This window comes from Argiope bruennichi, chromosome 5, assembly GCF_947563725.1.
Source record: "Argiope bruennichi chromosome 5, qqArgBrue1.1, whole genome shotgun sequence".
NCBI lineage: Eukaryota > Metazoa > Arthropoda > Arachnida > Araneae > Araneidae > Argiope > Argiope bruennichi.
This window is the reverse complement of record NC_079155.1, coordinates 31979219-32233117: the sequence shown is the minus strand read 5'-3', so window position 1 is coordinate 32233117 and position 253899 is coordinate 31979219. Positions and strand designations below refer to the sequence as shown.

At 28.4% G+C, this 253899-nt stretch overlaps 3 protein-coding genes across 7 annotated transcripts; 1 reads left to right on the top strand and 2 right to left on the bottom strand.

Annotated features, from left to right (window-relative positions):
- Window positions 1–12467: 12467 nt before the first annotated feature.
- LOC129968907 (protein l(2)37Cc-like) lies at window positions 12468–19983 on the bottom strand. Its single transcript, XM_056083245.1, has 7 exons — window positions 19877–19983; window positions 18886–18985; window positions 16025–16186; window positions 15745–15887; window positions 14741–14857; window positions 14557–14652; window positions 12468–12790 (listed from the first exon to the last, which is right to left on the bottom strand). The coding sequence occupies exons 2-7, from the start codon at window positions 18971–18973 to the stop codon at window positions 12578–12580; spliced, it is 819 nt and encodes a 272-aa protein (XP_055939220.1). The 5' UTR covers window positions 18974–18985; window positions 19877–19983; the 3' UTR covers window positions 12468–12577.
- A 236-nt stretch (window positions 19984–20219) lies between these two features.
- On the top strand, window positions 20220–40229 carry LOC129968535 (activin receptor type-1-like). Of its 2 annotated transcripts, none has more exons than XM_056082522.1 (10): window positions 20220–20465; window positions 25650–25741; window positions 26186–26390; window positions 26478–26692; window positions 28572–28671; window positions 31163–31533; window positions 33465–33714; window positions 34887–35017; window positions 36998–37151; window positions 38667–40229. In XM_056082522.1, exons 1-9 carry the CDS (start codon window positions 20399–20401, stop codon window positions 37130–37132), a joined length of 1566 nt encoding a protein of 521 aa, XP_055938497.1. In that variant the 5' UTR covers window positions 20220–20398; the 3' UTR covers window positions 37133–37151; window positions 38667–40229. The 2 variants fall into 2 exon arrangements, with proteins under 2 accessions (XP_055938497.1, XP_055938498.1); XM_056082523.1 differs by having other exon boundaries at window positions 38664–40229.
- A 4093-nt stretch (window positions 40230–44322) lies between these two features.
- On the bottom strand, window positions 44323–244386 carry LOC129968673 (inositol-trisphosphate 3-kinase homolog). Of its 4 annotated transcripts, XM_056082804.1 has the most exons (11): window positions 196136–196234; window positions 75967–76099; window positions 48694–48945; window positions 47648–47732; window positions 47376–47522; window positions 47171–47243; window positions 46607–46742; window positions 46420–46476; window positions 46095–46268; window positions 45370–45543; window positions 44323–45115 (listed from the first exon to the last, which is right to left on the bottom strand). In XM_056082804.1, exons 2-11 carry the CDS (start codon window positions 75988–75990, stop codon window positions 45068–45070), a joined length of 1170 nt encoding a protein of 389 aa, XP_055938779.1. In that variant the 5' UTR covers window positions 75991–76099; window positions 196136–196234; the 3' UTR covers window positions 44323–45067. The 4 variants fall into 4 exon arrangements, with proteins under 4 accessions (XP_055938779.1, XP_055938778.1, XP_055938780.1 ...); XM_056082803.1 differs by lacking the exons at window positions 75967–76099; window positions 196136–196234 and adding an exon at window positions 243669–244386; XM_056082805.1 differs by lacking the exons at window positions 75967–76099; window positions 196136–196234 and adding an exon at window positions 122374–122530.
- Between the last annotated feature and the right edge of the window lie 9513 nt (window positions 244387–253899).

Sequence of the window (253899 nt, the reverse complement as noted above, 5' to 3'; positions counted from 1 at the left end):
CATTAATCATAAAATCATTCCAATGTCATTTATAAGTACTCGATTTGTGCTTAAAAACAACAAATTTGTATGTGAAATTGCGTTTTAGATTTAGAGAAATGCAAATTATAATATTTAAAATGGCAAAATAGAGAAATGAAAACTCATTTTTATTCCAAAATAAATTTTTAACTCGAATTAATAACTAACTTAATAACCAGTGGGTGATATTCTCGCATATTCTTTTAATAAAGTTATTATCTCTTTCTCCTCCCTCATAAAATTATAGTCCTTGAAGGAAGCCATAAATGCAATAAATGCTCAGTATTTTATTTGTTTATTTTCGAGCCCTGCACTTCAGCATTTTGGGCTTTATAGTATCATGAAGAAAACACCAGCACTTGTGTATAAATTGCACAATAATTATGGAATACTTATTTTTGGCCTGAATCCAGCTTTTTACTGAATCCACCAGTAAGTTTTAATGATTTTTTTTTGAATACTCGTTTAATACACGAGTACCAGAAAACGAAGTTTGTATTTTAAACATATTTTTTTCCCGAAGGTTTGAAACTATAATTAAATAAAGAACTACAAATTGTAATCACATGATAGCTTTCCGAATTTCATTTATTTAAATTATTATTTTACATGCAATCGAAAATACATATCAACAGACGCTCAATCTTCCCACGGATTCGATTGCAAATTTGATAAAAATCCACATGTTGGATGTCAAACCTGTGTAGCAGATTTTATGCATCTAGCTCTGTACATTTTGCAGTTATCTCGCTCAGACTTCTTTTGTATGGATTTCATTCAAAATTTGTTAGAAATCTGCAATCTTTTTGACGAATAATACTTCCTCTTTGGATACTTCGAATACCAGAAAGTTAAAAGGACTACTATAAGGGAAAAATAAAGGAGATAAATCTGTACCAATAATAAAGAGGAATGCATGTGTCTATGTATTTTTGTTCTACAGAATTTGGCAATTTTGGATGGGTGGAAATAGGCACCTTAAAACGATTTTTTTTAAATTTTATAATGAATTTTAATTAATTAAAATTTAAATGAAATTTGCCATTACTTCCTTGATAATTTCCGAAGATATTATTACCAATACAAGTGAGTAGTTTAGTTTAGTTTAGTTATATTAATGTCCCGTTTTGAAAGCAACACTGGGGATTTTTCGGGACGGACCTCGTAATTTTGAGCGAGGGCGACACCTAAGCTGGCACCCCTCTCTTCACGCTTCCACGCCACATCAGTGGGAGGACGTTTGGCCACGTCGGATTTTACGTGCAGCAGACCCGCTTACACGACGTTTCTTCAGTAGAATCGTGTCTCGAATCTGAAACCTTCCGGTTCCAAAGCCGAGGACATACCACCAGGCCACCACGGCCCAATACAAGCGAACAAAGAACTAAAATATATTAATTTAATTATGATGATTGATGCTCGTAAATTTCTATAAAAACAATATTTTTTGAATAATTTTCAATAATAGATTTTAGTGTTTCAAAGAAATACAAACTATTTGCATTGTTTCATCAAATATTTAACAGTGTAACTTTTTTTCTTTACGCAAAGCTAAGAAAGCTATAAATAGAATAGAGGAAGAGACCTTACAGTATAGCGAAACATAATATGCATTTGAAATACATTAAAATTTTAATGATTTTATGTTGTCATAGGATTAGACTTTGTTAGTAAGGTTCATGCATACAGTAAAGAGAACATGTGTAAAATTACTGAAATAAAGCATCTTTAACGCCTACCACAATTTAGAAAATTTTGAGATAGTCATAAGAATTAAATTTTGTATGAGTGATTCAATTGAAATTTAATTTTATTGGTATTCCCACGAATTAGTAAAATTAGTAGTTCCCACGAACTAATAATTTTAGTAGTTCCCACAAATTAGTAATTGCTAATAATGTAATTAATAATATAATTACATAATTAGCAATAATGCAATTAAAAGATATACTAATGGATAAGTAAAAGGATTATTAATTCCAATATTATTTGTCCCAATTCCTAATCCCAATATTATTTGCAAAATATTATTAGGATTTATATATTAGACAAATCATTAAAATAGAAATCGAAAAATAGCAAAATAAAAATAATCTGTGATACCAAAATAAGAAAATTTATTTTCCGTCTATTTGGAAACAAAATTTCAGAAACAGATAAATATTTCTGGATAATTCAAAATATATCCAATATTAACTTTTTACAATTAAGATTTCATTTGAGGAATAATGAGATAAAAAATATGGTCCAGAAATAATGATTTGAAAATACGGAAAGCTTGAGAACCCCCTGACATGCGATATAACGTTCAAAAGCTCAGTTCGCCTTAAAATAAAAATTCAGTTTCCGAGAAAAAAATTAATGATCGGTTTTAAGGACAAAGCTTTAACTTCCGTGACGTATAAAGGCGCTTACTGAAGCGATGGTATGGATTTGCTCTATAATTATGATGGAACTTACGTTTACTTTGCCCTGATTCCGATTGATTGCGCTTTCAAAAAAATGTGTTAAAGGTTATCGATTTTCTATTTGCATATTTTCCCCTCTATATTCTTCGGTTCATATCGATGTAGTACTTGATATTTCAAGAAAGAAAATATTATCTTAGTAAAAAAAAAAAAAAAAAGATTAAAATTTGCATTATAATATTTATTTTCCACAATTTTTCAGAAATTTTTAAAAATTTCCAAAAAAATTTTTTTTTTTTTAATTATTTTAAATAATTTGAGGAATATTTTTGTTAATATTCTTTGCCTCCATTTGGAAATAATTTGAGGTAAACAAAATATTTATATCCGTTAAGTATAATACAGGACACAGCATTCCTTAAATTAAAATTAATTAATTAATTAATTAATTAAATAAAAAATAATTAATAAAATAAAAATAATTAATAAAATAAAAATAATTAATAAAATAAAAATAATTAATAAAATAATAAATAATTAATAAAATAATAAATAAATAATAAATAGAAAAGGAGTAAAATAAAGCCTCTTTTTTGCAATAAACTTTTTTTTTTTGAATTATGAAAATTAAACCCAAATATCTATATATTTAAAATAATAGGCAATACCAAAGAAGTAGCCCACCAGTCCCAATCACAGGTCCGATTGCAACAATTTCTTGCTTAATTTAAAGTTAACGTTTATATAAATGCCATAAATTATATTAAAGTAATAAATGGTCCTTTATTACATCTCACTTTTGAGAGATATCTCCAAATAAAATCTTAATACAGGAACTAGTTTCAACAACTGTACCGATTTCGCCACTTTAACAGCACAGCGAATCAATCGGAATGCTGTGTAGTTATTGGGAAGCATAGTTTAAAATAGTATTTTCATTTGAAGTGATACGATGTAGTTTATTGAAGCAGATAAGCATTACTAAATTAATGCTATTAATATGGTGAGCGAATAGCTGACATTTGAAAGCATCTAATAAAGCTTTAAATTAAAAAATAAAAACTATTCTTTTTTACCCCTCCTTTTTTTTTCTCTTGTGTCATGAAAGAAGTTATATAGAAAATCTTTTGCCAATTTCAGCAGTACAAAGTAGATTAAATGCAATGTTTGTGTATTTTTTTAACTAGTTAATTGTTTCGACCTCTTCGAAAAATGTGTATCTAAATTGTATCGCAAAAATTTAGCAATGACGCGTATACTCGACAGACACAGAGTATGTGTATTATGAAATTATGTTGTAATGAAATGACTTTTATTTTTCTATTTCAATAATCATATTTATTTATTTATTTACTTAAATTAACACATTTTTTGCATATAAATGAAAAGAAACATAAAAAATTAATTTATTATTTTAATTTGCTGTTAAGAGAATGGTATTGAACAAAGTATGGTACAATGCATAGTGATCTTTTATTTGTTCCTTTGATTTCAACTTGGTCTCAAAATATTTTAAACATCTTGAGATTTATGAATTATTTAGTTTTTTTCTAAACGTAATTTAAACTGCAAATTGTCATTACTTATTACTCCTGACGAATAAACTCGTCTTAACGTAAAATGTGGTACTTTTTTTTCATGACGTGTATACTCGTCAAAAACAGTTAGCTGTTTAAACAAACTGCAAAATATAAACAAAAAAAAAAAAAAAAAAAAAAAAACGATATCTTATGGAATAAAAAGCTATTACTGGAATACTTTAAGTTATTCTATAATAATCTGATTTATTTTAAACATAATATTAGACATAACTAATCATATTTTCCATAAAATTAGATTAGAACCACATTTAAATGCATTTTATAATGCAGACAAAATTTTAAAATCCTGAAAATTTTTCGATGCAGACAATAATTTTTCTTGTATATCATTTATTGATTGGAGTTACAAATTCTTCTAATCAAGCGAAATCACGGAAGGATCATCAATTTTGAAAACTTCAAACATTAACTCATGTACACAAACAACTGCAACTGTTCTCTTTAACCCCCACCCCCCATTTCTATAGGTGTTCATTATGCGGAACAGGGAAAAGAAATCGTCTTAAACTGATCGGAACACGCAATCTTTCGAAAGGGATGGGGGTTCTAATCGTTCTCCATAGACGGGATCGGGTCGAGACAGGCAGACTGGCTCCGGTGCACCTGGTGCTTTCGATCTACCTGCGCGACCATCCGGAGCCAATGCCCTCTCCTCCCCCGACACCTCGTGACCACAATGGGAAACCACGTTGTCTTACAGCACAGTGCCCTATTTTTGGTTTCTTCACAAATAAATAAATGAAAGAAAAAGGAATTTTGTATGGATTCTTAGCAATTAAAACAGCGTTTCTTTATTTTTTTTTTCAATATTTCATAATTTAATTCCGAGTATTTTTTATCGAATTACGTTATCGAATCTTCTCTCCGTTCAATAACTTTTGAAATTATAAAATCGGTGAAACTCTCTATATTGAAAATGCATAATTGTGATAAAAATTGTCGTTTTTGCGGATTTACTGTTATAAGTGAATAATAATAGAGTAAATTACTATAAATAGGAGGAAATAGTTCCCTGAAAACTCTCTCACATATTCTCTAATAAAATTTATCATGCCAGGGAACGCTTTGCATGCCACTGAAGTACAATAGCTATAAAATATTAATTTTTACAGTTTTAATTAATCTTTCACTCCATTTTTGACCAAGTTTTTGGTGATTAAACCCTAGCGGGCGATTAATAGTATCCAAGAATTGAATTTGGGCTTTAGACAAGTTTTTCTCAATCCATTGAAATAAAGATTTGACACAAAACTGCAACTGTAGTCACAAAATCCAGTACTTAATTTGATATATTTAAGTCAGTGTATTTTTGAATTATTGCGTTTACATGTTTCTGAAAGGGCAGATCGATCCCTTGTTGGTTTTGTCACAAAATTTGACAGGTGTCTGTCTACATTATAGGTATCAAATCTGTGTACTGAAACTTATCTATCTAGTTCTCTTCGCTTTGTAATTGTTGTGTTATCTTATATTAAAACTAGCCGCCTTTGGCGACCAGCCGGTTCGCCAATCTTAATGTTCGTTAAAATTTTAATAATTAAATATTTTATATAATTAAATATTTTATATAATTTCTACTTTAATAGCTTCTTCATCAAAATATTTTAAAACTTCAAATTTTGATTGTCATATAATTCATTCATAATATTATAAAGGCCTTCAGTCATAACGTAATATGTATCTCTCTCATTTTCTGTTACCACCCGTAGAATTTATGCTTTAAATTAAAGTGGAAAGAATTTATCTTCAATTAATATAATAATATTTTTTACTGAAACAAAGCATTTTTTTATAATCTGATTACTGGAAATAGAGTCACTCATCGTTTAAACTTTATGGGCACTAAAGAATATCTTTTTTAATTTATGTAATATCTCAAGAGTTGGTCAACAAAATTTTCTTAGATTCATTATGAACAGATCGATTCATTAACAATGTTTCATTTTAAATGCATCAAACACTAAGAAAATAAAATGAATCGTTTGAAATAATCGGCCGAAAACAGGTTTAAAAAAACTACTTAAAAACGATGTACTTAAAACTATAAGCATATACAAAAAAATATATAACTAACATAAATACACTTTAATTACAAAAGCATGCAATTAACCTAAAAATAATTTAAATCATTGAAAACAGGTTAAAAAAAACTGCTTAAAAAATGATGTACTTAAAACTATAAGCATATGCAAAGAATACATAACTAACGTAAATACAATTTACTTACAAAAGCATGAAACTAACCTAAAAATAATTTAAATCATCCGTTGGTTGTCATGTCAACAATCAGAACACAATGCGCATGCGTGAATTTTCTTCGCCACTTACGTTAACGCAAATGCGTAAACTTTTCTACGCCAGTTTGGGTAACGCTATGCAGATTATACATTTTTAATTTCCTTTATTCTGTGTTATTTTAATTCATAAGTACTTCAGAATGAATCTGAAACATGTATTAATTAACAATGTTTAATTTTAAATGCATCAAACATTAAGAAAATAAACAGAATCGTTTGAAATAATCCGCCGAAAAATGTTAACCTTAGCCTCATTACTGTTGGGAGAAAAAAAAACTGAAGCCTTACTCATTTGGCGGTGGGGAAAATGGAAGATTTTTTTGGCGGGAAAGTTAGTTTTTAATTAATAATTAAAATTCTAATTAAAATTTCAAAAAAGGAACCCCAGGTGCATATTCCCGACCTCTAAGGTATACATGTACCAAATTTGATAGCTGTATGTCAAATGACCTGGCCGGTAGAGCGCCAACACACATACACACACACACCACACACACACACATTGAGCTTTATTATAAGTATAGATATATAGATAACCAGACAACCGAATTTCCTCTGAAAAGATTTTACTCGAAATTTGATAGAAACGGCAAATTTGGTGTAAAAACCGTATACCAAATTTAAACTGTTTAGTTCAAGAATTATCTTTGTCACAGACAGATAGATGGATGGACATTTTCCAGAAATGTGTTTTACGAACTCAAGGAGATCTAAAACATAGTGATTCGTCAAACTCGCCAGTTCGAATTTTTCGACGATTACTATATTTTCTCTATATTATGTATACGAAGAAATAAAAATTAAATAGGCATGCTTCCTGCTTTTTATTTTTATATGGATCTGGTTTTGTTAAAATGCATATCCAGTAGATGTGTGTAAACAGTGGCCGATTATTTAGGTATATGAAACCCATCTTTTAATAAACTGATCCTCATTAATTTAATACTTCAACACATATTTAATTTAAATTACTATAGCAATCATTTCGGAATTTTTTTTATTTCATCCATTTTGGGAAAATAATTTCATTTATTTATTTATTATGGCTCAAGATTTCATGGCAGCCACGTTTGCACAAAATATCATTGTAGAAGAAATTTTGCATTTATAAAGACTATAATATCAAATTGAACGTTTTGAAATTTATTGGAACTTGAGGAATTATATTTGGTAAAGTGGTAACATCATCCCAACGTTTTATCAGTCATAAATTACCAAATTTTATCTATGTAGCTCTCTTTGTTTTGTAAATACCCTGTTAAATTACTTTCGAAAAATCAGACAGACGAACTTCTTCTGAACAAATGTTGCTTAAATTTTGATAGAAATCTACAAATTTGATGTAACGACAATATACCAAATTTCAACCATCTAGCTCAAAGCGTTTTTGAGTTATCTTTGTCACAGACAGACAGACGGACATTTTCCAAAAATTTTATTTTTCGTACTCAGGTAGATTTAAAACGTGGAGTTCGAATTTTTGGAAGATTAATATACTTTCTCTGTACTTCGTTATTATTAATAATAAAAATTATTTATTTAAAAAATATTATTATTTATTGAAAAAAAATTTTTGGTCTTCAATTTTCAAATTGTTGACTTACTGCACAAATTATTCAGGTAAAATATTATTTAAACAAATATTTTTTCACGTAAAAGAAGTTGCCGGCCCTGTTTTATATCTAGTCCAATTCTTCAATCTACAAGCTATGGATAAACTTTCACATTGCCATGATCTTTATTCAAAATGATATAATTTCTGTTGGAATCATTTCAGATGTTGCTGCATGACAAACACAATTGGGCATATTATGTAATTATATTTTGGCATCATAATCTTTTTACTCCAGTAAAATGTGAAATGGACTCTAAATTTTAATTTGTGCGGTTCATTTGATTCTGATCACTAACTGTAGCCAATAAAGGAAATATTTAATTTTCTTTGCTGCGTTAAAATATATTTGAGGAGAGATATTCCCTTCGACGAGTTTTAAAATCTTTCACTCTCTGTTATTTTAAAACATGTATATCAAAATAAATTGGTACGTACAGTCGAGGTCATAAAGATAGAGCAATAAACGTGTAGTTTTATGGGGGGGGGATTTTGATGGGAACTCCAAGAAAGAGCAGTAAACCTCTAGTTAGGACAAATCATCGTCGCTGACCCCGGTTCAGTGAGATTTTGACAATATAATACAACAAGAGTAAAATTGTTCTGAAGTCTTTCAACTTTATAATATCGTAAATTTATCTTCGACGACACTGTAATGACCATCGAATATTTTAGTTTCTCGTAAATAAGTCGCTGTGATGGAAGTTTTACTTCAATAACATTTGATTAAGGACAAGAGTTATTATGGGCAAATTTTAAATTTCATTACAAACATCAATGAAAGCCAGTCCAAAGTAAAGCCAAAGAAAATGGAAGGCCCGGATTAAAATTCACATACCCACTGCCAATTACAATACTAATTTTTAAAAAAAAATCTCCCCAAACATTTTAAACATTTGGAAAAGGGTTGGGAAATAACGACAGGAGCGTCTCTTTCTTTTATGTCTGTATTAATAATAAAGATGAAAATGTGTGTTAACGCTTAACAACCAGAGCAACTGAACTATAGTTATCAAAACTGGAACATGTATAATTTGGAAAACGAAACTGTGCACCTTAGACCGAATTTTTAATTAATTGAAAATTTAACATACTTTTATCGTTTTTCCGTGACAAATTTCGAAAATGTTACGTCACAAAAATGATTTTAACATCATCCCAAGACTTAAAAAAAAAAAAAAATCTTTTGATTATACTAACTTTTCTTCTACATTTAATTAATTTTTAAAATTTGTTTGAAGCATATTTTACAACAATAGCTAACTGTTGAAGTGAAACTAAAATTGTTTACATTGCTTCTACCAATATTTTATCGTGACTTTTTACTTTCCTGTATACGTAGTATAGAGAAATTACTGTAATCGTCGAAAAATTCGATCTAGAGATTTTGACGAATCTCTCTACGCTTTAGACCTCTTTGAGTTCGAAAAACACATCTTTGAAAAATGTCTGTCAGTCCGCCTGTTTGTGACAAAGACAAATCAAAAACACTTTGAGATAAGTAGATGAAATTTGGCATAAGTTTCTCGCGCCAAATGTGTAGATTTCCATCAAACTTTGAGCAAACTCCATTCAGAGGAAGTCTGTCTATCCAGTTGTTCGAATATACTCTAATACTATAGCTAAAAAATGAAGAAAGATGGATGTGTAAAATTCGATACACAGATTAAGCATTTATAATGTAAACATTTATCAAATTTTGGGCCGTATCAAACATAGGGTTGACCATCTATGTATAAACTGTACAAGAAATTTGATTTCTTGTTGAAATTTTGAACTTAATCTATTCAGAGGAAATTCTGGCCGCCTGAATATATTGTAATTTCTTCGCTTTGTATTTAGCACAAGAACTACAAATCGAAGAAAGCTAGATCTATAAAATTTGGCGTGCAAGTTCAGCCTCTAAAGTGAAGACTTATATCGAATTTGGAATATTTCAAGGAATGCCTGTCTTTTTCATGTAGGTAACGCACAAGTATGTAAAATGCAATAACTCAAAATCCCAATGTCTAATATTTATGAAATTTAGCATGTTATTTTATGACCCTAACAGTTATTCTGTATCAAATTTTGGTTTTAATCGGTCGAAAAATGAAAGTCCAATCTGATATACTTGTGTATTAACCGCGTTCCAGCAATTAATCGAAAAAAAAAAGCTTACCAGAGATTAAATTGTAATGGACTCTTCCGCAATTATTATTGGCAAATGCCATATTATTAATAATACACAAGAGCATTTATTAGAGAAAATTTCGTGGACACAACTCCCACTGATGCCAACTATAACTATACTCCTAACGATGAAACATTAAATTTTAATAAATATATGACTCGCACTGTTTTTTAGAAGCCTGTACCATTTGTTCATTGTGTTTTACACCTCCTTCCTTTTTTATTATCCCATCTAAAATCTATTCTTTAAACTTACACTAAGAGTAATTAAACTTCAACAATCTTCTTGTGAAAGAAAAAATAGTGTACTACAATTAAAAAGCAAAACTAAAATAACAATGAAGTATTTTTATGCATCCAGTTATACGGCAGGAAAGAAGTGATTAAAATGGACGAGTATTAAAAATTCCTTATCATTGCTTACTTAAGTTAATTGTAAGCACATTCTCGATACCTAAGATTTTATTAAAAGCACGTAGACATACTCAGTATAAAATCTTCATATTTTATTTCTCAAAAAACCCAAGTTTTAATATTTATAGAAACAGTCAAAACAATTTGAGTTTCGATGCAATGATGAAAAGAATTATTGTAAAATAAAATAATTTTTTTTTTTTAATTATTAAATTATGGATGAAAATTTCATGGTAACTTATTCGGATTCATAGAAAAGGAACACAAAATTTTAAGATAATCTAAAAATTATTAGTGTTAATACTTTAATAACAAAAATTATGTGTATTTAATATTTAAAGAAATTAAAATTAAAGATACCAAAATTTCACTTAAGTCTAATTTAAATTGAAAAGAAATCTGTTTCAAGTACACTCTAACTCTTCAAAGTATATGTCTGTCAAATTAAGCAGCTCCAATTTTGATAGTCTCTTGCTGTACACTGGAAATATAATTATCTTTGTTTTGATACTTAACCTTTAATGGAAACATTCTGAAAGGTACCCTCTTTTCTCTGTTGGGAATGAAATAATTTATTTTCAATGTTTTTACACACAGGACCATTTCAAAATTTGTAAAAATAAGCAAATCATCTTATGATAATTAAACTAAAATCATTGGAAGGATAATTATTTCTGAAGTGAGCAAACAGACATAATTTTGCCATACGTTTTGTAATTAATTGTAATATTTTAAGAAATAATATTAATTTTAAGATAAAAAAAATAGCATACTTAATCTAGAAATGGTTCTCAAAATGATAAGTGCAAACTTTACAATTCCACTGATCACCACGACAATGACTGAAGAGCAATTGTTTGTTTAATACACTGTATATACATGAACTGTTTTTCTGTATATACATGAATGGCTTCAGAAAAAGGATTGTGACAATTACATAATAATTCTTTTGTGCATTATTTGACTGATTTCAGCTTGTTCTTAAATCCTATGCACTTGTTTAAATACAAAAAACGAGTATTCTTCTGTTTGAAACCATAGTACCAATGTGCTCTACAGCAGAAGGCGTTTAATTAATATTCAAAACTGATAAATTTGGTTCCTATAAGTTTGAAATTCAGAAACAAAAATAAATATATAATTAAAGATATACAGAAAATCCTCTTTTAAATAAATTTTAAAATACGTCAAAACGTATAATATTCATCTAAAACATAACTTATTATGTTTTGATTTTTTAATATTATCATTGACTCTCCCATCTTTAATTCTGCACTATAAAAATAAATTGTTTATATTTTATTATGCTGTTTTCATTCAATTATAAACATGCATCACTCGGAGCTCAAAATGCTGATTTTGCAACATAAATCTTCATCTTTACTCTTAAAATTCCTTTCAGTTTGTTTGCATCCTTAATTAAAGGCGATTTAAATAAATAACTGATTTCTCAAATTTGTAATCATAAAAAAAAAAAAATACATTATCAATGAATTATGATTTTAAGGATGAAAATCAATAAAAAAGATAACAAATGAATTGTATTAAATCTACAGATTGGACTGAATTCAGCATTTCCAAGTTAAGTGAAATATTTTCACTACGTACAAAATGCTCTGTTTTATTCATTATGCAGCCAAATAAAATCTCTTGAACTTGAGCTTTCTGCTAAAAACTGTAATTGTGTGATTACCGGCTAACATATATATTTATCAACAGCACATTCAATTTGCGCAAGCTTGAGATAACAATAGTTTGCTTTAGTGTATTATGGATAGAGAAGATGACAACATGTGTTAGATGATAGCAACCATCTCAAAATTCTTTGATCTGTCATAAACAGAAAATAATTTTTTTCAATTTATTGAACATCAAAGTGTCAGAAAAAAATATATAGAAAAAAAAGACACATTAATAAAAAAATTCAATAATAACAAATAAATTTCTAAACAAAACTACAGTATTTATTGAATATCTTGACATGATTAGTAACTTTCATATGATTACAAAACTTTCAATTTTGTTTTGAAATGGCTCCTAGATCAGATAACTCTACTGAGGCAATTGCAATAACGTTCCTTGCCCTGATGGCAGATAGACAACGTTCCGAGATTTAGACATCTGGTAGGCAATATCTTCTGCAGCTTCCAGACGACGCAACTCCACGAGAGCTTCACCAGATTCACCAAATGCTTTAGCCAAGAGTGCTGCAGCTTGTGTGTCACCTTCAGCTGTTATAACTGTGGCTTTTTTGTGTTGCTCAGCCTAGAAAGCAAATAAAAATTGAAATAAATAAGAATTCGCAATAGATATGCTTTGTCTCTGGATAAAGTTACAGCAATTTTCAATACAACATACAGAATAAGTGAAAGATTTGAATGGTTTATATACAATCAATATCAACTGTAAAATATGGACACATTATATATAAAAAGATATATGTGCATTGAATTATTCAAAAGTCCATTTTAATAATATTTCAAAATAACATTTGAAATATTATTAAACAGATACATATTTCCAACTAAATTTAAATTATAATGGAAATAGAAATACAATTTATAAAAATTCACTGGAGTAATTAGTTTCATGACAGTTTTACCAGTAAAACATTTTGATTATTAAATGTTAAAAAAAAAAAAAAAAAAAAATCTTAACTTCAAAAAATATTTTCAAACATTAAAAATCATCTTCCCATTCCTCCATACTATTTTATGCAAAAGTGGAAAGAAGGGAGGGGGGTAAAGAAAAATGTAAATCAGTTCTGATAATTGGTATTTTCATGTTACTCTAAATTAAAATTTAAAATTCAGTATAATTAGTAACACTTTAATATAAACACCAAAATGTTTTACTTATCCCTTCAAATTCTAAATCACAAGAGTATTTCAAAAGTATTGAAGATAAGGAACTAGCAGAAGGTACATAATTTTAATCAATAGCCCAGCTATTTAATAAACAATATAATATATATTTTTATAGTGTCTTAAAAAAATTAAGTTACTAAACATTTATCTTTCTGTTACCATCACCTATAAATATATATAGCATATAAATATATTTAAAAAAATAAAGCCCTGGAACTTTTTTTATTCTTATGAGTAGTTTTAATATATAAAGGTCTTTTGAAGATAATAAATGTGTGCACAAAATAATAATAGTTTTCAAAAACTAAATATTGCAAATTATAATATTTATATAAGCCAATATGATAAATTAAACAATAATAAGTGTTGTATAATTGTTAAAAATTACTTATTTTACTATCTCTCCATTAATGACACATTTTTCAATCCAATACAATTTTTCTATTTCACAATATGAATGTCTTATTTTCACATTTTCAATTTTAAATAGGATTTGAAAAACATGGCTTACATCAAAATACAAAATATGCAACAATTTGCACTATGAAACTATTGTAATCTGTCATACATTAGTAATAATAAACTTTATTATGTCAGTGTTATTTCTTGTATCTATTTAGTTCATAAATAAATACAAGAAATTACACATATTCATACTACTTAGCATGAAATTAATGATTACAAATACAAAATAAATTTGTTTAAAATAAAGCCTAACAGAACATACGATAAAAAAAAAAAAAAATTGATACCAGTTTCTTTATAACTAGTTTTTTCTCTCATTCAATATTACAAATTCAGATACAGAAAATACAATACCTTCCACAATCCATTTTAACGATTTTTAATATCAAAAATTATCATGCATCATATCAGTTATAAGTTTTTATATACTTAGAGAATCGAACCACAAGCAGAGTTTAAGCTTTCTGTAACTGAGATTTTTAAAGATGGTAAGACAATACAAGACATAATACTAGTAAAAGGAAGGAAAAAAAAAAAAAAAAAAAATCTCATTGTGCGATATAAAAATATTGGAAATTCATTTCATATTTAATCTATTTTATGATATTCTAAGAAAATTCCCAACAAAATAATCTTGATTTTGTAAAATGAATTAATAACTATAACTAATTTAGCTATAATTAACAAATATATGTATACCTTTTCTACTAAGAAACGAGCTCTTTCAGCTTCTTGTTGAGCAACCTGTTTCATTTCAACAGCCATTGTAAATTCTTTGCTAAATGATAAATGAGTCTGGAAAAATAATTCATATATATCAGAATTTCTCTGGTAGAAAAACATTTTTTACATATAAAATCACGCTGAAATTAATCTCACTTACAATGGAAATGTCATCTAGAATAAGGCCAAACTGAGATGCTCTTTCAGTTAGTTCTTCAGACACTTTTTGAGAAACCAGTTCTCTCTGTGTGATCATTTCACTAGCATCAAACTGTGCCTATAGAGTAACATAATTCAATTAAATGACAAAATTTTATTTATTTTAAATACAATTGCCTCTCTGACTTCTTTCATATATAATTTTTTTTCCATCACTTATTAAAAGAATGCAGCAACTTGTAATTACTTTTGAAAGTATAAATGAAGTAAAAATTGGATTTAAAAACTTGGATATACATATATATGGCCAGAAATTAAAGTATATCCATAGAATAATAAATATATAAAGTATATCCACAGAATAATAAAACCTCTCTGGTTTTTTTATAAGTATTAATCTCATAAGTATGACAACAGATTTAGTATATAATAATGATATACAATAGTATGGAATATTAAAAAATATTAAAACAAAAGAAAATAATTTTAAAAATATGATATTCGTTTGGCCAAATACACGGGATTTAATTCATTTTAACACAATATTATAATATAAATCAATCTCTTGAATGAAGGGTGGTTTGATCAGATTAGTTTTAAAAGACTAATAATCCGGAAAACAATAAGTCAAACTGCCATTCAAGTTATAATATAGAATTGAAATTCCTAGTTACCAAAACATTTCAAACAAATATATCTATGCATTTGACTATTCAATTAAATTTCATTATTTCAGCTTAATTGCAAAATATTTAGATATTTTGACAAACAAAATACAGCATAATTAACTTTCTCTTGAAACAAGCTTTTCTTCTTCTTTTCCCATCAAATATATAATATTTCATTTCAAACATAAAAAAAAACCTCCCTAAAATTAATCTAAACACCATCACTAGTAAAATTTCTATTTCATATTGAATTAAATGTAAGCTCACTAGGAAAATCGTTGCCATCACAAACACACAACACATTTTTTTTTTTTTTAATTTTAATATATGTACTTACAACTACAGCTTTTAATACTTCATTAGTAATGGAAGGAAGAACTCTTTCTTCATAATCATTTCCTAGAGTTTGGTAGATTTTAGGTAGCTGAGAGGCAACAGGTCGGAACAAAATCCTGAGAGTAATGTTGACATTTTGAAGATCTAAAAAATTTATAAAAAAAACATATATAAATAGATAAATAACTCAATATTTATTTAAAACTCTATTATGAACTAAATTACCAGCAGAAAAACATTTAGGTATGAAATTTATTTAAAGATAAAATTAACAAACTAACCCTTGCTTCCAGTAATGACAGGAATATTTCTGGGTCTTGATCGGACATCAAAAATGATTGGCTTCTGAACCCAGGGGATCAGAAAATGTGTTCCTTCACCAACAATTATCTGTTTAACTCCAACAAATCTATCAAATATTACAGCTCTATGACCTCCATCAACTATAAAAAGAAGAAAGTTGACATAAAATTAAGCACCAGAAGTGAAAAATCTGTGTGCTGCAGATCAAAATGTATCTAGATTTCATTGGATATTCATACAGTAACATTGATTTCAATACATGGCAAAATTTCTGAAATGTCATGTAAAAAACATTTTGATTCAAGTAATTAATAAATTAAAAAATAGAATTTAAATAATAAATCAGAAGCAGCCACTAATCCCCAGATTTCTGTAACATTGACATAAGTCATATTATAAAAGCTCCTTTAAATACAAGCAACACATTTCTGAAAATTACAACCCTCCTCATTTAGAAATTAGTATAAGTTCACCAAACAGAATTAATCTAAAAAAAAGGCATCAAAAGCATTAAAAATTTAAGAATGAGAACATCCAGAAAAATACAATTTTCTTAAAATAATTGGAAAGTGACATTTTAACAAACAAGACTATGAGAAGTTGTCACTTATTTTAATATTTCTTTTTTTTTTTTTTTTTTTTTTTTTTTTCTATTTCAAATCTGTACTTATAGAATAAAGAATGTTAGTGCATGTATCTGATCTGTCTGCAATCTGGAGATATCCAGATAAATCAATCGTAATTAGTCATTTAATCAGCCACACAAATAATCATAAAGGTGATTTATACACATCAATGTTCAAATTTCAAAACTTAATCAAGATTTTTTTTTATTTAATGTTTTTAAAAAAATTTTGTAATGTATTGCCTTATAGTAGGATTTCTAATAATCATAGGAAAAAAATCTTTACATTGTTAAAAAAAAAATATATCATTCTAAAGAAACTTGCTTTGGACCTGTGAATTGCTTCAATGATTGATTTTTAATTAATTTTTTTTCCTCACTAATCCTGTGAATGAAGAATTAAATTCTCCCCTCTCACCAATGAAATTTCATTTCTTCAATGATTTGGCATGCTGCCAAAATGCCGAATCATCGAAGATGATTGATTGAGCCATTACCATAAATCATGAAAATTTATATTTAAAAAGAGATCAAATTTCTTAATTGTTATTTGGTAACAGCTCACAAACATATGCATATTATATTAGTGTAATATATGTGTAAATATATTAGATTGCATGTTTGAATTTCCTGAAAGTTTCTTTTTTTAAAGATAATTTGAGAAAAATGAGTTAAATTAACAAAATTTCATTATAAATTGAATTTAAAGCCATGAAGCAATAATATATTATTAGCATAATTTTACTCCCACAAAAGGTTTGTGCAAAAGAACTCACCTATTGTTGCTAAGTTACATTATAGTATAAAACAAAAACATTAATACTGCAAATGGCAAAACATACTGCCCATATTACAAATACAAAAGGTGGTAGAATATTGGTTATTAGGAAATAGACATTTTTTTCACTGAAAAAATATAAAGTAGAGATTTTCAATTTCTTTGAAAAATGGAGACGGGTAGGTGATTATGATATATCTAGAAATTCTGAGTTTTCATAAGAAATTAAAATCTTTGAAATTGATCTATTGGTAAGAAATAGTAAATTCTGTTTTGTGTATTCTAAAAAACATATAAAATCTTTTTATTTTACTTCACTTTGATAACTTTTTTTTCTTCTTCTGGTTTTGACTTCCCAATGTGGACACTGCTATTTTCTAATGTTTTAATATGAATAATAAAATTATCAGTGTAGAAATAAAAAGGGTCTTCAAATTTCCCCTTTGATAGAAAGATTTTCCATCTTTTTTCTATGCAATAGAGAATTATTTGAAAATGAAAGAAGCTTAAATAATAATCAATATCAAGCCATGAGACTTGAAATCATATGAATGATGACTTATCAGAAAAATGAATTTTTCTAAGAATTCCCAATATTAAATTGGAAATTGTTTATTAAAAACAGACATTACAATTTTATCAGAAATCATGCAACATGATAGAAACAATGAAATAAATCACAGTGTTTATTAGATATCTTATTGATAAAAGCATTTGTGATAAACTAATGTTCTAAATACCTTGATCAATTAGATTCCTAATAAACATTTGACAAGTCAATGCATCATGTGGTGCTTCAGTAAAAATATGTAAAAAGTAATGATTACTTTATTCTAAAAAAATAATACGCAGGCTACTTTTTTACTTATTCACATTTTCTAAATACGTTTCAAACATTTTAAATATCTTAACAAAAATGTAAATTTCAAACTGTTGTAAGTTTTTTAGAATTACTAATTTATTTTAAAATCTGTACTGAATGGTAAGGGCAAATAAAATAAAAAAATTTCAAAGCATAATTATATTTATTTATGAATATAATATAATAAATTCTTTTTTAAAAACCGATTCCAATCATTAAAAAGATAAAAACTCAACAGATTCATTAAATGAAACTATCTTATTCAAAGAGATTTAAAATACTCAAAAATGGTTCCGAAATTCTTTATAACAAAAGTACATTTTATTCTGAACACAGAACTAAAATGAGTTCCGTGTTCAAAATAGAATTTACTTTTGTTATTAGTTAGTCTATGCAGAAAAATTTGTGTATGCTTCAATTTAATATTGTAAAAATCAGATAAAACCTGATTCATTAGCTTTATTAAATATTTAAATGCTTCAAAAAACTATTAATTAATAATAGTCAAAAAATGACACCATCCTTAACAAATTTTATATGATTTAATGCATGATAATAAGAACATTTTTAATACCTGTATATAGTGCAGAATTTACGACACCACCAGCAATTGCAAGCCCCAATCCAAGTCTTCCAATATTATTAAAAAGCTGAGCAGCCATTTTTCTTTATGTCTAGAAATAAGAACTAAGTGAATAGAGATCCAAAGAAGGTAAATCTGTTCAAATTAAATAATTTTTTTTACAAAGTAAACTTCTATCTATTATTCCATTCACAATGGAAATCTGGCCATTTATTTGTATTCATATTTCAATCAAACTGGAAGCAAAATAAATTCATATATTGAGACATAACTTTAAAACGCAGCTTAATTTAACTCTGATCATTGGCTGTTATTTGTATAAAAGAAAATATTGCATCTTTCACAGAAAAATAAATAAAAACTAAACATAACTAACATAAAAACTAAACATATGAGAATAAATAAAATTTTCAAGATGCCTTATAATAAATACATAAATATTTAAATTCATAAACATCTAAAAAATAAGATATTAAGTACAAAAAATACTTTCTGGAGTTACATAATAGTACTCAATAGTCAAATTGAAATCATTTTGAAATATTACTATAGCCGATTTGGAAAAGGAATGTCAAATATTTAACCAAAAATATCAGCAATCTGCAAAATTTTGGAAGTAAAAGTAAACAGAAACAAGAACTTATTGGGATAAGCTTAATCATTTACAGATCTTGCATCATCTATAAAAAGTAAAATAATTAAAAAAATTATAATTAAAAATTGACCATTTTGGTAATATTCTTCTTAGAAAATGATGTAGGCAAGTACAAATTAATAAATTCTAATAACATTAAAGCTTTAGTATATGTATTATGTAAACCAATATATGATGGTAGAAATCGGTATGTTACCGGTGTTTAAAAATAAAACATTATTTTTCAAATAAGATAGAGAAAAATCAATAGTAACTATAAATTACTCATTAATGAATAAATATAAATAGTCATACTTCATTTTAGCTTTAAAAAAATATATATTTTACCTATTAACACGAGGAATACGAGGAAGGTTAGGTAACTTTCTGTAGTCGATTTTTACAGTTGCCATTCACGGTACATTTCAAGTTATAAACATTACTTCACTTCATTTAAGTTTTGCAAAAGTTGAAAGCTCATATAATAAATTTCTTTTTCAAGTAATCAGACATAGCCTTATATATTTTACTCAAAGTCTTAAAGAATGTAATTATTTCAAAAAGAAATTTTAGACTGTCTTTTGATGAAAGCTGACGTTGGTGGTGGTAGTGGAAGGGGGGGATAATGAACTACGCCGTTAGAATTTTTTAACTGTGACTGTTTTCTACTTTTTATTTTCATATTCAAGAACATGAAAGCATAATCAAGTAGACTACAGAAAGAATTATTTGTGTTTAAGTGCTTTTTTATCCAAACACATGACTGCTTTTGTTGAACATGAAGAAGAAATTATATTTTTATTATGTGAAGATTTTAAACATGTTCTTGACTTAGTGAAAAGAAATTTGTGACCATTCAAGAGAAACAAAATGTTTTGCAGGATGGTTCAACAAATAATTTTGTTCTCTCTCGTTGTCTTGTTTTTAAATCGTGTTCGTAAGTAGTCAGTTCTATTTTAAATACATTGGTTTTTGATAGAAATTATTTATTCGAATTGTCTTAAATATGTACGCTTCGTATTTTCTTTTTATCGAATTTTAAAAAAAGAAACGATAAATATATAAATTTATATAGTGTTTCACAGGTTTTTATAATTAAAAAACAACAACAAATCAGATTTAATTACTTTTGTAAGAAAACCATATTGGACCGTTTTTGCGGATTTTAGTATTATTTTATTTTGGCAAAGATACTTATTTTATCATCTTCATTATTGTGTGGAATTTATATATTTATATATATATATATATAGATTCCAAAATAATTTAACAGATTAAATGGCACAAATTTAAAAGATTTTGGTATAATCTATATAAAGCATGATAAAATTCATAAGTAATATTTAACTTTTGAAATCCACACTACAAGACAGATTTTTAAAAAAATCTCTAATGCTTTGAAGAATAAAGATAAATTTTTGTGAAGGTAAATAAAAAAAAATATTGCAAACAGCAACAAGATTTTATATAATATGATATTGTATATAAAAATATATCTTGCAATTAAATAATATATATTTTGCCTTGCATATGATGTTAACTTTATGTAACTGTCAAAGTTGCCTTCTGCTGATTGTAACCTTTTTTTACTACAATTTTTTTAGTTTTGATCATAAATACCAGGGGTTAGTTAAAATCTTTCTGATAATTCTTTGACAATTAATTATTTATTTATGTTTATAAATAGAAAGTATCCATTTGTCTCAAGTAATGTATGTCGATCAGTATATTGTTAAATTTAAGTGATAAATATCAAACTTTAAAAAAAGTAACAACTAGGAATTTAAAAACACTATCACAACAATAATCTTTATCGTAAATATCAAAGATGAGTTAGGATCCCCCCCCCTCCTCCCTTTTTCTGGAGGTTGAAAGTAACGTACCAATTAGCATAGTAAATGAGAAAAATCTTAAATAAAAGAAGAAATAAAAGAAAAGTATATATTCCACTTACATTTAATGTGGAATAATTTCTAATTAATAAAGATCTTTAAATTTTACTTTATAGGGAGATCTTCAGAATTAAATCCAGAGCTTAAACAGATTTATGTTAGGAATCCTGACCTTAATCTTTGACTTGGAACTTCAAATCTGCATCTATAAGGATTTGATTCTTACTGTTTAAGATCATTTAGTATTACGAAAATTGTCTGTATCTATTACTTTTAAATCCTAATTATGCAAATTAATTTCATATAAATAAGAATATTAAAATTCTTTTCTTTAGTCATAGCCTTATTAGATGAATTCAAAATTCTGCATTATTCATCTGCTTATCCCATTAGAGAATTATTTATTTTATGCCAGTAAAAATCAAATTAAATTGTCTCAACCATTATTAGGTAGCATGGCTGATTTTCTTTTTAAAATTTGTGAGAGAATTTTTTTCAGAATTTGTTGTAATGCTTATATGAACTATGGTAATTTAATATTTATTTTTTATAGTCAAATGAACTATAAGATTATTTAATAAATTGTCATTTTTAAAAAATAATTATATGGCTATTTACTTGATCAAGACTTTCACCCCTTCATTAAGTGTGGTAATCTTTTAGATCATATGCTCATTTTTCATATATAATATATTAATCATTGAATGTTATGAATGAATAATTAAAATAAAGTGAATTTTGTCTGCATGTATTATTACTTTGATAATGCAAAATTATCTTCAGATTTCTTGCAAATCAGGCTAATTGCAAAAATTATATGTTTTAGATGCTCTTGAGAAATTAAATAATCTTTAGCAATTCTTAAAGATTACTGACTTAAAATGTTATTATTTTGTATATTAAGCAGTTATAGTTGTGCAATTAAAATTTCAGCTAAAGTTTTTTTTTTTTTAATCTTAGGACTTTGCCCTCCCCCCTCCCCCTTTTTTTTAATCTGAGCACTGGCATTTGGCAATATATTTTTTCCAGAATTTGGTAATGGGTGATTTAAATTTAAACTTCATTATTTAATGGTCAATGGAGATAGAATCCTAGCTTAATTAATTACTTTGTTAAGGATTCAAAAGGTATTTTTGCAAAGTATACCCTTGCAATCTGAATGATTGTCTGTTTTTAAATAAAAATTTAATGGAAGAGCAATAGCTACAATTTAAAGAACACATTTGAGCAAAACATGTGGAATATAAAGTAGTAGGAATTGAAACTTAGAATAAGTGTCAATCCCATCTGGGGCCTCATTAACCTAATGTATGTATATATACTTAATGTACTGTCAATAAGCGTGTTTCTTAAATCAGAACTTTGTATAGTATACATGCCTGTCATGGAAGTCTATAAGGTTCACCCCACAGCTTTCAGTTATTCTACATAATTTAAAGTTTTTTTTTTTTAATTCTAACTAGAAGAATAGATAAAATATTCAATTATTGGTTTATTATTCTACTTATGTGTCTTAAATTACGCCAATTAAATATGAGGACAGTAACAGTTAAAAAGAAAACTGGAATAAGGAAATCACATTCAAACAGCAATCAAATCAAGTCTTCCCTTTTTAGAAACTTCATACTATTCTGCATTTCATTTTGCAGCAGGCTTCCTAAAATGAAACTTTATCCCATTTCTTTATAATAAATCTGATCAACTACTTGCATGCCACAGATACATTATATTGTCCTCCTGGTTCCAATTATATATTTTGGCATGAATTCAGCTTTAACTTAACTTCTCCAAGGTTTTTTTCTCAATCATCTTTGGCTAAAGAAACTCATTTCATTACAATAGTATTTTAAAGATTTTGTACACACCTCAATATTTTCAGTTAATTTTCCATTTTACTTTTCTCCAATAAGGTCTTTACAAAGTAATCTTTCACTTAAATAATTTAACATTTTCACAGTAAACATCTTCTATATGACATTAATTAGAAGTTTTTTAGAGATCAGAAATCTTCCTTTTAACCCTGCTGTTCTGTTCTGTTCGCGTCTATATGACCCAAAATAAAATTTGTATGTTCTTAAAAAATACAGTACAAGAATATTTTCATGAAACTTCTTGGCATCTTTGGTAAATAATATAAATATGTACTCCTTGAAGGATTTATGTTTATTTTTGTTTCAAAGGAATAATATTTTTCAATTTATACCTAATGTATTGTTCGGGTCAATATGAGCCCAATGCAAAAAATCATTTATTTTTACCTATAAATTTTCACTTTTGTTTGGAATAATTCAAAAGAAAAGAATAACAATATTTTCTCTAATTTATCCATTTTCAAAACCTGTTTCATTGTCGTATGTGTTTTGTCACATGACAAAAAAGCGGAAGCAAGGTCAAAAAGTTGATACGATTTGAAAGGGGCCATTTGGTCTTTTTGTACATTTCTTTTTTTCTGCTGTATTTCACTTTCTGATATACTGTAAAAGAATTGTTCCTGTGAATGCAAGAGAAAAAATGGCGAATCACACAAATTTGAGTCAAACTGATTTAGCTAAACCAATAATTTAATTTCTGACAGCAAAGAAGTATCCAAGTATGAAAATCAAGCAAATGATGAAATTGTGAGTGAAAGTTCTGACAACGATTTTGATACCGATATTCAACAAATGAACTATAAAGAAAGAATTTGGTCCAAGAATCATGAAATAAGTGGACTTCACATTCTTCTCAATCAACAACTGTTAATATTACAAAAACTACTCCAGGGGTGACAAGATATACAAAGGCAAGAATAACAGATTTAAAAAGTGCATTTGAGGTAGAATTCAATTCTACAATTGAGGACGATAATAAACAAAAAGGTTATGGGATACAAAAATATATTCCCTTGAAGCATTTTGCACCATATCAAGAATGATTCATTTTGATAATAAATACACACGCCAAGAAAGAAGAAATTTAGATAAATTAGTTGCAGTGCGAGATATCTGTGAAAAGTGGATGGAAATTCTGCCAAAATTATATAATCTGAATGAAAATATTACAATAGATGAACAATGAGTAGGATTTTGTAGTCGATGTCCTTTCAAACAATATATACCAAGTAAGCCATCTAAATAAGGACTTTATGTGACAGAAAAACTTCATATGTACTGAAAGCACAAATTTACACTGGAAAAGAACAAGAGTCAAAGCCAAAGAAAAAGCAGGGAATGCGAGTAGTGTGTGATTTTACTTATGGGTATTCAGGGCACAATATTACATGTGATAATTTTTTCACATCTTACAATTTAGGACAACTTCTTTTAAAAATCACTCATTTTTCCACATATTGAAGCAAGGTCACACATACCAAGAAGTGACAGCTTAATAAAAAATAGTGATAAAAAGGAAAATGTACCATTGGGATTTGCTGAGAATACTTCAATGTATATCAAACATGCAAGGTGCAAGCTCTGTCCATCAAGTAATGACAACAAAACTAATATGTTATGCTACAATTGTAAGAATCGCATTCGCAAAACTCATGTAAGATATTACTGTTCAAATTGTAAATAAAGGTAAGTTTCAGTTTCGAATATCTTTCTGTTATTTTTTGCCTTTTTAATTACACCAAATTAATATTTATGTAAATTTTCCCTGAATTTAGGCAATTCTTTAGTTTATTTATGTGATCTAATTTCCAACAATATAGTACTTTGACTGTTTTCATTATTTTATCAAATATTACGGAGTTTTCTTCCACTAAGCTAAAAAAGAAGGGTTTTGTTTTATAATCTATGTAGTTAACATGATAAATAAAAAAAAGTGTAGTTAGAGTATTGCAAAATTTAGAAGATAGATGACCTGGATATTTGTTTTTAATTCTGCTATGAAATCTCCATTAGAAAGGTTCATGCATACTATAAATAGATCTTAATTGAAGCAATGAAAATAATGTGACTTTAATTTTAGACAAGTAGGTAAAATTATTGACATTTTATATTTAAAAGATTTATCTGAAATTTCATAGTCATTCATGTGCATACTTTTATGAGCATTGTAATCTGTAAAATGACTTTTATTTTGCCCTGATTGGCGTTATGCAATATACTCATAAAGAAATTTATTTTTCTTTGGTATTATCTTATCTCTTTTATAAATTGTCACTCTTTTTTTATGACATATTAAGTTAAGAATTAAAAATTTGTGTGCCTCTAGTGCTTATTTAAATCTGAATTGTACTTTTATAGAAGGAATAACTTCAAAGAATTCTTCTCGTTACTTCTGCTATTTCTGTGATGGTGATTGTGACAGACCTGCATCATGTGACAATGCTTTGGTGGTAAATATCAACTATATGTTTCTTGTATAAACTTTGTTACATATGTTCAAATGTTTTAAATTTATAACTTACTATAAATTAAGAAAGTAAATTTTATAAAATCAAATTATTAATTAATAATGAAATTGGATGTAGAAACTATTTTTATGCTACGATTTTTGTATTATATGCGTTTTGTATAGATGCTTTTAGAAAAAGCTACCAGTCAAAAATTGATTTTAATTTTTTATTTTAGTTTAGTTCCTTTTTATCATAATTCATTTTATAATGGTATTTTTTTTATCATACAAAAGCATTGCTTAAATCTTTGAAGTAATTAGTTTCTTTATTATAAATGTAATGAAAATGCACAGAATTTGGCAAGGACATATTCATTGTTATAATTATTATAAATCTCTTTTCTAATGTTTTATGATAAGTTTGAATTCTTAATCTTTTGCACAGTGTTACACATACAGTGTTGTTGATGTGCATGGCTATCATACCCACAAAAAGGGCTGTTTGGATAAAAAAGATGTAGAGCATTTTGTTTGTAAGACTAATACGTTTGCATCTGATAAAAAGAATGGACCTCAGTTTAGTGGTATTTGCTGCCATGGAGACTTTTGTAATAATGGATCTTTTCCAATATTGACTCCCCGCATTTTGTGTATGTATATAAGCTTTATTCTTAAATAGCAAACAAACTAAATTCTTAAAATAAATTTTGTAAATCTTTGTTTTTGTTTGTTTCTAGCTGAAGAAAATGATCCAACTACAGATAGATTTACGATCAATATGGTCATAGGGTTGATAGTTTTAATTGGTCTTTGTGGCATTATTGGCATGATATTAGGCCTCATGAAATACTGCCATAAAAGACGTATGGCATCATTAATAGGACATAATGATTTGGAGCATTTTTACCACGATGATTTGCGAGCTACAGCTGCTGGTGATAGTACATTAAAAGTATGTATTCTGCCAACAAAATGAAAGTATTACAAAAGGCAAGAACTTTTTTAGGAGAATCATTAGAATCAGAATTTAATTTTAAAAATTTTATATGATAGTTATGATGCACACAAAAAAATGCATTTTACTGTCATAAAGTACATATAAGTATAAATCCAGTTATTGAAATTATGATGTAAAATATTTTGAAAATTAATAAAATGAAAGAAAAAAAATACTTAGAAATAAGCTTTATATTGCTGAAAAGCTTATTTTTTTAATTGTAAAAATTATTTTTATGCATTAATTCACTCCAAAATTTTTGAAAAATATTCAGATTTTTATTTTTTTTTATTAACTATATAATTACAATGGATTAAAATTTTTATGGTGAATATCTATTGAACAAAAAAAAAAAAAAAGATTCAAATTTGGTAGCTTTTAGGTCTAACAATCTGCTAAGTGTAGCCTTTTGGTCTATTTTTTCATCATGTGTTCACAATTTACCACTAATATGTCAGCCTTACAAGCATTATCATACTTTTGGGGTGGGAGTAATTCTTCTTTGACTTAAACTGTTTTTATATCTAATGTAAATTTTTTTTTATTTTTTTATTAAAGATTCTTGTTTCAGATTCATTGGAAAATAATAAATTTCAAATCTTAGCAAGGGTTATATAAAATTTGCTGAATTTTGTTCTTATAATTAATATTGCAGCTGTTATGATGTGATGCATTTTGCATAACTTTTATATCAATTATTTTATTTTTATGTTCTCAACTTTCCACTTTATCTTACTGTTTATTTTAATTAATTATGTTTCTTTTTAATCACCTTCAGCAAACAACTGGTTTATCTACCTTATTAATAACCTTAATTTATTAAGGCAAATTGACTTCAATTTAGTTAAGTAAGTTTAATTTTTTTTTTTCTTAGCTGTGAGTATTAAAGATCAAGAAATAGATTGGAAAATATTAAGGAATTAGAACACAAAAAAAAAAATTGTAACTGTATTGTATTGTACTGAATATTTATATGCAGAAAGAAAATGTATAGAAAATTTTGCAGCTAATTACATTAGTAATCCAGGCTCTTTCTCTATTCAACTTTTCAAAAAATGTTAGGTAGAATGCCTGCAAAAAAAAAAAAAAAGAGTTTTAATGATTTTTTAAAAATTTTATTACAAACTTAAGCAAGCTATAGTGAATAAATAGTTACAAATTAGATGCTGCAGATATTTTTGCCTTAAATATCAGCTAACATGTAAACTTATTTAATATGTAACTAAGTACATCTAGGAAATATAAAAGTAATTGGAACCATCTGATTTATTCATTCATCACAAAATATTGCATGAGAAACATAATTTGTGATAAATATAAAATGTAAAAGATGTCAAATTCTGAATTTCATGGGATGTATATATATCTGCAAAAATGCTCTTTTTAGCTTTTAAAATAACTGGCAACTGTAATGTTTATCATATTATGTTTATGAATAGAAATTACATATTGAAGCCAATTGTAGCTTCATAAAAATAGAAATGATATATTTACACCAATCAATTATAGCACTTAAATAACATTGTTTAAATGCTCCAAATATTTTTGCTCAAAAAATAAGGTAATTGCGCAGTTAAATATATCTATAGCTGTGAAAGTTATGGAAAACAACTGAAGTCTTGTAATGTAAAATTTGTCTCTTCAAAAATCAAAAATATTTAAAATATTAAATTTTCTCTGTGTAAAATCATACAGAGAAAAAGGGAAATCCTATATCATTGAACAAATAAAACACTCAATCTTTTTTCTTAGTTTAAATGTTGATACACGCATATAAATTGCTTTTAGTAGAAATATGTGCTCTTACAGTTTAATAATCTGTTTTTTTTTCCAGGAAATATTTGAACATTCTATTACATCAGGTAGTGGATCTGGTGTACCACTGATTATACAGCGGACATTAGCAAGGCAGATAGCTCTTGCAGAGTGTATAGGTAAGCAAGTTCTGAATCTTGTTTTGTTTTAAATATTTATGTTATTGAATATTACTTTAATATATTTATATTTAAATTTCTTGTCATTGTAGTTTTCTCTTGTATCTGAAAATTTTAAATATTTATATTGTTAAATATATCATGTATTTCAATATACTGTAGAATTTTCTTTCTTTTTATGCATGTTTCATATTCTCAAGATACTTTTAGCTGAAAATAGGATTTCTACTTTATTCTGTGGAAATCCTAATTTATTACATTATTATTATCTTATATTTTTCAGGAAAATATATCTGCAAATAATTTAAAATTGTTTTATGATTAATTAAAAATTAATATTTTACTTTTTTCTGATATTTGTGCCATTAATTGTTTGGATACTTTATTATTGTTTATAGAAATTTCAGAATTTTATCTATCTCAAGTACTTATCTTTAATATTGATTCTATTTCATGGAGAAAAATGATCAAATTAATAGATTTCATAGTCAAAGTATAAGTTTTTATTTAAAGCAGGTTTAGCATTTTAGAAAAATAGAAGCATATTTAAGATAAAATAAAGATATCTTCCGTTTACGAACTTTGTACAGGATTTAAAATTAACGAGTAAAGGTTTGTAATGAAGCAGTCTATAAACATTACTATTTCTACCATTGCTCTAAATGATACTGAAAGCCTTCATTATGTCACTGAATTTATTTTCCTCATTCAAACATTTTCTTTCATTCTTTTACACTTTTTATATATTATATGAGTTATAATTCAATAACATCAATTTTTCCCTTCTTTTTATTATCCAATATTTTGCGTTTTGCTAAAAATAGACCAACTTGGCAAGTGCTTATGCATTCTTGATTTACTGCAATTTGATTTAACATTTTTTGTTAGAATTTTTATGTAAAACATATGTATAAATTATTTTGTTACATGAATAAAATCATCTAAAGGCCTTAATTTAAAAAAAATGTACAAGGGAATAAATGTTTGTAACAATCCAACCAAATCTGCCCTTCATAATCTACTGTATTAAATAATCACTCTATTAGAATTTTAGCTTTTTTTAAAATGCATTTGGTTGGTTAATTTTATCGATGAAATTTTAAAAGCATTGTGTTTAGCACTAGAAGGTTCTATACCTCTTGCAATTTTTACTCAAATAATTGTTTTATTATTATAAGTTAAACCAAATATGTACCAGTGTTGGAATGAACTGTGCTACTTGGTATTAAAAGTTGCATTCTGCTTATTCATCAAAATTTTGTGATGAAATTAATCTCATTATTTTAATGTGTTAATATAAATGAAACCAAACATATGCCAGTACTTGCATACACTATTCTGTTCAGTATTAAAAACTGCATCTGCTATAATTCTGTTTATCCACCAAAATTTTGTATTGTCAAACAAGTCCACCCATTTGTAACTTTGGCCAGGTTTTTATTTAAAAATCAGCTGGTAAAGGAATTTTCCTTAAAAAAAATTCTTAATTGTCTAATATGCCTTTTGTTTTCAAAAGAATTCAATTCTTTATATGATTACAGCCTCTACAATTACTCTTCTGATTTAATCAAGACTCAAGTTTGGTTCTTGTAGAATTCTTAGTTACCATATTTTTTTCTTTATAATTTTTATATAAAATATATTAATAATATACTTTTTATAATTTTTTATATATAATTTTATTCTCTATATATTCATGAGAAATAATAGAAACTTGACTTTTAGGGAATAAATTATATGCTAGCTTATTTTTAATTAAAAATTGGACACAAAAAAGATTCAAAATAAGAAATCAATTCAGTTCGTACTACATTTTGAATGATCTTATGCTTTTAACATTGTTTTATAAAATTTAGAACCTGTGTTATAAAAAAAAAAATTGTATTTCTTTGTCATTTTTAGTTTTGTAATTTAATATAGTATTTTCTAGTAATAGCATTTTCTTTGATTATAAAAATTAAATTATCACCTTATTACTAAATATTTGAATACTGAATAGATAGATGAAGAAGAATATTTTTATAAAATAAATATTTAGTTTATTATATGATTTTCAACACAAATAGAAAAATTGGTACTATTCATTGTTATAATAAATATTTATTGCATTGTTCTAGTTGAAATATGCATTGTAAAAACATTTATTATAAAATTCCATAGACATTTCCATTATTTTTTATAAGAAAAAAAAATATTTGGAAATAACTTTTTTTTAATGAACAAAATATTAGTTTAATTCTTTAATTATTTAATTCTTATGTTTAAGAATTTTCATCAATTCATTTGTTTGAATAATTATTTATTGTATAAATTTCCTAAGTTTGGAGAAAAGACAACTTATTTATTCTTTACTCAAAGCTACCTTATGTAAAAAAATATTAATTTTTTTTTTAAAAACTGAGACCCATTTTTAAGAATTACCTATGTATATATTGTTGTTAAGTACCAATCTTGCCTTTTTTTATTTAAATATACATATTTTTTATTTTAGGTAAAGGTCGTTATGGAGAAGTTTGGCGGGGTGTATGGCATGGAGAAAATGTCGCTGTTAAAATATTTTTCTCCCGAGATGAAGCCTCATGGGCAAGAGAAACTGAGATTTACAGCACTATGAATGTTTATCATGAAAATGTCTTAGGTTTTATGGGATCTGATGTTACATCTGTCAATTCTTGCACACAAATGTGGCTCATAACTCACTACCATGAACGAGGCTCACTGTATGATTATCTAAATCTACACACAATTACTCATCAGCAGATGATGATTCTTGTTTTATCTGCAGCTTCAGGAATCAATCATCTTCATACTGAGTTGTTTGGCACAGAGGGAAAACCTGCTATTGCTCATCGGGATTTAAAAGTTAGTTTTTAATATAATAGAGTTTTTATATAGTATAATTAGTTGCATAGTATCTTTTAATGTTTTATGTTATTCTTCTTTTATCTGAATAGGATGCATATTTGTTATCCCTTTAAAATATAGTGACATTTTTTTTTTAAACTTGTGCTACTCCCTACCCCCCAAAACAAAATATGAATGTGAAAATTTCAAACAAAAAATTTCATATTCTATAGTATTTTATTTTCACTATTTTTTTCAGTTCTTAATTTCATTTTCCACTCATGTTTTAGTTTCTTATAACTTGAGTACTTTATTTATTATTATTATTTATTTATTTTAATCTCAGAATGTCAAACTGACTTTAAAAAAAAAAAAAACTACCACAGTGGAAAAAAATATTGTATATTTTGCATTTGAATCAGTACTAACAATTCGATTGGATAGAAAGATAATTAAATTTCAAATGATGTTTTTTATTTATTTTTGAATCAGTACTAACAATTCGATTGGATAGAAAAATAATTAAATTTCAAATGATGGTTTTTATTTATTTATAATGTCCTTTACATTTTTCTTTTTTTTAATTTAAGGATTTATGAGAGATATTTTTGAAATAAAAGGCTGTTACAATAAAATATTCTTGTAATTTTTTTTACAGATATATTGTTAAAAAACATTAAGTTTCTAATATATAAATTTATAATATAAATTCAATTTCTCAAGATTAAAGAGATAAAAACTGAGTTTAAATTTTAAACTTTTTAATTTATCAATTAATTATGATTTGCTTTATCTGTTTCGGGAGTAACATATTTAAATTTTCTGGAAAATTTGGAATTATTGATTTTTGAGAAAATCTCTTAGAACCTGATAATGGCTACTGTAGTTAAAACCATGATGGCAATGTGTAGAAAGTTATTAACCATGACATTATCTCTTCATTTGGTAGTGCACAATTCTACATGTTTTATGGCTGTAGAAGGAATCTTGAGAGATTAGAAACCTTTAGATACATTTTAATTAAAATATTAATATTACCTTTAATAAAACCTTTAGATACATTTTAATAAAATTTCTGTCTGACAATATGAAATAATTTGAACCCTGTTAGCACAAAATTTATACTATATTGTAATAAACCAATGCAGTATTTTTCTTTATAACATCATGATGTTTCAACAATATTGTTTGCATTTTTGTGCCTACTGGAAAATGCATAAAAATCATATTGTTTGTTAATTTGTGTTTAAAGCCATTTACTGAAAAAAAAGAACTCTTAAGTATTATTTACCTCATTATGCTACTGTTTAAGGCATAACTTAATTCTGCAATAGCCTTAATGCTGGTTAAGAATTTTATTATCAATCTTGATTTATAAATCACTTTATGAAGTTAAATTGAAAAGCTAAAAACTTCTTACTATGTGTAATAATGAAAATACAGGGCTTCATTTGATGTAAATACATTTTTTTGCAAAAGTGTCCTTTAATATTTAATCAGATAATTAAGATAAGATTTCCTATCTGCAGCCAGTGGAAACTATGGTAAGAAGTGTGTCATGCCTTTTATTCTATTTGTTCCATCAATGTCTAAAATCTGCAAAAAAAAAAAAAAAATGTTTTTGCTATGCTCAAAATTGTATAATATAAATATATAAATCATGTATTTACTACGATGCATTCTTTAATTTAATTTATATTTTTTCCCTAACAGTATTATTTTTTCACCTAGCTTTCATAATATTTACAAAAATAGATAAATTTCTCAATAAGCTTACAAACATTTACTAAAAATTTTCAAAAATTATAAATGTCTTGCTAAAACGTTTACTGAATCCAATTCGACATACAATATAAATATGTCAATATTTAATCTAATATTGAAGAAGGAGATATAAGCATTAATGATTTAAAATATAAATCAGTATTATTTATTTTCTTAATTTTTAGACCAAAAACATCTTAGTGAAGTTGAATGGAACTTGTGTAATAGCAGATTTTGGTCTTGCTGTTACACATACTCGAGCATCTGGGAGCACCAATGTGCCTGAAAACTACAGAGTAGGAACCAAAAGGTACATGGCCCCAGAAGTTCTAGAAGAAAAACTCAATGTTTCTGTATTTGAGTCCTATCGACGAGCAGATATGTATGCTTTTGGACTTATTCTATGGGAAGTTTGCCTTCGTTGCCTCACAGGAGGTGAGTTAATAGTAAATTAGGCTGAATATTTAATATTCAGCATAATTATTAGTTTTTCTGAGTACTTATAACTTGAAAAATATTTTTAAACGCCTTTTTTATTTTGAAATTATTATCTCTTAAGATAGTAATGCAACAAAGAGATTTTCTTCTCTCTTTGGAAACTGAAAAATAATCTTTAAATTGCCTAATATTTTTATTTCATTGAATTCCTTGACAGCTGGAGCTTGGGGAGAGGCATATAAAAAGGTGAAGATTGAGATATACAATATCAAATTCTTTGACTAAAAATAAAATTGTTATAGTATTATTATATATTTATTAGAAATAAAATATGAGATGAAAAATGAGATACCACAATTTACCAAAATTCTGTACATTAATTAGTAAGTATTGGCTTCTGTGTTAATAAAAAAGGGGAAATGGCTAAATTTAATTTACTATAACAATAGTGGTAGATTATAAAGTTCTTTAATTACAAGTCCAAAATTCTAATTTGTCAGATTTTATATTCATTATTTGGCTTGTTAAATCAGGTATTCTTTCAGGTGCAAATCTTACACATTGTTATTTTTTCTTTTTGCAATAATAATAATAATCAGTAATTATTTTTGATGCTTCCTTAATTCCTTTGTAATCTTAAATAAATTCATTAAGTGGAAATCAAATTATTCTTTCAGTATATTCTTTATGAATTTCAAGCAAACAAACAGAAAATTGATAATTGCAAAGAATTAGTTATATATTTGATTTTTTTTTTTTTTTTTTTATGAAAGAATAAAGATAAATCGTCTTTTCTTATTTTTCTCCATTGTCTTTTTGATACATCTATTACAATTTTTGGAACTTTTTCACTAGTAGATATTCTGAAGTATCTAAAAATAAAAATTACATTTGCAATTGTTATTTCATCAAAATTGGTTTAAATGTTTAAAGGAAAGATTCTTATTCCATATAATCTTCTCAAAAGTATGATTTTTTTGTCGTTAAATCAATTTGCTTTATTATTCAATATTTTAATTCTTTTAACTTGTATCAGTTAGGAAATTTAACAAATATACAAGTACTACCAATTACTATTATTAATTGTTGTTGTTTCCCCCACCCCATGAAAAGACAAATGCATGGAATATATTATGTATGTAAAATAATAATTTAACATTGTTTTACAGGAATTGCTGAAGACTATCATCCACCTTACTATGATTGTGTGCCAAGTGATCCTAGTTTTGAAGAGATGAGGAAAGTGGTTTGTGTTGATCAACAAAGACCTGCTATTCCTAACAGATGGTCATCTGATATGGTATTAGAAGTTTCCATTTATTTTTCTTTTTTTCCCCCTTCTCCTTTTTGTTAAATTTTATTAGAATTATGAAATTTTGAGATTATAAGAATTAAACAATTAACATTTTTATTTACTATTAATATATGTACAGCACTTTTTGCTCATTTGTGGTAAATTTTTTCCTTTAATAAGGCAAGTAAAAATAAACTTTTTCTTGTCTTTTAATAATTTTTATTTGAATTGTAAATGCTGGGAATTCTGAAAATAAAATAAAATAAACATTGACTTTTTTTATATTTATTGTTAATATTTTAACAAGGATATTCTGGCAAATTTTTAAGATTGTAATCAGGTTTTTAAGTTTCTGTTGGCAGATTTAATTATGTAAATTGATATAAATTTATTTGTTTAAAAATTTTCCTTTTTTTTAGCATTTCTTAAAAAAAATTTTTTAATTATTTTTTTAAATAAAACATACAAATGCAAAAAATAATTTTTCTGCTTTAATAATACTTTGTAAGTTTTCTTACTTTTTAGGTACATACTGACAGTTTAGATACATCTGCTTAGATTAAATTATATGTATTAACATGTAACTTAACGTGTATTTTGAGTTTTAAGGTAATGCTTCTATGATATTATTCTAAGAAAAAAATAAATGAAATAAGAATTTTTTTGTAGCTAATATATTGAGATTTGAGGTCAGTAATATCATTACTCATTTTTTTCCTTTGCAAGTTTGCTTCAGTATTATTCTGCTTATGATGAAATATTCTTTATAATTGTAATTTATACTGATATTAATTGGCTTCATAAATAATTGCTTGGAATTTAGCATTATTTATTTATTATTATTTCATAATTTGCAAGATCTGTGGCCCATTATGTATGCATATTTATTAGATCCTTATGTGAATTAAAAAATTAACAGTTTGATAAATCCAGTTTTTATTTTTAAATATATACAATTTGTAGTTATCAAGTAAAAAAATAAATATTGTTATACATTATTTGGTTTTCAATGTTTTATTACAACTATAGACATTTTCTATGCACAATACATCCTTAAGTTTAAACTTTTTGAAATAATTGTAATCAAGAAATAAAATGATTGAGAGGAAACTGTTATTCTAAATGTACATTTTTTTTTCTTTGAAACAATTATGCCTATTTTGTAAACAATTAATATTATATTACAGAGGAGATGAAAATAAATAATTTTTGAAAATACAATTATGAATTGATGCAACTTCTTTAAAATTTGATATACATATAATTTAAAAATTGTCGCAGTTAAGAAAATTATATCATTATTCTGTTTATTATAGTATAATATTACATGTGTATTATAATTTTTTAATCACTCTATTAGAGCCATCATATTTATAGAAATTTATTACTATTTTCATGTTTTCTTTAAAAAATTGTTTTCTTGTTATAAATGATAAAAATTTTTTGTTAGTATATTGTTATTAAGATGAATTTGATTGCAGCAAAGTTATGAAGAACACTTAATTTTAAAATTTTAATATAATATATATAATCTGGTAACAATTTGAATTCTGCAATATTGCTAACAACAAAAATCAATAACATTTAATATTGTTTGTCATATTGAGCTAAATATTTTTGCTTTATCCATAGTTCAAAATGTTATCAGTTTTCTTTTGAAACATTTAAAAGTTTTATGCTTTAACCATGAGGCTTGCAAATCCTTATTTTTAAATATAATAAATGTATTTGCTATAACAAATATAAAAATAGAAAATGGAGAGCTCTTAAATAATTCTTTCTGGTTTGAATTTTATGTTTGAATATATATATATTCTATAAATAGAATGGCAAATGAATATGTAATTATTATAGCCAAACAGTACACATATTTTGATAACGGTTCTTTCTTTTAAAAATAGCTGAATATTAATTCCTGAATTCTCAACATCTTTTTATGCTTATATAATTAAAAAGTACATTCTACGTAAACTGTTTCCTTTCCAGACTTTGTCTGCTATGACCAAGTTGATGAAAGAATGCTGGCATCACAATCCTTCAGCTCGTCTTACATCTTTACGTGTGAAGAAATCCTTGACCAAAATAGCAGCAGCAGATCCCAGAATACGTTTAAATTATTGATATCTGTGATTATGTCCATGTGAGTATATGTGTAACTCTTCTATTATTGTACAAATAAAAGTCTAAAAATTGCCACTTAAAATTATAAAGTATGATTTCTTTTTTCTGTTTTAGATTTGAAATATGTGAAGAAATATTTTATTCCTAGCATTATTTAATTTACAGTCGTGAAGCAATATTTGATTAATATTTCTTTTTGTTGTTGTTGTTGTTGTTGTTTTTCTATCTCTTTCTGCCTATTCATTGATTTAAATTATTTTCCATGTTTTTTTGTGTTTCACACCTTATTTGCCATCATATTTTGTATCGAGATTTCAGAACACCTTGACTTGAGGTTTAAAAAAATCTAGTCATTTCTGTAAAAGGTATAATTTTTTAAAAATTTAGAATGAAATTGTTATTTAAGAAAATGTGAACATAGAAACAAAAAATAAAATCATAAATCCGCAAGTTCCATTTCGTGTCGTTCTTTTATTCATTGCATAGGAATTTACACCTTTAATTTTGAATTTAACCTGTAACTGGAGACAGAAATCAAAGTGACTCCACATTGTTCATTAACTCTATTATCATGCAGTTTTTTGTTCTTCAGTCTAGTCATTTCCTTAGTACCTTCAAGTTGTTCTTTTAGCAGTATGTTGTCAAAACTCTAAGTATGAACATGTGCATATAACCAAGATATTTTTTAAAAGCTTTTGTTGTTATTTATGGAGTCATTCCTTCATGTCTCTGAAACTGAGATTGAAAAAAATATATGTAATGCACCAGTCAATTTCTATGTATTTCAAGTTGCAATTTGCTTCCTTTGTCTGAAATAACATATTGTTGTTTAAAAATAAATAAATCAATGAGGACCTTCCAGGGGAAAAAAATTTGGCCATGTGATCCAGATTTTTGTAAAACTGTAATGCAATGATTTGAAGAGTACAAAATATCGGAACATGATTTAGATATTAGCGATGCAGAAACAATTATAAGCTATCGTGGGAGGCTGGGGGGGAAAGAAGTGAACAAGAAAGTGAAAAAAATTCAGATGTAGATTTAGAAGAGGAAGATGTCATGGTTGACATGGAAAAATGGAATTATGCAGCTTTATGAATCTACAGTTTTATATTGCTGCTTTTAAATTTGTATAATTGAAAACGAATAAAGAAATATTCTTAAAATAATATTTTAAAATATTGTATTCTTCATTTTTGCTTGTTAAATTCTACAGTTATTAATATTAGTGTTATTCTGTAATATCTAAACAAAGTAAATACACATTGAAAGCTTGTTTAGGTTTTTCTTATAATATTTTTGGTAATTATATGATTTCCAGAATGTATTGGGTTTTCAAAATAAATTCCAATGCTGTTTACAAAAGATAAAAAGAAAAATAACAATGGAGTCATTTTGACTTCATGTTTCCAGGTACAAGTTAATTACAGATTTTAATTTGTCTAGTCTTTCATCTGCTTATAACTATATAATTATATAATATTGGAATGAGGTGCTATTATATTATCTTTAATATTTTCATATTTTTCAGCAGCAACTTCAAGAGCTGCAAAAATTCTTTGAAGTGAACAACCATATTTTATTCTCTGCCAAGCCTGAAGTGTTTAAATATTATAGCTTTCCTCAGGGAAATCTTAACAGAAGTCGTTGATACTGTGATTTTAATATTTTATCCTCTACCATGATTTTTGTGGAGACCTCATCTTGAGTTAGAGAAACATTACTCCCCTACTGAATTTTCAGATCTGTGAACACAATTTAGTATTTTAATAAAATGAATGGAAGAAGACAGATTTCCAAAACATTTTTATTCTATATTTTTGTTTGTACTGCCATACATATATTTATGAATTACAGTTAGCTTATCTGTTTTTGTTTAGTTGATGAGTATAATTTGCCAAATATGTTAATTAAATAGCTATTTGTTTATTTTATTTTAATCTGAAGTGAGAAATAATTTCTCCGCTTATGTTTGAGCTTATGTAACAGCTATTTCAGTATATATATTTGTATCTGCAGCTGTATATTTTGTACAATTTCTGTGTTGCAAAAGATCTTGACTATCTTCACCTCTTGTATTAATATTGTTGTGTTCTTTCATGTTGATATTATTTTATGACTTAAACAGATTCTTGAGGCCAAAGTGTCTGTTAGCTGACTGTTCAGTGAATTAAATTTGCATGGAAATTTGATCAAATTTTAAAATACTCAAGAGATCTCAATGCAGTGCCATCCATTTAAGAGAAAGATTATCCGAATTTTCTTAAGTGTTATCTGTACCATTTTTGAATCTTTTAATTAAATTCCTATCATAAACATTAACTCTCTCAAGCATATTGATCTGAAATATTAAAGAAAACATACATAGTGAAATAATCTTGTATTTATAACAATTTTTGGTGTAAAATTAATTTTGATATTTATGATAATGATCAGATTCATTAAATAGAAAGATTGTATGTATTACATTTCTGAATAAATAACTCCTAGAATAACATAATTTGTCGATACTGCTTCGTTCAGTGATGGCAAGATGGTCAGCTGTACACAAAAACATAATTCTTGTATAATTGAATATAGAATTTATTTTTTTGTGATGCTTGAGACCTTATCTTATTATTATGATAAAAAATAATTAATGTTAAGTCTTAAAATAAAGAAATTATTACATTTGTTGAAGCAATACTTAATACAAGATGAATTTAATACAATTAGTTACATATAAATTTATCAACAGGCATGCCATGCTAAATACTCAAATATGTTAGCCCAAATACTCTCTGTTGCTTTCAACTGAATTCCCTAGAAACATGGTATGGTGTTGGATTCACATCCCTTGGAATGTTAGTTCGACCCTGCAGGCCGAAGACTCCGTGTGTGTGTGGTGGCCATCGCATGTATAAATATGTCTTGGTCACAAAGTCCTCCATGTCGAGAGTAATACCACTACTGGTTCAGAGGTGATCATTTTCTGATTCAGGTCTAAATTATGATCTGTGGATGAATGAATGAAGTCCGCCCCGTAAAAAGGGTTGTGACGTGTGAGTAGCTAAGCCATATTCTTAGCTGTAGTTGACGATACTAAAAAAACAAGAAATGCTCATTCGGCTTAAATCGCTGACAGATAACTGTCATCAGGCTTGTAAAGTGCCATAAGTCACAACACATTAAAAGCATTTTAGATAAATGTTTTGTATAAGTTAAGTAAAGTATTTGTGTAAGATCTCTTTAAAAATAATTTTCATATAATTATTGGAACAGTGCACTTCATTCTCTCAAGTCTTTCTCTTTTGCTGAGTTATAAAATAATTGTTTATATATAAAATGTTTACTATAAAATAAATGTAAATGATAAAAGAAATGAATTACACATAAAATATTGTGTATCTAAATAATAAATATATAATAATATCTAATAAAAGATTAATTGGCAGAAATGTCAACATGATCATTTTTTAAAAGCTGAAATAATTACATTAAATGGATGATATTGCATTAAAATCCACCTGTATTTTTTATAAAATTTGTAAATAGTGTCATGAGTATATTGTAAATTTTAATGATAAAAATTACTATGAATAAAAATTGTTACATTTTCTACATAATCATAGTTTATTATTTGTACTTTCATCTAATTTGTGAAGACCGAAGAATAAAAAACCTGATCGTGGTGCAAAAGGCATCCTCTGCTCGAGAAACAAGTTCTAATCATCACAATGTGTACTTAGGTCAAATAATCTTCCATTCCCATCAGTATAAAGATTTCATCATTTCTCCATATGATTAATACTGTGACTTCTGCATACATCCCTTGATTCATGAATATTTAAGTGTAACTTGTTTCTCAAAATGAAAGAAACATCTTGAAAGAATTTTTTTTTAATGTTATAAGGTATGTTATTGCGGCACTGAACTGAAATCACATTTCTAACAGTCTGCAGATATTTGATAAAAGATGTAGAGCATGCCCTATAATTATATTCAAAGAATATAATAATATGAAAATACTCAAGAAACTGTGTTACAAATTGTTTTCAAAAATCTTTATTTATAGCCCATGTATATTCTTCATGGCCTTTTTTAAGTGTCCTTATTTAAGCCATTAAGATTTTTAAAATGGCAGCATTGTTTCTATATTATTCAAATTCTTTAAAAAATATGTAAAGGAAATTTGACTTCATTATTTTGGCTGCCATTTTGATAATGAGTTTGTACATATATATATTTTAGCCTTTTGTAAATTATTATTATATGTTATATGTTTATAATCTTGTAGTCCTATATCTATACAATTTTATGAAATGGAATAAATTATAACTATGCAATTTTATGAAATAAAATAAGCTATATCTATGCAATTTTATGAAATAAAATAAATTTCCTAAATGTGTTCTTGACTGTAATAGAGGGACAATCAAAAACATTCTTGATGTGATAATGAGGAGCAGTTGTAAGGGGAGTGACAGTAATTGTGTCATTATTTACTCAGATTTATAAACATGTTTTAGATATTTTTGGTTTAGAACAATGATTTATTAACTCATTCAAAACTAAAAATGTTTTAAAATTTAATTTTATCATATTTAACTTCATTAACTTTTGCTGATTTAATGAATTAAAAAAATTATGCCTTACAAACTAATAATGATCAACTGACAATTATGCAGACCATATATTTATTCAGATTGTTGCACATAAAGATGTTTAAATTTTCAGTTACAATATAATAATTTGTGATATTTTTCGTAATTCTTTTGTTTTACTGAAGTGCCATATTTTCTGAAACTGATCATTAGGAAATTCAAAGTGGTGCATGGAATGAAATCTTTTTGAAAATATATATATGGATAATATTGATATTCTTATTGTAGAATCTGTATTTATAGCTATAAAATAAACAATTCATTTTAACCCTGGATGTATGTCTGTAAAATTAACTTTTTTTTTTTACTTCCCCTGTTTATGTAATACCTTCTTTAGAATTAAAAATAATGAGATTATTCTACTGATAATATAGAGCCAATTTAATCATCTTTTTGCTCTGAAAATTATTTCGAAAGTAATTGTGTCAACACACTTTTTATATTTATAAAATACTCCAACCCTAAATAAAACTCATAGTATATTACAGATTAATATTTTTTTTAAAAAAATACTATGTAAATTTAGCCATTTCAAAAATAGGCAGAATAAATCCTTATTGCATAAAATACTAGAAGTTTTATGGTATAGAAATCAAGTGTGTTAGGTTAATCATATGAATGAACTAAAATCTCAATATATATATTTTGAGATCAGTGCTAATGGAAAGAAATCATGAAATGATTAAAAAAAGTATTTATCATGAATGATCTTTTAGTAAATTAATAATGAAATATTTTTTTTACTCTTGTTCATGATAAGTGCATCTTAAATGTTAGCCTTTTATTTTAGCATTTCATTTACTCTCATATTCTTAATCCTTTAGGAAGTTAATTTGTTGGTCAATTAGATTATGCATCCTATCTGGAACATTTGGTAGTTTAAGTTCTATAATATATAGACATTTGAGATAAGTTATTAATACTTTCACTAGCAAGTAATACTTCCAACTTTATTCTAGATTTAAAAATTCAGTAATTTGATGCATGTATCAGGCTCATAGTATGTGAAGGAGTTAACATCTGTTATCATTAAATTTGATATAATGAATTGTTATTTCATTAATAAGTAAATGGAAGTTATTTAATTAAACTTATCTAATTCAAAAGAATACAACTGGTAATCGAATATAACGATACATTATTGCTTGTTCTTAGTTCTTTCAAAATAGTGTAGTTGAACAGCAAGTTATATACCAAATTAATTTTAAGGTGCAGAAGATTTTTCAGATAACTTTTAGACTTGTAAAAAAAGTACGATTCCTTTAAACTTTTTTCCATTTGTGTTGTGATATTGAGTAATCCAATATGATTGGCACATCCATAACTCAAAAGATTGCATATATATATATATATAGACTACCTTCTATAATTAAGAATAAGGAGAGTAAGCAGGAGTAAAAAAATTATTTCAGAATATACAGCATATTTTGTATATAGTTATATAAATTGCTAAGAAAATTTATGAATAGTTTTTACAGTATGAAGATGTAGAGCATTGAATTGTCTTCATAATAATTGAAAGTAAAATTTACAGTAGAAGATAAGATTTGTGCCAAGTGTAATTAATTTTATATTAAGAAATGTTTAATAGTTTTTCTATTTTTATATGAAAATATATAAGTTTATTTACCTGCGATTTTAATTTATGGAACAAAAATAGCCTTTAGGTGTTTTTGAAAATTATTTAAAACATCTGAAGTTTTTCAGAAGCTACAAGATTTAAAATCGTTTGATGCCTATAATCCCATTTTAACTAAATTCAATTACAGATTGGATTTTTTATATCATATTTTATAAAGTTTTCTATTAAAATATTAAAGAAATATCTTTAACATGCATAAATTAAAATTCACTTTTATATAGTTATCTACAATCAATATATCATTTTTAGGCTAGATGCTATTTGTGATTTCTATTTTGCAAGATGCAAAAAGTGTTGGACTAGAGCAACTGAATGTAGTAGACTTAATTCTTTGGTAGAAGTTTTTCAGAAATGATTTTAGTTAAAAATTAATCTAAATGTTTTTCTTTGATAACTTCAGTTTATTTTTGCATAAAAAAAATTCTTTATACAATATTTTAAATGGAAGAGCAGCCAAGCTACTTAACATCAAATTTCAATAATTTTTTTAAAAATGTTTTAAATTATCTGCTACAACTATGCATTTAATTGTTTCAGTTACTATATTTATATTTGCATTCATTATGAGGAATTAAATATATTTTTGTTAGTATGCAAAATACTGCTGCTTTTTAATAAGAGGAAATTTTTTGGAAATAAAAGACAGATCAAATCTACAGTATTATTTTATGATCTAAAAGTTGGAGCCTTCTTATTGTAGAACTTTTTCTGACAACTTATAACATTTTAATATTAAAAAAGGAGAGAAGTTATAAATTGGACAAAAACTTTTCATCTTGAGCTATGTTAAATATATCCATTAGTATTAATGAAGAGGAATATGCATGTGTCTTAAAAATTTTCATAAATCAAAATTATATTAGTTTAATTATTCAGAGGCAATTACGAATGCAACATAACACAAATATGTGAGAAAAATTTATTACCTAATTATAATAAATAAGCTACAAAGTATTTACAAAAACAACATACAACAATCAAGCCTCAAATAAGTTGAGTCGTCAACATTAACAGTTTAACTTATGTACAGATTTTTCACAGATGGAAATCAATTATTTATCAGTCAGATTATTTAATACTGTTTCTTGTTCTTCACCAATAGTGCTCCATTTCATGGGATTTCTATTGTGGGAAACATATCAAACTGAGTCACAGATTCTAACAACATTTATTTTGGCACATATACAAAGAAAGGCATTTGTCATTTTGAAGAATGCAATAGAATTGAATTTTCGCATTCTCCCACATAACAATACTGATAATTACAATTTTTTTTTTTTTTTTTTTCTCTTTTTTCAATGGAAAGCTTAACAAGTCCTGAGGTTCCGAATGCAAAACTATGGAGATGTTGAAAAGCATATTCATCATTTTACATGGTCAACAGTAGGTAAATATTAGATAGGAAAAACACATTGATAAACAAATGGATTTCAGCAAATTTACAGCAGTGAGAAAATAGTATGAATATAAAAAGATGAATTATGCAGAATTTTTAGTACACAGAAAGCTAGGAACATCAAAAAATTTACAGGCATTTATGTAGTTGCCTATGATTTTTTTTAATTACAAAATTATGACTATATGAAAGTTCAGAAATTTAAAACATCTATAGAAATAAATGAACTAAATTTGAAGATCCTTCAAGTTTTTTTAACAAGCACTGCTTTTGTTTTTCACTTTTCCACTTTCCTTCAGAACCTAAAAATAAAAACAACTAATATTACTACATATAGAATACTTTCTAAGTGTTATAAAATGTTTTTGCATAAGTGAAACAATATCCATATATCATGAAATTACTTGATTTAAGAATCTGGAGTTGAAAATATTATTAATTTTTACTGAGCAATTACTTATTAAAGCACAGAAAATATTTCAAAGAACTTTTAAGAAAATGCTGAATAAAAAGTCTTTCACTATTAAATCATTTATAAAAATGAATAACAATTTACCATAATCAAATTATCCAGTCCTGTCAAGTAGCCATCTTCACGGTTTCCATGAGTCCATTTTGAACGATGGTCAACAGTAACACCTTCAGGAAGAGGTAATGTTTTGGCAAAATCAATCATCCAAGCACCAGCCCTTTTTCCATCGTGGATAATCAAAATGCTGCTACCAATCACCTAAGAATAAATTTATGTAAGTATAAAAACACTATCTTGCAAGTGACTCAATATATTTACTTAGAGACAAGTATAAATCTTCCTGGTTGTTTGTGAAGATATTAAAGAATGCAATTCATGCTGTCTCTAAGCAGCAACTAGTAGTCAGATTTATTGTGTGAATATATAATCCATAAAAGCAAGCTTAATACTATCTATGCTTTTATTTGATTATAAAAATTATAAATATGATAGACTAAACTTGATTGGCAAACACTATTCATATTAAATTAGAATGCAAAATATTGCTTTAGTTACAATATGTATATTCTTGATATATAGATGTAGAAAATATAAATTTATGATAATCCAAATGTCTTTGAATACCAGTAAATTAAAAATACTTTTATAGTAACTGAATATCTTATATTTTTAAAAAATATTTTTCCCATATATAAAAATTTTGCATTCAGACAAGCATGAAGGGCAAACATATAATATATATTTAGCACACACTACTGATATTTAAAACACACATCTGTATTTAAAACATGAATCATATGCCTACATACCTCATGTGTGCGAAAAAATGGAGACTTTTCTAATTTTGTCCTTAAGTTTTGTAGCCTTGCAACTAATTGCAGTCTGACTTTTTCACTTTCATTCAAGAACTGCCTCATAGTCTTGCAGATATCTTCCTTTGACCTTAACATTTTTAAATTTTTAGTTGGTTCTTCCCCATGCACCTAAAGAAGAAATGCTTATTTAAATTTTTGCTTATGAAATGTTTAATAAAATATCACAAATAATGATATAATGCAATTAAAATTTGTTGTCCAAATTTTAATTCAAAACAAGAGTTTTAAATTAAATTAAACAAGATGGTAATAAATTTACCTTAAATCCTTCTATCCTAAAGCCCAGCTCAGCTGATGAACTCAGGTTTTCTCTGAACTGAAAATAAAACAACAACAAATTATAATAATTGATTAGAAAATAAATTCCATTACAGCTAACTATGTTAGAAAATTTTGCAATATTATACACTTTTAATAATATTTTAAAACATAAGAATTAAACTTACTTGCATATACCTAAGCTTTGTAATAGCTTTTGTCTCAAGCTCTTCAGGTGTAGGAGCAGTAGGATCTACTTTAACCATTTTTTCATATAAATCGTTTCTGGCTTTTGTGTTTTCAACTTCTGATTCAAGGAATGTTCTAAAAGCAAAATATAAATTTAATATTGCAATTTTGTACAAATTTAAAATGAAAATTCTTAAAATTAAAGAAAAATACAAATGTATTTATGACATATAATAAGTACACAACTCATTATTTAAAATGGCATGAATTTTTTAAAAATAAATTTTACTTTAAAATTTGAAATTGCATGATGCTGATTATTTTCTAATTTCATTTGAAAAATTCCGCATGAGTTAAAAAACAATGATTGCAAATTGTATATGAAGCATGTGTAAAATCAAAAAAATCTTTTATTGCTATTTCATATCTGTTATAAATTATAAAAAATAATAACTAAGACTGAATAAAATTACATTTCCAACTTTATTGGTTATTAAAATAAAGTATAATAATATATAGATAAGATAGAAATAATAGATAAAAAGGACATGCTTAATGCTTACCTTGTTCCCATTTTGATATCCATGACTGCAGGATTTTTAAAATTGTATAATAGGTCTTGCATTTCGATAAAATCTGTATAAGTTGGTTAAAGAATTTCCTTCATTTCAATGAAAAAATTTACAATTTAGTAAAAAGTTCACAATTTAATAAATATGTAAATCAACAAATAAACAATAGTTCATCAAATTCAATGTGAAAGGATACATTCTCCGTTATACTGAACATCTTTGTAGAAATGAGGCACCATTGAAGCAAGAGTGTCTTTCATTAACTTTTGATAAGCCTCTATTTCGACCCGATCAGGAGAGCTTTTTTTCCATATTGTTCCTGGTCCAGCTGGTGCAAATGAACCTGAAATAATCATAAAATAGAGTATATCAGTGACAATTGATTTTTTCCCCTCCTCAAGTTGCTGTGTTCCATGTGCAAAAATTTATTCATTTTTATTAAGTTTGAAATGGAATTTTCAAACGTACCTTCATGACCCGATAGCTGCACCCAATTATTTAATCTATTCTTCAATAAAACATTGCTGGCAGGAGCAGTAAGATCAAGAGCATTCTGAAAAAGGAATAAAAAAAATGTAGCCGTCTATAAATAAAATAATTCACATATTCTTAACTAAAAATTTCATTAACACAAAAATATTCAAATTATGCTTCAGAATATTCATATGTTACAGAATGAACTCTGGTTATTCATTCATTAGGTCTAAAAGCAAGCTAGAATCGAAATTTTGTTTATCTAAGCCATTTAAATCATCTCTAAGTATTTTCATTATTTCAAGTAATATAATTTGATATTGCTTGAAATTGAAAAATTCAAATTTGAAACTTTGAAATTTCTCAGAAGTTGTTATTTTTGCACATTTGAAAATTCTTCACTATTTGGTTTTCTATTAACCACATAATTCATGCTGAATGTAGCAAGCATGTACACATGCACAAATGCAACATTTCACAATATTCCAATTGGGTTATATTGGTGATTTACTGAGCAATCTCTCTTGAATAAGGATGATCTATTCAAGAAGGATACAACATCACTTAAAAGCATATTACAATATAAAACTGAATGTTCTCATTGTATTGGATTTTTTGAATAGCAAATTAATCTACTCATTACTGTAAAAATTTCAACCAAACTAAAAATAAACAATTGATAAAATTTATCAAAATCTGCTTTGAAAGTATAAGCAAAAGTTACATGAAATAACTTATTAATTTACTGATTTTGCTTAGCTTATTTCGATTGATTAAATATAAATATAGAAAAAATTTAAACGATTACTGACTTTTTTAGTACAATGTTAAAGAACATTATTTCATTGCAAAAGGCTTTAATCTATAGCTCTCAAATCTTATTATTATATCATCTAGTAAGCATCTTATACATTTCAATGCAAGAATTAAATTTTCTAGTGTACTCATTAAAATGTTAAGATAAAAATGAAAAGTTCATACATCAATGCAATGCTTCTTTATAAAGGGGGAGTGGGACAAGAAATAACCGTCGCACTTACAAGCGCTAGAAGCTGCAGTAGTGTCAGGTGGTCGGGAACCGTTGTTCTCTGGGGTTCTCCATTGCCTTCGCTAACCTCCACATTGCCATTGCTCTTTGAGGAGACGCTTGCTTTGGAAGAACCAAACGCATTTCTGGCGAATTGGTGCACTCTACTCCGAGAATGGAGTTTCTTGGAAATCTCGCCCTCTTTCTCTTTGGGACGCAGAATGTTGGACAACTCTGCTGCTTGGCTATCAGCCTTTTTGGCTGCCTGCAAATAGAATTGCAGAAAAATATAAGCAAAGAAAAATCTTGCATAAATATATCGCACTTATATATTCAATGACGAAAAATCATTTCAAAATCATTTGAGTTTTCCGAAATATCGGCCGCGTTTCTAAAGAGGATTTCAAGCTATTGGTTATTGTAGCTGTTTTGAAGTTTTATCATATTTTATTTAATAATGATACAATTTACTCCTATTTTAGAGAGAAATCCAAGTATACCGAGATTCTATTATAAAGCAAAAATGGATGGATAAACAATGTGCATTTGTTTTTAGTCCATTCATCTCATTATAATTATAGCACTCGAAACAGATATCAGAGAGAAAATAGACACAAGCTAAAAATATTTTTTTTATAAATCTGATTATATATGAATTGAAAATGTTTTTCTCGCAATTCATTACTTTAGTATTTTAGGCTGAAAATGTTCAAGTTTCGCTTAAAGTAATAAAATATATATGATAGATGACACAGTATTTCGAGGGCATTTTAAAAAAAATAAAGCAAAGTATTCAAAATTTAAAATAAGTAAAACCACCTCGAGGTTGGAAGACACATTGAGAAATACTTATCAAAATCTGTCCTTGTTTTTGTTATTCTAAAATAAAAGGTTCAAGTCGCACAACAAGTAATGCAACGTCTTTGAAATGAATCAGAACACAAAGGGTAAAGTTATTGTATAACATAAAAACACGTGTTCCTTATTAGTCAGTTTAACATTCAAACCACATAGTATCTATTCAATGTAAATTGTTTCTTATCTACCTAAAAGGCGCTAATACATTCAAGGTTTATTCAAATTCAATAAATTTCCTTTGATTTCCAAATGATCAATTTAAAATTTTAACCCTTTTTAGAGGGCAAAGATTTCTTTTAGATATAAAATATAGATCTCTAATAAGTGGTTGTAGATCAGAAAGGGTTGACGCAGGAAAAGCGCCAGCTGGTATCGCTCGTTCTTTTATCTTTGTCAGTGAATGACGCCAAAGTGCTACTATGATTCTAAAGAATGACGTTCGCGAGTGTTATTCTGGATACTTTATCAGAACGGAATACGAATTTTAAAATGTCAGCAACACATTTAATTAGAACGCAAATGGTTTCTATTTCCAAAGTGAGTGCATAACATTGTTCTTATCGGTTGGTCTGCAGGAAGATTTTCAAGTAATCGAATTTAATGGGCATGTACTTAATACAAAATACGTTTTGCAAGTTGCATCGTACAACAGTTTATTTAATGTTAATATCACATGACGATGAAATCGAAATAGTTACCTTTTTGTCATGAAATCGTTGATGTTTTAATTAAACGATGCGATCTGAGTTAGTGCGATTGTTTTTGTCAGTTATAAAACTTTCCCTGATCAATAACTGATTAACAGAAGAAGTTATAAGAAGTTAATTCAAAAGAACAGATTTTAAAATTTGTCGTTTTTTCCGATCCTTAAAAGATTGCATGTCGTTTATACGTATAAATGAATGTATAATTATGCATATGCACTCATATATATAAGTACATCATGTATTAGCACTCATGCTAACTCAAAATATATATACATCAGAATCTAATTAATGCCAAAAATTTTCTTTATTTCATGGTTCGTGTTAGAAAAATATAGGCGCTGAAATTCTATTGTTATCCCATGCCTGAGCTCCACAAAGAAGTTCGCGGGCAAGTTATTTATAGTTTATGTATTTACGAAAGAAATATATTTTATTATCATAAACAGGCGAAAGACATTTCAAATCACATAAAAATCGGAGATCGCATTGAAAAAGATCTAGAATGAATAAACCATATATGGGAGATCTACACAAAATAAAAGTTATATATATATATATCTATAGTGCCAAGCTGCCTCGATTTGCAGCAGAAAAAAATAAATATTACTTATTCTAACCTAAATCAACTATGCCTTATAAGTACAGTCTTTTGTTTAACACGAAACTCAAATTATAGATGTATATATGGCTTAGCTTCATAAATGTTGAGTGAGTTCAAATTTTAATATGTTTTCGTAAATTATTCTTTATATATTTTACAGCATTCCGTAATTGGTAATGTTTGTACAAGAATACAGGTAAACGCCCTCTTCATCGGATTTGGTGTGAAACCAACACCATTGGCGCTGCTATGAAGTGATTGAAGACGACTATTCCGGGCCCCGTTTCCTTGGCCTCGTATGAGAGGCAAACCACTTCGCCAAAACGGGTTCTGCACCAGTTGATGGCTCTGACGTCCGTAAAAAAAGATTTATGGCATAAAAATGCTTTATCCAATTTCAAAAGAGACACGAATTGTTAACAGAGACGTACGTGAGCTGCTCACTAATGCATTCAACTGATGGAGGGGCCTTGGGGACGAACTGTAACGGTGTTCGGTTCCCACTCTCGATATCAACGGCCGAAGAAAATTTAATAAAAAGACTTGGATAGTACGTGTATAAAAAAGGCACACATTTTTTAATGCAATAGAAAAAATAAAGGAATTTAAAAATACTTTTAGAAACAATTAAAAAAAGTGCAAGTCATTGAAAAGTATGCATCCCATAGATTAAAGATCCAGAGTATTTAAAAACTTAAGTGATTAGAAGTCATCGATTAGATTAGTATGGTATTTCTAAGCCCCCTTGTAATAAATGGCGCCAGGGGTACCGATATCATTCGCGCCACTGTTTCAAGCCAATGCGTACAAGCTATCGCTTTTATATTCAAATTATCGAATAGTTTGTTTCATTGCAGTCTTTTCAGACATAACTCTTGAGATAATTCCAATTCTCTTCAAAGATAATGTTACTAAGAATTCTTCAATCGGTTCGTTCTCTCCCCTCTCCATTATACAGATAAAAACTTTTTCTTTACTTTACTGAGCACAGATTATCAGATAATTCTTTTCAGAACGTGTCGTTCGGAAAGTAAAAATAGGAAAAACTGAAAGATTAGCAAAAAAAAAAAAAAAAAAAGCTTTCAATGCACGTTTTTAACCAGATCTTTCAGAAAACAATGGTCGGTACTTGTAATATCTCTCTCCTCCCCCTTTAAGCAGATTAACCGCAAATTATCAGTCAGAATCATATGACGCATAAGAAAACGGATAACCACTTCCGAGTCATCCAGTTTTAACCGAAATGCACATTTCCGACATTCGAAAAGGAACAAAAAGCATTCCCATGTCAAATGTGATTTTTGATATTAACTAATTCTCAAAATCTCTATTTACGCTTTAGATAATTCCATGAAATGCAAAAGCATTTATTTTCAATAAGTTTGGGAAATTTTGTTAATAAAATAAAGGAAGCTGTATAAAAAATATGTACACGCACTAAGTTTTGCATTTATTAAAATAATGCATCATAAATAGGAAATACATATAAAAATATTAATAAAATGTGAATTGAAAAGAATTAAAAATTATAAACATAAATAGATAAAGAAGCCTTTTGTTACTCTCGCATCACTAAGTGCCATTGGGGACGCATATTCTAGTTTGAGGACGACTGCATCAAATGAAACTGGCTTGTAAAACCACATTTTCTGATAAGATCTACAAGTAATTCGATTTGTTCCCATATCTTCAAATCAATATGGTAACGAATCGAAACCAAAAAAACAATGTAATATCTTCAATGCATGAACGGAATACATTATCTTTCCACAAATCAAAAGTGAAGACTTAATCCCCACTATCTAGATACTGGATACTACAAAAGAGACAAACAAGTCCTTAAAATGTTGAAATGTGCATTTTGATGGTCAAATGCATTGTGAGATGTGAAACCGGGTTCAACCAGGATGCCTTCCACCATGTTTAATTGTTGCCTTCTTGCTATGGATCAGTGAACCCAGTTAGGTTACAAGGTTAGTTATTTCTGGGTCAAACGCAATATCAATTTAAATGAATGTCTACAAACACAGCTTCTGCACTTCCTGAACCACACAATCAGAATATTAAAATATTTGCAACATGTTTTAAGGTATTTGATGTTTCCAAACAACACTGATGAATTAAAAAGATAGAGTTCCGAGTCAGGTACAATATGGGTTAAGTAAATAACCAAAAGCATAAAACTTGTTTATGTTATTTTTTTAATATGGTTTCATAAATCAAACATATTGAAATTAGCATTCACATTTTGATTAATAATGGGATATATATATATCCCATTAACCTTTTAAAATTAGTTTTAGTTCTTATTAAAAGTAGTTTTTTTTATGACTATCATATCTCCACCTCTGGCTTAATCATCTGGGGAAAAAATGATTCGAATAAATTTATCTTATTTAAAATCTATTCTCCTTTGAAATGAAGAGAAAAACATTTTTAAAAATTTGCAGTCAAAAGGGATAATTAAGAAAACTATGTTCCGACAGCAATTTTAAACAATTCCACAGCTATTTCAATAGCAAAAATTTTAATTCAAGAAATAAAAAAAAATAATAACGCTCTTTGAAGAGGCAAAGGGATTTTTCAAAAACTGACGACTGATTACCTTGAAAATTGTTTCAACAATTTGTACACAAATTTCAAACTTTCTACACTTTAAAATAAAATGTTCTGGTATTTAATATTACTTTTAAGCAGTGTGTTTTTAGCTATTATTATTTAAATCAAGGATGCCATATTATCAAATCAAATTTTTCATAATTTTTACTAAAATTTAAAAATTGTATGTAATGAAGATCAAACTAACTTCCAATCTCTCGAGTTAAATTTCTTATAATTTTTATTTAATTTTCATGTAAAAGGACCAACACCAAAATGGAGCCAAAAATTTGAAAAAAAAAAAAAAAAAAAAAAAAGCTACAAGATTTTGTGCAAATTATTGTTAACAGCCATTAAACAAGTTCGATCGAGGAGGATATACAAATGTCAGAGTTCGCACACATAATAGGACAATCTTTATTTTTGGAGGAAACTAATTATGAAGAATCTGTCATTTTGATTTGATGCTTTCAAAAAGCTCGCCTTTCTCAGCCCTTTCATCTGAGCAGGTAAAGTAATGTAGGATATTGATTACAAAAACAAAAGTACTACTACAAGAACTGCTGTCAAGAATAGTGGGTAGATTGCGGAAAGCGTAACAAGAAAACGGGAAAAAAAAGGCACGATTCCTTTTGTGATCTATTATGGATGAAGACTATTCATGATACAGAGGTAAAATGAATTGGAAAATGTAAACATCACGACTCGCCTTTGGAAACTAAAAAGGATTTTCTTTATTTTTATTATCATTTAAAGCGCGTGCGGTACGGGTAAGAAGAATATATGCACGGAAAGAAGATTCTGGCTCATAATAAAAATTGAAATAACAAAAGGCGGGAAGTTTATTCGAAAAGTTACATGTTATTGGAAAAAAGGATTCAAGAACTGATTTCAGATATTCAAGTAATAAAACTGCTTTTGGAATGCTTCTCAAGCTTTTAATAAATCAGAAATACACTAAAGAAAATATTTTTAATTTAATATCTGGCAACGAATTTCAAATATAATTTCGAATTTCTAAATTCATAATACTGTAAATTTTAACCTCACAAACTACAATAAATATCACACACACATTGTGGCCTGTAAATACCTAGGAAATTTAAAATAGTAATTTGAAGAATGAAATATGACTTACAGAGACGTAACCAAAACCAAACATTTTGAAGCCTAATACACTCCGTAGTGCAGAAAAAAATGAAACAAATTACAATAATTACAAATTCAAAATTATATGTTTTTTAAAAAAATATTTAGTATTCTGTTCACAAAAGTTCTTCCACGTTGCAAAGAAAGATGCAATTGCAAGACTGGGATCGGAGATCTAAACATAGCGGGCACAGAGCCAATGAGTTTCGGGGCAACTTGTCTAGTCAATTCTGGTTCAATGTTTCCAATTCCTCGAACATGAACTCTTCCAAATAAAACGAACCCCCTTTTAGAAATGAAAGTAAAACAGCCTGTCAACATTTTTGAATTCTCATTATCCCGTTTAAAGTTCTGCAAAAATTGGCTGTTGATGGGTTTACACAAATAAATGGAGCTTGCGTTTGCTAGTTTTGTCTTGAGGTGTTGAAATTGGAATAACTCGCTGAACATATCTTGAAATCACTGCTAACCTCGCCAGTTTTTAAATCACATGAAAACCCAATCAGTTACAGAAATTAAATATATTTTCGTATTTATCATTAATAGCAAGTTTTCAAAACTGGAATAAGTTACTGTAATTTCGGATAATTACCTGAAACATTTGAAATATTTCTTTCAATATGTATTTATTTTGAGTTTAAAAATCTCCTAATTAGGAAATATTTCCTGCAATAGAACCATCGTGTTTTCACCGATTTATTTAATTTTAAGAACTACATAACATTTTATAAAATTATCATTCGATTTATGGTAGTAAATGAAAGTTAAAACGATTACAATTTTTGCACAGGCGTGACACAGAACAAAGCAGTTCCAATATAGCCGAATATTCATTAGCTATTGTCATTTACATCGCATGATTTTATTATGCAGTAATATGAATGCGCATTTCAAAACACTTTTACAACCAAAAATTTCACTGCTAAAATCTATAATTTCGAGATATCCGTTATTTGAGCAAGTAAACCTTTTTTTTTTTTTTGATACAGAGTTCAAGATTGTGATGGAATAGTATAATTTAAAGTGAAATTTTTGTATGATAACTAGAATAAGCTTTAGAACAATTTTCTTGAACAAATGAAGTAGATACCAATAAATATAATATTATAAAAGTTCGTCAGGTATTTTGTTGCATATTTCATAAATGAAATTTTTATGCTTTATGGGAATTTCAATATTATTTCATCAAAAGCTTCATCAACTGAAAATCAAGTAGTTTAACATATTAGAAACATTCTGTCCTAAATGAATGTAATATCTTCCAATAAAAAACATTCGCATTGTTTGTATTCAGAATAAAATGGAACCTATTAAAATTCTACACGCTGCATATTTCAGCCCACAGAATCGTAACTCTAGATGCACGTTTAACAATGAGATTATAGTTCTATATCTCCAGCTCATTAAATATTCAAAACGGAAGTCAAAGACGCGCGAGTATTTTATCCAAAATGCGTTCAACGTCAAACACAACCTTGAAAACAAAAACGCATCGGTTGCTAGCTAACAGAGCGTTTGATATGAATTGAATTAAATATTTACCAAACGATTTACAAATTCATGCTGTTCTACACAAAATTTTGCGTTATCATGGTATTAAATAAGGGATCTAAAGTAAAATCAACTGCATTTTTTAATACATTGATGGGAGACTCGTTTTATGATCTAAGCGAAGATAATACAAACCACACGATTATTGATTAATTCGTATATCAGTTTTTATTAATATCTTAAAAGCACACGTGGGTTCTTTTTATAATATAATTCGATAACAAACGTTTCAAAATGAACTATCGTATAAGGTATGTATTTACAGGTTATATAATAGCTCATAAAATGTATAACTACTCGTTAAAAGTTCGATTTTTATCGAGAAAAAAAAATAAAAAGAATACAAGAATAAGAAAGAATACAGTTAGAAAAGAAAGAAATACAGAAAGCTAAAGAATACAAGTTCACGTTTTCACGCAACTGTTACAATCATTTCGTCATTCAGTGATATTCCATGTAATTTATTATCAAATATATTTATTTAACTTAGTTTTCAATTTACTATAAAATAAAAGAAACATTCCGCGCAACACTTAGCAACAATGTTCAGATAAATCAATCAAATGAAACAAAAAGAAGTTAAGATTGTGACAAATAACTTTGACCGTAGTACTCACCAAACACAAAAAGCAATAAATAAACAGGGAGTTGTCCAGTGTTATTCTTCTTGACAAACGACGAAGAAATGCAATTTAGTAACTAATTAGAAGAACTAATTTTATTTCATTTGTACCTGCATTAAAAATAACACCGGATTCGATCAACGGAAAAGGATTTTGTCATTCGCGCACGAGTTAATCATTTTCGCAACATACTAGAAATTTCGCAAGTCTAATGCATTTTTTTAATTCCAAAATTTAAAATTTAGTTCCTTATGTGAATTATACTAAAATGAATTACTTCACAGTTTTAGAATATGATTTCAATAAACATGCAATACTAAACCTGTATGGGTGTAGCAGATGAGAACGCAACTATAAGTAAATGCAAAATCTGGTACGAAATAAAACAAGAATTTCATACGCATATTGAAGTAAGCCTGTTTTTTTTTTATGCTGTATATCATGACCAAATGCTTTGTTCTTAAATAATTAAAGAAAAAGACGGTAATTCATTCCTCAACTAATTTTAAAATCAATAAAAATTCAATTTTTTCCCAAACAGTAAATAGCAATTACATATATTTAAGAATTTGCAGATAACGGTTATGCTTTCTAAAATTAATAATAACTTTTTCACACGAAAAATGGCTAAACGTTAAAAATGACTACTTTTTTTTACAAAGTTTAAGGCAAAAAGTTTGTGCAAAATTAATATCATATATTATTAACAAATGTTTTTTTTTCGTTAGTACTCAAAATTTAAGCAAATTATGAACTGCAACTTAATAAATAAATATAAAAAAAACGAACTGTCGCCTTTAATGTCATCTTAACATTAACATTAACATTGCAGACATCTATATTCTTAATAAATCTAACTAAATTTTAAATATAAATAACTAAATTTCAGTTTTTATGCATTCGTTTGACGGTTCAGCTAACAAATGGAATGATAAGTATTAATACAAAAGAAATTTCTAGTGATAAAATTTTGTAAATTTATATAAAAAATATTTACTAGTTATCCTCTTTCCATTTAAAATTATCATAGTAGAAATCTTGAAGGATCTTTTTGGGAGTATAAGTTCATATAATAACACCAATTCAATCTACAGGCAAACATTAAAGCTACAATATAACGGCTCATAAATATAAACAAATATAATTTTCTTAAACAGCTGTAATATTCAACTTAGACTGTTCATAGAATTTTCTTCACTCGAATCTCACTCATTCGGATCATGCCAGAAAAAATATCAAACACAAAAATTAAAAATTGCACTCACCAACTCTCTAGAAGTGCAGCCAAATTTCATTTTAAGGTCATTCCACTGTTTAATAGCAATTTCTAAATCGGCACTGTCAAAGATCTTCATCGAGCAATCCGAAGATTTGCACATAGCTTTCAAATTTGACAAGGGAATCCACCTCTACTCCACACAGTCCAGGCCACGCCAGACACAACAACTTTTATTCCCGGGTGTAGTAGTTCACAAGACAAGAAAAAAAAAAGTATGCACTTAATATTCGAAGCTCTACTCTTTCCTTCTTGCAGCACGGATAAGTGTCCTTCCCCAAAATGTTAACTTCTAAGCAGGAGATAAAAAGCTATGATCTCTACACATAATCTCTTGCGTTGGTTTCGAGTTCTACCACCAATATGCCGGAGCTAAGTCGGTCAGGGATGGTAAGGGTTGCTGGTATTTTCCTCTCCGATTTGCGTCGCCAAGTGCCAAGCGCGCCAAAGTTTTTTTCCGTTTTAGAGGAAGATTTGGCTGGTTCTTAGTATGCTGTTCTTAGTATTTCTACCCTGCCGGAAAATGCGGATTTTTTTCGTGTGACGCGAATTTACCGTTGCGTCGCGAAAAGTGCTTTTTATTGTTGGATCTGTGTATCTTAGAATTAGTAATCGATAGAATTTCAGCACGTAAGTGATATGAATAAATAATGTGCCGACACCTGTGCAATGCACACTGTTACGTCATTTTCTTACAAATGAAAAGTAAACGGAGAAATTCTTATCCGTACCTGTAATTTTTTAAAAATTTTTGCAAGGATGACTCATTACAATTTTTTTAAATAAATTTTTTGAAATAATTTTGCTACTTGGAAATATTTTAGTACTATAAAGAAAGATACATAATAGTATTTATCCGGCATAATACTAATGATATTCATGGCTTAATACGAAAGACATAATACTATTGGTATTCATATCTTAATACTAAAGGCATAATACTTATGATATTCATGACTTAATACTTAAGACATAATATTAATGATATTCCCGATTTAATACTAAAGGCATAATACTAATGATATTCATACATAATATTAATGATATTCAGGCCTTAATATTAAAGGCATAATACCAGTAATATTCATGGTTTAGTACTAAAGGCATATTACTAAATAGTGTTATGCCTTTATGCATAAAACTAATATGATATGGCATAAAACTAATGGTATGGCATAATACTAATGATATTCACAGAACTCTGACAGTTAAATATTCATCATAAAGCTTTCTAATTATTCTATGATGAAAGAAGTCTATGTTTGGATTTAGAAAGTATATATTTCAAAAAGAGTAACTATGGCCCAAATTTCCGTTTTCCGTTCGCTCTTTTAAATATCTTCCGATTTGTTTTATTGTTGAAAAAGGAAATATATCAATCCAGTTTTCTATTTAATTAAAAGATGATATCTATGGTTCAATTTTCTGTTTTCTTTGCACTCTTTTAATATTTTGTCTTTTTGTAGTTTGTAAAAGTATTTTAATATTTTTAAAAAATACAAATCAGATTATCAGTATAATAGAGGATGTCTTTAATAAATTAAATCAGGAAATTTATTAGATTTCTGTTCAATAAATAAAACACATTATCTTAACTCTTAAGTCAATAATATCTTTAATTAATTCAAATCTACACAGAATAAACAATTCGAACTATAAAATTTTCTTAATATAAAGAACAAATATCTATTAGCTATAAGGTCAATGGATGTGTAATTCCATTAAAATAATAGGAAAACATTTTTTTTCAAGGAAATTCATTTAATATTTTTTAAAATTCCAGAAAACAAGTTCTTTTTAGTATTCATTAAACTTGAATATGTTTTCTTAATCAAAAATAAGGAGGTCAAAGAAAAATAATAAAAGCATGAGTGTTTGACAGAAATACTTTGAATAAATATTTTTATTAAAAATATAGGAATTTTGTTTCATGTTGTATTCATTTGTTTTCGATGTCTTTTAAGATTTTAAGATTTAAGATTTTAATTTCAGTTTCATATCAACATAATAATGTTAGTCAGTTGTTATACTATCTGCAAATTGTGATCTGGTATGAATTATGAAAAAAAAGAAAAAAGATATAAAAACGTTCAAAATGCTCTATTTTACTCTTAGAAATAGAGTTACCAAATCTGGCACGTGGTTATTTCTTGGGTAGCAGGAACAAAGGATTTCTTAAAATATTAATTAGATTTTTTAGTTAAAAATTGATCGAAATGTTCAGAATTTCCGCAAATAACTTTGGAGTATAGTATTGAAGCTATTTTACCGAATTTTAAAATTTAAAAAAAAGCCTTTTTTTGTGATACTGGTTTTATTTCCATATATATTTTTAACTAATTAAAAAATATTTTTGAGTACATTTTACATCATAACTATTCATCATTTTGATAACTGAATTTCTACAGATGAGCATTATCGTTACTATAATTGAAAATGAAGATTTAAAAATAAAAAATAATAAAGATAAAATTGGCGAAACAAATCAAAAACATTATATTATGATATTTTAAACTAGAGATTCGAATCTCCTTTATTTATTTATTTATCTTTAGTATTATTTTGATTTACTACTATTCAAAATAATACTAATTTTCGAACAAAACAAAATAATAATTTTCAAATTTTTAATATAATAATAAAAGTGCGTTTTTAAAACTTTTTTAAAATGTCATTATTTTCAATATATTTCGTAATTCATCGTGATAAATAAACGTAATCATTTTATCAATATTATTTTTATCCTGAAATTCACCACTATAAGCCACCTTTTGTACGAATCTTTATTTAAAATTAATCAATCAAATGAACGATAATTATGCTGAAAGAATATAAAAATATTTCAGAGTCATCCGAAACATAAAACTGTATAAAAGAAATCAAAATTATAATACATAAAAAGAGAAAAATATCGATTATTATAGACAATCGTTATAAATATGAAAGAAGTCAAGTTAAATAAAAGCAAAAAAAAAAAAAAAAAAAAAAAAAAGGAAAAGAGAAAATTAAAAAGATCCAAAACTTTGCAATATAAGGCACTTGTTAAAAATTACCCTATATTGCTGAATATAAAAAGTGAAACTTAATATAAAATTATATGAAAAAATAAATCGAAATTTTAAGGAAATACCCTTATTACTCTGAAGAGTCTAACAAGAGCAATTTTTTTTTCTCTTTCCGTTCGAAGAGAATTGAATTGACAATAACGAAGTGAATTGTTCCTTCATAACTTATTTCCCGGACGATTCCTCAATTTGTGTCAAATTTATTTAAGCGATCGATCACAGTTTTCGGTACTTCAAACACGAGGTCAAAGAAACAGGGAAATATGATTGTTAACAGTTGAAAGATATTCCATCATTTTTAGATTATCGATCAAATTAGTATATTTTTCAAAATTCTTTATATTTATCTGAGATATTTACCCCTACATCATTTATTGGTGTTGTTTTTAAAGCATATTTTGCATTTAATTTCAGATTTTTTATGTATTGAATCCAATTATTTTAAGCGTTCAGTGAAAAGATAAATTTTATGTTCTTATAAAGGTCCATATACTGTTCATCGCATCATATTATATAATAGTGTTGCTAAGGTGAAGTTTAATATATTCAACAATGGAGTAACTGGACAAGATTCCGAACACTTTCCGCAAGCAAATGAGAGTGTCTGGGCCCTTAGAAAATTAAAGTTATTGCTACTTTTCAATAATTGTAAAAATATTTCACTTATGTCAGGTCGACATTTTTTTAATATTTAATTTTCAAGTCAATGTTATTTTTATATTTAATTTTTTAAGCTATCAATTTGTTATATAATTTTTAAAAATTACAACTGCAATTTTTAATTGATGATAATTACAAAAAAAATATTTTTTAAATACCAAATTGATAATTTAAAAAAATTAAATATAAAAATAATATTGAATAAAAAATTAAATTTTAAAAAAGACAAAATATTATCACGGCGTTTATTAAGACGAGTAATCACTTTTTTTAACACTGTTAGTTATTTACGTTTACGGGCCTTATAATTTAAAAGGAATAATGAAATAATTCAGTATTTATTTAATTTATATTTAAATTTTTGTTAAAAATTACAATATTTTGCGAATAATTTAATTTTTTATTGCGAGTTTTCTCTTTTGGAAAAGTATAAATTACTTTTCAAAATCCAGTTCAAACCAAAGAATTCTCAACTTACACTATTGCTAGGTTTTGCTATTTTTTTCGTCCAGTAAAATTCTTTGAGAAAATTTTTTTGATTTTAATTTTGAAAATGAATATTTGGCATTAGCCATGGAGACAAAAATGGTTAAAAACACGCCAAAGCTGTATTCACTCGCTAAATAGCTTAGTACATCCATAGAATTCCAAACAGACGTAAGATTTTTTTTTTTCTACTTCGTCTATAGAACGTAATCTAAAACTAAGGATTTTTTTCTTTCAAAGAAACATAACTTTTTTATACAAATATTTTAAGTAGGTCTTCATTTATATTTTCTTCCTAAAAGATAGAACAACAAAAGTGTCTGTATTGCTACCACTACTCGAGTATAGGTCCTTTAAGACCGTGAGTCTCCGGCATTTTGCCAATCCTGCCGCCTTATTGATCGAGCCATCGCATTTCTCTTATACCAAACAGGGATAGTTTATTAGTCAGTTTCTGGTTTTTAGTATATCAGTCAACTTATTTTTTTACCAATAATTCTTAAGCAAGAATAGCAGGAGAGTATAAGACCTCTGCCAAGACAATTTGCATGGTTGGTATGAAAGTTCAACTAGTAATAATGTCTCTAAACAAATATTAATTATATGAGAAGAGAATCGTCAACTTCTGAAGTAGAATTCTTGTTACCCGATTAATAATTAAATTTTCGTTTGTTGAAAAGAAATAAAGGTTGATGGCTTAATGATTTGCGAGTGGGGTGACGGTTAAAGTTACATAAACTGTAAAATCGTGGCACAAAGTACAAAGATTAATCTAAATCAGATGATAAAATCTGATGGAGTTTCTAAGTAGAAAAAAAAACTCATTGATATTATCAATAAACCTGAAGTGCAATTGAAGTTACTTGAAAATAAAGCAATGCGTTGAAAGTAATAATATTATATGAGGGTGTGGAAAACACGTGTAGCAGAGTCACATTATAGCATTAAAAAATCTTCCTTCAAATAACAAATGATGAGGTACGATCTTTGTATGTCCAATAAGCTGTGGTGTAACAGGGGTAAGGATAATATGTCGCGTTTTACATTCCATTCGTCATCAGTGGCAAAGTAAAGAATGTCCCAAAATTAGCGCAAGATTTGAATCTACCACCATTCGTGCAGTAAAGTGTTGGCATTGATTGCAGAAATGTATTTTTAACAGGGTTGCGTTACATTTGGGACGCCCTTTAAAATAAAATAACGACCAATTCGTGCTATTAATTTTCCTTTCTGTTCCGACTTTAAAAATGCACTAACATTTTGTCCCGATGGCGCCCTTCTCACGTGGCTCTCATGCATACCCGCTCCCCCCATTCCACTCCCAGTTTTAAAGACTCTGTGCCGGAGTCCTGGCATAGGGGTAGCGCGTCTTCCCCGTGACCTGGGCGCCCTGTGTTCGAGTCCCAGTTTGAGCATGGTTGTTCTTCCGTTGTTCTATCTTTGAGATGTGTGAATGTGCCTTCCTGTAAAAAGGAGTTGTGCAAGCGAATGAGTGATGTGTGAGTAGCAAAGTTGTACTCTTGGCCCTAGTTGGCGCTACTAAAAAAAAACAAGAGTCGCTCCCCCACCGGCTTAAATCGCTGTCTTCGTAACAGCGGCTTCTCCATGGCAAGTGCCAACAATGTGCTTCGTGCACAGTGTTGGGGTGAAATGCCGTACCAAATGTCCATGGCAAGTGCCATAAGAAACAACAAACAAAGACCCTGTCAATTTACAGACAGTTAGAACAGAGTCACTTTTTATAATATTCAAAGAATGCCAATTTGGTGCAAGGAGCATAATTGTAAGTAGTTTATTCCATGTTTCAAGATTTTTCTGAATTTGATAGTTAATTATAAAACTTGTCTCTGATCCATTATTTAAAATTTTTTTTATTCTATTTGCATGTAGGAATCGATATGTCAGGACAAATAGAATCTAATTTAGGCAGTTATCAGTTTGTTCATTTGAATTTAGTCTAACATGTGTAGAAATCCAATAAATTAAAAAAAAAAAACTAAATTCCGGAAAATTGTCTTAAAAATATCCAAAATTATAAAAAAAAATTTTAAAAAAATCCGACGCAATTTTGATGATTTAATGATTTAAAAACATTTAAAGAATCTACTTATGTCACGCTAAAATCCAAACTATATATTTAAAATCTATATGTAATCAATCATGATTGCAGTGATTTCTGCCGTTAAAAATGGACAGAAAAGAAAAATGTTTAACGATATTTTGGAAAATAATGCAGATAAGTGGGTGATTTGTATTTATATAAATAAACAGCATTTAAACTTTGGAAATGTAATCTATTTTTTTAGGTAATATTTTTTAGACAACAAATACTGATCATATATATGAAAAAGGGAAAAAAAGAATATAAAAAACTAGTGATAAAAGGAGTGTAAAGCATTTATAGATCACGGAGTTGTAATGCTCAACGCGCCAATGGAAAATGGCAAACGCCAATGCGTCCTAGAGAACAGTCTTTTCAAATGATCCTATTATAAGATGTTCTCGTGTTTTTGAATGAAAATTCATTCAAATTGCGCTATACTCAGATCTCAATATCACATCTCAACTAGATAAAAGCGTACTTCATTACACTTCAAAGCCATTTTACTTTAAAATGTGCCATCGAAGGAGTTGGCATCAATTTGTCTCAATCTCACAAAATTGAACAATTTTATAGCGGAAGGCAATCATCAAGACGAATTGTTTAAGCTTTTCAAAAACGAAAAATCCACTTCATAACAATTTCCGATGTGGTATTTTTCTGAACATAAACGGCAAACGAGAAGATTTTTTCCCCTCTTCTTGCATTCTACTAAATGGATAATCAACATTTAGTTATTAGAACAGTTTATTCCAAATTCTTATCTAAACCAATTTAAAATCAATTCTTAAAATTCAATATATCAACTAATAATAAAGATGTGTTGGCGTTCTATAGGCCAAATCGTTTGATTTAGAGCAACCAAACTTAACATATACATATGTTAAAAGGCCACTTTGGAGAGATTTTTTTAAAATTTTAATTAATTAAAAATAAAGCAAAATTTTGGAGTTTATTCCGTGATAACTCCCTAATATATTAACAGCACAAAAATAAATTTTACACCATTTCAAAATTTAAAAAAATTCTTTTTAATGATATCAATTTCATAATCATGCAAAATTTTAATAATTTTGGCAATTTCTTTAAAAATATTTTTTAGTAATTTCTAACAATAGATTCGATTGTTGCCCTGAAATTCAAACAATTTTTATTGTTTCATTAAATATTTAATCGCATGATTTTTTTTTACATTGTTGAAAGTTAAAGAAGAAAGGTGTTTAATATTCATATAAAAAAATAAATATAAATAAAAAAATAAATATACAATATCTCAAAATTTAGAAGACAGATGAACTAGATATTTACTATTTTAATAGAGCTATGATGTTATGGGACTGTATCCATCAGAAAAGTTCATGTACCAAATAAATAAAACTTACGTAAGACAATTAAAATAACATAATATTAAAGCCAGACAATATGGTGGAATCATGGACATGAAGTTATACCTACAGAATTTAACTGAAATCAAATATAACCAATATTCTCAGTAAATCAATTGGTCTTAAAACCGACTAATTTCAACAAAGATGGCTTTCGCAAATAAAATTAAACTGATATATATCTGGTGTATACCAAATTTACTCAGATATCTTTGTAACATCACTTAATAGTGATATCAAAGTCTGTGAATAAAAACTGACACCGGTCTTTTATTACTTTTATCTAACATTTCAAGCAAGAGATATCTTTCACAGAGCAATTCTTTTAGACTTTGGATTTATTTTCTCATATAATGTAATCTATCTATATTGATCTCTAAATGATCAACAATCATTCAATAGGGTTATTTAAATTATATCATCTAACCTTGCCCCTTTCAGTGACTTATGGATTAAGATGTTTTTGTACCGAACGTTATATTATCAGATTATTGGTGCCTCCAAGATTATTTTGATAGCAGTCAAGTATTATGGCGCGCAGATAAGGGTGTGTACAAGCAAATAATAATAATAAAAAAAAGCGGAGTAAAGCAGTAAAGGAAATGAGTTTACGGGCTCATAAAAATCCGGACTCGATTCAGACATATATTGACCTCAGCTTTCAATGGCTTAGTACCGGATTCGTAACAATAGCTTCCGCATTCCATTTATTTATAATATCACAATGCGATGACCGCGTAGCCTTTATATTTTTTTATACTGTGAGAGCACAATATTCGATAGATTATACAGTGTCTAGACGCTCAGTATTTTCATTTGATTCGGAATAACAATTTGACACATATAGATGCAATGCGATCGTATCAGTATTAAAATATCAGTGAAATTATTGCATTAAAAATTTTATAACTTGAAGGAATTTCTATAATGAATAATATATAATATTTACTGTTCGTTTCAGTATCCTGAGACGGCCACTTTTCGACGATTCTATCTCGTTTAGGAGTGAGATGCGGAAGGTTGTGCGCATTTCTGGAATTTATTTTCTTGTTGAAAATAAACATCTCCTCCTTTCATCTTTACCTTCACCCCTATTTTGTCGAATTAAACCCAACCTAATGCATGCGCAAAAGCGCGGAGGATTTTAGAATCCGTTGGCAAACAATACTTCAGTTAATGCAAAGAATCCTTACAAAAAAGAAAAGAAAAGAAATTGCAATTTTTGTGAGCATTTTTATCATACGTCCGTTTCATACTGATCTGAGTAGATGGACGATGCTATAAATAACCAATGGAAGTGGTCTTCTCGCAACTTTCTTGCATACTCTCCAATAAATTTTTTGTCTACACCCGCCCGCATAAAACTGTGGACCTTGGGTAAGGCCGCGAATACCTTGCACTGCATTGGGAAACATTAGTTTAAAAATATGGATCTTTGACGTGAATATAACATTTTTACTGAATCTATCGTGGGAATATGTATTTTGAAATCCTTTTTTGACGGCCGGTTGACACCAAAATTTGACACAAAACTACACTTATTGTCACAAAATAACATGCTAAATTTCATTGGTTTAAGTCATTGCGCATATGAATGAATGCGTTTACATGAATGCGGAACATATTAACTTAGAGACGGTCAATCGTTTAGCAGATATGTTTCGAAATAAGAATCTATATTTTAAATGCTAAACATATGCATCGAATTTTATCTACCTCGCGTTTTAAACCCCCGGGCTTCCGACATGGTGGTTGGATCTCGCCACCCTGGAGGGTACAATAATAGGTGGGGGATCTGACTCCTCCCATCGATGACGGGACGTACTTCCTTCGGGGAGGGTTGTACCGTGGCCGGTGATGACCCTTAGGACTCAACCACAGTTCGCGCCAGTGTTGCTGTTGCGGCGGTCCGGTCATTCAGTTTTATGGTTTAAATCCGTGTGCCTTCGTGGCGGGTCGGAGAGTCAGATGGCTGACTACCTAGTGTTTTACGTTTTGTAGGTATAGAGCTCCTTTGTAGTCGAATAGCCAGAAACTGCAAATTTGATCATTATTATTAATCCCAGTATAAACTATATTTTAGTTCTTGATTCATAAAACGAAACAAAACAGAATCAAATCTAGGTTATTTTTAACATTAAGTGATAGATGATTATTTGCATGGAAAATTGTATGTACATGAAGTGATGACTCAGAATTTGATTCTGTCAAAGCCAGCTTTATTTTGACTTATTTCAATTATATTATTCACTTATAGTTAATTAACAATTATAAGTGAAAAACTATTTGCTTATTTAATTGTTTACCAACGTATTATCATTTCGTTCAGCCTAAACTAACGAAATGATATTCTGGTATTTTAATTTCAATTCTCATTTGCACATTATATATATGTAAATATATTTTAGCAATCGCGAAACCGAATAGAAGAAACTTTTTGAGATTTCATCTTCGATTTATTTCATCCCAGGAGACATAATTTGTATAAATAAAAAGCGGTAAGAAATACGTCAGCCTACATCTCGACACAAGAGCAAAAGAGCCCGAAATTTTTTCCCTTCGGAGGTTTTACTATGATATTTTGATAAGGATTTCTTTTACACGAGTCAACTTAGGAAAGGAAATCTTAGGTATCTTTAAAACAATGCTGTAAGCATTCGGGATTTTTATCTCTTCTCTCAGAGCATGAGAACATGCTGGATTCAGCAATTTTATAGAGCGTGTGTAGAATTAATTAATTAAAAAACTGGGAATTGGATTAGGATATAAGAGAACATTTTAAATGATTTTAATACGGACTAAATTATGATAAAATTTAGAAAATTAATTAGGATTAAGTTAGATTTAGAGATATTATAATATATATATGTAAGCATTATTTTAGTTGAAGCAGAATGCAGTTTGAAGACAGTGAAAAGAGTTTGATTATTACAAGATTATTTACAAGAAGGCGCGGACATGGCACGTCCGCCACAGCGCGGCACAAAAGCAGAAGTGGGAAAGAAGAACGAAGTAAATTACCCCTCGTCTTATATAACATGAGATATGGATAAGAAAAATATTTTTTACAGTGCTAATATATTATTAAGATTCTGATGGGGATTTTTGACGCATGTCAATCACAAGTAAGGGAAACACATGGATCTTTTAAAAAGAATGTGCTTACTGGACAGTTTTCTATCCCTTCAAGCGGCGTGTGTGAAAGTGTCGGCGTTTAGCCGATTCAGCAATTTTATAAAGCTTCTTTTGAATTAATTAAGTAGAGAAAGTGGAATTGGATCAAGAAATAAGAGAATGAACTTACTATGGGCTAAATTAAGATAAAACGTTGGAAAATAATTAGAATTGAAATCAGAGTTTAAAATATCATTACATATATATTCCTTAATAATTTCCAAAAACATGTACTTCTTAACATAAAGTTAATATTGCCAGTAACCCATATCTTTGGTAGATTTTATAAAAAGCATTTAAAATAGTATTAATTAAAGCAGTCTAGATACATAATGCTCTGATTCTTCAGTGTTCTTCTATAACTCAGGATACTTCTGTCACGTGTACTTACTCGAAAGCACGCTGCAATGGAAGTCATTTTGTAATTACAGTAGACTATAATCACATGAATTTCGCCGAAAGAGGGTTGTTTTTCTTTCCGTGCAATGAATATTCGTACCAATTCAATACACGATATGCTTCTGAAGACAGGAAAAGAAAAAAAGAATTGTTTTAGAGAGAAACCTGATAGTGCAACTTCTTGTCTCTCATCTTGAGTAGAAAACAGACCATTGCCACGCAGCATTTGTCATGGAAAAGAAGATCGTAGAAGAGAAAGCTACTTCGTTTATCATTAAGCTTAATTACCTAGATTTAAATGTGACTCTAATATATTTAAAAGTAATTTATAATCTTAAATAAAATTCAATTTTCAACACAGCAATTGACATTATATGAAACTATATTCAACATGAAAGTTCTTAATTAATTTTATGAAATTCACAATTAAGACACGCAAAAGCATGTACTGCGTCATTCACAGGTGATACTGGTAGCTTTTTACGTAAGTACCAACTCGAATTATTATCAACTATAATACAATTTGTAAACACCGAACCGGGATAAAGCATTGGTATATGACCCCCCTCCCCATCTACATACTCAACACTTTTCCTTGAAAATAAATAAATATATATTTCCTTATTTTGGGCCAATACCTGTATCAGTGGGTTTGTCAACTTTATGCATACAGAAATGGGAAAGGACAATACAAGAATGCCCCTTATGCTTAAGCAATAGAATTTTGAAGTGCAACTGTATTTGTGTATAAAAAACATAAAATGAAGTTCAATAAATCGATAATTATTAACATAAACTATGTATTTAAAATAAATTTAGATCATTATGAAAAATTATAAATTTTATTAACATTTTTATATAAGTTTACTTTTGCTCATGTATCTTAATCAGCTATTCAGATGCTATACGTTCTTTCAATATTTCTTTTTAGTTAAATAAAATGATTAGTCAATAAAACCATGAATTTTCAGTAAAAATTATTGAAATGAAAACATAGGAAATGTAGCATGTATTAATCCTAAAAATTTAAATGTAATTTTAAAATTTAAAAAAAAAATGATCAGCGGAAAATTGGGTTCTTTCTTGAAAATCTACATAGAGTATAGAAAATTTTTTAAATGCATAATTCAGTTATATGCGATAAGCTAACAAATATGTGATTGATCAGTATTTTTTTAGTTATCATAAATATCAGCAATAGCAGGTAAATAAAAAATTCAAATATGCCTTTTTCAATATATTCGTCTTCAATATATATATATATATATTATTGCGCATTATACATTTTATACTAAAATTTGTTTGTTAAAATAACTCATGCAACCAGTGTATTCCTTAATTTAATTAATTTTCCCCTGATTTATTCCAGTAAATAATGCCATTAATATAAATAGATTATCTTACACTAGATTAATAAAGTCTTTCTAGAAGTTACAAGAATATCATCATATTTTAGTTCTCTCTCTTTACTAAACTCTTTGAAGTGATACAAAAGTTGTCCTATGAAAAATAAATGCACATAAATTCAGGAAATAAATGTAAAATAATTCAGGATTTTTTTTGTGTGAAAAAATATGATTCTTATGAAAAAATGAATAAGAATAAACACATAAGAATCAATGAAAAAAAATGATTCTTATGCATTGTTATTATGTACTTTTAAACAAATAATTCTATTTAATAATTTAATGAAATTTTATGTGAGAATTGATATTTTTATGATACATCAGTAGCTTATTTATCTTTAATAAACATATTTTTCAAGAAGAGGTTTCATTTTCTAAAAATTCGCACATTCTTAAATTAAGTTTCAAGTAAGCTTCACATTAGTTATTAAATATGAAGTATAAAGTAGGAAAATAGAACTTAACATTTACAATCTATGCAAGAAATAAAACACTTCATGAAATAAAATTTTTGAAAAACTACTAAATCTTCCTTAAATTTATATTTATTTCGTCAAATGTTGATTTCAAAACAATTATTAAAATGTTACAGTAGACTCCCGATTATCCGCGGGCGGGTTATCCGCGTCTGCCGCACTAAGTTTATTTTTTTGCTTCCAAGCAAAGAGAAAATGCTTCCAAAGCAAGAAGCAAACACAAATGACTGATTTCTTCAAAAAGGTGTAGTTTTACAGTTATGCTTTTGTAATTACATAATACATTACAGTATTAAAACAGTAAATATGTATTAATTTTTCTGTGTATCCTTGACGCCTTTCGTAAGTACAAAGCACTTTTCTGTTTTCATTAACAAAATGCATTTTAAGTTAGTTTTGAGTGATATACTAAAATATTAAGCGTTAGTTAAACATTTCCTGCTGTTTATTTTACGTTTTATTGTACATAAAACGATTTTTCAAAGTTGGAAGGACCGTTTTCTCTTTTTCTATACCCGTTTTTAGCTTTTTTCGGATTATCCGCGATTTTTGTTATCCGCGGCGGCCGCGCCACAAAATTCCGCGGATATTCGGGAGTGTACTGTACTTATTTTTCTTAAGTCATCTTATTTTATACGATAAAAATAAGTCCCATAAATTAAATTAATAATTACATATTTAAAATAAGCTAAATATAGATTGCATTTGTTTGGACCATATTTATTTTTGCAAGCAATATAGATTTCATTAAAAAAATTATTAGAAATTTCCTATGAGCAATAAATTAGGAATCTTTAACTCTGTTTTTAATATTTGATCTCTGAATACTTTAAAGAAAACGGAAATTGACAAGAATGAACGTTGCAGTTTTTCACATCAAATTTAAATATTTACAATAATTTTCACAGAACATTTCCATTCCAACTTGCTGTATATTTTAGAGGTATTCAAAGCTTTCGAAGAAGTTTCCGTTTTTTCACACATCGTGTATTTTTATCAATATGTGACGATCTCGTTTCTAAGCGCTAAAAGTATTTATCCTGACTCTGGAAGTGGAATAACGGTTTTGCCCTATATTTTCCACGCAACCACAATCGAGCCAACAATCACAATCGACATCGCCAACTTCACGTTAAATACCCGCTGTTTTTTCGCCAATTTGCCAAAATTAAGATAAATTGCAAATTGCGGTAAACTGAATTCAAATGCTTTTTCGGCCGTTCAACTACTATCAGACCACTATTGGCGGGCGTTTCTTTGACGTCATCGAAATAGGATGTGGGTGAGATTCTAACCAGGATACCCAAACAAAAATCGAAGAATTACTCAAAAATGAGGCGAACTTTGTATTCTCTCCCCCCTTGCCTCCCTTCCTCCACTTCGTTGATGTGATCGGAAGACCACAGTGAGTTAGTCTAAGTTAAAAGGTTTAGGAAATATTGTTGACTCAAGGATTTGAAAGCGGATTTGAGGGTTTGTAGTACAAGGTAGCTATGTTTTGTACAATCAGAAAGGAAAGAATAGGTACTTCAAGTATCCGGATGTACAAAAGGATTTCGTCTACATATGGTGGATGATCACTTTTGAATACTGAGAAATTAGGGCAAAGAATATGATTATGTTACAGTTAATAAATTTATTTTAATTAAAAGTGATTTTCATTTATTTGGTTAATTTATTATTTTATTTATTATTATTATTATTATTATTTTAGTTATTAAGTGTTTAGATAAGATATACATAAGGTAAATTCAAGACAAAGATTTAATGGATTCTTCCATGTTTGGCAGAAGATCATTTTGGAATGCAGCTAATAATGGGGGAAATGTGATTATGCAATAATTATAAAATCAGTTATAATTAATATGAATGCCTAGAACATATTCTGAAGAATATTTCTGTTCATCTTTAAATAGAAAAAAACTTTTTTGGAAACCGAATTATTCGTATAATCTAATAACAAAATTATCTAAAAAATTTTTTTTAATTCAATGTTCTTATTTTCTTTTTTGTAAAAACAACAGAACAGTACTTAGTTAAACTTTTTACATTCTCAGTGGGAAAAATTTTAATCCCAAAACTGAAATATAATTATTAAAAATGGAAGCATAATTAATGATAATTTAATTTACACTATGTTAAAAAAATTATTTGCAGAATCCTGATGAAATAATTTAAATCAAGTTGATGTTTTTCTTTTTCATATACAATTTTGTTCAATATTTAATGCTGAAAAATTTAATAGAAAGTACTCTTGTGAGAACTGTCGTGCTCTAAATATTTTTGTATGACCTAATTTTAAGTCATAATCTTCAATTTCAAAATATTTGCAATAAAAAAAAAGGCATTCTTAACATAAAAAAGAAAGAAAAAATCGCTAAAAGCAATCACATTTATTAAAATATGTATCTTAGCAGTTTTATTTCAAAAATAATGCAACAAGCAATAAATAAATAAAATAAAATAAAAATGAATCTAAATATTTAGATCACAAATAACAACAATGCATAAAATATTTTATCATCAGAATCGAGCTTTTTTTTTTTAATTTTAACGTTTATTATGTTTTTATTAATTTTTCGCACTGCTCTAAGATAACAATCATTTAAATATTGAAATGAAAAAAAAATAACAAGAATAATATCATTAAAATAAATTTCAATATTTTGAAATCAAAATTTAAAAAAAAAAGAGAGTAAGACCTTGAATTTCTCTTTTTTATTTTTAAATTTTGAACAAAAAAAACCGTTATTCGTTTTCCCGATTATTACCACAGAAATTATAATATTGCGTTAAGGCACTGATATTCTCTAATGAAATTTTCCTACAAGACGTCAAATGACGTTCAGGACCCAAGGTAACAATTAATTAACTGTATAAATTTTCGTCATATTGCTAACCGAGGTAGTTCGGAACGCTTAGCACATCTGAATGTGCCCCGTTTCTATTTCAGTTTTATTGGTGTTTTAATTTCGAGCTCGTGCGAGAACACACCACCTGCTGATATGCGTCACTACCGTTACTTTTTACTTCCGTTTCGTTGATGTGCAAGGATATGTTCATCGTTAACACATATGTTGTTGCTCAGTACATTCTTTTGCTATCAGCCGTTAGATCATTAAAAATTTTATATAATATCCGGGATCGTTCTTTTTTTTTTTTTTTTTTTCACTCTCGCACATTTACATCACGGTAAAAGTTTAACGTTTATTTTAAATTTCACTTATTCTCTCATTTCTGAAAACAGAGGTAGTGGTCTCCCAAAAACTTTCTTTTATGCTCTCTAATAATGCTGATATCACCCTCACCCCGCATAAAATTATGTACCTTGAGTAAGGGCAAGAATACTTTGCATGGCTTTGATGAAAAGAAAATTACGAAATATTGATCTTTTGGTGTGAATTTTCACTGAATCTATAGTGCGAGTATGTCTTTTGACCACATCTTTAGTATACATTTTCAGTGAATCTATCGTGCAAGTATGCATTTTGACCATATCTTTGGTGTGAATTTTCAGTGAATCTATCGTGCGAGTATGCATTTTGACCGTATCCTTGGTGCCAATTTTCAGTGAATCTATCGTGCGAGTATGTATTTTGACCGCATCTTTGGTGTACATTTTCAGTGAATCTATCGTGCGAGTATGCATTATGGCCATATCTTTGGCATGAATTTTCACTGAATATATAGTGCGAGTATCCCTTTTGACCACATCCGTGGTGTGAATTTTCAGTGAATCTATCGTGCAAATATGCATTATGGCCATATCTTTGGTATGAATTTTCACTGAATATATAGTGCGAGTATCCCTTTTGACCACATCTGTGGTGTGAATTTTCAGTGAATCTATCGTTCGAGTATGCATCATGGCCATATCTTTGGTATGAATTTTTACTGAATCAATCGTGCGAGTATGCATTTTGACCACATCTTTGGTGTACATTTTCAGTGAATCTATCGTGCAAATATGCATTATGGCCATATCTTTGGTGTACATTTTCAATGAATTTATCGTGCAAGTATGCATTTAGGCCATGCACAAGTTCCAGAAACCGAACATTTTTGGACGCCTTTTTTCCGTCTGACTGAAATCATTTGGAGCAGAGCTTCAATTGTAGTAACCAGATAGCGGGCCAAATATCATTTATTTATTGCATTGTTGAGTTATCGCTCTTAAATGCACGCGGAAATACAAACCGATACACAATAAACTCTTTGACAAGACTGATTGGAAATTTCACAAACATCTACATTTTAGATGCTCAACCTGTGTACCGAATTTCATTAATCTAGCTCTTTACATTTTGTAATTATTGAGTTCACTTGTAGTTGGACTTTATCTGATAGACGGATAGACTTCTATCTGCATGGATTTTGTTAAAAAATTGATAGACATTTACCTATCAAACTTATCAGGGGTTAAGTCTATATACAAAATATCACCAGCTTTTTTGAGTTATCGCATTCAGAGAGAGACAAAGAGACTTAATTCCAAAAATGTGTTTCTTGTATTTATTTGGTCAAAAGTGTGCAGATTCGTCAATTTCGAATTTCTTGGACATTGAAATACATTCTCTTTATATTGCTCGTTACATAAAAGTAAAAAAAAAAAAAAAAAAGCATAGAGAAAGGAAAAAAAAAGTTCTAGAACGATGATGGTAGTGTTAAATAACTCCTTTAGTTTATTATGAGATTCCATCATTAAAGGTTATAGAAACACGCTATATGGAGGTAAGTTAAAAGAGAGAGAGAGAGTGAAAGAGACTCGCACCTCTAGTCCGAAACATCGTAGCATGGTAATGTTTTAGGCTTGATTCATCTATCTTTTCTCCTTCTGGCTTGATTGGATCAGTCGTTGCATTCTGCGCGTAACACATTACGCAATTTACAGAGAGAATGTCAGCCTAAAAGCATTATTATTATGTTTTAAAAAAATCATCCTTTTCAAATATGTCACAGCATTAGTTAATAATAAACTGAAAAAAAATTATAAAATTTATTTATTTATTTTTGGTCTCACGAGAGTTATTGAAATATTCCATTTAATTATTCATTATCTTACTATTTTGGAGCTTATAAGGAATAACGTGAAGAAAAAGCGTTGATATTTATTGTACTGAAAGCTTATTTTGAAAATTTATTAACATTTTTAAAAAATACATTGAAATAAACTTAATATAATTGCAAAGCTCATTTTTTCGAGATTTGAAATGCTGAAAAAAATAATTCTCTCCAAAGTAATTAAAAAAACGCGTTAAAATTCCATTTAACTTACAATTAAAAATGTGTGAAAAGGTAATAAATGAATTCCCCAAGAATTAATTATGTACCAAATTTGGTAGTTCTAGGTCTAATCTGCTCTGGAAAGTATTTTGAACGACTTTCGAAATTTACAAATAGTATGCCAGCCTTTAAATATTATCAATTAAAAGGGATAAAAAGCAGGGCATTTTAAAACTTTTTCACTGGTTCTTATAACTGATGACGCTATTAATTAACTGTCGTGGCTGGTTCGTGAGTGCTTTCAATAAATAGGCAAATAGAAAACTTAACAAATTTATTTCAGATTCGTTCGAGTTACTCTGCTCAGTAACTCCTTCTCCTCCAAGAGCCAACACTCGAATGACATCACTCTTTTAATTACACTCGCGCTAGTGGTCTAGCGCCATCTATGAACGTTTATTTCCTAACGCTTCAAAATCCAACCACTACATTAACTAAGTTGAAAAATTTATTCAGGAGAGACTAAATTCATTCATTTTCGAAATTTTAAGCACATAATAGAAAAAAGATAAATTGCTTTTTAGACTGCTGTTTATTAGACAAGAAATAAATAAATGGGTAAACCAATAAACAGCAAGTTCCAATAGTGAAAGTTCGAATTTGTTTTTCAAAATTAAATATAGTCCTTTTGTCGTAACCAATATTTTAAAATACGAGTTTTTCAACATTTAAATCTTAAAAAACGCTTTTTTTGAACCTATCATTCGTACGTTATTTCCAGAATTTAACTTATAAAAACACTACAATATATAAACAGATATTTGTAAAAAAATTCTTTTTTCCAGTTTTTATAATATATAAATTTGTTTATTGCGATCACAGCTTCTAAATGCCTTTAAAAAAAGGATTGAACCTAATCTGTATAATCCAAATATTATCCTAATATTGATTTCAAGAAATTCATTCAATTTCGAAATTTTTTCTACACAGTATAAAAGTCTGAAGGCGAAGATTAGTACAGAAGAAAATGACCATCTTTAGTTTGGACAGCACCATTTCACACACGTTATTCTCTTACATATTCATTGCGATATATCTAGTGATAATGCTGTGCCCTATTTGCTTAGCTGGGAATTTCACCATTCAGGTCTAGAAAGGAAATGACATTTATTTTTTCACAGCAAACACAAATTCTGAAAATAATATCTTTGCGGTCGAGGAGCATAGGCTTAGCTTCCTTTAGTGAACGCACCTGAAAATGTTATATAAAATGCTTTATATAGCTTTTAATCATTTTGACTGAATGGGGAAAGAAATATCAAAATCAGCTGGTATGGTTCCCGCACACTTTCTAATAAATATATTTATGGATTAGTAATTGTTACCAATAATTACGAAAGAGCTTAATAGTGTGTGATTTTTTGGCGATTAATTAATAGAATGTGGTTAATACACAAATACTAGAAAACCGAAATTTGTAACCAAAATTTAATACTGAATTGCAGATTATAGTCACAAAACCACATACAAAAATTTCATATATTTAAATCTTGGCGTTTTTTGAGTAGTTGCGTTTACATCTTTGTGAAATTCATACCAAGACAGTCAACCCTGTTATGTATTTGATTCTAAATCTGATATATATCTACATTTTAGATGTTAAATATGTAAACTAAACTTTATCCATCTAGCTCTGGCCATTTTGTAATTATCGTGTTAACTCACATTCGAACAGCCAGACAGACTTCCCCGATAGGGATTTCTAACAAAAATTTACAAATGTGGTATAAAAATCATTAACTAAATTTCATATGCTTAGCTGAAGCTTTAGGAGCGTTAAAGAATTATCGGGACATAGACATAATTTCAAAAATTTGCTTCTCTGATCCAGGAAACTTTTTGAAACGTGGAGATTCGTTATAATCTTAAAGGTCCAATTTTTTAATGGTTACAATATTTTCTCCTTGTATATTTCATATGTAAGAATGTAAATATGGATTTGAACCTCTTTCGCAATATAAACCATCAGTATCTTCACAAAAAACTTTAAAAAATCTGGACAAGTAGGATTATTGTTAGTCTTTGCTCATTATTAACTAGTTACATTAATCTTTGTATTTATATGCAAGTTATAGCTTTTCTGTCTTTAGGTTTCTATATCTTTTTCTTGGGAGAACTTAGCATACATATAATCATGATCTATTTTGAAACAATGAAAAGACTATATGTAGACGAAACTCGTAATTTGAATATAGGGCATATGAGTTTCCAAGTTTCCGCGTTACCCCAGCGGGAAAAGCATTCAACCTTTGACACATGAATTAATGGACATCAGAATATCCAAACATGGTGGATTCTGTTTTTGAAATTGAAACTCCCGGAATGCTGAGACCTTACCACTAGGCCAAAGCGACGTCTATTTCTTTGAAGAAATTATGTCTTAGTTGGAAAACAGAATCATTATATTCCTATATTCAGTACTTTTATGATATACATACATTATATCTTAAACCCACACGTGTGCCTAAAACTCGCGTGAATTCCTGTGAGGATAAAGTCGTCTCGTGCATTCACCGATTAGAATCGTGCGATAAGTCTCATATCTGTCAAGGCATCGTATTACCTCTGACAGTAATTTGCATCTGAGAGAAAAGAATTACTTTATTCACGTCATTCACTTCCACTTTTGATCTAAGGGTATATCGATAGTGAGAACCGATTATTTTTGTCTTTGTCACTAAATAGTTAGCTTTCTAAAGATAATAACAAAGCAATCAATCAGACCGATAAGTAGCTAAAAAAAGCGTTCAGAATAAGAAAATATAAGAGAATAAATAAGTTTCTTTAAGTATATTGATAGCACAGTAGATAATTCCATCTTAATGCTTAAAATACCTGAATCTTTGACCTAAAACTTTTGGATTCCCTTTTTCTAAAACATTATTCAGTGTTTACACAAATAACTTTGGCGCAGTATGGCCAGGGATGGGTCTTGCGCCATGAAACCCAACCAACCACACAAATAAATAGTTTTAATTAAATCATTTTAGGCTAAACAACTCGGATAGTATTTTAAAAGTTATTCTAATTTAAATTAAGGCGATCAGATCTCAATGGATGAATGTCATTTATAAAAAATGCTTAACAGAAAACGAGAAATATATCAGATTATGTATATTCAAATAGATTAAAAATGCAGTAATTTTCTGAGAATTTTTCAGTAATTGATAATGAAAGATATTTTTAGTTCATAGAATAATAATAATGATACAGATAAGAATATTTGCTATTTCCAGTTTTCATTGGAAGTTTCAATGAATTTTAAATTAGCCAATGAGATCTTTCTTCTAGGATTACTTCTTTCAAATGAGTCAAACATACTTTTGAATTAGAATCCTATCCCCATTATAATTATAGGAAGGTGAGGCCGAATTGCGTATTTTTGCTGTAAATCACAAGCATTTATCTCGTTCTCTGTATTTATTTAGATAATGAGAGGACTCTTGGAAGATTAGAATTGCGATACTTAGAAATAGCAATTATTGAGAATCATTGGAATAATAAACTAGGGAGTCTTACAATGAAAACTGATTATACCCGTTAAATTTTCAGAATTCCATATATTTGCTGGTACAAAAATGAGAGTCGTATTGCAGTAATCCAGTAGTAGAGCAACAACTAAGGGGTCTCCCCAAACTTCCTGACATACTTTTCAATAAAAGTCTAATCCCTCTCTTGCCGCATGAAATTGTGAATATTAGATCAATCAACGAATGTCTTGCATGGCTTTGGCGAACAATAATCACGAAATATATATATTTGACATGAATCTAGAGTACGATATGTATTTTAGATGTCTTTTTCCAGAACAGTTTAAAGGAAAATTTCATACTGGATTACAGTTGTAGTCGCAAGATCAAATACCGAATTTTATTGATTTAACCCTTTCTAGGACCGTGGGAAGTATGCTTCGGACCAAATTTATCAATCTTTGTATGAAATTATGTAGGTTGGCATAAGTTCTGACAAATTTTTTTAGAAAGACAGAAACTTAGATGCTTCGGTTCTTTATCTTACACAAAATGATGTGTCTTGATTTGTTACTTAATTATTAATTAACCAAATTAATTAATTAATCAAATTAAATTTATCTAATAAGCTAAATGATTCCCTTTTCTTATTCTAATTTCAAGCCTAAAAATATTTTAGTCATATATTTATAATATGACTAGAAAAAAATGGCCCTTTAAAGGGTTAAGTTACTGCGTGTACGTGCATGAGAAAGTACAGGCGGAGAGATAGTCAAATTTTAACAGATTCGATTCAAATTTGTTTTTATTATGATGTAGCGTACATTTTATTAACATGACATTATTGGTCGATCTGCTTTGTTTTTTTGAGTTAATTTCTATATTTCCTTATTTCGCCGTAATGGAAGCTGTAACCTGTCTCAATAGGCGAATTTATTTTCCTATCTATAAGAAATGCGGTTTTGAATTTAAAAAGACTTTACCGATCACCCTATATATTTCAAAATAGTCAAAATTTCAATCCATTTATTTTGGATGTCGTTATCTCAAATGCTATTATGAAATTATGAATAATCAAGCCATAACTAAAACGGAGAATTATCCAACTCTTTCTACAAGTACATGGACTCATGGTCTTTTTTTTTCTCAGGTAGAAGAAAGACAGGAAGAGGACATATCTGGTGATAAACATGATTTCCTCCTCCGGCCATCTCAATGAAACTGCTGACACTTCCGGAAAAACAGCATGAATCGTTCGTTCGGTCAGTGTGGCCTGAATTTCGCTGCGTTTCTCGTAAGGACGGCTACAAACTGGAAATTGTCTTGGAATTTCTGCTCTCACATAGTTTTTTTTCTCTCAAGGTTAGCAATTGTTTCGTTTTGAAAACAATTTTAACACGCCAAGTGGTCAATTATTTTCGTTGAATAATTTTGAGAGCTAAGAAAAAAAATTAATTAGATAAATCAATAATATCAAAACTTCTTAAAATCGTATTATCCATGGAGAATTTAAGAAATATACAAATAAAAAAGAATTGTTTGTTTTTGAGCTGAGCTTGAAAAACGGTCACTTAGAGAGTTAATGTAAATTTCACATCCTTTTTTTTTTTTTTTTTTTTTTTTCCTTCCCGCCTTGTTTCAAGAAATGGGGATGCTTTAACCCTTTCTAAGGCCGTGGGAAGTATGCTTCCCACCAAATTGATCAATATTTGTATGAATTTATGTAGGTTGACATAAGTTCTGACACATTTTTTTAGAAAGACAGAAACTTAGATGCTTTAGTTCTTTATTTTACACAAAATGATGTGTCTTGATTTGATACTTAATTATTAATTAAACAAATTAATTAATCAATCAAATTAAATTTATCTAATAAGCTAAATGAATCCCTTTTCTTATTCTAATTTCAAGCCTAAAAATATTTTAACATAATATGACTAGAAAAAAATGGCCTTTTAAAGGGTTAAAACGTGATTCAAAAAGTTTAAGCCATACTTGAAATTATATATGGTGTTGAAAATGGTTTACCAAGTGTCTAAAATAAATTTTGGTGAAAATCTTCAAAAACAAGGGAAATAAAATATATTTGTATTAACCACATGCGTATTTGAATACATGAGTGTAAAAAAAGTTTCTATTCCAAATTCTAATTAAAAAATTCTATTCTAAAAAATTTTCTCTCTATTCTAAATTACTATTTTAAAAAATTTCCTGTCTATTTTAAATTTCTATTTTAAAAATATAAAAAATAACTTTATTTTTCTATTTATTACTAACACGAAAAATAAATCATATTTTAAATTTGATATAATATGCTATGAAGGATTAATTATAGGCATGAAATGATGTACACAAAAAAATGCGTTTAATACCATCGGAACGCGCTTTAAGTAATGTTTTTAAAAAAATTATTGAAATTGGAGAAACAAAAATAGCATGGAAAGAAAATCGAAATCAATATGAAAAACTTTTTTTTTCTTTCTAAATTTTAAAAATGATGTAAAAAATGATGTTGTGCAATTATATGATCTGTGTTTATTGAGGGAAATGTTTCTTCATTTTGAACTAAAATTCTAATTAAATTCTGGAAAAATCCTTCTTAATGAGTATCTATAATCCAAGAAGTGCCAAATTTGGTAGTTCTAAAACTAACGATCTGCCATGTAAAGTGCTTTGAGTAATTTTTTTTTCTTCATGCGCATCAGAATTTACAGTTAGAATTTCCAGCTTACAAACATTATTACGAAAGAAAGATTCAGTGATAACCTTATATTTGATGTTTTGGATATGAACACTCTAAATTTGTGTAATTTTGGAGTAAAAAAGAGGTTACATTTTTTTATAAATATAATTACAAGTTTTTATCCTTAAATACCAATTGCTATTTTAGACAACGTATTTAATTTCGCCTTCTAAAATGTTAACAGAAACTGTTGTTGCCAATTTGAAAATATTATTAATTTAAATTGTATTGAATTAATGACATTTCCAAAGTTATTAATTGAATGCACTGTCTTGAACATGTTCAAGACAGCACAAATGCTGAAAAAAATATTGTAATTTTCACTTGTGACTGGATATTAATTTTACTTCGTTCATACTGTTAAAAATATCACACTTTATTCTACAATGTTCAAATTTAAAAATGCTATTTGAAAAGTAAGGTACTTCAGTTTATATCATTGTTCATAGTTTTTCTTACTCAAATGAAACCAGTGTTACCGATTGACAACAAGCCGTTTCTAAGCATAAGTCATAATAAAAAAATAGTTTTTTTTGAGCATTTTTACATTCTCATATACGTAGTATAGAGAAAGTATAGTAATCGTTAAAACATACGAAAAAGAGAATATGATGAATCTCAACCTTTTAGACCACACTGAGTTCGAAAAACACATTTTTTTTTGTAAAATATCTGCTTGTCTGTGACACAGATAACGCAAAAACGCTTTGAGCTAAACGGTTGAAATTTGGTATATGGTTTTTACACCAAATTTGCAGATTGCTATCAAATTTTGAGAAAACTCCATTCTGAGGAAGTCCGGATGTCCGAATATAAATTAACAAGATATTTACAAAACAAAGAGAGCTAGATATATAAAATTCGGTACGCAGCTTTAACATATACAATGTAGACACCTAATGAATTATGAACCAAATTTAACAAGAGACTGACCGTCTGTCTGTCTGTACTTTCAGAAACATGTAATCCCAATGACTCAAAGATCAGTGACTTAAATATATCAAATTTCGTATGGAGTTTTGTGACTACAAGTGCAGTTTTATGTCACATTTTTTTTCAATCGGTAGGTAAAAACGGATATAAAACACAAATTCGATTTTCGGATACTATTAACGCATGCCAGAGATAACTCGCCAAAGATATCACAACAGATTCAGTAAAAATGCTAAATTCTCGCCAAAAGTTAATATTTCGTAACTGTTGTACGCTAATGCCATGTTAGGGGTTCTCTATCATGACAAGTTTATTATAGGGTATGCGAGAAAGTTTTGGGAAGACCAGACCCGCTGGTTATTATTATTTATGCAAATAAAAAAAATGAAATCAATTTTTATAAAATCAGGTATTCAAGACTTAAGTCATCATTTTGATTCATGCATTTCGATGGCATTTGAGAAGTATTTGGTTACAGACCTGATAATTTTAAAACATGATTTAAAAAAATATAAATAATTTGGTTTTTTGATATTCCATTCAATAATAAAATCTAGAAATGATAAAAGTATACAAAGTATTCACCAAATGTCATCACAGCATTTTTGATTAGTATTACAATGCTATTTGACATTTTAAAATTACTTCAGTTGCATAGTAATAATTTGAGTGACAAAATAAAATGAATTATAGTGATTATTTGCAAACAAATAATATTATAATGAAGGAAAAGGGCTTTAAGTTTGAACAAATGAATTATCTGATGAAGATAATAAAAAGACGAAAAGAAAAAAATAAAAGAAATAAAGGAAATGGACACTTTTACTGGACAATTCTTTATGTCATTTACTTATATTTATTTTTAAACTTTTCACATCAAAAAGTGTGTTTTGGTAATATTGAATTAATGATATACAAGAAGATAAATTACTGGAAGAACAATAATAGAAATTCAATTAGATAAACCCAAAGAAATCTAAATTTCAGTTAACAGTTCCTTTCCAGAATTTTCAGTCCAAAAAAAGTTTGTAGGGGAAACGATTCAGTCGTAGAAAATAATATGATGAGTATCAATTTGAAATTATATAATTTCATCTTTTCCTTCTTTCGTGACGTATATTGTTGACAATTCGCACATGGTCCGCTTTAAAATTCATCGTCAGCAGCTGTTGTTCATTAAGGCATGTCGTCAGAGTATTCTGCATTTAGACAAGGAAAATAATTTAAACATTAATAGTGCCTTTATCTGGCCATGAAAATTAGTTTTTTATGTAAATATCCTCTTCTACATTGTTACGCATTAACATTTAGGTTCTAAATTATTTTTATTGCAAATCACATAAATTGAAAACAGTAATCTCTCAGAATATTAATTATACAAAAATCGCCCCCACTTTAAGTAAAAATTTCGTTTTGCCATTTTAAACTTGAATCAATTAGTTTGAATATTCTGACACCAGAGGGGGCGAGGGCACTTCAGGTGTGGGGATGAGAATTTGCCAGATAAATACGCAGGTTCTCGCCTCTTGCTGGATACAAAAGTTGTATGGTATTGAGTTATTTAATCTCCGATGTCAGAACGTACCTCCAGTAGGAGAGGTTGCACTGTGGTTAGTGATGGCCATTAGAAAACTATCCTAAGTTTCCAACTAATATTGCAACGATGATCAATTAAACCTCGGATGCCTAAACAATCTGGAATAGCTCGTTTAATCTATCTGGTAAATGGTAACCTATCTGGTATGTTAGATTGGTTTTTAGCAAATAACCAAACGTAGTTAGAGTAGTTTTTTTTTTCGTATTTATCTAGTATTGTAGAATCTAGTGTTTAAGAAATGCATTTTAAATATAAATATATCATTCAACAATAAAAATAATATCATTAATTGAGAATTTTTTTAATTCTTCTTACATTTATACGTGGTATCAAAATGTGAATTATAATGTCCAATTTTAATAAGAGCAATTAAATTTTCATGGCGAGATTGCTTTTATCAGGCATTTATCCATATTAAAATAATTTCGTCTGAAACTATTAAAGTCGTAACTCTTTTATACCTTGTATTCCATATATGATACCATAAATCTATACTTATATAAAGCTCAGTGTGTGTGTCTGTGTGTGTGTTGGCGCTCTACAGGCTAGTCTATTTGACCTACAGCTACCAAATTTGGTACATGTATACCTTAGAGGTCGGGAATATGTGCCTGGGGTCCATTTTTTGAATTTTTAATTAGAATTTTAATTATTAATTAAAAACTAACTTTCCCGCCAAAAAAAATCTTCCATTTTCCCCACCGCCAAATGAGTAAGGCTTCAGTTTTTTTCCCCACTCTAATGAGGTTAGGGTTAACATTTTTCGGCCGACTATTTCAAACGATTCTGTTTATTTTCTTAATGTTTTATGCATTTAAAATTAAACACTGTTAATGAATCGATCTTTCAGATTCACTCTGAAGTACTCTTGAATTAAAATAACACAGAATAAAGGAAATTAAACATGTCTAATCTGCATAGCGTTACCCCAACTGGCGTAGAAAAATTCACGCATTTGCGTTACCGTAACTGGCGCTGAAAATTCACGCATGCGCATTGTGTTCTGATTGTTGACAATATTATCAACGGATGATTCTTGATTTAAATTATTTTTAGGTTAGTTGCATGCTTTTGTAATTAAATTGTATTTATGTTAGTTATATATTTTTTGTATATGCTTATAGTTTTAAGTGCATCGTTTTTTAAGTAGTTTTTTTAAACCTGTTTTCGACCGATTATTTTAAATGATTCATTTTATTTCCTTAGTGTTTGATGCATTTATAACTAAACATTGTTAATTAATCGATCTGTTCATGAAGAATCTGGGAAAATTTTGTTGACAAATTCTTGAGATATTACATAAATTAAGAAAGATATTCTTTAGTGTCCATAAAGTTTAAACGCTCAGTGACTCTGTTATCAGTAATCATATTATAAAAAAATGCTTTGTTTCAGTAAAAAATATTATTATATTAATTGCAGATTAATTCTTTCCACTTTAATTTAAAGCATATATTCTACGAGAGCCAACAGAAAATTAGAGAGATACATATTACGTTATGACCGAAAGCCTTTATAATATTATGAGTAAATTATATGACTATCAAAATTTGAAGTTTTAAAATATTTTGATGAAGAATCTATCAAAGTAGGAATTGCGTAAAATATTTAATTATTAAAATTTAAACGAACATCAATATTGGCGAACCAGTTGGTCGCCAAATTCGGCTAGTATATCGTAATTCCAACTATTGTAGCTGGCACACCTTGTGGTAAATGACACTATTTTAAAAGAAATAAATTGAAGTAGTATATGTATTTGTTAAATTTGTTAATAGATATGAATTATATATGTATATAAACACAAAAAAAATTATAGAAAATTTTAATAAATCTGATAAAAATACTCGAATATAAATGGATTTGATTATTTTTAAATGTTCCATAGCATTCTAATATCAGTCTCATTTGTCTCTAGTTTTGCATTTTATTTCAATCCGGTTTTCAAGCTTGATTATCGTGAACATGTAAATATACATAATTTAATTTTATCTATATCCCGAGAATTGTATTAGTTTAGCACTATACTTTTGGCATTGTTCCTTTTTTTATTGTTAAAATAAAAATATTTTTAAATTTTTATCATATGCTTCTCTTAACTCTTTCAAAATTGCCACTAACACCGAGTACAATCTTCCAATAGATAAAGTTCTCCATATTAGCCTACAATATAATACATGAATACAATACTAAGGTTATTATTGACGTAATATTAAAAACAAAACAAAAAATTATTTCTCCGAAAATAGGAATACATAAAAATATTTTCGTATGATGAGACAAAATTATGACTCGGTCTAGAAAGGTTCGGCGTGTACCATAGACGGTACACGTGTTATCAAACGTGAGAGACAGTCGATCTTGTATTCCGTTTTAAGTACAACATCGTGAACAGCATGAAATTATTATGTTTTCGAATGAATGGAACAGATAAATTAAATCACGAAAACCCTTTCTTTAGATAAAATAAATAACACACTGAATGTTATTTTTCACTTGCCTTTTTTTTAATGTAAATTATAGAAAAGAAGATACCTATATCAAATAACAATATAAGCTGACCTTCATAGTGCTTTTTTATTTTTAAAATATTTTGTAGCTACATGTTCGTATGCCAGATAAGTTTAAGGCGAAGGCTATTCGGTTAATTGAGGTAAATGTATCTCTTGCAGATGATTAAAAATATCTTTATAATAAACATTTAAAGCAGGTTATTTCGATAATTAAAGGCATATATATACTCTGAAATATTTATTTGAATTTCATTTACTTCCAGATTCAAATTCGTTTAAAAAACAATGAAAAAGTTAAAAGCATAACTAATTGTGATTTGAAATGAAGTTGTTGTAATGAGTTGAATTGTAAAATTCACAGTCGCCTCAATCTCAGGAGACAGCCGAGCACAAGTCGAATCTGATTGGTTTATCAGATCAGTGAATTGAAAACCGCCAAATTCGTTTCCCGCCAATTTTACAGTAACTAGTTTTTATCTGTGAAGCGGAAAGCATTGTTCCGTATTGCAAGGATAAGCAATAAACATGGAATTCAAATGTGCGTTATGCGACGCTTAGTTTTATAAAAAACGCAGTTATTTTAAACGCATTTTATAAAAAAACAGTTCATAATATTTTCTTTTCAAATATAGAAATAAGAGCTTCTCCCTGTGAAGTTACTGCCTTAAATTCCGAACACATATATTAAAATGGATCCAGTGAGAGTTTTGTAGATCTGTTCATTTCATTTTTATTGAAAGGCAACATTTATAAACCTAATAAACCTATATAATAACAGTTCATAATATTTTCTTTTCAAATATAGAAATAAGAGCTTCTCCCTGTGAAGTTATTGCCTTAAGTTCCGAACACATATGTTAAAATGGATCCACTGAGAGTTTTGTAGATCTGTTCATTTCATTTTTATTGAAAGGCAACATTTATAAACCTAATAAACCTATATAATAACAGTTCATAATATTTTCTTTTCAAATATAGAAATAAGAGCTTCTCCCTGTGAAGTTATTGCCTTAAGTTCCGAACACATATGTTAAAATGGATCCACTGAGAGTTTTGTAGATCTGTTCATTTCATTTTTATTGAAAGGCAACATTTATAAACCTAATAAACCTATATAATAACAGTTCATAATATTTTCTTTTCAAATATAGAAATAAGAGCTTCTCCCTGTGAAGTTATTGCCTTAAGTTCCGAACACATATGTTAAAATGGATCCACTGAGAGTTTTGTAGATCTGTTCATTTCATTTTTATTGAAAGGCAACATTTATAAACCTAATAAACCTATATAATAACAGTTCATAATATTTTCTTTTCAAATATAGAAATAAGAGCTTCTCCCTGTGAAGTTATTGCCTTAAGTTCCGAACACATATGTTAAAATGGATCCACTGAGAGTTTTGCAGATCTGTTCATTTCATTTTTATTGAAAGGCAACATTTATAAACCTAATAAACCTATATAATAACAGTTCATAATATTTTCTTTTCAAATATAGAAATAAGAGCACACTTAGAAACATATAGCAGACCATGATTTCTTCTATATCAGCTTTATTATAAAACAGATGTAAGTGTAAAATTTTAATCAATTGCAAAAGAAATACTACAGTACTGATATCTATTCCCAAATTAATTTCGCCAAAGTACGCATCTAATTGCTAAAAAAGGAAAGATAAATAGCCAATAGAAGATTTCGCATGACGCATAGTTTGAAGTCATGTGATCAAACGAACCAATCAGATTCGACTTGTGCTCGGGTGTCTCCTGAGATTGAGGCGCCTGTGTAAAATTCTAATACTGAAATTTTCATAAGTCGGCCAGCTTTACTGATTGATTTAGTTAATTGAAGTGCAACTCTCTTTATTTAAAATATTAGTGTCTAACGAATATTTTGTTAAATATGATTCACAGGACAGAGGATATCTGCAAAAATTTAAAATACGTAATTCATCAGCATTTATTGACTCAATTTACATAAAATATAATGATTTTTTTCATGTAAACCATTTGTTAGCAGATGTTTGTCTATTACAAAAGGTTTACAAAGTAGCTCTTGGCCTCCGATTAGAGTACATATCTCGTTTATATTAAACCATATTTGCCTTAAATAAAACTGCTTCATTGAATTAGTAATGTAGATATCGTAAAAGATCACAGAAAACGTTTCCTTGCATTTACTTTTCAAAAAATTTCATATTTCATTTCATACAAACACGTGCTGAAAATTACACTTTTATATGTTTAATTTGTAATGATAGATAAATTATTTTTTAATTTGAGCTTTTGCCAATATGATGGCAACATGTTAATGAAAGTTAATTTTTTCTCATTAACGTGCAACGTGCTCATGCAGCTTAAATTTTATTTTTATTTTGTGCGAAATAAATTGCTGAAAAATATGTTTAAATTTAAAAAAAAATCCTTATAAAGAGAAATTTAATTAATAGGTTAAAACATTAGTTTCATTGAAAAGACTATTTTTGAACTTCATTATGATGTAAAAATCATTTTTGCTGCAATATTTTTGAAAGTTATAGCGGGAAAACGTCAAATTTCGCTCAATTTTTAATTAATTAAAATTATAATTAAAAATTTAAAACAATCGCTCCAAAGTGTACATTTCCACCTACAAGGTATATATGTGTGAAATCTGGTAGCTGCTGGTCGAACAATCTGGCCTGTAGATCGTCAACACACACACACACACACACACACACACACACACACACACACACACACACACACACACACACACACACACACACACACACACACACACACACACACACACACACACACATTAAGCTTTATTGTTATATAGATAATACGTATATTTTCTCTAAATTAGTTATGAATCTAAAAGCTTAAAAATAAAGTACGTTTAATTCATTTTTAGAAAGTTAACATTCACTTTTATTTTATTTCTATCCCCTTTATTTTATCTTTATTTCGACTGTATATCTTCAGTTATTGAACTGGACATTTGCATTTAATCTAGAGACGATAGCACTTGACTTGAAAATCAGAGATATTGAATGTGAATGAATTCATTCAGGAAATTCAAGGTCAAGAAAGTGCTATTTATATTGAAAAGCAGAATCAGTTATAAATCAGTAATGTAAATATGGATAATGATTTATCTTTAAAAAAAACACGAACAGTTTATGGTAAATCAAAAATTTGTAAATATTTATCTTGCTAAATTTTTTTTAAAACATTAAACCACGATTTTCTGAATTATATATTAATAGCATTCATACTTGAATGATATAGTGAATGCAGATGGTTTAGTGGATGCTATAAGGAATGTAGATGGCTTAATGAATATTGTAGGAAATGCAGATGGTTTAGTGGATGCTATAAGGAATGTAGATGGCTTAATGAATGTTGTAGGAATGTAGATGGTTTAGTGAATGCTATAATGAATGTAAATGGCTTAGTGAATGCTGTAGGGAATACAGATAGTTTAGTGAACGCTATAATGAATGCAGGAGACATGCCAAAGTAATAAATTACGAGGGAAAAGCTTAATATGTGCGTTCAAAGAAATTAGATAACGGATTTTGTGTAAATTTGCTATTTAGCTGTAAAAGAAAGAAAAGTATCAAAACATTAGAAATCCCTACAGTGGTTTTTGTTTATATATATTTAATTTATATATATTTAATTCAATCACCAAATTATCATTTCTTATATAAGCGTTAGGAATAGTTATTAATGTCATAACTCATTTAAAGCTAATATACGGGAAGTAAACAGAATATAGTATAGAAAAAACACAGCAATTCAAAAAAATTTCGAACTCGAGATTTTGTAGAATCTTGACGTTTCAGACCACCCTGAGTCAGAAAAAGATATTTTTGGAATTATGTCTGTCAGTTTGTGAACACGATAATTAAAAAAAAAAACGTTTTGAAGTAAATGGATGAATTTTTTTACGTCAAATTTGAAGATTTCTAACAAATCAAATTCATTTAGAGGAAATCTTTCTGTCCGGTTCTCCGAATGCATATTAGCACGATGATTACAAAATAATATAGAATAGATATATAAAAATTCGGTACACAGATTTAAAATCAAAATTAAAGAACTGTATAGAATTTTGAATAAAATCCAACAAGAGGTTGATTCTCTGTAGTTCCGCATGCATATAAATCCGATAACTCAACAAAACAATGACTTATAGAGATGAAATTGGTTCATGATCTTGTTATTGTAAGTGTTATTATAAGTTTTATTCGTCGGAAAAGCAATCGTTCAAAATATATTTCCAGTTTTTTGGTACGTGTGAATCAAACGCGTCCTAGAGAATAATTATTTTTTAAAAAAGTCGTCAAAGTTCGCGTACTTGTAACAGGTTTCTTTAATGTACTAAGGAAACATTCCCTAAAATCGATTCTATTTACTGTACTATTGAAACACTCTCTCACAAAACTTTTATGTATAAAATTCTAAAAATCAAAAAAAAAAAAAAAAAAAATGAATAATTGATTTGCCGGTTTGAGGGGAATGCCTCGGAGTTCTTGAACACAAGGTTCTGAATCTGTGGCTGTAACAAGGTTTGAGCATTCGTGGCGATCACGGCTCAAGGTCCATAATTTTATGCGGGTTTGGGGAAGGGAATAAAATTTTTAAAAGGTAGTATGGCTAAAAGGTAATAAAGTAATTAAAAGGTAGTATTTATGGTAGTATAGAAAGTTTCAGGAAGACTAGTTCGTTTTTTTTTGTTGTTTTTTTTTCGTCGTTGTTTTTTGTATGCATAGGCTTTTTATAACGTAGTAACATCCAAGTCGAGATATTTTTAGACTGAGGCGTTTATTTAGCTTTCAAATGACAACAGATTTTCAATTTCGGCACTTATTCAAGCAAGAGTTTAGAAATATTAAAAATCTTTGATTATTCTGCTTCCATTAAAAAACTTAGCTTTTATGAAGTTCTGGATTTCCAATCATAATCACGTAATTAAATATTTGGAACACTTTAAATATTTATTTTAAAGATAAATTCTAAAAGTGTGATGAGAAAGGAAATGAGAGATTCTTCTGTACTTCGCATTTTTAATATAAAATAGGTCATAAATGAATTATAAATAAGAAAAATGTACTAAATTCAAAAGAAAATGGTGGCGTTTTCGGTTTTATACCTATGCACATTAGCACGGCGTAATATTAATTACACAAAAGTTGATAAACATAATTTTGATTATGTACTTCTTTATGACTTACATTTTACTTAATTTGATTTTTAATTATATACATAATTTTCATTTTTGAAATTCTTTTCCATCAAATTTCTAAACTTTGAACTTTTTGTCAGATTAAGCGATACTTAACCTACCTGATCTGTAGAGAAAAGCCAACCAATGAATTTCTTCTATTTCTTACATAGTTACGTAATTGTAAAAATATATATATATATATTTATGAATCAAAACGATACATTTATTTTAGATTTAAAAAAATACTACTAAAATCTTCTATATAATATTATATTTTAAAGTATATTAAAACTTTTTATATTATTCAATATTTATTTAATTTTCCTTGGATTGAAGAAATGCTTAGAAAATTGATAATATCAATTTTCCGTCACATGTTTTCATGGCCGAAGACTTTTGCGGTTTCCATTTTATAAACATGATAATCTGGTAACATTGAATGTATACCTTTGTCTTTATATAACGGATCAGAGTTTGAATGAAACAAGAGGGAGTGGTTTCTTCAAAACTTTCTCGCATACTCTCTAATAAAGATGTTATCCCAGTGAACGCCTTGAATAGCACTGACGTACTATAATTGTGAAATATTAACCTCAGGTATTTTTACTGAATCTATCGTGTCATCCTTGATGAGTTATTTGGCAATTAATCGCTGGCATGAGGTTAAAAGTATTCGAAATTCGAATTTGGGTTTCAGGCTGTCCTTCCCAACCGATAGAAACAAAATTTTGGCATAAAACTGCAAAGTCACAAAATCACGTACCAAATTTGATATATTTAAGTCATTACTTTTTGAGTTCTCGCGTTTACATGTTTCTGAAAATACAGACTGACAGACGGTCATTCATTCCCTTATTGGATTTCGCCCAAACTTTGATAGGCGTCTATATTAAAGATGTTAAAGCTATATACCAAATTTTATCTATCTAGAGCTCTTCGATTTTTAATTATCGTGTATTAACTTATATTCAAACAGCTGGACAGACAGACATTGTCAAAACGGATTTTACTTAAAATTCGATAGAAATCTACATATTTGGTGTAAAGACCGTGTACCAAATTTCAAAGATCTAGTTCAAAGTGTTTTTGAGTTATCTTTATGAATCATAAACAGACAGACGGGCATTTTACAAAAATATGTTTTTCGAACAATGAATTCTAAAATTGGGGATTCATCAAAATTTCTAGCTCGAATTTTTTGACGATTTTACTTTCTCTATACTTCGTACACGAGAAAGTAAAAAAAGTTATGAATTATAGAAGCAATGTCTGCTAATGATAAAGTGACCATGGGCTAATTACCCTAGTCAAGAACAGGGGGGATGGGGAGGGCAATATCTCTAAGACCTGGACACAGGAGTGGTGGCATTGGGCCGGGGTAATGAAAGGCATTGACTATATTTCTTGTATCTAAAAGTATTGTATTTTTATCCATGAGAAATGAGATTATTTTTCACATTTATTATCTTTGAATGGCACAGAAGATCGGCTTAGAATGAGAAAGTTAGGAGTGGAATAAGGGGATAGAAAAAGGTGAAGGAGAAATGAATTAATAAGATTACAGGAAGGCAGTGGAATAAACTGTGCCTTGAGGGAGGGAGGGAAAGGGGAATCGAATAGGTGTTGGATGAGTGGAGGTCCCGCATGGTAGTATTTTATCCGGGGCCAATTCGGCTTTCTGCGGCCCTGATGAAGAATCTAAGACACTGATTTATAATATAAAATAACTTTTAGAATAATTTAGTTAGAAATAATGAGATTGCTGTCAACAATGGGTGGAGATTACATTGTTATAATTATTGCTTTGAAGTAACTAAAGAAAAATGGTTTTTTTTCCCCATAATACCCTACTATTGTAAAAGTTTATTACACAAGTTGTACTAATTATTTGTATTCATCTTAAAATATCGTGCTTCTTCACTGTGATTAAATACCATACTATACTGATTCCAAGGCTTCATATAAAGTCAAAAAGAGTGTATTCTAACAGAAATAATATTGAAAATACAAACAAAAATATATTTCACGAAAAAAGAATTTTTTTCTCATAATCCTTAGATAATATTTAACTTTTTGGCAATTAATTCTGTCTGAAATTGTTAGGAGTAGAATTTATATATCAGACTAAAATATACTAGGTGTTCATTAATTATTGTCGGGGTTTCCGTACCTCATAACTTTCGAATAAAAAATATTACGCAAAAACCGATTACGTATTCGTAAATTACAACTCAAAGAATTTTATTAATGATATTAAAGTGTAAAACTTGCAAAGTTTGCACTTTGTAGGCATTCAGCTGAAGGCGATCCTTTGAGTTGTACTTTACGAATACATAATTCTTTGAGTTGTAATTTACGTATTCATAATTCTTTGAGTTGTAATTTACGAATACATAATTCTTTGAGTTGTAATTTACGAATACATAATTCTTTGAGTTGTAATTTACGAATACATAATCGCCTTCAGCTGAATGCCTACAAAGTGTAAGTTGTGCAAGCTTTACACTTTAATATCATTAATAAAATTCTTTGAGTTGTAATTTACGAATACGTAATCGGTTTTTGCGTAATATTTTTTATTCGAAAGTTATGAGGCATGGAAACCCCGACAATAATTAATGAACACCCTGTATAACGAAATCAAATATATTTTTTTATCTTGATCTTTCAGTGTTTATTAGATAATGGAATGGTACAAATGAGATGACAAATAAAACTGAATTTTGGAGTGAAATTTTAGTTGCAAGTATGGTATGAGCAAAGTAACATTTAAAATAGCAATAGATTATTTCTATTCGGTGACTAGACGGATGATCAATCATATAAATTACATTAAAAAGAGTTAAATATTTTTTCCAGCTACACATTCTTGCAATACAGAGAGAAAATCCATGAACATGTAAATTAATATTTCATAAGTAAAAATTACTTTGCAGCTCAAATGTTGTAATCGTAAGATGAATAACACACTTCGTGAGTGAATTATATGACTCTCAAAATTTTAAGTTTTAAAATATTTTGATGAAGATTCTATTAAAGTTGGAATTGCGTAAAATATTTAATGGTACAACCGGAGTTTAACCCCCTGCTTGGCGCAATTTTTAAAAATCGTCAACAACGGCCTTGCGAAATGTTCAAAAGCAAAGGAGCAGATGTTCAATTATAGTGCATAATAAAGATTGCCAGCTTTGGCGCGTTATCGCAACTTGGCGAAGCAGGGGGTTAAACTCCGGTTCAACCTATTTAATTATTAAAATTTAAACGAACATTAAGATTGGCGAACCGGCTGGTCACCAAAGGCGGCTAGTAATAAATAAGAATGCCTGTGTTTGCTTTCGTACTCTACGGGGAAGAAAGACTCTTTGGGTGTAGAGCTATGAAATTCGACAACACACTTTGGAGAATGGAAATGTGTACTTATGAGATATTTCCAAAAATTTAATTAGAATTTTCATTAAATAGAAATTAAGTTTAATTTTTGTGCTTTTTCCCAGATGTTTTGCGAACATATATTATGATCCAAAAATGGTTTTTAGATCACCGAAAAGTCAAAAATACTATCTTTTTTATGATACCAATTTGATTGCCATATAATTTATATTCCGATTTTAATGAATTTTTTAAAAAAAATATTTTTAGGTATACATTTTAACAATACATTTCATTACTGCAATGAAATTCGAATAGTTTTCATTGCTACTATATGTATTTTATTTTAGATGTTTTCTTCCATTGTTGTTAATCCAAATAAGAACATTTTTTTCTTTTGTACTTTTTTTTTGTTCTCTATGTATGAACTCTTTGTGTGCCAACAAGTATACCACAAGGCTTACAGATGTAAGCAATTGACAGTAAAATAAATTTCAAATATAAGGTAGCAGGCACAAATGCAAAAAAAGAAGAAAGAAAAATAGGGGAAAACAAGTAGATACACAAACAAGAGCAAAAATGAAACAAAACTGCTCACATAGTAACAGAAACATACAGTACATTGAGTAGGTTTCTTTCTAATGCATACTTCGATTTTTTTTAGTTTTCTGATTTTGTAATAATTATAGCTAAAGATTAACTTCAGATGTAAGAAGTGATGAACATTTTTTATTGTTTGTTCATTTTTATATTACTTTTTTCTGTAATATAATTGGATATATAAAAGCATGCTATCATTCTGAAAGCTTGAAATTTTGTCTTCTTATTGCAATGCATTAAACTTCTTAACAAACCGAAAGAAAAAAAAAGTCTTATGATATTAAGAGAACTATGAAATACTTCCAGTTTTATATAAAATTCCGCTGCTGTCTGATTTCACAAATTTGTTTTATATATTTTATCAACATGCTTAGATTCCACAAGAAATTTATTGGATTAGGTGAAGTTTACTCAATTCCCATTTCAGATCAAAACTCAAATTTCAGGTCACAAAACAGGTATAGAGAGCTTAATAGCATAATGAGGAAAATATGTATAAGGCTTTTTAAATATTACAAATTAATGCCTATCAGAATTTGGAAGTTAAAAATATTTTTTAGAGAGAACCATTAAAACAAAGTTATGAATAAAAGATTTAATTAAAATTTTTGTTATTCAATAATCTATACGAAACAGCTGATCGGTTGAAGCTACCAGTGATAAAATAATAAAATAAGGAAAGATGTCATTGGTAATTGAAGCCATTCAACATTATTATTGCTTGAAAATACCATAGTTCATAAACTTAAAACTGTCATAATGATTTGCGCTCCTGTCATATCTGTTATTATATATCCATCACAGACAGCTTTAGAATGTGCAGTAGATCGTAAAAAAAAAGAAGAAAAAAGTTATTGAGGTTATGTAAAATTTGGGGCATTAACTGTCCATATATTTTTCTATTTTTAGAATTTCACGACAATCTTTTTATTCACCTTTGAAAGATATAGGTACCACATCTTCTCTATGTAAGTTATATATAGAATTCTACTGGATATTTGAAAAAAAAAATTTTTCATTAATTATTTGCATTGATCTTATCTAAAAGACTAAAAGTGACATCAAAATAGGGCAGTGAACCTTTCAATCTCCTTTTCAGTAGAAACGGAAAAGAGGAAAAAGAACGATGTTTATTAAAACTTATAGTATGAGATGCAATCTTCAAAAAAAAAAAAAAAAAAAAAATTATTCCTTTTGCAGAAATATGCTTCAAGTTCATTTTATGAAGTCTTCCAAATATAATTATTTGTGCTGCCAATGATACAGAGAACGACGAAATTTTCTTTTTACGGCCTTTCTGGCTTTTCCTTATGGCGATGGAAATTTCCTTTCCGTTGTTCGCTTTATGGCTAATTTTATACAATAGCTTACAGAAATGTGCAGATTTATTTGAAATATATTCAAGATGTCATTATTTTATAGGCTTAAAAATGCGAAGGACAATAATAATGAAGAAATGAATTTTCAAGTAAAACAATGAAATAACTATTCTTTTATTTGAAATAATATAATTCTCTTTAAATAGGAAAATTATTAAGATCGTTAAAATAAAGTAATGACATAGTGAATACCTAATATTCGCTTGCCTAGATATTTATTTCGATGCCAAATTTAGTAGTTATTTCAAAGAAAATCTTTTAATCTGCTTATAAATGCAATTGATATAAATTATTGGCAACTTAGAGGAACGGATCTTAGCTGAAGTATACTGAAACGGTCAAATTTTCAGTTTCCTTCAAAATAATTTTAAATATTGGGGGAGGGGGAAGGAAGCAAGGAATGGGTCGAGTTGGAACAAGAAGTCGAAAACCGGATGACCAAGACTGATTCAAGACGTTTTATATTTACATACACAATAAACCCTTGACGAACGAAAGCGGAGATTGCATCATCAACGCATTGCGCGTACGACAAAATGAGGTTTTACTATTTAACTTTCTTTGGAAAAAGTGGTAGATATATTTCAAATTATTAAATGTTTGGAGAATTTAAACAAACTTAAATAGGAAAGAAAAATGAAATAAATGTTAATTGAAAGGACTTTTATCCCTGCCTAATAAGTAGATATATAATACAATCAAATTTTTTTTATAAAAAGCTTTAATTTTTTTTTTGTTTAAAAAAATGATGCAACTGTTTTAAAAGGAATTGTAAAGTATTCAGTAAGAAAAACTCAATTTCTTAATATATGTCAGAAACCATTTCTTCTTTCTTTACTTGTGCAATCTCTGTTATAAAATCGGTTCAATACTCTTTTTTTTTTAATAATTTGTTTAAGTTCTTGTAAATCAAAGGCACTTTATTTTTCCCCCTATAATAGCTTTTATTTATTTTACAAAATCATACACTTCTTAATTCGTCCTTTCTATATCGCCATTTTGGATTAATTTCCTTGATTTCTTCTCCAACCTGAGAACATTTTGGCACCTTTGCTTTTGAAATTTGTATTTCAATCCAACGTGGTAACTCGGCCGACTGTTTACAATGTATAAAGATGGGTTTACATTCGGACAGTTATAAGACAGTCGGTAGGGAGCGCATGCGTAGAAAGGCTGGAAAAAGCTGTTCGGTCCATGGGAAGCAATTGTCTCTACGGAACAATTGCTTGCCCGCGTATTGTATTTTCTACTGCCCGTGTACATGCCACTGTATTGTATTTTTTTCTTACTGCGCATACGTTTGTAGAATTTGCCTTTTTTTTGTTTTTGTTTGAAAAAATTGATTATTTCTCATAGATTAATTCTTGCATTTTTTTGCTCTTTGTTCTTTTTGATGATTATGTGTTTATTTTCATTTTATTTACATTTTTTCCTATAGTTTACCACATTTAGGTATGCGTACCTTTTTTTTTACCATGTTTCTTTGTGTAAATATCCATCATTTTAATAAAATACGCAGTGAAAAAGAAAAATGCAGAGACGCCAAAACAGTAATTCATAGCCAAGCATGGAATGCATGTATCCAGTTTATGAAATTGTGGCAAACATAAATCAGTCCCTTTCAGCGCATGCATTGTCTTACTGGCCGTTTTATAACTGATTGAATGTAAACCCACCTTAACGTATGAATTAAATTCTAGCGTTAGAAAAATTAAATGAAAACAATTAAGACAATGCGAAAGTGCAAAATCGAGATTGGCAAATACAAACTCGGCAAGGGTTTACACCATACCCAAACAACAGTTCTTTCATGATAATATGGTCGGCTCATAATAAGAGATTCTCGAATGACGCGAAATTAAATTCAAATTAAATTCATTTTACATCTCCATTCATTCATTAGCTCGTGTTTCAATTATGAAATACGAAGTTCTCCTTCTATTGCAAGATCACACAATTAGATAACCTTGGACGCATATCACGCAATAGATGAATCCAACCATTGTCAGCAAAACGTGCGACAGACTGAAGACAATTAAACCAAACAGATGTGAGCCAGTCGTCATTTTTTTTCTCGACATTTTCCAAGTGAATGAGTACGCACCATCACATAAAAGTATCTATCGACGAATATTTAAAAAATAAAACTTATTGGGACTCATAATTCATTAATCATACACTGTATAGTAGCCCTAAATAGGTAAGATGAACATATAGAAAAGTTTTAAATTAAATTTACTTTGTTAATCTCATACTCTTAAAAGAAAGATCGAACTCTTAAATGAAAAAGAAATCGAATATTAAATATATAAGAAACCCTAATTTAGTAGTTTGAAATTATAGAATTGTGTATTTGCCAATTATTGATTTATTCAAAAGCATATAATTACTTGAAAAGAATGATTAATTTTGTATTGAGAAAGCAAGAAAAAATACTGATCATTTTGGGGAACCTATTCATATATCATTTAAGTAAAGCCCGATATAAAAACTAAAATCCATATTTGTATCAAGCTGTCATATTCAACACCATAACTAACTGTATAAAAATAACGATAACCGAATTTTTTTAAATTTTTCTTTTCTTTTCTCGTATACATAGTATAGAGTAATTATAGTAATCGTCAAAAATTCGAACTCGAGATTTTGACGAATCGCCACATTTTAGGCCTCCCTGATTGGAAAAACACATTCTTGGGAAAATATCCATCCATCTGTCTGTGACAAAGATAACTAAAAAAGGCTTTGAACTAGACGGTTGAAATTTGGTATATGTCTTTACACCAAATTTGCATATTCCTTTCAAATTTTGATTAAAATCTGTTCAGAGGAAGTCCGTCTGTCCGAATATAAGTTAATATGATAAATACAAAACAAAGAGAGCTAGAGGGATAAAATTCGGTATATAGATTTAACATTTATAGCGTACACAAATGTCAAATTTTGTGACAAATTGAACTAAGGGGTGACTGTCTGCGGTCTATTCTTTCAGAAACATGCAAACGGGAAAATTCAAAAGCGCGATGACTTAAATATTTCAAATTTGGTATGGAAATTATTGACTACAAGTGCAATTTTCTGTCAAGGTTTTGTTACAACAGGTTTTGAAAAACATATCTAAAACACAAATTCGATTTTTCGATACTATTAACACATATCGGAGATTCATCGCCAAATAACTCGCCAAGGATGACACGATGGATTCAATAAAACTGCTAAATTCACGTCAAAAGTCAATATTTTGTTAACTATTGTACGGCAATGATGTGTAAGGTGTTCTCTGTCATGACAAGTTTAGTTAGAGATCATGCGAGAAAGTTTGGGAGACGCCACTGTCGCTGGTTTATCCATTGAAATAGGTATTGAAACTTTCTTTTAATAAATCCTGTAGCAATTTGATATCCGTCGACCACACTGGATATAATAGTGTCGATTCTATTTAAAACTATTGAGATTATTGATCGTATGTTCTTTATTCATATATAGTTAGTTAATTTTTCATTAAATGCCATAGTAATATTCATTGTGTAATGAACAGAAATATAACCTCAGCTTATAGATGGGAGAATCGGGAGTTCAAGATCATATTTCATTGACGGTCTGTCATATGTGTAGATTGGATACACAATCAGTCTATCACTAGGAGACAAACGCTGTCACGTTAGCATGGTCCTACACCTAGATATCTGGACAGAAAAGTAATGACTAATGTAGTATCGTCTTTGTCATCTGATGGCAAAGCCAGTTCCATTGCAGGCAGTGTGTAACATCTGGAAGCCTAACTTGAAAAAGATAGACAGATAAACATTTTGAGTGAGAAGTCTTTTGGAGATACGAAGAAAGGAAAATCATTGGTGGAGTTATTGAAAAGGAAATTAAATTTCAAGATTACAGGCTTAATATATGAAATCAATTGCTTTAACTTAGATTGGCATAACGACATGACGCTTTTACATAATTTATCTCATGTATTTAAAAAAAAGGCATAAAGGTACGTTTCCAAAAGATAAAAGAAGCAGGAAATGAGGAGTCCCAAATTGTTCCTTAGCACATCGTGAATATCATAGCACGTATCATTTTTATGAATATCAAATTAAGTGTTACAGTAGCGGAGGCAACAAACGAATCAAATTAAGAATTTCCTACTCGAAAGAAATCGTCAACGATTAAAAACATTTTCTACTTTAATAAGAATTACTAAAATAATTACGGCATTGATTAAATTTAATATTGAAAATATGTAAAAAATACCTACAATTTAAGCCTATAATTTAACAAAAATCATAATAAAGAATCTGATAAATTTTGATTTTACTTTTTCGTATATGTAGTATAGAGAAAGTAAAAAAAATTCAAATTCGAGATTTTGACAGATCTTTACGTTCTAGATTTTTCAGAGTTCGATAAACACATTTTTGGAAAAATGCCCGTTTTTCTGTTTGTGCCAAAGACAACTCAAGAACACTTTGAGCTAGACGGATGCAATTTGGTATATGATGTTTACACCAAATTTGTAGATTTCTATCAAATTTTGAGCAAACTCTGAGGAAGTCTGACCAACCTTCTTTTAAGAGAAAGTCTGACAGTCCTGCTGTTCGAATTTAAGTTAAAACGATAATTACGAAATGAAGAGAGTTAGATAGATAAAATTCCGTTCACAGATTCAAAATCTATAGAGTAGACATTTATAAAATTGCAACAACGCCAATTGCAACAACGGGTTGTTCATCTATTAGTTTGCATTTTCAGAAATATGTATACGCTATAACTCAAAAACACAATAACTTAAATATATCAAATTTGATACAGGATTTGTGAGTAAAAGTGCAGTTTCGTGTCAAATCTTTGTTTGAATCGATTGAGAAAAACGTGTCTAAAATTCGATTTTCGGATACTATTAACTGCATGCCAAGGAGCAATCGCCAAAAAAAACTTGCCAAAGATCTCACAACAGATTCAGATGCTAAATTCACACCAAAGGTTAATATTTCTTAATTATTATAAGCCAATGCCATGCAAGCAATTATCTGAGATAACACTTTTACGAAATGTGTACGAGAGAGTTTTTGGGAGACCACTTCAGTTGGTTTTACAGTGAGGTTTAGTAAAATCAAAACCATAGGTATGCATATAAAACATCGATGATTTTAAGAAGGCACATTAAGATCTCTTCATGAACATTCAGCATCAAAAGTGATAATATTACAGCAGGTCCGATCTTTCAGAACTCTTACTGCGTCAAGTTTTCCCAGATCCAAGGGGATGGCCGACAGCAAAGGGCACGATATCCTTTATAGCTTTCGCCTGAAGAAAAACGTGACAGGAAATGATGCAAAAACAAAAGTGAAAAGCGAATTAACAGCATGACGCAACTATTTAAAAATATTAACCAAAACATAAAATGTGCATTTAACTTGCCAAGAAAAAAAAATGAAAAAGAATAAAAGCTGGTTGACCTTGATTACCTCACCGAACTTCTATCTTAACTTTTGAATGTACCCGCTTTTCAACTCTCAAGGCTGTTCTATTACGTTTTCAACTCGCACGACACCAGGCGAGTTTAACGCCTATGTCAGCATTAATGACTCTATTCACTCAAATTGATATAATTTACGTTCAAGTGTACTCAACTTTAGACACTACCTGTGGACGGAGAAGGGGTGATTGCAGCTCAAGTTTTTTCTAATCAGCCACTGTTTTCTCTTTTTCTGACATTTTACATGTGATTATGTCCACGCCCCTCCCGTCCCTAAGAGGAATACTGTGTTAGCGTTGAACTGCATATAGTAATTTAGCGTCAAATTAAGATTTGATTACATAATTTATTCAAATGCCATTCTTGAACTGACATCGGTATTTTTTTAATGATTTAATGAATTGCTTAAGGGGGAAAATGAAAGTAATATATTGCCATTTATTGAAACTTCATTCATTAATTGATTGGCATTCAGATTGGACAAAAGTTTCGTCAACCGCTTTAATCCGCAATTTCTTTGGGGATAAAGTATCAAGTTGTGGAAAGGGAAATCCTCAACATGTCCAGCGAAATGAATATAAGAGTCAAGATATTCAATCCTTTGTGGGTTACATATCCTTGTATCCTCACAGAAAAGGTACATAAAGTACTTTATGTCAATCTTTTGGCTTCTTTGATGAAACAGGGAAGAAAAGAACATAAAGCAACAGACAGAAGATTGGCAAGTCAAACAGCAAGCACGCGGCTATCGCACGATTTTTGCGATATCGACGAAAATGGAAATAAAATTTTAAAAATAAATCTGAAGAAAGAGGATAATCATATAAGTATACTGTCATTAAAGTATGTAATTCAATAATATCACAGAATTTCTTGTTGTTTCATGATATAAAAAATTCAGTAGGTTTAAGAGTATAACACATTCAAAATTCCATGCATTAACTTCTTATTCTGTGAAATAACTCTTAATTCTATGCAAGTATAAATGCCAATTAGTTAAGTCGTAAAATAAGAATGCAATTCGTTTGGACAGTATGCAGGTCTTTTTTGTTTACATCACTTGAAGAAAAATCCCGTTTAACTCATTTTATCCCTTTATTTGGCATGGTCGCTTAGGAGAACGTTGTTTTCATAGGCTCTTACGATCTACAGCTCTAAATGTTTTACATGGTATTGCAAGTATTTCTTCGTACATAAGATGCCTGACTAATAATGAAAAGAATTAACATAAACTTCTAAGAATGAATTGACTAGATTTAAAAATTTCAAAGGACACGTAAATATATATACAACTTAGCAAGCGTACTTAAAAAATTTTTTTACAATAACTTTTCCCTATTTGGTAATTAATGGATTAATATTGTAATGATTTTGTACTTGTACGTATGGAACTGAATTAATGTAATTATAAAAGTAATTTTACTTTATATTGTTACAATTTAACTGAATATACGTCGTAGCTTTATGAAATGATTAGTTGTTTAAAAAATGCATTTCATATTTCAATGAATATCTATAAATGTTTAATGTTTTATAACGATACTTAATAAAATGTTTCTTATAGATTTAAATTAGTTGAAGTAAGCTATACGCTATCACATTAGTATCCAATATTAGTTTTTAATGATCTCACGTAATATTGCAAGTGAACCGTAAAAAAGCAATTGTTGCAGAGCAAAATATAATGAAAGAAGGGATCCTTTTCTGAACGCTGCCGCTTAAAAACCGCGAGTATTTCACAGATGATTAAAAAAAGAATCCCGAAGAAAATACTCTTATTACAGAATTAGACAAGTTGAAAATAGAAAATGATGAGAAATAGAAATGAGTTAAAAACAGTTTAATCATTTCGTTGTAGCAATACACTACCATGTTTTTTTTCTTTTTTTTCTTTGTATAATAAAACAGTACCATAAATATAAGTGAATCTGTCATTAGATAGTCACATATTCAATATTTTCAGTTGACAGCACGAATAAAGAAGTTTTCAAATTTATTAAATCATTACTTAAATAACGAATTCCTTAAAAAATTAGTAATTGATATAAATAGATATTTCATTTTAGTTGAAAAACATAGATAAAAATCATTTTAAATAGCTTGAAAATAAGGATATTTACATTGATAATCAAGTATTTTTTGGTTTAAAAAAACAGCCATGCCTTAATTTTTGTACTGCATTATTATTGCTGTACATCAAGGCGTATCACAAGCGTTTTTAAAATTTTATATCATGTAAATAAGTAACAGAACTATGAGTAATATTATGATAGCAGTTTCAGATTAAAATTTTACAATAGGTCCATTTTTAAATTCATTCTGAGCAATTATTTAAATACTTAGTATAGAAAAAAATATAGAATTATTTTGTATAAAAAATACACAAACGTACTATAATATACCACAAAAATAATAATAATAATATTTTTGAACCATAATAATATTTTGTACCATGAAATTGTACCACAATAATAATAATATTATTATACCACAAAAATAATATAACGATATATGCAGTGATTACGTTATATCTAGATATTGCAATAAACATTATTAATGCAATTAAAATTTTAAAAAAATATTTTTCACAATTTTAGAATAATTAAAAACTAATTCACTTAAAATCTGTACTTTTTTTGAAAAAGAAATTTTTTTCTCTACTTAAGTTTTTTAGTTATATAATGAAAGCTGCATATATCGATCTTTTCATTGACATTGAAAGTTATTTTTCTGAACAGCAGTTATGTGAGCTTCTCAATGAATTTGAAAATCCGGTTCAGCCACCATTTCCGACGGGTGCCACCCTATTCACTCCGGATTGGAAGCTCAACTTCATTTATAAATATTCATCCCAGCACTCATAATCTTTGAGCATGAAAGAAAACATTCTCCCATCTGTTCGCCATCTACGCATTGAGCGAGACTAAGATGGAATGCAGATGACCTTTGTTGTCAACGTCACTGCCCGGTTTAGAAACGCATGATTCCACCTATTATTGCGGACGCCCATGCGGAATGCATCCTTCTGTCTGTCCGGAATCGTGAATATGAGTCAGTACAGTCATCCATCGCATATGCTACCCAAACGCCAAGTCTTATGCTATGTACGTTCGTAACAGCGTGTTTGTCGCTGCATTTTAGCTGCATGGCATACAAAATGAATTCCTAAGTGTTTTCTTGATGAGCATATGTTTTTCAATTGTTGATGATTCAGCTAAACAGAGGATGACAATACCGAGAAATCGATGTTTTGAATATCGTGCGGCGTGCAATGCTGATTTCACATTGGTATTGTCTCGAGTAAAAAAGAAAATCGTGACAAAACGTTTGAATATTTTTTAGTTGAAAAATATGAGAAAAACATACCTGAAATGAAAAATACTTGGTATGATTAAGCTTTAAAAATACAACCTCATCTTTTTTCTAGAAAAGTATATATTTTTTTAATGTAACCACGAGTCTCGATTCCCCATTATGCATTTTAGCGATAAACGTTTTTCAATATACTTCTAGTAAAATAACCGTGTTCTGGCCGATTTGGAGATTTCTTAGAAAGCTTATAGCTTATAGTTCAAAATCTGTTTTAATCACTCATAAAAGGGATACAAAACAATAACATTATTTAATATTTTATGAATTAATTTAGCGTTTAAGAGTAAAAAAAATAAAAAAAAAAATAGATGAATCAGAAAAGGACAAAAGAATTCAAACAATTAAAAAAAGATCATAGTGAGAAACATTTACTAATCATATTTTTGCTTAATGTAAATGCTTCGTAAAAAAAATCGTTTAATAATTCCAGACTCAGACATATGTAAGTCCATTTCCCCCAACTCAGATTATGACAATTTAAATACTGTTTTCTGATCTAATTCTCGTCTTTCATTTAAACTACATTTATTTTCCATTTATTTTAATTATATGTATGTAAAAAAAGGCATTTAAAATAATAATAACAATGATGATAATAAAATTTTAAAAAAATGTACAGTTCGAACTACAAAATGCTTTACTTTTTATACCATGGGTGATCGCTACCACGAGTTAACCAGAAATAAAATGTTTTGAGAAAAATGCAAATGAAAATTTTTTATATTCCTAAAAGCACTTGGGGATGTGAACAAAATTTAATTCATAGCATGGAATTCCATTCATGTCATGTAGATATTCCATTAATAGCATTAATGGAATATCTACAGCAGTTATTGAATCATTATATGCCGAAAACATAGCCTAATGACACTGTTTCAAGCACTTACCTGTAATTAATCAATTTTGTAATTGGCTAATTATAAAATTAATATTACAATATGTAAACAAAAACCAATGGGATTTGTTTTTGTAGAGGATAGTCTTTCTAACGAAAACTTTTTCGCATACTTTTCAAAAAGGTTTAAAATCTTTCCCTTCATATAAAATTGTGGACTTCGGGTAAGGGCACAAATGTTTTGATTTTGTCATGACGCATGATACTGATGAACAACAGTCACGAAATATAGATCTCTGGGGTGAATCTAGTATTTCAAATGAATCTTTCCTGCGATTATATATTTTGAACAACTTCTTTTTCCGACCCATTGAAATCAATATTTTATACGAAACTACAGTAACAATCACAAGATCATACACCTAATTTCATTTATGTGTCATTACGTTTATGAACTTTCGCTTTTCATACTTATAAAAGTACAGACTGACACATAATCAACCTTTAGACTGATTTGTGTCCAAAATTGATAAGAACCTACTTTTTTATCCTAAACTTGTGTACCAAATTTTACCCATTTACATTTTGTATTTATCGTATCCAATTGTATTCAAATAATCAGCGAACCAGACTTAATTTGATATGAGTTCGTTCGAAATTTGACAGAAATTCTGTAAGACTGATTTTAAACTCATAAATAAAATTTCCCTTTTCTAGTTCAAAGTATTTTTGAGTTACGTGTTTACAAATAAATATAACGGAAGGACTGACGTAATGCCAAAAATGTGTTTTTCGAACTCAGAGAGATTTGAAACGAGAAGATTCGTCAAAATCCAGTGTTTGAATTTTCTGACGTTTACAATACTTTCTCTGTACTTCATATGATGTCAAAGTAAAACAAATCATATAATATATCTAAAATATTCATAATCCAGTTGAAAATGTATTCTTTTGTCGGGACTCAAACTGAATTAATGTCAGAAAAAATGACGGATCTTTCCATTTTCGAATTCTTTTTTTCAGTTCCTAATTCTAAGATGGCAAAGAAACTTACAAAAAGGACGTGAATTAAAAATCGTTGAAAGTGAATGAAAGTGATGAACTGAATACATAAGCTAGAAGATAAGAAAATCAAAGAACTCCATCCATTCTTTTAAAAAGAACCATACCATGAAAAATTAGCTCAAAAGCACGAAATCGCAAGTTTTAAGAACTAGTTCCTGCTCTGTTTTTCGTAAAAATTAAATGGATGACATAAGAAACTTTTTCCTGTTCTTCAGAAAGCAATAAGCATTAATCACTGTTTCGTAAAATGAAAATCAAATAATATAATATAAAACATTAAACGCAAAAACAATCATGCTTCAATGACTTTAGGCTGCGAACAAAAGGCACTAGAGGAAGACCTTAATTTATTCCAATTCACTCGTCAGACAAAGAGACGCTTTTAAAAAAACCGCCAAATGGCGTCAATAAAAATCAAATTACGGTGCGTTGATAAGGGGCATTTAAGTCGCAAGTTGAAGTTATTAAATTGTGAAAAATGGATATTAAAATGAATTGGATTAGTTTATAGCTCACGGCCGCTGCTTCTCCTGGAAGACGTATAATTTGGCGTCCAGTCATTGACAGTTTGGCGCATAAATGAGCGATCAGCGTGTGTTCTGCATTTAAGTCATGCTCGTTCCCAATGACATTTGTTACAAATATTAATTTTCTACAAGGCCACCAATGTTTGGAATTTTCCTGTTGAATCCAGTTTTCTTTCCAGATCATTTAAACTTATCATTAAAAAAATACATTTTTTGAACAGTAAAATATTTATTATCGGAAAGAAATTCCAAAATTCTAAAAAAAAAAATATTGTATTCAATGTAATTAAATAATGTAAATTGAGTTGAATAAATATTTCGCACCAATTTTGTATTTATTTATTTTCTTTTTTTTTTCGTGGTGCTGTCAAACAATGATACCGAAAGAAAAATATTAGAATGAAAATACATTGTTTTATTCCTCATTTAAGTACTATCCTCTACTATCCGCCACTGGCAATCAGCTGGTTTGTTGAGGTTACTGGTCGTGTTGACTTTAAATGAAATATGATCATTGTCATGCCTCTAACCACCACGTAGCTGTTCCGGCTTCACGTCTGAAAGGAGATGAAGTGAATAGAGAAGGACAGTTGAGCGGGAGTGTGTGGCGGTTGCCGGTAAGTGTGAGCGTTGGTAGACACCTCGGTGGGAACTCTGAGAAATGAGCTTAAATTTAAATCGAAATTTAATTGCATATAAGTAAATAAATTATCGATTATTTAATCTTTAAAATATAATAAATTTGTGTTGCAAAGAAAAGTGTCATCACTTGTATTAAGGCACGCGACAATCATGATGATCTTGATGCTTATGATTTCTCCAAGAAAAATAATTTTAAGTACTAAAGCTTAAGCTAATTTTAAGTACCAAAGCATGGCCGACATTACAGTCGTTAAATAATTTTAGATATGCCCTATCCACTGAGTATAATACGAAAATCATCCTAATGGAGTTCAATCCCATGACATAACACCACTGTTAAAAACATCACTATCCAGTTCATCTGTTTCCTAACTTCCAGGATTATGCAATTTCCCATTTTTTTATTATTTATGTAAATCACACAGGTATTAAACAGAATCCTTCTTCTTTAGCTTTCAACGATAAAAGAATACCACGCTATTAAATATTTGATGAAGAAATGAAAACGGTTTGAATTTCAGTTCAACATGGAATCTATTGATGCAAAATAATAATAATAATAACAATTTTTAAAAGCTATCGAAATTTAGAAAAGATTTCAATAATAATTCTATTGTTATAACTAAAAAAACAATTTTTAAAATTTTAAAATGGTATAAAAACAGTTTTTTACAATACAATTTTGGGGAGTCATCGCAGATTAATCTTAAAATTTTACTTAATTTTTAATTAATTAAAATTCCAATGAAATTTTTAAAAAATGGCTCCAAGGTGCAAATTCTTACCTTCAAAAGTATGTATGAGCCAAGTTTGGTAACTCTAGGTCTAACTATGTCCTTCAAAGTGCCAAGCAGACATACACACACACATTCATTTTTATTGGAAGAGATATTTCAATATACCAAGAAAAGTAACTTATCTTTAAAAAGTAAAAAACAATCCGTTGAGTTGAGAAAATTGGAATGGTTTCCCCAACTAAAATTATAACAAAAGTAAAAGAAGATATGACTCAAATAGTCACACTGTGGTATGACTAATGTACTTCATCCGGCAATTGTTCTGACGGTTGCTAATCGTGCAAGTTGTAAAGTGAAAATACAAGGAAAAAGTACCAAACAAGAAAAACAGATGAAAATGTTTATAAACAGACTTTTACAGAAAGTCTTTAATGTATAAATCTGCAACTGTACGAGAAAGAATGAGCGTTAATTTTTCAAAATATGAGTCATTAAATAAAACGCAAAAAATTTGTAAAAACATGTTTCAGATACATTAACACATGCCGCGAATATTACAGGATTGCCCGAAAATAGCAGATAAATCTTGTAGAATTGTACAACGAAAAAAAAAATACATTACAGAAAACAATAAAGAAAAGCAAATATTGACTAAAATTTGATAGTTGCATTTTTTTCAAGAAATGAAAAATATAAGGATAATGCTTGACTTTCACATCTATGGTTTCCATTTGGAACAGATTGTATTTTAGTATATTTTACATAATCTTATGGGTTATTTCCGATTTTATGTTTATAAAAAAATATGATTTAGGTACATGAACAGAAAATAAACTATATTAACAACATAAAAACAGTAAAACAATTTCATTTTAAATTTACTTCAAAATTTTCTTTTTTATAATACCATTTTACACTTTATTCTTCTTTCATAGTTTTAAGAGGTTTGCTCCTTACAAACTTTTTGTAATACTGTTTTAAAAAATAACATGCCTATTAATAGCTTGATTCACCGTTAGTAGAAATTTTAAAATAATAAATTTAATTTATAAAGTTTATTAAATTTTTAAACATTTACAAAGCTTCTCAACTTTTTTTACTTACGTACCGGTTGACCTTTCATCACAATATCACTGACCCCATCTACATATAGATACAGTAATAACAATATAATATAGAATAATTTTTATTTTTATTAGTTAAAAAATGATGGGTAACTATACATGTATATATAAGGATGTTTAGTAACAATCAGGCACTCAATAGTTTTAAATCCGGATCGAAAGATGAAAAATTGTTTTCGTGCTCGAACTTACGCTCAGAAATTTTTCCTGTACTTCTTTTTTAAAGTAAGTTAAGGAAGAAAAAACCCTCTCCACTTTTACAGTATTTATGAATGGTAGCAGAATAATGATTGTTTTGTGAAATAATTCAGGATATTCTTCTTCAAATCAATTGAGAATAAAATGGAGGATTTCTTTTCAAATACGGTCATGAAATAACTTTTTGCCTTTTCTGTTTTCAACATATTATTTTCCGCGTATCTTCCTATAAAAAAATAATATTATACCTTAAGTTATGCTTAAGGTATCATATTATTTTTTTTATCTTTATGCATTGAACCCTAACTTATTTTTTATTTTTATGCATTGAACAAAGTTACTACAAGAATAACTACAAAACAAACAGAAACAATCCCAAACATTTAAAAAATATATGAATTATTCGATGGAAGTAGGATGGATATTATATTAATTCTATCTCACATAAAAAGAAAAAGTGAAATGAATCACGTTTTCAAGAAGTTCAATTTTTTGTACTTGCACATCCTATTCTTTTTAGAATTTATAATTAAAAAAAATACTATTGGCATTTGAAAATATTATTACCTTTCAAAACTATAAACTGACGAAGAGATGAATTCATCCAATTCAAATGCCACGGAGAAGCAGTTACTCAGGAGAGGGTAAGTGCCCTCTAGTTAACCTGTAAACGGCGGCGGATTTCCGACTAGGCAGACGCCTGGGACTGCTAAACTGAGAGAGGGCGTTAGGCAGGTCAATTAATTTTTCTTGTCCCTATATATATATATATATATATATATATATATATATATATATATATATATATATATATATATATATATATATATATATATATATATATATATATATATATATATATATATATATATATATATATATATATATATATATATATATATATATATATATATATATATATACCAAACATCGTAAACGAATGTCTTCAATCTGAGGATATCACCCGTATGGAATGGCCTGCATACTCACTTGGCTTGAATCCGATAGAGCATGTGTAGGACGGACATACTTGGCTGACGAATCGCAGCCCGTCAATATGCAATAAGCCTCCTATATGCATACAAGGACTTCAGAGAGCATTGCTTACTTAATCTTCATCAAGATCAGTTTGATAATTTGATACTTAGTATGCCTAGACGTTATACGAACTGTTTTTCATCGGCTGGGAGATGAATTAACACCATATCAACCATGTAATGTTATGTTTTTGCAAGGGAGATATTTTTTGTAATTACTTCAGAGAGCAAAAATCGTATTTTTTATGAATGGTATCATACAAACACCATCTTTTTTGTTCTTAATCTTTTGTTTAATAAATGGGGTTAATGAATAAATAATGTTTCATTTCTGAACCTTTATTTGCCGGCCTCTCATTATTCTTAATCTATTGGAATGAATATATATATACGGCATTAGGATCAACACACACACACACACACACACACACACACACACACACACACACACACACACACACACACATACTGATTTTAATGTCGACCTTCCTTAGAAATACTTTCATATGCTTCAATAATATTAAGTAAAAACATAGATGTCAAGCAGTTTTGGGCCATAATAAATACATGGGAAAAACACACATCCACAGGGAAATCAAAATAATAAAATAACCTGAAAAAATCAGCAACACGCTGATTAAGTTAAAAAATATATTGAGACGTAAAATTAAAAACTGATCAATTTATTGAAAAATCTCATAATATGCACTGCTTAGTGCCACAAAATGTCTAAATCCGCCAATACCTGAGATGCAAGAAAGAATTAAACTAGAAACTCACTATTTTATGCCATGCCGTTTTTCTTTGATGTAAGTACTCAAAGCAATGACTTTATATGCAGTTAAAGGTCTTAAAAAGATAAACGGACGTTGACCCATTTATTAAAGCAAGGCTTCACAATATGCACTGCCTAGAATCAGAAAATGTTTAAATCGTCCACTGCTTGTACGGCAAGAAAGAATTAAATCTATAAACTCCATATTTTACACTATGCCACAAGGTAAGAAATGAGAATTGTGATAAAATACTTCTCTTTGACGTAAGAACTCGCAAAAATAACTTTACATACAACAAAAACAGTTAAAGGTCTTTAACAAATAAACAGGTGTGGTTGAACTTGCTTCAATCATTTGCGGGACTTCAATAAAATAATTAAAATAGACAGTTCATATACAAATTTCAAACAACTGTTATAAAAATCTCAATACGGCAATGCTGAATAATTTAATTAAATAAATAAATTATTACCTTAAATAATCAAAGTATTTTCCATTGACAGTTGTCACCGAGAATAATTCTTTTACTTAAGTAGGATTATCAGCGCAGGAAAAGATGATGAATCAGGGGGACACTCAAATGGCTCAAAAAAATGCCAGAAGACTTTTTTTTTGTCTTATGAATTCTAAAAGTGAGTTGTTTTTCCCCCTGTCAGCAGTGCATCATTACTCTCAGTTGTGCTATTCAGTAACGTCCTTGTGAATCGTATTGGATGAAATGAAGCTATTGCGCATTGATGGGGTTAGAACGCACGTCCTCTTGACGAACTAGATTAATTTATCCTTCCTTTTTGGTGCATATTTATTAGTTCACACGGACATTTCTGTCAGAATTGATCACAACTATTTACTGCTTTATCATGGAAAGAAATATTTTTATTGACAGGAAAATGTCGAAGTCTATAAGTGCTTCGAAAAAAATTCGAAATCCAATGGTATTTCTTGGGGATTTTGATTTCAGCCATGACTAGACAAGAGAAAAACATGATTTCTCAAAATTTTAATTCAATTTATTTCAGGATCTATACGAAATGGTGAGATATATCAATAATGATTTTGTTCTTTTAATATTGACACTGGCTTTCCTGAAAATAGTCATCCGAACCGAGAAAAATACTCTTAAGTTTTGAAATATTATCTTCAATTTTTTTTAGTTTCTCAGATATGTAATGTAGAGAAAGTATAGTAATCGTCAAAAAATTGGAACTCGAAATTTCCACGTTTCATACCTCCCTGAGTTCCCAAAACACATTTTTGGAAAATGTCCGTCTGTTTGTCTGTGACATAAATAACTCAAAAATGCTTTGAGCTAGACGGTTGAAATTTCGTATACGATCTTTACACCAAATTTGCAGATTTCTATCAAATTTTGTGTAAAATCTGTTCAGAGGAGGTTCGTCTGTCTGAATATAAGTCAACATGATAATTACAAAACGAAGAAAGCTAGATAAATAAAACTCGATACACGGATACAGCATCTATAGTATAGACACCTGTCAAAGTTTTAGCCAAATCCAACAAGGAATTGATTGTCTATCTGTCTGTATTTTAATCTATACTTATAATAAAGCTCAATGTGTGTGTGTGTGTGTGTGTGTGTGTGTGTTGGCGCTCTACAGGCCAGACCGTTTGACCTACAGCTACCAAATTTGGTACATGTATACCTTGGAGGTTGGGAATGTGCACCTGGGGTTCCTTTTTTTCGAATTTTTAATTAGAATTTTAATTATTAATTAAAAACTAACTTTCCCGCCAAAAAAATCTTCCATTTTCCCCACCGCCAAATGAGTAAGGCTTCAGTTTTTTTTTCTCCCAACAGTAATGAGGCTAGGGTTAACATTTTTCGGCGGATTATTTCAAACGATTCTGTTTATTTTCTTAATGTTTGATGCATTTAAAATTAAACATTGTTAATGAATCGATCTTTCAGATTCATTCTGAAGTACTTTTGAATTAAAATAAAACAGAATAAAGAAAATTAAAAATGTCTAATCCGCATAGCGTTACCCCAACTGGAGTAGAAAAAATCACGTATTTGCGTTACGTAACTGGCGAAGAAAATTCACGCATGCGCATTCTGTTCTGATTTTTGCCATGACAACCGTTACCAATGGATGATTTAAATTATTTTTGGGTTAGTTGCATGCTTTTGTAAGTAAATTGTATTTATGTTAGTTATATATTTTTTGCACATGCTTATAGTTTTAAGTACATCGTTTTATAAGTAGTTTTTTTAAAACCTGTTTTCAACCGTTTATTTTAAACGATTCGTTTTATTTTCTTAGTGTTTGATGCATTTAAATTTAAACATTGTTAATTAATCGATCTGCTCATAATGAATCTAAGAAAATTTTGTTGACAAACTCTTGAGATATTACATAAATTAAAAAAGACATTCTTTAGTGCCCATAAAGTTTAAACGCTGAGTGACTCTATTTTCAGTAATCAGGTTGTAAAAAAAATGCTTTGTTTCAGTAAAAAATATTATTATATTAATTGAAGATTAATCATTTACACTTTAATTTAAAGCATACATTCTACGAGGGGTAACAGAAAATTAGAGAGATACATATCACGTTATGACTGAAAGCCTTTATAATATTATGAATGAATTATATGACAATAAAAATTTGAAGTTTAAAATATTTTGATGAAGAAGCTATTAAAGTAGGAATTGCATAAAATATTTAATTATTAAAATTTTAACGAACATTAAGATTGGCGAACCGGCTGGTCGCCAAAGGCGGCTAGTAAATAAATAAATGCGATAACTCAAAAATGCAATGATAAATATGTCGAAGTTGGCATGGAATAATAAAAGGTTTTTGGATGACATGCTACACACCACAATTCACGTGCAATGACTTGTTCGCGCTTCTTTAAGGCAAGATACAGCATTCACAGGCTGTGCTTTATTGAGACCAACCCTATGTTGGGACCGAAGCCCAACATAGGGTTTATTATGGCCAACAAATAAGTTTACGCTTATAAGTATGCTTTTAAGCACAATAAATATTATTTTTATATGTTTTTGTTTCATAATATTTCATCTTATGTGAATGAAATAAAAATGACAAAAAAAAAAAAATGAAAAAATAAGAGTTTTGACGACAGAATTGTTTTAATGTAGTTCTTCATAAAGACATAAAAAGTATAGACAGTGTTTAGAAGTTTAAGAAAAAATTTACAGTTAAACATACAGAAAAATTATTGATCTTTTAGACGAAAAAAATGTTATAAATATTTGATGAAAAGAAGTCTATAAAATACTTATATTTAGTTTAATGTATATAATTCTCCCTACTTAAATGAGTATACGAACGCAACTTGTAATACGTGAGTGATATTTAAATAAAAGAATATGACTGTTTTAATTATAATTCAGGACTTCCATTCTTAAAAAAATACCCTATTATCTAAGAAATTGATTTTCTATTTGATAATCTTTTCTAGTTCAATTTAGAAGGTAACTAACTGGACAGTAAACATTTGAATTCTACGTTCGTCATAACATGCACTTTTAGAATAGAAATAAATAAAACTGCTCTAGATATTGCGAATTTATTTATAGATATTTATCTACATCATGACAAAATAAGGCAAATAAGTAAACCTTTTTCCATAAATTTTTGTTTTGATACTTTGTATTACTCGTGTATCAAAATTTGTATTATCAAGCATCAAAATTGTGTAAATCTATTATCCGCTTATTACACAATATTATTTCATATAATTCAGATGTTATCTATGCTTCAACTGGTGTATTAAAGAAAGCTTAAAAACTGTTTAAATTGTTAATGTTTTCATAAACTTCAGTATCCATAAAAGAAAAAAAAATCTGTGCTATATTATTATGTAATTCATAAAGTAAAAATTATTAAAGTTCTTCCAAAAAATTATTCAGATAATTAATATAAAAATTTGAAAAACTTTGTTAAAACTTTATTCACAAGAAATGAAGATTAGCTAACACTACAAATAAAGATAAAAATAAAATCACCAAGCGTATGGTGATAAAGTTATAAATTTAAAACGACATAAACTATTATCCTTGACCTAAACTTGAAAAATGATAAAACTCGCTTGTGATTACAAAATATAAATTTGCGCTCAAAGTTTGACAAACTGATTAACAATATCTCGTGTTGTCATGCAGTTATTGATGAAATGATAAGACATAAAAGTACTTGTTTTTTGCATTTCATAATCTCATTAGCAAGTTTTTTGCTTAGTTTAATAAAATCCCTTTTTGTACAAAACATGTAACTGTCATCTATATCTATACTTATAATAAAGCTCAATGTATGTGTGCGTGCGTGCGCGTGTGTGTGTGACCGTTCTACCTACAGCTACAAATTTGGTACGTGTATACTTGGAGGCCGGAAATGTGCACCTTGGAGCGATTTTTTTTACTTCTTAATTTACTGAAAATTAAGTGAAATTTTGGCTATAACTTCCGAAAATATTATAGCACAAAATTGATTTTTACATCATATTCAAGTTCAAAAAAATAATCTTTTCAGTGATACTAATGCTTTAACAAACAAATTAAATTTCTATTTTTAATGAATTTTTAAAAAATAATTTAACCATATTTTTCAGCAATTCATTTTATTAATAAAATTTAAGCTGCAAGAGCACTTTGCACGTTAATGGGAACAAATTAACTTTTATCAACGCGTTGCCATCATATTGGCAAAAGCTCAAATTAAAAAAATAAGTTAACTATCATTGCAAATTAAATATATAAAAATGTAATTTTCAGCGTGTGTCTGTATGAAATGAAATAAATATGAGACGTGACATTTTTTTTTTTAAGTAAATGCAAGGAAACGTTTACCATGATCTTTCACAATACCTATATTAATTTAAATAAACAGTTTTATTTAAGGCAAATATGGTTTAATATGTACAAGATATCTACACTAATTGGAGCCTAACAGCTAATTTGTAAACCTTTAGTAACAGAGATACATCTGTTAACAAATGGTCAAAATGAAATAAATAATTATATTTTATTTAATTTGAGTCAATAAATGCTGAAGAATTACGAATTTTAAATTTTTATATATATCCTGTGTCCTGTGAATCATATTTAGCAAAATATTCTTAAGACGCTAATATTTTAAATTCAAAAAAGTTAGCACTCCAATGAACTAAATCAATCACTAAAACTGACCGACTTATAAAAATTTCAACATCACTATTTTATAAAAACGGGTGATTATAGATAATTTCATCGACCGACTCAAAGGAGCCAATCATCTCCCAGAATTTCTCAAGAGTGATTGGCCAAGATCATAAAAATGGCGATTGTTCTAATATTGTAATATTCAAAGCTTAATAAATAGGTCCGATTTGAACTCAGAAAATATAAACGTTTATTTATTTATTTAAAAGTTGAAGAGTCAAGAATATTTTGAAGAAAATGATTCCTTAGGACCAAAGTACTGTTTAAAATTTAAACTTCTTAATTTTTTTAAATTACATTTATAAACAAAAAAATATTATTATTGATAGCGTTTATATCCTTTTATAAATAAAACTAAAAACTGAATTTTTTATTAAATTCATGCAATTTTTGTTGAATAATTCGTTGAGGTATAATAAATTATGAAAATTATTCTATAGTGCACATAAGACTTCCATGCCGAACGACTCTGCTTTTAGCTTTCAAATTTTTTTAAAGACTTGCCGGGATTCACTAAAATACATCTTTATATTAACTGCAGTTTCACCATTTCCATTTTAATTAAAAATTGAATTTTATGGGCGCTAATAGAAAATTAGATGCAATGGACGCGTAATGCAACTGAGAACCGCTGAAGGCCTACATAATAGTATAAATGAATAATATGACTATCAAAAATTGGAGCTTAAAAATATTTTGCTGAAAAAAACTATTATGAGAACAAGTTACATAAAATATTAACTGAGCATTTTAGCGAGCATTAATACTGGCGAACTGTCTGATCGCCAAAGACGGTTAATTAGAAATATTTAAAAAGACTTGAGAAAAAAAAGTGTAATATAATAAATTTTAATAAATGTATATTGATTCAGTATGAACTTTTCAAATTCAAATGATAATCCATTATTCCATTTTTTTCCAGTTTCACAGAATGTAGTTAGTAGATAAGCAAAGTATTTTAATTTGTGTATTATCATTTCATTCAGCGTTTTATTTTCACATCTTAAGTTTATTTACAACAGCTTATTCAGAATTTTTCCAATTATAATTTTTTTTACCAAAAATTAATTCTTAAAATTTTAATTCAGGATTTTTTTATAGGCATTAAATGATTTATGATTCGAACGAAGTCAATTGTTGGAAGAAAAATATTTCTCGAGTTCTTTTACTTAAAGAAGGATAAAAAAAATCTTTATAAACTCGAAATGGAAAATGAAGGAGAGCATTGTAAAAATATAACTATCAGGATCTTAAAAATTACATAGAGCTCAATTATTATTTAAGAAATATTAAATATTGATCAAATAAATTTTGAATCGATATATTTAATATCTAATTTATTTCCGAGTCTCAAGCACAAGCACATTTAGTAATGAAAAGATTGCGAACCGATATCACAAACAGCCTAGCAAGCTCCATAATCCATTCCTATCCTCCGAAAGCACGAGCAAAATTTTCAGTTCTTCAAAAATAAATTCAAAAACATAAATATTTAAATTACTATAAAATATTGCAACCATTTCATTTGATGTGCATGGTCACATGATACAAAGACAATTCATAAATCATGAAATCAAAGTAATTTTTTTGTCATTAATCTTAACAATGAAATATTTAAAGTAAATTTCAAAATAATGTGTATGCTTTGCAGTACTAATGAACTGATTTTGTCAGTACTGGGTACAGGGAGTAGCACAATACATAACTAGAGTAAAGGTAATATGATTTGTTCTCACTTCAAATAAGCGTTGTGGTACATCTTTCTAGAAAAAAATTAAGGTTGTGAAATACTGCAGTAAATATCGTTTGCGGATTTCTTTATTATTTACAAGTTGAAAAAAATTCTAAATTTTTCTTCCTAATCTAATTATTTTCTATATATTTATTATTTTAAAAAATGTTTTGAGTAGTTTTAGGAGTTAGTACTGAAATAATGAGTAAGAATATTTCTGACAATACGGTATTTTAGAAACGTTAAAAAATTCCCACAAAAAATTCTTCAGTTTGTTTTTGCGAAAATTATTCTATCATTATAATGGTAATGGCAACTATGGAATCAAATTTGCACTGCACAGAATTTATTTTCTTTAAACAAAAAGCTTATTACCCGAGTCTGAAAAGTAACAAATTTGTGGAATTAATACTGCATCATTGCATGAAGTTACATACAAAATTTCTTAGAAAAGAAAAAAAGGAAACATTGAAACATTTCTAATGGAAGATATATAGTTGATGAATTTATTTAATGTTTATATTTTTCAATCACAACGATTTGGAAGAAATCTTTAAAAAAAGCAAACTAATAAAATATGCCATTTTTACAATTTCAGATATTTTCATTTTGAAGTTTTGTTATATTTGATTAAATAACAAAGGATTATATATAAGTTTTATGTTCCTAATGTGCAAAATTTATGTTTCTAGGGAAACAAGAAATATAGATGCTCTGAAGTTTCAGTTTTAAGCTCTAAGTTTTTTTTAAATCTTTTGTTTTTTTGGTTACGAATAATCTTTGCCAACTCATGAATTAATTTAAAATACCAAGTTAAGAAAATTATTGACAGTAATGCAACATTTTTTTAAAAGGAAAAAGGAAGCACAATGCTTTGCATGTTTTTTCTTTCTTTTCTAATCCTGCTTCAGTTCATATTTTGAAATAAAGTTCTAAGGTCTTCATTTTCATTCTTTCACAACACATGGAACTTTACATTATCAAATAAAACTAAGCCTTAATAAAGCGAATTCTAATTAACTTTATGTTGAACTGTTTTCTATTAAATTCTTATACTATTTCGATATTGCAATTATATTTTTTGTACTAATTTATTTTTTTCTATTTTTTTACGTTTACTATTATTTTTACTATTTACTATTTATTTTGTAAATTTGATGATTAATCCTATAAAAATATGCATTTCTTTGTTTTATTTATTCGTATGGAAAGAATTAAAACTGTAACCGTATTTTTCATTTTTCATATCTAATACTATCCGTTTAGCCAAAATTGGCATGATAAAAAAAATGAGATCATGCATGTGCTGCGGAAATTTAAAAATAAAAAAATTCAGGAATTGAAATTTTAATAAACTCACCTTAGGTGCATTTCCCATTGGTCATTAAATACCTTTCTTAAATCTTAAAAAAAAAGTTGCACTTAAAAATGGTATTTTTACGTATTTTTTTTTACAGGAGTGAAAAAAAGCTGTTCCTGCTACGTGGAAATAGCACGAACTTACAACTGGTCGAGCAATGGACTGCGGAACTGGCATAATCTCATATTTTTGGGCCCTTTTGTTATTTACGCATTTTTTTGTCATATTTGTGCAGCGGAAACGGCTGGAACCCGGCTGTAGCTGGAAGGCGGAAACCATTAAGTATCGCGGTGATACGAAGGCAAACGTTTATACACATATTTATCGCATTTGTCAAGTTAGGTGACGTTTGACAAGTATCTACACTTAAATAATGTCTCATGGATCAAAATGCTTCGATAACGGGGACTTGGGTTTGATGTTCAGTGAAAGCAAACAAGATAAGTTAATACTTTTTATTCATAATATTACTCGTGTTTGCTCCTAACACTTCATTTACAGAGGTTCATACACAATGGATTTTCAAAAATTTAAACCGCATCTATAGTTTGGAAAAGTAAAGATAGTTGATTGTAAAAATAAAAGTAGTATTTAATCTGAGGTGAAAGCTGCATGACTAAAATGAAATTTAAAAATAGCGGGAGTAGTCTCCTCAAAACTTTCTCGCATATTCTCTAATAAACTTATCAAGTTAGAGAAAGCTTTAAATGGCATTGGCGTACAATAGTTACGAAATATTAACTTTTGGCGTGAATTTATCATTTTTACTGAATCTATCATGTCATCCTTGGCGAGTTATTTGGCGATCAAATTCTGATGTCCGTTTAATAGTATACGAAAGGCGAGTTTGTAATTTAGATGCGTTTTTCTAACCCATTGAAACAGAAATTGGTCACAGAGCCACACCTGTAGTCATAAAAATCCCATACCAAATTTGATGTATTTAAATAGTTCCGTTTTTGAGTTATTGTGTTTACATGTTTCTGAAAGTACAGACCGACAGACAGTCAACCTATAATTGGATGTGGCCAAATAATACTCTATACTACATATATGAGAAAATAAATAACCTATACTCTTTATTTTATTTTAAAACTAATTGCCTCTCGTGATAAGTTAGTTCGCCGTGGATATTAATTAAATTTAATTTCAGATAAATCCTTTAGATGTAACTTCATTTCCATGATTTCGCCAAATAAATAGACATTAACCCCTTGCCTGCCGCGGGCGTATATATACGTCTCCCTAAGTCAATGTGTTAACTGCCCCTGGCGTAACTATACTATAACGTCTCGCAACTATATTAAACGTATATATACGTGGCACTGGGGACCGAATCTCGCAAGTTATCCTCGGCAGGTAAGGGGTTAAAGCCATGTTCATTTAATTGTTTTACATATGTTCTATTCATTGAGTACCTGAGACTTTCTAATAGAGACCAGTCCCATGACATCATGCGCTATTAAAAAACGAAAATGTCCATTTCATCTGTTTTTCTAAAATTTATGATATTGTAACCGCAGTTTTTAATTTGTCTTTGGTAGCTTTCAAGAGTGAAAGAAAAATGCGCTATCAAATATTCCATGAAAAAATAGAAACGGTTTGAATTTTAGAGAAATAATGTTAACTGTTGCTTTAATCTAATGTTAATCCATGTTAAGGTGGGTTTACACTCGGCCAGCTATAAGACGACCAGTAAGACAATGGACCAGGGACTGATTTATGTTTGCCACAATTTCATAAGATAGATTCGGTCATTCCATGCTTGGCTATAAGCTGCCGTTTTAGCGTCCCTGAATTTTTTTCTTTTCACAGAGTATCTTATTAAAATGACGGATATTTACACAAAGAAGCATGGTAAAATAAAAATAAAAAGTCAACATACCTAAAGTTGGAAAACTGAAAAAAAAAATGGCGAATAAAATAATAATAATAATAACAATAAAAAAACCATACAACCTCGCATCAAAAAGTATAAATAGCAAAAAATGACAAAATTAATCTATAATAAGTGATTAATTTCTTCAAGGCACAGTAAAAAAAAAATACCGCTAAATTCTATAAATGCATGCGCCGCAAAAAAAAAAAAATAATAATAAAAAAATAAATGCAGCGGCATATTATCTCGTCGGAACAAGTACTTGCCATCGACCGAGCAGCATTTTTCAGCCTTTCTACGCATGCGCTGCCTACTGGCCGTCTTATAACTGGCCGAGTGTAAACCCATCTTTAATTTATTGTTGGAAACGAAGCAAAAAAAATAATAATTGTCATAATTTGGAAAAAAAAATTGACACAACTATAAAATTGGTACATTTAAATGATAATTTTTTAAATTTTGAAACAGCATAAAATTTATTTTTATACAATAATATTATCGAAGTTATTGTTGAAAAATCCCAAAATTCAAAAAAAAAAAAAAAAAAAAATCGCTTCTAGGTGCACCTTTCCACCCACCAAGGTATATAAGTGCCGAATTTGATAATTTAAATTAAACGTTCTGGCCTGTATAATATCTGCACACACACAAGAAAGAGAGAGAGACATCTTTATTATTATTAAAAATAGAAACGATATAACATATCCATTACAAATTCAAAAAGAGATTTTGAAAATACATTTCCGAAAACGAATAATTCATACTGGTATATGTTGCCCACTGTATTAGTACTGCTTAAAATATAGTTAATAAATTTTTCTCTAATATTTATTGATTCGAAAGGTCATTTGGGCAGGGCAGAATCTCCAAATGTTTAATGACAGATTTATTGTCATTATTATCTCTGTTAGTTGACGCTGTTACTGTTCGTCTGTCGCAAAAATCGGAACAGACATAGGTTGCGTGAGGCCGATGTAGAAACCGTTCTTAGTCTATTTTTGGAGTACCAGGAATGCCACTCAACGACAGCGAATTTTACCACAAATGAAAATAATACTTCCGTTACATCCCCATTATATTACGTTACATGCGGCGCTTTCGCTTCCGCAGCGGGCTCAAGAGTACCAGTCTGGGATGGCAGGATTTTCTCTCTCTTTTTCTCAGAATAGATAGTATTGTTGAGAATGTGTTAACAATTATTAAAAGAAAATGAGATGGAATTTTTTTTATTGAAAAATATCGTTTTGTAAAAAAAAAAAAAAAAAAAAAAAAAAAAAACGCTTATCGAGAGTGGTTTTCCCAAAGCTTTCTTGCATACTCTCTAATAAAGTTGTCATGTCAGAGAACGCCTTACATGACATTGGCATACAATAGTTACGATATATTAACTTTTGGCTTAAATTTAGCATTTTTTCTGAATCTATCGTGTCATTCTTGGTGAGTTTTTAATCCCTCACATGCGTTAGTAGTATCCGAAAATCGAAGTTAGGTTTTAGACACGTTTTTCTCAACCCATTGTTACAAAAATTTGATACAAAACTACACTTGCAGTTATAAATTCCCATACCAAATTTGATATATTTAACCCTTTAAAGGGCCATTTTTTTCTCGTCGTATTATGTTAAAATATTTTTAGGCTTGAAATTAGAATAAGAAAAGGGATTCAATTAGCTCATTAGATAAATTTAATTTGATTAATTAATTAATTTGGTTAATTAATAATTAAGTAACAAATCAAGACACATCATTTTGTCTGAAATAAAGAACTGAAGCCTCTAGGTTTCTGACTTATGCCAACCTACATAATTTCATACAAAGACTGATAAATTTGGTGGGAAGCATACTTCCCACGACCCTAGAAAGGGTTAAGTCATCGCTTTTATTTATTTCTGAAAGTACAGACCGACAGGCAGTTAACCCATAGCTGGATTTGGTTCTCAAAATTTGACAGATGTCTACACTACAGATGTTAAATCGGTATACCGAATATTATTTATCTAACTCTGTTCGTTTAGTAATTGTCATGTTGACTGTTATTCGAACAATGGGACAGATGGATTTCCTCTGAACATAAATTATTGAAAATTTGATAGAAATCTGCCAATATGGTGTAAAGACCGTATACCAAATTTCATTCGTCTATCTCAAATCGTTTTTGAGTTATCTTTGTCGCAGACAGACAGACGGACATTTTACAAAAATGTATTTTTCGAACTCTGGGAAGTCAAAAATATGTAGATTCGTCAAAATCTCATTTTGAATTTTTGAGTATTAATATACTTTATCTATCTACGCATACGAGAAAGTAGGAAAAAAACTATAAATTTAAATGAAAGGGACTTAAGACAAAAGGATGTCTTGTAATGGCATTCATTAATAACTTTCTAAACTTTGACAAAGATTTAAAACAAATATTTATAGTTACAGCACAGATGGCACATTTTTGACAACGATATTTTGCAATGGCACGATTGTTTTCGTGATCATGATAGGTGACATGATGACATGGTTATTTTCGCATCATTTATAGCTAAAGAGCTGAAAATAATTGATAGAAATTGACAATTGATGTTATCATGAGTCGATATAAACTTTATGACATGTACTTATTTGAAATGTGGAAATTTTCTAATATCGAGTGGTTATGAAAATGGAAAACAACATCAAAAATATGTCATTATGAAGGAAATAAAAAAAAAATAGACATACTAATGATAAAGCTGAACGCCCAATTTCATTGTTTTTAAAATCTTCCTACTTTCTTTTTTTAAATATATGCCAACCTATGTTTAATTTTCATATTGCCTACGTCTGAAGTAAAATAAAACATTGTTAGCAAGTTCTATGAAATTGAAGGTTGTCGCTAACAACATAGTGGAAGTTTCAACACTCTAAATATAGATTCTTTTATGCATATAGAAACATAAAAAGAGAAGTCATTCATTGCAATAGTATGCATTAAATTGAAACCATATTAAGCTTTAACAATGAATCAGCTCGAGTATTCCATTCGGAGAATTAATTCGAAAATAATTTTTTTCTACTGTAATAAAAAAAAATCTATGATTATTAATTTTTCTAAAGCATTTATTCAATTGCAGGATATAAATATTTCGTATAAAGAAAAGATAAATAATTCTGTGAATTTCTATAACATACGATATAAAACATTTATTAATGGTAGGAAAAGATTAGCCAGATAAGAAAGAAGCATAGTTTAATTATGAAAATGCTGTCCATCGAAAATGTTTTCGTATCTATTGTTTACTAATATGAAAAAAAATTAGACTACATACAAATGCTTTTATGACTCCACAATTAGCTGAATTGATGTCTGTTCCTCATTGTGATTTTATTTGTACATTCTCATATAGTATTGCAATCGTCAAATAATTCGACCTCGAGAATTTTATGAATCTTTGCATTTTAAATCTTAATGAGTCTTAATTATGTGTACTCGCTTATAGAAAACGATAACTCAAAAAAAAAAAAAGAATTAAGCGAGTGAAATTCATTTGGTACATAGTTTTCAGATCAAAATCTTATATCTTTATTAAATTTTGATCTTAATTATGTTTTTCTGCTTTTCAATGTGCCTATGAACTCGATAACTCAAAAGTTCAACGAACTACCTGGGCCGCGGTGGCTTGGTGGTAAGGTCTCGGCTTCGAAACCGGAGGGTTTCAGGTTCGAGACCCGATTCCACCTGAGAACCGTCGTGTAAAGGGGTCAGTTGCACGTTAAATCCGTCCTGACCAAACGTCCTTCCGCTGGTGTGGTGTGGAGAGGGGGGTGCCTGCTCAGGTGTCGTCCTCGTCATCTGACCACGGTTCATAATTACGAGGTCCGTCCCAAAATAGCCCTAGTGTTGCTTCAAACGGGACGTTAATATAACTAAAACTAAACTAAAAACTAAATCAAAGAACTACCTAGATAAAATTGAACATATAGTACTATCCTTTAAATTGTAGGTCGAAATCAACATTTGAATTATATTCCTCAATGGATATAATATCTGTATCTGAAAAACACAAGCTAGATTAATGAAAATAGGTAAATGGGCTTGATATCAAAACTATATCAAATTTTGAATTCTATCAGTGACAAAAAAAAAAATGAAAAATTTATATCTGATTTTTTTAGCTTTACCATGAAGCTAATTGACATACGAGCTGCATAAATACTCTAGAAAGTCAAAAGGTAAATACTTCCGCTTGTTTCATATGCTTGTGAAAGCACAAACCAATAGACAATCAACTCCTTGACAGATATGGCTCCAAATTATATAAGTATCTACAATTTAGATATGAAATATGTGCACCAAATTTTATCCATCTAGATCTCTTTATTTTGTAGACATTGTGTTAATTTATGTTCATAAAGCAGGACAGGCAGACTTCCACTGAATGTATTTTGCTCAGAATTTTACAGAATCTGCAAATTTGGTGTAAAGACTTCCATCTAGCTCAAAGCATTTTTTGAGTTACCGTATTCAAACCGAAAAACAAAACGGGAGAAATGTATTTTTCAATCTCAAGGAAGCCTGAAACTTAAAGATTTGTCAAATCTCGAATCCGATTTTTTTTTTTTTTTTTTTTTTTTTTTGACGATTACAATACTTTCTCTGTTTCGTATAAATGAAGTGCAAAGAAAGTAGAAATGTATTAGATGACACAAATAAAAAGAATAGAAATCATTTGAGCCATTACTATATTTTGGCACCATTACTATTTTTGTAATTCCAAATAAAAGATTTTTTTAGATGTATTTTTTTGTACACATACTGAATTTTCTTAAGAATTTTGTATTTTCTGAATGAAAAAAAAAAGAATTTTAATTATTCAAAAGAACTGGAAACATAAAACGCATTCGGTGTTTTCTTTTCAAGTTTAACCGTAATCTTTATTATCACGTAATTTCCTCAAAATTTAAAATATTTTGAACATTTCAAAGATTTTTAAATCTAATTTAAATATCATTTTAAGGAAGTGTTATTAAAATATATTTATATTTATTAAGCCGTTTAAATATTCATTTCATTGTGGAATGCATTTTATAATGCTATTTTAACTGAATATGAGCAAATATTTTGAACAGAAATAAAAAAAAAATCACATTTCCATCATTTGTTGTTGAAATATATCCTTAAATTCTAATTTTATTTCAGGTAAACTCTTTTTGTCCTTATCAAGAAACAAGTAAATTAGTAGGTATGTGACTACATTCGGGATGAATTTTCTGAAAAATGTTCGAAAATAGTTATATTTTTAAATATTTACATAAAAAAGATTGAAAAAAAATCTATGAAACCAAAATGTATTAGTTAAGTGGCAAAGTTTTTTTAATTGGAAAGAAGATTTTTTTTTGACTGAAAAGAGGTATAAAGCAAAAATCTTCTAGTTTAGAGGTTTATCAAATTATTTGCTTATAATTTTGCAGATATATTAAGAAATATATTATCTAGTTTCTGAGCTAAAAAATTATCTGTATTTCAAGTCATTCTTTAAATATTGAGGTCTGGGTGATAAATAACATGAAAGTTTCAATTTTTTTGATATTGTGAAGCCCTAAAACCACTATAAAATATTTCAAAATGATTAGATTAATTATTATCTGGTTCAGAAACTGAAGAACATGTTGAGAAATTATTACACCAAGGATAAACAAAAAAATATGCATTAGATTTTAATTTATGCAGTTTTTCGTAAGAAAATTCTAATATTCTAAATTTGTGAAAGTAGCATTTAAACGAATGTAAATGCAAATGTAAAAATCAATGTAACTTCCCAAGAAATAGATTTATAAACGAAATTCTAAAGGTCTTATAAAGAAACCTCATCAAACATTGAAAATATTAAATAAAAAAGATCATAATTCGCAAAAAAAATCGACCTTTCAACGTAGTCACTAAAGAAATTTAAATAATGAAGATAGGATGACACTAATTTTCTATATCAGAGATTCTGCCATAATTATTTCAGTAATTAATGCTCATGAATTCTGTATTAAATGAGGTACAGAATACGACGTGACTAAATTTTAAATAAGTTGACATTTCTCCTGCTAGAGAAATATGCTAACGTTTCTGAACAAAGCAGCATTTCCTTCAGATCTGGTCGGAACCGAAAACTTTTAAATGAAACTAGGAGAAAGAGACGTGACAGGGGCTTTATTTCCTTTAAAAGAGACACAGATTACATTATGATGATGTAACATTTAACTGTCATTGGGTTTTTTAGAATAGACACGAAATTACTATCTTTCATGGAGTCCTTCCAAATGACTGTCAAAAAATCTTTTTGATGATTTGATGCAGGTATGTGACAATAATGAAATGAAATTGCTGACAAAAGAGGCATGTCTGTTGGCTGACAGTTTTGATTTGTGTTTCATTTGATTTACAAAGGATTTTCTCGGTATCACCAAAAATAATTTTAATTATTAATGTTTATTTTTACCTTCAACCACTATTATCAAATACTACTGCTATTCATACTGACTATCAGCCGGTCTAAATTCAAATATTCTATCCAGGCCAGTGGCGTAACGAGGGTTAAATGATGCTCGAGGCTTAGTAGAATTTTCTTCGTCCAATCGTCATCGTGATTTAGCAAGAGTAAATAGCACCCAAGGCATGCCAATACTTTTTTGCTCCTTTGTGATGTTTATCTTTTAAAAAATGGGAACAAAGCAATTATGTTTTATATCTGTGACACCCCGGAAACTACTCCATCTTTTGTATCGATCGTACTGGTGTAGTCTTAAGAAATTGAAAAAAATCTATTACATTTTTCGTTTTGCAGAAGCTCTTAATTTTCTTATTTTTCTGAAAATAAAAAATTCTAAATACATATGCAAATGAATACACTGGAAACAAAGCAAATAACAATATATTTATCAATATAGTAAATAAAATATTTGTATATGTTTTAAATATTATCAATATAGTATTTAAAATAAGAAATAAATATATATGTGCATTGGATCATGATACATTTCTTTGACTCAAGAAGAATTCCTACTTATATTTGATTAAACTCTTTTTGATTTAAAAAGAATAATCACGATGTTAAAATCACAAGAAAGCCTTAAATTCTTTTTTTTTTTTTCATTCATAACATGCATTGATTTGTGTTGGTGCAATTGCGAGTAAAGTTTTGCTAATCTACGCATTAAAAGAAAATTAATCTGCTGTTAATATAACCTGTGATCTGGGTTTATTTTTATAAGTTGAAGCCAATAAATATAACGATGATTAAATTCTACAAAATGCAGGAATCAATTCATCTAGTTATCATATCAAAAAAATTTCATTTGAAATCAAAGTTTAATTTGGGATATAAACCGGTTCATTATTTTTGCATCAACAGATCGATTGAATTTACATCGCTATTTAATTTCATGACGTAGGTTCATATGTTTTTAATTCCGAAATGGAAAACAAGATCGTCAAATGTTGGTTTAATAAACCAATAATTAATCCAAACTTATTAAATTTCGCTAAAATATCAAATAACCCACTTTCTTTTAACACATGGTTTGCTTTACAGTCATTTGGTTTGATGATAGCCTATCGTTTGATCAACTCCAATTTAAAATCAAAGCAAAAAACAAAAAGAAAAATAAATAATAAAATTATGTTAACGAAAACCAGAGACTGGAGAGTTTTTGAAATGTGCGTTCAACGATTCAAGAAGTGTTTTCATACAAATAAACTTGACATCAATTTTTCCAAAAATACTCCTGTTCTCTACTGTCCCGCTCTTATTTTTGCCAATCATCAACACACTTCAAACTTATTTCAATTTCTTGACGTAGCCCTGTCACACAAAGACGATTTTATTTAGAATTCGCTAAGAAGAATCGTTTGGGATAGAAATAAGGAGGATGGTGGGGGGGGGGCAGCCATGTTCGTCAAGGATGTCCACTTGAGAATATGAAACTGGGAAGAGAACATTTTTTTAGAATTGCACCCAAGAAATGGGGGAGGAACAAGAGATAAGTGCTGTAAACACTCAAGATAAGGGTTTCAACAAGCGCAAGTGAGAAAAATAACGTTTTCTGATCCCCTGAAGAGAAATGACGTTGAGTGTTGACGCACGACTTTTAGAAAAGATCGATTCTAGTCGGCTTACAAAAGTGCTGTTTTTAACTAAAAAAAATGTGAAGGTGATAAGATGATGTTTTTTTCTTGTAATATTTATGCAAGAAAATGAAGTGTATTATAACATGCGTAAATAGAAGTAAAAGATTTACATCTTATTTCAAAATGCGTAAGCATCTTTCACTTGAAAACGTTAATGGTTTCCTAAATTGCATCGACCAAAAACAATTTGGAGCACAAATGACTTTGTCTCTAAAACTGTAAATATTTTAAATTTATTATCAAAAGATAATTGGGGGGAAAAGTGCAATTTCTTTCTTGGAGGTAGTGTATTAGCTAACGGAAATTTGAAATAGAAATAAAACAAAGCTAGAATGAATTCAAAATAACCTGTTAACCAGATAATTAACTAATATTCAACTGGTTTCGCATTGAAATATTTCGTCATACCCGGTTAGTAGGTTAACAACCAGTGAAGTTATATTTGAAACTCATAAAAAAGACTTAGACACAGTAAATAAATTTAATGAATAAGATTTTAACATTCTTAAATCTACTTCAAAACCTTTCAAAACCTATAGAAGACATTTTTTAAATTTAGAATTTCATTACTTCCGTAGGTCCGTAGATTTACGAAAGTAGTGAAATCCGCAGACTGTTTTGAACGCTTTTTCCCAGATAACTACTTTTTCCAACTTATTAGCTTATAATATGGATGCTGCACTGCAATATTTTCAAACTTTTTGATGTCATTGCCGTTTTCTGTAGTTTTGGATGGATTTATTTTCTTAAATAATACAAAGAAATTCTTGTAATAATAATACTTTTTTAAAATTTTTTACTTTTTATTTCATATGAAAAAAATTTGGAATAAAAAATAACTTATTAGCTTATAATATGGATGCTGCACTGCAACATTTTCAAACTTTTTGGTGTCATTGCCGTTTTCTGTAGTTTTGGATGGATTTATTTTCTTAAATAATACAAAGAAATTCTTGTAATTATAATACTTTTTAAAATTTTTTACTTTTTATTTCATATGAAAAAAATTTGGAATAAAAAATAACTTATTAGCTTATAATATGGATGCTGCACTGCAACATTTTCAAACTTTTTGGTGTCATTGCCGTTTTCTGTAGTTTTGGATGGATTTATTTTCTTAAATAATACAAAGAAATTCTTGTAATAATAATACTTTTTAAAATTTTTTACTTTTTATTTCATATGAAAAAAATTTCCAATAAAAAATATTTCAGTTCGATGATCATAATGATGAACAATCTGACTTGCACATTTTGAACTTAGAAAAAAGTGATACGAAGATCAAGTACGGATTTTTCATCCAGATCATTATCACATTAATTGCATCAACTAAAAACAAACAAAAAAATTATTGTTTGCATTTATTGAATACAAAAAAGTATTCATACGTTACTTTTCCATATTTGTATATTAACAAGCAGAATTGTAACAATTTTTGATAACAGCGTACATTTTTATTCTGTACGGAAGCTAATATGATCCAAAGTTCTCTAAATCAAAATGTGTATAACAAAGTTAAAACCGTAGCTCTATTATAGGAGCCAAGAAGCGGAACAGTTCAAAACTTTGTTTTAGGCAGTTGATTTTCTTCGAAGCGATACCGCGTCATTTGACGTTTCTTTCTACATAGAAATTAACTTTTCCCTCTGAACTGCAAATCCATCACGCTCTATCAAATGGATAAATAAAACCTTCATGCCCAAATTTCAATTTCGTTTTAACTGTGCAAGGCTGGAAAACAGCGTAAAATCTAAGCCGTTCACTAGAATCGGTTCGCCGGCAATCACGCACGTCATCGCTTGCGGTGTCGGAAAACCTAAAGGCGGGAAAAGGCGCTCATTATATCAGTACGAAGGATTAGGGAAAAAAAAAGTTCTTTCATGCGGTAACTTCTTTAGTTTCGGTTTTATCGGACAGCCGGAAACCTCCGAGGGGGAGTAAAGGGGGACATTTATTTTTATCCCCATGGGTTTTCAGACTTTTATTTCCAGATCTTCCATTTTCTCATTACGTCTACGTGAGGAGTGTCACGCTGTAGTTCCAGAAATAAGTGCCCAAAAATCGGAAATGCGTCACAATGACGTCATGCGAGGCTTCTCTCTCAGTCGATGCCCCCCTCTCTTGAATACTTAATAGATGTACCAGGCTGGACTGGATTCGTGCTCTTATGCAACGAATTAGTAGAGAAACAGAGGAAATCGTTTTGCATTTTTCGGCGGAAATTCAACTAATGGAACGTCTGAGAATTGGCTGTTAGTTTATTTTTTTTTTTCAAGACGTCTTCATTAATGGTTAGAAAAAGTTGAAGAGGAAATTTATTATTCATTTAAGAATTAGAAAACACGGCCATAAAGGGATATGGAATGTTCCACTATCTAAAATACTGAATTTATTTTGAATAATTACCAGAAAATGTTCCAATTATGTGCCTGTTTCATCTTTCACCTTTTTTTTAAAATGAAAGCCAGGTTTTAAGAAACTGGAAAATGGCATCGTTTATTTGAGATAATAGCAGGTTCTATTGGTGTATGAAGATTTATATTAATTTCATTTCACAGTCTGATTTATACTAGATTATTAAAAAAAATATGATTGCACCAGTTGTTGTCTAAAGGGTATTTGAATGACTTCATATATTAATAGTAATGATATTAAAAATAAATTTAAAAGAGAAAACCATAAAAAAAAGAAAAAAAGAGAAATATAAGAGAATGAGAAAGATAGTCAGAGAATAAGAGAAAATCATGAAAAGAGAAAACCATTAAAACTATAGTAAAAAATGTTATTGATAATTTATATTAAAAGTGAAGTGAAAAGAGAAAAAACATGAAAAAAAAGATAATAAGAGATATATAAGAGAATAAGAAAGATAGACTAAGAATTAAAAAAATATAACAATCAGAGAAAACCATAAAAACTATATTAAAAAGCTTTATTAATAATCTATATTAATATATTTTAAGAAACTGAAATTACCATTTATTAATATATTAATATTATCATTTAATATATGAATATGAATAATATTGAATATTAATATTATCATTTATTAATATATGTTTATTAATAAATTAAATATATTAATTAGAAATTGCAAAACTAAAACACTTAATTTGTTTCGGTTATGGTTCGATTCTAATGTAATATTAATAAAAATTAACAAATATAAACAAATATAAATGTGGTAGTATTATTAATAGAATACTAATTACTGATAGTTAATAAAGTGCGCGCTGTATGTAAAAAAAAAAGAAAAAAAAAAGGAAAAATGTTTATCATTTGAAACATATTATTTTTTTTATTAGATCTCAATTTTGTTCATATAATTTCTGATATAAAAATAGGACAATCATTTTATAAAAGGGACTCACTTCAACACGAATTGAATGCTTACTTAACAATTGTTTTTCCCTTCTATTTTAACTTGTTTTGCTTTATATCAATTTTCAGTTAATTGCTATATTTCCATTGATGTTTTAGAGACAATAATAATGAATAATTTGATGTCTGTTCAAGAAGATAAACATTTCATCCAAAAGTTTTCATAATGACACGTCAGTTTTATTGCTTTATCTAATTTTGATGAAATAATAGCATTGAAGAAAATTGAATCTTAATGAAAATTTGCTTCAGATGATATTTTAGAATGCAAAAATCACAAATCCGAATTTGCATAAAAACGATACCTGAAATCAGCTGCGACTTGTCAGTTTAGAAATGAGTATTGTTGCACAAGTTATTCAAAAATTCGCTCATTAAATACAAAATATACACTAGGTTCTTGAACTTCTACTAACACCCTATTTTACATTTTAGGGTTAAATGCAAACTTTTTTTGCCCCTACATAACACTAAGCAAGCAGGTTTTTACATCTTTATAATCTATTTTGTTTGGAATTGATAATGGAGATTTAGTTCTAAAGTGAGCTCCAAAATACATTTGCTTTGGTCTCTGAAGTGCAGTTATCTTGTGCATCCCTATACCTGATTTATAACCCCAAACCAGAAGGCGTGGTCTCCCAAAAACTTTCTCGCATACTCGCTAATAAATCTGTCCTGCCAGAAGAAGCCTTATATGGCATTGCGGTGCAATAGTTACGAAATATTAACTTTTGGCGTGAATTTAATATTTTTACTGAATCTATTGTGTCATCTTTGGCGAGTTATTTGGCGACTAAATCCTGGCATGCGTTAATAGTACCCAAAAATCGAATTTGTGTTTTAGATTCTTTTTTCTCAACCGATTGAAACAAAAATCTGACACATAACTGCACTTGTATTTAAGTCATTGCTTCTTTAAAATATCGCTTTTACTTGGTTCTGAAAGTACAGACAGATAGACAGTCAGCCTGTAGTTGGATTTTGTTCGAAATTTGACGGGTGCCTATATTATCAATGATAAATTTATGTACCGAATTTTATCTATCTAGCTCTCTTCATTTCGTAGCTATCGTGATTATTTATATTTGAACAGCGAGACAGGCGAACGTCCTCTGAACGAATTTTATTCAAAATTTGATAGAAATATACAAATTTAATTTTAAGATCGTATATCAAATTTCAAGCGCCTAATTCAAAGCGTTTTTGAGTTATCTTTGTCACAGACAGACGGACATTTCCCAAAAATGTGTTTATCTAATACAGAAAGGTTTAAAACGTGGAAATTTGTCAAAATTTCGAGTTCAAATATTTTGGCAATTAGAATAAAAAGTTGCAAGAATATAAAAATAAAACAATTTTCAAAGTCAAAGAAATGAATTTAAGAGGGAGATGTAGATTGCAGGAGCGCTAATCTCTGCATTTCAAATTTCTAAAATAAATAAAGGCAATAATAAAATGAATTTTTAAAAAATGTTGAGTGAATACTAAATGAGTGAAATGATGAAAAAATTATATCAAAGAATGATAGGGAGAGAAGATTGGAAGAGTGCCAATTTCTGAATCTTCTTTTATTTTATTCAAAATTAAAGAAAGAAGAAGTCTATTTAATTTATTTTAAATAGACTGCCTGGTTCTGGAAAAAGTCAAAAGGCCATTCTTTCTTATTGAATCATTCATAAAAGCAATCTAATCATTGTTTGAGTAATACTGACTGCATGAAGAAGAATCTCTAAATGCTGTTTTGATATAAAGTGTGATTTCGTGAATAAGATTTTTATAATCTTATTATTGCTGTAGGATATGATTAATAAGTGAATTCCTTTTCTTTAGTTGCATGAAATCAATAAAATGTCATCACGGGAATGTGGGAAAAGTTATGAAAATATTGAATAAATACATCTTTCCAATAATTGTTGTTGAGTACTCAATGTACAAACTACTCGAGAATTTTAATTTTATTAAATATTTTTCAGTTTCGTGATTTGAACAGTTAATTAAAAATGAAAAAGTTTAAAAAATTATTTTGCGTACTGATAATTTATTTTAAAGTTAAACCATCTACTATTGGGCATGAAATCTGTCAGATTTTTTTTTTGAAAAGGTTTTCACATTATAATGAATTGTCATTACTGAAAGATGAAAGTTTAAACGGAATGGTGGGAAATTGAAAATGCGCGAATTGTCTTGATGGAAAACTGAAAAATAGGCACTTTTACGTACGCATACAAACATATTGTGCTTTACACTATTATTTAAACTTGCAAAGTTTTGAAAAATGTCATTTGTATATTTATCGATAAATATACAATCTTTGAAAGACACTTCGAAAAAAAAACTATATCAACTTGAAATCTATTTAAAAAGGCCAGAATATGGAAAGTCGTCAGTTACTAATACTGAAGTCAATTTTAGTTATATTAGAATATATAGGTCATTTACATCTTTAAAAATATTCTGCCTTGAACATTTCTGTAATTTTTGTACTCTTTTAAGCGAGTTACTTATAAAACCTGCCTCAATGACGTAAAACTCAGCCTTGAGCTACTTTTCAGACATCCAGATATCATGGTTATTTTTACGTACTATCTTACGATATACTATCAATGCACTATATTGCGCGTCACTTTTTCAGGAATTTACCTCGAAGTAAGTGTTATTTATAGAGTAAGTATATGTTATTTATAGATGGAGGTTTCTTCATTTAAAAACAATAAATCAATTTAGACATTTTAATATAAGTACAATAAAAATAGAATCAGCATTTTCAGCTTACTTACTATATTAGATTAAAATTTTTACAGATTTACTTTAGGAATGTTAAAGCAGTTTGAATAATCAATAATTTTAATGATATATGGCTAATAATAAGTCAAAAGTTTTCAATTAAATGGTTGTGCTCTGCTATTCAACAACATTTTGCAATTCACACTGTGGGGATCTACGGATTTGAACCTCACGAGTGAAACCTCGGATTCAAATTTTGATGATTATTTATTTGTATTCCAACTAAAGTTTCATAGATAAATACTTATATATTAGCTGTGACTGTGAATTTTTATCTGTACATATATAAGAGCCAATATTTTTAATAATCTGCGGAGAATCAATACTTCGTGTTCACGTGAAATAAAAGCCTTTGTTTTAGTTTTAAAGTGGTTCGCCTTATCCAGTATCTCATCCACACCGAGATCATATTTCTTTCATGCAGTAGCTGGCTTATTAAATTTATAAAAATTAAAATTCATAAATTCTTAGAAATTTTGGACAAAGAAAAAATAATAGTTTAAAAGATTACAACTGCAAAAATTAATATAGTCTTTAATATCAATCATTTCTGACGAAATGAATTAAAACAGAATCAAAATTTTTATCTTTTGAATTTTTTAAACGAGTCTATTGAAACATATGCAGATTTACAAAAATCAAATGTTATCAATACATATTTTTTTCATAGTTGTTGTGCAAAATTCATATGTATTTAGTTCATAGTTTGTTGTAATTCCTTATGTCCTTTCACGGCTCGAAACACTTTTTAACCGCTTTTCTTAATTTTTTTTTGATAGTTAATATTTTTAGGGTATAGGGTTTAGGGTTATAGGTTTTATAGGATTATAGGTTGTAGGTTTTAGGGTTATAGGTTTAGGGTTAGGGTTATATAGTTAATATTTTTTTAATTCCTATATTCTTTTCTGGTGTATTGCCATGATATTGTCACTAACTAATGAATTGAAAATAATCACATGTTCAAACATATTTCAAACCTGCATAATCACACTTTTTTTTTTAAATGAATAAAAATTAAAGAATTATAAAGACAAATCCTCATTAGATACGCGATCAAAGTTCCTCATTCATATGAATATTTTTAATCTCCTCATGTCGAATACCAAATTAGGTTTCACAATATGTAAGAATAAAGGATTATCAGTGATGTCAAAGAAATTGCAGCTAATTAAACAAATGTTTATCATTATAATTATGAATGTTCGTCATGATTGTGAAATTAAACTGTTGGCATTCATCCTACACATTATTAGCTTTCAAGAAGACAGAACATTTCTAATTTAATCAATAGGATTATTAGTGTAGTTTCTGTTTCAAAAAACAATTGAAATGTCAACAATATTTTTCTTCATTTGTTAGAGCTTTTTTCTCAGATAAGCTGCATCTAGTAATGACTGAAGTGCGCTATCAATTCGAACGAGAGGATTTGAGCTAACAGTAAATTTAATTGCTGCTTTCAATATCTTTTATTTCTCTTAAGAATGTTTTCTTGCTAATATTAAATTTCATTTTTTGTGCTTATTGTTTCAAGATTACTTTTTTTGGAGTTCTCAGTTTTACAAAGAAATAGAATTTTATACCAGAAAGCCAATTATAAATGAGAACCTTTTTTCAAAAATGAAAAACACAGGTGATCATAAACACGAAAATAGAACAATAAAACCATCACAAACAAAAACAAGATAGCAGTAAACGAAAAACAGAAGAATATAGTAAAGAACGTGAGCTAAGATTATCCAAGGAATTATTTTTAATATCGAATTTCTAAGATTGCAGATTTCATCAGAACAGAATAGAATACAGAGATTATCAAGATATGAAGAATGTTCTGGAGTATTACAGAAGAAAAATTGTAAATATGTGATCAAAATTCTAGTAATTTGTTTTTTTGGCGTTAATTTTTTTTTATTGTTGTTGTCTTCTTTTCGTTGCCTGACTCATAAAAAATCTTTATGCTTTTGGAAATTTCAAAGCATTCAATAGTATATCTAGTGCAATTCAGGAATTTTGTTTTGAACCTAAACTTTTAATGGTTAAAATAAAATGAAATTATTAATAATTTAATCATTTCTATATTTTATATTTTTAAATGCTTTACATGCAAAATATAACATCACACATTTGAATATCATAAAAATTTTTGAAGGAAATATATAATATGTAATACAACACACAGATTTGAATGAAAGCATAAAACCAATTTTCGAAACTTCTATTAAAGTAGTATTCAGAGATGGGCACCTCACTAGTAAACAGAACAGTCGTTGCGCGGATTTCAGAGAAAGCTTGAAAGATCCCACAGGTGTTCAATATAATTAAAACGTCGAAGAAGACCTCTTACGTTCTGGGCAATAAAATTATAATAGGTTAGAGAAAGGGAATTTTATTATCAATAAAGCTTTGAAAATTCTTTGCGAGATTAAGCAATGCGACAAGAAATAAATTTGTCAATGAAATGATCAAAAGAACATGAAAGGTAACGCAAGGCAATAAATATTAAAAAGTTCCTTAACCAAAGGTAAGAGCGTTAATGTCTAAATACGAATTTTTTTTGAAATTTTCTTAATTTTAATATAAATTTTTGACACACATCAACAAAAAATTGTGATAAATCAAAAACTTTAATTTTTCAATTGTAGCAATCAAAAATTAATATTGGTATGCCAGATATAGAGAGAATTTTTTACATAAAATTATGTGGATCCATATTTGAATTTGATATAAATATTTTTCACATGATTTATGCAATGCTTTATCATTTATATTATAACTTTTAATTTGTAGAACGTTCACAGCTGGAATAGGAGGAGAAAGTACAAGAAAATAAAGCTGTTAATAAAGGAAAAAACAACAGTAAGATATAAAAAATATATTAAAATTTAGAAAATACTTGAAATATTCTAAAATGTATACATTTATTTGTAGTAATGTTGTAGAGTACAGAATGCCAACACACGCATAGAATTTCCATTACTATTCGTAGAGATTAATTGAAATTTATTACTTCGAAGACTAATAGTGGCTAAAAATTTAATTAAATATTTTGTATAACTTGTTTTAAATGGATTCATCAAAGCATTTTTAAAATCCAAATTTTAATAAACATATAATTTATACTATGTTAGAAGTCTTGATCGTTTTTTCCACCGTGCTGCGGATTTCTCTAATTTTTAATTATTCAGATGTATTTTGGAAAATATATTCAAATATATTTTAAAAAATTTGGAAACAATAGTAGTGTTTAAAAATGACGCACTTTAAAATATTTTCCTCGGTGCTTAATTTGGCCAATAGGAGGACAAAGCACATACACACATTCATATCTATTATTAGTAGAGATGTGTCTACGTAAAAGGATTTCTTAACAAGAAATGTGATATTTATTCCTCCATTCAAGAATGTCAAACGACCTAGAAGGCCGAGAAGAACATCAAAACAAAAGCACGATACGAAACGTCCACTTTCAGGTATTTTTATTTTCCGTTCACTTACCGTTATCAGTTTCACCCATCGTCGCGGTATCGTATACTACCGTTCAACAAAACAAAGTCGCATTAGAAGCGAATAGATTGACGTCAGGAGGGATCATAAATTTAGAAACATCACAGTAGTTACTGATAAAGTTACGACCTCTCATATTATGTTCCAGGAAAAATTTTCAGGCAGTTCAACGGGATTCAAGATAAACTTAAATCTTTGTTGATCTGAAAAGATTCCACCAGATACCATGCGAATAAAAATTGAAGAAAACACAGATTAAGCTTTTCATTTAAAATCAGAGATCTGACAGCAAATTATTTATTCAATGACACGTGTACAGGCTTTTTTTTTCTCGTCTTAGAAATTATTAGGTTAAATTTTACTGAGATAAATGGTTCAAACTTAATATCCGTTGTAAAATAAGATATTTTAAAACTATGGCACTCTGCGGTGAAAATTCTGAAGTTGTTTGTCAAGTGAAGCATTTCATCAAATAAAGCTGTTTAAAAACAATTTTCTTTACAGTTCTTATTTTAAAAATTGTCAGTTACCAATGCACATGTAGATTGATTGCATATCGAAGTAAAACAGCAAAAAAAATCATTTTCTCTTAAAAAAAAAAATTGGCGCATATTTTTTTTAAATTCCTTTTTAAAATACGCTATTCTCGTAGTTAATATGTGCATCATTTTTTTGATGAATACTTGACCCACAATATTTAAGTAATTCTTACAACTACGTTTTTCCTTTTAAAAGAATATGTGATTACACCTTAATTTAAAATGCCAAATACAATTAATAATTAAAATAAATTGAATTAACACTTCTAAATATAGTAAATTCCATATAATCGTAGTTATTAATTTTAAAATGATTTTTTTTAAAAAAACTTTAATTTCTACTAATAATCAAGAGAATGTGTGTAATGATGGCCCTCAACAAGTGCAATTGTTTGATGAACAGCTAACAATATATCTTGGAGGGTGTAAATCCCCACTTTGGAGCGATTTTTTTTTGAAATTTTAATTCGAATTTAACTTAATTAAAAATTAAAGTAAATTTTGGGGATTTTTCGCTATAACTTCCGAAAATATCACAGAACAAATACTAATTTTACACCGTTCCAAAATTTTAAAAATTGTGTTTTATATGATAGAAATTTCATAGTCATGCTAATTTCTCCTAAGTTTTGGGAATTTTTTAAAATATATATTTTTTTTTATGATTTTCAACAGTAGATTACATTGTTGCTCTGAATTTGAAATGCTTTCATGACTGAATTGCATGATTTCTTTCCATTGCTAAAAATTAAAGAAAGAGGATTTTGTTTAGTAGTTAGTATCTATTCTGTAGAATTTTAATTCATTAAAAATTAAGTTGAATTTCAGCGTTTTGCAATGATAATTTCTGAAAACATTATTGCATAAAAAAGGATTTTATGCTGTTTTAAAATTTAATAAAAATGTTTTTAATGAAACCAATTTAATAATTTTGTTCATTAATTAATTTATTTATTTATTTATTGCCTGATTTCAACAATACAATACATTGTTGCTCTGAATCTCAAACCGTTTTCGTTGTTTCTCAAATATTCACAGCGTGATTTTCTTCCATTGTTGAAAGCTATAAAAGAAGAATTCGGTTTAATATTTAATTTACAAGATAAATAAAAAATGATTATAATATCACGAAAGTTAAAAGATAAATGAGTAGAATATTTATGTTTTTCAGTAGGGCTATGATGCCGTGGGATTAATAAAAATTAGAAAGTTTCATGTATATAATGAATAAAACATATGGAAGAAAATTAAAATAAGACGACTTTCATGTTTGACAATTTGACAGATTAATAGACACGAAATTGTATTTAAATAATTTAACAAAAATTAAATATAACCAATAACCTTGGCGAACCAGTTGGTTGCAAGAAAATAGTCACAAATAAAAACAAATGGTGTTTAAATCCCCCCAAAAATAAATATACTATTTATTTTTGTTTTGTAAAAAAGTAAACCAAAAATTTATAAGTTTATAAATTTAATATTCATTAAGTCTTCATTCTGAGCATAGACTCCACATTGTTCAAAGGCATTTTCGCTTCTATTCGTGTCCTTTATGTGACCTCATGTGCAATATTCGCGACTGCCGGAAATTTATTGTACATAGTAAAGCGAACTCTAAATCACGTGTTTCATTAAAATGAGACCGATTTATTTTATTTATATCAATATTTATCGAAAGAGGATTAATTCGCCAACATTCTTGTATTAGTATCTTGATATTATATTCAAATTTCTATCATGTACCTTATCATATAAATCAATTCCTCGACATCGATCAAAGCATTTTGACACTTATATAATTTAAGTATTCAATTCATTCAAAGATCTGAAATCTGAATTTGTTGATAAAAGATAACAATATAATTTCTGCGATACAATATATTTATTGTTCGTGGTTTATTAAATCCAGTTTATGAATCAATCTGATATTTATTTTTTCTAAAAATTGAAACACGTGAGAGATTAAAGATATGATGTAAACGATGACATGATAGAACTTAACTGATATAGGCAGTTGAAACAAACCTTATACGACATTGTTCAATGTTATTAACAAAAAAAATTATAATATATTATATGTATATATATATATATATATATATATATATATATATATATATATATATATATATATATATATATATATATATATATATATATATATGTGTGTGTGTGTGTGTGTGTGTGTGTGTAATAGTGTGTAATAATATCTCTAAATCTAAATTAAATCCTAATTAATGTCTTAATTTAACCCATATTAATTTAAATGTTCTCTTATTTCCTGATCCAATTTCACCTTTTATTTATTTAATTAATTCAACAGGACCTCTGTAAAATTGCTGAAATCGAGAAGTTCCCACACTCCTAGTGAAGGGATAAAAAACTGTCTATCTAAACACATTCTTTTAAAAGATTCTTATAATTTCCTTACCTAAATCGACACGTGTAAAGAAATCCCTGTTAAAATCTCATAATATATAACCATGGGACTACATATTTCATTCCCTTTTTCTCTTTTCGCTCCTGTGTATGCACACACACACACACACACACACACACACACACACACACACACACACACACACACACACACACACACACACACACACACATATATATATATATATATATATATATCAATTAGATACAATATAATATTTGACGATAAAATCAGTTTATTTCATGTTTATAATAATCAATTGATTATTAATAAAATTTTTGAAATTTCATAGCAAATATAGTTGAATTAAGAAAGAATGATATGTTTTATTCAAATTTCACAAAGTTTTTCTACTAAAGGACATTTTACAAAATCTAATTAGAGAAAAAAGCCACCGATAGCGCTTTTACATCTGAGGAATGAAATGCGTTGTCATGGGAATTCATTTACGTGCATTTTCTTTGCAAAGTACTTTTATTTCTATTATAAACCGGGCAAAAATAAAAAAATCAATTTAAAAAAATAGCAAGATCATAATAATGGAAAAAGGAGTAATTGTTAAAAATCTCAAAAAATTGAGGAATCATGACTAGAATTTTTTGCTCTTTTATTTATTTTTATTTTATCAATTTATTTGCTATTTGATTGGCTAAGAATCTGATTCATCTGCACTAAGAGCTTGCACGTGAATATGTTTCCATTGCGCGGAAACTCTGTAGTTGTAGTGCTCCTGCATCACAACGATGTTTTTGAAATTCAGAAAGAACAGAGCCCTGTCTTTCTGTCTGATACATTTATATAAAAAAAAAGTGCAAAATACACGAAATAAAAAAAATTGTTTTGGAATCTAGAAACAAACATATAAATACATTAAATGCACAATAAGTTTTATAAGCATGCCATCTTCTTTACATGCATAACTCATGTAAACGAAGATCACAGGGGACGACTGTTGTAAGTGGGGAATTATCTAATGCCGCCAGCAGTATACATAGAACATACATAAAGGTTGTTTCAAATTGAATTGAAAATGAAAACACTTTGGCTCCTTGGCGAGGTAATGAATCGATGCACATAATCATAAATTGGTTCATAACAGAAAAAAATGACATTGCATGCCATTTGACCAGCTCGAAACACGATAAGATACCTATGAATCGATGCACATATTCATAAATTGATTCATAACAGAAAAAATGACATTCCATGCCATTTGAACCAGTTCGAAATATAATAACGTATCTATGAATCGATGCACATATTCATAAATTGGTTCATAACAGAAAAAAAATGACATTGCATGCCATTTGACAAGCTCGAAACACGATAAGATACCTATGAATCGATGCACATATTCATAAATTGATTCATAACAGAAAAAATGACATTCCATGCCATTTGAACCAGTTCGAAATATAATAACGTATCTATGAATCGATGCACATATTCATAAATTGGTTCATAATAGAGAAAAAAAAGGATAATTCATGCCATCTGGACCAGTAGGAAACATAATAACATATCTATAAATCGATGCACATATTCATAAATTGGCTCATAACAGAAAAAAATGACATTTCATGCCAATTGAAATATATTGAAACTTTTTGTTTCAAATCCCAATATTTAATTATTTTGAATTTAAAAACATGATTGCCTTGTGTGGATAATGTGTCACATATTCCTATGAATAATGGTTCGTAATCAGTTCAGAAGATTGTTATTGTCGCTGGGTAAATACCAAATCTGTGTAGAAATAGGGTAAGCAAAGCTTTTGTCACCAGCGTGCGTAGGAGTGGCAGGTAAACTGAGAAAAAAACGCCACATCTCTAGTTTGGAATTCCTTTGTCGTGATCACACGACTGTTAAAGATGTATTATTATTAGTATTTGGCTTCCAGCTTTCTAATTTGTTTTCTCAGTTAACCGTATCTACCTCAGTGTAAACTCAGCTGCTGGCTAGACAGAAATAGCTTATGAGGTAGTAATGTAAATAAAGAAACGATAAAATTCCCATGTTTTTTTTATACTTTCTTTTAGAGATTCTAAGCTATATATGGTATGTCCAAAAATGAATGAATGAATCGTTGTTATCAGATTACTGTATGAACAAAAAATATCATATATTTCTGAATGTACATAAGTATTACTAGTGATAACACACATCTAGGTTACCTTTTATTTGCGGAAATCATTTATTATAATTAATTATTATGTGAAGTGAAGAAATTCTATTCTAAAAGCTCAATTTATTAAGAAGTATCCGGACATTAATTCATATTTTTCTCTTTAAAATTTAATATTTTCTTCTCTATTGCCACTCAAAGGCCAATTGCAATTATGAATGAATGAATGAACAAGGCTTATGAATATTCAAAATACTTGTTGATCTCATGTGCAATGTATGTTTATGAGATCAACACCCAAATTACTCGTAGTAGTATATCAATTACCCAATGAAATCATCAGGTAGGCTATCCTTTCTATCCACTGAATCACTTTCTTATTTGAAATATCAGACCCGGTCAATCGCAATAAGCATACATCTGACTAGATAAATGGAGAAACGAGCAGAAACACACAAAATTATGCCCCGAGTTTTAAGTAAGCTTTAAGGGGGGAATAGAGAAGAGGGTTGGTTTGTTTCAGAACATGATCATTTCTGTACCTTTATTTTTCGTTACTGTTTTTGAACACATGGTAATTGCATGCATGGAGATGAAGACAATTCAACGCTGTATTTTGCTACAAGATTGCCGCTTACTTTCGCATTTCAAAACTGATGCACCACAGAACAAATTGCAAAGGATAAAAATATGTTGGCGAAAATTGGTCTAGAATCCGATTTTCTTATCGACCCAGGGACCGCGTTGGACGGTGGTAAGATCTCGGCTTCGAAACCGGAGAATTTCAGATTCGGGAACCGATTCCACCGAAGAACCGTCGTGTAAGCCGGTCTGGTGCATGTTAAATCTGTTGGGGTCAAACGCTCTTCCGCTGGTGTGGTGGGGAAGTTTAGAGAACCGGTGCCCGCTCAGCCATTGTCCTCGTTATCTGACCGCGGTTCAGAATTACGGGGTCCGTCCCATAATAGCCCTAGTGTTGCTTTAAAACGGGACGTTGATAAAACTAAACTAAACCTAAATCCTCTGACTACTAATGAAAAATGAATGTCAATTCATGCAGATTTCCGATTAGGAATTTGCCCAGAATAGCAGAGCTGAGAGCAGCAGCTGATTACAAAGACATTATTAGCATAATTACCAAATAAATTAATTAGCAAGGAACAAAAATTTAATGGATTATAAAATACTTGAATAATATTAACATTTTCTAAGTTCAGATTTTTATTAGTTTCACAACGTTTACTTAGTTATTGCAATATTCACAAGGAATGAACGTTTGCTGAAATAATATCGTGTATGAAATATATGCAAAGTTAATAATATAAACAAATGAATTGAAAATAAATCATTAACCTGATTTTAATTTAAAAATGTGATGAAATTTAAAATTAAATTGGTCATTTTATTAAAAGAAAGGCCATAGTGTGCACCATCTAGGAGTGAAATAGTCTTAAATCTACGCTGAATGCCACTTAATTTCTATGTTTTAAGACTTTTTTCCGTCGGTTATTGTAACATTTTGCTTTATTTGGTAATGGAACAAATACGGTAAAGATTTTAAAGAAACTTTTTTTTAAATTTCCTAATATTAATAATTTTAAGAGAATGCAATTTCAGAGAGAAAATAGTGCCTATTAAAATCTAATTGTATGATAATGCTGGTCAACAGATTGATCTGAATATAAAATATTTGTTATAAAGAACTACAGATGTGAGAGATCTTGATGAAATTCATGCGGAAATAGTGGATTGAAATAATGCTTCCAAGGAAAAAAAATGCATCAAGGATGTGTCTTCGTTTTCATAGCCTTACGATTTTATTTATTATGCGAATCTTAATGTAAATAAGAATACATATTTACATGCTATTTTCCTCATTTTTGAGATCTGTCTATGAAAATAATATGAATATAAATTCATATATGTAAATGTTACCGCTAAAGTGTTGAGATCAGTTAATCTGCAGATTGGGTAACTAATCTACCCACTAACTAGGATTATCTTTAATTATTATCTAAAATTATTTCATTTCTCAAATTACCAAGGTAATATGCGAATTACTTGGATAATCTGCACCTTAACTATAAGACACTCTTTAATCTGCACATTACATATTAGGCACTTGTTAAAGTGAAAATAAGATCGTTGATGGAACAACAGCAACGTTTCTGTACACTTAAATTAAATGTTGTTTATTTATTGATTGATATCTAAAGAAACAAGATAAGACAGTCGAATAATCTACACATGAGTTGATAGAACCAATCATCAATCAATTGAAAAACTTCAATACAATGAACCAAACGGTTTAAAATATTATTGCAATTAAGGAAATTGATTTAATGTTATTTATTTATTTTTCGACATCTATAGAATCCGTTAATAAAATACAGCCAACAACAACGTTGATCCACGTTGATAGAATCATCATCAATCAATTGAAGAACTTCAATGCAAAGAATTAAACGGTTTAACATATTATTAAAATTAAGGAAATGGATTTGCTAAACATATGAGAAAATTATTCTTATTTATTAGGGCAATCTAAAGATCAGTGACATTTTGAGTAGCATAGTGTGGTGTATAGCCTATAAGCGAGTAACAGCTCTTCTACCCGAACAGCTGTTTTGGTAAAATGGTTTAGTTACTGGACTGCTAACCAAAAGGTCCTGGGTTCTATCCCCGCGCATTCCAAATATCGCTTCATTGGTGACCCGGACTTGGCGACAAGCACACCTGTTTTTAGTACATTTAGATTTGCATTACATTTGATTTTTTGAAACCCTCTGCCTGGGAAGGAGCGGGGAAAGGAAATGAGAGAAACAAACTTTTGAAGTTTAACGATGCGAAAGCCGCCAATGTGCACATTACCTTGTTAAAATGCAGAAAACTCTTGATTCTGCATTTAATGGAGCAAATCAGTTAATATGAAGATTAGTTAGGTAATCTGCACATTAAAGGTTTTTAAATTCTAACGGTAACATATAGATAACTTTAAATCTTCTTTTTACATGCCCAGAAGATATATCTGTGATTGTTGATAAGCAACTAAAAGAGAAATACACGATATTTATAGCCGATTTACACGAAAAAAATAAATACTTTTAATATAAATTTATAAATCTGTAAAACGTACAAAAATTGCCACAAAATATTTTTAACTCATACAGTGAGATAAAATCTCATGGCAACACAGTGAATTTTTTTATATATTACGAAACTGAAAACAATTTAAAAGTCAGAATGACGTGATACATCACAACCATTTATTTTCGTATTCCATTTTTAGAAATAGGTAAGTGTAAGAATTCCTACGATTGCATTCACAACAAATAGGTCACTAGCACAAAGATGTCATAGCGTACCTAATTAGAGTACAGGTATGCCGAATCACACAAACGTATTCAGCTGTTTGGCTCGCAGATGACGGCGACTGATGTATCAGAAAATGCTAGAGGAATTGACTGAATGTGACGTCAATGCAGAGAATGAGAAAATTGCATGGTAGAATGCTTTGAAATAATCGAAAAGTTTTGACAGCAACGAGGAAAATTGCAATTGTTCTGCCATCTGCTGAAAATCAAGTCCTTATTAAAAATTCAAGGCATCTTAATTGACTAATTTTATTAGTTTTATCTTTTTTTACTCAATTTGGACAACCGATGATTATTTTATTTGCAGATTTTTTTTTGATTAGAGTATAAAAACAAGCAATGCTGAATAAACATTCGTATCAAATATTTTTTTTTTCATGGATGTTTGGTTTACAATTTAATCTTAAAAAATGTTTCATATCTATTCTGCCGAGATAAATTTACTATGATTGTAAGTATTAATTTTAGTGTTCAGTTAACATAATATTTATAAAAAGAAATGATAAAACATTACTCTATTGATTTTTATTACTTGAAACAATAATAAAAAAAACTATAAAGTACACGAAATGAGTTAGAAGTTCAATGCTCAAAGAAAATGAGTAAACTCAAGATTACTTCTTTAGTAGTTACGACTATACCGTTGATAATGGCCAATAGCGGATTTCCAAAGCAGACTATTCGGCTAGGCTAAGGCGGCTGTTTTGGACCTCTTAGTTGATAACAGTCCGCAACCAAATCGATTAAGAAACTTTATTTTCCAAGTTGCCAAATGAATTAATTTGTAAAGAATAAAAATTCCGAGAGTGATAAAATATCAACCCTTAACTGCAAATGGTTAGGTTTCTATATGTTTAATGAATCTTGTTATAAGAATATCTATTAAATACTGTGAACTTATGCTTCAATAATATTGCGTAGAACGTAGATTCCGGGCAGTCTGTAATCATATAAATAAAGATATATATTTTTACAAAATTGATAAAGTAAAAAACAATATTGAAAAAAATTATAAGAATTTTTAATATGAGCATAAATTTGAAACTAAATTAATCATCTTATTAAAAGAGGAGCATTATAATGTGCACTTCCTCAGGCCTAAAATACCTAAATTCGCTACTAGAAGTAGCAGAAAGTTTCAATTATTCATCAGAATTCATTATTCATCAGAATCAGATTATTTCAACACTGCTTGAAATAAAAGATATTTTCTTTCAGTGTTTCATGTATAAAAACTCCCGAATGAGATAAGAACTATAAAATCATAAAGCTCCAAAGAGAAAACACTATGAAAGAGTATATTTCGATAAAGATTATTCATGGAATATTGACGATTAAAAATCAAATATCCAACGCTTTCACTATAACCAATAACGAAATAATATAAATGCATTCCTTTGATTTTTTTCACGCGAAAGGGCTAATTAGAATTGGAATGGAACGAATTATCATAATAAGCCATAGGGTAATTCAAAGTTATTTTTATCATTTTAATTCCCACTTAAAAAATTTAGAGAAACAATATACTGGATGTAATACAGATCGGGATGTATATAATACATGTACTACATTTTATAATTATTCAGGATTAAAACCACAAATTAATTTCATTAAGGATTACGTATCACCAGTATCGAGCTACCTCCGCCAATCCAAGGTTTCAGAGGGAAAATAAAAAGCAGGCTGCCACGACAGAATAGTCAGGTACCGAAGTGATTTTGAAAATGAACCCAATCGCCTGAATTTCATAATGATCCCAACATCGGCTCAGTTCAGCCCCACATCATTTCTATGCCCACCAGAGAAGTCCGAAACCTGCCTATTTATACAGCAATCTCTCCTCTCATCCCTATCTGAGATGTCCCATTCCATAAGGAGTGGGTACAAGAAAATTATTATTTTAACACACTTAAATTTCTAATAGATGTATAATGTATGTCTAATGTCTAATGTAATAATGCTATAATGTCTAATAGATGTATAGATAATTAAATCAACATGAATTATCATAAGTTTTGTTTAATTTTTTTTTCAAATGTGTAAAAAACTATTTTTCCGCAAACGACGAACATTTTAATTCGTAATTAGAAACTTCATCATATTGTTATGGCAATTAAATTATTGTGTTTACTAAAGTTGAAACGTAAAACCTCTGATATCCTAAAAAGAAAAACCTCCAACAAGCCCAAATAAATGATACATTAGCGAAAATTTAAATTATTTAAAGAATAATTATTTATGAAATAAAATAATTTAATGAGTCTTCTTACTCAGATAAAAAACAAAACAGTTATTTATTTTAGAATAACAAACAATCATTAATAAATTCAAACAAGAAAGATATCAATAAGGTTTTGAAAAAATAATGGCACAATAATTCAGAATAGCACGTCTATATATATATATATATATATATGTATATGCCTTGCAATAAATTAATGAATATTGTGCATTGTTTTTGAAAATGGAATAATATATCTAGCTGTTATATTGTTTCAAGTTCATTTCCAGAAAAATTTACCTTGGCAAATAATTATACAATATCACCAAAAACAATAAATTGAACAAAAATTATATATATAATAATATATAAATTTTAAACAAATTATATATTATTAAATAATTGTTAAACAAGTGACTTCTAATTTTTAATAATGGGAGAATAATTTTTATTTTATCACTAACAGAAAAATATATATATATTAGGCTCAATTAATAATGAGAATTCTTTGATGATGTAATGGAGCGGAATGAATCTGTTTAGGTGTTTTGCTCACCATATAAATCATTGTGAAAGCAATACTGATAAAAAAACATAAAAGTTTATGACGAAATCCATTCCATCCTACACGTGTATGCCTCTTTTTTTTTTTTTTTTAAACGGATCTATGGGTGGTTAATTTCTACCTTCTACGTTCTTTTTTTAAACCTCAAAAAAATGGTAAAAGAAATTATGCTTTCTTTTAGTTGTTTATATTATTAATTACTTGTTTGCAAATGTATTATTTCTGTTAGAGGTATTCTGATTGTCATAGTTTCTAAAGACTCGAATGTCTAATCTGAAACATAGTAGCATTATTAAATTATAATTGGTGAATCTGTTTTTTTTAATTTCCTCTTGATTGCATAATAAAATTAGCGTGTGAGCACACACACAAAATGTATTTAATATTATTTAATTCTCGCGAATAATATAAATCCAATAAGTAAAACAATAAAAGTTATTATTGTAAAATATATCTATTTATTAAAACTTTTAGAAACAATTGGGACATATCACTGAAATACTTAATTCATGAATTCAATAGTAATATGTTCTAAAATTAAAGAAGAAAATTTTTTAAATTTCTATTAATTCTTAATTAAAAATATAATTAAAGCTTTCTGAAACTCTTTCTTAATGAACAACTTCTATCCAAGAAGTAAATGCATGCCAAGTGGGGAGTTCAAAGCCCAAAGATCTTTTCTATAGTAGTAGAAGAGAGCGTTTAGAATGATTTTTTCATCATATCACATCCCCCATTTTCCAAATAATATATGCCAAGTTATAAGCTCTAGCATATTTATAATCCGAACTTTTATTACAGAAAAAATTGAAAGTGGTTGTTTGCATAACTATTGATGCACAAAAGAGAAAGTTATTACTTATCAATGCTAGATTAAATTCATAGTCTACCTTTTACGCATGTTTTCCCTTTCTATTGACTTAGTTCTGCGCATAACAAAGACTTTTAATTCCTTAAAAAAACAATTTAGAAGTCAGGTGAGTTCTAGCAAGCACTCCACTTTTCAATACTGAGAAATTTGTAAAGCATGGATTTTGTTTTTTGTTATTGTTGTTGTTATCTTTTTCTTTTTTATCCTTCGAAAAAAGGCGGCTGGTTGTGTGTATTAAGAGTAGTTTTCTTATTTCTCGGAGGGAAATGACGTCAATGCACACTTCCTCGGCACTGCGACACGCCCCTCTCTTCCTGCATCCTTGAACCAACGTTCCGCAGATTATTTATGCTCCAGAACAGAGGAATAAACCAAATAAAAAAATAACAAACTTCGCATCTTTCTAATTTGATATGGTATTAATAAAACAGATGTATTGAGTCTGATATTTCTGAGGCTGAGTTCAAGTAGGGTTAACGTCGAAATTGACTCTTGACTAATCTTAGTTCCTGACACAAGGAAAACTTCTCCGATACTTATGCAATCAAAGGGCACACCTGCTGGTTTTATACGTACGGAGCTGATTCGATATTCATGGGATTTGCATAAGGGAGTTCGAGAGATCACTTGAAAAAAATTCCCCAGTTTAATGTTAGATAATTAAATTAAATGATAATTTTGTAATTTTTTTAATGTTTGTATTCCTTACTGTTTATCTAAAAATTGTTTTATTAGTTTTTAAAAGTCACGACGAAATGACTATGTTTTGAAAATTTGTTTCATTAATAATGGAAAATAACGCCAACTCCCCAAATCATTTTTTACTACCAGCAGGATTGGTCTCTCTAAAATCTTCTCGTATACTCTTTAATAAACTTGCCATGCCAAAGAATGCCTCACATGGCATTGGGGTACAAAAATTACGAAATATTAACTTTTGAACATGAATTTACTATTTTTACTGAATCTATCGTGTCATTCTTGGCGAGTTATTTGGCGATTAATCCACGCATTAATAGTATATATAAAAATAGAGTTTGTGTTCTAGATATGTTTTTCTCAATCGATTGAAACAAAAATTTGTCACAAAACTGCACTTGTAGTCACAAAATTCCATACCGAATTTGGTATATTTAAGTTATTGCAAAATTTAAAGTACCGCGTTTACATATTTCTGAAAGCACAGACTGATAGACGGTCAATCCCTTATTAGATTTAGCTCAAAAGTAGACAGATGTCTATACTACAGATGTTACATCTGTGTACCGAATCCTATTTATCTAGCTCTCTTCATTTTGTAATTATCGTGCTAAACTATATTTGAACAGCCGGACAGACAGACTTCCTCTGAGCAGATTTCGCTGAAAATTGGAGTGAAATCTGCGAATTTGCTGTAAAAAACCGTATAAAAAATTTCATCTATCTAGCTCAAAGCGTTTTTGAGTTATCTTCGTCTCAGACAGACAGACACATTTTCTAAAAATGTGTTTTCCGAACTCAGGGAAGTCGACAACGAGGATGTTTGCGAAAATCTCGAGTTCGAATTTTTTAAAGATTACTACACTTGATTGCTACAACCTATGTGAGAAAGTAAAAACTGTTGACATTTTCAATGAGATGATTGCTTGAAGACGAGCAACTGTGGCGGATTTAACCATTTTGCGGCCCTATGCAGTGCATGCATGAGATCTCCCTTTTAATAAATTGGCATATTTATTAATAAATTGGCCCGCAATAGAGGGCATATTTCTCAGTCAAACAATGCCCCCGGGGGGCATCTCGAAAAGAGGGTGAGATGCTTCCGGCATGATGGTTGGATCTCGCCACCCTGGAGGGTACACTAATAGGTGGGGGATCTGACTCCTTCCATCGATGACGGAACGTACTTCCTACGGGGAGGCTTGTACCGTGGCCGGTGACGGCCCTTAGGACTCAACCACAGTTCCCGCCAATGGTGCTGTTGCAGCGGTCCGGTCATTCAATTTTTATGGTTTAAATCTGTGTGCCTTCGTGGCGGGTCGGATAGTTAGATGGCTGACTTCTCAGTCAAACAACACAGTTTATTGATTCTAACTACTTTCTGCGAGTAATAAGATGTATTCGGAAGTTTCCTTGATGGACTATACAGACAAAAGAAAATATCGTAAATAATTTTAAAAATTATTGATGTTATTTCATAGGGTTATCGAAATATAAAATGTTGTTTAGGAAATATGGTAAATTATCTAACATGTAATCAACTCGATTTTAGAAAGTGTATTTTTATTGGATAATCTACTAAAAATTTAGTATCATTAAGAAAAATAAATTTCTTAAACAAATATGCATATACTTCGAAATCGTAAATTCCTTTCATTCGTATTAAATGTTATAGAAGAAAAAGCGGAAAATGCGCAATTACGCCTACGAAATTTTTAGATAATCCAGATTTTCAAAATTTAGTGTTTAAAATATAAGCGAAATTTAAAGGAATTACTTAATCAAAAAGTTTACAATTTTTAAAAAATAATTATTTTCACTTAGCATTTTGAAATGAATAACAAACGGGTGAATATATGGGTATTTATATGTATAACAAACGGGTGTGAATAAATAACAAACGGGTGAATATGAATATAACGGGTGAAATGAATAACAAACGGGTGAATAAAAAAAACATTATAATATATGCATTTATTATACATTGATAAAAAAAATGGTCTATTTAATTAATCAGATTTGTGATACTAGAGATTGAGAAATTTTGTAATTTTTCATATTTTTTACGATCGGACACATTTATGAAATAAATAGCAACTTGTAAATCTATTTTTTTTAAAGATATACATATATGTAGCTGTTTCCTCAAACAGTATAGAAAAAATTATAAAACCAGATTGTGCTAAAATTTCTAATTGTTTTCTAAATAGTTTGTTTTCGCAAAAAATTGTGATTGAACTTTGCATGGAAAACTACACATACTTATACAGTCAAGGCCGAGAGGGTTGCGAAGGGCGATTAAGTGTACAAAACAACACGTTTCTGAGGGCACTTACACTCTTGACTTATTTTGTAAAAAGAAAATTCCAGTTTTCTTAAAAATCCAAATACTTGAATGTTATTAGCGATTTTGGATATTTCACATCTACTTATTCAAAGCAAGTTGGGGTGCTTGGAATCTGTTTAATAGATTGAAAATAATAAAATAATTATTTGTGATGCAGCAATAATCAAAACTATTTCTTTTTTTAGACTATCATTATCTTTATTTGATCACATAATTGAATCCGAATATTGAATTCGGTTCGCGACTATCCGGCTTCCGCTCTATCCGGCCTAGTTTTCTTTCATCGTAATTAAATGAGGATTGGTTAGGTTAGGTTATATTAACGTCCCGTTTGAAGTAAACACTAGGGCTATTTTGGGACGAATCTCGTAATTTTGAACCGCGGTCAGATGACGAGGACGACACCTGAGCTGGCACCCCCCTCTCCACATCACACCAACCAGCGGGAGGAGACGTTTGGTCATGACGGATTTAACGTGCAACAGACCCCCTTACACGACGGTTCTTCGGTGGAATCGGGTCACGAATCTGAAACCCTCTGGTTCCAAAGCCGAGACCTTACCACCAGGCCACCGCGGCCAGAGGAGGCAAATTAAATGAGGAAGGCAAGGCGTTGTATTGGCAACATTGTTTATGTTGTATGCATTTAAATTGGGCTTCACAGAATTTATATTAAAATGTTAACAGTTTATATCTTTTAATTACTTTTTCTCAAATAAATTCTGTGCGGTGCCGTGCTCCGTTTCTCAAATACGTGCAGTGCCGTATATAAACTACCAGTACAAATCCCTCTATCGTAACTGAACATGTTACCGGCAACTGCTTCTATGATTCACCGAGTAGCGTCGTTTTCACATTCTACATGGCTTGAGATAAGTACTCAATAAGAAAAGAGAAAATACTTATTATATCAGTGAGTTTTTATATCAAAACTTTGTCTTCTGGTATTGATGGGCAAATAAATGAGTATATAGAGCTCCGGTCTATCTGGCTTTTTTGTTGCCCGGCCTGCCCTTCCGCCACATTAGTCTGGATACTCGGGAATGCACTGTATTATCGAAGAATTTATTATAAAACACGTAAGAAAATAAGAAGAAAATTACATACATTAATTGTTTATTAATCAGGCTACCTTTTATAAGTTTATGAAGCAATAATTTTTGTTATTTGATTTATTAACGATTAACGAACTTTATAAAAATATTATAGTTAATCATTTTCAGTTGTAGTGAATAGCTTATAAGCCAGTTAACAGCGACGCTACACGAGCAATTGCTTTTGTATTGTGCTCATGTTACTCGTCTGCGAACCAAAAGATCCCAGGTTCTATCCCCGCTACACAGTGTTACGTACTATATCATTTTTTTTCATTATTATGTGTAATAAATCTCAATAAGTTATTATTTTGTTGGACCAAATTTGTTTAAAGATTCAGCAAATCACCTTTGTATCTGTTCCAGCTTTTGCTCGAATCAACCCGGGCTCGAGTCACTGGTGTTTTTTTAATAAGAATCCAAATTCTATCATTGGTGTGGTTGAATCTTAACAACAGTTATGTTCCATTTGTAAAAACTTTTATTCGAATATAAAAAATATTACAGAGCAAAAATTTATTTCAAACAGTTAAGTAGAACTGATATTTTTCACTCATCACTCATCCTGCAACTAGTATTGCATCAAATATTTCAAACAGTTTTATGATGCTATCAAAAGGTAAAAGACCTAAGAAATAATACCTTTCTCAAGTTCATAAAAATATAATGAGACATTCCTTAAGACAATTGCACTCGGGCAAACAGTAAGGATACTGATCAAACAACATTAAATCTTAAAATTTTCCTAGGTTTTCCAGTGAATATGATAGCAATGGCAAGAGTTTTGAATTGACAGCAAAGTGCCGTTATCTTTAGATGGTGATGGAAAATAAATAAACACGAATTTTCAATTTTTTAATATGTGAAATCTACTTTTCAAAGAAAAGTTTGCACCAAAATCACAAAATAAAATGAATAAAATCTTGCGGTTTTATCTATGTCTTAAGTGCAGTTGGTTGCTTCAGGTGAATATCTGACTAGCTTTCTCTAGACAAGCATTAGCAACCGGCACTGAGTGAATAAAGAGGATTCTTACCGCGTATCCTTTTATGTTGTTACAGAATTTTCTAGAAATAATTCAAGATAGTAATATAAAATTAAAACTTAAAAATGAAAGGATTTGCTGTTTTAAAACGAAAAAAAAAAAAACAGTTTTATAATTTTTAATTGTATTCCATATTAATTAAATTTAAAGATAACGGAAATGAAAAGCTTAGAATTCGTTTTTAATGATTTTGATTATTGCTAACTAATTAATAAACTTTCTTCTAAGAAAGTATTTTTTAAATTTAGTTTTGGTATTCCATACTTTCATATTATTATCGCAGAAAATCTGTAAGAAAAAACTATCTCATATACAGGGTGATCAAGAAATAACAGGAGGTGTTCGGAGCTCTGTAGCGTGTTATGTACTGGACGAAATATAACAAAATTTGGCCACTATACATATTAAAGTATGCGGTTTCGATTTCATAATAATAATAATAATAATACCAAAAATTACCGATAGGGGAAATCCTGGCTCTGCAAGCATAAAATGTGGGAAAAAAGAAAACATAACTGCCAATGGAAATAGTAAATAGCAACACACCAAATACCAATGAAAAACGTTTATTATAGCAACTTACAAATTTGGCTCATGGTGACCACCAACTTGATGTCCCAATAATTGCATGCGGTACACGAGGTTTTCGACGATGACTCGCAGCATATCGGCATTTATTCGTCTAACATGTAACCTTATTTGATCTTTTAAAGTAGGAATGTCAGGAACATGTCCTTGATACACAACGCCTTTCAAGTAGCCCCACAACCAGAAATTGCCAAAATTCAGATCAGTGTTATCAGTTAATAGGTGTTATCTTATACGGATAAAATTTCAGGATCTTCTACACCGTCGAGAACGAGATGTCCTTTGTCGTGATATTGAATGTGCACTGCTGATATCCTGCTTATTAGCTCTCGCCTGATCCATAACGGCAATTGCAACTTCTTTAACTTGTTCCTGCTTGATATCTTTACGTCCTCGGCCTGGTTGCATACCAAGAATTCCTGCTGTTTCAAATCTTTCAACCATTCTTCGCAAATTAGTTATGGTCATCGGTCTTCTACGTAACTATTTTAACTGCCGGTATTCACGAAGAGCAGCACTGGCATTTTCATCTCGCTGATAAAACAGCTTCATTAATAAGGCGCGTTCACGTAGTGGCAACGCAATCGACGGGCGAATTTTTTGCAGAATGACTTAAATTCCTGAAACCCATCCCTTTATCTTCGATGTCATGTTACAAAGTACCTGTATAAGCAAATTACATAATAAAATTTTCGATCGCAGCGCCAGGATTTTCCCTATCGGCATTTTTTGGTACTAATTTTTTTTTTCTTGAAAAATCGAAACTGCATACTTTAATGTGTATGGTGGCCAAATTTTGTTAATACTTTGTCCAGTATATAACACGCTACAGAGTTCCAAACATCTCCTGTTATTTCTTGATCACCCTGTACATCTTGTATATAAACAATATATAGTTACAAAAGGTACTAAAAGTTAAGATTCCGAACATTGTTAGCAATTTATATATATCAGTTGCCTGGTCTCATTATTAGGAACCTTAATCTGTATTATTACATCCTATCCCGAACTCGGAGTCAGAATGTCATCCTGTCGGTTAGATGGATATGCGTGAAACTTTATTTAAAGTTTAAAAAAATGAAGAAGGCGCATGTTATTGAAATAACTATAAGTTATACGTACAGTACAACATTTGTCTATAACATAGTATGCTGGCGCGTCTAATAGACAGAACTGTAAAATAAAAGCGTAATAAAAGAAAACGAATAGGTTAAAAGAATTAAAAACAATAAAATAGAAATATCTTCTCACTTTGAAATCAATGTTATATAAAGCTTTTATAATATATCCATAATAAAAGTTCATTCTATTCACTAATACATTGCACATTTTGACAGATAGAACTGTAAAATCTGGAATTGCAAAATGCAGTTGTATTTCCAGATTTTAGAATAACAGCTATTTTTTTTCTAGAATATAAGATTCTAGAACTACGATAATTTCTGGCCTGTACTAAACTTGCATTTATTAGAAACCAATAATTCTGAATAGAATCATGAGATGAATGCTGACTATAAAAGAATTCGATTAGATTAAAAAAATATAGGGTCGAAATATTTTAACATTCTTTCAGGCAGATACGATAAAACAAAAATGGGAGCTACCAGCAACTTTTAAATTCTTTTCTGAGACTCCTTTGCAATGAAACAATTCTTTCATAAAAAGAACTTGAATATTTTTTCACAGTGGATCATTAATCAAACTAAATTAAACTCATCACTTTTTCCTTTAAAAATTAATTGTTTGTTATTTTTTCAACGAAAATTATTAGAATTTTTTTAAAGATTAAATTTTTAAAAGGTAGTTTTTGCTCAATTATTATTTATAAATAACTTCAACCAGACAGAATAAAGCAAGAAAATCATTCATATGAAAATCAGCAAACGATTTCTTTTATCAATATTTTTGAAGTTTAATTAAAAATTTTCCCATTTTTCACAGGCTTTATATTAAAAAAAAATTACGTAAACTGTTGTGCAATTCCCTTCGAAGAATTTGCATTCTTTTGATTTGAATGCAGACATATTTCAGAAGCGACAAAATTGCTATAAACGCGGACAGGTTAGGTGACTGACAGACATGCTCATAAAAGGTTTGCTGCTCGCAGATATCCGACAACTCCGTTTGTTTGTACAAACTGCCAAACACAAATGTGCTGAGCCAGCTGTTGTCTGGTCACGACTTCGTGTATGCATTCACGCGCATATTTTTCATGAATTTTTTCGCAATGAGAATTATTGCCAGCGATAATAATAAAATTTCTAAATTATTTCGATTGTCATTCAGATTTAATTCAAAAAAGTCGTGATTGAATTTGGAGAAATGTCTGATCTCTATATGCTATACACAAGGTAAGTTCTAGAATATCTATTGTCTTTGCGAAAAAAAATGTTACAAAGGAGCACAGTCGTAAATTATTTTGGGAGTTGAACGATGGTAAACAAAAAGGACAGAATTTTCAGAATCAGTTTCTGGTTATTGAACTGCTGTATGTTCAAACATAAATACTAAAAAAATACGATGTCCAAAATGAAAGCATTTCTTAGTTATTGAAGAATTCAGCTAATTTTGGACAATGGGTTGTTTTCAAAATATTTCAAAGAAGCAAAATTTCTTACAAATATATGTCTGATATCATGAAAATAAGATTTTTTTCCTTTAAAAAAACTCAAAGAAAATTCAAAGTCATTAATTTCCAATGGAATCATAAGAAAACAAAGTAAAAATATGAATGTAAATAATAAGACAATACTGCATAAAATCTGATATATAATTTATTTTTTACGTTAATAATGGATAAATTTCTTCTAAAATAGATTTTTTTTGGAATTTTTAAAAGATTTAAACATTTTAAAATTTAAATATAAAAAAAGTATTTTTGAATAGAATTCAGATTATAAATTTTTAATAGAATTTTTTTTCAGACTTTTATTTTGAAATTTTTGTGTGTGTATCTGTCTGTTATATGTGAATTTCCCGCGACAAAAACATTATTAAAAGTTAAAAAAAAATCGTACAGTGAAAAGTTATTAAATATTAAAGAGGTTACACGAATATTTTTGTAATTCCCAACCCAATTTCTGATTCTATTTTCCTTCTTCTAGCAGTTTTTCCCAGCGTAGTAAATACAAAAATAAAATTGTTCGTTTTGAAATATCTATAAATGGATTTCGATGGAAAAAACGAACGTTCTTTTTAAATATGAATTTTTGCATGCATCAAAGAAATATTTCCGTAGAACTTTCATTTTGATATATATACATGTGATTTTCCTTACAGGAAAACGTATCGGAAACTATCATTCTAACAGGAAAAATACTTCTGAAATCGCAAAGGTTAGAAGAGAATACGGAATTTTTAAACGAAAGGTTGATAAATATTATTAATTATCTATTGCTATATTTAGATCGATTTCGCATCTACTATAATAAATATTTCTTGAAATTTTTTATATCAGTTTTAGATAAATGTTTCTAATAAATCTATATGAATTAAAATTATTTACTGGGTAATTTGAATCTCTCTTAGTTTCCATCAAATCGAGAACATCACATATTTTGTGGTTTTTATCTATTATGTATTCAGAATTAATAATTTCCTTGAATTAGTTGTTTATCTCTGCTTAAGGTTTTAATAAAAATTTAGATTGTTATATCTACAAAACTGAGCCTATATCTACAAAAGTAAAGAACAAAATCTAGATTGTGGAAAGACTCTTTTTGTCTTTCAGTGACATGATTATTCAAAATGTGTTACCAAATAAAAAATATCACCTTTCCATAATAAAATTCGTAAGAACAATTCTTCTGTATATTCCAATGCGAATTTCATTATTAACTACATTTCCTAGCGGTTTAATATTTAAAAAAACAGGATATATCTTATGATTTAGTAATACCGAGACCTTACAAGTAGGAGAGAATGGAGCTAGTTGACGATGTTAACAGTTGGCCATCTCTATCTCCACTTATAATAAAGATGAATATATATGTGCGTGTCAGTGCTCTACAGGCTAGATCAATTTATCTAAAGCTATTAAATTAAGCACACATATACTATTAAGGATAAGAATATGCACTTCGGAGCAACTTTTCAAAAAATTTTAATTAATTAAAAATTAATCAAAATTTTATCGTTTTTCCTTGTAATTTCAGAAATAGAAATATAATTTTTATAACATCTTAAAATTCAAATATATATATATATATATATTTTTTAATGATATCGGTTTTTAACATATAAATTAAGTTTCTATTTTTAATCAATTTTTAAAAAATATTTTAAGGATATTTTCTAACAATTTATTTCACATACAACATAGTTTTTATCAACTTGTTGCCAATATCTCAGCAAAAACTCAAATTAAATGAGTACGTTAACTTCCATCCCAAGCTAAACTTAGAAATTTGTAATATACAACACATGTTTTATGAAATGAAATGAATATAAAACATGGTATTTTCTAGAAAAATAAGTGCAAGGAAAATTTTTTCTGTTACCTTTTAAAATATTCATATTATTAATTAAACAATTCTGTAGTATTTTAAGTAAACATGGTTTATATATACATGATATCTACTCTAATTAAAACCTAACAGCTAATTTGAAAATCGCTAATATTAGAATATATATTTAATAGGAAAAATGATCTAAATGAAGTAAAGAATTATGTTTTATGATGTTTGAGTCAATGAATATTCTGCTGAATTATGATTTTTAAATTTTTATACGGTCCTAGATCCTTTGAATCATTTATACTAATAATAAAGATGAATGTGTGTTTGTTCGCATATGTGTTGACTCTCTACAGGCCAGAAGTTCGACCAATAGTTACCAAATATGGCACATGTGTAGCTTGGAGGGTGCAAACGTATACCTCCAAATTTTAATTAATTAAAAATTAAATAAAATTTAGATGTTTTTTTACTAAAACTTTCGAAAATATGTGATGAAATACTGAAAACGGTTTGAATTTCAGGACAGCAATTTCAGGCAAACTCCTATAGGAAAATAGTTTTTAAAAATTTGGTAAAATTCAGCAAAATTTTTTACGAATATTAAATTGGTTCAATTTAAAAAGAAATATTTCAGATTTTATATGGGGCAAAAAGCTTTTTTTTTTGTGCTTTAATATTTTCGGAAATTAGGTAAAAAGATGTCTAAATTTATTTCTCTTAGTTTTTAATTAACACGTAATTAAGTTTTAATTAAATGAATGTAAATAGGTGAATGAATATAAATTGCTTCAGTCAATAAATATAATTTTGAAAAAAAATTGTTAGCAATTCGTTTGAAAATATAACTAAAGGCCGAATTTTATGATGAATCTGAGAAAATTTTTATTGAATAATGCTTTGAGATATTGTGTTAAATTATAAAAATATCCTCTATTACCCATAAAACTTCAATGCTCAAAGATTCTATTTTTCATGTTCATATTCTCAAAAAAAACATGTTTGGTTACAGAGAAACCATTTTGTTTTAGCCGAAATTTAATTCATTATCTCCGTCTCAAGCAAAAATTCAAATTTTAGGAAATGACAGAAAATTAATAGAAATCATAGTACAACGTGCAAAATGGTGTAGAGTTTCTAAAATAGAATAAATTATATGACTCTCAAAATTTGAAAAAAATATTTTGCTAAAGAAGTCATTAAGACGAAATTATATAAAATATTCTAATGGCCATACAATGATCTCGGTGAATCATTTGGCCGCCAATGCAGCTAGTGTTCAATAAATTCAAGTATTGAGTTAATTTGTTATTCGTAGCATATATTATTGGAATGGCTTTTTCATATTTTGTACCTTTTTTTAATTTACAGCCAGTCACCCCATTACCACAGAACTAAGCCATATAAATAGGGATTCTTGTGACTGGATGTTATGCTCATTAACTTTCCAAATTTTTGCATAAGAAAACAACGGCCAACAAAAGTTCAAAGAATCTTCAAATTATTGGTAAAAGATTAGAAATCTTTTCCATCATTTCTTTTATAAATTTTAAATTCCCAGGGTATTGTAATATTGTGTTAAAATTACAATTCATAATGAGATGTTTTGTACCTGCTGGATGAATTTTTATTTTGATAGAATTATTATTATTTTGCTATTTTAATAGATATGCCAAAAATATCATCTAGCATCTTGCACTTTTACTGAGATAAGATAATTTTGTTCTTGGGGCTAAATGATAGCCCTGATAAAAGTTGAATGCATTTTTATTTTTAGAAGGTATTAAAATAGTTCATTAATTAATCAAATATTGTTAAATATTTTTTCTGGAATAATATGCAATGAAAGAGTTATTGTATCTTGTTCATATTAAATCATTAAAATTCAAAATAAGTGTTTTTTTTTTACCATCATTGCATATCAAAATAAAAACAAATTTTTCTTTTTCTAAGTTTGAGCATCCCTCGTTTCACCATGTGTCACATTAGCAAGTTTCCTTATTGAGGGCCAAAGCAAATCTTACAACCTGTTGGAACTGCATTGCACTATCTTTGGAAGTTTCTGCTCATTTTATACATATTTCCCTTTTTTTTACATACAGAAAAAAAATCAGTTTTTTAATAACATTTCTTTTTTTTTTTCATCCCTGGCCTCTTGTCTTTATTGCTTTACATGTTTTTGTTGTAACTTATGTATTTCCCTTTGAACTAAAATATCTTCTCAAAGCCAGATTATTAAAATGTTATCTGCATATTTAAGTATTTCACAGAAAATTGCTTTCGTTACATAACACCATACATTATACTGTCAAACAGTTTGCAGAAAGAAGAATCATCTTCAGTTTTTCCGTAAATACTCTTTCCAATCACACACGCCTTCATTGTTTCATTTTCGAATTAAAAAAAAAGAAACTGAAAAATTATATATATCCTAACGAATTAGAAGTAAACAAGACTCTAAAAGAAAAAGAAAAGTAGGATATCGATTTCAAAAAACGAAACAAAAATTTTGACATTGAGCCTCCTCTAGCTTGCCGACTACGTCTTCGTATTGCACCCAAATAAATAAAGTTGTAAATAAATAAAAGATTTCCAACTCGCATTTCATATCAATCGTGTGTGTGTGACAACTGATTTTTTTTTCCTTCAAGCCCATTAAGTGAGCCTAACTTCCTTTCTAGGAGCAGCATCAGGGAAAGAGCGACGCCTGGCGGTCAATGAACAAAGAAAACTTCGTTACAGGACCATTGGTACTTCCTCGTTTAACAGTGTTCGACCTTGCCACTACTCTAATGAGAATTCAACACTTGTAATCGATATGCATTGCGAGAGGGGATGTTCACACAGTTTAAAATTTTCTTCTCAGGAGCTGAAGCGAGATAATGTTATTTGATTTGTGAAATAATTCATCTTGTTATGTTAAATTCAGAAGACACACACTTAAGATTTACTACGGCAATATTTAAAATAAAGTTAAAAAGAAATATCGAAACCTTTCTTTCAAACAAAGAATAAGGAAAGTAAACATCAGGTTTTCTGAAATTTCTCATCTGTACTTTCTAAAATAGATTTTTAGATGCATAATCTACTCAGAATAAATAACGGAATTAAAAAATAGAATTCGCTCGGTTAATTTAAATTTTCTCACCCTCAAACATAAAGTACTTCAACTTAACATATAAGAACATAACTAGAAATTGTTTTTAATATGTATTAACCCTTTATAGGGCATAACTCCGGGGCATCGACAAATAAAATTTTTTGGGTTTGTATCATGATAAACTGATGATATAGATGCGAAAACATCAAAACTTCACTGATTTGTTAATTAATTTATGAAATAAGGGGTCTTAAATATATTTACCAGAGATCGTTTAGGAGAAACTGAAAGTGGAAACCATACCTCTGAGTATTAAAGGTAAACATACATCGAATGTTTATTAATAAATATACTTACCACTTAATTTTAAGTAATTTAAAACAACTTTATTCAATTTTTTTTAGCTAAAATTAGCAGTTATTTCCGAATTAAGTTTCAATGATGTCTTATATTAAAGCTTGAAGTTCATTTTGCATTTGATAGGACCGTTAGACAGACCACTACATTACATAAAAACAATACATTTGCAATCTAATAAAATTTTATTAATAACATCTTAATCACATTTTATGTTAAGAAATAAACTAAAATGCCATAAACTACAGTATTCAAATAATCAAAACAACAAAAATGAAGTCAAAATATACAAAAAATCATTAACAGGAAGATTCTGAATTTTAAGAAACTCTAATTGTATCAACTGCTTTTGCTCACTTTTAACGATGAATGTTGATTTTAAATTAAATGAACTCAATAACAAATAATGATAATTAAATATAAGAATATCTTAGACATAAGGAACACAGCATAGTAGTGTTTCATGTCTGAAAACGTTTCCGGGAGTTAAATTTAATGATAAACGCTGGAACTTAATGGCATCACAAAAACCCTCGCATTGTGAATGGGCAATGGTCAGCATACTAACTACTTTTGAATTCAAATTATATTGAACTAAGGACTTAATATATTTCTGAGCTATTAAAATAGTTCAATCGAATATTAAGCATTTGATTATCCTATTTATCATTTTAAAGTACTTTTTTGAGCTCTCATAAAAAAATCTTTTACAAGAGGTAAGTATATATATATATATATATATATATATATATATATATATATATATATATATATATATATATATATATATATATATATATATATATATATATATATATATATATATATATATATATATATATATATATATATATATATATATATATATATATATATATATACCAGAGAGCTATGCAGGGTTAATAAAGACACTATAATAAATCATTAACGTGAAATAAAATGAAAATGAATGTAAATATTATTTAGCTTTTATTTATTTATCTATTGGGTTGGCAACTGTGTTTCTGCAAGTTTTTTTTAATTTTAGCATCCCACATATCATTTAATGTTTTTAGTATAATGTTTTAGATCATTCGAAAGAGAATGCTTCGATCTACTAAAATCGATGGTTTTTTTTTTTGTTTGTTTGAGTGAATTTATGTTAATTTTCAAATCATTAAAATGAGATGTCAAGTTGAGAAAGATGACTACTTTCGACTTCTTTTCAGCTTTAATCAAGGTTCTGCAACCACAAAAATTGCTCGTGACATTTGTGCTTTGTATGGAAAGGGTGCCATATGTGAAATAACAGCTCGTGATGGGTATGCCAAGCTCAAAAATGGAAAATTTGACTTCAAAATCACACTTTGTTCTGACCATCCAGCTGAATTCAATAAGGAGCGATTAAAGCAACTTTTGCACGAAAATTCGCGTCAAATAACAAGGGAATTCACAAAGAAAATGAAATGCTCCACTTTTATTGTAGAGATGCATTTCTACTCAATAAGGAAAAGTTCAGAAGTGTGGAGCATGGGTTCCAATGGTTTAAGCGACAACAAAAATCAACTAGCCACAATCTCCGTTGTTTGGCTTGTTGAACGTTGAGAATAACTATAACAACAATAATGTAGAATAAATTATTGATCATTAGTTTGTTAACTTTTAATGAAAAATAAACTATAAAAATTTTAAAAAGCGATGTCAATTTAATTGCCGACCCAATATATAATCAGTATTTCTGTTCCTTAGTATATTGCAGTTTCATGTAACAAGTTTATACCACATGAGCTAATGGGATAAATTAATTAATTGAGTTAATACAACTATCTTCTCTAATATGCTTTCTTCATTGTTTCTTTGAAAGCCTGTATAACCTTCAAAGAATGTGAAATTACATATTGCATCTTTCATTTTGTATGCGTTGTATACAAAATTTGCTGTTAAAATGTTTCATAAAGACAAATTAAACAGATAATCAAGATTTTTCTATTTGAAGTTGTGATTATAAATACGATAATACAAAGTTGTGATTACGATAATTCATTTCTTTGTAATAAAAATCGGTGTTTTTTTAATTATTTGATTGAAGTTTTTAAACCAATTCTAAATTAACAACCACGGATTTTCAAGTGTGACTGGTTTAATTGCTCTTCTTAATATCCATAATATTTTAATAACTCCTTTTAATCGATTTTCACATAATACGCTGTTTGATAATAAATACGCTAAAAATATTTCTTATACACACCCTAATGGAATTTTATTTTTAGCAAAGCAATGAATCAGAGCAAACAGAACACGGCAAAACATCACTCTGTAATTGGAGTCTCCTTTTTCAAGACAATCTAATCTCGGAAAGCATCTTCTGGAAGTTAAGACGAAAGACAATTTTTCATTCAGTAACACAAATATCAGAAAAATAAATAATAATAATAATAATAATTTACCAACCGTTCATACGCTAATATTTCTGGTTTCTTCAGATCTGGCAGATTGCTTAACAAATCAATTAAATATTGAATTTTAAAGGAATAAAAAAGATCTGAAATATTATATTGCAAACCGAAAATTATAAATTTTGATAGATTTATGGATAACTGCCTTCATACACACACACAAAAAAAACTTCTTCATAAAAGTGAAACCATCGCCAGATATCATTCTATCAAAGCTCGTTAACTTTTTTTTTGGTATCTAGATGATGTCATTTGATGATTTGAGATAATTAAATTAAAAACACTAACTTATTAAAAAATTATTTGAAACAGCAGACTTGATGATATTCAGCTAGACAAAGAATCATTGAAATATTGAAATATTTTGTAGTGTCATTGAAATATTTTCCTCTACAAAAGGGAGTCCGACTTATGCATATAATAATAACATTTTTAGTATTTAAGGTTGTAAAGGAGTCAATTCATGTCCACTTATAGCAAGCAAGTGCTCCACCTGAATTAGTTTTTGGCATCTAAGACGCATCTTGCGGGGGGGGAAGTAAAACAATCAAAACAATGCAGAGACAAATTTCCAGCAATAAGGCTAAGAGAGGAGGGGGTCACAAGCAGATCGATTAATAAATTTTGTTTCTCTAGGTACCAGATAAATAAGTTTGTTAAAAAAAAACACAAATTTTGTGAATGATAAAATAGAAGGTCATTATTAGTCCTAATTACCAGGTTCTTATATGCTCCAATGTATTCATTTATTTATCACCTATTTATTACATTATATTTATAAAATTATTTATTATTATATTTATAAAACCGAGCATCTACTTTAATTATATTATGAATAAATGCGGACGCTGGGCAATATAGAATCATAATCTAAATATAAATAAAATACATCGTGCCTTTGTATACATACTCCACATCTGCTAAATGTCTGGGCTGATTTCAATGAAATTTTACGCAATTATTCTTTAATTTAAGAGAAGGAATACAATCAAACTTTCCAAAATGCGAAAGTTAATTGAATATTTAATTAATTAGAAATTAACAGAAATTTTATTGTTTTCTGCAGTAACTTCGGAGCGAATAATCTAATAAGAAATAATTTAATATCCTCTTAAGATTCAAAATGGTACCATTTCAATGATATCTATTTCATTTTTTCCCAATATATCTTTTGATTGTTATTATTTTTAAAAAAATAGAAACTCATTAAAATTAATGCAAAATTGAACTAATCTACCACTATTTTTTATTTATCTTTTATTTTTCTTCATACTTTTTGCCAAGCTCTGAATTTCTTCAAAGTAGTGATTTAAAAAGTCTAAAAGTACACATGAGTCAATTGTTTAAACGGTGGCAAGAAAAGTAAAGGCCTTGTGAGTAAATGAAACAGATGTTCGCTAACAATAACCGCTTTTATCTGTGAGAAATTAACCCGTATTTCTCCTTTTTTCTACAGAAAACTTCCAAGAAAATTGTCTCGGAAAATGTATATTTATATTATGTAAAATTCCAAATTTTATCTTTTCTACGATATAAATTCATTTATGTGCAATTTTTTTGCAGATATGAATTTAAAAAAAAAATTAGCGGTGACGATTCAGAAAAAAAATTATAGTTAATCTTTTGCTAAACAATGTTAAAATTTTTAACAATTCTATTTTTTTTAAAAAAAAATCTCTTTTATTTGAATACACAACTGTTGACAATGCTTTAAAATTGTTTTAAATAGTAATTTAACGATGACCATAAGAAACATCAAATTTAAACGAAAGCTTTGAAAGTAAATCTGTCGAGAACAAATGAAATATTTTTTTTTATTGTTAATCAACAAAAATAGTTGTGAAGAGCTGTTACCAAATCAGCAAATATCTAAGAAAACTTTAGAAACAGAAATTATTAGCAATTTTTTTTTCAGAAAAACTAATAAACTATTATTTATTTATGTAATTAGTTAATTTACTTTCATATTCATTGTTAATTAAAAATTAACTGTTTTATTAATCGTCTTTCATAATGTTCTTTATTATCTTCTAATATTTCAGTATTTGTGAGAAAAACTTGCAGAACTAACCTATATGCGCCGGATATTTGTAAATAAATTAACTAAATTAATAAATTATTTAAATTTAAAATATCTAGTAAATAAATTAAAACAAATAAATATTTATAAGGTTAATATAATGAATAGGATGTTAGTTTAAAATAAATCAATAGCATGTTAAAAATATGCGGAAATGTGAAATTAAATTGACTGTCTTATTGAAAAAGAGGTTCCATAAACTTCACTGTCTAGAACCGAAAAATTCTTAAATCCGCTATTGAGACACTGCTTCTTGACAGTTAGATGAGATGCATATTAAGTCTGTCATCTGACTGGGGCGCAACACGAATAAACTCTACAAAATCATTTGCATGACTTCATTCATAAAACACAAAAATTGTTAAAAATCTTTAAAAACGTTTCAGATGTCCTTTAGGTTCTTATTTGGATTGAAATGAAAATAATGTTGCAAAACAGAAAGCAAACGAAATTGACACTTCAAAGACTTATTTGAGTTGAAAAGAATAATATATTTTTATTAAAATTCAGTAAATTCATAAACTGGAAATTTTGTGAAAATGTAATTTATGATTTTTTCTCAATAGTTATAAATTTTAATTAAGCATACATTGGCAAAGCATAAAATTCCAACATAAAGAAGGAGTTGTGCTAGATAAACGAAATTTGAACGCATGTTTGCACATCTGAAAGATGACGTCTATTCAAATTTCGCGATAGATAAATAGAAAATGTCGCAACTAGAATCACTATGAACATGCAAATCACGTTTGCTTTAAATATACACGATAGGTATTACTTATCTTCTAGATTGAATAGCTTTGTGGGCTTTATTTATTTTTCGGATTGGGATTTGTGGGTCAGATTTGAGTCAAAAATGCCTTTAAGTAAAACGGAAAAGGCAGCATCGTCAGTTTATTGAATTAAAATAAGGTCGTGTAATAAGGTTTCGAGATGGATTTTCATTCATGATATTGTTGAAAGAATCGGCAAAGATGTATCAATTGTGACAGATTTTTAGTGGCAATGGTCAAAGGAAGGTATTATATCAAGAAGATCGGAGACCTCCACATACGAGCTACAATTGAGAAAGGAGACCTCTATATTTCGCAGCATACATTATACATTCATTGTTCTTTTGACAAGATAGTGGTATAATAAAGGATGACAAACTGATTTCTTGACTGACAGTTCCGAGCCAGATGTGCTGTAGGCTTCATGCCTCTAATTCCAAATCACAGATATCTGTGACTTCAGTAATGTGAAGTTTGACATCATTGGAGGGTGAAGTGGAGATCTATTGTGTTCTTAGATGAGATCTATTTCTTCTCTGATGTCAATGATAGGGGGAATTTGATTAGAAGAAAACCAGATGGGAAGCTGGAACCAAGTTATCTGTGATGTAGACGCATTGGATCTACATTAAGAATAATGGTTTGGGGAGAAATTTATACATTTAGAAAATGCTCTTTGGGACAGTGACAAATCACAATCAGTTCACCAAGAAACATCATTTGTGGGTGGAGTGGAGATCTATCGTGTTCTCAGATGAGAGCCATTTCGATTCTGATGTCAGTGATAGGCGTAATTTGATTGGAAGAAAGCCAGGCGGGAAGTTGGAACCAAGGTATCTGCGAAGTGGATACATTGGATCTGCACCAAGAATAATGGTTTGAGGAGAAATTTCCTATGTCATCAAAAGCAACCCCGTTGTTATTTCACGCATCTTGACAGAAAATTTATACATCAGATTGGTATCTGAACTGATTGTGCTATCAGTTTTTATCACTATCCCAGATAGCACTTTCTAACTGTTTAATGCTCCTTCTCAGATAGCTATTGTGATCTTAACGTGCTCTACGGAGTGCCGACAGTTGCCTTAGCAAGCGACATCATGAGATTTGTCTTCCATCAAGAATGTTTGGGATATTCTTGGACTATAAATCTAGCATCATCCATAACCAATATGGATCGTTGTTGATTTGACTGATCAAGTGCAACAGGCAAGGAGCTCCATCCTTCAAAATGAAAAATGGCTCATAAACGACATATGGTTGCCTCACTGCTTGCATCGAAAATCGTGGCGCTTTTAGTAGTTATTAATGTATCAACATTTTACATTTGAAGTGGTTCTTTTCAGTCGTGCCTGTATCTTGAAACTTAAATTCAATAAATATATTTATAATTAAATAATATCCTAAATAAATATTTTGCATGTATTTCATCGTTCTTAACTTATTTTTTGGTGTTGGGATTTCTTTTCCTATTAGTGTAGATAATTTCTAAAATAACCTACTTATTATTAAATTGCTAATATCAATTACTGAAATTTAAAAAAAAAATCACTTTATGAATTCAGTGTAAACGAAAAAAAGTTTGGAGAATTTTTTTTTTCAATTTATATCGCGTAATTCTTACGAGTGAAGTTTGAGTTTTAAATACATTTACTCTAGTTCTTTTAATCTAGCAAATATATGCAAAACATCCATCTAAAAGTTCAAATTAATCACATATGAATAGTAATATTCATGGTATCGATATCACCATCGATAAATAATAAAATCCAAAAAAAAAACTTAGAAAATTCGGAAAACTTGAAAAATGTGAATAATGCTGAATTAAAGGCGATCTCCGGAATCGAAGTAAGATATCTTAATATCTAATAACTAAATATTCATCAGAAGTTATTTGATGAATATGGAAGTAAATTGTAGAGAAAAAAAATGAAAACTGCAGAGTTTTCTAACTTATCTGTTCCTTTATTTTGATGCGTTTTCAATGACTAAATCTGAACGAAAATGTTAGAAAATGATTTGTGGTTGTTGCAACAGAAGCTTTTCATTTTTTTACTCCAACTCGGAGGGTAGGTGAATTCAAATTATTCAGAAAGCTTATTAAATGCTAAATTCGTTTTAGAGTTTCTCAAAGTCGTAAATAATTTATTGTTTCTATTTATTAACTTTTAGCATTTCCTATCGTGAACTTTGAAGTACCTACCATTAAGAATAAAACACATTGACTCCATGGTAATTCATCTTTCACAGTTTTCCTTGTAGGAAACAGATAACTGTAATGTACCATATCAGCAAATGTTTGACTGGTGCGAAATGCTACAGTTCAACGACGATTAGACTTCATTTAGCTGAATTGTACTCACGAATATCAAATAGGCTGGGGCAAGAAAGTCATTCCAACGTCGTTATAACTCTCTCTAAAATAAATAATTTATTCTTTTAAAAGTTCAAAACGTGCCCATGACCTTGCGGCACGGAACATTCTTGTCATTTCGGTCCATTTTAATGTCACGAATTTCTTCTGATCTTTTCCTCTGCGTGAGAGATGCTTTACACCACATGACAAGTGTGCGCAGCAGGAAAAGTCACCGTATTTTATCGCAAAACTTTTATTATTTTTTTTTACAGACACTTCATAGTAATGCAAATAGGAGTAATTGTGATTCTTTTCCGAAGTTATGACATGTATTTAGCGAGAAATGTGGCAGATGACATTACTGTAGAAGGGAAGTTCGTTTGCGATGAAGGGCGACGCCAGAGAAAGAGATTTTTGATGAAAGAAATTCAAAGACACGAGCTCGCTGTCTTATTTTCTACTTTTATACGTAAACTTTGATATTGTGAGAGCTTTTTCCTTTAAAGTTCTTACTCTTGTTAATTAAGACTTGCAGTGACACTGTATAACTATGTGAAAAGTGGGTCGTTACCATCTTTAGTCCAGATAGCCAGACAGTTTTGACAGCTGAAGGCGATCTGATTTGAAATCCAAATACTTTATTATATTGGAAAAATAATGCAATTTATCATTTTTTTTCAAAAATCAAAATGATAAAGTAAAAAAAGTTTTCAACATTGTTTTTTTTATATTTCAAATCAATTAGTTTAAAAAATATACTAAACAATCTTAAGTTTTTCTCCTGACCGGGAAAAGTTTAGGATAATAAAGACAAAATTTTGAACAAAAATATTAGGTGTTTGCATGTATTTTAATCAGCGAATCTATATACACGATAATGGTTTTGGGTTTTACCAATTTACTAATAATTTATTGTTATCATTTTGAAAGTTTCCCATTTAGTATTATTGAGTTATTCAGTGTATAAAGACCCCAATCACGGAACGCCTCAAAATTGCATTTGCGACATTTATTGCTTTTTTGGTTGATTTAAAGAAATGTGCTGCCTTAACCCATCAGACACTTTTAGAAACTTATGCTAATGCTGTTCCGTCATATCCCAATTGTCGGTTTTGGTTTCAACGATTTAAGAGTGGTGATTTCGATATCAATGACAAAAAACCGTCTGAAGGATCAAAAAATTTCGAAGACAATTAGTTGCAAGACTTATTGGGCGGAAATGGGAAAAGGTTGTAGAAAATGATGGAAAATATCTTGATTGATATATACTGTAACAATTTTTCTCAATAAATGCCTTTTTAAAGTGAAAAAAAATTATCAAAATACATGTAAGCACCTAATAGCATCAATTTAGAGGTAACGGATGCAAAACTAAGGCAATTGTAAATGATCAATATAAAGTGTGTACCAAAGAAAGAGATTCTATAGCCAATAAATCCATTATAAATGACTTTGAATATCTAAAATTGATCTTTAAGATTATGAAATGAGGGACTGTCTCTGTAAATTGTTTTAAACCGAATTTTCTGTCTTTTTCGAATTTCTCTTTTAAATGAAACTTAATATAATAAATGTATATTATTTTTTTAGATGAACTTATTGCATTGAGCTCTTTTATATAAAGTTCATAGTAATCTACATCTTCTGTTTTACTACATTTACAATTTCAGGGAATATGAGAATTTATCGACCGATGATACTTTAAAGTACTATTTAAATCCGGCTGATATCTTCACAATATGACTATTTTTCCTATCAGTATTAGTAAAAACACGAAGAATATTTTTTACAATAGAAAGCATATAGATATTAACTGAAATATAACAAAAATCTTTTATTATTAATTTAATTAATTAAAAAATTTCTTCTATATGGGTTTATTCTGTACTAAAACCTAACTAAGGGTTCAAAAATAAATTTGAAAAATTGATGGTAAAATAATTCAGTAAATAAAGGGTTAAAGCATATTTACATTAATACAATGCAAGTGAAAACATTTCGCTACATTGGCTGATTATACAACAAAAAAAAAGTGCATTCAGATAAATAAATATCATACTTAAAAGTGCTTTTTTTTGCTGTAAAATTTTTTAAACAGCCTAACATATCGGTTCACTCATCACACTTTCATTGCGTTCTATTACATCAAAGGCCACTTATGATTATCTTTTAACTATATTTTTGCCATCAAATACATCTGAGCACTGGAGATTTTTATCAGTTTAACCTCAAATTCAAAACAATATTATATGTAAACATTAAATTCAAAATTCTCAGTATCAAGATATCAAGTTTATCAACGTGCTGTCGTAAATCTTACAGGAAACTTTTTTTTTATGTATTCATAGCAAAGAAGGCTTTCTAATATTTATTCCGTAAAGGACTAAAATGATAGAACAAATACAATTCGTTAGTATACGAATTATCACAGATAAAATGCAATAAAAAAACAATGCGGCAAAAGGAAAGTAATTAGTGTGTTTAAACAGGATGTTGCTCCTAATATGCACCTAAGCAACAATACTGCAATTATACTAATTACTTTTTATCAGTAGCAAATGTAATGAATAAAACTTTTTTTACTGTTGTTTCATAAACACAAATTGATGTATTATGTATACTTAAAAATTATGTATACTTAAAATTATGTATACTTAATGTATATGTATTCTTAATGTATTATGTATACTTAATGTATATGTATTCTTAATGTATTATGTATACTTATTATGTATGATGTATTATGTATACTTAAAATTATGTATACTTAAAAATTGATCAATTTTTAAGTATACATAAATAATTTATCTATATAAATGTATTTATTCTGCATAATATGAAGTCAAATATTTCCAAAAAGATCATATTAGCCAAAAAAAAAATGTTTATAGCAGTATGCATTTTGATATAATTTTGCATGCTAAAACATGAAATAAATACTAAAAAGAAAAATCTAATAATATTTTATCTTTAAAATTTTGAATATTCTTGGAGAAAAAAAACAAATTAGCAATTTTTCTGAATTAATGTATTCTTATATATAGATTCTTCGTCATATGTTTTATATTGAAATGAAACACAGAAAAAAGCTGATATGACTATGTCAGTGAATATTTCATCTAAAATGTTTTATCCATTTTTATGGATGTTGCATTCAGGCACGATAGAAATTCAGGTTTTACGAGTGGGGAAAATTCAGGTTAAAAGGTACGTTCTATTTGGGTAATATTCTACATCGCGTGATATGGAGGACTTCGTGCAATATTCCTTCATGGAGTTTTACATGAATTTCAGATGTCATTGAAATTGTTACATCATTCTGAAGTATAATTTGTCAATCATAATAAGCATGTCAGCGATAAATTTTTCTGGTTGCAATTTTTTGTATAAATGGTTGCCATATTATTTCAAGAAAGAAATGTGTTATGTGCTAAAAATATAATTTTTTTGTCCATTGAGTTACTCTGAAATAGAATAAATCTCTTTACGTTGTATAAACAGGAATAAGGTTGATTTTGAAATAGCAAAAGTACTGAAATTTAATGCCTTGGAGAGTTTTCCCTAAGCAATATTACTTGATATATTTGAAGAATAGCGATTTAAAAAACAAAAAGACATAAAACTAAAAATCTTTTTAACAAGCTTTAAATTTATTCACGATATTTGAATATCATGCAGAAGTTGTCACTGCTTTGCATAAACGTCCAAAATGATCGGCACAACAGAAATTGGGACAGCACTAGAAGAACCTGAAGATGGAGCTTTAATGGCCATTATCATCCATGGTCCAATTAACCTTCCGCAACAGGTATGCAACTTCATTTGAGTGAAGGTAACTAGATCCGAAACTCTTGCTATATTCACCAAGAAAGCTCAAACCTACTTACTTATACAGTAACTTCTCATCTATGTACTCATAATATCTTTTGAGACAAAAGGATAAGAGATATGTGTTACCGTCAATGTATGAAAGCCGGCATTCTATAGAATACGTAAGCATTTTTTTTTTTTTTTTTTTTTTGTAGAATGCCGAAAACTGGCAGGCAATGTTTAAAACTATTCAGCATTTCATGCGTTTCCCAAGCATTTTATCGAATGACAAACAGACAAAGTATGCAATACATTTCTGGTTTTTTTTAAAGAAGCCTATTTAAAAAATGCGGATTAGATTATAGTCAACATGGAATTAAGCTAATATGACGATGTCTTGCTTACTCAAGAGATTTTTCATTTCTGCTACATATTGTACATGCTTAAAAGAAATTCAGTGATGACTATGCATAATTTCATACCTTCTATGACCATGCTAGCAAAGATGATGAAAATTATTTTTTGTCCATTCTTTGTTTCGAATGTAATAAAACAAAATAATCATAGCTGTTTAAATAATAGTGTTATCATCATCTTTTCCTTAGACTTTGCTATATTTTGAGCATTTATCATTTTAGAGAATGCCTAAGTATTACATATAATATCTAGAGAAACAGCATAATAATTCTCATAGTTCATACTTTGCCTAAAAGCGCTCAACATTCAGTAAAGTGTCTGAGTATTCTATTGAATGCTGGCATTTCATAAATTGCCAATAATAAATGCATATATAGATCTATGTATAATTGATAATCTGATACAAAATCAGCCGCTAAAAATTTCGAATAAAATTTGCATAGTCAGTGTTCATACTCTACAATACTAAACTGTAGATATAAAGTAAGTTCCTTTCAATGTTAAAAATAGAACATGTAATTAAAAAATAAATGCATTTGGCTAAAAAAAATATTCAGTACTATTCTATGAATCGATAGCAATTCCTTTTATATTCATATAATCATTTCTCAGATCTTTCAATTTCTGGTGACTATATTAACGGATGACTCATAATGAATGAGTCATTTTCTAAAGACTCGTTCATAAATGTTTCACTATAACTAGGGTTTTCTTGGTAAAGTCGATATTGAGACATCCACTTGATTAGTGTAATTTTGAACTACTGAGAAAAGTTTTAGTTTGGTTCAGAAATAAATCAGCATCATTTTTTTCTCAGAAAGACATTAACTAAGTAATTATCAAGTAATTAAAATAGAAACCTGCTTCACATGATAAAAAAAAGATATCAAAACTGTATTAAATAATATATTTATAAATCGAGTTCAAGAACATTAACCAGTTAACTGTTTTTGACGAGTATAATCGTCATGGAAAAAGTATAATATTTTGCGTTATGACGAGTTTATTTATCGGAAATAATAAGTAATAAACTAAATTTTTCTGACACAATTTAGATACGCATATTTAATAATGGGAGTAGGGCCGAATTAAACTATGAAGGGACCCTAAGTGATGCAAGTTTTGTCACTCCCCCCCCCTTTTCTTTCTCCTTTCAAAATAAATTAAGATATTTTTTTTATTAATTTCAATTTAATATTAAAATAAGGAATTTTTAAGCAATATTACGAAAAAACAAACATTAAGTATTTTAATAAATGTATTTAAAAAGAGAAATAACAAAAACTTTCATCGCTAGTTACCTTTCAGACAGTTGATTTCAGTATTTCTCATAAAAAAGGTTAATTCAAACAAACTGGCGAAAAAAGTACGAAACTTTTTTTCCGATGCTTTCTAAATACACAAATAAAAAGTGTACTTGAGTTCTTGATTTGCGAATCAGTCACCCTACTGAAAAAAAGTCCACATTGATATGCGAACAAATTCGAAGACATGAAAAAAATTAGGAATATTATTCTAAAAAATAAACGATACTTGCATTTTATTTGAACGTCTAAATATAAGACCTTATAAATCAAATGAAAGCACAAAATTAGATTACATTGAAAATACCCCCCCCCCCCATAAAAGTGTCTCGATGTCTTCGAGACACTGAAAGTTGCGGGATCCATATGCAATTGTCTACTTTGTTTATTAGATAATGCAGCCCTGAATGAGAGTATAAAGATGAGCATATGAATAAAGAAGTTAGTAATTTCCTTATATTATTGCTATCCTATTACCCTTCATTAACAATTGAGATATTTCCATTTATATTAATCCTTCATTCAATTCTGAGAATGATAAAAAAAATGCCAATTCACGCTTTTTAATTGGTGAATACTGGTTAATTGTAAAACTGAGATTATTTATAAACCATTAGAGGAAATTGAAAAGGAATAAGTATTTTAATATGCAGCAAAATAATTGCTATGCTTGCAAATAACATCTATTTTTAGAAATAGGAAGAATAATTCTAATATTTGAAAAAATCAATTATTTATAATTGCTGAAATAAAGAACTAGAACATATATTCTATTTATATTTATAATAGTGAATTAATAAATCAAGAAGAGTAGTTTTGTTCTGTTTTCAGCTAAAATACATATGTGAAAAAAATTTATCAAAGTGATATTGGTAAAGCATAAAATGATGATTCCAGAATCAGAAATCCTAACCTGCGGGTTGCCAAGATCTTGAATAAAAATTTGTAATTTCCCACAATTTGCAAAAATGTAATACAGGTTTAAAATTTTATTAAGCCATTAGAAATATTTTTTTATATAATAATATTTAGAAGTAAACAATCTTTTTCTTTACAATAATTCCTTTTTGGTATATAAAAATATATATTTAAATATATATAAAAATAACATTTTTTTTAAATAGACGTATGACGTTCGTCTGAAAAAATATCTATTGCCCTGAAGATTTAAAAAAAAAAAAAAAAAAAAAAAGGGCGCAATGCAAAAAAAAAGAAGAAAATTGTAACATCTGCTCTATATATCAAGACAAACTACGAATTATATTTCTTTCCTTTGGGTAATAAGGGTCAAATATCAAGCAATTTTTCGCCTAATTTCATTCTTATTGATTCTCAATTTCTTTTAAAATTCCTTCGTAAATGGTTTTCATTAATTATCTCATCTCTTAGATTTTCATTTTACTTATGAAATTCTATTTCCTGTCACTAATTAGATTCTATTCGGTTTACATCTTTTAGATTCTAATGCAACTTGACATTTAGTATTCCCTCCCTTAATTCGATGATTACAGAGACTGCAAAACAAGTTAAGAATTCGGTTGGCTTATTTATTCCGTAGAGATGTTTTTCAGGAAAATATATGCTTTCGTAGTGGAAATGATGAAGCATAAGTTTAATTATTATTGCAATACAATAAAAGTTTATTATTTTAAGATAATAAAAGCAATTATTTACAAAACTTTTATGTTTTCAAAAAAAGGTATTGAAACAGTTTCATTTGACCTTTTGTTTTTAACCATATATTTAATCAAATTTTATTTTCAGATTCATTGGTGCGAACTAATTAAAAAAAAATTTAACTTCAGAAAACTGAAAATTGATAAAAGATTTTTTTGAAACGTCAACCAAGTATTTCTTCAATTATGAAGGACAGGACCGCGGTCAGCGCACTCTGTTGATTGAAAAAGGAAGCAAAACCTTAAGCGAAAAAACAGCGAAGCAATAGTTCTTGTATGAAAACGTTAAGAAAATAATGAAATAAGCTGACAATGATTACTACATCATATATAGACAGATAATGGACAGAAAGAATACACATTTCGCCTTTGATTTTGGAATGAAAATGATTATACAGATACAATATTTGATTTCACAGAGGGTAAAAGATTTCCGAAGTTGATATTAGAAGTGAAAGTCAGAAACGAAATTTCTTTGGTATTATATGATTATGCTCAGTGATTGGTTCTCATTAAGTAGAAAAAAGGATTTGAATAGCTCTTAAGTAATAATAATTTTATTCCAATATGAATATTGGAGTATTTGCATGGATTTCATCAATTATATCATAGTAAATATTCCACGTTTGAAATAAATTGAATAAATCGAATGTTTTAAAATTTTGCAGGCGCTATTTTTAATATCAAAATTATAGTTATACGTACATTTATTGAAATTTAAAATTTTAGATTATATTCTGTGTGTTTATAATTCTCGATAAAAAATACTAAACTAAAAATATTTCATTTTTTCATTCTTCAAATATTTTTTTCATTTTTTCATATTTCATTTTTATATGAATTTCTATTACGCTTGCCGTAAAAAATTATTTGAATTTCTATCATTAGATTGTCATAATTAATATACTTTTTTTATTTTAAAAGTGTTTAAAAGAGCATTTTATATCAAATGCTCTTTTAAACACTTTTAAGAGAGCACTTAATATTTTCAATGCTCTTACAATTGAATGTTTCCCACTCAAAAAAGAGTGGGGAAACATTCTCAGGGGAATTTCCCAGTAGTGACTCACCATCTCGAAATAAAGAATGGAGAGGGGGGAGATATTAAGGAAATCGATGTGTAAGGAGCCTGCATTCCTTATCTTCACTCCAAAGCTCATCTCCACTCTCGGCGTCCCTTTGTGATATATTTCATGAAATTGGAGTAAATAATGAATTCCATATCATTGTTATTTTCGAAGGAACATTTTAAAATTTATAATTTAAAATGATAAAATGTATTCTGTCATTATTTTAACTAAGCAATATGATTAGTTATTAAAATAATCTTATTCATAACATACTTCTGGCTTGGAGATATTCATATATTTAAGAAGAAAAAAATTCCCACGAAAGTAAAAATCAAAATAGCGATTTCATATGGAATTTGTCTCAGGTAGTTTTTGGGGGTTTTGAAAAAATTTTTAATGATCTGTTTATCTTTTTAACGAGAACTATTTGCTTAGATTTAAAATTGTGCAGAATATATATTTTCTAATTAAATTTTGATAGTTGTAAGACACTCGAGTTGAAATCTATGTATGAAAATCCATAATTCATTCTAATTGATTAGATATTGTTTAAAAATATAAAATTGATTAAACTATTGTAATAAGAATTATTTAATTAAATTTTAATTAAAAAATTCGTTGGTTTCGTTGGATGAATAATTTGATCCTACTAATAATTAAACCTTTTTATTCAATTTGTTTAAATGCGCACAGTATATATTTTACTTCACATCTTGCAAATTTTAACTTTCAGGTTATATAAAATTATATTTTTGAGGAATTCTCCTATTTGAAAATTAATGTTCTTCAGTCCTAAAAATTTTAAATCAAACAACCTCTAATTGCATTTTTTTAAATTTAATTCTTATATTCCATTTTTACTAATTAAAAAACCCACATTCTTTGTAAAACTTGAATTTTAAAATGTTTTAAAAGAAATGTAATTCAAAACTACTATGATATATTTTTTTTTTGTTGATATGGCAGCATCAAGGACGCAAACATGTTTCAAGATATTACGTTTTTGACGTAGCACCTTCTTTCTAGTAAGCCGAACCTGCATAACTGATATGCTAACTGAAACTGATATACATTTCTTAAAATATTCAAATACAACCTGACTTTCTAATGAGATAAGCTGATAGATAATAAAAACAATATGCTTCATATTCAGAATTCCTGAAAAATGATATTGCCATTTAAGCAGTGGAGTGAGATTATCAAAATGACTGCATAATCAGACTCATGTAATTAGAAAATTATAATACAATTGTAAATTAGAATTATATAATTATCTTGAGAACTTTTATCTGTTTTACTGAAAAAATTTCACTACAATTATCACAATAATCAGCTAAAAGTGGTAGATTATTTTCTAAATTAAGCGAATAAAAAGAAGAACTGTTTTCAATGGAAATACCTGTTAATGATATACCATTTGCACAAGAACAATTTGTTCTTCAAAAAGAACTAATTTTTACACTTAACAAGTCTATTTATAACATTGTGATAAAGTTTTAATTGTTTTATTGCTTTTTCAGATAAGCCCTCACAGACAAATTCAGTACTAGTATCACAGTAATCAGCTGAAAATGGTAACTTATTTTCTAAATTAAGTGAATAAAAACAAAGACTTTTATCAATAGAAATATCTGTTGATGATATTCCATTTGCACAAGATCAATGTGTTTTCTTTTAAATACTTTTTTCACCTATTTTATTATAAGGAAGTTTCAAATGGTTCATTGCATTTCAGACGTGCACTCACAGACGTTTATTTATTATCTTACTAACAGAATTTATTACTAAATATATAACAAACTTGATTAAAATAGAACTTATTTTTAAATTTGTTTTCTGCAAATTATATGTTGCCACAAAATTAAGATTTTTTTTTTTTTTTTTTTGAAATTGAAAGTTAAAAGTAAACATGCTTTTCAATGAGGTGAATACAAAATGCGCGAATTCTTAGATTTGACTTTCTTCTTTCGCCGATACATGAATCTTGCAATGAGTAACATAAAATATTTTTTATTCTTAGAATGAGTAAGGAATTAAGTCACGTGGTCCATTGACGTCAATAGTTAGAGGGGTCAGGCAGAGGTCGATTGTTCTCAAGACTTCGATGTGAATCATGCCACCGTAGTTTTTCAGGTTTCAGTGCATTTCAAAGAGAAAAATAGGATATATCAGACCATTTGCAAAATTTATGACATTCCGCATATGTGAGGACTGCAAATTTTTATTCTATCCACACATGGGATTTTGAGAAGTGGCTGCTTTCAATGAATAAGTGATTTCTGAAACCAAATCGATTAACATAAGCCGCTCATTCTAAATAGAGCTATTTAAGCGAAGTCTTATTTACTATCATTCCTTTTTTAAACATCATATTTAGATATTGATTTTGTAACCAATTTTGCACAAATGATTACAAAATCCTGATAGTTACTCTAAAATTGAACAGGAAGGAGAAGGAGATGTTATATCTAAACTCTTAATTAAGAAAGCGAATCTTAAATTAATTGCACAAAAATTGGAAACATGACAATATATGCTCATGATTATATTGTAAATAAATAAAAAAAATTGGTTTGATATATTTTTACTCAAGAAACGAAAATTTCCTAAGTACTTATTCAAATCTCCTAAAAACCTAGTTCATAATTATCCAACAAACTAGTTCACTGAAGGTGACTAAAAGTATGTAATATTAAACCCATGTCTAAGTTTTTTCAAATATTTTGTTTTTAGGAAAATTACACCTTTCTTATGTTTTTCTGAATTGAAACTGACAATCACAAATATAGAAAGCTTCTCTAGTATATCGCCCATTTGATAAAAAGTGATATTTATTTAAAGCAGAAATTAATGAAAACGTCCAAATTCCTCTGGAATGTTTTATTTTCTATCAAAAAATATACCAATTAAAATTAAAATTTATTCTGTTATCTTTTATCAAAAGAAAACATTCTTTTAATACCAATTTATACAATTATGTTTGAAAAGCATGTTTAAAACAAAAATATTTAAATCTGTCAAATGTTGATGCTTTATATATCCAAAATATCCTTAACATTCAGATTGAAAAATCATTCAATTAATAAATTATATTATCTCCGCCGCTTCTCTTTTGATTTGGCAATTTATAAAATGTAGCAAACACACGGGCAAAAAAAAAAAAAAAAAAAAAAAATTAAGTAATTAGTGGCAGATTTAGGTATTATGCGACCCTTGCAGTGAACATCACGAGGCCCTTATTTTTGATCAATTTATTTTCACATTTGAGTACATTTTAAATTTAATCAATTGTTAATCATTTATTTCGGATTATTTTTAATTTTAGTAACTTAGTAAAAATATTTTTTTTCTATATTATGACTGATTGCATCCACATTTGGACACAATCTAATTTAAACAGATGATTGGTTTTTATCAGTATCGTTAAAACTATGATAACGAAATGAGACAAATACGACGTAGACCAACTAACTGTATTTGACAAAATGTTAATACTGCCCTTATATTTTGTAAAACAATGAATTTATATTTTTTACAAATTTATATATTTGGCAAATAGGTAATAGGAATGTTTACAATTATCCTACCTGCCCACCTGCAGTATATAGTTGTCTACTCGGAAATCCAATTTTAGAAGGGGATTGCGTAAATTAACTGGCTAAGCATTGTGAGAATGGGGCAACAGTAAATTAAAAAGTGAATAAATAAATAAAATCTTAAATTTTAATATAAGAAAGGAATAAATACAATATTTATTTTTATATAAATAGTAATACTTAGTTTATAATACATTAGTACTTACAAGTATTAAATTGAAAGAAAAATAATTATTATTTCTTCACTTTTAAGTTAGTTTTTATATGTAAACCAAGAAATATTGGAAATAAATTTGCTAGATTTTATAATCTTATCAAATGTTCAAAGCCAAAAGGTAACACGGGGCGGGACTCTAGTCCAGGTTCCAGCATACGCCCTTATGATCGATTTTTTTTTTTTTGTTTCAGTTTAAAACAGAATAACAGTGTGTTGACATTAAATAAAAATTAAACTGATTTATTTGAAAAAAAGAATATATATAATATATATATATATATATATATATATATATATATATATATATATATATATAATTTCTATGAATCCTTTAAGCAAGGATCCCACAATCTATCCCGTTTTGTAAAAACCAGTGGATTATGAGAGTATCAAGGAATGTTATACAGAATTAATACTTTTTACACAGAAAATGCTTATTCACGTTATGACATTACATGCATTTTCTTTTGAACAAAACTCAATAATTTCAAACCTAATTGAAATTTATAAACTAGAAATTATTAGAAGCTTTTACTATTTTATCTATTTCTATCTTACCTATATCTCACAAAATTACTTTACATTGTAGATATAATGCAATTAAACTAAAGATTTAGCGAAGTTAATTATACAAATAAATGTTATATAATCAATTAAAATATTAATGAAAATTTTACAAACTTTTGTTTGATATATTAAATTAGAAACTTGAATAGCTCAATAATGAAATGATACACTTATATAAAAATACTGAACTGATTATAAAGCAGATAATATACTCAAATAAAAACCAAAACCACAATTATAGATTATGAAACATAAGAAGAAAATCACTTCAATTAGTTTGATGTCCTTATTATAACAGCATTTGCTTTCAAAACGGAAATATTGATCAGTTATCTACAAAAAGTAACAAATTATTTCTCATCTCTATAGAATGAGATACATTTTTACCATTTAATTATTCATAATTAAATGTAAAGTAAAAATGTTCATAAACGTTTCGTTCAGTTGAAAGAGTTAAATCTCCACGTGTTTTGTCTCAAGCTCTACATGTACTATGCTTCCTACATTGATGAGTCAAAAACCTTGAAAACGCAAGTATTTCCAGATTCACCCACTGGTCGCAAATTCATGCTGAAGGCATACATCTTCGCGCTGGGAAGATCCGAAGCGATGGCACAGTGCGTGTGACCTTATAAAAGCTCGACTGACGTCAATAGTAATTGTGTCGGGTCACGGGACTGTTTTAATAACAGTTTACAGATGAAATATTTAGTCTGTACCGAGAAAAAAAATGAAGTTCTAATTTCAGAAACCAACTCACGCATGCCTACAGATGGGAGAAATTAGCTAAAACGATGCTTATCAAACCACAAGTGATGAGATAAAAAGCTAAATAAGTTTTCTGTTAAAGGATACGTGCTCCTTATGCAATGAAAATAAAATGTAAAATTCGGAAATGCATGTTAAGGAAGAAACTTTTCTTATAGTAAAAATATGAATTAAATTCATTATAGCTTATTTTTAAGAAATGCGTGGATAAAAAATAATACATAGCAAAATGTCTACTAAAAGCTGTATGAGAAAGTAACAATAAAAGGTTGTCTAGACATTAACTGTGAAGACACAAAATACACTATGAATATTGTTAATATAAACTAAGTAATTAGATTTATTTCGACAAAAAACAGTAAACTTTCGATTTTCCAAAGGTGTATTATCCGCTTTTCGGATTATAATGGTTGTTAATCCCAAAATGCCATTAAATATTTTAATCAAATTATAAAAAAAATTTTTATAAAGCATATGTAAACGACCAACAGATTTTTACAAAGAAAAAATTAAAGCAACAAACTTGCAAGAAAAGAATTAAGTTCTACGTACATATAGAAATTTCAATCGTAAATAAAAAATTTGCAAAAGCATTCTGTTGTTGATTATTGACCATCAACAATAGAATGTTGTTGTTGGTCATTGATTATTATGGGTTATTGTTGATTATTTCCATCATTTTGCAAACTATCCAGGTTTCCGTAGTTGGCATACCATCTGATTTTACGGATGGTATGCCAACTACGGATATAGTACGGATATACTTTAATATACTTCGATTTACTTAATCTATACTTATAATAAAGCTCAATGTGTGTGTGTGTGTGTGTTGGCGCTCTACAGGCCAGACCGTTTGACATACAGCTACCACATTTGGTACATGTATACCTTGGAGGTTGGGAATGTGCACCTGGGGTCCCTTTTTTTGAATTTTTAATTAGAATTTTAATTATTAATTAAAAACTAACTTTCCCGCCAAAAAAATCTTCCATTTTTCCCCACCGCCAACTTTTCCGCCAAAAAAATCTTCCATTATCCCCAGCGCCAAACGAGAAAGGCTTCAGTTTTTTTTTTTTCTCCCAACAGTAATGAGGCTAGGGTTAAAATTTTTCGGCGGATTATTTCAATCGGTTCTGTTTATTTTCTTAATGTTTGATGCATTTAAAATTAAACATTGTTAATGAATCGATCCTTCAGATTCATTCTGAAGTACTTTTGAATTAAAACAAAACAGAATAAAGGAAATTAAAAATTTCTAATCCGCATAGCGTTACCCCAACTGGCGTAGAAAAAATCACGTATTTCCGTTACGTAACCGGCGAAGAAAATTCACGCATGCGCATTCTGTTCTGATTGTTGCCATGACAACGTTATCAATGGGCGATTTAAATTATTTTTGGGTTAGTTGCATGCTTTTGTAAGTAAATTGTATTTATGTTAGTTATATATTTTTTATATATGCTTATAGTTTTAAGTACATCGTTTTTTAAGTAGTTTTTTTAAAACCTGTTTTCAACCGTTTATTTTAAACGATTCGTTTTATTTTCTTAGTGTTTGATGCATTTAAATTTAAACATTGTTAATGAATCGATCTGCTCATAATGAATCTAAGAAAATTTTGTTGACCAACTCTTGAGATATTACATAAATTAAAAAAGATATTCTTTAGTGCCCATAAAGTTTAAACGCTGAGTGACTCTATTTTCAGTAATCAGATTATAAAAAAATGCTTTGTTTCAGTAAAAAATATTATTATATTAATTGAAGATAAATTCTTTCCACTTTAATTTAAAGCATAAATTCTACGGGTGCTAACAGAAAATGAGAGAGATACATATTACGTTATGACTGAAGGCCTTTATAATATTATGAATGAATTATATGATAATCAAAATTTGAAGTTTTAAAATATTTTGATGAAGAAGCTATTAAAGTAGAAATTGCATAAAATATTTAATTATTAAAATTTTAACGAACATTAAGATTGGCGAACCGGCTGGTCGCCAAAGGCGGCTAGTATTTCTATAAATTAACCCAAATCTATCACCGATATTGATATCGAATTCGTTCTGACAATTCTTTTAATTTTACCATTTGCTATTGATATGATAAGAAATTACATATTTATAAATGGAAGGGAATGGTATATACTTACTACATTTGTTTACAAACATTTATTATAAAAAAGAAAATAAATAATGATCTAAATTTCCAGCTTTGCTGTCTGTCAAATATTGTCAAGCTATGCCAAAATTATAGAAATATTTAACATTATCGTTTCTTTCTATATATCTGAAAGAAAGTATTAAGAAATCTGAATTCTCATTTATTGTAAAAAGAGAGAGAAAGACACTGCGAGAAAAATTAAAACTATCAAACAAAATTCGGAAATAATCCGTTATATTCATGAGATTTGAGTGAAAGAATGAGATTTTCTAGATAGTATTTATATAAATTAGTAATTTTATCAAGCAAGCTTCTGTTTTTGAAGCATTGAAGAAATTATTATTGTAAAAATATGGAATTGGTATAATAAATTTGCATTCTTTTAATTTAAAATATAGAATTCTACTACTATAGAACGCAGGCTTCATTAGTGAAACATGTATTTCATTTCCTTAAATAATAAAAAAGTATATACAGAATGATACTTTTAAATTATATAACGGGTGATTATTTAAAAAAGACTTTGTTGGAGTATGATTAGGTAAAAAATGGAATAAAATTTTGGGTAGATATTATATGGGATACGCTCAAGAATAATGTGAAAAAGACACATTACGAATTAAGTTACAGTCAAAGTTTAAGTTACACTCAAAGTTAAATTTACAGTGAAGATTTCTTAAATTTTCAGACGGTAGCATCTATATTTTTCACAGAAAATATAATTCTTAAAATGGAGTTGTGACAGTATTTTCTGCATGAAAAACGGCGTAAGATGGAGTTTAAAAAAAGTACTTTGTTGATATTATCTCCCGACTTTTCATGCTCCCTGATCCCAAGGTCAACCGATTTATTTTCCAACAGATTTCTGACTGTGGGAAAGTCTAAATTTCAATGTATGCACATCGAATCCAACAACTGTATGTAATTTGATGCAGTTAGTCATCCAATAAAAAAAACTAATACGATGCCATTCAATGCGAGATTCAAAAGATTCCCTTTTCCACGATATTACGCACTGTAGTAATATGCACTACATGCTGCATGCAAATTGTCATAATGCATGAGAATAGGCATGACTAAAATATGTGAAACAGAAAAATGTGTGCTTTACTATTTATTGCTTCTCGATCTTTTGTTGGTTATTTTCGTATTTTTTCTTTATCTAGCTTAACAATTTTTCGAGCTAAAAATACCAACGTAACTCCGTTTTAAGGTTTGCCTTTTTTTACTTTAAAGATCACGCTTCAATGAAAAAAGTAGGTTTTGTGTTTTGAAAAAAAGACATTCATATAATCTATAATTTGTTTTGGAATTAGACACGCATAAAATCAGAAATAGAGGAGAGACATTTCCTTCCTGTATAAGCATGTGGGATAATCTAAATGACGGTCATCATGATAGCATAAAAGAAGGGGTCAGAACAAGAATCCAAGGGTCATCATCACTGACCAGAGTACAACTCTTCTAGTAAGAAGAACTTTTTTTCATCAGAGTGGAGATAACTTAATTACACAGCATTAATTTAGCTCCAGGTCTAGTCTAATTACTTATATGGTCATTATAAAAACATATATGTAGTGTTCTTCAAAGAACGGCAAAATATAAAGGATAATTCAAAATTTGTTGGATAAAATTAAAGAGTAGGTTAGGCGTACTAAAATAATCCATTTTTTTACAATAAAGTAACAGGAGTCTCTTTTACAGTATATCAATAAAAAAAAGAATATTCCAAAAAGTGGATCTAGATTATAGTAAAGCAAACACTGCTTTAATTGAATGCAAATTTATAACAGCATATCATTACAGTTGTATTAATAATACTAAGCGAATGGAGTATAGATTCAAACGGTAAGTTCTTTAAATACTTATTTTAAGTATTCCAAAGGTTTTTGTTGATACTATACCCTACATTTCCTTGCATCCATTACGCTGCGCAAGATCTAGAATGTTTTAACTCATGCAATTCCGCTGTTGTACTACTGTGAATTGAATCTGTGTACCACGCTTTATCTGGTGTATCCTCATTTTGCATTTTTTATCTCATGTTTTGCAGTGAAAATTATTTGTTTCTGTTTGCCTCACCAAATCTTTTTATTTTCCTAATGACTTTTGAATCACCGTATTTATCAAAAATAATTGAAACGGTAATAAAACCAAAGGAGAGAATATTTAAAAAAAAATTAAACAATATATATAATTATTGGAAATAACAGTTAATCAAAATTAAATCTGAACCTGTTGTTGTATTTATTTAATCTGATAAACAGAAGGTAATTACTAATTCATGAAGATTTATCTAAATAAAAATCTTGGATTTTAAAAGTATTCTTCTATTTATCACACCTTTTCCTTCGGCTAATGTAGTTGCTTTACATTTGCTCAGAATTAAAATCAAGCTTCTTGAAGTAATATGCTAAATAAGGAACACCCTTTTCTCCTTTCAGTATCGAATATCAGCACTGAGGAAACAATGAAAGGCTATTGTTTAGTTTTAAAAAGTTGATTATTCAAAAAATACTTCTGGGTAACAAACTCGAATATCCACTGAAAAGACAGATTTACTAAACTGAAAAATGGAAATCATATTTGTTTTGAAGCAATATCAATTTTGTATGTCAAACTTCTATAACATCAAAAAAATTTATAAAAAAAATTTTAATTTTATTTTTAAAATTTTAAAAGAAACAAGTGATGTTTCTGATTAATATAGAACTGATTTTATAAAATCACGATAGATTTTATTTTAACCGTTATGATATTATTATCTTTAAAAATGTATCAATTCTTAAGTGGTTCATTATTTTTATTAGTAAGAAGTTAAAGCATTCTCTGTCAAAACATTTTTATGGCCTAAAGTTACCTATTTTTTCGAGAAGAATTTGAGCAAAACGTTCTAATATGGAGAAAAGTTTTATCTCGCATTATGTTTGGTCATTAACAAGTTTCATTCAAAGGAAAAAAATATTTCTTAGCATGGTTTTGAAAGTGATTTTTATATGAAGAAAGTTTGATGATTTGCAAATAAATTCCAGATTTATAATTTCATATTCAATAACATGGATATATAATTAGACACATAAAAACAATCTAATAAGTTTTATCAAGAAAACTTTTTCATAGCTTCAGTTATCAGAAAAAATATTAAAAATTTCTAAATACAGCAAAGCACTGATGATATATTTCTCATTTATACAACATTTCTTTACATTCCCGATTCATTCCATCATCATAATGACAAAGTACTTCGTTTATACGACCAATACATCGGCTATACGTCGTTTGCTCCATAAACGAACAGTATATAAATTATGATATCAGTATCTTGATACAATTAGTGAATTAATAGAAAATAAATTATCTGGTGCTAGTTTAAACCATGATGAAGAATAATAAGAAGTTATTGCAATTTCTTTATCGACGCAAGGAATTCCAAAAGAAAAATTCTGAAATTAATTTACCATTCAAAAAATACTAGTGAAAAAACATACAATGAATTGAACTACGATTTCTTTAAAAGTCGTTATTTAAACGAAACTTTTTGAAATAAGTTAAAACATTTTTCAAACGAAGAGAATTTTGCATGCTACATCATAATAAAACATTATTCTGCGCTTAAATAGCAAAAAAAAAAAAAAAAAGAAAAAAAAAAAAAAAAAACCACGCTACTCCCCCCCCCCCCGGAATATAGCAGAAAATAGATCAATTTTCAAACCGCAAAAATAAAAATATATGCATTTGGAGGATTGATTCTTAACATTCAGATAATCAGTAAGCCAGAAAACAATTAAAGGTATTTTTAATTACATTGATTACTACCTGAATTCTATTTGCATGCACATAATTCGATAATTTAAAGAATATATAATTAATAGGGCAATAAAGATGTGTATTTTGTGTTAAATACTATATTAAAAATTTGACTTTAGTTTTCTATACTTTGTAAGGAATTAAAATTGAAAAAAAACTTTAAAATTATAAGCTTAAAATGAATTTAAAATAGTAGAGTTAAATTTGCAATAATCAGTTATTTATTAAAATTTTGATTACATGTCGTTTCATTTATTTGTTCTTTTACATCGTTATTATCATTACTTCATTAAAGCACTATTATCAGGATGCTGCTTTAATACATGAATTTAAATACAATAAAAGAAAGCTAAAATCAAATTAAAAACATATAAAAATGAAACATTATCACTTACTGTCATATCTCTTTAAATATAAAAATCAACATAAACAAAGAATTCAAACTCTAGTTCTTTCAGAAACATGTTCAATAAAATTCAACGAAATATTTTTATTTATTATAATCGCATCAGTACCCTCGAGAATATTTAAACTACATACGAAAGTTATTTACATCATATTCTTACACGTATCTCTACATTATGATATATAATTCACATTGTCGCCAAGAATTTATTGTATTTAAAGAATATAAGCCGATTGTGACTATCGTAAAGCTTTATATTGATGTTTTGATAATTTTTGTGAAGAAATCAGGAAAAAATATAATTCAAGGATAAAATTTATAGATCAGACTTTTCTAAAGATTTAAGAAAAGAATTTCATAAGCATTTTTCTTTATTCCAATTCATGATTTAAATTATAATTTTATATATCTTTAATATAAGCTTCCAACTAGTGAAAAATTTAGGTAAGAAACTACAATTTAAAATTTTCAATTTTGGAAATAAAAGGGGTATACAAATTCAAAATTTAGCATTCGATTTTCTATTAAAGAATTATAGTTCTGAACTCGAAATATTTATCTCTTTTAAAACTTATAACTATTTTTTCCACTTTCATCGGAAAACTCTTTTTATTTTGATTTCAGATTTCGGATTTGTAAACGATTCATAAGAAATCAAAAAAAGACATAAGCATCAGATAGACTGCAAGGAAATGAACATAAAATAAGTAATTAAGTTCAAACTTAAATTTTTAGTCTATACTGAAAAATTACGAAAACACTACTAAAGAGAATTTTCTTAAGAAAATAAATAATTTTTACCAGGCCTGCTGATTAAATGAAAACACGTTCAGTCAACAAATACGTGACATTTGCAAAATATAAACGCCGCTAAAGACAGCGATGAGCTTTAGCGGCGTAACAATTGATTGACGTCTTGCCTCATTAAAAAAAGCCGTAAATTGGCGCACAAAAGGAAAAAAGAAAAAATGTTTGAGAAGTTTATTGAATGATGCGTGGTGACATCTAGCGCAGTTTTTAAGAACTTCCCTTGAAAATTATTTTTGTTTTTTTATCAAACTTTTCTGGCAAACGAAATTTAATAATCAGTTCATATTATTATAATAATTATATCAATTTGTAAAGATTATGGGATTTTTTTAAAAACTGTATTTATAACTAAATGAAATTAGAAGAAATGTGAGTAAAATTTGCTTAGTTGCGAAATGGCAAATATTAAAATACTTTTTGTGGGGAAAAAAAATCATTTTAAATGTTCTATTTTGTTTATGTGCATACAATGGATCCTAATATAATTCTTGCAGTTATTTAAAAATGAATTTTATAAAGATTAATTCTTCTGTGTATGATCATTTTCATATCTAAGCTATTCGCCTTTTAATATATAAATATAAGGATTCTTGATTTCCTTACTTGATATTCCACCCCGAAATTTCCAAAAAATCGCAGAAACATAAGAGTCATTCACATTGTCCCTCTATGTGTGTGTACCAAATATTTGCTAAATATCATTATTTCTCACTTACACCGATATTCAACTTGTACCAATAATTAATATTGCATAAAAATTATTTTGTTAAATTAAGGGAAACCTACAGTATTTTAAATATTACTTTATCATTAGAACGTATTAAGATATGCATCAAAACAAGAGAAATCTTAATAACAGCACAAATAAAGTGTTGAACTTAAATCAAACATTCTAAATGAGAAAAGAAAATATTACAAATAATGATAAATTTACACAATATATATATATATATATCCTACAGAATCAAGATACTGTCTTGACAAATTCTTTTCTAAAACAATATAAGTTCAGAATATCTTTCCTGGCTTATATCTTTCCTTGGTTTCTGCATTTCTAAACGGTTCGCTGCACTGCTCTCATCATGAGTTGGACAAAGAAATTCGACAAAAGATAAAAATTAGACTATTTCCCAGATGTTGTGAAGAATAAAAATCGTTAAAGAATTTCCAAGCGTACTTCTTCAAATCAAGTTTTAAACACATATACGCATGCACACACATGTACAAACATATATTCAACTGCGGATGTAGTAAATCTTAGTACATTCGAAACAAAATTCTTTCGTGAGCGAGAATAAAAGAAAGAAAGAAAGAAGAAAATCGAATTCACTAAAATCGTGAAATTAGAGCAAATACCCATGACAGACATATCAAACTTACTCAAACAACACGCATTGTGACTGGCATGGGATGACTAATCTGAAGATTTCAATACGTTAAAAATAATTTTAGGAAAGAAAAATAATATTCGAAATGAAATACAATAGTACAAGCAAAACAATAACTGTTTTTTTTAATGCTCAGTAAAAGAAATGTCTGCTAACAGAATAATCCACATTTGTGCCATGCTATTTCTAATGAGGGAAATCCAAGTTGCATTGTACTAAGTAGGAAATAGCTTAATCTATACTTATATAAAGCTCAATGATACATACACATACATACACATTTAGTTTTATATAAGTATAGATAAGCAAAGCTGAATCATTCATGCAGTCAAAACAAATCTTGGGTTTTCATGATATGAATGAATGAATTAACATAATAATTAAGTTTTAATATGAAGTTGTCTACAGTCGGAAGGAAAACTACGGATAACCAAATGCATCATAGCATATAAATAAGCAATTAAATATTTTTCAGATAACTATCTCTCGAAACCAGCCTTAATGAAGATTGATGAATAGGCATAAATTTTAAAAATACGATGCATTATTTCTACAGATGGAGATATTTTTCTGATTATAATATGTTTAGCAAAACGGCTTTTAATTATTGATTTTTTAAACGAGCGTTAACTGCTGTCCAGGAGAGTCAATGAAATGTAAAACTTAATTAATTCAGATGCAAGAAAAAATTAAAGATAAACAAAAAATATTCCAAAATTTAAATAATGTATATCAGAAATTGCAAATATTCTAATTTTTTGATTATATAAAACATACATTAAAAATGCAATTAAAATAATAATGATATATTTAATTACTCAATTAAAATAATTAAAATTTTCATAACACCTTGTAGTTTGACATTAGTTAATAAAAGTACTGTATTTTTTAGAGTTAGGAACCATTATTAACTGGGATAATCTTGAATTTGCCCAGTTTTTCATTTATCGATAAATAACTCAGATTACAAAATTTAGCAAGTTATTAGGTTCAGTTAGGATACTTGAGATTGAATTATTCATATTCTTCGATTTAAAATTATTATTAAAGATATAAAATAGTTCTATTATATATGTGTCCATGTTATAGAGGACTCATTAAACAATGACTATTTTCCAAATTATTAATTAACTAGTCTCAGTTATAGCGATTCTTAAAATTACCCCGGTGTGCTCTCAGTTACTCTAGAAAATAAAGAAAGGAAAATCTATTTCAGATTCATAATCGATAGTAATCAGTATTATGGACCGATGGAACCGATTTGAATATAATTTACTTGAAATGATGAGAAATTACAGCTTATTGCTTTGGAATTTACAGGGTGTTTATAAAGTCCCGGACCCATTTTGATGTTTAATAACTCGCAAAATAATAAAGATATAAACAAACTTATGGCATTTATTGATGGAATAACTCATATATTTTCCTTTTCAGGTTTGAATATTTTTACTTTTGTAAATATCGTCTGCACGTGTGGTTAATTTCAGATAATTTCATTTTCCAGTCTAAATATCTGTACTTTTCTAAATATTGTCTGATTATTAATTGCATTTTTCTCTCTTTTGTTTTTCGCAACTATTGCAATGTTATGTTTACTTTTGATGTGTTTGTTCTATGTAGTACTTTTGTATGTGATGTTTTATTCGAGCGGATATTAAGGAGAATGCATACACCACAAGAGAAAGCACAGATTTTATGGTGGTTCATAGAAATGAAATCGATAGTGCAAGCACAGAGAAATTTCAGAAGAATTTACCAAAAAGATCCTCCATCCAAAAACAGCAAGTTGCGGTGGAAAAAGAATTTTCTAGAAATTGGAAGTATCGAAGATAAGAAACGTTCCAGACGTCCTTGTACAAGTGATTTTGATGTTGAGCGTGTCAGAGAGACATTTTTACACAATCCTAGAATATCTGTGAGATCAGCGGCAACAGAATTGGATATCCCAATTTCAACGGTGTACAGGGTTATTAAGAAAAAATTAAGACTGCATGCATACAAAGTTCAAATTGTTCAAGTTTTGGAACCGAACGATAGGCCTAGGAGGATGGCCTTTGCAACAGATATGCTAAGGAGGATAGAAGATGCTGCTGATTTTCTGAAGAGCATAATGTTCTCCGATGAAGCATCCTTCCATGTTTCTGGCATTGTTAATCGCCATAATGTGCGCAAATGGCTCTGTGGATGCCGACATGCTTGTCGCTACCTGGCGTAAAATTGACTATCGACTTGATATTCTCCGTGCGACGAAGGGGGCACACGTGGAAGATCATTGACAAGGATCATGAAACTTTTTGAGTCTATTTAACCATTTATGTTATTAATTTAAATCTATCTTTATTATTTTATGAGTTATTAAACATCAAAATGGGTCCGGGACTTTATAAACACCCTGTATTTCACCTGCCTTTCCCAACTATACCAAAACACTGACTTTTAACTATTTTTCAATAAAAAGATATTTATTTCATGGAATATCAAATAAAAACTATCATAACTTTCAAGTAATTTATACTTAATAATCTCCAATTATGTGAGTGAAAATCGGAGAACGAGCCTTTATAAAAGCAGATCTAATTGAATGCTAAGAGACACAAGAAGGAAATATCTCAGATATAGAAATACACTTGAAAATAAATAAGTACTTATATTTTAATTTAGCAATAGAAAATAGATCTTTCCTTTCAAGTAGAATTTACAATTTCCTATTAAACTCATTTTTTTGCCGACATTTACGCTACGTGAGTAAGTCTATTTAAGCAATAATCTCTGGTAGAATAACTATGATCTAACTCTCAAAGAACGTATTTCCATTTTGGTTTCTTCAATGTAATCAATTAAAATATACATATTTGCTGAGAAATCAACCATGGAAGTTTAGATATAAGTTATTTCCTCCATCTCCACAACCTCCATTTTTTTTTATTGAAAATAATCAAAATCATCATTTTTAGATTCCTTTTTTCAGCATCACATGCTTTTCTTCTTCGACAACAATTTCCTTGCTTTCTTAAATACTTGACTTATATACTTATATACTTATATACATCATCAAATTGTTATTAATTATCAACTTTCATTCGTGACAGGTAATCGCATGATAATTCTCAGTATCAGGATATGAAGTTTATCAACGAGCTGTTGTAAATCTTAAAGAAAACTTTTTCTTATATTCATAGCCTAGAATCTGGCAAAGAAGACTTTCTAGTATTTATTCCGTAAAGGACTAAAAAGATAGAAAATAGCAATTCGTTAGTAGACGAATTATCACAGACAAAATATAATAAAAAACATAAGGAAAGTCATTATTGTGTTTAAGCAGAGAATTACTTCGAACGTGCACCTAAATAACAATACTGCAATTACACTAATTACTCTTTATCAGGAGAAAAGGTAATGTATAAAATCTTTTTCGTTGTTATTGCAGAAAAACAAAATAATCGAGTCAATTTTTAAGTATATATAATTAACTGATCTAAGTATATATATAAATAACAGATCTATATAAATTTTTTTATGCTGTTAACCCTTTAAAGAGCCATTTTTTTCTAGTCATATTATGTTAAAATATTTTTAGGCTTGAAATTAGAATAAGAAAAGGGATTCATTTAATTTGATTAATTAATTAATTTGGTTAATTAATAATTAAGTAACAAATCAAGACTCATCATTTTGTGTAAGATAAAGAACTGAAGCATCTATGTTTTTGTCTTTGCAAAAAAAAAATTGTCAGAACTTACGTCAACCTATATAATTTCATACAAATATTGATAAATTTGGTGGGAAGCATACTTCCCACGGCCCTAGAAAGGGTTAATATGAAGACAAATATTTCTAAAAAGATTGAGCTATCCAAAAAAGTATTTATAACAGAATAGAAACAAAATACTGCACTGATACAAATATAATTTACTGTAATGATAAGATTCAGCATTCAAATCTGGATTTTTTTTTAAGAATTTAAATCAAGGGGAAAATAAAATAAATTCTTGCACACCTAAGAAAAGGCGAGTTTTCGATTTTCCTTTGTTAACTTTCATTTAGAATGGAAGATTTAGCAGGTTATTTTTGAAAGTGAGAAATTTCAGAGTTTGTTTTCCTATGAGTAAGATAATTTTTTTTTTAATTATCAATTACTTTGTTTTGGAAATAAGATTTATGTAAGAAAAAAAATATTTTCAAAAATGTTTGTTTCATATATAAAATTGCATCTTCAATTCAGGTTTATTTATTTTTTTTTTTGACTCTTTTAGATTTTATAAAATAATAAATGTAAAGAAGATTTTATTCCTACACACTACTGAATATTTTTTTTAAAATACTGATTTTTTAAATTATAGTTATTCATATAATTTTTTTGATGATGAAAATTTAAATCAATCTCTTTAATACATGAAAGTACATTGTTTGTATACTTTATATTTACATTATTAACCGGAAACGAAAATTGCAGACAGAAAACGATTCTATGTTATATTATTTTTATTGACAGATGTTAAAAATGCAACAAGAAACTGAAGAACTATAATGATTCAGTTGGGAAATCACCGTTGTAAATTGTTCTGATTCTACAGAGCATAGATTATTCTGATTCTATAAAAGATCTGATTCTATAGAGTAATTCCTAATGTATAGGAATTCAGAAATAATTTTAAAAAGACATTCCGATATAATCGATTTAAGTCGATTCGACGAGAAGAAAATTTTACGCTTTGGAAAATTTTTCTTTACCGGTATTTCAATTTCATTGCTTTACACAGTGCGCAATAAGAATAATAAATAAAATAAAATAATTTCATTGAATTGTGAATAATGCAGATAGTTCTTCAACAATTTCAGATAAATGAAAAGATTGATTAGTTTCAGATGAATAATTGTTATATAACATATTATCATTTCTTCTTCCATCATAGTTTTACTTTTACATTGATAATAAATACAATGATACTTTTACAATGCCTTATGTTTCGTATAGAAAATGTTATCAAAATATCACTGTCTTATAAGCTTTTAACATAGGCTATACCTTTTTACGGAGCTATAATCTTTTGTCTCCACTTTCTTTTATATTGTGAAAGGATTTTTTTAAATATTTTTTTCTGAAATAATAAAGGAATATTTTTGAATACGACAATTTTTGATCAAATCACAACCAAATTATCGTTTGAAGAATTTAGCAAAAGAAATAAAGAAAATAACTTATGTAACATAATCACTCATCTCTTTAGTTATATATTTGTATCTTTAGCAGGTATAGTTGAATTTCTCATTAATTTAACAATTTTAGTAGATGGAAATTTGATGTACTTCAAAGCAAAACATTTATCAGTAACCAAGGCAAAATCATGAGCTATTTATTGTTTCTATTTCGTCTAAATTAAGCCGTCGGCTTTCTTCACTTTCATTAGATTTACACAACACGATACGAGATTAAAGTAAAAAACACACAAATTAACATTCTAGGTTATGTTAAAAGAATTGTATATCAATATTACGATTTCTTTCAAATCTATATCAAGAATTTATTACCAAACTGAATACTTTAAATCATTTTTCTCATATTTTAAATTTAAAATAATTGATAACATAGTATATATTTTTAAATTATTTTTTTAGTTTCTTTTTTTATAGTATTATATTCACTTTTGGAATTATCTGGAGAAAACATTATTCCCTAACCAAAAAAAGTATAACACACACACGCACACACACACAAAAAAAAACTTATTTTTTCCAGTAAACAAATAAACAAAGAAACATTATTTCCGGGTTTGCTTTTATTTCAAAATAATGGATTTTTGTGATGTATGTCATGTCTTGTTTGAAATGGCAGCTAGGACAAATGACAGAAAAAGAATCTGATTAGACAATAATTGACAATTAGATTGTCATTTTTTTCCTTTGGGTTTTCTTTCCTTGATATCGATCATTATTTTATAGGAAGTTGACAAATAGTAAATTTATTTTCACTCAAAAAAAAGTTAAACAAACATATTATATAAGATATTTACACCTACAAATACTGAGAATTAAAAAATGTAATGCATTTCTAACATTTTAGAAACTCTGATTTTAAAATGTTAGAAGTATTATACTTCTTAATGTTAATGACTTATTATCTTTAATAATTTTTCGTCTTACCAGTCTGTATTGCAGCATTTTGCATACAAATAGAATGAAATTTGCTCATAGTACTATGAAAATAAAAAAGTAGTTATCTTTCTCGACTGTGTAAATTTTAGGAAATTAGAACGACACCTAAAAGAACAGAAAAAAAAAATCAAACCTGCATTCATGATATAAAGTTTATTTCACTAATTACGGATATGCTAAATATGCATGCATTCAAAAAAGAAATCATGAGCTGGAAACTTTATAAATTACGATTGAAAATGTAAGATGAGATCCTTTGATAAAAAGATATATTTTTGGAATTTTTCACAACATGTTTTTAAAATTTTGGCATGCATATGCAAAATTGTTTCATTGCATTATAATATATTAAAATGATATATTATAATATTTACAAGAATTACGTGTCTTGAAAGCAACCAATTTTTTTTATTTATTTCTAGGCTTTAATATATTTTCAAAGGATTATTTATAATGAAAAATATTTTATATTTTTCATATCTTAAATTTTTAATTTATTAATTTATTTCATAATCTTAATAAATAAATAAATATATTTATTTTATTTCATTTTTAATTTATTTTAATTAAATCATAATTTTTAATTGCTATTGTTTCGCAATATATTTTCTATGGTATATTATTATACTAGCCGCCTTTGGCGACCAGCCGGTTCACCAATCTTAATGTTCGTTAAAATTTTAATAATTAAATATTCTATGCAATTCCAACTTTAATAGATTCTTCAGCAAAATATTTTAAAACTTCAAATTTTGATAGTCATATAATTCACTCATAATATTATGAAGGCCTTCAGTCATAACATGATATGTATCTCTCTCATTTTCTGTTACCCCTCGTAGAATTTATGTTTTAAATTAAAGTGTAAATGATTAATCTGCAATTAATATAATAATATTTTTTACTGAAACAAAGCATTTTTTTAATAATATGATTACTGATAATAGAGTCGCTGAGCGTTTAAACTTTATGGGCACTACAGAATATCTATGTAATATCTCAAGAATTTGTCAACAAAATTTTCTCAGATTCATCATGAACAGATTGATTGATTAACAATGTTTAATTTTAAATGCATCAAACACTAAGAAAATAAAATGAATCGTTTAAAATAATCGGTCGAAAACAGGTTTAAAAAAACTATTTAAAAAACAATGTACTTAAAACTATAAGCATATACAAAAAAAATATATAACTAACATAAATACAATTTAATTACAAAAGCATGCAACTAACCTAAAAATAATTTAAATCATTGAAAACAGGTTAAAAAACGATGTACTTAAAACTGTAAGCATATACAAAAAATATATAACTAACATAAATACAATTTACTTACAAAAGCATGCAACTAACATAAAAATAATTTAAATCATCCGTTGGTTGTCATGACAACAATCAGAACAATGCGCATGCGTGAATTTTCTTCGCCAATTACGGTAACGCAAATGCGTGAATTTTTCTACGCCAGTTGGGGTAACGCTATGCAGATTATACATTTTTAATTTCCTTTATTCTGTGTTATTTTAATTCAAAAGTACTTCAGAATGAATCTGATACATGGATTAATTAACAATGTTTAATTTTAAATGCATAAAACATTAAGAAAATAAACAGAATCGTTTGAAATAATCCGCCGAAAAAACTTATTACTGTTGGGAGAAAAAAACAACTGGAGACTTACTCATTTGGCGGTGGGGAAAATGGAAGTTTCTTTTTGGCGGGAAAGTTAGTTTTTAATTAATAATTAAAATTCTAATTAAAATTTCAAAAAAAGGGACCCCAGGTGCACATTCCCGACCTCTAAGGTATACATGTACCAAATTTGATAGCTGTATGTCAAATGACCTGGCCTGTAGAGCGCCAACACACACACACACACACATTGTGCTTTATTATAAGTATAGATATAGATTACTATTATAAAATGATTATAAAAATAAATACTTTATTATACTGAAAATTCTTAAAATTACTATATTTTTAAACAAGAAATATCGTTAAAAATACTTTATGAAAAAAATACTTTCATGGTATTTTATAATTTGTATAATATTATTCTATACTATACATTATTCTATACTGTACTTTATTCTATACTATATACTATACATTCTGTGTATTTATACTATATTTTACAACTATGCTAAACTTGCATTCCTCTTTCTTTACATTTCAAATTTCCGTGACTTTCATTGTAGAGAATATCCTAATTCTCTTAAAATAAACAGAAGAAATAGAATTAATTTAACTGAATTTGTGTCAGTTTAAATGATGAACTTTGAACATGGACTAAAATTACAATAGTGTAACTTATATAGATATTTTTTTCTTTGAAACATAAACATATCTCAAAATTTTTATGTACTATTCGATATGTTGTTGAAAAAAATGTCGAAGACTTATCATTTTAGAAGTATCTGGGATCCAAGCTGAACATAGGAATTGTATCTACACATTAGATACAATTAAAAAATTACTTTTTTTAAAAAGTAACTTATACTACTATAATTTTAACTCTTCCATATCCTTTTAAAATAGCGATTCCGACGGGGGGAAAGAAAATGTTTTGTCAGATTTTCAGGTAAATTGAACAAAAAGACCTTTAGACCGCCCACAAGGACGCTATCACATATTTTGAATGGAAATAAATAGGCCACCATGCTGACATTAATACCGCATACTAAGAGAATAAATTTATTTGAAGGCTAATTAGATACCCTCATTTCTCATTTCCAGTAAGATCATTAGATATACTATTTTCCTAGAAGAGGATTTCTGATATTTTCATAATACATCAAGGTACAAAGAGAAAAAAATATACTGGTACATCATTAAATTAGAAGACGATTAGAGGTCTAAAACGATTAATTAATTTAAGAAAACGATTAATTTAGTCTAAAAGAAATTCTTCCGCAAACTGCAGTTTATTTTTAGTATAATTCTGACTTTTTTTTTCCAATAACAGACAAAAACTTTTCATATTCATATATTTATTACAAAAACTTTTCATACATTATTTTTATGATCTTAAAGTAATAATAAGCTATGTCTACTAAAGTAATAATAAGACATGTCTATTGATGTCTATCATAATTCTCAATGTATGATAGACATGAAAGTTTTGTGTATGTATAGAACTGTCATAAGCGCAGAGTAAGCGTTCAAAACCCGCGACATGGTACTCATATTTTTCTTTTATTAATATCCTAGTATTTTATCTTTTGCTTTTCTTTTTATAACTGAAAATGTTTATTAATAAGATTCGGCGATAGCACTTATCTGATAATAAGAACAATGATGGATAAGATTTATAGAGCTATCAATTCTCAAAATTACATCATTCATGATGCCATATCATCCAGAATGTCCTTAAAAATTCTTTATCCAAAAAGTCGTTCAAAACTTTTCATCGAACAAAGTGTTAAAAATAGAGCTAGAAAATTTGTCATTCGGTTACTTTTTATTAATAGATTTTCAATAAAAAAAAGGATTTTTCGAACTTTTAATTAGCCGTTTAAATAAAAATTAACCAATATTTTGATGTTTTCCCTCGGTAGATTTGGAGAAAAATATTGTACAAAAACTAGTATTATATTATTTTAAAAAATAAGCTTTTCACGGATATCAATGTTAAATCGTTACAATTTTTTTTCTCTAATTTTAATAAACCTTTAAATTTCCTTTAAACTATATTCTACAACAATACCTTTCTATGTTTTAATTACTGGAACCGATATTCCGACGATATTCACTACTTTTTTGGGTGCGAATGCTATTGCTATTATATAATCAAATATAAATTTTGAAAGTAAAATAATCTATGCTTATAATAAAGCTCAATGTGTGTGTGTGTGTGTGTGTGTTGGCGCTCTACAGGCCAGGTCATTTGACATAGCGCTACCAAATTTGGTACATGTATACCTTAGAGGTCGGGAATGTGCACCTGGGGTCCCTTTTTTTGAAATTTTAATTAGAATTTTAATTATTAATTAAAAACTATCTTTCCCGCCAAAAAGATCTTCTATTTTCCCCACCGACAACTTTTTCGCCAAAAAAATCTTCCATTTTCCCCACCGCCAAATGAGTACGGCTTCAGTTTTTTTTTTCTCCCAACAGTAAAGAGGCTAGGGTTAACATTTTTCGGCGGATTATTTCAAACGATTCTGTTTATTTTCTTAATGTTTTATGCATTTAAAATTAAACATTGTTAATTTATCCATATTTCAGATTCATTCTGAAGTACTTTTGAATTAAAATAACACAGAATAAAGGAAATTAAAAATGTATAATCTGTATAGCGTTACCCCGACTGGCGTAGAAAAATTCACGCATTTGCGTTAGCGTAACTGGCGAAGAAAATTCACGCATGCGCATTGCGTTGCCATGACAACCATTATCAACGGATGATTTAAATTCTTTTTAGGTTAGTTGCATGCTTTTGTAAGTAAATTGTATTTATGTTAGCTATATATTTTTTGTATATGCTTATAGTTTTAAATACACCGTTTTTTAAGTAGTTTTTTTTAATCTGTTTTCAATGATTTAAATTATTTTTAGGTCAGTTGCATGCTTTTGTAATTAAATTGTATTTATGTTAGTTATATATATTTTTTGTATATGCTTATAGTTTTAAGTACATCGTTTTTTAAGTAGTTTTTTTAAACCTGTTTTCGACCGATTATTTTAAATGATTCATTTTATTTTCTTAGTGTTTGATGCATTTAAAATTAAACATTGTTAATGAATCGATCTGTTCATGATGAATCTGAGAAAATTTTGTTGACAAATTCTTGAGATATTACATAAATTAAGAAAGATATTGTTTAGTGTCCATAAAGTTTAAACGCTCAGTGACTCTATTATCAGTAATCATATTATTAAAAAAATGCTTTGTTTTAGTAAAAAATATTATTATATTAATTGCAGATTAATCATTTACACTTTAATTTAAACCATAAATTCTACGAGGGGTAACAGAAAATGAGAGAGATACATATCACGTTGTGACTGAACGCCTTTATAATATTATGAGTGAATTATATGATTATCAAAATTTGAAGTTTTAAAATATTTTGCTGAAGAATCTATTAAATTTGGAATTGCGTAAAATATTTAATGGTACGCTCGGAGTTTAAGCCCCTGATTTGCGCAATTTTTAAAAATCGCCAACAACGGCCTTGAGAAATGTTCAAAAGCAAAGGAGCAGATGTTCAATTATAGTGCATAATAAAGATTGCCAGCTTTGGCGCGTTATCGCAACTTGGCGAAGAAGGCGGTTAAACTCCGGTTCAACCTATTTAATTATTAAAATTTAAACGAACATTAAGATTGGCGAACCGGCTGGTCGCCAGAGGCGGCTAGTGATAAATAAATCAAAGCTCAAACATTGCGTTTTGCCAAACATTATATTCATAATTGCATTTTATTTCAGCCTAAGGATTCAAATTTTTCACCTTTTTCCCCCCTAAATAGCTATTTACCTCTTTATATATATCCTCTGGCCCCAGTCAAACTGATATTTCAGCACTGAACAATATATTAAAAGATTATTCTTATTCAATGTATTATTCATATTCTACGTCTGATATATATTTTGAGATCGCTTGACTGAAATACATAAAAAATCAACTTCTGTTCTTAATTCATTTATGTTTAACTTTCATTATGTTCTTTAGTTGGTATTATGCAGAAGTTATATAATATTTCATGAATATTATTATTTATTTGGATACTAACCTGCGAGATCGTCAATATGATCTTATTCATTGCATTTCTGTGCTTCCTATGAAAAATGAGTGAATAATGCCAAATAAATATTAATCACTATTTTTTATTTTGAGATAGAAGCATCTTGTGAGGATTATTTGATTTTCAAAAATATTCTTAAAATTTCAAATCAAATGACATCTCAAAATGTCACTTTAGGCCATCAGGTGCTATTTGCAATTTCTTTCAATCATTTAACTGTAAAATGCGCCTGAGAAAGAAATGATTGAATTATATAGTAGAACATGAAGAGAAACATATTCTTATTATAGTAGACTATATCGATGAATAAATCATGCGTTGCTTTATTTGTTAATGTTAAATTGAAAATGGCATTGAATTATAAGTGATAATTCTCAGAAAAAAAGCCCCGAGTTATAATCGTTACGTGCAATACAATATGTTTTCCTAAGAATTTTTTTTTTTTTGCGTCTGTATAATTAATTCATTCAGTTTACATTTCTCATTTTTTTTAACTCTAGGAAATTCTATTTTTTAATGCACAATAGACAAAAAAATGAATATCTGAAAACGTATAAAAACATATCAATATTTAAAGAAATAACAATCTCTCATAAAAACATTTATATTTTTTAGTATCAGTTTCAGCATTGAAGCTCATGATAAATCGAACTATCAAACCTACTCATTGTGTGCATTCGATTCTGATATTAATTGTATTTCTTTCTTTTGGGGAGTATTCAAACGTTGTAAAAGTATGTATTAATTTTTTTATCGGAGGGAATTTTTTGATTCAAAAGAAGTCATATAATATTTCAGATTACTTCTAATAGAACATCAAATGACAAGCAAAATATCCAAAGGGTTAAAAAAAGAAATTTTTTTAATTAAAATTTAAGCAGTTATGAGGTGAACAAACTAATTCAAAAATATGGAATTTCATTCCTTTGATTTCATCGTACAGGGTGATCACAAAATTTTACCCTAATTGCAAAATTTATGATAAAAAAACTATTATTATTTAGCATATACAGTAAAGATTTATAAAGTTTTTAATAAAACCATTTGAGACAGTAAATTTTAAGGTGAGCGCCCTCGGCGACTCAAAGAATGTTAAGACAATATTTTATTTCTCGCTAGTTATTGTCCAATATACCGCTTGTTAAGCTGGACACAACATCTGTGAACTTATCTTTGAGTGTATCAATATCTTCAACTGGAATTGCAAGCACTCTGTCCTTTATGTGATCCCAAAATTGACACTAAATAGTAATGCCCGATTTGAATTCATGAAACTAGACAAAACATTCAACTTTTCCTTCCTTGGCACCATTTTGATAATAATCGAATGCAAAATCATTTCTGCATGGACATGGCTATTACACAAAGACCTGGTCATTCCACATTATAAATTTTGCAATATTGTATTTAATGCCATAATAATTTTATATAATCATGGAAAGACTTTATATATTTTTTTCTACTTAGTACGCTTTGTGTTTGATTTTGTTGCATTGTAAAAAAAATCGAAAAAAAAAATTGAAAAAACGGGATACTGTAAAAAAAAAAAAAAAATACGGTAAAAATTTTTAAGTAAAAACCATACATGAATTTCATTGGTTGTCCAGTTACATTATTAGGTTACTCTATGCATTATTAATAATGAAATGATAGTGCACGAGTAAGTAAAATTTACGTTTTATTGATTTCAAAAGCTGCTAATAGCAGAAAGAATTTTTTAGTATAACTTAACGAAACCTTTTTTTCATAAATTCTTATCGTTTTCGCGTATAAATACACATATTAAAAAATTAAAGAAATAGTTAGATAGACAATGTAGTCCAAAATTTGATTTGTTGAGACTTTTTCATTACAGCGATTACATGCAAAGTGATAGATATAAAAACAAGCAAACGTGTTTTCTTAAAACGTGTTTTTTCGCCATGAAAGAGGTCTTTTTTATTTGCAATGAAAAACAAATGCATTTGTTTTATTTACATAAATTAGGAAATGACATGCCATTACAGATTTTTTTAAACATTACAGAAGCACATTTTGGAAAAGTAAGAATTAAAATTTTCCTAATGACTTTAGGTGTATTTATATTTCCAATTATAATGCATATTTAATTTTCATTAGATAATGCCATATTGCATCTCTAATTGTTTTTTTTTATTTATTTGGTTAGTGACTCATTCGCAAATAAAACGCTCTTGTAATAACTAAACTCAACTCATTCTATTACATCATGTCTTATTTTTAATGATGTTATAGAAAATAAGAATAAGGTAATGGAATAATTTTAATGAAAAAAATTCCGCAAATAACCTGAAACTATTTCAATATTTATATCGGATTATAGAAACTCAGAATTTTTTTTAATGTTCCATCAAATAACAAATTAATGTAAAAAGACACCATCAACCAATATGAATGTCCAAAATATGAATATTTTACGAATTATATAATAATGAAATCATACTGTTTGTAATTTTAAAGAAAGCATGCTGCTAATTGCAAAAATATATCTTTTGCGTAAGCTTTTTTTCATAAATTCTTTAAAAAAAAAGATAAGGTGTAACGAAAGTTTTCAAACGCAATATTTTGAGATATTTTTCTTATGGTAATAATTCACATTTATTACCGATTTCTAGCATTAGAATGATATAATAAAAAATTAATAATAACATGTATTTAAGTAAATAAATATTATTTAAAGTTAACTGATATACCCAGGATTGGTCGTAATGAAATTATTTTCGAGCTTTTCACTTATGAAAAATCAAATATTTAAATAATTGTCAGAAAAAAAGTCATCAAAATATTTTTATGCATCAATGTTTGTGAGCAATAAGTTAATCAACAGAGCAAATTTAATATATTTTATGTTAAATATAAAACATAAAAAATCTTCAAAAGTAACATGATAATCAAATGAGATGTTGAAAGTTGCATTTAGCGATTTTTATCGTAAATTATTAAAATAACCAATTTATATTATTTTTTAATTTTAATTAATGAAAAAAAGTATTTATTTTTATTTTCTATTATTTCTATTATTTTTAATTAAAACAGCAAATCTATTGTGCCAAAGAATTTTAAGATTTCATAACTTCTTCAAAAATCCAAAACTGTTCCAAATAATTTTAAAAATTGCAGAAAGCTAAATTTTTTATAACTTATTAATAATGTATAATGAATTGTGCAAAAATTAATTAAACATTGTGATGGACAATTTAAATATGAATTTATAGCATGATATATGAAGGTATATTTGTTGAATGGCTCATTTTAATCTGCATCAACTGCTAATAGCAAGTGGTAAAATTTAGAATTAGAAATACCATAATTTTAATAAGATACGCAATGAAAAAAGAAAATTCAAAAGAAAATCAAAACTGCAATTTATAGCCAAGCATGGAATGCCTGAATCTATCTTAAGAAATTTTGGCAAACATAAATCAGTTCTTTACTGCACATGCGTTTGTTACTGGCTGTCTTATTATTGGCCGAGTGTAAGCTCACCTGAATTGTAAATATTATTTGAATGCATTGTTGAAAGTTGCAATGTATGCCACAGTGCATATGAGCATGTCATTTAGCATCTCATGCAGTGTCATATAACATTTCATACAATTTTCATTTTATGCAAACAAAATAGCCATATTATTTATTTTGAGAAAATTCTTTAGTTGAGTTTTAAAATTTCGTACAAAGAAGGTAAGAATTTCCCTAAATCATTACAATATCCGTATATTTGTTATGTCTTTTAGTATTAAGGAAAATGAAGCTTTGAAAAAAAAAGGAAATTTTCTCAGGTAATATAGTTAGAAAAAGTAATGCGTCGGTTAACATTTCATACAATTTAAATTTTATGCAAACAAAATAGCCATATTATTTATTTTGAGAAAATTCTTTAGTTGAGTTTTAAAATTTCGTACAAAGAAGGTAAGAATTTCCCTAAATCATTACAATATCCGTATATTTGTTATGTCTTTTAGTATTAAGGAAAATGAAGCTTTGAAAAAAAAAAAAGGAAATTTTCTCAGGTAATATAGTTAGAAAAAGTAATGCGTCGGTTAACATTTCATACAATTTAAATTTTATGCAAACAAAATAGCCATATTATTTATTTTGAGAAAATTCTTTAGTTGAGTTTTAAAATTTCGTACAAAGAAGGTAAGAATTTCCCCAAATCATTACAATATCCGTATATTTGTTATGTCTTTTAGTATTAAAGAAAATGAAGCTTTGAAAAAAAAAAAAGGAAATTTTCTTAGGTAATATAATTAGAAAAAGTAATGCGTCGGTTAACATTTCATACAATTTAAATTTTATGCAAACAAAATAGCCATATTATTTATTTTGAGAAAATTCTTTAGTTGAGTTTTAAAATTTCGTACAAAGAAGGTAAGAATTTCCCCAAATCATTACAATATCCGTATATTTGTTATGTCTTTTAGTATTAAAGAAAATGAAGCTTTGAAAAAAAAAAAGGAAATTTTCTTAGGTAATATAATTAGAAAAAGTAATGCGTCGGTTAACATTTCATACAATTTAAATTTTATGCAAACAAAATAGCCATATTATTTATCGTGAGAAAATAATAATTGAATTCAAAATTTCGTACAAAGAAGTCTTCGGAAAGATAAAAATATCCCCTAAACCATTACAATATCTGTATATTCGTTATATCGTGCAGCATTAAGGAAAATACAGCTTTCAAATAAAAAGGAAAATTCGTCATGTAATGTAGTTAGAAAAAGTAATGCGTCAGTTATCGGCTTACAAATTAGTTTTTCCTGAGAATCCTCGTTCATTTAATTTATTGGGTAGGAAAATAAAGCCGTCAAATTTCTGACAACCTGTAATCATATCATCGGGCTACTTATCGCAGTGACTTTCCGGGGGCGAATGACTCTTCGCAATTACCCTTTACATATTGCACCGAAGCTTTCGTCGTTCATTTAGCACTTTTTATTGATAAAAGTTCTTGTCTATGAGAAAAACACTGGATGACAGGCTACTGAAATAGATTTGCTATTCGGTAAAATACAATTTTCATGAGACTATCTTTGCAGCTAATTATACTTTTAGATATCATAAGAATTGAATGATTTGAGGACTGCTGGGCTGACATTAGAATAACAGCACTGTTAAAATTCAGAATTTCTTTTGTTCGGGTATTGCATAATCTGTTATACTGATTCAGGCTTCATTAGACTATGTAATACTTTCCTCAGTCATGCATTTCTTTATTTTTCAACAGGTCTTTATTTTTTTAGATTTCTTCACTTATTTTGGCTAAGATGAAAATTGAACTGAAATTTATGAAGGAAGGAGGTTATTTGGCTGTTATTTTTCATGAGAATTTTTGCTTATGTGGGATGTTTTAGTGGAGAAGGTTGCAAATTGGGATAGTTAAGTTACATCCACACATAAAGAATGAGCGACGACTTTTTTTTATATAAAAATAAACATCTTTTAATTTTTAACGCTAACACATCGACAGACAACAGATTTTTTTTAAAAGACCGGAAATTGATCTTTTTAATTCGCACAGCTTGCGCGCACAGATTGCGCGCGAATACAGTCATTTTGATGGAAGCAGGATCGCCACAGTACTCCCCCCTCTAGTAGTGCAGCAGGCACTGAAGTTAGAGGTAACGAGTGTTGAAGCGAACTCGTCGGCCAGATCTGGTCACATAAGGTACTGGAGTAGAATTTGTAGGTGGCACAGGACTCGATGGAGACAGTTCAGGTACTGGTTTTGGTGAAGTCGGAACTGAAACTGGTGGTGATATTGCTGGTGCAGAGGACTGGTGAGAGTTCTCGAAGAACGCAGGCTTTAAGCGATCAATGTTGATCGTGGACTGTTTGCCGTTCTTTTCAATTGTGAACATTTTATCAGTTCGTTTGAGTACGAGGTATGGTCCATCGTATGGCGCTTGTAAAGGTTTTTTAACAGCATCGTGGCGCACGAACACATGTGAGCAAGTGTCCAGAGCTGGATGAACGAATACTTTCTTGGTGTCATGAGGTGCAGTAGCAACAGGTTTAAGTTGATCCATCAAGGTCCGTAAATTTATTAGGAACTCATGAGGCTCGACGTTAATTGAAGGGGATTTAAAAAATTCTGATGGTAGTTTAAGGGTTGAGCCATAAACTAGTTCGGCCGATGTGCACTGTAGATCTTCTTTTAATGCGGTTCGGAGTTCGAGCAAAACCAAAGGAATTGATTCGGTCCATTTCGTAGATGCATGACATCGGAGGCTTTGTTTAAGAGATCGATGGAATCGCTCGACTATTCCATTGCTTTTTGGGTGGTATGGGGTCGTTCGGATCTTTTGGACACCCAAGAGTTTGCTGAGCAAAGAAAACAAGTTGCTTTGGAATTGTCGTCCTTGATCTGTCGTGATTATTGAAGGCAAACCGAAGCGTGAGATCCAATGAGTTATGAATGCACGCGCAACAGTTTCAGCAGAAATATCAGGAATGGGAATTGCCTCAGGCCATCGTGTGAAACGATCTATGCAGGTAAGTAGGTATCCGCAATTGTTTGAAGGTGGAAGAGGTCCTACGAGATCTAGATGAACATGATCGAATCTGGCTGCAGGTAATTGAAAAGATTTAAGAGGACTATTGGTGTGTCTAGCTATTTTAGATTTTTGGCAATCTAGACATGAACGGGTGAAATTTGAAATGTCCTTTTGCATGGACGGCCAAAAGAATCTCTCTGAAATCAAATGTTTAGTGGCACGGATACCTGGGTGGGAAATATTGTGCAAAGATAGAAAAACTTTCTTTCGGAAAATTTCTGGGACGTAAGGTCTAATTTTGTTTTGCTTGACATCACAGTAAAGTTTAGATGAATTGGGGTCGGTTGAGAGAGGTTTTAAACAAAGTGACAGTTCATTCTTTGCCAAAATAGTCTGAAGTTCTTCATCAGATGCTTGTGCTTCCGCCATGGCAGAAAAGTCTATTTTTGGTAACTGTATTTCATTAATACGAGATAAGGTATCAGCTACAACGTTTTTTGAGCCCGATACGTGCCTGATGTCGGTGCTGAATTGTGCAATGAAATCAAGGTTTCTTAGTTGTCTTGGAGAAGAAGAGTCAGATTTTTTGGTGAAAGCAAAAGTAAGAGGTCGATGATCTGTAAATATTATGAAATTTTGACCTTCCAACAAGTGTCGAAAATGTTTGATAGTTGCATATATCGCCAAAAGTTCCCTATCATACGTACTGTATTTACGTTCTGAGGGCGTAAGTTTTCGGGAATAAAATGCTAGAGGTTGTTGACCATTAGACGTAGTTGTATGGAGGACAGATCCGATGGCTGAGTCTGAAGCATCAACCATGATAGATAATTGCTGGTTAGGTGAATGGAAGTTCAAAGTAGCTGCATTTGCAATATCAGATTTGCATTTTTCGAAAGCTTCTGTAGTGAGGTCAGTCCAAGGAACAAGTCAATTATCATTCTTTTTAGAGTTTTTTAAAAGTTCGTGTAGGCTAGCTTGAGTCTGAGCGGCATGAGGCAAAAATCGACGGTAAAAATTGAGCATGGCCAAGAAACGCTTTAGCTCAGATATATTTTGAGGTTTGGGAAAATCAGAAATGGCTTGAACTTTTTCCGGTAAAGGTTTCACGCCTTCAGATGTAATTAGACAACCTAGAAACTTTACCGATTGCTTCCCAAGGACGCATTTTGAAGGGTTTAGTTTCAATCCGTGCTGAGATAATCGTTCAAATACTGTTTTTAAATGTTGTTTGTGCTGTTCTACATTATTTGATGCAATCAGTATGTCATCACAATAAGGAATGCAGAAATCTAAATTTGACAAAACTTGATGTATATAACGTTGAAAGGTTTGTCCCGCGTTTCTTAAACCAAAGGGCATATAAACATATTCAAAAAGACCAAATGGGGTTGTGATTGCTGTTTTTGGAATATCCGCTGGGTTAATAAGAATTTGATGATAAGCTCGGATCAAATCCAGGGTGGAGAAAATGGTTTTATTGAAAAACATTTGAGTGCAATCTTGAATATGAGGAACTGGGTATCTATCAGGAACGGTAATTGAATTTAAACGACGGTAGTCGCCACACGGTCTCCATTCTCCATTAGACTTTTTCACCATGTGTAGAGGACTTGCCCATGGGCTACTAGAAGGACGGATAATACCTTGAGACATTAAAAATTCAAATTCCTGACGTGCAATTTTTAGCAACTCGGGAGATAAGCGACGAGGTCTCGAAAATACTGGTTGACCAGTTGTTTCAATAAAGTGATGTATTTTAGTTGATACTTTGCTTTTTGTTGGTTGAGATGGATTAGTGAGGTCTTGGAATTGCGATAAAATGTCATAGAATTCTGAATCACCAAGCAAAATGGATATACCAGAAGTTAATGAATCTGTGTTTGTATATTTGCCTTGAGTGGTTAATTTAGTTATGCCATCAATCAAACAACCACTTTTAACATCAACCAAAAGATTATAGTGTTTTAAAAAATCAACACCTATAATTGGTTGGTTCACATTTGCAATTATGAAAGACCAAGTAAAATTTCGCCGTAAATTTAAGTCTAGCGTAAGGCGTTTTTTACCAAAAGTAGCTATTTTTGTGCCATTAGCAGCTAAGAGGAGTAATTCATTAGAGGAATCGGCTTTAGGAGCATAATTGTTTGGTAAAACAGATACGTCTGCGCCTGTATCCACTAAAAATTTCCATTTACTAACTTTATCGGCCAGCATAATTCTATGAATTTTGCGATCGTGGCCAAGGCCAGTGGACGACCGCCGATTTAGTTTCCCGAATTCTTGAAAGAGCAAGGCAAACTACATTTTTTTGCTTTTGTGCCAAAATTTGTATGATAAAAGCAAATGCCATCAGCAGGTTCTTTATATTTTTTTAAGCGATCACGAGAGCAACTACGACTGTTTTTAAAAGGTCGATTTCTATTTCTGCTTTGTTGAGAGCGTGATTGGCGCATTGTTGTAGTAAGCTCGCCAACTAAAGTCGTCAAATGGGCGACTTGTTTTTCAAGTTGGGCTATTTGATTATTCGAAGATTGAGGAGTAACGGAATTAATGTTTGAATGGCCAGCCAAATCATTTATTTTATCTGCAACTGATGCTAAACCAGCTAAATCTTCATTCAAAGCAGTTAAAATAGTTTGTGTGCTGTTTGGCAGTCTTCCGAGCCAAAGAGATTTTAAGAGTGGCTCGCCAACAGTATCGCCCGCCAATGTTTTCATACGAGCTAATAACTGAGATGGTCGTTGGTCGCCAAGTTCTAGGCCTTGTAGCAGCGTACGTATTTTCGAAGCTTCACTTTCAGAATGCAACTCAATTAAACGTTTTTTTAATGTTGGATATTGATCAGTATCAGGAGGTTTCAATATTATATCGCTTACACAATTCAAAATATCAGAATCAACTGCAGAAATAACATGATTAAATTTTGTATCGTCAGCAGTAATTCCCGCCAAGGCGAATTGCGCCTCAAGTTGAACAAACCATAATGCAGGGTTAGCTTTCCAGAAAGGCGGAAGTTTGACGCCAACACGAGAAACTGTTGCGTCGTTGTTGGCGGAATTTGGAGTATCTCCTGGCATGTTTTATTCAAGAAATCAAAGGCACGTTATAAATATAATTTCACAAAACTGCTTTGAAATACGAAAATACAAATAATATACTGATAATCAGAGTAAATAATATGAAAATGCTAATCCAAATTATATAACAGAAGTTCCGATGGAAATTATTTAGGCTGTGAAAATAGAAACAATATTCAACGATACGCTTACCGCCATTAGGAAGAAATGCGCTATGGCGCCATTTAATGCATAAAGAAAACTGGGAAAGTTATCCTTTCACTTTTCGAGTCACCAAATGTGGGATGTTTTAGTGGAGAAGGTTGCAAATTGGGAAAGTTAAGTTACATCCACACATAAAGAATGAGCGACGACTTTTTTTTATATAAAAATAAACATCTTTTAATTTTTAACGCTAACACATCGACAGACAACAGATTTTTTTAAAAGACCGGAAATTGATCTTTTTAATTCGCACAGATTGCGCGCGAATACAGTCATTTTGATGGAAGCAGGATCGCCACACTTATAATGATTTATATATATCTTGACTGAATTACATTTTATCACAGAGCATTCAAGCAAGTGTGGTAAACAGGAGAACATAAGCATACATTTCATTTCTTCTTGCAGTTCTGTAGATAATGACTTACAAATTGCTGATTTCAAATTAGAGCGCGAGATTATATGATTATCATTTTTAAGGGGAAAAAACTTCCAACAAAAATTGTTGATTTCGATATCTATAATCAGGAATACCAAACGAGTTGAATGCAACAGGTAGAGTGGCTTCAGATATTGTCAGAGAATAATTTAATGACTGATATGAGACTGTTTTATAGCAAAACCTAATTTTGGACGTATTTCCAAGAAGGAGGAGCAAGGATCTTGTATCCATATAGAACATAACAGAATCAGAATCTATATCTTCCACTAGACAAATTTCCTTTAATGATTTGTAATAATATTTTCTTTTTTTAATTTCTCGTAAACAAAAGGAAAGTATAGTAAATTGTCACATTATTCAAGCTTCAGATTTCAGCAGATCTCCAATTTACAGGTCTCCCTGAGTTCGAAAAACACATTGTTAAATTATATTTGCCTATCTATGAACACGGTAACGGAAAATAATATTAATGTGTATGTACACACTTGAAACTTCGAAAATTGTTTCAAAATATCGAATATTTTTTATTGCTTAATAATGTTCTGTGATCCTTTAGCTTTCAAACGATACCAAGATGTTGTCAATATTCGAAATATTTCTCGAGTTAAAATTATTTTTCTTCAGGTGCTTTCATTAAAAACTCTAGTTACGGTTTTTTTAAAACTCATTTTATGAAGAATGACATTTTTCCACTATGTTGCTTCATTCAAACAATCATCACTCAACAAGAAATGAACCAAATAATTATTTATATATCAAAATAATATGTATGAAATAGCGGATGTTTTGTGCCAATATCAAAGTTATGTTTATAGAAATAAATTTTTATAGCTATTTAAAAGTTAAAATTACAGAAAAAATCTCGCTTTTTCTGTTCATCGTTGATGAAAAAATTGTTAAAAAAAACTATATATTTTTGTAACTTGATTGAGGCAGACAACATGGAGACTAATATTAGGCATCATTTCCAACTAGAATTGTGCCTGTACAAATTAGAATTTAAGATATCGTGTTTCAAAAAATAGGCTAATTAGCTCATTAAATATTATTTAATTAATTAATAATTAGTGTAATATGTTTTTTTCTCACTGAAATGAGTTGAAACATATATTAATGACCTATTGTAAAAAAACTGGATTTTTAAAGTTAAAATTAAATAAAAAATCTTCTAGTGTGTACATACACCTTAAGCTAAAGGGATGAAATATAGCATGTAGACTTACCATCAAACGTACAGATTTATATAAAATTTTTAATGAAATCTGCTGAGGAAAAATTTATCTGTCTGTAACTGTATATGAAAAGATTAACTCTAAAACTAATTCGGCACATAATTTTATCATCTTAAATGCAAAAGTGTATTATATTTTAGATCAAATCCATTCAAAAGATCTTTGTTTATTTATTAGTATTATATGTGAAAGAGATATCTCAAAAAACGCAACGACTTAAATGAACAAAAGTTGATACACCGTTTTATAATCAAAATTATGGATCAATATTAAAATCTCAATCCAATCGATTGAAAAGAAAGTATCGATCAACTTATCTTCATTTAAGTCGGTTTCTTTCATTATACTGTGAAACTAATCACATGAGTCGTATTTGCAAAACCGGAAAAAAAAAAAGATGTTCTATTGTCTAAACATATGAAAAAGTTGAGGTGGGAATACATTTGCTGGTTTATTTCTGATTCTCTGAATGCCATATTTTTATTTTTAGGAGTGATTGATTGTAAACACAAAGTCTTTGTTCATCATAATTCTTATAAAAACAAGAACCATTCCCAAATCATCAAGTTCTATCTAGCAAGCATTCTTTTGGCATATTTTTTCCTTTTTAAAAGCTTTAATATTTTTGTAAATAAGAGGAATTATAATGAGAAGTTCAATTAAATTCAACCTATACTTATATAAAGCTCAATGTGTGTGTGTTTGTGTGTGTGTGTATTATATAAATTAAGAAAAATATTCTTTAGTGTCCATAAGGTTTAAATACTCAGCGACTCTGTTTTCAGTACTCATATTTAAAAAAAATGCTTCGTTTCAGTAAAAAAATATTATTATATTTTTAATCATTTCCACTTTAATTTAAGGCATAAATTCTACGGGAGCTAACAGAAAATTAGAGAGTTACATATTACGTTATGGCTTTATAATATTATGAGTGAATTATATGACTATTAAAATTTGAAGTTTTAAAATATTTTAATGAAGAAGCAATTAAAATGAGAGTCCCATAAAATATTTAATTACTAAAATTTTAAGGTGCATTAAGATTGGCGAACCGGCTTGTCGCTAAAGGCGGCTAGTAATAAATAAAACTGAAAGTGTGGCGTTCTTGAAGTAAGGTTTAATGTGTTAAAAGCTTTGAAAATATCACACGGTTGATGGAATAAAAATAGTAGTGGTAAAATAACTCTCCTTTTCCTCTAATTTTATATATGAAAAGAACATTTATAGGATTCTGCAAAATGAAATATTAAATTACATTACAGAGATTTCAATAAAAAGACGAAACTCAAAACATTTAGGTGAAATAACAAAAAAAATTATTAAGACCGTATATGTCCTCAAAGGTTCTGTCGTCGTCATATAAATTATATTTTTTAAATAAAAGAAACCAAGTTTTGTCTATATATAGTCAATAATTTGTTCTAGATATTTAGAAAGTGATATTTTGGAGCATTTTTTTTCTCTTAATTAATACTTAAAATTCAAAACATTCGTTGAAAAGATAAAAAAAAAAAAAAAAAAAAAAAAAATCAGGAAAATATCAAGACCTCGAGATATATGATGTAAAACAATTAAGTTTTAGTTATTGAATTGAAACGATTGATTTTCAATATGAACACCAAATTTCGATTATAACAATATAAATTCTGAAATTCACATTTTCATAACCGAAATAATGCCTGTGAAACAATGAAATTTTTCCTCCGTTTTACAGGCATTATTTAGAGTTTTATAAGCGAAAAATATTTACAAAGCAAGAATTTTGTATATGAATGATAAAACTATAGGCAAATAAATAATAAGTTTCACCAAATCATATATTAAGAAAAAATGTACCTCACTAAAAAATTTAGAATCTATTTAATGATATAGAAAGAATAATTTTTAAATACAAATGTAGCTATATTTTGAAAATTTTAAAAGCTTTTTGATCAATGATATAGATTAGATTTATATTAGAAAGTACATATTAACATAATCCCAATTGTATTAAGGATTGTTTTAAAGTAATTGCTTTCTAAGGAGTAGCAGAAAGCAATTAAAATAGCTGTCTAACTACAATATTAAAGAAAAAATATTTTGAATTCGAGAGAAAACTGTTTTGATAACAAAATAGAAAACCTTCCTCGAAATAACCTTTTGATCGAATATTTATATTCTGCTCACATAAGAGGTTTATTCATTCTGCAAAATTAACTGGCATTTGTTGTGAGTTTTGATAGTTGTAGATCAGTCATTATCGAGATATTTTTCTCTTCCGCCGGTGAAACGAGTGGAGTTCGCAATTAAACTGTTGAAGCCGACAGATGGTTTCCTTTCCATTTATCAGACTAGTTTTTAATGCATTCATTTCAAGAGGACTGAAGCGAATTGCTTCATCACATTTATATTCAGTTTTCGCAAAATAAACACCCACGCTGCTCTCATGACGTCAATGTGACGCACATCCTTCAGCCATTTTAACCTAATTATTGATAACGACGAGCCTTCAATTTTGTCAGTTCGCGCCGACTCCTTTTGCATGACAAATCAAAATAGGAAAGAGCATCGCACTTTTCATGTGGCGGTAAAGTCCTTTCGCAGAAAATAATTAGTAAAACCAAATGAGCGTATCATCTCTCAGAATGGAAATGGGAAAAATAAACTGTTTCAAAAATCATTTTTTGCTTTTTTCATTGAAATGGATTTCTTACATTTGAAACATAAGAATATATTATGTTCACACACTGCATGCTATAATTTTAAATAATTATGTCTCAAACTAAATCTAGTTACGTTGAAATAAAAAACTCTTGAAAACACAACAGCTTATTATGGCATTTAACACGAGTACGGCGCATAGATAAAGAGGGAGAAAAATATGCCTGCAGTGCGGCCATAGATTCAGAATCTTTTCTACAAAAACTTTGCCATTCACAAGGAGACAAACTCAATGCCATCAGAAATAATATTAGTTGTTAAATACGACAGTATAATAAAAAATAACAACGAAATACACTGGTACAAAACACAAAATGAAATAAAAGAAAATATTATTAAAATACAACTATTATCAAAATGCAAACATATCCAAACAAAACCATTCAGCCTTAGTTAACAATTTTTACTCGAGAATGGAAAGTAAGATTATTTATTTGAAATTTCTTTTTATCTATTGATAATGGCAACGAAATTATTCCTGTGTTTCCATTGCTTCCCAAAAACAACTTTAATAGTTGTTACAAAATGACTTCATCAACCATAATCATAATTTGAAGCTTATCTGATTATTTGAAAAGAAGTCATTATTTTAATGATCACGATTTCAAGAAATATTTACAATACAAATTAAATGGTTGTTACAAAGTGACTTCATCAACTATAATCATAATTTTAAACTTATCTGATTATTTGAAAAGGAATCCATTATTTTAATGATCAAGGTTTCAAGAAATATTTACAATACAAATGAAATAGAGTGATAAAAAAAATAATTGTTCGAAAGCTTTCGTCAAAAATGTGCTAATTAAATTTAGTTTTATAGAAGGTGTATTTAGTGAAATTAAAATGTGAGAAGTCTAAAAGAATAAATATAAAGGAATCCAGTGTTTTGATATACAGACATTTATCAAACTGAAAGATGTCTTCTATTATTTTAAATTATGCTATTATATCTACTTATTCTGAGCTCCTACTTTAGAAAAAAGATTTATACATAATTCATAAAACGAATTAAATACAAGTGTATTATTTAACAGAATTGTTGAGAAACAAAGTTAATTTCTTTGACAATATATTTCAGTTTTAGTAGCTAATACTTAACTTATTTAACATATATGAAATATTACAACTCTTTTGCCTGGACCATCTTCCTTGTAATGTGCTATATTTTCGTTTTAAATTGCAATAATCTTAAATCATATTTATGCTTCGCTTGCAGTAAAAATTTCTAAGAGAACTAACTACATCAAAATAAAGCAAAAGGTTCAAAACACTTTTAAATTAACAGATATATTTTGAAGACTTCTTTAGAAATTTAAAAGCTTTATGGCTTCTTTATATTTAAATGTCAAAAAATGTTGCTATTTTAAAAGCTATTTTTCTAGTATATAACTAAATCATGAATTTAGTTCTCCAGTTTATTTATTGCCAATATAGACTAAATTTGGACAAAGAAAAAATAATAATGCAATCGCTTTTTTGTTGTTCCCAAACAAATTGGCAGACTAACATTTCATTAACAAATGGAAGTCTAGATGATTTTATAGCATTAAACTCGGTATCAAATGCGCAAACAAATCGTATACATTGATATTACATATTCATCAGATAAACTTCAGATTCTTCCAAGCAAAAGGGGAAAGGGTTCAGTTATCAATATCAGGGGCATAGTGTGAATAGGTACTGCAGAATTGCAGCATCCCCATTTTTTCAATGTATAAATGATACATTGAATGTACTAATTTATTTAATTTTGTGTATGATATCAAAATCCATCAACAATTTTATATTAATTGTTTAGCTCTTTAAAATTCCAAAGTTATGAATTTAATTCATTATGAAATTAATTTAACCCTTCCTAAGGCCATGGCAAGTATACTTCCCACTTGCTTCATCAATATTTGTATCAAATTATGTAGGTTGGCATCAATTTTGGCAATTTTTTCAATCCGGCAGAAATTTAGAGGTTTCAGTTCCTTATCTCACACAAAATCGCGTGTCTTAATTTGTTACTTAATTATTAATTATCAAATTGAATTCATCTAATAAGCGAAATGAATCACTTCTCATAAGCCAATCCCAATCCTAAAAATATTTCTAGATATCATGATTAGACAAAAAAATGGGACTGTAAAAATTTAATAGACAAGACAGTTCTAATATTGATTTAGTTCAATTCCAAAGTTTCAGAAACAACTAGGGGTCAAGGCCAATAAAAGGGAATGTTTCATTCGATATTTCTGTGATAAATAGGGTTCAATGTTTTCAAGATAGAATGAATGAATGTATCAAAGGGAAAGTAGCTAGATTCTAATTTACAAAGCTAATACCCCGAAATACGATGTAGTATATTCCACAAACTTTTGGTACGAAACAAAGTGCAACTTGATTCATCCGAAAACATCAGGTTATTTATAGTAATTCTGAATACAAATGCGTCGTTGTCATTCCTAGCACCGGAACTTAACGATTCCTCATCGAAACGAAACGCTTCCGCAATGGCACATGAACTCGAAAAGAATTATCTTATCATTTTTCCAAGCTTTGCTGTGGCAGAGGGATTAAGACAAGCCCTCGTTGAAGTCTTCTGTCATTGGCTGTAACCTAGGGCTTTTTTTGTTTGCGCAAATATCTGTCTTTCAAAATTAAGGAGAGTTGTTTTGAAAACAATATCGCATATTCCGTTTCAACAACTAGAAAAACAAATAATAAATTTAAAAAGACAAGCAAGTTATTCTATATAGGGCTCAATCCAGAAGATATTTGGAACATAAGTACCAAACTGGAGATTTAGTGATAGGTTTCTGATTTTAGGGACGTTATAAATAGAAGCTTTTTCAGTGCATGGCTTGCTTTATGGTATGGGCCACAATGGGATCTATTTTTCAAGAAGCTAAGAATCTACCACAGCAGAATTTATCGTTGTAGAATAAAGCTGTAGAATTTTCTGTTTCTGGTTTTTCTTTAGTTACTGCTTACTAATTTTACACAAACAGAGCTTTTAAAACAGTTTTTTTAAACACATACTTATCTATAATTTGTATATAAATATCAATTTATACAAGAAAAGTAGGATTTCTATGTTTAAAATTTCCTTTGAAACAAAAGACAGTAATCAAGAATTAGACAACAGTAACTATTATAAAAAAATATGCTAGAAATTTCAGCAATATGAATTTAATATTTACACAGAAATTAATATTTACATTGAAATTTTTTTCGTATTACTATTTTTAAATTCAGATTTTTCTTTCGAGTAATATTTAGTGGATTATATGGTATTGTTATTGCTCATGATAAGAAATTTTTAATCAGTTGAATATCTCAAAAAAAAGATGCGTGTATTTAATGTTTATCTTAAATAAATTATGGATTATTCTATTTATTCCTAGAAAAGAAGGATTTCTATATTTCCTTAGAATAATAATAAAAAAACATTAGTCAAGCGCTAGACAACAATAACTATTATAAAGAATATGCTAGAAAATAAACGAACGTCAACTTGTGATAAGAATCAATATATCAAACATATTTTGTACAGATGTTGAACATTAAATAATCAACACATTCATACACTTTTAAAATTGCTATAGGCTCTTTTTTAAAAAAAATCACTGTAGACTAAAATCAAATTTTTATTGGTATTGTATGTAAATTAAAAGATGCTCTAGAACTAAATGCGATAGCTGGTTAATTTTTTTTCTCTTTTTTTTTACTTTGGTGTTATCTCTTTGCTATGACTGTCATACGCAATTCAAGAATCTGTTATCAATAGAGGAGTATATTTATTTTCCTTTTACAAGTGTATAAATATTCTAAGGCTTATGAAAAATGATCCAATTATTGAATATCATATCCTTGTTCATCATGGATAATTCACATAGTAACTCATACACGCCATTGATAATTTTATTCTGATACACGCCATATAGAACTTTTTTTTCAACCTAAAATATTTTTGTAGGTTGAAAAAAAGAGAAATCTTTTAGATTATTAATTCATATGTAGATAATTTTCGTCAATCTATTTTTATACAACTTTTTTTTACCTTCTAAAATTAAAAACTATTAAAGGAGAAATTAAACATCAAAGAGTAAATTAAATGTTGAAATTTGAGAAATAAATATAAATACTTTTATACTGAATTTCCATTTCAGATTGAAAACTAATTGCTTTTTAAAATTAAAAAAATGTAGTAAAAGTCAACAATTGTTTAAAAACAAAAGACTATTTAAAATAAATCTAATGATTAATATGCACATGAAGAATACTTTAAAAATGAAAGAAATAAACTTTACATTTTTCAACCCTGCTAACAGAATTTAAATATAAACACAAATTGAGTGATACAAAATTTTTTTCAAGAACCATCAACCAAATAGCATTCACTATGCTGAAGAACTTATGATTTTATTTATAAGTAAACGACAATACATTTTTATTTACAAACCATTATGTTTTTATTCAAATTTTTCTTCTGTTATTTCCAAATGAAATAATAATTCATGAATATATAATAACAAAAATTTGCAAAATAAATATATCCACTGAATTTTTTTATATATGAATGTCAGCGAATTTACTTTAATAAGAGAAAACCATTTTTGGTTCTCTCATAAAAAGCACAATCGTTTTTCATTTTATGTGAAATGAATATTTTTATAAATATATTATTATAATTTAAATTTACATAATCGTAGAAATGAATCATTTGTTCTTTTAAGAATACATAAAATACACTTCTTGAATTTCGAATTGATTCAGGCTCATTAATTTTGTTCCTAAAGAACACCAGAACTGCATTTTGATTACTCTGAAAATAATCAAAATGCTCTTCTTCGAATTTTGTTCTATAAGAACATCAGAACTACATATCGATTACACTAAAAATAATAAAAATATTTGTTTCCTTCTATTTAAAGATTCTTCTAAAAAAGATTCCTTTTAATGTGCAGTTATATCCACTAAAAATGATGACCATTGGAAATGAAAACAGTAAAGAGTTTTAAAATGTTAGAATTCTGTTTTCAATCAGTTAAATTAAGAGGAAACGCTGACCATCAAGGAATGAAAAAGGAATAAGGTCCATTCCTAAGAGGAAAAAAACTCATTAACTATCTTTAAAAGTTATGTATCCTCTACCCAATCAATGATCAGATTAGATTCGCCATAGAGTTTAATCCATCCTTTTCCTATATACACCATTGGTTTAGGCTGGAAAAAGATAAGTGTGGAAAAGGTGGAATTGGAGAGCAACTACATTTTGTGTCTCATAAACTATTTATTTCTTCTGAAGCAACCGTTATTAGACTTTGAACCTAAATAAGAAAACAAAGCCTTCGGCAGCACCTTTTTCAGAGCATTAATTCGATTAATTATGAGTTGTATTAGCTTACATGAAAAGCCTCTTAAGCGATCCGAGCATCTGAAGTAACATTCTCCAGACCAATGACACTTGACCCTTTTACTAGAGAATTAATGATATTCTCATGGATTATTTGTCTATTACAGGATGACATTTATTTCTCGTGGTCTTCTCCGATAAATAAATATATTTTTTTTATCTCAATTAGATACTTTCTCTAATTTCTGAAATCTGATTTAAAAAAGTTTCTTCAAAATGTCAGTAAACTGCAACTAGGGATTGCAATACCGGACCAAAATTTCAATACCGGTATTCGGTATTTTTTAGATCTTAATACCGGGATACCGGTTTTAATACCAGTATTAGAAATTTTAGAAAAAGAAAGAAAACACAGGTTTTTCTCTGTTTTATTTGCAGTTTTATAAGCGAATGTAAATATCAGAAAAAATAATTTGTAAATTATAAATTATAACAGTATATGGAGAATCACAAAAAAGTAAAGGAACATCTTATTTATTTAAATCACAAAAAAGTGTAAATATCACAATTGCCTGTGGCACTATTACAAATTTTTGAAATGTGATCTTAAAAAACAATGCACCAATTCTACTGTCATTAAGCCTGAAAAGTAATTTTGTGCAAAAATGACCAGCTGTCGAAAACGCTCGTTCGGCATCTACGCTAGTTGGTGGTACAGTTAGCAATGCTCGATATACTTTTTCCAAGTATTTACCTCTAAATGTCTCATCTTCAAATAAATCGATTTCTCGTCCGATGGTTTTGGATATAGCTGATTTCTGTATTGCATTTTGGTTCGTTGAAATTTTTTTTATTCATCGCTAATTCTAATTTTTGTTCAAGAGAAAATTCCTTTTCATTATTGGCATTAGTGTCATCATAATTTTCGATAACTGTACCGAATTATTCTGAATGTAAATAGGTTTGTGAGGAAAAAATTTTTAAGAAACTTTACTCTAACTTAATCAGATTTGAATTGGTTATTTTCCTTTCTTTTCATTTTTAAAATCATTAGAATTATGTAAATACCATAAGACATTTTTTATTTCGGTATGCCTTTCATCTGTGCGATTTTTCAATGTAATATATTATTCTTCAGATACTAATGTGTGCTGTTCTTTCAGTGACTGCAACATGAAATTTATTGTTGCATTAGCTGTTAATAAATTAGAATCTCTCCGACATAATACCTCAATAGTCAGTTTTATTGGAAGTAGAGTTGGTATAGTTCTGGATATTAAGTCGAATTCACTACCTGAAAAATTAATTTACAGGTTTAAGTCGATTATTGCTTTTTGGATTGGATTTCTCAGTTTCAAAAATCCTTCCATCATTAGGAGTAAACTGTTCCAACGTGTTTTAGTATCTAATATTAACATATATTCTGTTTTATTTTCAGTTGGTACATTTGTGTAATATGTCATTTTTTATACGGGAAAGTTTAAATATCTTAACTAGTTTTCGAATTTTATAAATTGTAGGAAGCAATTCTTCATGGGTCAATATTTCATTCTCATTAGCAATATCTTCTTCAACAATTACATTGTCATTATCTTCATTGTCAATATCATTCTCACTTTTACTCTCTTCAAATTTGGAATCCGAAGTTTCTATATCCACAGTATTTGGATTCTTCTGTTCTTTATTTTTTTGGTATAATACATCTATTACTCCTAATTGAATTTCATGAGCATAGCACAATTGCTGATTTGCACCAATCAACTTTCCAACTTTTTTCATAACTGTTGCTCCATCAGTCGTTATGGATACAATATTTTCTTTCAAGGATAATCCATGTTTCGCTAATTTAGATTTAAGCAATTAATTCAGCCCTTAATTAGCTAATTAATTTCGCCCTTTAGGGAGACATAAAAGCAAAGACGTATACTATTTTGTTATGTTGGCGATCCCTGAACATATAGTGGAGACAATTTTAAAAATTTCTAGTAAATACCGAAAAAACCGGTATTTAAACTTGTGAATACCGGTATTACAAAATTGTACAAATGGCTCAAAATACCGGTATTCGGTATCCCGGTATACCGGTATTGCAATCCCTAACTGCAACATATAAACAGTTTTAGTCGATATTCTGTGTAGGATTTGTGCTAGTTTTGTAACTACCATCTACCTTTAAGTTCAGTACATATTTGTTCTCAATGCAGCCACGTAATCCTTTTTTCTTTTTGGTTTTCTAATCATTTTAAAAAATCTTTTTAACTAATATTATTTACTTTTTCCATTCATTTGTGTCAATCCCCACAGAATCCTCATGATTTTACGTGCAAGCATATGCAGTAATGTTCAAGTAATATAGCTATAATTGTGAATAAAATTATTTAACCACCGGAAGTGGTAAAAACTTTCACACATACACTCTAATACACTTGGAATGCCAGAGAAAGCATTACATGGCACTGGCGTACAATAGTTACGAAATATTTATTTTTGGCGTGAATTTAGCATTTTTATTGAACCTATCGTGTCATCATTGGCGAGTTATTTCGATTAATCCCTATTATGCGGTTAATAATATCAGAAAATCGAATTTGTGTTTTAGACATGTTTTTTCAACTGATTGAAACAAATATTTGACTCAAAGCTACATTTGTAGTCACAAAATCTCATACCAAATTTGATAAATTTAAATCATTGCGTTTTTGAACTAACGTGTTTACTTGTTTCTGAAAGTATAGAGTGAAAAACAGTCAACCTACAGTTGGTTTTGTCTCAGTATTTAGCAGGTGTCTATAGATGTAAAAAATCTGTGCACCGAACTTAATCTATCCAGCTCTCTTCGTTTTGTAATTATCGTGTTAACCTATATTGGAACAGACGATTTTCTCTGAATAGATAATATATTTTACTCAAAATTTGATAGAAAATTGCAAATTTTATGTAAAGACCGTATACCAAATTTCAACCGTCTAGCTCAATCGTTTTTGAGTTATCTTTGTCACAGACAAAAAAATATTTTTCAAAAATGTCTTTTTCGAACTCAGGGAAGTATAAAACGTGGAGATTCGTCAAAATCTAGAGTTCGAATTTTTTTTTACGATTCTCTATTCGTAAAATATACGAGAAAGTAAATATTTAATACCATGTGCATTAACAATAAACTGAGGATTATTCTGTTGGAAAAAACTATATGGATAAATTACATGATTTTTTATTTGAAAAAAATAACGTATTTTTATTACAATTATTTAAGAAAAGCAATTTCAATAAATCACTTTTTGAATGACTAACTATTAACATCACTTACGAAAACCTTCAAAAAGACTGAAATCAAATTCCTTGGAACTCAGTGCTTTTATGATAAAATGTTATAGTTTTGCATAGCCGGTTTCGTAGCCGTGACTTCACGTTCGAGATCTGAAATACACTGCGAGATCAAGGTGATTCGGGTGCGACGTATTGAGGGCAGCAAGAGGCCTGTTCTTTTTCAAGTCAAAGGACAGGCGTAGAACAACTCATGCTGAACGGCTACGCAAGTGAAAGTGAGCATAAAAATTTTAAAGCTGATGCAATACCGCGTCGAGTAGAGGCACACAGCAATGCATTTTATTAATAATTTTAATCTTTGTTCCCTGTGTATTCATTCACACATTCTAGAATATTTTTCTGAGTTATTGATATTGTAAGAAAAAAGAAAAATGTTTATTATTGTTGAGTGATTTAAGCTGTATTTGACAATGATAAAAACTTTAGATAATAATTTCAAAGAAATTTCAGATTTAAATTCTGACTTGGTGCTTTGTAAACACAAGAACCAGAAATTAAATTTTGAGAGTCTGGCAGTAGTAGGAATGGAAACGTTCAGCATAGACGTTTTTTTTTTTTTTTTTTTTTTTTTAATTTGGCTTTTTTATCACACTAGTTATTAAAGAGAGAGAAAATAAAAAAAAATGAAGAGGGATTTCACAATTAAAAAGACAATGATAAACATGCATTTAAATCGAATAGATTTTCGAGATATATTTATCATAATTTCTAGCAAGGCTTGACAAAACATTCATCGAATAACGCTTGTTGATTGGTACATCGAATGATGCACCATGCTTGGCGATAAAGCAATGTCTACTTCAATAATTTATTATTGGTTTAAAAAAAAATTCCAAAGTGCACATCGGCGTCACATAGATGAAACTCCTGAAGATAGATCAAGAACTATCGCAACACTAGCAAGCATTCAAGGCTATAATACAAATGAATTCCCCGTGTAATGCATAATGAAATGAAGACATCTTTCAATATTTCAGTGCATTCAATTTCATGTGGTCATATGAAAGTAATATGTTTAACAATTTTAATAATGAAAAGTATATACATATTGGACACGAGACAATTTCATTCAAGTTCGAAAGGAGCTTTCTGTAAAGTGGAGCTAATGCAAGGAAAATCTCCAAAACTCCTCAACTATGATGCCTTAAATTATGTCTATGACTCTTGGATTTATTCATATGAATTCGAAACAAAACAACAACAAATTGCTTAAGCTCCAAAATGAACTAGTTCTGACAAAATTTATGCGTGTAAAAAAGGAAAATGGTAGATTCAAGGAAAACGGTAGATTCTGTTTTTCGTAAATCACTGCAAGTTACAACTGTTGTCTCAAGGGTTCAAAGAACTTTGAATGTTAATTGGTATATGGCAATTTGTTTGCGAGGAATAATTGATAAACACAGGCAACAAAGCGCGCAACGTCACATTATTCCTTATCATGAAAAGCAAGCCCACGTAATGCTTTTTAAACTACTATGTTTGATTTAAGAAACATATATTTGATGAGTCATTATTCTTGTTTGCCTAATTTAGTACCTACAGTTTTTTACCCGTTTTCAATCACTAAAATCGAAATAAATGGTTATCGATTAAGCGAGCACCCCCCCCCCCAAAAAAAACAAGTGAAGCTTATAAGATTATTACAGATTGCTACAGTTGGAATTTGAATTTTAAAAATAGTGTATTAAGTTTAAAATTGATTTATTCGAATAAAAATTTGAATTGTTGCAATAAACGAGTGGTTTCCAATTTTTTTCAATTTCCGATGTCTTTGCTGAACCCATATATTTTTTCAAACGCCAAATGTACTATAACAAGTACATTTTAAAAAAATAATCAGTTCTTTCATAGCTTGGGTTAAAATAAATAAAGCATCCTTGGCTAAGCTAGTAGATCACCATGTATATCTTTTTCAAATCGTGGAGTTAAATTGAACTCAAAACTATCTTTGATGGCAGCAATTGCTAATAACCCGGCTCCTTAAATAAGTAATAGAAAATCAAATTAAAATTCATTGAGGTTTGAGTACTTAAGAGGGGATATTCTTTTTTTACTGATAGCCAAAACTCTACCACCCTACCAAATTTTGCATTAATATGTTGTCAAAACTCGATCAGAATATCTTCAACAGCAGCAACGATTGCAGACTGAGCTGTGACATATCTCAACCAAGATAATACCGAAATTTATTGAATTAGATTAAAAAGGAAAGTAAAAGTAAAATTATAAAAATTATATGATTTTTAAAGAAACTTCTGAGAGGAAGTCGATACTTCCTAGGAGGGACACGGATGCACACTATGAGAATCACGGATATAAGCGAAAAAAATTTCTGTATTTTAAAAACAACAAAGTTTTTATTTCAATAGTTATTTTATGTTTTGTTTTCTAAACACCTAAGTTCTGGGCTTGTCAAATTTGAGTAAGCGTAATAATTATTAAAAGGGAAGGAATTAATTTGAAATATTTTTCAAATGTTTCCGACTTAAAATCAAAACCAATCATCAATTCCCCGTATATGATGAATCTAGCGAAATAATATATTCTTTTATTTTTACACCAGAAAAAAAAAGAGTTTTATTTTTTCATTTTGCTGATAAAATTTTTAATCTCTAACTTAAAAAATGCAGTTACTTCGAATTGGCGACCAAATAATGGGAGTTTTTTTTTTTTGCAGCAATAATACCTTAAAGCAGAGATTCTCATTACTTGTGGCAAGAAAAAGAAATTTGATAATATGACAAATACAGTACATAAAAGACTGAGATGAAAACAAAAGTTTACAAATTTTATTTCCTCCTAATTGTGCATAAATCAAAAGTTACTCATGTCCGAAAGTTGTGAAAGAATACAACTAAGAAATAAATAAATGCAAGATCAGTAAAATATTTAATACCTCCCACGGACATAGATTAGAGTAAAGAATTCATTTGTCTTTAATGTGCATGTTAACAACAAATACAAAAGTAAGCCTAATATTGTTCTTCCAGGCATGAAATTAGTATATTTATTTTGATTTGAACTTATTATAAAATTTAGGCCCATTAAATAAGTTCAAGTATTGTATTGAAAGGATTTCTCTTTGAACAGCTGTTTATTGCGATGCATAATTGTTAGCTTTCATCATACATTAATTGAAATTATTTCATTGCTGCTTTTTTTATTGCGATGCGAAACAATATTATTATAAAAAAATTAAATTAATATTATTATAAAAATGTATGTTATTTAATTTTTAATTGATTTGTTTTGAGAAAGTGAATACTTAATATATTTTTGACATTTTTTTCTTCATAAAATTCATCGAATAGTGTTTAATACACTACAAATATTTACATTCTTACAAATTAATTATAGGACTTTTCCAATTAATTTTCTCCCTCCACAAATTTAATGACTCCTTAAAATTAGTTTAATTTGAAATAAAAACAAAACAGAAATATCTCTTTTTTTTCTTCTACTGATTGAAAAAAAATCAAGGTATGATTAAGATTTTTTATAGAATGTATTTAGGTTGTATTCATAATAAAAAAAAATTATTTTAACAGTTTTGTTAATATTATATCCGCAATCGTGACGTTACCATAACAAATGATAGAAAACGGTTTTTTATATTTAAAAAATTTCATTTTTTGTTTAAAACAAAATTCTTATTAAAATATGATAAAATTTGAATTAATTAATAAATGAATTTTTGATGATATAAATTGGTAAAATGTGAAATATACAACAGTGTAATGGTATCCAAACTAAAAAAAAGATACCAGAATTCTTAGAGAGAAAGCATTTGTTAAGAAATAATGATTACAATGATTAACTGATTGTAAACTGAACATTACAAAACATTAACACTAGGGATTGCAATACCGGTATACCGGGATACCGAATACCGGTATTTTGAGCCATTTGTACAATTTTGTAATACCGGTATTCGCAAGTTTAAATACCGGTTTTTCGGTATTTACTAAATATTTTTAAAACTATCTCCACTATAAGTGCAGGATCGCCAACATAGCAAAATAGTATACGTTTTTGTTTTTATGTCTCCCTAATGGGCGAAATTAATTAACTAATTAATGGCTTAATTAATTGCTTAAATCTAAATTAGCGAAACATGGATTATCCCAGAAAAAAGATATTGTATCCATAACGACTGATGGAGCAACAGTTATGAAAAATTTGGAAAGTTGATTGGTGCAAATCAGCAATTGTGCTATGCACATGGAATTCAATTAGGAGTAATAGATGTATTTAGGGATTGCAATACCTGTATACCGGGATAACGAATACCGATATTTTGAGCCATTTGTACAATTTTATAATACCGGTATTCACAAGTTTAAATACCGATTTTTCGGTATTTAATAGAAATTTTTTAAATTGTTCAGGGATCGCCAACATAGCAAAATAGTATACGTTTTTGTTTTTATGTCTCCCTAACGGGCGAAATTAATTAGACTGTGAATACAAAGTTGCATCGTACAATCAAGAGAAGTGATAAAATACTGAATGACAATGGATTGTTAAAGCCTCCACCTTTTGCCCACAACTTAGCGTTTACTTTGACCAAATAGGAGTGAGAGGAAAGAAGAAAGGAGATGTTTAGGAGGAGATTCAAAACACGCTGGAGCAGTTTACTCCTAATGATGGAACGATTTTTGAAACTGAGATATCCAATCCAAAAAGCAATAATCGACTTAAACCAGCAAATTAATTTTTCAGATAGTGAATTCGACTTAATATCCAGAACAGGTTGTTATAACTTAATATAAACTTAATATTAAAACTGGCTGTTGAGGCATTATGTTGGAGAGATTCTAATTTACCACCAATAGTACAGTACCACCAACTATCGTAGATGCCGAAAGAGCGTTTTCGACAGCTGATAATTTTTGCCGAAAATTACATTCCAGGCTTAATGACAGTACAATTGATGCATTATGCTTTTAAAGTCACATTTCAAAAATTTGTAATAATACCAGAGACTGAATAGTGATGTTAATACTTTTTTGTTTATCTAAACATTATTATTGCCAGGTTCTCTGCTGAACACTCTATAACTTTCAGTGGGTCCCCTCACATGTTGGTTTAAATTGTAATGAGATAGCGGATAATTTAGCTAAGACTGCCTAAGCAGACATATTTCATGGTGATGCAACACTAACTTATTCTGAAATCTCCTCTATCAAAAAGATGGAGTCGAGTGCACTTTGGAGAGTCCCACCTGCTCACCCTTGGTACTTTGGTAAAAGTCCCGATTGGTGTCACCGTCTGAATATCTCTAGAAACAGCAAACGGCTCTCTCGTTTTTTAAGTGGACACACCAAATCCCTCATCTTCCAACACGGACGGAGGATCTTTGCTGAATGTCCTTGGTGCAAGGCAGATCAAGCCTCCCCCAATCATATTCTTAAATGTGTAAATTTTACGATTTTTGAGATTTTAAGGGATCCGTTATTGTTTTTGGACTTTTTAGAGATCTTTGGTTTCATCGAGGTGGTATAGTGCAGCTATACCACTTTGGATCAGAAATAACAACAGCACTTTTTTGTGATTGAAATAAAGAAAATGTTCCTTTACTTTTTTGTGATTCTTTATAAACCGTTATAATTTATATGCTACAAATTATTTTTGTGATATTTACATTCTCTAATAAAACTGGTAAATAAAACAAAGAAACACCCGTGTTTTCTTTCTTTTCCTAAAATTTCTAATACCGGTATTAATACCGGTATCCCGGTATTAAGATCTAAAAAATACCGAATACCGGTATTGAACTTTTGGTCCGGTATTGCAATCCCTAATTAACACTGAATGTTTGAAGGCATCCTCTTTGGGGGCAGAAGTTATTCACAATTTTGTAGAATTTCTACACATTGAAAATGAAATTAAAGAAATAGCATAATTGCGAATGAAATGGTCGGAAGAAGAATTTCCAGATAACAATCGAGACATGACGAATTGAATAAATGATCTTACACCAACATACAGTTTATCTTGCGAATGTATTCAGAACATAAGTTTCGTTTTCTATAAGAGTTAATTATATTTATAAAATACTTTCTATTTATCTGTATGCAAAAGGTAAAAGGCACTATGTCACAAAATTGAAGGGCGGTTTAAAGATTTTTTTTAACTGTACACAAGATGTGATATGATGACGAAAATAAATAGGTCCATTTGTTAATGAAATAGGATTTATTATCATATATCTTTATATGCAGCGAAAGCAAAATAAATTAATAATGTTACACTAATATTTACCTTACTCCGGCATTTAGATATTTTCATAGCTGTACATTTTGCCCCGTAAGTATTTTATATCAAGTGAATTTCTAGAGTATAAAATATTCTTATATTATTTTCGCTGTCTTATAAATAAATATTATTTTACTTAGTTTCTATTTTCGTTTAAAAAGCTAAACTTTAGATATCGCAGTGCATTGCTGTGCTGGAAATTTTTTTATAAATATTATTTACAAAAGACTTTATGAAATTTATGAATGAAATCTACATCATATTCCTTATCAATTGTTTATATAATGTCATTCCATGATACAAATGTAGCGTCCTTCCTTATACTCTACACACATGAGTAATAAATTTTCAAGAAGCCTCCACATTTAATAAGTCAGTCAAAAAAGAAACGACACATATTAAAAATAAATTTTATGTATTATGTTTGTTGGCAGCACTTGTAAGGATTTTATATTTTACTATATCCAAAATAATTCCAATGATATATATATATATATATTAAAACTTTTATTCTTCTGTTCTTATATGAACAGTTTTGATGAAATTAGTTGTATTCGCTACTATAACAATTCAGTATGATTCTTTCTGTACATAGTTTATTTATGTCAGCAAAATGGAATACAAGTTGCCATTTGGAAAATATGTCTACATTGTTAAAGTTGGAAAACAACGCCCTTCCTTATACTCTACACACATAAGTAATAAATTTTCAAGAAGCCTCCACATTTAATAAGTCAGTCGAAAAAGAAACGACACATATTAAAAATAAATTTTATGTATTATCTTTGTTGGCAGCACTTGTAAGGATTTTATATTTTACTATATCCAAAATCATTCCAATGATATATATATATTAAAACTTTTTTTCTTCTGTTCTTATATGAACAGTTTTGATAAAATTAGTTGTATTCGCTATTATAACAATTCAGTATGATTCTTTCTGAACATAGTTTATTTATGTCAGCAAAATGGAATACAAGTTGCCATTTGGAAAATATGTCTACATTGTTAAAGTTATAAAACAACTTAAGTTTTAGCATTTTAATTGATACCAAGTTTTCTTTTATACAAATCAGCAAAAATTAGATAACTGCTAATAATGTTATAACCAGAGGATAATTAAAATTCGATTAAGAAGAAATTATTACTGCTAAATAGAATTTAAAAAGGATAATAAGTTTTTTAACTAAATATTCAAATCAAAATATCAAATGCCGAAAAAAACTCCTTTGAATAAGCTTTACCAAAGGGTTTAAGGGAATTTCAATATTAATATTGTAATTAATTTAATAATTTATGAATACACATTTCATTGCTTTGACAAATTAAAGGCTATAAAAATAACATCTTTCTTGGCATTTAATTTTAAAAATTAACTTTCAATAGGCTTAGGAATATTCCAAAAAATATTTCCGATTATTTCCGAGAATCTATATTAAAAGGCTTTTACATTTTCAAAAAAAAAATTAATAAAGGCTTTTATCACATAATAATTATTACAGAAATGGTACTTCAACAGATAGGAACTATATTTATTTGTTTCAATGATAATTGATGCATTCCATAACATGATTTTCATTTTATCCTCGCAACTTATGTTCTTTTGTAAGCTTATGTAGATTTAAAATTGTTTTTTAATCTATAATTAATCAACCTAATGATTGAATTTTCCGACAAAAATGTAGGAATGTTAATTTGTACATATTTAGATATATACAATAAAAGTAAAAAAACTGATTTTTTTAGACATCGAATGCGTTATATGTTTTTATATTCAATTAATTTTAGATTTCTCATTTCGAATGATTACATTGTTCAATATTCAAATTCGTGTTAATTAGCACAAATGAGAGAAAAAGGGAACGATGAAAACTTTTTACTGTAAAGAATCCTGATATGCTCATTTATATTCATATTTTGTCTCATTATAGATTTCATTTTTGTTTATTAAACAAGTTTTGAATTAATCATTAATATTTGGAAAATTCTTCTTCACCATAATACTTTAATTTCATGTTAGAATGATACAATTTTTGACATTTATGAAAAAAAAAAAAGTATTCCGCCAAAAAATATTTTGAGATTTACTAGCCTTTTCTTTCTCTAGTTTTTATTTTTACAAAGTGTACTTTTTTATTATAAATTCGCAGAATATTGTACCTAATATCTATTTGAATCTCTGCATTGAGTATTCAATTCTTGATAGAAAATAATTTTTCCGAACATGCATTTTATGCTTCCATACTGTGACATATAAATATGACACCATTCGTGGATATTTTATATTTTAGATCTAGCAGAAAATTTTATTATATTGAATCATGCAATACCGTAGAATGTTACACAAAAAGGAAAGATCTTATCAATACTAGAGTTTTTTTATTACTTACTCTAAGCGTAATTCTACAAGACGCAAGCACAAGTAAATTGCTCTTTTTTATTACTGGCTATAAACTGATTTCAGAAATGCTTCGAACGCACACATTGTTGCTGAAAATTATATTTATAGCTATCACTTCTTAGCTGAAGATTTGTTTCTTTGTTGAAAGCAATACTGTCATTTTTTTAAGTATGATAAGCGGTTTCAAGAATTGCTTTCAAGCCGTACATAAACATGAAATAGATGTCTACAGGAATTCGTATGGCTAATATTAATATCTATGTTTTAGATGTATGGCCTTTAGGTATCGCATATAAAACCGAGAAGGTAAAGGCATACCTGTTTTATTTTCATTCTTTTCCTTTGTTTTGCATCTCTTAAAAATATGTTCATAAAATAAAAATGAATTTCATAATAATAATATAACAATAGTTTCTGTGATTAAAGAAATTCAAACAAACTTTTATGAAATAATTCATGTTGGATCATTGAAACTACAATTTTTTTAAATATTCTCTACGGCAAAACTTATCTAACAAAATTTATTAAACGAATTAAACATATGTTTCCAAGATCCATAAAAAGGATAAGAGTATTTCAAAATTTGAAGGCAAAGACAAAAAAAAAAAGTTCTGATAGAATATATTGAAATCGGTAAAAATTATGTCATCATCATAAACTTCGATATGAATCTTAAAAAAGAAACTATAAACATTAAAATTTATATTAAATTAAACAAACGATTTTGATTGTGGCTGCCATTTAATTACCAACTATTTCTGGAAAGATACTGCGCGTTTTGCATCTATCGATACTGAGAAGACAGGCGTATTGTAAGTGATACTTAATTCTTATTACTCTGTTAGCGATATTGTATTACAGAATTAGTAAACTATGGATACATATATCATTTCTGATTTAGTTTTAGCTCAAAAGCAATTAATAGATCTATTTGTTTTCTTTTCATTGAACTGTTCTTCAGAACTTGGAAAAAGTATGCTAAAAATTTTCATATCGCTCCTTTAGAAATTAAGAAGCGAAGTAAGTTTAATATGAATCATTTCATGTTTTATTGTATATTTTTAACTTTAAAACATTCATTGTTCTATTATTCTTATTTAGTTCTTTTTTTAAGATCAAGTTTTTTATTGAACGTACTGATGATATTTACAAGAAATGTGATTTTTCAAATTTCAGCTTATTTTTAATCATATATTCCGAAAACATTTCTGTAAAAAAAATTGAAAATACTCGGATTCATATTAGAGGTTTATAATACATTTTTAAATAATATAAAACCTTTGAAGGCCCTTTGAAATTTATTATTTATTTGAATTAAACGGTTTAAAGTAAATGAATTAGAAAGGTTCCAAAATTAGTATGCGATTTATTTCGGATACGCCGCTACTTATCAAACGTCGTGCAATTATATCAAAATGCATTTATGTAATTATTTTGTGTTTTATAAAAATAAAAAGCTCTGCAGTGATTCCAACCGTAATTCCACCGAATTGCAAAACATTTGTAAACTTCCACCAGTGTACAAGTAAAATTTTTACGTCTAGAAATTGACACATGAAAGGATCACTAAATAAGGGCATAGTTGAGATGTAAAATACTATTCCGTTTCTAGAAAAAGTGAAATGAATAAAATAATTATAAAAACCGCTGAAAGTCTTTCTAAAAACAAGGCGAAAATCCGTACCATAAGTTTGGGATTTTTGTTCTATTGAAAATATTGAAATAAATTTATTTATCTAACGGATTTACACGCAAGAAAAAAAATCTAAATTTCGAGGAGAATTTATTTATCTTAAAACAATAATTTAGCATGATTTTTATGAAGAATTTTTTCTTTCAATCTATAAAAAACTAACTTGATTAAATCTCTCTTTCTCTTTGTATATATTTATATTCTTCATTAAAACAGATAGAAAAAGCTATATTAAAAAACGACTTAACACCATAACAGAAATTACAAACATATGGTGTGTATTTTAGAACATTTAGGATTAAAGATACAAATAAGCAGGAGTTACTGGAATTCCGTTTAATTTAATTTACTTTAATTCCGTTAGGAACTTTGAAATTCCACTGATTTACATTAAAGAAATATATTCATAGAATGAATTTCGCCAGGAAATGGATAAGTTTTTTTTAATTGCAATTGCTTTCCACATTCATCATAAGCAAATTATTTTGATTATTCACAAATATCAGTAAAATCAAAAATACAAAGCAAAAATTTTTGTGCTCTAAACATTGCTTTGCATTCTTGACAACATTTTGCTGATAAAAAAAATCATATTTCTGATGATAAACCAAAAACAATATCTCTTTGAATTGGAAAATATGTCCGCAATTATTTACAGAAAAGTAACTGATATTTCTGGATATTCAAATTCTTGTCAAATATTAATCAATATTAATAATCATATATTTAAATTTTTAGAGGAAAATTTGCTTAGAGAGTGAAATAATTCTTGTTGCTTAAAGTAATTTAAATTTTGTGCTTAATATAGTCTTGCTAATTAAAGCAAAAATAATTAATTAATTACAGCTAAAATGGATAAAATTATCAAATAATTTACATTTTATAGGTATCGAAATTAAAAAGAGAAAATATTTTTTATGCAAACTACAGAATTTCATTCACATTGTATTCTTTCAAAAATTATTCTGTTTCTCAGAATCAGAACAATTTTTTCAGAATAAAAAAAAAAAAAAAAAAAAATATTGAAACTTACCTCAACCATGCATGGCACGAAGAAGCAACTGTATTGTATAGGTGGAAAATCTGTCAGTGCAACTAGTCCAAAGGCACCTTCCATTTCTGTATTCTTAGAAGCAGTCATTAAAGGTGTAAATTAATCCAATTACGGTGATATTTTATAATAAATCTTCAGAAGCCTGAGATGAAGATCATTTTTCCAGAATTTCAAATGGAACCTAACAAGACAATAGTTTCAAAGATAAAACATAAACCAGTTTATTCCAAACTTTTGTTATAGTTTGCACGTATAATATAACTCAAGGCACAATATATAATCCAAAAATCCAATTTGTCAGTATAGAATTCCATGAAGCAGACGATTTTATACGGCCTTTCAAATTTCGATGCGTATCCTGCTGTTGCCAAGTTGTTGTTTACAAGTTCTTTTACAAAACAAAATAAACAATTAGGATATTCTTTCCTTTACTGAACTGCTACAATTTTTCAGTCAATGTTTTTTATACTTGTCTGAGAGCTCGACGCGGATTCTTCGAAATTATAAATGATTAATCCGGTCGAGTAATAAGTTTGATCCAGCAGTTCTGCCGACAGTTATGATGTCTCGCGTGAAAAGAATGATGGTCTAGTAAAGCGTTAAAAAACATTTCTAAACGCGATAAGGACGGTGGAGGAAATCAGTTTTTTTGCGGGTGTCAATGTAATCGGATAACGGCGCTCTGTAAATAACTGCGCGTACATATACTTGAACATAGAGGCGGGACAGTAGCTAGGATTCACTGACGTCAAAAAACAGGTATACAACTTCCTGTTACTAAAACATTCCATTAAAAAGCTGCTAAAACGATACTATGCGGCGAACAGTTTAAAATGTGCCTTTAGAATGTGTGTATTCCCTAAGCGATTTAAACTCTGCCTTCGTTCTCCTGCTATCGCCACTTTCGATCTATCCTTTGTTCTATAATAAAGTGAAGGAAGCGTTTTGAACTCTCAAAGGTAAGGCTGTCGGTTGTCGGCCTTGACTCTTTTTCATTTTTTAACGAGTTCTTTCGTACTGAGCACTCTTAAGTAATCCTTATTTAATTGCAGAATCACACGCTTTAGTTAGAAGTCCGATTTATAAAGCTCTTTAAATTTGAATTAGCAGTAATTATCATAGCAGTATCAATAGAATAAAATCATAAAAAGATTAAGGCCAGATGCAATGATTTATTATGATAAAAAGGGAAAAAGGGCATTTAAATCTTATTAACATTTTATTTCAAAGCAATTTATCTCTCGATGATCTGATGCATTAAACAAAAGATAGCACTGGCAGTCAGATGAATATGGATACTTCTGCTTCAAATACTTCTGGCAATATCGATTATAACTACTCACAAAAGTCTTTAAACAAAGCACGATTTCTTAACATAAAAGGAATCAATAAAATGAAAAGTAGAATTGAACGCAGAAATTAAATAAAATCATGTCATTGCTTATTGTGGAATTGTATTCTTTATTTGAAACCTTTATATCAATTAAAGATTTTATTTCAACCATATTTTTAAAGAACTGAAAATGCAACATAGTATGAGCTATTTAGAAGATATTCATAAATTGAACTAAGATATATTTCTATAATCTTTCCAAAAGAGAAAAAAAATAGGTTTTCTTTATTTTAATTAGACTCCTGTTTTTGACAATTTAAAAAACTAGGTTAATGGCTGGTTTAATCACCAAAATACCTTTTCTTTAAGCATTTCAGAAATATATGTAAGATTCGTCAGCTTAACCAATATTCTAACACAATTTCAAGGTTAAACATAAAGAGAAAATTTTCCATCCTACCTTAATGTTCACGTAAGAGACAGCTGAAAATAGCATTTTCTAAAGCATTTTCAGAATTATTCTGATGCAAGAGCCAAAAGAAAAATATCATGTTAAAATAAAATGTGATACCGTCATTTTTATAGTTACAGTAAAAAACAATGAGTCAAACATTTTTAATGTTGGTTTCAATATTCTTAATTAACAAAAGTTTTATTCTATTGTAATTCTCAGATGGATCAGCTGATTCTAAAAAATTTGCTATATAAGAGCTTTTCGGATTATTTTTCTTCAAGAAAAATAGCTTGAAATAGAAAAATAGTTTTTAGAAGATTAAGATATACCAGATCTACAACTACATCATTATTAACTTGCTGCTATGCAAAACCAATATGACTATGCGATTCGAATCTTGCAAATTAATTCCAGAATATTAAAATCCCTTTTCCCACTTTTTCTTTTTTTATTTCTCGTTTTAAATTATAATTTAAACTTTAATAATTTTTATTCCTTTTTATATTTTCTATGATCTACCAACTTGCTATGTAATGTCATTGTAAAGCCACCATTTCTTTCATTCAGTTAAGAACCTTTGAGTTCACGCACTCCATCAACTCTCCTGCATATCTGTTTATGTCTTACAATCTTTCGCATTACAACCACACAGAAAGAAAGAAATAGAAACAAAATAAAACAATTTTTGTAGTATAATGTATTGCTAACGTTATGTAGAATAATCGGACATATATAAGTTGAGTTTTGAGTTTTATGTACAAGCTTTATAGTTCGTTTGAATATTGTTGAAAAATATAAATCAGGCTTGCGAGCTGTCAGTTGGAACATAATTTGGGTTCTAAGTCGACAAAACGTTGCAATATTTATAGTCATGTTTCATGCATCACGATCTGTTTAATTTTTGAGATCATTTCCTTCTTGCAGCAGACAAAAGGCTAGAACATCATAGTAAAGCATGAGATAAAGAATAATTAGATGTCATTATGTAGTCATACGACTATGTCGCTGCAGGAATATACCACTGCAAATAAGACAAATACTCAGTGTTAGTCTTATTTGCTCACATCTTATTGGTCACGTCTTGTTAGTCTTAGATTGTTTACTAATCTCAATGCTAGTCTCAGAATGATCACAATTATTCATCTGTTAATTAAATTTTATTTGGTACAAATGTTTTAAAGACTTGAAATTTTATCCTTTTCTTTATTCTTTTAGCCACTATTGGATGATTGTTTGAATTAAAGAATTTGTTTACAATTAAAATTCGGAAATAACAATAAAGACTTGAAATATTATACATTTCTTTATTCTTCTAACCACTATTGGATGATTGATTGTATTTAAGAATTTGTTTACATTTGAAATTCAGAAATAACAATAAAGACTTGAAATATTATACTTTTCTTTATTCTTTTAACCACTATTGGATGATTGATTGTATTTAAAAATTTGTTTACATTTGAAATTCAGAAATAACAATAAAGAAATTTTATCCTATTCTTTATTCTTTTAACCAATATTGCAGGATTCTTTGAATTTAAGAATTTGCTTACAATTATGATTCAAAAATAACAATGGATAATTAGGCTATCATATTTCATAGAATTTGCCTATACGGTGAATTTTATATAATATTTTCGAACGATTATTGCTTAATATGATACTTCTAAAAATAAATTCATTGAAACGTGTATCTATGTGAAAAGCTTTTCACTCTCGACAATTTTGTTTCCGTTCCATGATGAATAAGACAGATTGCGATTGCATTCGACGAATGACTTCCTTCTCTTAGTTTTTAACGGATGCTCACATGAAACAATAACAATCGTCTGTTGGTGGTACTTTTATAATTTAAAAATTTTTCTAGTCTAATATTCTTTAATTGTAAATCATATTAAAAATGAGCATGTACCTTATTATAAAAAAATGATATTCAAACATTTACATCATTTTAAAATTTCGAATATTTCATATTTAATTTTTTAGCAGCATTTAACTGCTAAACAATCGATGAAATAACTGATGTTATTGTCAGCAAAGCATAAAAATACACAAATGATATTTTATCTCAGCTTAGTATGAAATAGATTTTTAAAAAAATCCTTGAAGATTATAAACACATTCTCAAGCATTTAAAAATGTGTTTAATATTAATGAATGTCTTTCCTTTTAAAATTATATATTTTAAATATTTTAATATCAGTTTTATTTTCATATTTCCATTTCTAAAAAATGTACCGGAATATTCTGTTTCTTTTATATTAATTCTTGCAAAATAACTATATCTAGTATAACGAAAAGTTTACTGAAGACGAAATTGCCATAACAGAAATAAGAATTATTTTCCAAACGATTTATTTAGTTATTATAGCTCCAAAAGAACTGACTTTAAAACTTTCTTTCTGTACGTATTTTTGGAATCATACTATCGGTTAACATTCTTTGATCACAAAATCCACTCAAAATAAATGAAAGCATTCTACATTTTACAAGTTGGTCTATCTTTAACTTTACTTATAATAAAAATGAATATACGCTTTTGTGTTTTGGCCCTCTACAGGCTAGATCGTTTAACTTAGAGTAGGGTTTATACAAAAGCCGACTTTTTGAAAAACCGGTTTTCGAATTTCATATTTCCAAAAAAACCGGTTTTAGCCGGTTTCCGAATTTTTGTCAAAAAATTAGAATATGGAAAAATATTTTATCTAAGTTATATAAAATAACAAAAAACGAAATCAATATCAAATTCAAAGAAATTAAAGATTACATATACATATTATTTACACAAAATAACGAAAACTTAAACAAAAATTTTGAATAATATTTGTATTGTTTTCACTAATTTTAATTTCTCCTAAGAAAATGGGATTTTAAAAAACATAAAATGTCGACAGACGGTGACTAAATTTTAAAGCTAAGTCTAATTTTGGACACAATATTGCCTGAAATTGAAAATACTTGTTCATTAACTACTGAGCTCGGTTTTATAGTTTCCATGGCATCAAATAACAAATTTAAGATTTTTGTTCTTTTATTCGTTGCCTCAAATAATGAAAATTCAGCTTTCAGTGTCTTTGTATTAGCAAGTTATTCTTCAGGGTCTTCAAGAAACTTATGAATTGATTTTTCCATGGCTTCTTTTAAAAAAGCATTACTCTGGCGAATAGTTTCTAAGATTTGCTCTTCATCAGAATTGGTTTCCACATAAGAATTTGGAAATAATCTAGAGAATATCTTTCCAGATAATTTAATAATTTCGGTTTTTGAAACTAAAGAAAGTACACTAGATTTCTCCGCTGAACTAGAAGTGTGCAAATACAGCAAAAGAGTCGCTAATTCTACTTTCTTGAATCCGTTCTTCTAAAGCATATAATAATTTGAAACTAATTTCAGTGTTCAATTTTTTTAGTTCATTTAACAGAAATTCAAATATACCTACACTTGATAATAAATTCGCATCTCATTGCTTTAAGCCCCCAGCTGCTAGACAAATCAATTCCCACCAATTTTTTTTTTTTTTTTTTTTTTTTTGTTGAAAAATTGGAATATACAGGCGTTTAGGAAAACCGGTTTTCTTACTTTATAAACCGGTTTTCGAATGTGACAAATTTACTTAAAAAACCGGTTTTTTAAAACCGGGTTTGAAAAACTGTCAAACCCTAACCTAGAGCTACCATATTTGACAAATATGACAAAATACAAATATATTTGAACTGTGAGAATGCGCACCTCGGAGCGATTTTTAATGAACTATTAACTGAAAACAAAGAAAATGTGGTATTTTTCTGTGACAACTTTTGACAATATTACAGTCCGAAAACAATTTTTACCTCATCTTAAAATCCAAAAAATTATCTTTTCAATCATACAAATGTTTTGTTATAGAATTTTTTTTTCTATTTTTAATTTTTTTAAAGTATTTTAAGCATATTTTCCAACAGGAATAACATATTCATACAAATAAATGAGAATTCTGAACGAATTTTAAACGCATCATGATCAACAATGCAAAAACTTCAAAATTCTTGCAGAAAACCTGTTATTAATAAATACCACTATTTACAATTGCAGATAATTTTTTTCGTTTTTTTTATATAAAATTCGAATTATTATCGATATTATTATCAAAATAATGGAACTTCTATCCTTAATACAAATTGTTATTGGTAAAATGGTTTCAAGGAAACCAACGATATATTTACTTATTTATCTACAATAGATAAAATTTTATATTAAAAATGCTATTAATATGAAAAAAAAAACCCGATATTTTTTTAAGTTAGAAATTAGGTTAAATTTTTAAAAGGATAGAAATAACAGAATGTATCCATTTTTTACAAATTTTAGAATTCATAAACAAAATAAAGGAAATATCTTTTCCTTTATTTTACGCCTTCTGTTCTTAATAAAATGAACAGAAGGCATGAATTGAAGTACAGTAATAAACAAGTAAAATTATATCGTTACCATTTAAAAAATACTTAACGAAACTTTTATTACAATGACAATAAGTTGTGCTATTCGTTTAATGATTTATTATATCTTCTTACTTTATCTTTCTGGATTAAATATGTAACTAACTGCTGCTTTATGGGACGTGCACCAGCATTTATTCTTGTTCCATACTTTATATTTTCTGTTAATTTTTTGAATAAAAGAATGCGTTATTATATAATGCAAAAAAAGAAGAATAAATGGCGGAACAGTCCTAAATATTACATTATATTACACAGCCTCGTTTCTATTTTTAGAATCCTGGGGATCTTTTCTGATTTGAATGAATAAGAGTATATTTCAAAAAAGAGTGTATTATCTATACAAGTATGAAATGTTGTCATAAAATTTATATACTCAAAACGTGAATGAACACGTTAATGCCAAGCATAGAAAAATCAAAAATTATTTTTAAATAATTACAAATGAAAAGCTTTCATATGTTGGATTTGTACATTACTTCCGTTCAAAAGATTCTATCTCTACTATGCCCATCTACAAAATACTTGTTCCGACCACTTTCACTGAGATCTGATTTCATGAACCGCATTAGAAGACGAAGCCGGTTTTTTGATAAACTATTCATAAGGATAGTTATTTATTCCGTATTTTAGAAATTCTGAAATGCTGAGAAACCGTCATTAACAAATAATGTGTAATAAAACATAAATTAAAAAAAAAAACCTTAATGCAATTTAAATTAGGCATTTAGCCTTATTTTTGTCATTCACTATTAATTTAACATAACTAATAATCTTATATATATTGCGAAGGATTATTTTCAGTTGAATAATATCTTTTTTTTTAGTAATTAAGCCATTATTTTCATCTTAGAGCCAAGGAACCAAGGGACGTGTCCTCGGCTGAAAGGACAAGAACAGAAAGAGAGCGTTGGTAACGCGGCCTGGATTTATGCATTATAGATCGAAATTTCTCTCATTTGGAATCTGAAATTATAAAACTTCGTTGAATTTATAATTTTGTGAAGTTCGTGATGTATTTCAAGCCGATTTATCGTTTTCAGATAGTGAAAGTTAACGGTAATTATATTTTGAGCGATTATGAAAAACAAAGAGCTCATGTGACCAGAAGTTAAAGTAAGAGTGTTTTATGTTCGAATTTAAGCTGTAAGAAAAATAATTGATTTAAAAAACTTGCAAACATCTGATGTATCTGCATAATTAAATGTCTGTTTGCTTGCATTTTGTACTATTCAACTCGACAGATTCGAACAAAATTTGGTTAACATGCTCTTTAGAACCTCGAAGGTAAGCTTTTAAAAATCCGCTATCCTCTTCTTAAAAGATGTTGACTGAGAATAAAAAGATTTTGCGTTTTCCCGCCATAATTTCGGAGCATGCTTCAACATTAAAACTATTTTTGCATAATTTCAATACATAAACAATTCTCTTTTAAATGATGTCAGTTCCATTTCCGAGCAGTTATTTCTCTACTTTTAATCAATTTTTGAAAATTAATTTAAACATAATTTACAGCCTTTCCTTATTTTGCTTTATAGTGAAACATGTTAAACCTACTATACTGTTTAATCGCATTTATTACAAATTTGCTTTTGGCAATGTTAAAATTGTTTATTCAAAAATTTTCACTTTTCTATTAATTCATAAAATAACCATCTTTAACATGCGAGCCCAGTAATTTACCTAAATATTATCTTTTAAAATTGTTGCAATTCTTTTAGTGTTTTGCTTAATTTTGTCTCATATGTAAGCACTTTTACATTTTTCAAGCAAACATTTGGTATATCAAATGTCTTTTTAATGACTGTTTTTTCGCTTTTGCTCATAGAAGTAGATTTTATTTCATTTGATAAGTTTGTCAGTTTTTTTTATCACATATTTCATCAAGCCAGATCAAAGACATTTTTTTTAACATGTCAACGGGTACTTCTAGTTTTGACAAACTACAGATTGTTGGCCTTTTTTTTCTCTCTTTTGACTAAGTTTGATCTAGAATTTGGGTTTTTCCCCCCAGTAAATCATTACTGTCAAATCATCAGAGCTCAAATTTCAAACATTGGACTTTGAATATTTGATTAAACATTAAAGAAAATTTAAATATTACAGTTTCGAAAATAATATAGGTGTGAAAACATATAACAGAACGCCGTCTCATACCCCCGTATCCGTGACCATTCTGGTCACTGAACGGTTTGGTGGGCATGTTACGGGAATTTTATTTAATTAACAAAATATTTACAGTATGAAAACAAAACAAAAATAACTTTTTACAGAATTTACAATTGTATAAGAAATTATATTGCGATGAGACCGTTTACATAATTTTTCAACTTAGAAATATAATTTGTAGTAATAAGAAAACATATAACAAAAAAATATATACTTTAAAAAATATTGTTATTTTTATTCATGTTGGCATTCTTTTGAGAGTATCCTATATTAGCGTCATCTGGAATGTTTTTTTACTATTGAAATTCTGTTTTTGGTTTTCTGTTTCATCAAGTATTAAAACGAGTATCGAATGACGAAAAAAAAAACTTGTTAAAGCAATCAAAAATATTTCTATAAAAAAATGTTTATTCCAAAAAATATTGTTCCTTTCATGCATGCTAGCATTCTTTTGAAAGCACATTGCATCTTAATTGAGCGTTATCTGATTTTTTTTATTATTGAAATTTTATTTTTAGTGTATTGTTACATCAAGTATTAAAACGAAGAAGTAGTAACAGCGAATTCGCAAATTGTGCAGACTAGGTCTATGGCAAAGGATACCGACGTACTCTGATTGGTTTAAGCCTTGGCATCTTTTTGGCAATGTTTTTCCAAAAAAGATGCCATACCGAAATATATTTTTATAAAAATATATAAAATTTATGAATGTATCTGCCCTCCTATTTTTTACAGTTTATATGTAATATTAATCTGGAACACATATACAGCAGAAAAGATCAAATCCTGAAGCCTAAATTCAGGAAATATAAAAATTACAATTTATTAAAAATATTTTTTGTGTTTGTTTCTTCTTAATATTATTTTGATGTAACTAAAAAAATTAGCTACGAAATCACATATTCCGTTAAAGCTTACATATTTATACGTTTTGGGCATTAAGTAATCATCTCTCCATATGTAGTTGATGGGAAAGTAACAAACATACAGCAACAAGTTTCAATGACTGCATAAATTTTCTAATAAAAGAACAAAAATCATAGAAAAATAAGAATTATTTAATTGCTGCATCATATGTTGAGTAATTACTTTCATTTAGTTTTTATACTTTTGTGCATAAACAACATTAGTTACTTGTATTACAAGTATTATTAGTAATATTTATTATTATTAATAATAATTAGTATTAGTAGTATTACTAGTAATATTTGGAGAAAACAATTATATTAATAAAAATTAGATAGTGTTGATATTATATTCACTCATATCTTTCATAAAACTAATGAAAGGTACAAGGTTTGAGCCAAATAAGCGAAAACTACACTATTATGAGTGCAAAACATTGCCAAAAAGATGCCAAGGCTTAAACCAATCAGAGCACATCGGTATCCTTTGCCATAGACTTCGTCTGTACAATTTGCGAACTCGCGTAAATACATGATACCAAAAATCTCTTTGGTTGTCTTAATTTTAAAATGTCACTGAGTTAAAATTTAATCTCTTAAAGATGGCAGCAGTAATTTTATATTTCTCTCACGATCAAAGATGTGCTGCCAAGTTCTGGAATGGGAATTTCAAGCAATTCTTATATATATCTCCAAACAGTACTACTATGAGCCTTTCTTCCTTCGAAAAATCTTTTGAGTAATAACCAATTTATTATTATCAATTAAAGTTGAAGTTTTGAAAAGTCTTAATATGCTGTTCCTTCAAACAAAATATTATTAATAAGTTTTCAAATAAAAAACAAGTCACAGACTAGTCACCGAAGCTTTAAGG

Excerpts from the sequence above, each read along its gene's own strand:
- LOC129968673 (XM_056082802.1), bottom strand. The coding sequence starts at position 58,146 with ATGTGCAAATCTTCGGATTGCTCGATGAAGATCTTTGACAGTGCCGAT. Across the intron at positions 47,733-48,693 it reads TACTGCAGCTTCTAGCGCTT|AATGCTCTTGATCTTACTGC; the intron begins GTAAGTGCGACG and ends TTCCTTTTTCAG. Across the intron at positions 45,116-45,369 it reads GACTGGATAATTTGATTATG|GTTCTGAAGGAAAGTGGAAA; the intron begins GTAAATTGTTAT and ends TTTTATTTTTAG.
- LOC129968907 (XM_056083245.1), bottom strand. The coding sequence starts at position 18,973 with ATGGCTGCTCAGCTTTTTAATAATATTGGAAGACTTGGATTGGGGCTT. Across the intron at positions 16,187-18,885 it reads AAATTCTGCACTATATACAG|TTGATGGAGGTCATAGAGCT; the intron begins GTATTAAAAATG and ends TTCTTTTTATAG. Across the intron at positions 12,791-14,556 it reads CTCGTTTCTTAGTAGAAAAG|GCTGAGCAACACAAAAAAGC; the intron begins GTATACATATAT and ends TTTGCTTTCTAG.
- LOC129968535 (XM_056082522.1), top strand. The coding sequence starts at position 20,399 with ATGTTTTGCAGGATGGTTCAACAAATAATTTTGTTCTCTCTCGTTGTC. Across the intron at positions 20,466-25,649 it reads CTTGTTTTTAAATCGTGTTC|AAGGAATAACTTCAAAGAAT; the intron begins GTAAGTAGTCAG and ends GTACTTTTATAG. Across the intron at positions 26,391-26,477 it reads ATTGACTCCCCGCATTTTGT|CTGAAGAAAATGATCCAACT; the intron begins GTATGTATATAA and ends GTTTGTTTCTAG.